The sequence below is a fragment of the Ranitomeya imitator genome, chromosome 4 (genome assembly GCF_032444005.1).
Source record: "Ranitomeya imitator isolate aRanImi1 chromosome 4, aRanImi1.pri, whole genome shotgun sequence".
Taxonomy (NCBI): Eukaryota; Metazoa; Chordata; class Amphibia; order Anura; family Dendrobatidae; genus Ranitomeya; species Ranitomeya imitator.
Window position 1 is genome coordinate 46,624,068 of NC_091285.1, and position 288,358 is coordinate 46,912,425.

General features: G+C 42.9%; 2 protein-coding genes across 13 annotated transcripts; one reads left to right on the forward strand and one right to left on the reverse strand.

Moving 5' to 3' along the window:
- Positions 1 to 1,529: 1,529 nt before the first annotated feature.
- PCDH1 (protocadherin 1) lies at positions 1,530 to 237,962 on the reverse strand. 12 transcript variants are annotated; one of them, XM_069763619.1, is made up of 7 exons: positions 237,825 to 237,962; positions 179,822 to 180,642; positions 174,345 to 176,537; positions 97,210 to 97,299; positions 73,100 to 73,319; positions 30,074 to 30,151; positions 1,530 to 9,019 (listed from the first exon to the last, which is right to left on the reverse strand). In XM_069763619.1, the coding sequence occupies exons 2-7, from the start codon at positions 180,614 to 180,616 to the stop codon at positions 8,613 to 8,615; spliced, it is 3,783 nt and encodes a 1,260-aa protein (XP_069619720.1). In that variant the 5' UTR covers positions 180,617 to 180,642; positions 237,825 to 237,962; the 3' UTR covers positions 1,530 to 8,612. The 12 variants fall into 12 exon arrangements, with proteins under 12 accessions (XP_069619720.1, XP_069619717.1, XP_069619725.1 ...); XM_069763616.1 differs by lacking the exon at positions 237,825 to 237,962 and adding an exon at positions 212,121 to 212,414; XM_069763624.1 differs by lacking the exons at positions 30,074 to 30,151; positions 237,825 to 237,962 and adding exons at positions 22,510 to 22,642; positions 212,121 to 212,412.
- Positions 14,483 to 18,026, forward strand: LOC138675444 (uncharacterized). The gene is made up of 2 exons (XM_069763614.1): positions 14,483 to 15,361; positions 17,801 to 18,026. Exons 1-2 carry the CDS (start codon positions 14,627 to 14,629, stop codon positions 17,813 to 17,815), a joined length of 750 nt encoding a protein of 249 aa, XP_069619715.1. The 5' UTR covers positions 14,483 to 14,626; the 3' UTR covers positions 17,816 to 18,026.
- Positions 237,963 to 288,358: the final 50,396 nt, after the last annotated feature.

The following is a 288,358-nucleotide window of genomic DNA, read 5'->3' on the forward strand; positions in this document are numbered from 1 at the left end:
ATGAGTGTCCTGTTTATTACTCTAAAAGATGATTGGAGATTTCAAAGAGAAAATAGTGGACTAGTCATGTAGATGGTAAACACCTGTCCACACCATTAATGAGGACAAGGGGAAATGTCACAATGTAATAAGACATTAGATGCAGAGCAGCTGTAAAAGTTTTTAGCAATGTGACTTGACTGCAAATGTGACCCTTGACTCAACAGAGCAAAAAATACCCATCACATTCAAGTTTCCATGACCACTATAAGCAGAAAAAGGTCATACAAACACGAGAAGCCCACGCAGTGACCATTTGGTGTCTAGTCCTGGTTGGTCCCATCCTCTTTTCTACACTAACACTACCCTCCAAAGAACTGTATTGTTTGCAAATAAGAAGGTAGTTAAAAGACCTAAGGCCATGTTCACTTGGTCAGTATTTTATATCCGTATTTGTAAAATACTGACCAAATATTGAACATGGCCTAGGGTCACAGAAAGAGGGTGGAAGGTATAGATCATCAGGCCCCTTTGCTCTTTGTGACATTACCTCCACCCTCTTTAGGGCGTTCGTTTTCATCACTGCTGTGGATGTCTTCCATGCACATTTGTTGCAGAGTAAAACATATGTTTTACACGTCTACTGACAAGCCAAAGTACAAAGTCATTTTTCACCATTCACGGTTTTGATCCCATTTCTTAAGAAAAAAGCAGGATGTCTTGACTGGATAAAAGAAAAAAAATGCATAAAACAATTTCGGAATTTCTGTTTTTGTATTCTTTTTCCTCAAAAAATTATTGACGAAAGCCAACCAATAAATTAAGACTGAAGAGAGAACTATATAAATAAATAAAATAAAACAAAGTAAAGAGCACAAAAAAAATGTTACGACTCTTGGAAATCAAATGGGAAAAAAAAGTTGCGTGGTTAAACTCTGAGGTGATGATGACTAGTGATGAGCGAACTTGCTTGGATAAGGTTATCCGAGCATGCTCAGGTGCTAAACGAGTGTCTTCGACGTGTTCGAAAAATATGTTTGAGTTCCCGTACCTGCGTGTCTCTCGGCTGTTTGACAGTTGTTCGTTAGGCAATCCTTGCATGTGTTGTGACTGTCGAACAGTCGCGAGACATGCAGCCGCGGGGACTCGAACATTTTTTGAGCACGGCCAAAGACACTGTTACCACTCGAGCATGCGTGGATAACTATCTGAGCACGTCCACTCATCGCTAATGACAAAAAAAATTATCTGGGTCTAAAGTTGATATATTTTACTAACCATACAAGAGTATGATGCTATACTGGCGAGCTGGATCAAAGTCCCAATTCCTCGTTCACCACTGATGGGATTTGTTGAAAGGCGATTTCCCAAATTACATTAGAAGAAATTGAACTTCATAACCCTTATTATAAGGCTGTAGAAGACTACATATTCCCCCAAAATTCTCATTAAAAATCCGCTCATCTTGAGTGTAACCATCATTTTATGTAAAAATCACCAGATATACACAAGGATTGACACATTATCCGAGTCATTGTGAGACGTTGGGATTATAATTACAATGGAGTTCTTTATTTGACAGCTCCGCAAACAGAACAGAAAGATTTTCATGTATCTGAAAAGTAAAAACGGTAATAGACAGATCACAAATTTGTTTAATTCTTGCCATGCTGAAACAATTTAAAAACTGAAAACAAAAATAAAACTAAACAAAAAAAATATGATTGTGCTCACAGGATTAATAAATTGGGAGTTAAAATAAAATTATATAAATAAAAAAATTCATATGAAATTAAAAATGGGTAGATAGAAAAAAAAAATAACTTCCCAGAGAGAAAAGGTCAAAGTTAAGGATAACTTGGGAAAATACATCAAATACTTAGAAATCGAGAAAACTTCAACGATAGCTTCTGATTATACATATTAATTTACCCATCGTAAAAATAGTTACATACTTTGCCATTATATTTTCAGTCAAGGTTTTTTTTTTTGTGTGGGATTTTTTTTATTATATATCTATATATAGATTTCTTTAAAGGTTTATATTAAAAAGCAACACTTTCATGTACATAAAACTGTACAAAACAAGGCAGCATCACAAGCAGGTAAATTAAATTTTTTGTGTTAGCCCCTTTCCATTGGTGGACATTGCCGATACCGCAATATGTCAGGAGGCAAATAGAATCAACACTAAAAATCTAAAAACAGGCTTTGATTATTTTTCTTTTATACACCCTTTTTCTTAAATGTGATACAGAATGCGAAGTTGGGGAAAAACCCAGACTACTCTGCCAAATGTAGCCATCGGAGAACCAATTTTACCATCATGACCGAATTTTAACCTTTGGTTTTTGCCCTCGGAAAGTAAATGCCTTGAGTTGTCATAGCGCAGGCTTAAAATGCTAGAAAGTCTTTATAATAGGAGCAATGACCTGCTCTCATATTGCACATACAATTAAAGAAAAACAGGATCGGACAATTAAATCAATATGGTGTACAAATAAGAGATCCATTATGCACGTTCGGATTAGTCTACATTTTTGACATACCGTATTACCATTTGCAAAAATTTGGGAAGCAACACAGATTAGAACTGTGCATTTATGCAACAATGCTAGATTGTATGTTACACATTCATACAGAGATGGGAAATTACAGCACTGATTTTTTTTTTTTAAATTCCTTTCTTGTATATATCCAGTTAAGCCAAAGAGGTCATCTACATATCGTTGCACCTTTAGTCCAAATCTTATCTAAGCCTCAACTACCTGGTAGAATGATACTTTTTGTTGCCTACGGACCCAAAGCTAAGGTCCATGCACATAATGCTTCCATGTAAAAAGACTCACCCCCCCTCAAAAAAAAAAAAAAAAAACAGTGTTCAGGTTAGACTTCGCTAGGTCAGACACTCAACACTATAAAACTACAGTAAATAGCTTGCAAGCACCATGAAACTTGGGTACAATGACTTATGGCATGCAAATAATTACCCTCCCATCACCAGATAGTCCAAAACCTATTCTTTCACTTAGGCTACTTTCACACTCCAGGTTTTCGCTGTCAGGCTAAATCCGGCTAAATTAAAAAAAAAAAAAAAAACGGATTCGGCGAATGTTGCCACCGGATTCATTTTTTTTTCCCATAGACTTGCATTAGTGCCGGATGACATTGCGTTTCGTCCCGGTTTTTGACGGATCCGGCAAATCTGCTGTTTCCGGTTTCTGGAAAAAACATTTTTTTTGGTCTCCGGCGCTTCCAGCTGTTTGCTAGAATGGAAGCCTATGAGAGCTGGAAGGTGCCGGATCCGGAAAATGACGGATTCCGGCGCCGGATTCCGCTTTTTTAAACTGAACATGCTCCAATTTTTTTTATCCAATAATCTAGATATGCTTGCCGGATCCGTCGAAAAAACAGATCCGTCGCATCAGTTTTTGACAATCTGCGCCAGATCCGGTTTTTCCAACATTTGCTGGATTGTGCCTGATGCAAAAAACCTGATGTGTGAAAGTAGCCTAAAGGTACCGTCACACTCAGCAACTTTGCAACGAGAACGACAACGATCCGTGACGTTGCAGCGTCCTGGATAGCGATCTCGTTGTGTTTGACACGCAGCAGCGATCTGGATCCCGCTGTGATATCGCTGGTCGGAGCTAGCAGTCCAGAACTTTATTTGGTCATCAGGTCAGCGTGTATCGTCGTGTTTGACATCAAAAGCAACGATGCCAGCAACGTTTTACATGGAGCCAACAACCAGCGAGAACGATAGGTGAGTCGCCGTTACGTCACTGGATCGCTCCTGCATCGTTCTGGAGCTGCTGTGTTTGAAGTCTCTACAGCGACCTAAACAGCGACGCTCCAGCGATCGGCTCGTTGTGTATATCGCTGCAGCGTCGCTGAGTGTGACGGTACCTTTAGATGAACATGCAGTGGTAAGAACTCTATTACACCTCAAATGACGACGTTGAGTAAACATAAATAGCCATTTCCTTACAATAGGCAATTGTTTTACCTCCTAATGTTTGACCCCACAGGAAATCTGTGATGTACTTATCTGGCATGGGAAACAAAAGGCCTTTTGTGATGAGGACTGCAGTGTTACATTACAGTATACAAGCTAAAATGTCCCATCATACTCATCCATTTAAAAGTTTCTTCTAGCACGGAAGACTATATCAAGTGTACTACTTATTTGGCCAAGCAGTTTTTTTTTTTCGTTGACAGCTGTCATATTCTAAAGGTGGCAAAATGCGTCAGACACCCGAGCTGTCCAAACTGACTCTACATATTGTGCATAAAATGTCAAGAATGATTGCGCCACGAAAATAGACTCTTTGCAAACAAGATCTCACCCACATTAAAAATGCAGCAACAATTATACGTGCAAGAGCAGCGGGTGTCCTGAAGTGCAATGCAGAAAATGCCGAGGTGAGAGGAGGTGAGTGAGGAATTAGATAGCAAGTGAATGGGAGACAGGAGTGGATAATTAAGAACCTACCCAGACAGAAATGTGTTTTAGGGATGTCATATTAGATCATGTGGGAGCGTAGCACAGCTCTGACACAGTCACCCCTCACTAGCAAAGCAAAAACTGTCAATCTTCCATTCTCCTACAGGTCTCTAAGCTGAACAGAGATAAACAATGGCTAGAACAGAGCAGCGGGTAGAAAGCAAAGCATTCCAGATTGGCGATGTGCTAATGAGAAATTAGTTTTATAGAAAACAGCTGCTGGGAGATCATGATGGAAATGTAACCCTGTGCTGCCGAAGACATAGGGTTAAGGAAGCACGAGAAACAAAATCTTGATGTCTGGATTATTGTTGAACATCTATTGGACCATTTTTCTCCTGTAAGAACACCCAAAAACCCAAAGTGTCAAAAGAGAGACCTAAGCAAAATTAAGTTATGACCCAGTGACATCACTGAGGCATAAGGCACAAAGCAATGTCCGAAAGGCCATTGATGACGCCCATCATGCATCTACGCTCCACAGGAGCCTTCCTCACCAATTCACTTACATCGAGTCCCATATCCTCTTGAGGAGCCTACTGAGTAGGTGAAGTTAAAATTAAATATTGGTTCCAGTTAGATGGCGTTAAACCATCAAAATTTCTTAAGTGACGCCAAGAAACAAACCTGGAAATGTACACCAAGCAACTACATGATTTGGAAAGTCCGGCATTGTACCTTTACATAGCGTTGCTTTTAAAATTCAGGTAGTATCATCTATGGCTTGTAGTTGGAGCTGCAATTTAAAAAATGGCTACTTCTATTGTATTTGAAAAAAAACCCAAACAAACAAAAAAAAAATACTCTACGGCAGGTTCACACTACCGAAATTCACATTCCCTACACAGATCGCGTGCCTGCTGTCCTAAACTCAACAGCTTCAAAAACATACATTAGATTGGTGAGTTGGGGGTCAGGAGACCCCACAGACAGTCTAAACTTCTAGGTCCACAAGGACAGTGAATTGTGGAGGTGGGAAACTAGCTTAAAAGATAAAACATTGAGAAAATACCAAGTGTAAAAAGGGACTGAAAACTTCTGCTTGTGTTCATGTCCTGAATCTTTGATCATGTTCAAGTCTATGGGAGAGTTATTATAGGATATACAGTTGTGTTATAAAGCAAACTATCCTATTATATTCAACATTAACCTAAAATGGTAAAAGTGAAGGTCCACTCTTGAAAAAATGTATAAATATGGTCACGGCACATTTTTTTTCTTTATTACTTTGCTCCAAATCCAAGAGTCTTAGGAAAAATTATGGACACCATGCTTGAACTCAATGGACACCATTATACAATACAATAATGTGGTCCACTGGGCACCCTTGGTGTCTGTCATGTGACATATCCAGTCCTCCACCATTTTTACTGTTCTACTTCTACGATAGAGCAGAACAATGAAATTGACAAATAAGGATGTAAACCGAGCCATAAGTAATACATTTCAGTCTGCTTTTAGCTACCACTAAATGAACCCAATATGTTGGGCTAGTACATTAGATTCAATCGTTTAACAACGTGCAAGTAATTTCTGAGCTTCACCAAGGCTTTGGGAGCTCAGAACTTTTACATTTAATTATGGCTGTGTGAAGGAAATAAGACAAATTTTTAGTAAAGTATTAGAAAGGAACCCTGGTTATATCACAAAATCAGCACAGAATATTGGAGCTAAAACAACATGATACGAAAAGGTTCACATTCACGTTCCAGGTGCAGACCATAAGGTGCAGGCCGAATGTGGATCTCCTGACCTGAACTCAACAGCCCAACAGACACTGGTTGTTCATAATACTTTTTTTTTCCCTGTTATTTTCAAATTTTTCACCAAAAATTGAACACCAACATATTGTTTCATAAGACAGTAGTGAATAGCATTATATATTGCATGAAAAGAAACATAAAAGAAAAGGAAGTACACAATTGAAGCAAAGTAGGAATATCCGGTGACATGGACAGATGGCACACGTCAGGTGGAGGTTACCTTATACCTGCTAATACAATATTTTATAACAGTAGGAATCCGGGCTTTTTACATTTTTATTTAACAAATCGCTCCTGTGGCACCAAACAGTATGGATCATTATTATGCCATTTGTTGTAAGGAAGAAATGAAGATATACATCCTTTAAATACCATTAGTCAAATACAAAGCATTCCAAGTTCTCTTCTCCATGCACTCAGTGTATTAAAATGGGACAAAAAAAAGAATAACTGTAGCAACCCAACCCTCTAAAAGTAGCTTGGCATACGAGTGCCGCATTTATACATCCCCCTCGTAGGATACCAAACCTTCATTTTATTAAATTGGTTACTGCTTCTGCCAAAACACATTGTAGAATCACCAAATGGTAAAGTTTAGCTAAAAAAAACCCCCCGAAAGATCAAAACTTGTCAGATCAGAGCTCGTGGTGCAATTTACAGTCGAAGAGTTATGACAAATAGGAGCAACTTTTGACTTCGAAAATCTCGGCAGATTATGTGCAAATTAGTATGTATTACAGAGATATACACATGGAACTTAACCTTTCTACTCTGGTTTTAAGGTTTTCGCTCTCCCATTAAATAGGAAAAGTAATGCCACTGAATACACCAGCCTACATGCTGGAACCAAAAACAAAACCCAACCGGCTGTGGGCCATTTGGCAGAGTGTAGTCAAAAATTAAATTACAATAAATAAAAGCAAACAGAAAAAAAGAAAATAAAAAGGGATTCTTGCAACGATAAAAGCGGAAGTCAAGCAGACTTAATATTCATTCAAAGGGATTGTATTTACAGAAGTCTACATGAAACGGCCAGTCAAACTCGCAGCTTACCCTGTTATTGATGAGTTGGATATGCAGATAAATTACAGTTTGGTCCCCATCAGGCTGTCCTTTTGCAATCATCCGTACTCATTCAGTTGGCACCTTTGGTATAGAATATCCCCCCATTTTTTTTTAACCTAAGGACATTAATTGACACCAGATATTTCACAAGATTACTAGACACCTTCAAACCGTGGTTGTGAACCAAAGCCTAAGGGAGAATCCTTGGGCATTTGCCTAACTCCATCGATTTTTCCTCGAGGAGGAGCATTCCTTACATTTTAGCAATAGCATGCAGTACGGTAAATGTTGATTAAAAAAAAAAGGTGACAGTACATGAACTGTATTCTAAAAGAACTTCAGGTGCGATACCCTTTTAACTAAACTGAGCTTAAAGAGCAGGAATCATTCAATTGATGAATCTCCGCATGGATGACAAACTCACAAAGTCTGCATGCCATTTTTAAGTAGTAAAATTTTGGGAAAAACAAAAAATTATTACCTTAATAGATTGATTATCAAAAATATTTCTATAACATTTTATTGAAATTTACGTCGAAAGGACCTTAGTACCATGTATGAGACGAAACTTTGGGTAATGTTTGACACCAGTCTACCAGAACAGATACTAAAGTACCTGAGCAGAACCTTAAGATTTACTTCCAATGGGAAGGTATGAGGCTCTGAATGTGCCTATGTACTTATATATATGCGCAGAAGAACCATGAACTAAATCTAGTGCCAAGTGTTTAACCAAAAATAAAAAAAACCTCTACCAACTGTCATTCATTCACCACAAAGACGGTAATTTCTCCTATAAATGAGGACATTCAACCTATGTACCAGAAGAGATGACAGCACCAAGAACACCCTTCTTTAGGAATCTCAGACACAAACCACAATGGCTTATAAAGTCCACCTTTGCTTTAGGGTTTCTCATCTTTGGCCGAGAAACATAACGCAAGTTCCCTTTTAATATAAAAACTTAATTTTTTTTAAAGAATAATGTGCTTCCCCTCTCTAAATCCAGTTCTGACCTTTACGATAATGAATTGTCTATGTAGAGGGCAGTTTAAAATTTTACATAGGAAATAAGAAAATTAAAAAAAAAAAAAATGGAAAACTGAGCAAAAAAAAATAAAAAATAAAACACTAAAAATGAAAATAGGCATAGGCCTTGAAGCAGTTGCATGGACCATAAAGCAAACATCTTTAAGTTCCACTCAATAGTTCTCCTTCATTTAAAGTTAGCCTGGTTTAGGTCTGTATCTCCCAATTCTTCCTTCTCTCCCAGTTCAAACCATGCCAAAAAGTGAATTTCACAGGTATATCTCCCTCTTGGCAGATTGGGAGGAAGGAGTTGTGGCGTGCTGGAAATCAGCCGTTTGGGTTAGGGGGATTTCCTCCATAGGGGAGTCCGTACATGGCTCATGGCTGTTACTGGTAAAGGCACTGTAAGTCGGTAACAGCTGGATGTTGGCCATTTTGGTGGTGCTGTTATTGTTGCCTCCAATGCGGTCCTCTGGAATTCTGGGGTTTCCATTGCCAATCTGCTCTTGACTCCCCTTGTCTTGGTAAGGCACAAAAGTGGAGAGCTTCAGGGCATTTTTGGGCCTGCGGTTGGGGGATGGCTGGCCGGGCATCCAGCAAGTATCAGAGTGTCCATATTCTGTACATTCCCGCGTGCAGTTTCCCGTCATGGCTACATCAGGCAGTGGTCTGAGATCTGAACACAAACAGAAAAACAAGGAAATATTTTGGTTAGCAGTTCAATAATGCAACGGATTTATCACTTTTATTATGACCTATCATGTACTATAAGAAATGAATCATATCTTGAATGTATAAAAGTAATATTGTGGCGTCATCAGTGTTCAGACTATACTCAAATACTAAAAACATACTTGGCATACATGGGAAAAAAATGTGCACACAATGAAATAAGGTGGTCAAATTATGGCTCTGTGATCGAAACAAGATCGTAGAATACTTGCCAAATTACGCAAATTCTAACATATAGAGAACCCACTCATCAGCATTATCAGAAAAGTGATTGCATGATAAACTGAAAAATAGCTACAGTAGCGTTACTTAGCAAATACTACATTGGTCTTGTTCAAGCTAGACATAAAGCATTTTTTTTAGAAAATAGAAATCACCAGCTTTACCAAATTGTTCTTAAGTTTTGCAAAGCCTAAAATTTACCTGAAAATATGTGTACTCTGGGATCTCTAGACACACCCTAGACCAGGGGTGGGGAACCTAAGGCCCAAGGGCCATTTACAGCCCTCGATGACCTTTTATCAGGCCCTCAAGCAGATTTTCAGGGACCGAATTCTTGGGCAAAGAGCTGTATTTTGATTGTCACAAGCGCATTAATTTCTTCTTGCTCTGTTAGCACACACACGCAGTGTTCACTACTGAACATTGAAGGGCATGCAATGAAAGATTACGTCCTGAAACCAGTGTCAGAGTCAGAATGTACTTTGTGGGTGGAGTTTGTACGGCCCCCGAAGGATGGTATAAATATCTAAATGACCCTTGGCAGAAAAAAAAAAAAAAAGATTCCCCACCCCTGCCCTAGACTAGGCACAGGAGGCGAAACTTTAGATGGGTAATTGTGCAGCCAACACACCTTTGGACTGAGTTTAAGGCACTGTTTTTACGGCATGTATTCACCTGAACGTTCAATCAATGCTTTGAAGCGATATGTTTTTTGTACTGGAATCTTTTCTGGTCTTTTTTCCTACCATTAGATTAGTAAAATCCTGCTATGGCCAAAGGTCCGATGTTTGGGTCTGCTATAACTTTTTAGATCTTTAGCCAAATACCTGCATCTGTATGGTGTATATGTTATATGACTATCTGACACAAGTTGTTGACCTACACATGTTTCTTTACACCGGCTGAAGCCATTTCATTGCTTAGTGATGGCTTCAGCTTTTAAATCCTTTGAGATACCCTAGGACTGTATCCAACCCTCTTTAAGCTCCTTAACACAAATACAACCTTAGTAATGGACAAAGTAACCTAAACATACAGGACTATGGGTGGAAGGATGGTAACCAACAGCCTGTTCCTCACACAATCATCTTCACTGCTGTGCTACATATTGTGCACAGTTTCGTCAGTGTTTTATGGCTTTCTTTTTGTCTTTGCCAGGCTGTGACGTCCTTTCACTATACAGATTCACCCCAAAATAGCATCTGCATTCCCTCCTGTACTCTGCCATATGATTTTGAAACCAACTTCTCCACCATTACAGAAGATCGACTCTCCACTCTACTCTCAAGATCGCATCTCACCACCTGTGCACTTGACCCGATCCCTTCCCACTTCATCCCAAACCTCGCCACAGTCTTCATCCCAACCCTAACCCATCTCTTCAACCTATCACTAACTGGTGTTTTCCCCTCAAGCTTTAAACATGCCTCAATCACACCTATCCTCAAAAAGCCCTCTCTTGACCCATCCTTTGTATCGAGCTATCGCTCCATATCACTTCTCCCCTATGCCTCAAAACTACTGGAACACCACGTCCATCTTGAACTGTCTTCCCATCTCTCTTCCTGCTCCCTCTTCGACCGCTTACAATCAGGCTTCCGGTCATACCACTCGACTGAAACCACCCTAACTAAGGTCACCAATGACCTATTAACCGCCAAGAGCAAGCGACACTACTCCATCTTCCTCCTCCTGGACCTGTCCTCTGCCTTTGACACAGTGGACCATTCCCTGTTGCTGCGGATCCTCTCATTCCCTGGCATCACAGACTTGGCCCTATCCTGGATCTAATCATACCTAACTGACCGGACATTCAGCGTCTCCCAATCACACACCACCTCCTCACCTCGCCACCTATCTGTCGGAGTCCCGCAAGGTTCAGATCTAGGGCCCCTGCTCTTTTCCATTTACACTTTTGGCCTGGGACAGCTCATAGAATCTCATGGTTTTCAGCATCATCTCTATGCTGACAAAACACAGATCTACATCTCAGGACCAGATATCACCACCCTACTAACCAGAATCCCTCAATGTCTATCTGCTATTTCATCCTTCTTCTCCGCTAGATTTCTAAAACTTAACATGGACAAAACAGAATTCATCTTTCCCCCCATCTCACACGATCCCCCCAACGAACCTATCAATTACAGTAAATGGCTGCCCACTGTCCCCAGTCCCACTAGCTCGCTATCTCGGGGTAATCCTTGACACTGATCTCTCCTTTAAACCGCATATCCAAGCCCTTTCCACTTCCTGCCACCTTCAACTCAAAAATATTTCAGGGATCTGTACATTCCTAAACCAAGAATCTGCAAAAACCCTAGTCCATGCCTTCATCATCTCCCGCCTCGACTACTGTAACCTCCTGCTCTGTGGCCTCCGCTCTAACACTCTCACACCCCTCCAATCTATTCTAAACTCAGCTGCCCGACTAATCCACGTGTCACCCCGCTATTCCCTGGCCTCTCCCCTCTGTCAATCCCTTCACTGGCTCCCCATTACCCAGAGACCCAGTACAAAAGCCTAACCATGACATACAAAGCCATCCACAACCTGTCTCCTCCATACATCTGTGACCTCGTCTCCCGGTACTTTCCTGCACGCAACCTCCGATCCTCACAAGATCTCCTTCTCTACTCCCCTCTTATCTCCTCTTCCCACAATCGCATACAAGATTTCTGTCGCACATCACCCCTACTCTGGAACCCTCTACCACAACACATCAGACTCTCGCCTACCATCGAAACCTTCAAAAAGAACCTGAAGACCCACCTCTTCCGACATGCCTACAACCTGCAGTAACCACCGATCGACCAAACCACTGCACGACCAGCTCTATCCTCACCTACTGTATCTTCACCCATTCCTTGTATACTGAGCCCTCGCGGGCAGGGTCCTCTCTCCTCCTGTACCAGTTGTGATTTGTATTGTTCAAGATTATTGCACTTTTTATTATGTATACCCCTCCTCACATGTAAAGCACCATGGAATAAATAGTGCTATAATAATAAATAATAATAATGATGTGAAAGGTGTGAGCCTTTTGGGAAAACTCAGTCCAGCCGTAAATGAAAGGGGGCGTCAACAGTATGAGACATGTAATGACTGACAGTCTGCTCTCCTGATCTACATGTCTCATGCCTCTAGAAGCAGAATCTCAAGGAGATATATGCTCGGCCCATAAACCTTAATCTCTTCAAATGGAGTAGATCTCAAATCCTTAGTAAAAAAAAAAATGCAGATAACTTAATAAATCTAGAACTTATTAACATTTTTGTCCATGATTAAGTCTAGATCTTACACCTAGACCAAAACGCTCGCTTTAATGGCTGTAGGAAACCACAATAATTCCAACTAAAGCTCCTCATAAGAGAAATTAAGAATGGTTCAGGAAACGCGATCAATTGTCAGCCTTACAAAAAGATCCCAGCCAACGTTATCAAGAAGAAGCCCAGAGAACACGTCATATTCATGGTCACAAAATAGCACATAACTAACCTAAAGTCCAGATCACAACTTGACCTTATAGAGTAAGCACATTAGTTTCCTCCTCTTATCTCCGTTCTCGGCAGGAAAATGCTATACTGGAGTTGCTAAAGAAGCTGAAAAATCTGTTCGAGCAGGGTCCGCTGTAAGAACCTGTTGTTACCCATCCCCCTCCACTTCCATAATTTGGGTCATAATATCTCACAGCTACAGTTCCAGGTAATAGAACATATCCCCCCCATCCGGCGGGGTGGTGATCGGGTTGCTCGCCTAAAGCGGAGGGAAGCGTTTTGGATCCACACATTGGAGACCCTCCACCCATTGGGACTCAATAGAGACTATGATCTAGCCTCTTTTCTCTGAGACTGTATGGTACTATCGGGTGATTTGCCCTGCAATGTGGTATCATGTTATTTTCCCACAGGTCATTACGGACTTCTTCTATCTTACTGGTTTTGTTATTTTTACCATTGTAAGTCATTGATGCAATTTTTACCATTGTCTAATTCTTCCTTTCTTTTACCTCTAGAGTCGTCTGTACTGATCACTTCGGTCTACCCGCACACCTCACTGGACCAAGCTGGTTATCCTCACCTAGCTGATCATATCACTAATCAGACCTATAGACCATAGGAGCACCTATCACCATGGAGATTGTTCACCCAGCATATCATCTCCGTATAGGCACTTCAGCTCCATATCACTTGTCCTATGTTGCCTGTATTTTCATTCCTTTTCTACTTTCTCCTTGCCGCGCTTTCCGCAGCGCTCGTGTTTTTTTTTTTTTTTTTTTTTTCCATTGTATTGCCCTATCCCTATGACAACGTGATGTCACTTCCGGTTACCATACACAGGAACTCTCATTGAGCTGCACACTGAGGTAGTCCTCACAGCGTGCCGTCACTTCCTGTCTGCCACCCAGCCGCTGATTGGCTGTTAGAGCTGGCTTGTCCCGCCCCTTTCTTATAAGATGGCGGCCGCACTTACTTCTGATCAGACTAGCGGTGGACACCGCGTCTGACAGCACCACCATCCAGCTCGGTCTCCTCAGGTAAATCCCCTGCACTAGAGCGTTTCTCTGATCGGCCGGTTTTTGCTGTATGTATTTTTTTTTTTTTTTTTTTTTTATTTTTTTTTTTTTTTTAATTTTTTTTTTTTTTTTTTTTTTTTTTTTTTTTTTTTTTTTTTTTTCGGCATGTAATTTCTTTTTCATTATCCACCCACAGTACCGCTCCTATCTGACTCACACATAAGGTATGTTTTACCTTATATCCCCTGACACCCTGTGCTTACCGGTCCATGGGAATTTTATGGGACTTTCTTACACTTACAGACGCTGCTTTTTTGTACCCTATGACCATACGGTCTATTCTATTATTCTACAGTACGGTATGTACCTCCTCTCCCACTATCATCTTTCTGGTGTATCTCTCCTTATTTCATCCTGAGTGGAACATAATTCAGCCTAGATATTCGGGTTATTTTCTCCCCAGCATGTACTCTATGTATAGATTGACCAGAGTTTTGTATCGATGCTATTGTCCTTTTCCAAAATACCTTGTATATACTTTATTTTGTATGCAACTTTATTTTCTGTAATTTTTGTTTACACTTGTTTTTGGTTTTCACATGTAGTTACTGACGAAGGTCCATTCAAGGACCGAAACGTTTATTGGGTACTACTACGATTAAAATTGCACTAAAGCATCAGTTGAGTGCTGGGTTCTTTTTCTTTATAGTCTATGAAGGTGTGGGAACCTAACCTAGCACCATTCTTCTCCAGTAGTGCACACGGTTTTTGTATCTGATAATCTTCCCCTACGTGATTGCACACTGACGGGTCATGTCCACATTCTCCTATAATGCTGAGGAGACCTCGAATATCCTGGCACGTTCCACTTTCAGTAGCGATTTTTTAAAAATCCCTCCTAGGGAAGCAAGGGGGAGAGATCTAGAAAGGGAACTCCGTCACTTTACCAACATCGAACTTCACTGTGCCACACTCTCTGAGTATCTTCGAGCACAACGGATCCCTAGGGGTCTACGGGTTCCACTACGTCCCACACTGTTTCGGGACTCTCCCGAGTATTGCACCAGATATGAACAAATATTAAATAAATGTTCTTTCGACATTATTACCCTGACGATTGAGCACCTGCAGAAAGCGATCTCCACAAGCTCCGAGACCATCAAATCCATCGAGGCTCAACTGTCTTCATCTGGGACCCCCGAGGAACTGATTACCCTCAAGGACCAAATATCCAGAAACATCGAGAAGCACCGACGGGAGACAGAGGACAGAAAACGTAGCAAATTCAATAGGGACACGGAGGACTACGAGCGCCAACAGGTATACAGATGGCAGGACAATTATGCCGGACGTCGAAACCCATCTCGCCAGGCCCAGCGTACCTCCCTCGACTACTCAACATCAGGCTCAGAACAGGAGTTGGGTACCCCTGCCACACTTCCACCCCGTTTTTTAGGCCAACGACAACGCTTCCCGAGAAGAAGACCACGAGGCGCGGCCACGGACATAGGAGGAGACTCGGCCCAAGGGAGGATAACGAGATCTCAGGTACCAATCCATTGGTAATTAACATCTCTGATAGATTACTTGGTGTAGCGGAATACAAAGTCCTGCAGAAGGGTTTGTCTTTTTGTCCATCATACCAATGTCATACATTTGATCTTGAAATGGATCTTCAGAGATTCTTTCGATCACTTAGACTTAAGGCCTTTTTCTCCACATCTCCCGAATCATCTTCTACCCTACCCTCCACGGGCTCATCTGACGGTCCTCTCTCTTCACGGAGCCTAGGGCTCTACACCAATAGTCATTTCAGACCTCCCCAAGGCTCACACGCCATGGAATCTTTCATAGGTTTCGTGAAAGAATCATTTAAATTACTATGTGAGGATATCAGAAAGGGTAAATTGTTTTTTCCCCCCAATCTCTCTCCCATGGAACGACAAGCCATACGGGGCCTACAAAACGACAACAACCTCATTTTCAAACCTGCAGATAAAGGGGGCGCCCTTGTGATTATGAATAGATCGGACTACCTTCTTGAAATCAAACGCCAACTAGGTGATCCCACGATCTATGTTAAATTACCATATGACCCCCTATCCGTGACTCGTCAAATCATCTCGGACACTCTTTTGAAATATATTGAGTTAGGGGTCTTAGACCCTAAGACACGGGACTTCCTCACCAAACTACACCCTATCACCCCAGTATTTTATACCATTCCCAAAATCCACAAAAACTTAGAGAAACCCCCAGGGAGGCCCATAGTCGCCTCTACCGACTCTATCCTCTCCCCACTGGCCATTTACCTAGAAAAAATTCTCACCCCATTGATTAGGACATCAAAATCCTTTATCCTGGACACAGGATCCTTCCTTAACATCCTGAAAGACATAAGTCCCATTCCTCCACACTCAATTCTGGTAACAATGGATGTAAAAGACTTGTATACATCTATCCCCCATATAGAAGGCATCAATTCGGTCCATAAACTCCTGACCCAGTCCGGCTTGCTACCCAACCAGATCAACTTGTGTATTGACCTACTAACCATCATTCTTACCCGTAATTATTTTTTGTTCCAGGATGACTTTTATCTACAAATCCGTGGTACCGCGATGGGCTCCAACGTAGCACCCCCGTATGCTAATTGCTACATGGCCGATTTTGAGGAGAGTCAGATATACCCTCACCCACTATTTCGTGACCACGTCCTTGTATGGAAACGTTACATCGACGACGTCTTTTGCATATGGGGGGGCTCGTTGGAAGCCCTCGCGTTCTTCTTCGATTGGCTGAACACGGCCTGGCCAGGTATCTCTTTCACCATGTCTTACAGTACTACACAGATCAATTTTCTAGACACCTTAGTCATTCTACAACCTGATGGCTCTTTCACTACCGACCTCTACACTAAAAGCACTGACCGTAACAGTTTGTTACATTTTACGAGTTTCCACCCTCCGGCCACAAAAAATTCAGTACCTAAGTCCCAATTTTATCGGGTCTCTAAGATTGTGTCTGACACAGAGCTTAGATCGATCCGCCTCCAGGAAATGGCTTCTAAGTTCACTCAACGGGGTTACCCGCCAGCGATACTGGAAAAAGCCGCTGCCCCCCCTACCCCACGACCCAATAGAGCCTCTAATCGGATCCCGTTTGTTCATTCATATCACCCGTTTGCGTACATTCTACATAGGTCAATACGCCGGAATTGGCACCTGCTGTCCAAGGGTTACCCCAACGTTACTGAGTTTCAGAACCCTTTTCTTCCCTGTTTCAAACGTCCACCCAACTTAAAGGACTCGTTGGTCAGGGCAGACTTGGGATCAGGTATTCCATCCCCCCGCCAACGGTTCTTACAGAGTCCACGTACCGGGACCTTCCCATGCCTGAACTGCTCTCAATGTCATAATGTCCTTAAAGGACCCCGCTTCCATCATCCTCGCTCTGGAAAGTCATTCCGAATCCCGGAGTATTTCACATGCGCTTCATCATGGGTTATATACTTAATCAAATGTCCCTGTGGACTTCTATACATAGGTGAAACAACGCAACCTATTCGCGATCGGATTTCCAAACATAAATCCACGGTCCGCTGTAAGAACCTGTTGTTACCCATCCCCCTCCACTTCCATAATTTGGGTCATAATATCTCACAGCTACAGTTCCAGGTAATAGAACATATCCCCCCCATCCGGCGGGGTGGTGATCGGGTTGCTCGCCTAAAGCGGAGGGAAGCGTTTTGGATCCACACATTGGAGACCCTCCACCCATTGGGACTCAATAGAGACTATGATCTAGCCTCTTTTCTCTGAGACTGTATGGTACTATCGGGTGATTTGCCCTGCAATGTGGTATCATGTTATTTTCCCACAGGTCATTACGGACTTCTTCTATCTTACTGGTTTTGTTATTTTTACCATTGTAAGTCATTGATGCAATTTTTACCATTGTCTAATTCTTCCTTTCTTTTACCTCTAGAGTCGTCTGTACTGATCACTTCGGTCTACCCGCACACCTCACTGGACCAAGCTGGTTATCCTCACCTAGCTGATCATATCACTAATCAGACCTATAGACCATAGGAGCACCTATCACCATGGAGATTGTTCACCCAGCATATCATCTCCGTATAGGCACTTCAGCTCCATATCACTTGTCCTATGTTGCCTGTATTTTCATTCCTTTTCTACTTTCTCCTTGCCGCGCTTTCCGCAGCGCTCGTGTTTTTTTTTTTTTTTTTTTTTTTTTTTTTTTTTTTTTTTTCCATTGTATTGCCCTATCCCTATGACAACGTGATGTCACTTCCGGTTACCATACACAGGAACTCTCATTGAGCTGCACACTGAGGTAGTCCTCACAGCGTGCCGTCACTTCCTGTCTGCCACCCAGCCGCTGATTGGCTGTTAGAGCTGGCTTGTCCCGCCCCTTTCTTATAAGATGGCGGCCGCACTTACTTCTGATCAGACTAGCGGTGGACACCGCGTCTGACAGCACCACCATCCAGCTCGGTCTCCTCAGGTAAATCCCCTGCACTAGAGCGTTTCTCTGATCGGCCGGTTTTTGCTGTATGTATTTTTTTTTTTTTTTTTTTTTTTTTTTTTTTTTTCGGCATGTAATTTCTTTTTCATTATCCACCCACAGTACCGCTCCTATCTGACTCACACATAAGGTATGTTTTACCTTATATCCCCTGACACCCTGTGCTTACCGGTCCATGGGAATTTTATGGGACTTTCTTACACTTACAGACGCTGCTTTTTTGTACCCTATGACCATACGGTCTATTCTATTATTCTACAGTACGGTATGTACCTCCTCTCCCACTATCATCTTTCTGGTGTATCTCTCCTTATTTCATCCTGAGTGGAACATAATTCAGCCTAGATATTCGGGTTATTTTCTCCCCAGCATGTACTCTATGTATAGATTGACCAGAGTTTTGTATCGATGCTATTGTCCTTTTCCAAAATACCTTGTATATACTTTATTTTGTATGCAACTTTATTTTCTGTAATTTTTGTTTACACTTGTTTTTGGTTTTCACATGTAGTTACTGACGAAGGTCCATTCAAGGACCGAAACGTTTATTGGGTACTACTACGATTAAAATTGCACTAAAGCATCAGTTGAGTGCTGGGTTCTTTTTCTTTATCGAGCAGGGAATGTGGCCCAGTGTTCTTAACTTTATAAATTATGCTGCTAAAATTTGTTTTGCATAATGTATTGACAAAGAGAGTAAAAAAAAAAATTCAGTCTGTATGGGAAAAGCGTGAGTCAATTTCTAGACGAAAAATGAATGGAAAAATATGCATTGATTGATAGTGTTGTTTTAGGAGCCAGCGGGAAGCACCAGGCTCAGAGCATGTATATTATTAGCATATACCGATTTTATATTTCTTAATAAAAATTATCTATTGGTGCAATCTACAGTCTACAGCTTTTGTTTTTTTTTTTATTCTGGTCAGAAGTTGGTCCCGTGATAAAACAAAAGGTGAAATAAGCTACAGTTTGATGCAACTGTTTGCAAAGTATTTGCAAGAGGCAGACAGGCGGCTCTGGTGCCCCATCAAAATGTCAAAACAAAACATTTAATTACTATTCTTGCTGAACAATAAACCTGACGATTGGGAGACCCTTAAGGTTCACTATGCATTTGCCTCTGTCTGTTTGACAGCTGGTGCATCGCTTCTCTTGGGCTATTAAGAGTCCCATCTCTCCCTCCTACAACCCCCTCCTCTTTCTACCTCCTCACCGCACATCCCCAGACTCTCTTGCCGGTTACAAATTTACACATAGAATACAGAAATCTATAGAATTTTTGATCCAAAAGGCAAATTTACTAACAAAATTTCTATGCAAATTGTTTAAAAAATGCCTTTACCTGATGATATTTCATAATTAGGACAAAAACACAATTAAGCTAATCTCACATCAATAAACCTTCACGTGCAAGAACCAAATTTTACCAATTATATCTATCGCTACAGCAAGGGTTATAGCTTCCCCAGAGTAATAAAATCATCAGATGCAGGTCATTCAGTAAGGACATCATACATTGGCCGTTAGGTAAAAAAAACATGAACTCGTTCTTAAAAGCACCCATAGCCGTATGAGCAAACCTACGGTTGTCAGCGCGAGTTGGCAACTCAGATTAAATTACATCTCCGTCTGTATCTATTGAAGCCTACAGATACTCCTCCAATAAATGATTTGGGGAAAAACAAAGTTCAGTGTTCTCTATGAGAAAGAAGCTGACTGATATCAGCCGGCAGATTATCTCTGGGAGAACAATCCAGTCGGCGGTCCAAAATCAGACATGGGCATTCAAAGTCTTATCCGATGATCAGTTGGCTGGCGCCTTCATACCCAGACCATTGACTGAACCCGTCGATATCAGCAGGTTTGGCTGACAGTAATGTGAACGGGAAACTTTAAGCTACTGCCAGACAACTCTGGAGGTAGTTTAAGGACCTATCAGACACTTGCGACTAAAAAGACAAACCCAACATTAAAATGGATTGGCTGACAGTCTAATGCAGTGATCCCCAATTCCAGTTCTCAAGAGCCACCAACAGATAATGTTCTCAAGATTTCAGTAGTATTGCCCATATGATAATTCTATCACCTGTGATCCGTTGGTGGTTCTTGAGAACTGGAGTTGGGGAACACTGGTTTAATGTGTATGAGAGCCACACAATTCTCCCTTGACCATGTCAAGGGAAGGGAAGGGAAGGATCTGGATTGCTAAAATTCAACCCCATCTTTTGTTTTCTGGGAGATAAGCCACCTCATGGAATTTAACAGTGTCACTCAGCAAGCACAGGACCACTCAGCTGAGCTGAGCTTTTCTATTTATGGAAGAGCTCGGAGAGGTAACGGTCTGCCGAATGATCGTCCGGCAGTAAGCTGTCTAATATATAGGGGAATTTTTACTCACCTGTTTATTGAAATCTCACGCACAATCCGCCAAGACAAGATTGTCAATACATGGAAGGGGTTGGACAAAATAACACATGAAAGTTGCATGTGTGCCCTTGTACACAATCCAAACTACCAGGTTAATAGAGTAAGAATTGACAATACATAGGAGAGGATAATTGACATTCATTTTAAACAAGTTGGTTTAAGGGACGATTGAACATGGGAAAGGATCAAAGATAGAGAACCATAAAAGGACACATGAGGAATGGAGAAGAGGTTTGGTTGATATACCAATGCTCCAATTATTTTTAGTATATGTTCAATCCGTGATCATATGAATTTTTAACTCCTCATACTTTGGTTTCCTGGCGAGAACATCGTATCACTAATACAGTTAATATGTGAAATATCAGCAAAAAAAGCCTTAAAGCCAAGGTCATCCATGAGCTGAACCCTGCTCAACAGAAAATGAAATGATAATACCGATTTAGCACAATAAAAGAAAATTGGTGTCCTTGGGAAACAGACCAAAATACTATTGCCCTGTAGCGATCTGATAGCCAGAAAATATGCCTTAAGGCGTACAAATAGTCATTGATCACAATATGCCAAGGGAAATGGATTATTCGACCATGACTGAAATTTACCACCAGAACAAGAGGCTGATGAAGTAAAGGGTTTCTGTATAAGCAAAAATTGGACATGTATAGCCTACCTTATTTCATATGCACCCTCATAAGGAGCCTTTATTTTTAGGTAGTCCTACACAATGTCAGCTGATTCTGCCAATTTCAACATGACCTGCCAACAATTCGGTGTATTCAGTAATGTTCTGGCTTTTCCGTCGACATCAGAAAATGAGGTAAGTAGTTGGATTTCAACATGTTAGGAGATGAGCGGTTTCCAGAAGTTTCTGAACATGGCATACTCCCCTCTCCCTACTGAGACCATGTCCACACCCAGTTGAGCCAAGTGTGCTTGTGTATTGGGTGGTGGGGTCAGGAGGAATTTTTGGTCATTCAACTGAAAGTGAATTACCAGCTTGACACATGTAGACAACCTATTTGAGAAACCCTTGAATTGATGGGAGAAACATATCACACATATATCTATATAGTATAGCAGCACTCTCCATAATAAAAAAAATAAATTTCCTCTAACTCAGATATATGTGATCACGACTCCCACGTCTCAGGCATTCAAAAGGAATGTTCTACCATCCCTATTCTGGTTACAAATTCCAGTAATGAAAGAAGGAATTGAAATGAAAAACGAATCCAAGTTATCAGTTCTTATTCATCAAGAATCTGAATTGAAAGCCAAGACTCTGTTGGCTGTAGAGACAAGGATGAACATGATACGAGTGCCATATGAGCTCCAATCGGCTCATCACGTAATTGTACCCCGAGCAAAAATAAATTCAGAGTAAAATCAATAAAATGCATGCGTTTGGCAGTCTAATGGCACAGTGAACATACAAAGAAATTCACTTAATGCACACTGGTTGGACTTCTTACTTGTCCCTATTATTTTTCCACAGTGCAGACACATACAATCAAGTTCTGAAATGGCATCCTGTCTTTGCAAATATTGGTGACAAATACAATGTGTATTCTCATGCTAATGTACTAATCTTGCCATTAGGCTCTACAAGTTATTTTTGGGGCTCAAACCCACCGGAAACAACATGCTAACACACTAGACTACACACCTGTCCTCACTAAAACAATGTAACGTGAGTAGAAGAGGAACAGGAGGTCATTTACCAGAGTCCTTTCTACATCGCGGGTTGCAGAGTCGCCTGCCCTGCAGACTTTAGAACCTTATAATGAGGCAGACCGCAGCCTAATCTTGGCACGTCCCGGGTTAGCGGACTATCGAAATTTTCACCGCTCTTCCCTGTGGCAGTGCGCATGTATAAGAGAGAGATAAAGAGAGAGAAAGGACGGCCAGTGAGAGAAGGTAAATCACAGACATTGTTCCTCACTTGTAACGTGTTTGTATACATTCACATACAGAATTTCTACCTACACCTGCCAATTAGCTACAGGATAAAAGACTACTAGTAACAGTGACCATCTGTCTTCACTTGACTGTTGTAACGCAAATTTTAGAGACAGAAATCTAAAATTTCCTTTAAATTTTCACAATCGTTTCCTATATTTAAAAAAGCATCACCAATGTGTCATGTAAACGCAGCCAAGTATCCATAATATAGCTTGAGGGCGCAGTCAGACGGTAGTTTAAATCGGAGTGAGATCGGAGCTAAGTGCCGGACTGGACAACAGCTCTCACGACCCAAGGAGGTCTGTAATGAAGCTGTTGTGCTCTGGTAGGGAGAGCTGCCGGCCAGTCCGTACACTGCGTTCCGATCTTGCTCCGTTTTATAAGGCCGTCTGAATGCGCCCTAAAGGGAACCAGTCATCTGCCAAATGCTATTAACCTCCAGATAGAAAGTAAATCTGTAGCTTAATAGTGTTCCAATGGTGTCCGTTTCGGTTAGTGAAAGTGCAGCTACTGAAAAGGAACTTTATTCCTCCCGGGAGCCGCCGGCTTTCAGTCATAGAGGCGGGGCATGGGGCAGGTTCAGTCACCGCTCAGTACACAGTGATTGGTAGATATAAGCACGCCTTGGCACTTGGACGGCATGCTCTGCAGCGCATCTGTGTACAGTGAGCTGTCAAAGAGCTTACAGTCACCGCAGCTCGGCAGAGGAATAAAGTGAATTTTATCCCTATACCTACACTTTCAAGAGGTTGGCCAAACAGAATTGGAACAAAATTATTCTGCAAATTAACACTAGATTTCATATATCACTATATATCAGCAAGAAAAGCTGAGCTGACTGATCTAAAGGTCTGTTGAAAAGAAATCAGTATAACTTGTAAAGTAATCATCTAAAGGTCTGTTGAAAAGAAATCAGTATAACTTGTAAAGTAGTCACCTAAACACCAACTCACTCTCTTTAGCCTCCCACCAGACTCTATACCAAGAATAAAAAGCCATTTAAGTGAAAAAAATTACAAGTTCTACTGATCCTATAAAGCAATGTATCAGCCTGCTCAGCTTCTGCTCTATAGTGTGTTGCTGGCGGACTGAATTGCATGGTCAATGTGACAGGTTCACCTTAAAGGCCAATACTTATTGGTTTTATCATCGCCATGTTTGATATGACACCTTGGCATGGTTCATCTAGTTATTCATGATGGAGAAGCATCGCTAAAAATTCTGGTATGCAATCCTGGAAAACTAGTAGTTTAGGGAAAGAGTATTTTATGTGAAATATAAGTTATGGTTCGCGACTTTCAACAGTTCGGTGATGGGTAGCATGACATGACTGCTAATGTTCAATGTCACATGGTGGAGCAGAATGAAGTTGCAGAGCTTCAAATCCTACACTCTCCTCAATCTACCCCTAATCCTAAGGAAATGCTTGATGTAAGTATTTACATCACCCATAGTCTGTCCCATGAACCCAATGAAAATGGTATTAATATAATCCAGCCTTAAAGGATTAGGGTGCCATAAAATTATCTTGAATACAGGGCCAAGTGCCCAGAGGACCCTGACTTAAAGAGTAACAACTTGTTTTTATATAGAGAAGTTTTGCCATTAACTTTTGCCCCCTAAATCTGAGTAAATATTAGTGATCTGTAGTGTCATGTGTGTTAATATACCCACCGATCGCCATCATCTTCAGTATCTAACCCCATGACGGTAATTCAGACTCTACGATTCACGCTGCACTCTGCGTGACTCAGAAGTGGATTTTACAAGGTAAGTCTATGGAGCGTCAGAACAAGGCATCATAGGCTTATACTGTAAAAGAAATACAAAATCAATCCGCACTACACTGGTACAAGTCGAAAATCGGTAATGCAAAATCAAGATGGTCCTGGCACACATGTAAGTTTTTCCTTGACGCCTTTATTCAACAAAACTGGATGCGTTTTAGCCCATCCTTCCACTGCAGGTGAAAGCTTTGGATGGGCTGAAACGTGTCCAGTTTTGTTGAATAAAGGAATCCAGGAAAAACCTACATTGAGTGTCGGGACAGTCTTGATTTTACACTGTAAAAGACTTCCAGAAGAATACGGTGTGATGCGGAGAGTCTGAATAACCATCACATGACTCAGAAGAGGAGTGGAACTGGTCTAGGTAGCGGAGAAGACAGCGATCGATTAGTTTATTAACACTATACCAAATGCACAATTACATGGGTTTATGGTGAGAAAAGGTAATGGGTTAATTAAAAAGTTAATTCTTTAAAATTAGTGATCAGCCTTTGCAAAGTTATGAATCTGTCTAATATACCCACAACCTTTTTTTTTGCCATACGGTCTCTCTCAACCAAACTAAAAAATCTACAGTTCTTGCTCTTTTACAAGCTGCTTTGAACTGCTGCTAAAAAGAATCTGTACTTAAAGGCTATTAGACACTGTCTGGGCTTCTCTGCTCTCCTCCCCCTTGCTTAGACAAGTATTTACAACTTTACAAAAGGCTGATCAATATCAATATATATTTATATTTTTATGTACCGCCTAAAATCTAAGGAACTGAACAAAGTAGCTGGCATATAGGCAAATGGTTCAATGTAGAACACATTAAGACTATGGGTCTCTCTCTCTCATTCTATCTATTCTGCTCTCTACCTCTATGGAAAAAAATGTAAAAAAACGGGGGCCTTTATAGACATCCTTTTTTATTCCACAAGGATTCATGGTTAGTTGGTTGCATTTTTGCTGCAATTCCAAAGCAATGGTCATAGCTCTGATTCTCACTCTTGTCTACAAACGCCATTATATTTCCTCCATTCAAATAAGACAACCCTCAAGTTGTTAATGCAATAGTCACAAATGCAATGACAGTATTCCAATTTCATGGCTCGTCATTTGTAGCACCACTTCTACATTAGACATGTACAGTGCATTTATGAGAGCTAAGCAATTACGACATGCTAAAACAAGGGGGGAAATGGAATTTGTCAAAAGCTTGCTGGACCATTTGGCTAGAGTGGCAATTGCAATCGCCACCGGCAACAATGCAAAAATTTCACATTCTTAGATGATCTAAAATTACAAGTGGAGGCCTAAAGGAGAAAAGCTAGACGTAGAGCGAAGCATAGCAGGAGCCAAAGGGAATATGGAAACAGGCATGCAAATGAGGAGCAGAAGCATGGACTGGTTTTTAAAAACGTCTAGAAGACCAGGGTTTAGGTAAAGAACCTAGTGAATAATAATGTTTTTAAGGTTTTTTTTTGCATTTTAACTAGGAAGACATGTACCAAAAATATTAATATAGAAACAAGTAAGATTTAAAGTTTATAGTACTGTGTAAATATTGCCGAGTGCTTAGTGATTCCCTTCCAGTCTACGCCATCACTGGGCACGAGAACCAAGAACTAAGGTAAGCTGTGTGTCAAACTTGTGCAGTTTGTCATCCAAACCTGGCCAAGACCATAACTATTTTTGCTACCCACCGTTCCAGGCAGATGACCCTGCTGAACTTTTCCCCAGCCACACCCCTGCTTTAAAGTGTTGTCTACTACTGATGAGCGAACGTGCTTGGATAAGGTGTTATCCAAACATACTCAGGTGCTATCCGAGTGGCTTTGGAGTGCTCGAAAAACATGTTCGAGACCCCGCATCTGCATGCCTCGCGGCTGTTAGACAACCGCAACATATGCATGGATTGCCTGTTACACAATCCCTGCATGTGTTGCCAATGTCGAGCAGTCGCAGGGACTCAAACATATTTTTCGAGTACGCCCAAGATACTTGGTTAGCACCTTATCCAACCACGTTAGCTCATCACTATTGTCCAATATCGGCAATCCCCTTATTAAAAACCAAGAGAGGTGAGGGGAAAAAAAATAAATAAAAGAGACATTATACCGCCTGGAACTCTGTAGTCAGGGCTGCGTAAACCACTGATGTGTTGGTATCAACACACAGAGCTGGTAGTGGTAGTACTAATAAGGGATATACAGTGGTGGAAAGCCTCTTTATAGGGTTTGCAAGGTGTAAAAGGCCCTTTTTCTCACCCAGTTACAACGCCACTCTTGTCCATTTCTGGTGTTGCACCCTAGCCCTATTCAAAGGCAGTAAAAAATTTTTTTTTTTAAAATACCTTTTCTCTAATCTCAAGCAACCACATTAATGACGGCATCAGCTTGTTACAAAGTCAGGTTATATTCTACTTATAAAGCAGTTAAGACCTCTTTGGTGATTCAGCTTCTGGATCCTTGCAGGTTACAGACTATGGGTCTTCATTTAGAAATGAACCTTTCTAGGTGGGACAATCCAATTATAGTACTTTAATTAAATTCACACCCCATTCCTGGTGCCTCGATGGCCCAAAAATGCTTGACTCATATGACTACCTAAAATACATGAAGGTTGAAGGGCCCTATTGAAGATTTTGTGTTGAGTCCCAAGAGTTATACGCAGAGCAAATTTGTTCGAACCCACGAGTTTTTGGCAGACCATCCAATGTACACGGGGACCTCTCAACAGAAGTTGAGGTAGAGGAGGTTTGGGTTATATTGATATTTTAAACAGCCGATATTTTTATTTTTTTTTATTGACAGATAAGCCAATGCCAATGGTGTCTGGCAGCAGTCTTTGGAAAACACATGAACACTTGCCTGATTGCTCATGTGTATGGGGGAGTCAGTAGAGATCGTTGCCTACCCCATGAGTGTTCAGGCCTCATGTGTATGGCGAGCATAGAGTGTTGTCTGGGCTTAGGGTACAAGTCTGCAGTCACTCTACAGGAATGCAGACTTGCGAATCCTCACATCGCGCATACTGCACACTGTGAGGAGTCTCCGACGCAGTTAACAGAAGAAGGCTTTTAGCATACTTCCGGCCACATTCTGACTAGACTTGTTCGGCCTCACTCAATACACTTGCATTGACCACGGTTGTTCCCTTCTAGTCCACATATGACCGCATGAATGCAAATCACTTTTGCGGTCAGACACCAGCTGCTCCTGGCACTGGCAACGGAGAATCTTCACAAGTCTGCAGTCACAGTGAGACCAGACAACCCCTTTAACTGGGCATTTTCCAGTCTGGAAGTTATTCCCTATCTATTGGATTGCTGAGATTCTGTCTGCTAGGACACCAACCTACACTGAGAATACTGGTTCTAAAAAGTCCCATATGAATGAAGCGGTGGTCGATCAAGCGCAACGTCGTTCCATTTATTCTTTACGGGACCACCGGAGGTAGCTGAGCGCTGCGCTGGGATGGTCTTCAGCACGCTCCTAACAATGAATGTAGTGGCAGTGCACATGATCGACACCTGGGCCAGTCACACGTGGCTCGGTATCGGTGGGGTGCCAGCTGTCAGACCCCCAGTGATTGGGAAGTCATTTCCTATCTTTTAGATAGGGGACAAGTTCCAAAAGTGAGAGAACCCCTTTCAGAGTGCCATTGTTTAGATTTCTACGCTTACATCATAGACTTTGCCCATCCACACTGTCACCAGAGACACCCAACCCCTTTTATCAGCCATTCTACAAAGTTTCCAGTGGTTGGATCAGACAGTACCAAGGAGGAACATACAAGGTGTCATATAGGAACTGGGGAGTTGTGGATTTGAGTTCCCAGTAATCCAGCAATTCTGCACATGACATAATCCTAGTCTTGAGAATACCGGATTACCGGCTGCGTATTGTATATATGGTATATTTTTTGTTTCTGCTTTTTGTATACATAAATGATAAAAGCGTGCAGAATGGGGGAATGCATCTGATACCATCTGAGAGAAGGCTTGCGATGGATTCCCAGAGGCTTGTTTCTTCAGTATAATTATATGCTAGCATAGGGATTTCGGAGACCCCATGCAATTACACTGGCTGAAATAACAGGGTAGTGGAGGAAAAGTAGCAGGCATTATATTTTCCATGAAGCTGCACATATGATGGAGGAAACTCTGGGGAACTCGCTCTACAGCTTTCAGTCACTGTGGGTTAAGGCAGATGCTGTAATGAAGAGATCGGGGTCTGTGACAGAGCCCCCGAAAAAGGATGCACAGCATCGCTTCACTGGTGAGATGTGCACTCACAATTTTTCAAGAGAACCCATCAGAGCTGTTAGAATGTCTCATTTTTATTTACGGTATTTTCTCTTTTATGTTACATTCCTCTGTTATTATTCCTGAAAATGTATAAAGAGCACTGGGTGCATACCTCTTGTGAGTGGGCAGTGTGAGACTATAAGGCTATGTGCACACGTTGTGGATTTTGGCTGCAGATTTGTCATAAAACCTGAAGGGTTTCATGATGCCAGCAAAGTGAATGAGGATCCTCAAGTCATGCATTTAAATCTGCAGGGCGTCAATTCTTTCAGCGCTTTTGCTGCAGATTTCACCCATTATGAGTGGCGAAAAATCTGCAACAAAAACACAAGTAAAATAAAGCAGTAAAAGCACGTGTTTGTGCAGTTGTGTTTCTCCTGCCAAAAGATGCAGAAATTTCTGCAAATACGGTACTTAACGCATGCACATACCCTACCAAAGGGGATATAGCTCTCAGTTCTCAATTTAGACAAAGGTTTCCAGGATAGACAACAGAGTCAGTGAAAAAAAATAGAAAAAAAAAATATTTAAGAAAAAAAGAAAAATAAAAAAAAAAAAAAATAAGGAAAAAGGAAAGAAAAAATTGAAGGAAAAAATAGAAAACAATGAAGGAAAAAAATACAAGGGAAAAAATAGAATGGAAAAAATACAAAAAAGAAAAAAAATTAAGAAAGAAAAAAATAGAAGGAAAAACTAGAAGTAAAAAATGAAGAAAAGAGAAAAAAAATAGAACAAAAAAAGGGAAAAAAAATGAAGGAAAAAATAAAAGGAAAAATCACAAGGAAAAAAAACTAGAAAAAAATGAAGAAAAAAGTAGAAAGAAAAATATAAATAAAAAATAAGGAAAAAGAAAAAAGGAAGGAAAAAATAGAAGGAAAAAATGAAGAAAAAAAGTATAAGGTAAAAATAGAAAACAATGAAGCAAAAGAAAAAAAATACAAGGGAAAAAATAGAATGGAAAAAATACAAAAAAGAAAAATTAGGAAAGAAAAAAAATAGAAGGAAAAAGTAGAAAAAAAAATAGAACAATGAAAAGAAGAAAAAAAATGGATGAAAAAATAGAAGGAAAAAAAGTAGAGGGATAGAAGGGGAAAAATACAAGAAGGAAAAAAAAATAGAAGGAAAAGAAAAAACATAGTAAAGGTATATGTAAGCGTGTACTATAAAACAATATATTAGTACACTACAACATGAAGTTTCTCCTGGGGATTGAAATTTCCCGTACATTCACCAAATCATACTCACAGGAATAAAGGAGGTGGAGATTTACACAGCTGTCTGCAGGGTCGCGGGGCTGGACGACTGCATTAGCTGTCCCTGTGTCTGCAGAAATGACATGAAGGGAGAAGGTGGTCACCTGTGACTCAGGAGGAGGAACATCATTTTGACAGAAGATAAACTAATTGGCAAGTCAGAGAACGGACACTTCTTGGTGATCACCTCAATCCTTCCATGGGAATTTCCGAGGGCTCAGACCCTGTTAATACAACCTTTTAGTAAGGGGTCTCTCATAAACAGCACCCCAGAGCTCAGCTTATCATTTGATTTCCTTGAAGCATGATTTATACTAGGAAATGGTTCCTTAGTTGTAGGAGGGCAAAAAGTTGGAATAATCACCAATTTGGTTGCACAAAATAGCATTTGTGATATCAGCATTTCAATTAAAATATCTAATGAAGGAGAAAACAGAGAAGAAAGTGTTACTTGTATGACAAAGAGGGTTCCATTGTTCCCCAAACAGTGACATCCTTGACCTGTGGCTGGATCTGATATTACAGCTTATCCTTAGTCATATAAAAGGAGGCTGTGCAGCTATATCAGACCCTATCCAGTGGCAAAAGGGGCCCCATATAGTGGAGCTCAAATCCATAAAACCCGAAAGCCATGGAAGCGAACATTTATTTTGTAACCTGTTGCAACCCCTTTTACACAACAATTTGCCCAAATATTAATAGAAAGTGAATAAGAGGAATGAAAAAGAAAGGGGGGGGGGGGGGGGGGGGGAGTTCTCAAGCAGGGCAACATTACCAGTTTCTGCCAGATACTTATTTCAAGCATTGAGCAAAAGAAAATGGTTTAAGCTTAACTTTTATTGTGATATCCAAGTAAAGAAATGATTAATACTGGCTCTTTAAAGGATGCTGAAATGAGGAGGCTTAAAGCCACAATGCTCCTCTGGGAAACAGGCGAATTATGCAAATTGTCTCTTCAGAGAGGAAGAGAGCTAGAACTCGAGTGCCACCTATTGGAAGGTAGCAATCCTACAAGTCAATGTCGACCCTTTAAGGAGCCTTGTCACATGACTTAGGATAATAGCCAAACCAGAATCTCAATTTGCAGACACTGTTTCGGGGTACTGCCCCTACTCAGTGCAAAGCGGAGATCTGGTTTGGCTGTGTGAGAGGCGTCGACCGTTATCCAAGAAGCATTGCTTTGCCTTGCGGAGATTGACATGCTAAGCATGCTGAGAAGAGGAGACTTAAAGCCGCAATGCTCCTCTGGGAAATATGCTAATTATGCAAATTGTCTCTTCAGAGAGGAAGAGAGATAGAACTTTAGTGCCACCAACAGATATGCTTAGCATGTCGATCTTCGCAAGGAGAAACGATACTTCTTGGATAGCGGTCAGACACCTCTCAATCAGCCAAACCAGATCTCCGCTTTGCACTGACGAGGGGCAGTACCCCGAAACACAGTGTCTGCAAATTGAGATTCTGGTTTGGCTATTATCCTAAGTCATGTGACAAGGCTCGTTAAATGGTCGACATTGACTTGTAGGATTGCCACCTTCCAATAGGTGGCACTAGAGTTCTAGCTCTCTACCTCTCTGAAGAGACAATTTGCATAATTGTCTCTTTAAAAGAACACTGAACATCGAAAATAGACAAACATTTAAAAGGAACTTGTCACCATGAAAATGCCATCCAATCTGCAGGCACCATGTTATAGAGTTTGGGAGCAGAGCAGATTGATATATAGTTTTGTAAGAAGAGATTCGGTCCCTCAGCTAGGATTTTTCATCCAGTGGGCGGCCCCATCAATGACCAACAGCCTTCCATGTATATAAGAGATATTGCTGTCAGTCACTGATAGGACCACTCAACACTGCAAGTTTGCATTTAACTTGAAAGACCTGCCTTTTACAGTTGTAGATCCTACTGGTTTCCTCACTCTGAAAACCCCTTTAACTGCTGGCATACGCGGCTCTTCTCATGATTAGCCGGCCTTGGAAGAGGTCATGTTTGTAACGACACATCGATGGGGTCGCATCACACCAGGCCGGCTAATCAAAAGAAGAGGTATAAATGCTGAGAAGTAAGAGGCGGTTCTCAAGTGTACCATTGGATGACAACAGGATACTGAACCTGTTGGTGGACAGGGTTAATCGCATCAAAATCTTTAATTTTAACTCTTTTCCAGCTCCTAAGATGGTAAAATGGCCAGCTACCATTTTGATATTTTTAGGATTTCGCTTGGCCGAATCCAGCAAATTTTTCAGAACCTGAACCATCAGTGGTGCAGATACGTGGACCAGATATCACAATAGGATGGATCTAAAATATCGCAAATTTTGATGTGGGCATTAAATGAAAGCCCTGTATACCAGTCTATGTATATCCATTAGTGATGAGCGAACATGCTGAGATAAGGTGTTATCAGAGCAAGCTCATATCCTAACAGGTTTTCGGTGTGCTCAAACAATATGTTCGAGTCTCCGTGGCTGTAACCTTTTTTGACTGCCGCAACACACGCTTGAATTGCCTGTTTTTCGAGGCGCTCTGATAGCGCATGAGCATGCTCGGATAACACCTTATCCCAGCACGTTCACTGGTCACCACTATCCCTATCACAGTATGACAGATCGATGCATGTTACTCAGGAATATTGATTTACGTCTTCCGCTTTCTGAAGTGCGATGGTCAATATTGGTCATAGGAGCTTGCATTCTGCAATCAAGTATAGCAAATCAATTGAACTGTTGCCTTTACAGTAAAGCTGCTCCCAGAAAAATACTTAAGGCGCTAATTAAATTTGTCAAAGAAATGCCATTATCCTCTTCGAGCTGTTATTTCGTCTATGAGGAAATGATATGAACATGTTCAGAAGGAGGTCTCCTGGGGGTGTCAGATAGCAGATCAGCCTGCAGCAGTTGAGCTGCTGCCAGTCGTGGTATTCTGGCATCGAGAAATTGTGAGCGAGCTATTGGCAGAGATCAGATGCTGTGCTGTTTGCTATCAACGTGCATTAACAGTTCTCGAGCATGGGGTAACTTACAAGGCCATCGCAAGCTGCCATAAGAGCCGTCATCTCGGCTGCCAGCACGAGCTATTGATTTTGTTGTCATTAATCTAAAGGCTAAATGTCTATTCCAGCGCCGCCTCTGCACACGGCCGGTCAGCGGGCTACCGGTGCCAGGAATTTGGGAACGCTGATTCACACAATGGAGCACAACCAGCACCCACACGGCACCGTAGGCCCAAGAAGATATGTAGATTTCTCTCTCTGCAATTCAATGTGCTGGGATTCATTGAGGCTTGAACATTCAATTTCTTGAGATTTTTTTTCCTTTTCAAGAAAATGAAAGAGCCGAATCATAAAAAGGAAAGAGATTATAGGAAAAGACATGCTGACACAGAATCAAAAAAAGACTGACAGAGAGGAGAGATCGGGTGAGAGGAGGCGCATGAGAATGATATTCGAAGACAAGTCAGGAGGAGAATAGATGAGTTTAAAGAGATGGAGAGAGCCAGTATTCGGTGCTCAGCCAAGTTCCTCTGGAGACCCTGCCGGGAGATTGAAGGAGGCTATGAATGTGTAATTACCGGGGCTCAATATGATGAGATGCATAGCGTATGTGTGCTGTTAGCGGGGTGGCCTGGGAAATTCACCATCATTACCCCGTCCACAAAACATCTCCAGCGGTGGGATGGGCAGTGCTGATGGGATCAAGCCAAGCAATTACAGGCCACCGCTAAAACCTTACAAAATTCTCGGCTTTATAGGGATACTCTTAACCCTTTACAGGATACAATAAAAAAAACACATTTGGAATGGATATAATGGCAATGAGATACTAACACCGGATGGGTAACTTCGATAATACATGGAGGGCCGCCAACTTTATTTTTTTTTTCTCGTAGGTGTAAAAAAAAAAAAAAACTTGAGTCAGGGCCAACAAGTATTAGAAGGGATTTTTCATTATGGCTCTAAAACTTAAATGTGAGAAGCTATTACATGGCTCTTAAATTATGTATTAGTAGCATTAGATGGCTGAGTGCTTCCATTCTTATGCAATACGCTGCTAATTGGGGTTGACTTTACAACCCGAAGATGATGTTCTGCAGGAAATGGACTTCTGGAAAATTAACATGTCGTACCATATAGTGTTAATGACCAACTGAAGACATCTTCCCTTTAATCCTACGTCTGTCAGATGGCTGTGTAAATTGGAGCGAGACCGGAGCGTAGTACATGGACTGGCCGGCGGCTCGCCTGACCAGATTGTGACAGATGCATTGAAATACATGTGACGCTCAGGTGGGGAAAGCCGCCGGCCAGTCCGTGCACTGCGTTCCCAATATTGATCGGATTTATAGGGTCGTCTGACTGTGCCATAAAGGAGAGGGACATTCAGGTAAGTGTATTCTGCAAAGAGCAAGAGTCAAGCAAATATCGAAAGCTTTGTAAGGGTGTTGTATCCAAATCTAAAAAAGAAAAAAATATTTGCAAACAAATGGTGGCGGCTTAAGCAACTAATGCAAAGTCGACCCACTAAAATGGAAAAAAAAAATAAGACTGAAGAACCCAGTAATGTGAAAATCAGTGAATACGTTGATCCAAAATGTGTTCAGTCTGATTTTTTATATTTTCCTCAGTCTCTTCCCTGAGTTTGCAGCAAGTCCCAAATCAAAAATGGTTGTAAATCTAATAGAGCGCCCTCAGGTGGACTAGTGCATGTAAAAAAAAAAAATCTAATTACATACCATGAAGACAAGTACTGACAGGTTATTAATTATAAATAGTAACGAACAAATGCCTACCATCTCAATTTGCAATTTGTTTGCTTGATATGAGGTACACCATCTTTGTAACTAGATGGAATCTGCCATTTATGACATGATTGAGATCAAGTCACAGAATGTGTTTTCTTAGGATTGTCTACGGGAGGATCTTGTCTATTGAAGACACATTAGCTAAAGATTAAATACATGCAAGTGTCTCTCTGGCACAATAAAACATAACTGCTAAGCTTGCACTGAATATCACATTTTGTTTTACTGGAAGTTTATTTTATTAAGCATATGGCAAGATGGTGATAAAGCACCAGCAGAATTAACAGCTCTGAATTGACAGTAATTCTCCTGAAATTATCGGCATTGCTACAGTAATTTAGTCCTAATGAATGCAGCGTGTGGGCAGAGGCCCAAGAAAACCACCTGCTCCATCCCTCACCTGTCTTGTGGGAAGGGATTCTCTGTCACTACATGTTTAGGGGAACTCACAGTCAGGCTAGGAAGGATCAGAGACAACAAAAGATTAGGTGGTTGCTTAGGAGTGTCCAATTAAAAAATAAATAAAAATTAGCTCAATATGGAGGGATATATATGACAACATGGGACCCTAGGACTGCACGCTACTACTCAGATCGTGAGACCTGAGAAATGGCCCAGTGCTACTCAGACCATGAGACCCATGAATCTGCAACCTACTACTCAGATCGCAAGACCCGTGAAACGGTATGCTACTATTCAGATCGTGAGGCCTGAGAAATGGCACGCTACTACTCAGATCATGACACCTGTGAAACGGCCCGCTGCTACTCAGACCATGAGACCCATGAATCGGCAACCTACTACTCAGATTGCGAGACCCATAAAACAGAATGCTAGTACTCAGATCGTGAGACCTGAGAAATGGCCCGCTGCAACTCAGACCATGAGACCCATGAATCGGCAACCTACTACTCAGATTGTGAGACCCGTGAAAAGGCACGCTACTACTCAGACCATGAGACCCATGAATCTGCAACTTACTATTCAGATCGCGAGATCAGTGAAACGGCATGCTACTACTCAGATCGTGACACCTGTGAAACGGCCCTGCTACATGAATCTGCAACCTACTACTCAGATCACGAGACCCGTGAAATGGCACGCTACTACTCAGATCGTAAAACCCGTGAAACGGCACGCTACTACTCAGATAATGAGACCTGAGAAATGGCCCGCTGCAACTCAGACCATGAGACCCATGAATCGGCAACCTACTACTCAGATCGTGAGACCTGTGGAACTTTATGCTAATTCTCTGGTCCTGAGACCATGTGACAGAATGTTACTATTCCTCGTTGCAAGACCCTTACGACTGCATGTTACTACCGTATGTTGTGACATTGTAAGATTGCATGCCTCAACACTGCGTCGCGAGTCCCACTGAACTGAACGCAACTATTGTGCCTTGCGAAACCCTTGGAACTGCATACTATCATACCGCATTGTGAGACCCTTGAGACTGCACGCTAGTACTCTGCATTGTGAGACCGTGTGATTGCACACTATTTCTCTGCGATGCAAGACAAGTAGAACCACATGTTACTACTCCCCGACAAGAGACAGCACACCACTACTCTGCATCACGAGAACCCGTTTGGACCGCATGCTACTACTCATTATCGCTCAACATGCTACAGCTCTTTGTCATGAGACTCATGGGTCTTAACACTACTCTTTGTGGGACCACTATGGAATTCCCACTGCAGACCTTAAAGCACCACTACAGCATTTTTTTATTTCAGCGCTGGAGCGGTGCCACTAATCTAAGTTCAGTGTCCCTAGTATTATACTTACCAGCTGCTGTCTTCAGCTCTTCCCAGTGCCGCAGCGGTCCCGAGGTGCAATCTTGTGACCAACTGCTGCCTGACCGAAGTCAGAGGTAGCGGTGTCAATCTCTCAGCGTAAGAATATAACAGCCTTTTTCTGTCTCTCAGACTTTCATTGAGTTGGGACTTTCGGCTCACACAGCAAACACTGGAGCAATAGGGGAGGTCACAAACTGCAGAAGACCCACCAAAACGGCACAGAAACTAGATGAAGGTGGCAGCTGGTAAGTGTAATTTAGGTGCAGGAAACAGGTTAGTGGCACTACTCCTACGCTGTAATAAAAAAAAAAACAAACACTGGAGTGGTGCTTTTAAGAATTACGTGGATAATTCCATGAAAGGACTGCATGAAATCAGCAAAATGTGTCCAAAAACGTATACAAAACTATATAAGTTTGCAATGAAACCTACGATATTTCCAATACGTTGATTTTTCATCTGAAGATCTAAGCATTTATACTCCAGAATAATGTGAGTGTTGCCCACAGAAAACAACATTAAGTTACGGTACAGAGAAAATGGCTTCTATTCTGAAGTGTCAAGATCTCGCTGTGGGGCCTCCAGCACCGGAGTGTCATCGGAGCCGCTCTCTGTCCTGCAGCCATGTGTCTCAATGCTTACTTTACGTGTCAGAGACCGACCCTGGAAGCTCCACATTAGCACTGATAAATGACTTCTGAAGGAGGCCACACTGTTTAGGTTAATCCGGATGATCACAGATGTATGACGATGTCACAACCTGGCTTTTCTTCACACGTTCACAATTGTGCCATATTTCCCACATTTACAGCATTACCCAAAGGGGCTGCCTCTTCGGATGTCGTCAAATTATCACTTCTCGTTGTATCGCTGTTCTATACAAGGTGGAATTCCCATCTGCTTTTATAAATCTCTACTGATTTTATTAAACTTTTACTATGACTACTATTATAGTCACAAAAGGGTAAACATGAAAAAAAAAATTCCAATACAAAGCTGTGAAAATATGACTTCCAAGCTGTATAGACAAAATGAAAGGAAATAAATTCACTTAAAGGGAACCTGTCACCCCGAAAATCGCGGGTGAGGTAAGCCCATCGGCATCAGGGGCTTATCTACAGCATTCTGTAATGCTGTAGATAAGCCCCCGATGTTACCTGAAAGAGGAAAAAAAAGACGTTAGATTATACTCACCCAGGGGCGGTCCCGCTGCTGGTCAGGTCGGATGGGCGTCTCTGGTCCGCTGTGGCGCCTCCCATCTTCATTCCAAGACGTCCTCTTCTGATCTTCAGCCACGGCTCCGGCGCAGGCGTACTTTGCTCTGCCCCTGTTGAGGGCAGAGGATAGTACTGCAGTGCGCAGGCGCCGGAAAGGTCAGAGGCCCGGCGCCTGCGCACTGCAGTACTTTGTCTGCCCTCAACAGGGCAGAGCAAAGTACGCCTGCGCCGGAGCCGTGGCTGAAGACCAGAAGAGGACGTCTCGTAATGAAGATGGGAGGCGCCGCAGCGGACCGGAGACGCCCGTTTGACCTGACCAGCAGCGGGACCGCCCCTGGGTGAGTATAATATAATGTCTTTTTCTCCTCTTTCAGGTAACATCGGGGGCTTATCTACAGTATTACAGAATGCTGTAGATAAGCCCCTGATGCCGGTGGGCTTACCTCACCCGCGAATTTCGGGGTGACAGGTTCCCTTTAAGAGCTATAGGGTCGATTTATTAAGACTGGTGTTCTGTATTCCATTCTTAATTAAGGGGCCTAACATCGTAAGATGGACAGAATTTATTAAAAAGGGCATGCCACTTAATGGATTAGGGACATCTTAAGAAAACAAAAAAAAAAAAAGTTAACTTTCACTTCAGTCAGGTGCTCGAGTACATTTCTGGCACAAGGTAAATAACTTTTCAGGATTTAGAAGGACGTCCCCGGTTCTACCCACTGTTCATAGCTGGCAGGGAGTGGCATGAAAATGCCAAAAGGTGCTAAATTTTTAAGGAACTTCCAAGTTGCAAAAAATAATAAAAAAATCAAATAAAAAAATAAAAGAATAAAAAATATTATATATATATACACACACACACACACACACACACACACACACAATACAGACCAAACGTTTGGACACCTCATTTAAGATTTTTCTGTACTTTCATGACTATGAAAATTGTACATTCACACTGAAGGCATCAAAACTATGAATTAACACATGTGGCATTATATACTTAACAAAAAAGTGTGAAACAACTGAAAATTTGTCTTATATTCTAGGTTCTTCAAAGTAGCCACCTTTTGTTTTGATGACTGCTTTGCACACTCTTGGCATTCTCTTGAGCTTCAAAAGGGAGTCACCAGAAATGGTCTTCACTTCACAGGTGAGCCCTGTCAGGTTTAATAAGTGGGATTTCTTGCCTTCACGGGCGCCGCTATCATGAGGCAAGTTGAGCCCTTTGCTTCAGGCGGCTGTCCTCACTGAAAGACAGGGGGCGGCAGAGCGGCGGTCAGAACACCTGGTGCTGACTCTCCATAATCCCTGACGTTTGCTGTCACTAGTGCGGTGCGCACACCCCTGCTTACAACACACTGTGTGCAATATCAGCCAGTCATCCCTGCACCCGCAGACCAGCACACCTCATATAGGGATTGGCTGCTCTGTGCAAACAGGACATGTGATGAGGTAACAGGAGGGGAGGAGTCACGGGTCACATGATCGGGACCTCCATGGATTGCAGGACTCTGCTGTGTTGGTTGCAATTGTAAGTGTGTGTATGAGGTGTTTGGAGCAGAGCAGTGTGTGTACGAGGTGTATGGAGCGGAGCCGTGTGTGTACGAGGTGTATGGAGCGGAGCTGAATGTGTACGAGGTGTATGGAACAGAGCCGTGTGTGTATGAGGTGTATGGAGTGGAGTTGAATGTGTATGAGGTGTATGGAGTGGAGCTGAATGTGTACGAGGTGTATGCAGCGGAGCTGAATGTGTACGAGGTGTACGGAGCAGGGCCGCGTGTGTATGAGGTGTATGGAGCGGAGCCGGGTGTGTGCGAGGTGTATGGAGCAGAGCCGGGTGTGTGCGAGGTGTATGGAGCAGAGCCGGGTGTGTGCGAGGTGTATGGAGCAGAGCCGGGTGTGTGCGAGGTGTATGGAGCAGAGCCGGGTGTGTGCGAGGTGTATGGAGCAGAGCCGGGTGTGTGCGAGGTGTATGGAGCAGAGCCGGGTGTGTGCAAGGTGTATGGAGCGGAGCCGGGTGTGTGCAAGGTGTATGGAGCGGAGCCGCGTGAGTACGGAGTGGAGCCGTATTTGCAAGGTGTACAGAGCGCTGCCGCGTGTGTAGGAGTAACTATGTGTGGCCATTATACAGTATGGAGCACTGTGTGACCATTATACAGTATGGAGCATCATGTGTGGCCATTATACAGTATGGAGCATCATGTGTGACCATTATACAGTATGGAGCATCATGTGTGGCCATTATACTGTATGGAGCATCATGTGTGGCCATGATACAGTATGGAGCATCATGTGTGGCCATGATACAGTATGGATCATCATGTGGGGCTCATTATACTGTATGGAGCAATATATGGGGCTCATTATTCTGTAAGGAGAACTGTGGTGCCCAGAATACTGTATGGAGGACTGTACTGTCATTTAATAACTATTGTATATTCTACAATAGGTATCACTAATGTAATGTATGGGGGGGGACTGTATATCAGATGGGAGCCCTATAGGGGGGATGTACTGTATATGTGTTTGGGGGGGTGCCGTTTTGAAGTTCGCCTCAGGCAGCAGTGTGGCTAGGTTCACCCCTGCTTGCCTTATAAATGGGGTTGAGACCATCAGTTGTGTTGTGCAAAAGTCTGGTGGATACACAGCTGATAGTCCTACTGAATAGACTGTTAGAATTTGTATTATGGCAAGAAAAAAGTAGCTAAGTAAAGAAAAACGAGTGGCCATCATTACTTTAAGAAATGAAGGTCAGTCAGTCCGAAAAATTGGGAAAACTTTGAAAGTGTCCCCAAGTGCAGTGGCAAAAACCATCAAGCGCTACAAAGAAACTGGCTCACATGGAAAGAAAGACCAAGAGTCCCCCCTGCTTCTGAGGATAAGTTTATCCAAGTCACCAGCCTCAGAAATCGCAGGTTAACAGCAGCTCAGATTAGAGACCAGGTCAATGCCACACAGAGTTCTAGCAGCAGACACATCTCTACAACAACTGTTAAGAGGAGACTTTGTGCAGCAGGCCTTCATGGTAAAATAGCTGCTAGGAAACCACTGCTAAGGACAGGCAACATGCAGAAGAGACTTGTTTGGGCTAAAGAACACAAGGAATGGACATTAGACCAGTGGAAATCTGTGCTTTGGTCTGAGGAGTCCAAATTTGAGATCTTTGGTTCCAACCACCGTGTCTTTGTGCGACGCAGAAAAGGTGAATGGATGGACTCTACATGCCTGGTTCCCACCGTGAAGCATGGAGGAGGAGGTGTGATGGTGTGGGGGTGCTTTGCTGGTGACGCTGTTGGAGGATTTATTCAAAATTGAAGGCATACTGAACCAGCATGGCTACCACAGCATCTTGCAGCGGCATGCTATTCCATCCGGTTTGCATTTAGATGGACCATCATTAATTTTTCAACAGGACAATGACCCCAAACACACCTCCAGACTGTGTAAGGGCTATTTGACCAAGAAGGAGAGTGATGGGGTGCTACGCCAGATGACCTGGCCTCCACAGTCACCAGACCTGAACCCAATCGAGATGGTTTGGGGTGAGCTGGACCGCAGAGTGAAAGCAAAAGGGCCAACAAGTGCGAAGCATCTCTGGGAACTCCTTCAAGATTGTTGGAAGACCATTTCCGGTGACTACCTCTTGAAACTCATCAAGAGAATGCCAAGAGTGTGCAAAGCAGTCATCAAAGCAAAAGGTGGCTACTTTGAAGAACCCAGAATATAAGATAACAAAAAAGTGTGAAACTGAAATTTTAAGTATATAATTCCACACGCGTAATTCATAGTCTTGATGCCTTCAGTGTGAAAGTACAATTTTCATAGTCCTGAAAATACAGAAAAATCTTTAAATGAGAAGGTGTGTCCAAACTTTTGGTCTGTACTAAATATATATATATATATATATATATATATATATATATATATATATATATATATATATATATATATATATATATATATATATATATATATATATATATATATATATATATATATATTAGCAGCACATGTGCATGAATCTTGGCCATGTGAAAACACAAACAAATATTTATTATGAATTGTACTTCTCAAAAATATTTGATAACTTTTCAAAAAAAAATATTATTCAAATCATGTTACTCTCGGGCTAAGCCTACAATTTGATTGTTTTTTTTTTCTCCATTTAGTCACTGGATGCGGCTGCCTCCAGACTGATCTTGCACTCCTCCCATTGACCTTGCAGGTGGCGGTAATCAGCTCTATCTGCCCAGAAATTGTAGTCTTGGCCTGAGAGTTACATGTTTTGTCCATAGTTGTAGGCTGGTGGCATGTACCGTAGAGTAGGACCCATCAGCGGTAGAGTAGGACCCATCAGAGGGAGATCACCTTGCCATGGTTGATGTGCACACATGTATTGGCCAATTTATGCGCTAAGAATCTTCATTTCATCTGTTACTGTAAGTGTTATGTAAAAAAAAATTTTTGAAAAAATTTATTACAAATATTTGAGAAGTATAATTCATATTGAATATTTGTTTGTGTTTTCACATGGCCTAGATTCATGCACATGTGCCGCTTGCTGTGTTCTTTTTTTATCTATATGATGCAGCTTAGCAGCGTGCACGTGTTCACATTAGGAGTGCTGATATATACACATACATACATTACACATTTACATTACATTACACATACATGCACACACTGTATATACATATATACACACATACACACACTTTCATGAATTGAAACCAATGTGCCTTGTGGGGCTGAATATTATCTTGCAGTCAAGCCACCATACACGACTAATGTTGGGTAAACTCCGCTGATCTTGACTGGTTCGGATGACAGTCTAATTTGTATAGTGGGAAAGGTCTACTGATGAACGGGAGAGATATCCATCATGTATGTCCGATTTTGGACTGTGGATCCCTTTGTTCTCAGAGAGATAAGCTGACTACAGACATGTCTAATGACTGACCTCTCATAGATCACCTTAGGCGGCTGAATGAGTACTTCAGTGTATGGAAGAGATGGCTGAGGAGGCTGCTGGCAATCTAACTTGTAGGGCGGGCAATACAAGGGTAAAGCCAGATGTGAGAGCAACCGGGTTGAGGTCATGGTACGACCAATAAACAGTATTCAAATTGCCCACTAAACCAAGCAATCGGTTGATTTTGACGGAAAAAAAAGTAAGTGACTGCTTGGGGAAGCCAAGCACTTGGGGAATGACATTTTGGAAAAATGGGACAGAGTTTGTGGGTATTAAAATAGAGAGGCATGGCTATATCTCCTAGACAGTGGCGCAACTTGAAGCTCATGGGGCCCAATGCAAAATCTCCAATAGGCGCACATCTATCACAGATCTTTAAAAAGGCTAGTGTGTATATTATATACTATATATATATATATATATATATATATATATATATATATATATATATGTCATCAGAGATTTATAGATTCTTGTACAGTCACCTGCCTTAACTATGATGAGGTATATAAACTTTAAGTGTTTCTTTAACACCTGAAGAATATGAGTAGCAATACACACATTTTATATACATACACAGTCCTGCGGTCACTCTGTACATCGAAGTCCATACTTCTACATTTTATGTTGAATGTAGTAAAGGGGTTGTCCACTACTAGGATAACACTTCCTCGATCTGAATGTGACGCCAGTAAAATAAACTTATACTCACCTCCCGTACCGGCGCCATTCCAGAGGTGTTTGCTCTCTTGCCGTTATGACACAAGCCATGTGCCCAATTAGCGCCGGCTCCTCTACCATTGAATTTGGACGTACTGAACATCAACAGGAAGCCATGGCTGCTACTAATCGCTCATGCCCTCTTGACGTTAGATTTATTCTTAGGTGGAGACCATGACGCCAACGCTGATTGGGCGGAGGGGGCTCACGTGTCAGACTCCGGTGAGCCCCAGGAACGCGAGTTCCGACACTGCTCTAACACCGGAACAAGAGGAGAGTATAGGTGTTTTTAATTTATCGTTGCCAACCATTCAGATAGAGAAGGGGTTGTCCTAGAATTGGACAAGTCCTTTAAGCCGGCCTAATAAGTAGATATATTTAATCTGTTTTTATATACAACCTTGTGTATTAATTTGACTGTTGTGATTACATCAGTGATGTCAGCAGTGTGACATAGACCCTTCCATCTTCCCAGTGAAGTTTTTGTCTTGTAGTGGGAAAGCTGGGATGTAAGGGGGGTTACATGAGCGCCTCCTAGAGTTTTACTACTGTGCTTTAAGTTACAATGCAGGTTAAATGAGACTCACATTTATTTTATTTTTTTAGAAGGATTCATTTTAATATAATATAACATCAAACCTCGACCATCACTAAAAAATAAAATCCAATAATATACAAGATAAAGTGTTCTTAGTTTCTGGATCTCTAGGAGCGGCCACACACATACATGCAATGCACACCCCGACAAACAGTGGAAACACACCAAAAAGTCACAGTGGAGGAAAAGGCTGGCGTTTTGTTTTAAGGCTATTTTGCAATTGAGATTATGAAACATAATTAAAAATTACACATGAAAGGAGAAAGCGGGAGAGAGAGGGAGAAAAGGGATTGGGAGCGTGTGTACGATAAAGGCCTGTGTTATCATCCGGAAGGGAGGGAGCCTCAGGCTGTTATCATTTAATTAAAACCTCTGAATATCCTAGCTGTCTCCACCTAATCAAAGGGGACACAAATACAGAGAGGAGGGTGGGGGGTGAACGGGATGGAGAGAAAGCGGATTGGAAATGGGAGAAAGAAGGGGCCGCACTGATGGAGGGGCCTAGAGAAGAAGCAGGACGGGGAAATTGCAGTACAGGCATAGACACACGGGAATGTAATACTGTCTGGTAGATGGAGGCGGATAGCCGGTTTAGTGTAAATCTGGAAAATGGAGCCAGTGGTCAGGGACGGTTAAGAAAAAAAATCAGGAACAGCGCCACTGAGGTGCATGAACTGTGTTTTTACAGTTCATCCCTGTTTAAGTGTATGGAGATGTAATACCAAACATAGCCCATCGGCAAGAGTAGCTCTGTCTATGGAAAGAGCTCAACCCATGAATGTCGTCAGAACCCTACGAGCCTGATAATGTCAACAATTGGTCCACAAGAAAATTTCTCTATGTTTCCAGATGTATAGTAGAAAGGGGCCTTTAATGATCTAAAGTGTTGAGTTCCAACGCATTTTGGTGCCTCTCAAGGTAATAAATTAGTTTTTTACCTTGAAAAAGTATCCGGTCCAGTGCCGAAACGCGTTGGAACAATACAGAACCATTTTTGGAACACAAAAGGCTTCTTATTCACGGCAGCAAATGCCATTTAACGTGATATCATCCTCGTCCATGATTATTCAGATGCAAGAGGCAGCAAACTCGCGCCTTTCACCATCATTACTGGTTGATAATGCTCGGTGTGTCTGCTTTTTACCCCAAACAATTTTTTAGTGTGAGATCAATCCTGGACAGTCCCTTTAAAAGGGTAAGCCAATGGGACAAAAATAAAACTAAAATGTGCCATGCCTAGCTTTTTTTTTGTAAGATTGTCAAGGATCTTGATTTTTTTTTTTTTTTTTTTTAGATGTGTTACAATCGAGAAATGTGAAAATAATTTCCATATGGTAAATGTTCTACAGAACTAAATCCAGTTATCACAATATCATGATCAGCCCTGCAATGGTATACTTTTATATGCAGGAAAGATATGCACACTTCCAGAAAAAGACAAAAGCAGCCGCAGAGTAATGAAAAAAAAAAATACAAAGTTGAAGTCGGACGAAGCTTCAATAAATTCATTCGTTTAATCCTACAGTAAATCTAACAATTGAAGGCGAGGGCTGGAAGCGGTACGTGTCAAAAGAAAGGAAGAGGCCGAATCAAAGCTTATCCTGGCACAAATGAAGGCACAGGAAAAAAAAAACGTAACAAGGTAAAGATAAAGAATCGAGAGGGGATAGAAACGAAATGCACATTCAGAGTCGTTTGGTTCATCTCTGTGCCAATTAGAGCGTCCGAGAGACGGAGGAAGAGGGTGGTGGGGCAGAGGAGGACAACGATGTTTATCCATTCATCTCGGTGCCAATTAGGGAGTGGGAGGGAAAGCACTGGAAGAAAAGGTAAAGCGACAACAGTGCACTCTCCCATCATAAACCTGGGGGAACGCATCCTCCGGAAACCAAAAAAAAATAGATTATAGAAATGAAAACTACTGACTGTTTCAAGTTAATGCACAATAGACGGCTTTCAGTGCCATGAAGTGACAAGGTTTTAGGCACAAAGAAGTTGAATACATCAACAGATGAAATATATATATATTGGTTTAACAATTCACAAGTAATAAATGAAATAAACATGGACACCATTCTCACTCTAAAATGTTAGACCAAACAATAAATGGGTAACACGAAAATTTGGGGTGACTAGACCTCATGGTAAGTGGCAGGATATGGAGCTACGGATTCATCATTTATAGACCATGTACAGACAAGAACGACTTCAACCATTTACTGTGGAAAGGATCAGATTACGTCAGCCAGAGAAGAGCGGATTGGTTGTGCGGGGCTCCAGTCAAGGATCCAGGTCAATGGAATATGGTAGTTGGCCGGTAGGGATGGGTTGTTCGCAAACTATTTGGTACTAAGAGCAAGCTCTTTGCTGTAAACAATGGAAGTCGGCACCCCAGTAAGAAGGACGGTGGAGTCCATTTTGGTGGAGTCGGAGTGGGTATAAAAGTGATCTGGGCTTTTTGTAGATCTGGGCTTTTAGTCGAGAAGGATCTGTGCTGCATTTTATGTACATGCTCAGTAGCGACCAGTGCTGTGGAGTTGGCGTCGTAAGTCAGAGTTCTGAAGTCGGAGGTTTGGCTTCCCAACTCCACAACGCTGCCATTAAAGTCTCAGAATGGGTGTCTGAATGGCTCTTACTGGGGGTAAAATGAGCAGATTTGGAGGCCGAAACCCTGCCCACCAGGTTATCATCAGAATTAAATTTTAAATGTGTGTTAACTTGGGGTGAACACATTTAATAGGGATCTATTTTGACTCAGCTCTTTTTGGGCCAAACTGCCCTTAACTACTACTAGATGGGAAGTCCATGAATCTCTTACCTTCAGGTATTGGCATTTTAATTAGCCGGGCCTAGTGTTTAGTCTTCTGTGCGTCACGTCACGCATTACATCAAGCCGGCCCTGAAAAATCTAACGCCGTGTCTTGGACACCAGAAGGTCAGAGATTTGCGGCACTCCTATCCAAACTAAAGGTACCACAAATCTGGACGCTGGATGGGACTCCCGCGAATTGATTCACTCATCTCTACTACAAACACATTAACGCTGGCAGAGCAATACTCTTTATTGGCCCGTTCACATAGGCTGATGAAAACTGTACATAAAAGACGAATTGCTAGGCCATGTTCACACGTTTATTTTTGCTTCATTCTTTCTGCAGGCAAAACCTGCTCTCTTGGAGGTAAAGAAGCTACTTCCAAAAAGCAGGTTTTGCTGAGTTTTTGTTGTCTCTTGTGCTTGTTGATAAAGTTCATCCCCCCCCCCCCCCAAAAAAAAAAAAAAGCAAGATTTAACTTCCTTAGGTTTTTGCACCAAGAACGCAGCAAAACCGGATAGCTGGGTTTTTGCACTTACCCATTGTTTGCTATGGGTGAAAAAAACGCTGCAAATTCGCTGAAAAAAATGCTGAAAGAAGTGACATGCTGCAGTTTTCAAAAACGCAACAGTTTTCCAGATTAGTCAGGAAAATAAAACCAACGTGTGAGCACAAGATTTCTGAACTTCATAGCTGGTACAGTAAAAAGCAGCTTGAAATTTGTACCCAGAAAAACAGAAAAACAAGAAAAAAACTGCAAAAATGCAACATGTGAACCGAGCCTAAAAACATCGCTTTTGATCCATTGGTGGGATGATCGACTGCATATTAATTCGGCATTCACATGGAGGGCTCATGCTGAAATCACAGCTTTTCTGTGCCGCTGTTGTCTGTCCAGAGTTTCCATGCATCATCACCTAATCTTGCTGAGACAGCAGTTTCCCCTGCAAACCATCATATAACTATTCTTTTTTAACGAACAGGATCTGAATAGAATAATATACAAGGGCTTAATGAGAAGAACCATGCGATTTTTAAGTTAAAGGGAATAGGTCAGCAGTTTTTGCTACGTAATCAGAGAGCAGCCTGATGTATGGGTAAAGATCAGCAGTTGTCATGCAGTCAGTTTCCTCTCTGCAGTTCTCTGAAAGCTGAGCTCTGTATAACCCGCCCACACCACTGATTGGCAGCTTCCTGTGTACACGGTGCATTGACAGCTGCTAATCGGGGGCGGGGTTAGAGAGAGCTGCTGATTAGGGGGGCACAAGGCAGCTATTCCTGTAATGATAATCTCCTGATGATAAAACACTGATTTTATTGGAACGCACAGCTCCGTAAGGGACATCACTGAAAGCAGGGTCTTGCCTCCACATAAAGCTGCTCTCAGATTACATAGGAAAAACTTACAGATTTTCTCTAACAGCAAAACGAATAAAAAAGGTAATAAGTTAATTGTTCATGAAGCAAGTTTCATCTTAATAGTTCCATAACGAGCAACATTTAACACCATCTTATAGTTTTAATTCAAGTGTTGTGCACTGGAACCTAAATGTGCCCAGAATATATGGCATCTCTTCAAATTGAGAAGCACAATACAGTGTCAGCACAGGCGGGACCCCCCATATACATACATGCAGACTAGTCTTCCATGCGGCTTGGCCCCCTGGATTTAAAGTATGTTTTTATCTAAAACGCCAGAGTGTTAAGAGTCATACGTGGAGCGGGCAGCAAGTATCTACTGATACAGTTTCCCTACAAGCCCTTTATAGGCCCAGTCATTAAAGGTTTAGTGCTCCATTGTATGATTCTTATTGGGTCTACAAGAAAACACGTCTACAGACTTCCAACTAAACTCTTTGAAAAGTTTCTAAAACACTATACTTTCTAAAAAAAAATAAAAAAATTATATATGTATATATATATGCTAAATACGGAAATGATGACAATTAAGCATCTTCCTTTTCATCTAGCATAACTTCAACAGGTGATAATAGCGACACATACAAGGTAAGATCTGTGAATTCTCACATGTGATGTGTTACATCTGCCCAGATGGAGACTTCACAAATGAACAGACTGCCATACTATACTACTCAACACCAGCAATGACTTAAAGCACGCACATATGTTCCATTTCTAAGAATTGCAGATAAACCCACAAAATGAGTTGCTTGAATTTAATTGCAGTTGACGCTGTATTCTTCATTTTCTTGTACCCTGTGTAGCTAGTCTGCGGTCTTCGGCTTGACTCCAGCAGACCTGACACTGATCAGATGCAGCAGACACAGTGGATTTATGAGTGGCCAACTGGTGCCCGATACCGCTGGGATATCACTAATCCCGTAATCCTCTTCTGGCGCAATGGCTTGATCCTCTTCAGAACCTGCCACACTGATCTCAACTACTTCTTAGGTCTTCACTCTGGGTTCCCCCCTCTCCTCTCGCTCACCACTGCCACCCAATCATACTTAGAAGGACAGACTAATCCACCAATTCTCTTTCGTAAAGACTTTCAAATCCTGTGGTGCTAAGTCCATGAAAACAAGACACAGGGCAAGAGAATAAGCACACGCATGAGCGGCGTGAGCGGAAAGAAGAACAAGTTTATTATCAGAAGACTTAGCCCGAAAGAAAGAGGCAGGCATAGAATTGGAGATTTTTTTGTGATATTAAGAATAGCCATTTGTAGGTTTTAGGAACTTGTCATCATATTTCTGAAGAGATCATGCTCTTAAATATTCCCTAGCAGCATAAAGAAAAAAATAAATTCATAAAGTAGCTACCAATGTGTGGTCCAAACCTCCCAAGAGGTCATGCAGTTTCACCCCTCTTCTAACTTGATTGACAGCTCACGGGATTCATCATTACATTCTAGCTATAGAAAAAAAAATCAGGTGCATGCGCAGTGAAGTGGGGTATACTAACATTGGCTTTATCTGAACTCTCCACGTGTGACTAGTCCGGTGTAGCCAGGGCGGTGGAATCTGAGTTGGTGTCCATTTTGGTGAAGTTGGAGTGGGCATAAAATGGACTGACTCGGACTCCAAAAATCTATAATAAATTGGGTACAGTAGTTCAGTGCAGGATGTGCTGAATGTTTTTTTCATAAAAATGTGGGCAAGTTATGAAATGTCCTATAAATATCTGTTTTGTTCCTGATCTAAGTATCTTGGCTTTTAGTTGAAATTAATCTGTTCTACACTTTATGTACATTCTCAGTAGTGAGGTGTGTATGAGGGAGTCGTAGTCGGGAGTCGGAGTCCGGGAACCTGGAGTTTGAGGTTTGGGGCTTACCGACCCCACAGTCTTGGGTGCCACCCCCCACAATTTGGGGAAACCTGTACATCAACTAGACCAATGTGGGGAAAAGCCAGCCAGCTGGAGACCACATGGGGCTTGACAGGACTTAACTGTTTTTTCATGCTATAGTAACATAGTTAGTAAGGCCGAAAAAAAGACATTTGTCCATCCAGTTCAGCCTATATTCCATCATAATAAATCCCCAGATTTACGTCCTTCTACAGAACCTAATAATGGTATGATACAATATTGTTCTGCTCCAGGAAGACATCCAGGCCTCTCTTGAACCCCTCGACTGAGTTCGCCATCACCACCTCCTCAGGCAAGCAATTCCAGATTCTCACTGCCCTAACAGTAAAGAATCCTCTTCTATGTTGGTGGAAAAACCTTCTCTCCTCCAGACGCAAAGAATGCCCCCTTGTGCCCGTCACCTTCCTTGGTATAAACAGATCCTCAGCGAGATATTTGTATTGTCCCCTTATATACTTATACATGGTTATTAGATCGCCCCTCAGTCGTCTTTTTTCTAGACTAAATAATCCTAATTTCGCTAATCTATCTGGGTATTGCAGTTCTCCCATCCCCTTTATTAATTTTGTTGCCCTCCTTTGTACTCTCTCTAGTTCCATTATATCCTTCCTGAGCACCGGTGCCCAAAACTGGACACAGTACTCCATGTGCGGTCTAACTAGGGATTTGTACAGAGGCAGTATAATGCTCTCATCATGTGTATCCAGACCTCTTTTAATGCACCCCATGATCCTGTTTGCCTTGGCAGCTGCTGCCTGGCACTAGATGCTCCAGGTAAGTTTATCATTAACTAGGTTCCCCAAGTCCCTCCCCATGTCATGTTTACCCAGTGGTTTCCCATTCAGTGTGTAATGGTGATATTGATTCCCTCTTCCCATGTGTATAACCTTACATTTATCATTGTTAAACCTCATCTGCCACCTTTCAGCCCAAGTTTCCAACCTATCCAGATCCATCTGTAGCAGAATACTATCTTCTCTTGTATTAACTGCTTTACATAGTTTTTTTATCATCTGCAAATATCGATATTTTACTGTGTAAACCTTCTACCAGATCATTAATGAATATGTTGAAGAGAACAGGTCCCAATACCGACCCCTGCGGTACCCCACTGGTCACAGCGACCCAGTTAGAGACTATACCATTTATAACCACCCTCTGCTTTCTATCACTAAGCCAGTTACTAACCCATTTACACACATTTTCCCCCAGACCAAGCATTCTCATTTTGTGTACCAACCTCTTGTGCGGCACGGTATCAAACGCTTTGGAAAAATCGAGATATACCACGTTTAATGACTCACCGTTGTCCAGCCTATAGCTTACCTCTTCATAAAAACTGATTAGATTGGTTTGACAGGAGCGATTTCTCATAAACCCATGCTGATATGGAGTTAAACAGTTATTCTCGTTGAGATAATCCAGAATAACATCCCTCAGAAACCCTTCAAATATTTTACCAACAATAGAGGTTAGACTTACTGGCCTATAATTTCCAGGTTCACTTTTAGAGCCCTTTTTGAATATTGGCTCCACATTTGCTATGCGCCAGTCCTGCGGAACAGACCCCGTCGCTATAGAGTCCCTAAAAATAAGAAATAATGGTTTATCTATGTTTCCTATGAAGAGCTGGAGCTTCAGAAAAAACAAAAACAAGCATGCCTGCATACTAGGCTGATTCATGCTGCCGTGGTTCACGTAGAATTAATCGAGTGATCGGTCCCCTGTGAAAGGCCTCTGTGGTCAGATTATTTCACAAGTCTTGGAAACTACAAACCTTTGATAGAACTGCTCACGTAACGTAGATCTACGTTGATTGAAACCGCAGATTTCAACTGTATCATACATCTAATTTAAATGGTGGTCCCTTGATTCCGTCTTAATTACCCATGTGATTAAGTCGGTGTGAAAATATTTGACCACTGGAATTTCAATGGCTGATCCTTTTGTCCAGCAGAAGACAAACTGCTGCCAAGAGAATCTTTCGGCAACTCTCTAAGAAGACAGGAAAACTCAGCCGAGCGCTACTGTGTGTGAGGGACTCGAGAGAGATATCTATTGGCAGCTATTTAATGTGTGAGGCAAGGTTAGGGCTCAAAAACAATTTCACGTTTCGCCATTTGTTTCTACTAATAGTCACTACTCTAAAAATCATTAAGTTATCAGAAATTTAAAACATTGTAGGAAAACCGAAGAGCGGAGTCTTTATATCTGAGCAGAGAAGGCCACAAAGATCACTACACAGACAGGGGATAGAACAATCCCATCCCACTCCAGGCCAGCTCTGAAGCAGTGACTGATGTACCAAACCGAAATACAAAAGGGAGAGAGCAAACTTGGCTTAAAGCCCTGGAGTACATAATTACACATGCAGGCACACAACAAAAGTTGACAGAAAAAGGTGGGCACGAGGCCAGATCAGCGAGGAATCTCCGGCAAACAAAGTAATGAGAGTTCACAACTCTTGGAAACTACAGAGCTTCGATCGAACTCCTCGCGTAGCAGAACCATAGAATAAGAACAAGAGCGCTGGCTGGAGGCACACCTACACAGCTCTCGGCTTGAAGCACTGGACTAATCAATACTAAACAAATGGATCCTTTGTGTGTTAAAGAGCCTCTGGTTTTCTATCTTTGCTTTCCCTTGTGGCACTACATTGAGGCTGAGCGGGTCAAAAGATGCCGGCAGGCGTAAAAACCCAACTTGGTTGGTGCAAGGCAGACATCACTGGCAGTTAACGTCTGATCCACAGAGCACTATGGCAGAAGCCAAGCTTTACACGTAATGCAAAGCCGTCCTGAACTAACCTCAATAGACATGGTTTTAAAGGATATTTCTGATTAAAGAGAAGCAATCATTACATTTAATGTAGAATTACTGCGCTTTAATCGGGTTTAACATGTACACAATATTGTTATCTCGGCTAGAAAAGGATGGACTTAATTTCATTTAAGCCAGGATATTCTTAAAATGAAAGAATGTGTGTGCAAAACACTTTCTTTATTCTATGATGTAGAAGCTTCTGTCTCTGCAATTTCACAAGATACTATTAAAATTAAATGATCAATGTAATATCAACAGTGGGATCTTGACATTTATAGTATGTAGGACTGTCCAAAAACTGAACAACCACAGTGATCATGACCAAGATGATAAATGTACATGCCTACTTTACCGGGAACTCAAAAGAGACTCCTTGGAAAATGGATCATCTCCAGGACTCCAAAAAAAGTCTTCATTCTCCCACCTGAGGTTTTCGTTTGATCATCCACTATATAGACGTTTCCCTGACAAGTCTACATTATCAGCTCTAAGGGTATGTGCACACTATATCCACCGGGAACCCATCTGAAAAAAAAGGTAAAAAAAAAAAAAAAAAAAAATCCAAACCAAAAATAATTTGCTCAGTCTTCTTTCACTTCTTTGAACAGGTTCAGGCTTCGACAGCCATGAAGTAGCTAAAAAAAAATCATCTGACCATTCTTCAGGCAGCTTCTGCTTCAACGAATTGCTTGGAAGCTGGCATTATTCTATATACAAAGTTAAATGAAGTGAAAAAGATGCAAAAAAACATGCATCAAAAACCTGCTTCATGTCAGCATCTAAAAGACATGGCATGCACATACCCCAAGGGGGAAAATCTGTAGATTTAGTGATCCAATGAGACAGCGTCTAGGGTTTAGGTGCTAGGGTCAGGTTTCATGACAAGCATAAAGATATGAGATACCAAAGGGTCCATTTACAAAACCTGTTAAGGAGTGCTGATTAAAGATGCTGTCCACTGCTAGGACAACCCCTTCTCAAACTAAAAGTTCGGCCTCGATAAAATAATAAAACCTATACTCCCCTCCCGTGTCGGCGCTGTTCCCGTGGTGTCGGCACTCGCTCTCCCCGAAGCTGTGGTGTGGTGTTTTAACATGTGATGCCCGGCGCCCAATCAGCACTGGTGTCACCATCTCCGCCTTTGGACAAACTGAACATGAAGATTAAGCCAGAGATCGGCTGCAGCATGGACTTTCTCTTCATTTTCAGTTAGTCCGAAGGCTGAGACAGTGACGCCAGTGCTGATTGGGCGCTGGGCATCATGTGGCATTCCACCGAATCACAGCCTCAGGTAGAGCGAGTGCAGACACAGTGGGAAAGGCGCTGGCACAGGAGAAGAATATAGGCTTCATTATTTTATCGGGGACGAGCATTTTAGTTTAAGAAGGGGTTGTCCAGGTAGTGGACAACTCCTTTAAGTATATACACTGCTCAAAAAAATAAAGAGAATACTAAAACAACAGAATATAACTCCAAGTAAATAAAACCTCTGTGAAATCAAACTGTCCACTTAGGAAGCAACACTGATTGACAATCAATTTCACATGCTGTTGTGCAAATGGAAGACAGCAGATGGAAATTATTGGCAGTTATTAAGACCCCGTCAATAAAGGAGTGGCTCTGCAGGTGGGGACCGCAGACCACATCTCAGTACCAATGCTCTATGGCTGATGTTTTGGTCACTTTTGAATGCTGGTTGTGCTTTCACACTCGTGGTAGCATGAGACGCACTCTACAACCCACAGAAGTGGCTCAGGTAGTGCAGCTCCTTCCAGGATGGCACAACAATGCGAGCTGTGGCAAGAAGGTTTGCTGTGTCTGTCAGCACAGTGTCCAGAGGCTGTAGGCGCTACCAGGAGACAGGGGGGTACACCAGGAGACGTGGAGGGTGCCTTAAGAGGGCAACAACCCAGCAGCAGGACCGCTATCTCAGCCTTTATGCAAGGAGGAACAGGAGGAGCACTGCCAGAGCCCTGCAAAATGACCTCCAGCAGGCCACAAATGTGCATGTGTCTGCACAAACTGTTAGAAACCGACTCCATGAGGATGGTCTGAGTGCCCGATGTCCACAGATGGGGGTTGTGCTCACAGCCCAAAACAGTGCAGGATGCTTGGCATTTGACACAGAACACCAGGATTGGCAAATTCACCACTGGTGCCCTGTGCTCCTCACAGATGAAAGCAGGTTCACATTGAGCACATGTGACAGACGTGACAGTCAGGAGACATCGTGGAGAGCGATCTGCTGCCTGCAACATCCTTCAGCATGAGCGGTTTGGCAGTGGGTCAGTAATGGTGTGGGGTGGCATTCCTTTGGAGGGCCGCACAGCCCTCCATGTGCTTATCAGAGGTAGCCTGACTGTCATTAGGTACCGAGATGAGATCCACAGACTCCGTGTGAGACCATATGCTGGTGCGGTTGGCCCTGGGTTCCTCATTGTAGGACAATGCCAGACCACATGTGGCTGGAGTGTGTCGGCAGTTCCTGCAAGATGAAGACATTGAAGCTATGGACTGGCCCGCCCGTTCCCAAGACCTGAATCCGATTGAACACATCTGGGACATCATGTCTCGCACCATCCACCAACGTCACGTTGCACTGCAGACTGTCCAGGAGTTGGTGGATGCTTTAGTCCAGGTCTGGGAGGAGATCCCTCAGGAGACCATCCGCTGCCTCATTAGGAGCATGCCCAGGCATTGTAGGGAGGTCATACAGGCACGTGGAGGCCACACACACTACTGAGCATCATTTCCTTGTTTTGAGGCATTTCCACTGGATCAGCCTGTAACTTCATTTTCCACTTTGATTTCGAGCATCATTCCAACTCCAGACCTCCGTGGGATATTAGTTGTGATTTATGTTGATAATTTTTAGGTTTTATTGTTCTCAACACATTCCACTATGTAATAAAGATTTACAACTGGAATATTTCATTCAGTGATATCTAGGATGTGAGATTTTAGTGATCCCTTTATTTTTTTGAGCAGTGTATAAATATCGATTGACACTTGTTCACTGGCTTGTTTACATTGACTAAAGAATTCTAAGGGGAAAATGGTGACCATATTAAAGCAGCCTGGTTTACTTGGCGTGATGTGTTGTCGATTATTAGGATTTTTTTGCCAGAACAATCCAGTCACCTGACCAATTATGCTCGTTCGCTGGTCGATCAACAACCTGTTTACACTGGCTGATAATAGGGAATTGTTGGCTTTTCTAAATGGACCTTAACCCCTTTCTGCCATCAGACGTACTATTGCGTCCATGGGGGGTGGGCCCTACTTCCCAAGGACGCAATAGTACGTCATATGCGATCGGCAGCGCTCACGGGGGGAGCGGCGCCGATCGCGGCCGGGTGTCAGCTGCCTATCGCAGCTGACATCCGGCACTATGTGCCAGGAGCGGTCACGGACCGCCCCCGGCACATTAACCCCCGGCACACCGCGATCAAAGATGATCGCGATGTGCCGGCGGTGCAGGGAAGCACCGCGCAGGGAGGGGGGCTCCCTGCGGGCTTCCCTGAGACCCCCGCAGCAACGCGATGTGATCGCGTTGCTGCGAGGGTCTTGCCGCCCTCCCTCCCTGCTCCAGGTCCCGGATCCAAGATGGCCGCGGATCCGGGTCCTGCAGGGAGGGAGGTGGCTTCACAGAGCCTGCTCAGAGCAGGCACTGTGAAGCCTGCACTGCTGCATGTCAGATCAGTGATCTGACAGAGTGCTGTGCAAACTGTCAGATCACTGATCTGTGATGTCCCCCCCTGGGACAAAGTAAAAAAGTAAAAAAAAAATTTTCCAAATGTGTAAAAAAAATTAAAAAAAAATATTCCTAAATAATGAAAAAAAAAAAAAAAATATTCCCATAAATACATTTCTTCATCTAAATAAAAAAAAAAAAAAAACAATAAAAGTACACATATTTAGTATCGCCGCGTCCGTATCGACTCGCCCTATAAAACTGGCACACTAGTTAACCCCTTCAGTAAACACCGTAAGAAAAAAAAAAAAAAAAACGAGGCAAAAAACGACGCTTTATTATCATACCGCCGAACAAAAAGTGGAATAACACGTGATCAAAAAGACAGATATAAACAACCATGGTACCGCTGAAAGCGTCATCTTGTCCCGCAAAAAACGAGCCACCATACAGCATCATCAGCAAAAAAATGAAAAAGTTATAGTCCTGAGAATAAAGCGATGCCAAAATAATTATTTTTTCTATAAAATAGTTTTTATCGTATAAAAGCGCCAAAACATAAAAAAATGATATAAATGAGATGTCGCTGTAATCGTACTGACCCGAAGAATAAAACTGCTTTATCAATTTTACCAAACGCGGAACGGTATAAACGCCTCCCCCAAAAGAAATTCATGAATAGCTGGTTTTTGGTCATTCTGTCTCACAAAAATCGGAATAAAAAGCGATCAAAAAATGTCACGTGCCCGAAAATGTTACCAATAAAAACGTCAACTCGTCGCGTAAAAAACAAGACCTCACATGACTGTGTGGACCAAAATATGGAAAAATTATAGCTCTCAAAATGTGGTAACGCAAAAAATATTTTTTGCAATAAAAAGCGTCTTTCAGTGTGTGACGGCTGCCAATCATAAAAATCCGCTAAAAAACCCGCTATAAAAGTAAATCAAACCCCCCTTCATCACCCCCTTAGTTAGGGAAAAATAAAAAAATGTATTTATTTCCATTTTCCCATTAGGGCTAGGGTTAGGGCTAGGGTTAGGGCTAGGGTTAGGGCTAGGGTTAGGGCTAGTGTTAGGGTTAGGGCTAGGGTTAGGGCTAGGGTTAGGGCTAGGGCTAGGGTTAGGGCTAGGGTTAAGGCTAGGGTTAGGGTTAGGGCTAGGGTTAGGGTTAGGGCTAGGGTTAGGGCTAGGGTTAGGGCTAGTGTTAGGGTTAGGGCTAGGGTTAGGGCTAGGGTTAGGGCTAGGGCTAGGGTTAGGGCTAGGGTTAGGGCTAGGGTTAGGGTTAGGGCTAGGGTTAGGGTTAGGGCTAGGGTTAGGGCTAGGGTTAGGGCTAGGGTTAGGGCTAGGGTTAGGGCTAGGGTTAGGGCTAGGGTTAGGGCTAGGGTTAGGGTTGGGGCTAGGGTTAGGGCTAGGGTTAGGGCTAGGGTTAGGGCTACAGTTAGGGTTGGGGCTAAAGTTACAGTTAGGGTTTAGATTACATTTACAGTTGGGAATAGGGTTGGGATTAGGGTTAGGGGTGTGTCAGGGTTAGAGGTGTGGTTAGGGTTACCGTTGGAATTAGGGTTAGGGGAGTGTTTGGATTAGGGTTTCAGTTATAATTGGGGGGTTTCCACTGTTTAGGCACATCAGGGGCTCTCCAAAAGCGACATGGCGTCCGATCTCAATTCCAGCCAATTCTGCGTTGAAAAAGTAAAACAGTGCTTCTTTCCTTCCGAGCTCACCCGTGTGCCCAAACAGGGGTTTACCCCAACATATGGGGTATCAGCGTACTCAGGACAAATAGGACAACAACTGTTGGGGTCCAATTTCTCCTGTTACCCTTGGGAAAATACAAAACTGGGGGCTAAAAAATAATTTTTGTGGGAAAAAAAAGATTTTTTATTTTTACGGCTCTGCGTTATAAACTGTAGTGAAACACTTGGGGGTTCAAAGTTCTCACAACACATCTAGATAAGTTCCCGGGGGGGTCTAGTTTCCAATATGGGGTCACTTGTGGGGGGTTTCTACTGTTTAGGTACATTAGGGGCTCTGCAAACGCAATGTGACGCCTGCAGACCATTCCATCTAAGTCTGCATTCAAATGGCACTCCTTCCCTTCCGAGCCCTCCCATGCGCCCAAACAGTGGTTTCCCCCCACATATGGGGTATCAGCGCACTCAGGACAAATTGGACAACACATTTTTGGGTCCAATTTCTCCTGTTACCCTCGGGAAAATACAAAACTGGGGGCTAAAAAATAATTTTTGTGGGAAAAAAATTTTGTTTTATTTTTACGGCTCTCCATTATAAACCTCTGTGAAGCCCTTGGTGGGTCAAAGCGCTCACCACACATCTAGATAAGTTCCTTAGGGGGTCTACTTTCCAAAATGGTGTCACTTGTGGGGGGTTTCTACTGTTTAGGTACATTAGGGGCTCTGCAAACGCAATGTGACGCCTGCAGACCATTCCATCTAAGTCTGCATTCAAATGGCACTCCTTCCCTTCCGAGCCCTCCCATGCGCCCAAACAGTGGTTTCCCCCCACATATGGGGTATCAGCGCACTCAGGACAAATTGGACAACACATTTTTGGGTCCAATTTCTCCTGTTACCCTCGGGAAAATACAAAACTGGGGGCTAAAAAATAATTTTTGTGGGAAAAAATTTTTGTTTTATTTTTACGGCTCTCCATTATAAACCTCTGTGAAGCCCTTGGTGGGTCAAAGCGCTCACCACACATCTAGATAAGTTCCTTAGGGGGTCTACTTTCCAAAATGGTGTCACTTGTGAGTGGTTTCTACTATTTAGGTACATTAGGGGCTCTGCAAACGCAACATGGCGTCTCATCTCAATTCCTGTCAATTTTGCATTGAAAAGTCAAACGGCGCTCCTTCCTTTCCGAGCTCTCCCATCCGCCCAAACAGTGGTTTACCCCCACATATGGGGTATCAGCGCACTCAGGACAAATTGTACAACAACTATTGGGGTCCAATTTCTTCTCTTACCCTTGGAAAAATAAAAAATTGGGGGCGAAAAGATAATTTTTGTGAAAAAATATGATTTTTTTATTTTTACGGTTCTGCATTATAAACTTCTGTGAAGCACTGGGTGGGTCAAAGTGCTCACCACACCTCTAGATAAGTTCCTTAGGGGGTCTACTTTCCAAAATGGTGTCACTTGTGGGGGGTTTCAATGTTTAGGCACATCAGTGGCTTTCCAAACGCAACATGGCATCCCATCTCAATTCCTGTCAATTTTGCATTGAAAAGTCAAACGGCGCTCCTTCCCTTCCGAGCTCTCCCATCCGCCCAAACAGTGGTTTACCCCCACATATGGGATATCAGCTTACTCAGGACAAATTGTACAACAACTATTGGGGTCCAATTTCTTCTCTTACCCTTGGAAAAATAAAAAATTGGGGGCGAAAAGATAATTTGTGTGAAAAAATATGATTTTTTATTTTTACGGTTCTACATTATAAACTTCTGTGAAGCACTTGGTGGGTGAAAGAGCTCACCACACCTCTATATAAGTTCCTTAGGGGGTCTACTTTCCAAAATGGTGTCACTTGTGGGGGGTTTCAATGTTTAGGCACATCAGGGGCTCTCCAAACGAAACATGGTGTCCCATCTCAATTCCTGTCAATTTTGCATTGAAAAGTCAAATGGCGCTCCTTCGCTTCCGAGCTGTGCCATGCGCCCAAACAGTGGTTTACCCCCACATGTGGGGTATTGGCGTACTCAGGACAAATTGTACAACAATGATTGCGGTCCATTTTCTCCTGTTACCCTTGGTAAAATAAAACAAATTGGAGCTGAATTAAATTTTTTGTGAAAAAAAGTTAAATGTTCATTTTTATTTAAACATTCAAAAAATTCCTGTGAAGCACCAGAAGGGTTAATAAACTTCTTGAATGTGGTTTTAAGCACCTTGAGGGGTGTAGTTTTTAGAATGGTGTCACACTTGGGTATTTTCTATCATATAGACCCCTCAAAATGACTTCAAATGAGATGTGGTCCCTAAAAAAAAATGGTGTTGTAGAAATGAGAAATTGCTGGTCAACTTTTCACCCTTATAACTCCCTAACAAAAAAAAATTTTGGTTCCAAAATTGTGCTGATGTAAAGTAGACATGTGGGAAATGTTACTTATTAAGTATTTTGTGTGACATATATCTGTGATTTAATTGCATAAAAATTCAAAGTTGGAAAATTGCGAAATTTTCATAATTTTCGCCAAATTTCCGTTTTTTTCACAAATAAACGCAGGTACTATCAAAGAATTTTTACCATTGTCATGAAGTACAATATGTCACGAGAAAACAATGTCAGATTCACTGGGATCCGTTGAAGCGTTCCAGAGTTATAACCTCATAAAGGGACAGTGGTCAGAATTGTAAAAATTGGCCCGGTCATTAACGTGCAAACCACCCTTGGGGGTAAAGGGGTTAATAGCCCATGTCTTTTGATGACGTTCATGCACTTTACTAATGATTCCAGGGCCATTGGGAACATTTTGATGATGGGAGTAGAATGATATTTTAATAGGTTGAACAAATATCTTAAAATATACTTCCACTATTTTTCCAATAAAATGTTTCTCAAATATTTGCTTTATCCAACAATGGCGTCTAATCTGCTGAAACTTGTGTCTTGTGTTTGCGGTTTTAGTATGGGTTCTATGATGTGACTTGCGGCTTACGCACGTGAATGGTGTTCCCCATCCTTAGGTTATTCCCTTTATATAGGTGGTCCAAAATAATGAGTAAAGCGATAATAAATTACATTTGGGTTGTGGAGTAATAATACATTATGGTATGCAATCACAATACAAATAAAAAATTTGAAGTTATTTACTAATTACAAGTTTGTATAGCAAATGTATGTCATGCTATGAAGCCTAGGTTCTTAACCTGTTGTCCATATATCCCAGGGTCTAGAGGTCATAGGGATACCGTTGCTAAGGTTGTGTATTTAATACGTGCAGTACAGTGTTTAACCTTAGCTTTGTGGGTGATTTGATGAAAAACGGGATTCTTCACTATATTTAGAGGAGACCATGTTGCAGTGGGTCAAATGTAATCACAATTTTCCTTAAAAAGATTGTCCCAGCACCAACACTTTTGACGGAGTTCAATAACGTAGAAAAAGCAATTGGCTAACGCCCGATTTCGATAGCTTGTCAAACCTCTTCTAAGTATATGCATCAGAGAAGGGGGCTGGCTAGACTACTGAAACCAGTCAACCAGCACCCTTCACTCACAGCACTGGTTACATGCCAACAATGGGAATTTCTCTCTTGGCCTAACCTAAGCTGGAAGTGAAGCTTCAGACACCAAGAGCAGTGCTGGTAATGGGAGATCGGGGCACCTTTGTTAATTGGATTATTTTTTTTTTTCAAGCTGGAAAATCACTTTATATTGATTTTATATTTTGTCCAAGCAAAAAAATGACACCGCTACAGAGAAAAACAAAAAAAAAAAAAAAACACAAAATCACATCCCCTGGCGAAACATCTAATGTTGAGATAAATGGCACTTCATACGTGAACTTTAGTCATTTTGGCACCAATATATTGGAGTCTATAAATCCCGTTATATTTCCCAGAAGTATTTACTTTCGAGGTAATAAAACAACAAAATGCAATTGAGAAAAGCGAGATGTCTGTATCACAGGCCTTTTCTACAAAGGTTCAGCTTAACCTTGGCATGTATACAATTGTGTGCCGCACAATGAGCCACCGACACAATAAGCCTTTGTTATTGTCTCGGCAAGTGTTTTTCTTCTTCTTCCTCCTTAGGAGTTAATCCCATACAGAGAGGACCATGATAATATGGAGAGAACAAATGTTTCTGACTTCAGAGGTTGAACAAACTCATGATCTTTAAGCTGGACTGAGGTTTCGGCACAGTCTTCTCCGTCCTTGAAGTCGTGCATCTTTTGTGTGTCACCATCACTTGCGCTGTCTGGACAGTGCTTAAATCCTTCTCTAATTGGGTTGATGTTCTGGCTAACAAGCAGGTTTCTGCAGCCAGCAACAGATGGATTAGCCGCAACAAGTCAGGAGAGGAGGTGTGGAGGGGTTTAGAGGGTGACGTGTGTAAAGGAGGTGATGTTAGGGTGTTAACCAGATTTATGTTGATTCCATAAGCCCAGTGATCTGTTCCAGACTCACACTTTCACACCCAGCAGTCTGATGCTCATCATCAGTCCCTAGGAACAAGCTGGAGAACATAACGGCAATTCCTGTGCCCAGAATCCCTAATAACAAAGGCAGAGTCGAGGTTTGCACCTTAAGTCACTGGAGATATCTCCATTAGGCGGAGAAACAAAAACACGAGCGGGGGGAAGGTTTCAGCTAATACCGGTGTGATTCAATTAGCAGCATTTAACGGGAAATGATTAGATGGGATGGCAAGGTAATGCATTTACAGTCAGGGAGGGCACGCGCGTTGGGGAACTAACAAGGGATAACCTCACATATTGGAGATCCAGGAGCCGAAAATGGAATTATACCCCCAAGGGCTAGAAGCTTCTAATTGAATAAGCTCAAAGCAGATAGACACAGCGGCCCAGATACATCCGGAGAGGAAAGAGGAGAATGAGGACAAGGGCTGATGAGGGAGGGAACGGATTGTTTTTCATGGTAGAAAACAATATTGTTATATCCTTTTATCTGCAAAGGGTTATGAATTACACTGGAGTTGAAAAAAAGTGATTTAATTGTGATTTTCACAATGCAAAGAAAATGTGTACTATATATACAGTATGGTGGGGAAGGAGAATTATACTTAGGCTTAAATAGATTTGGGAGAAGATGGAAAAAAAAAACAAAGAATGGAATCGACAAGTTGAGATCCTGAAATACTATAGACCAATGTCGGCCACACTCGTCGATAGAGAGATTTGGTTGACACAACACGTATGGGGTTTTCGGCCAACAGATTATCCTATGTAATGTTAATCACGCATGTCCAATTTTGGACTGCCTGTTGACTTGTTCTCCCAGAGATATCTGATGGAAGCCTCCTCACAGATAACACAGAAGCACTAGGCCGAATGATAGAGATGGCCGAGAAGCATCATTTATCCGACAGCGATCTAATGTGTATGGCCGGCTTTACAACTTGATAACCAAGTAATTTAGGGTGGCAGTGTAGGCAAAAATTCATAGAAATGTTTCGATGGCTCAACGAAGAATGCTGTAACCATGAGATCATCTATTTCACATGGGTAGTTAGTCTATTCCTAATGGTTATTATCGTTTCAGCGCCCCAGTACGGACAGTGATCTAAAAAACGTGTCTCCAGTACCAAACTCTACAGGCACAGACTATTTAGTTCAGTTCAGGACACCCGCAACCAGTCCATAAATTGCAGTCCTTACTAACAGCTTGAAACACAAATGTGTAGAACAAGCCGTAGCATTCTAGTATGGCTGAAACCACAGGAAAAAAAGGGGGCAAAGGCACTACTAAGAGACATTCTCTTTAAGGTTTACATATAGGGAAAAAAAAAAAAAAAAAATCGGCTTGTTTGGCCAAGTGTACTTACCTGGTACTGCATTTGTCACATTTATATTAATGCACACTGTAGACAAAACCTTATATTTCCTTTATTGTCCTTGGAAAGAAAGTTGCCTCCTAGTTTGGCTTTCTTCTCTTTCCTTCTGTGGAAATGGAATGTATATTGTTCCAAGTGACTATTGGTTCAACTTCTGCAAACAAGAAGAACCAGTGGAGAACCAGACTGCTAAATGATGAGCCCTTACTTACCGTACTATTTTGGTTGTACCACTTGACCACTTAATTTCAAATCTAATTTTTCTGTAAATGTAGATAGTAAGATGTTTTGCCCACAAGAAACTTTGAATGGTGAATTATATATTCTTAAAGACCTACAGTAAAGGTCACGAAGATGTCATCACGAGTCAATAGATGCCACCAATATATGCTCTAACCATTGGATCCTACTGAACCACACCTGCTACATTCCATTTAACCCCAATTATTTGAGTGTACTTGTACGTACTATTTTTTCCATTCTTTTAACACCTATTAACTCCTATTAACTTTGCTGATTGCTGTTTTTTAACAAACTGCAAAGCGCCGTATCTAGGACACTTGTATGAATCATTACATCAACCTCTCAGCTCAAGTACCAAAGCAAGTGGAATGTTAATTGTGCCTATAATTTTAATTTGGTAACATAAGGACAATTCCACATGCGGACCTGAGATCCTACATATTACCTGCACCAAGCTATTTTAAGAGATGTCTAATAAAAGTCGTCAGCACCTGCCGAAGATATCTTTCCCATTACTAAAAAGTGACTAATAAAATGTTGTAATTTGTGGACTCCTGTATTACGAGGTATAAACCTCAGTCAGTTTATGGATTTTACAACATGGAATTTGTGAGAATTAACACTTCAGTTACTTTAATTCATGTAATTATCGCCACTTCTAGTAAAACCTGATTTGTAAGTAACTGAACGCTATTTACTCGAGCTCAGACGAGTCATCCTTAAGGTTTACAAATATATGGCTAGTCTCTTTCATAATAAAGTCCAAGTCTGCCTGTTCAACCTGGCACTGGCGCAGAGTGGTCACGGAAAGCTCCTGCCGGCATCTCGACTGCTCCACGTCAACAGATGAGCTCCTTTTCTTCCTGGCTGCTCTGTCAACAGCGCATGACTGCCGAAGTTATGTTGATGGATAGCCTGCACCCTGCAGTTAGGAAGCTGTAAATCGGCTGTCAAATCAGCATGATGTCGGTGACGTCGGCAGTCACGCCTCATCAACAGAGCAGCCCCAAAGAAAAGGAACTGCTCTGTTGACTTGGAGCAGTTAAGTCACCTGCAGGACAGAGCAGAATGGAAAGGAATGCTCTTTTGATGGGACATCAGTGGAAGATTAGAGATCACCTGCAGGAGCGGTCTGTGATGGCAGAAATCAGCACTGGGCACAGCAGGCAGGTACGGGAGTTAGCAACTACCTGCCTGTTAGTTCTTCCGTCCTTAGTGAAAAAATTTAATGGTTGAGGATAACCTCATTGAGCCAATACCCTTTTAAGAAATGCCTCTGAAAATAGTTTTACAAGGAAAGAACTTAAAGGGATTCTGTCACCTCATTTTTCGCATATAAGCTGTGGCCACTGCCACCAGGGGCTTATCTGCAGCATTCTGTAATGCATTCTGTAATGCTGTAGATAAGCCCTCGATGTATCCTGAAAGAGAAGAAAAACAAGTTATATTATACTCACCCAGGGGCGGTCCCGGTTGGTCTGGTCCGATGGGCGTCGCGGTCCGGCGTCTCCCATCTTCATGCGATGACGTCCTCTTCCTTGCTTCTGTCGCGGCTACAGCGCAGGTGTACCGATTTGCCCTGAGGGCAGAGCAAAGTACTGCAGTGCGCAGGCGCCGGGCCTCTCTGACCTTTCCCGCTGCCTGCGCACGGCAGTACTTTGCTCTGCCCTCTACAGGGCAGACACAGTACGCCTGCGCCAGAGCTGTGGCATGAAGACAAGAAGAGGACGTGATCGTAAGAAGATGGGAGGCGCCGGACCAGGACCTGCAACACCCATCGGACCAGACCACACCAGACCGCCCCTGGGTGAGTATAATATAACCTGATTTTCTTATTTTTCAGGATACATCGGGGGCTTATATACAGCATTACAGAATGCTGTAGATGAGCCCTTGATGACGGTGGGCGCAGCTTATAGGTGAAAAATGAGGTGACAGATTCCCTTTAAGCTTTTAAAAGTCAGCTTTGACTAGACCTGGCTTTATTCACACCAACTCTTGATTGTCATCCCACTTCATATCCCAAGTGGGATGACAATCAAGAAAGAATGGGTGCGATTACAACTAAGGCTAGTCACCATTGTAGAGTCAGAGTCCATTTTGGTGGAGTCAGAGATTTGGCTTACCGACTCCACAGCCCTGGAGGCAACATCCTGATACATGTGGCCCTCTAAATAGTAAGTGGCATCACTGATCCCTACACCGCCGCACATTAGCTTTCACATTGCGGCGCATTTCCAAATCCATTACTAGGCCAGAGCAGTGCAATTTAGTGGAGCTTGCCAATTTAGTCCAGAAAACAAAAATAAATTTCATTATTAAAATATTAATGTTAAAACAAACCACGGATTCTAACCTGCTTGGAACATTTTGCAATATATTTGCAGATGGTGATGGATAGAACTGCTTTCTGATCAGATTTGTGGTAAATGTAAGTAATCCATAGATAACAATCACGATATTCAAGGCTAAATCCCACTAATCTTTAGGTATAAAGCTAGGATTACAGATGGACCCCTGTGCGTTATGACTGATGCTTCCTATTTATAATTGGGGGGTGGAAGTCCCAAAGGATCCGGCTTAAAGGGATGGTCCTCATTAAGGACAGATGCATTCGTATAATACTATATGTGGAGAGATTTTCCCTGAAATGTAATACAGGTCTGATTAAACAAAACCAGGTTATGAATGAAATGAGCCCTAAGTCCACAAGACTGAAATCCATGAAGGCGTTATGAGGATGAGGTGTAAAATTACATGAGAGCACTTGCCTTTTCAATATACACATACAAAATTATGAAGTATACATATATATTATACACCTATCATGAATTCCTAAATATCTTTAAAATTTGTAAATCATGAAGGTTTTGTAAAAGGAGCTATCCTCTATAGGAAGTGATCGTTACACTGATAGAATCCTGTGGAGACAGGTTTTCATGTACTGTGAAACTATCTCCAGGTCACAGCAGTTGCTCACTATTCAGAAAGGCAGGGAGGACTGCAATGCGAACAGCCTCTCCTCCGCACTCCTTGTTAGAGACGAGTAGACCTGTGGAGGTTGGGGTTTGACTTAACATTAGTCCAAAGTCTCTCTCTGTCTCCCATACACCCCAAACTGTAAAATGGATTTCCAGGAGTCTGTGTTCGGAGTTCAACACCAGACACTAGGTGTTCGATATGAACCCCAAACTTTACAGTTCATGTTTGTTCGCTCATCTTTACTCCTGGTATCAAGCACTAGATTTGACAGGCAGGGGATACAGCAGTGTGAGCAGTCTCTTCTAACGTCAGTAATTTTTGTATCTTGAGTGAGTATTGGATCTGATAAACATGGTGGGCAGCAGTGTAAGCAGCCTCTTACCTCAGTAATTCTGGTATCTCTAGTATTAGATCTGATAAACAGGGTGGGCAGCAGTGTGAGCAGCCTCTTACCTCAGTAATTCTGGTATCTCTAGTATTAGATCTGATAAACATGGTGGGCAGCAGTGTAAGCAGCCTCTTACCTCAGTAATTCTGGTATCTCTAGTATTAGATCTGATAAACATGGTGGGCAGCAGTGTGAGCAGCCTCTTACCTCATTAATTCTGGTATCTCTAGTATTGGATCTGATAAACAGGGTGGGCAGCAATGTGAGCAGCCTCTTACCTCAGTAATTGTGGTATCTCTAGTATTAGATCTGATAAACTGGGTGGGCAGCAGTGTAAGCAGCCTCTTACCTCAGTAATTCTGGTATCTCTAGTATTGGATCTGATAAACAGGGTGGGCAGCAGTGTGAGCAGCCTCTTACCTCAGTAATTGTGGTATCTCTAGTATTGGATCTGATAAACAGGGTGGGCAGCAATGTGAGCAGCCTCTTACCTCAGTAATTGTGGTATCTCTAGTATTAGATCTGATAAACAGGGTGGGCAGCAGTGTGAGCAGCCTCTTACCTCAGTAATTGTGGTATCTCTAGTATTAGATCTGATAAACTGGGTGGGCAGCAGTGTGAGCAGCCTCTTACCTCAGTAATTCTGGTATCTAGTATTAGATCTGATAAACAGGGTGGGCAGCAGTGTGAGCAGCCTCTTACCTCAGTAATTCTGGTATCTCTAGTATTAGATCTGATAAACAGGGTGGGCAGCAGTGTGAGCAGCCTCTTACCTCAGTAATTCTGGTATCTCTAGTATTGGATCTGATAAACAGGGTGGGCAGCAGTGTAAGCAGCCTCCTACCTCAGTAATTCTGGTATCTCTAGTATTAGATCTGATAAACAGGGTGGGCAGCAGTGTGAGCAGCCTCTTACCTCAGTAATTCTGGTATCTCTAGTATTAGATCTGATAAACAGGGTGGGCAGCAGTGTGAGCAGCCTCTTACCTCAGTAATTCTGGTATCTCTAGTATTGGATCTGATAAACATGGTGGGCAGCAGTGTGAGCAGCCTCTTACCTCAGTAATTCTGGTATCTCTAGTATTGGATCTGATAAACATGGTGGGCAGCAGTGTGAGCAGCCTCTTACCTCAGTAATTCTGGTATCTCTAGTATTGGATCTGATAAACAGGGTGGGCAGCAGTGTAAGCAGCCTCCTACCTCAGTAATTCTGGTATCTCTAGTATTAGATCTGATAAACAGGGTGGGCAGCAGTGTGAGCAGCCTCTTACCTCAGTAATTCTGGTATCTCTAGTATTAGATCTGATAAACAGGGTGGGCAGCAGTGTGAGCAGCCTCTTACCTCAGTAATTCTGGTATCTCTAGTATTGGATCTGATAAACATGGTGGGCAGCAGTGTGAGCAGCCTCTTACCTCAGTAATTCTGGTATCTCTAGTATTGGATCTGATAAACAGGGTAGGCAGCAGTGAGCAGCCTCTTACCTCAGTAATTCTGGTATCTCTAGTATTAGATCTGATAAACAGGGTGGGCAGCAGTGTGAGCAGACTCTTCTTACCCCTCAACCTCTGATATCTCCAGTATTTTTATATCTCTACCCCTGCTATCTCCAGTATTAGATAAGATGGACAGGATTTATAGAAGAGAGCAGCCAAAATGAGTGCAATTTGGAAAATTAGTTATTGAATTATTTTTTGTACTCACAGAGAACGGCTATAAGTGTATAGAGATGGTATTGCTTTAGTACTTTCCCCATTGGCAGCTATGATTCACTAATCCGCATACACAACTTAAAACGGTCAGAATTTGCAGATTTTGGCCAACCAGCTAATGTGTATGGGGCCTCCACACTCTGCTCCGGACAGAAGGATTGGGCAGTTTAATTTCTTTACTGTCCCATTTGAGAAGTCTAAGTGTCCATGTATACACGGGATTCAAGAGAGATGGCTGCTAGCTGAACGGTCATTCAACAGCTATCTCAGATATATGGACAGTTTAAGGGACCAGAGAACAAGACTGAAACTGTGTTTTTAACCAGGTGGCTTTTGACGTAGTCCACAAAAAGGACTGCAAGAATATAAGAACACACAAACGTCAATAACCACTTTCGAGGGCACACACAATTGGGATCCCGGTTTTTCAATCTTCTGCCTTTTCTATACAAGTCGTTTGAAGTTTGTGCTTATGAAATAGTCATTCTGTATCTCTGAAAAGGAGCCAGTGCGACTCCTCAGAATACATTTTTCATGAAGATACAGCAATACTAGAAAAGGTCAGGTGACATACGGCCTGCCATATATCAACTTGAAAATTCACAGTCTCCAAATTGTCCACTTCCTTGCAACTAATCTTTCCGAAACCACAAGTTTATGTTTCAGGGCTAGAGACTAAATGTTCCATTTCAGAGACTGTCGAATACGATTTGTTAAACCGTTAACATCGATAGAAGTGAGGAGTTAATGTCGATCATGAACTGTTTCTGCGGCATTAGGCAGAGCCGCTATGCCGATATAGAAGGGTCATTTTGCGGAATTTTTATACTTCCAATAGGTGGCACTAGTGACATTTTTCGAACTATGGGTGAGAGCCAATTTGCATTTTTCCCTATGGCACATTGCCACTCAGACTCTACGGTCAATTGGTCTCTTCTCCGTATCTACCTGAAGATATATGGCCAATCTGCAGGTAAAAAGTGTACCAGTTCTGCCTGGCCGTCACACTAAATGTGCAGCTACCACAAAGAAATTAACTTATTTCCTCCAGATAGCCACCGGATTTCCATCATAGGGGAATGAACGGACCGACTACAGTCACCGCTCACAATACTGTGAGCGGTGGCAAGGATAATGCCCATGCACCTGACCGCTCACTCCGTACAGATATGCTGCAGAGCGAGCCATCAATCCAAGTCCCAGGGCGTGCCTACAGCTTCCGCTTACAGTGCTGTTAGTCGCAACAATGGCCGTCCCATGCGCGCCCTCATAACAAAGCAGACAGCTCCTGGGAGGAGATAACCATTTGTGCCCTTTCAGTAAGGTGGGCAGGCAGTACTGCAGAATAACCCTATAGCCACTGTATGAATCACAATGTCATACCTTTACTAATGTCTATACTCACGTTGCAAGGCTTGCAAAATTGTCCAATAATTACTTATAGGGTAGCTATCTAACATGTGCCACTAGTGACATGGCTCCCCATTATTACCCAACTGGTCTTCCCAAGTACGGTCAGTACCCTCCAAAAGCAGAACACAAGAACCACAGAGTATCTGACTGATCCAATCACTGTTATTACTACATTTGCCGCAATCTACATTAGGATGCAGTTATCAGAAGGTCCCAGGTTGCCCAGACTAGAAAAAAAATAATGGCCTCATTCAGACTTCTAGTTTTTAGGTACGTTTTACGTTTTCAAGGATAACAACGTATCCATTACAGTCTATGGTACTGTTCACGCGTCCATGCTTTTTTGTGGTCTGCAAAGGACATGTCCATTTTTGATTGAAGGCATGGAAATCACCAATACAAATCTAATGCTCCGTGAAAAATCACTGACAGAGGATATTGCCCACCGTGTGCTACTATTTAAAATTATTGCAGTGGGTAGAAGCTTTGGTATTTTTTACGCACGAGAAAATCAGTGATGGCAAAACCTGCCACAAGAACCAAACATGGACAGATTTTCATCAATTTTTTTGGATTATGAAAAAAAAACTGGTTCGTCCTGATGAAGAAGTGTGTCACTTCGAAACGAGTCGATCAATAAACCGCATTTCTATAGTTCTTGTCTCCTGCTCATCACTGGACTACTGGCGGTGCATATTTGAACCCACTTGGCTCCAGCCTCACAATAAAAGTTAGCTACTAGTGATGAGCGAGTGTACTCGTTGCTTGGGTTTTCCCGGGCACGCTCGGGTGGTCTACGAGTATTTATGACTGCTCGGAGATTTAGTTTTAATCGACACAGCTGAATGATTTACAGCTACTAGCCAGCTTGAATACATGTGGGGATTCCCTAGCAACCAGGCAACCCCCACATGTACTCAGCCTGGCTAGTAACTGTAAATCATTCAGCTGAGGTGATGAAAACTAAATCTCTGAACACTAACAAATACTCGGAGGTCACCCGATGGTGCTCGGGAAAACCTGAGCAACGAGTATACTCGCTCATTACTATTGGCTAGTGTTGCCTCATGGGTTAACTCCGAACTGACCAAATTCAGTACTGGGCTTGTCCATAGTAATCTTTAGTAACAATGGGTAAATTGAAGACCAGGCCCTTACTTTAGCTTCTCATTACTAGGTTACCTGGTACTAATACCAATAGTACATAGATATCTAGCTTAACTCATGCGGTAGAGCCTAATTACATACAAAACTAAAAATAAACCTATCTAAAGGATATCTCAGGTTTTTTTTTTTTATGTAACCGAAGCATAGAAAGAAGTAGGGGCTGAGAGGCTAACTACAGTGATGTGTCACTTAGAGGCCATTCCAGTTATAGTTCTATGATATGCAATATGTGCTTTTATTTTATAATATTGTATTTCCTTTCTACAAATGCTAATTATTTCAGATTTTACCTAGTAATGTACATATATATTATATATACTCTATATCTATATAGATATATAGTACATGCAAGTCCCTAACCTAGCAAGGTATGACCTAACAAAATCTGAAGGCCCAAGGGTCCTTCAAGTGAATCCTGGTGTGTTTGAGCATGGCAATATATTGTATCACAGGACATTCCCATGACGGTATCAAAGACAAGATGGTGGCAACCAGTTATATATTAGTGTTGCCAAGTATATGCCAAAAGAATTAAATTAACCAACTAAATTTTCACATGGAATCTTTTGTGCCATACGAAATGCAAAGAAAAGGTTTGGGGGCATGTATTTTATGATTCATTTCCACTCCCCCACCCAAGAAAAAAAAAAACGGAAACAGTCTATGTACTAGACCTAAGGATAAAGCATAAATAATACACATGTGGAACGACACAGCAAACAATGCCGAAAAGCATGATGTTTGGTGATGGGCAACACTAAATGATGTGACTTGGGTCTTCCTACCGGTTCTCCCTCTTACCAGTTTCAGGATGTTCCATCTCACCGATGCTACCATCAGGGGTGGTTCTCTCGTAGTGGTCTTCTGGGAGAGCCAAAGGCCCTATTCTTGGGCCAGAAGAGGACTTGCTGCTCGGGGTCTCCGACTCTTCTAAGCCACTGTCATAGTAGCTGTGCTGAGAAGGGTCCTGGATGTCAGGTGCCTGATTGGAGGTGGAAAACGTCACTCGACGATGAGGTAACTACGGAAGACAAAAGAAGATTGGTTTTCAACTTGGAGCTCGATAATTGAGATAGAAGTTGAGGAGAAAACAAGAACCACAGTCTGAGAAATACAAAATATGCTAAAACTGTTCATAAGTATAAGAGGTCTTCATCGACTCAAACTAAATTGGTTCCACTGCACTTCGGCACAAAGCGATGATCCCTCTATGTACATACCAATATTAGTGATAGTAAAGTACTTGGCAACCAGGAAAACCATGACAGTATTGGAATAATGATAAACCTGGGTGCTATAGAAACTAAAAAGGGATCACGGATTGTTATTATTTTTCCTTTTATCGCAGTGGACGCCTTAATTTAGGAGATCCTAAGGTCCACCTACACTGCACAATTATCATGGATGAGCAATCTCAGGAGTCCTCATTTCCCGATAATCGTTCTATTAATGAGGAAAACACTCAATCGTCGGGTAAAGTGATCTTTTATGCAGCACAGGAGAATCTTTCTTGGCAGCACATCATCGGGTTTAAACAAGAGTTGTGCTGCCGAAAATAATGGCTGCCCACGCACACCGATTGATCAATTACAGATCGTTTGGTGGAGTCGGACTTGTGAAACAGGCCATTAAGCATTTTGACAGCTGTGAGATGATTAATGATGCACATCGCACAGTGTAAATGGCACCCACAATCAATGAGTTCTATTGACCACCATTAGTATTCAGCATGGGTGTAAGAGAAAAAAATATTTATACATATACGGCCATTCTCTTTAGTCTGACTACCAATCGAGAACATGTTCTCATGAATAGACGGAAAGTCAGTCTTTGGACTTTCTGTGAACTAAATAAAAAAAAAAACCTACACTTTCACCTTTCAAATTCTAGCAACTCTGAAACATTTCCATTCTCCACGTAGCTCTGCCACATGTCACTATGCATCTGCTTTAAGAGCTTGGTGATATCGTAGGCGAGTTCCAAAATAATTAGCTAAAGCATTATTAAAGTCCTGATACTGCCTGTCTACATCCAAGTTCTGCGTGCATCATCTCCATTGTATTTCCAGGAGTCGCAGATTCATACTGAGAAGAACTGACAGGGAGAAACTCTTCACCAGAAGGAGGCAAAGTAAAAGGTAAAGGCAGGATCACAAATGGTACACAAAGTCATGGGAAATCATTTATAGGTTACTGATGTATTACTTCGCATTAGGTTGGAGAAAGAACAATATGGCAAGACTTTGACCTCTCTGCAAAGCAACAGGTATCATGCGAAATGCAACTTGTATTAGGGGAGCCATAATATAAAGGAAATAATGACAATGGTGGCCAACCCAGGTTTGGCACATCTACCAAAATCAGTAGACAAAAAGCATATCTAAAACAGATTAATTCTTTAATAATTACTCAGATAATGAGGAATATGTGAAGAACAAAAATGCTACTTAAATTTTATCTTCAGTAATCTGAACAAACATTTGTCAGATCACGCCAAGCAGTATATTAAAATAGATTTCGGAAAGTAATGAGCAAACGTGCTGGGATAAGGTGCTATTGGAGCATGCTCAGATGCTAACCGAGTGTCTTCGGCGTGCTCGAAAAATGTGCTCGAGTCCCTGCGGCTGCAAATTTCGCGGCTATTCGACAGTCGCAACACATGCAGGGATTGCCTGTTTGTTAGGCAAACTCTCCATGTGTTGCGACTGTCGAACAGCTGCGAGACATGCAGCCGCGTAGACTCAAACATATTTTTCGAACACACCGAAGACACTCGGGTTAGCACAAAAGCATGCTCAGGTAACGCCTTAGGCTACTTTCACACTGGCGTTTTTTTTTAATACGTCGCAATGCGTCGTTTAGGGGAAAAAACGCATCCTGCAAAGTTGTTTGCAGGATGCGTTTTTGCCCCATAGAGTTACATTACCGACGCATTGCGACGTATTGACACACGTCGCAACCGTCTTGCGACGGTTGCGCCGTGTTGTGGCGGACCGCCGGGAGCAAAAAACATTAAATGTAACGTTTTTTGCAGCCGACGGACAGCTTTTTCTGACCGCGCATGCGTGGCCGGAACTCCGCCCCCACCTCCCCGTAGCTCACAATGGGGCAGCGGATGCGCCGGAGAAATGCATTCGCTGCCTCCGTTGTGCAGCACAACAAACGCCAGCGTCGGAATCTCGGCCCGACGCAATGCGACGGGGAGATTCCGACGCTAGTGTGAAATTAGCCTTACCAATTACCAAGCACGTTTTCTCATCACTAATTTCGGAACATTCTGAACCATGTAGTTCCACAGTGGCTGATAAGGTACTCGCTTTGACTTTGCATTTTTTAGAAAGCGGTTAAGACATTTCCAATCTCCCCCTTTGCAACCTCAGCTGGCCTCTCCGCTAATGTTGAGCTCCATTTCAATTGTGCAAAAAACTCATGACAACAATAACCCATTTGAGATTATGATCATATCCTGGTCCCCCCTGAAGTTTCCGTATTTGAATGCCCACGATATCCAGGCGCTGGCTATTTGTTTCAGACGGAGATGATACCTGTATTAAGTAACAGATGTTTATGGATATTCACAGATGCCTGCTTCCACAATGGCACGGACGCCTTCTTCAAATGGCTGCCTCATGTTTACAGATAAAAGCTTTCAAGGCATAAGTGTTTCTGCAAGCCTGGATATTATAAGCATCAGTTAGCCAATAAAAGGTCAACGTGCTCTGCTTGCACTAAAATAAAAATATACTGGTGTCTTGTCATTGAAGTTGTTCCACTGCAGTCAAAAATTACAAGCGGGCGGATTATGTAAAATAAAACAACAAAAAAACAGTAGGATGAGAGAAAGGGTGGAAGAAGAGAGCAAAATGCTCTCAAACACTGCACCCTAAAGAGTTAACTGTTCCTTGGAAAAATGGCTCTGTGAGCGCGGATGATTTTCTGATCAATAATCTGGTCATTTGTGCAGCAAATGGACGGGCAAACAATGGAAATCTGTTCCATCGGTTGGAAAATTATCAGCCTGGCCTCTAAGGAGTTGTTACTTTTATCTGCTTCTGTCCACATAAAGTCAGGGCGGAATTTTTCAATCGATTTTCATCCATTTCAGAGTGTAAATTGCAGCAAAAATTGCCTCAAAATCATTGCTTAGTGCAAAAATTGAATAAATATTACTGTTTATGTACGCTCGCCAAAGATGAAAAAATAAAAAGCAGGCATGGTCACTTTGGAGGGAATGCGCTTTTTTGGAAAATGTAATAAAGGGAGTAACGGCATGTCGGCAAAAAATGACTTTTCGATCCAGGCAAAGTGCTTGTCGCACCTTCCCACCTACTTTCATGTATCTCTGCCCTCCTCTCCGATTAACACTCTTTACAGAGGCCACCAGGAGAAGATGGATCAAAAACAATGGAGTTGGAAGGTGTGCCGAGCGCCGATGCATGCCTTGAATACTTCTTTTATGTACCAAGCTTCCCGCACAAAATGGCTGTTCAAACCATTTTCATACCTTTAGGTAGTCTAATATGCCACATTTTATGTGAAAACATGCACCCCTTTATAAATTTAGTGCACTTTATTCTGATTCAGGAGGAGTACAGTGCCATTCCCAGTCTGATCAGGTTTCGAGAGTCGTTGCGAACGATACGTTGAAGGACGCTTGCCAGGAAGAGTGTCTGGATGCTAGGTATCATGTACAGGTCCATTTCTCAATTAATAGGACATGTGCACAACACATGCTAGGTGAAATAAAATATATATCGTTAGCTGCCAGGCAGCTATCAACACAATGTCAGCAGTGACGCTCGCCTTGCAATGAGTATTCTATAGGTGCTTTATAACTCCTCAATGAAATGCCAGCTCTATTTAATCTACTCGAGGGTTCTCCTTAGGGCGAAGTCAGACTTAACACACGGCTGCTCTCCTGACCTGAGCATGACAGATGCATAGATACAAGACATTGTAACACTCAGGTCCACAGAGGTGCTGGCCAGTCTGTGCACTGCGATGCAATTGTCGACCGTGTTATAGATCCATTTGACTGCGCCCTTAAGATCCTTGCAATATATATTTTCTACAATCAAAATAGTGCCGCTTTATACATTATGGGAGGTATGAGCATAAGGGTGCTCAAGAGATAGTCAGAAACCACCAACCTTAACGAGGCTTAAGTGTGGGCTACTTTGGTCCAACCACCTATCTCCATCCAGCGGTGAAGCTATAGTAGGTACAGGGGTTAGAAACACACAGGCCCTGGATTTTGAAGGGCTATAAAGGTCCCTTTGGCCCATTTGAGATGTCCAATCATTAAAAACATATGAAGTTTTGGAACCTGGTTGGATATTTTGCATTGATCCGATTATCTACAAGTTACGAATCGGACTCCATCACAGAAAGCCCTCTAGGGCAGGAAAACCACATAAGTAAAAAATATACAGAATCACAAGCATGTCTTAAGGTACCGTCACACTCAGCAACTTTGCAACGAGAACGACAACGATCCGTGACGTTGCAGCGTCCTGGATAGCGATCTCGTTGTGTTTGACACGCAGCAGCGATCAGGATCCCGCTGTGCCATCGCTGGTCGGAGCTAGAAGTCCCGAACTTTATTTTGTCGTCAGGTCGGCATGTATCGTCATGTTTGACATCAAAAGCAACAATGCCAGCAACGTTTTACATGGAGCTAACAACCAACGAGAACGATAAGTGAGTCGCCGTTACGTCACTGGATCGCTCCTGCATCGTTCTGGAGTTGCTGTGTTTGATGTCTCTACAGCAACCTAAACAGCGACGCTCCAGCGATCGGCTTGTTGTCTATATCGCTGCAGCGTCGCTGAGTGTGACGGTACCTTAAGTCTCAGCATGCTGCTTGCGTAAGCACAGATGATATACGAGGTCATGAGCAACTGATAACCTGGTGTTAATTCATTAGGTGTCAAATGTATACACGGGGAAATAGTTACACGGCGGTCACCAAATCAATATAGAGATAGAGACACGTGTAACACAGATAAGTTCATCAAATGTACTTCAGCCACCAATGACGCTAATACTAAATCGCAACTTGATTTTACACTCAATGATGGTTAATTTCCTTTCAACTGGCCCCCAGAGAACAAGGTCTTCCCCAGATGACCAAGCCACAAGTTCGTTATTGATGCATCTAAAACATCTTCTGCACAACACACGTTTTCTTGTAGAGATGGATTACAGTAATGGAGCATTATTGCAACAAAAATCATTAAAAGGCAGTAAGTTGAGCCAGAGACCCTTTTCTTATTCTGTTCCCCTAAGGGCAAGCTTTAGATGTATACTGTTGACAGTAGGTGTAAAATATAACACTGAATAGTTATTTGTGAGGATGCGCTGCCCAGAAGGTCCTCAAGTATACTGAATGGTATATTGTATACAGTTATGGAATACCAGTAGTGTATATGGCATTTCTTTCCTCAAACTATAGTAAAGGTCACTTTTGGCCCTTCAGGCACATGGAGCCCCTATGGGCATTCTTAGAGAGTACGCAAGCAGCCATTTCCAGTCTTCCGGATATGAAGAGGACTTACCACTGAAATCCCCACTTTCGACACCATCTTGGAAGCAGAATGCCAATGTGAGCAGTGGAAGGAGAATGAAGAGCACCAGGTAAGGCAACCATACAGGAGAATGTATACTTTAAATGGTATGGCTACCTGGAGTCCAGAGCTTGGCCTAGATTTCTCACCCTGACCAATCAATGTTTTGGTAAAATAAGCATTTTGCAATATTATGCCAGGAGATACCGGTATTTATGCCATATTAGTCTTTATGTTGCTAGTCTATCCAAGTCATGATACTATATTGAATTTTCATTATCAGAAATTGGGAGTCCTCAGTGGTACATTAAAGGGTGGACACATCTGTAGATGACAGTCAAAAAATTGTGTTAATCCCTGATGGATCCGTTTGTCTAATGGATGAATCAGATGGCAACAATACAGGACAGAGGAGATGTCAGCACATTATGTAATATGCTCTGGGTATCTTCCAAAAAGATATAAGAACAACTTTATTTCACTTTAGCATTTCTTTCCCACGAGCAGTTTGGAAGGGTTGCCAAAAATATTTAAAGAGTATGATAGGACTCTTTAGAAATATATGGTCTAGAATTTCCTAGAGAGATTCTCTTCAAGCTTAAAGAGTTCACGTAGAGGATCTATGGCGTAACAATTTTCAAATTTATCTCAAAACTCTCTGAGGACCTCTGACAAGATTGGATGTGAGCAGGAAAAACAAGATCAAGGCAGACAACCCAGGAGGAACAGTACAACAGTATACTGCCTCAAGGAAAACACTATTTAAGGAAATTGCCTTTTTTAACAATGCCAAGATGAGATAAATTGCTCAGCACTACAGACAGGCATCCATCCCAAAGTTATTCATGTTTCGGTATTTATGGCGAACCGGACAAACGCGAGGAAGGGGGGACAAAAATCTGTAAAGATAGCACATACTCGTCAACGCAAGGTTTGTAGAGTCTCGGTAAATATTTCTAATGTTATAACTTGATGATGAAAGGGTTAAATGCTCTCAGCAAAATAACCCATTTCATAATTGGAGCTAGGCCAGCAATCATCCCATTGCCTTCAGACTGCTATCTAAGCGTATGTGCACTTGACGTCTTTGACATGCAGTGGAACCCGCCGAGTTTTCAAAGAGGATGTACACTTCAGGACTTGGCTTTTTTTTTAAGTTCTGAAACGTTTTTTTTTTTTGCATCTTTCTGGTTGTTTTTTGAGCGATTGTCTGCTTTCGATTGCGGCACTCTTTTTTGTATTGGCGGTTTCTTCTTCGCCATTTATTAATGGCGAAACTGCTAGCGGTTTCTGCAGTAAAAAGGCAGGTAAAAAGCTCAAAAAAAAAAAAAGAAGAAGATACCTCAGTATTTTCCACAGGTCTTTTGAGCCTTCCCATTGACTTGTATCGTAAAGTAGGGAAAATCTTCAGAGTGGAAAACATCTGAAGAATCATCTGCTTACTTCTCTTAACTGCTTAATGTCGTCTAAAACTTGTTGTGGTTAAAAGACACTCAAAAGACTAAACTCCAGAACAGCATTTTTTTTTTTACATAGAAATTAACATTATCATTCTTTCAAATGTTTGAGTGCTTGTAAAATCATGCTTCAGAGTGGACTTGCCTGAGACAATGTTGTGTGCACATACCCACTATGTTTGTGAGGTTTTAGGGCATTACCAGGTGAGGTATCATGTGGCCATACATGTAGGCCAAACATAGGTGTCATCTCAATAAGCAATCTGTTGTCCATACATCTTATTAATGCATATATCCCTCAGGAGACGGAACTAATCCTTGGACTTCCCTCTCTGTGTGAAAACTTTATCAACTGAATTTATGCCATAATAAAATGGGTAAAACTTTTCTTCTGACAAAACGATCAGCTTACCACCGACGCACCCTCAACCTGAAAGGAGTGGTCTCCAAAGAGAAAACTTTTAGAAGGACAGAGTAATACATTCACTCATGCTCATGAGGTTATCAAGATTGAGTCAGGAGAAGAGAGGAGAGAACACGAACTTAAAAGTTCGGGGTTCGTGCCGGACTGGGGGAAGAGGGAAAGGGAGAGAGATCAAACTTCCACAGATCCACTGAACCCTAGTCAAGAGACCCACAGTTGACAGGACATCAGTCCATGAAGCTTGGATGTATGAATCTGACCTTCTATAAAGATCTGTGTTTTTCTGTGACTTGCTGTTTTATGTGCATTAAGGAATGGTTAAATTTGTCCCCTATTTCTTGTCATCTTCTCATATTGCAGATCTTGCGAAATGTAGTTGATAAATGTATTATCATCCATTCAATTGGCCATTTAGTAATTTAGTCTGATGAACTACATCAACAGTAAACATTTTGAGTCTACCTGAGCTAGAACTGCCGTTTTAAGAACTCTACTTGGGCCAACAAAGGGGGGCACAAGCTGGTAGCACCCTTTTAAGACATCCATATGCTTAAATTTGACATGCTAACAGGGAGAATCTCTCAAAAAAAGGGCTCCATTTAGAACGCAAACTATACTATAATTAACCAGTTTATGGTTTCCTGAACCAAAGTAAAATTAAGAGAAGAACATGGCATATCCCTCATCTGTAGAAGCAGGGAACCATCGTAATATAGCTGTTAAGGTTCTGTAGGGACATTGCATTTTCAATTTCCATCAGCAAATCACTAGTTCATAATATTTTGCTGGCACAATATATCTTTGCAAAACAACTTTCAAAAATATTTCCCTTTTGATTAAAAGAATGTCCAAAATGCTGCCTCTTTTCCCACAGCAAGATTTATTTGTAGCTATTTTTCAAGTAGCACATTTGGATTAATAAAAAAAAAAAAAGTAAGCCAGCAAAGAGGTGAATCCACAAGTAAATTAACTCTGTTCATTGAGGTGGAACATCGAAGGAATGTTTTCTACACCTTCTGTAAGCTCCTCTCTACGAGATGCGTCGGTGGAATACAAAACTATAATAGACATATTAAATTTGTTTCTTTCTAACAGTTTGCACGCTTCTCTTTGATGGTTTATATTTACTAATCAGTTTACTTCCACCACATTGGACAAAAATTAGATTACAGAAGTTGACATTCCATCACAGCTTTGTCGATTGATGAGTTGAGTTAAGTCAGGTGCAGACATTCATCATCACATGTGAAAAAAGTTATTAAAAGAAAAGAGATAAAAAAAGGAAAACTTAATTTCCATCAAATACACCTAAAAAGCAATATTATAAAATGCAAAGACCAGCATCCTTCCATGGTAGGCCATCGGAAGGGTTATAAACTGATGAACTAGGTCTAGGAAAAGTAGGCTACAAAGTTGCATATTAGTCAGATTATGTTAAACACAGTATTCGTATGGGAATTACTTTCTTCAGGTCAGTGATCCTGAGTAACGGGTCACTCGCTCGCTAAACATTGGCCATTTTGGCTTTGTCGTCTATTAACAAAAGAGCACAAGTTCTCACACATTCCAAGTTATTGTACTTTTGACTTGAGTTTTTAGAGAAATCCCTGGGCTCTAAAAATAATAGAGTAATATTAACTGTGGTGTGAAAGGTTTGACTCTGGAACAAATTTATGTACGACTTGTAAAATATTAGGCAACACGAATGTGAAAGAAGTCTTGAGTCAAAGAAAAGCAGCCAACGGTAGATAAATCCCAAACAAGGGAGTCAATCTAGATCAAGGCTCATGATTAACATCTTAACGTTGTGTCTTTCAAAAAGAGAACAATGAGATGATCGTAGACTGAAATGGAACATGCTTCATTGACTTTGTTTTTTTAAGTTCCAACTTCTCCATACTTTTTTTTTATTTTTTTTAGTTGGAATATTGGTAGGGTTTCCACCATTCTAGTAACTCAGTAGCCCCATAAAAGGCAGCCGGTCACTGAATTTACTGGCATTTGTCGATGCCAATAAAAATCTCACAATAAGGTAGTGGATTGGAAACTCCTCATAGGTCAGGTCTCCTCAGTATGAACATGAAGTGTGACAATGGCAGGAAGAAGTCGTAGAGGACAATGCACAAAAGGTGGTCACATTTGGCAGCTGGACACTTACAGATGGCTTGCCCAGGCCTGAAAGTGAAGCGATAGTAGGAGACACATCCAAAACAACATTCTTGTTAAGGTCTATTTACACATACCAGTTTTGTCATAAGGCAATTTTTTAAAGAGTTTTTTTCCGCGTTTTTCCGCTGCGCAAACACTTAAAAAAAAAAAAAAAAAAAAAAAGGTCTACAAAATGCATCCCATTATTTTTAATGGCATTCCGCAATTGTTGTGCCCATGCTGCCTTTTTTTTTTGCAACGGAAAGGCATCGCGGAAAAAAACGCAGCATGCTCATTAATTTTGTGGAATTGTGGCGATTTTGCCGCTATAGAATTGTATTGGGACGCATGAAAAACCGCAAGAAAAACACGCAAAAAAAGCGAGAAAAACGCAAACTGATTTCCTGGCAAGGGTGTACGGTTTTGATGAGGAAAATTCTGCTTAGATTCTGCAACGTGGGCGCATAGCCTTATTCTCAAAACCTTGTTGACATTTTTTGGGATGGAAAACATCTCTCCAAAGAAACAGTTCAACCTGTATGTATCAGATCATGTTACCCAACGTGGGAGGTGCTGTAGAAAAGATATAACAATAAGCCAAGATGATCGGTAAATTTTGCCTTGAAGTACGTTCCTTCCATTACAAGTAATTGTTGCTTGATATATGCAAAAAATTAAGGGCTCAGTCAGACGCTAGTTTTTCTCATTTTACCTGGATAGAAAACGTGTTTATACTGCAGATTGCATTGATCTGAGTCATCCGAACAAAATCATGGAGACATGTTGAAATTTGAGTAAAAAATGGGATCAAACTCACCAATGCAAGTTTATGGGACAGCGATAAAAAAAAAAACACTAAGAGGAAAGCACTCAGATGTCATCCTTGTGTGCTTTCAGTTTTTCAGTTTCCCACTGACTGATAGAACGCCGAGAAACCGCCAACTTTAATCATCCTTTGCAAATAAAAGTTACAGACATGTGAATGAGCCCTAACCTCCATTTTTGCCAATCCATGGCCATGAACTGGATAAGAAAAATCAAAAATCGCCCATTTATCAGATACACTCAATTTAATGTTTATGCTAGTTCCTAGACTTTTGTAGACAGCGTGCAACCAAACCTTAAAGAAAAGCGAGACAGCCTTGACTTTATAGATATATATGAATATATACACACAAAGTAAGGGTAGATCACGCCAAGACTCACCTTTGGTTAACATGCAAGGTTGGCCATACACATTTAGATGTCCAACAGCTCACCGATGCTGCGGTCAAGAGCCATCTCAGACAACTCTCCTATTCACAGGAGCGCTTGCTTGGCTCCTGTGCAGTCTATGAGAAAACCACCAACTGACGTATCGGCCAGCGGGATATGTCAGGGAGAACGATGACATTGGCAGCCCTAAATCAGATAGGCGCAATAAACCTCTCTCCTGACCAGTCCACCGGCTCCACCTTACATATTAGACCGCCATCTGAGCCCATCGATATGGGCGGGTCCAGTAAACATTGGTCTAATGTGTATGGTGGTCTTAAGAAGAGCCCACTAATCAAGCGAGCCCACTAATCAAGCAAGCGAGACCACCAATCGAGAGGACCCACCTAAGGGCATTTAGGGGCTTAATCAAAGACTTTGCATCAGAAGTCTGGTGTAAAATGGTATGCATTGCCAAAAAGTTTGGGACTTGGTATTTTCACACCAGCTGTGGAAAATTCTTGAAAACTGTGTGATGTGGGAGTGTTTGAGCAAGATCATCAAATTCATCATAATTTATGCCGAAAAATGTGGTAACCACAACGGAAATGCCCACCAGTCTAGTCCTCGAGTACATTTCTTACGCTGGTGCGTGGTAAATTAATTTGGCGCGTCTAACTCTTCGAGAAGACTGGTGAATAAAACGTTAACATTAATTCATCTGCCCGCAGATGTGTAAAAAATTCTTTAATATCAGACTCGGTGTGGTTATCTATAAAATATTGCGCTTATCTCTCTCTACGTGGATTGGAGAAAAGCTGGGAGTTCAGTAAAGACCAAAACGAAAAGGAGTAACAGGTAGATTTACACCGCATCTATCAGATTTCCCTGCAGGAGGAGAGATATGAATTTTCATTTGTCAATGTCATTATCAGTATCAGTCATAAAAGGGTAGTGCGAAAACAGAAGAACCCGCTATGTTTTCTTCATTACACGCTGCTTTGTTAATCATCTGCAAAGTTGTCGTGATCAGGGCTGAGATATTATGTCGTTGCTAGAAAATTCACTCATAAGTGACTGTATGTGCATCAATTTTTATTTGAGGGCTCCTGGGGGCTTTGATGATGAAGTATGTGATCAGGATGAAAATGGCAAAGTCAGGGCAATTTGTTCAAAGAGATTTATTGGACCAAGTATGTGAAACCACACTTTAAATCCATTCCCTGCCACAGGGGCCTGAAACGCGCTGCTACACTGAACAGTACAGAGGAAAGAGAAGGGACTTATCTGCGGTGCGTAACCATCTCTGTGCCTGAAAAACACCACTGCAATTACAAATTAGAGATTACAAAAATCAGAATTCTCGACCGCGCTCTATTCAGCAGACTGTTCGGAAAAGAACTTCATTTCCATGCCGTTTTTAGAATAATAATGGCTCGTTAATGTGACTCATGAAAGGAACATAAACAAATGGTTACGTTCATGCAAATTCAGAATGTCCTATATTCAAGAGGCTTCAGATTTAGAATCCGAAGGTACAATCTGCACTATGCAAATTACTTTTTTTTTTTTAAGAGCATTTGATATAAAAAATGAACGCATTAATTATTGCGATTATATAGATCCTCAGAATAAAAGCACCCATGCACAATGATCGACGCTATCCTCCCTGATTTCCCCATACAGCACGGCAGAACTCCCAAAGAACAAAAGGATTAGCTATTGGTAATTCAAGAGGTCAAATCATCTGTCGGGGGAAGAGTCGAGGGTCCCAATACTCAGCAATCCCGATGATATAGGTCCACTGTAGTATCGTGTGTATGGGGGTCTTAATTAAAAGTGACTCACCAAGTAACACATGGGCATTTACATTTTGGTGTTCATTACTCGAGTGTCGAATTTCGTCAATTAATCATTTTAGCAGTCTTTCTAATACAGAATTCCGACCCCCAGGCGGATCGACACAGCTAAAAGGAAAAATTCTGGTAGCATGCAGCCACCACTAGGGGGAGCCTTCTGCATACAGTTTGATCTGAGTTAAACTATACCAACACCTAAGCTCCCTCTAGTGGTGACAAAGTATGTGCACACGATGCGGATTTGCTGCAGATCCGCAGCGGATTTTACCGTGCAGAAACGCTGCAGAACCGCACTGTGATGTACAGTACAATGCTAGTTAATGTGCAGACGATGCGGAAAAATCAGTGCGGAATTGCTGCAGAAAAATCCGCAGTGGCAAAATCTGCAGAAAATCCGCACAAAATCCGCAGCAATTCCGCATAAAATCTGCATAAAAACCGCGGCAAATCCGTGGCTGCGGATTCTGCCAGGAGATGCGGATTTTGTGCAGAAAATTCTGCACCTCTTTTTCCTATGCGTGCACATAGCCTTAAGCATTTTATCATTAAAGCACCACTCCAGAGTTTTGAAATAAAGGGGAATAAACTCAATACTCAAGACCATCGGGCAATACCCGTTCAACTCATCTTGGTCTTAGGGATTCTTCCTTACTGTAGCTCAACATGATATAGGGTTATTTTCCCAATTGGTCAACTCCAAAGTTTTAGGCTTTTTTTATGGTCACTCACCATTAGCTATCAGTAATATATGTACAGAGCATAGAATAAAATACTTGCTCATTGCTGTTTTCTGCCGTTTCTAGCACCACCCTGGACCAGGATCATATTTTATTATAGTTGTAACTAGCCGGATCATCCCAGCGTCTTCCATGTAACTGGATGTCACTTTCTCAATGAAATCTATGAGACTCCGAATGAGGGTCTTCTAGACAGACAGACATCAATTAAGAGTCTGCGCTGTGAACCAGCAAATCAGAGCTGCCGTCACATGATGCAGGACAGGACCGGTGCTGGAAAAGGGTGACTAGTGAGTATTTTACTGCATGCAGTGTGCATACACTATTGGTATTAGCAGAAAGTGAAATAAAATAAAAAACACTGGAATGGGGTTAAAAGGGAGATATATTGTAAAATACACACACATTATTTACAAGCAGCCAGAATGTGACTAATGAACCATAGCGCACTGTTGAATGGTAAATTTGAGTAAAATATGTCATGTGACCGCTATGGGCACTAATTGGCTCCCAATGATCTCACATTGGCCATTTGTAAACAGACTAGTAGAACCACAATGACATCTGTGCTGACCCAGCTGGAAGAAGAGGTAAGTCGTTTTTTTATTCCACTTTTTGTTTTACACCACTTTTTTAAACTTTTTTTATATAAAGTGATCAATTTTAAGGTTTAAAAAAAAATGGTCAAAGAAAAAGAAAAAGCACAAAATTAGGGGTTTATACTTCTACCAGAGGTACATAGAAACTGACATAGCACACATACCGAATAGAAATCGCCAACATGGTAATTAAAGTTATTACAATAAGAAACGAGGAAGCTAGTCCATCAAGTTACGCAAGGTATACAGTAAAGCGTTAATCACATACACAAGCCAGTGACATCATGGAATCAGAATGGGAACATGCATTCCAATGGATATTTTTCAGACCATAAAATAGAAGAATTTATTTTGCAAGCACAACAGTCCGTTAATATCCTTGTTTTATGTGTAATTACAGTCCCAAAATTTTATTGGCAACACAAAAGTTATTTTTTCTAAATTTAGAACAGAAAAAAAGGTAGGCTCTGCGTGCCAGACCATGACAATGGCAGATTCCCCACTTATTTCCAACCTTTAGAAAGAGAAGCTGAAATTCCGGCACGCTAACAGACTTAGCCACAGCACTGACATGGATTTAATGGAACCTTGTGACCCAGAACGGAATCTCTCTTTCTTATGTAAACAGCTTTACTTTCAGTCCAGGAGCTCAGTCCTTCTAAGAGAGTCCGGAACGGGTAATAAGATGGAAATAATACAGAAAAAGGTTTGCCCAGATGCCCCATATTGTCCTGCGCCATATTTACAATGCCCGTGGAGGTGATGACAATTGTTATACAAGTTACTGACCCGTAGAATTTACAGTGTATTCTCTCAATGCAAGTACATAAAAAAAAAAAAAATAACAAATTTACACAATTTGTTAGCACCTGGGAAAATACTTTTCTCCTGTTACACATACAAACATGTAAAAAGGTAAAATTCCACCCATGCATTTGGGAAACTCTTCAATATGCTGTGAAGGAATAAAAGCCTGAAATTAATAAATAATAAACAATCTTAAATCAAAGCTTTTTTGATGGGCTATTTCGTAAGCCTTAGGGGAGTTTCACATGGTCCTTGTTCATGGGCTGTGGTCAGATTAGAAGGTTGGGTCTCAAGCGGAGCTAAATGTTTCATTTATACCCATCAATAAGTTAGTTTAAGTTTGCAGTCTCGGAAGTTGGGCGGCGTCTTCCAATGCAAGAATGGTCCAGCCTTGGGCTAGCCCTATATGGTGATTGTTAGGCTTTATGGGAGAAGTTGTTGGCATACCTGCTGCATGGAACATGTCAACCTGCTGAAGGCCAAGATGAGAAAAAGAGGAGCGGTGTGACCATTTCCCTTCTATTGGATGATTCTGTAGACAAAGTCGCTCACGTAGCTCAAGCCGCAGGTCCTGATAACATTCAGAAACTGATCACGTGCCAAAGACGACTTCTAGACAATCTTAGATACGTTCTCCTGGAAAACGGAGTTCTAGCAGCCACTGATCCTCTCTACCCACCGGTCTGACTTTCTAAATCAGTGTCTTACATGAATTTTATCTTATCGGACTTGCCAATTTATAAGAGAGATTCCTGACCTATCCTTGGGACAGGTCATTAATTTCAGATCGGTGGATGGCTAGCATCCATCCCCCACCGATCAGCTGTTATAATCACTTGCGGATTCCAGAAGAAAATGTATTGAACGCCACTGCATTGTGCAGTTCCATTCGATGGGTAGTGGCCACTGCCGCCTGCTGCAGAACATCTTCCATTCAATCTGAAAGTGCAAGAGGCAGCTCGGATGCGGGGCACAGCAGTGAAGACTGTTTGGTCAGACTGTCCAGGAAGTCAGAACTAGATGAACCTATTCACAACATAAATTGCCAATCTCTGGAGTTCCTGGAACCCCGCCAATAGCCAGTCCCTTATGTACATGGAACAGTGGTCATACTTTGACAATGCCACCCCAAAAACCGGAGATAATTATCCACAGATCTCTGCCGTTTCCTGCAATTGTATGCACTTCACAACTATCGAAACATTGACATCGCAGCAAATAAGCACATTTATGTACTCCACATGCGCTCTTAAGCCAAATTAGTTGCATAGCAAGTAATAAAGAGAATCTGTCAGCAGGTTTTTGCTATGGAATCTGATAGCAGCAATCATGTAGGGTAGATCTAAAGAGTTGTACGGTACATCCTTATCCCTCATCATAAAACCAATACTTTGCTAAAGAATCATTCTCACCCACATCTATAGAGGGTTCCTACGTGCGACGAGCGCTGGTTATAATCTACAGTAGCTGTTAGATTCCCTCCAAGGAGCAGCTGCCTTGGGGAAAGGAAGTGTACATGACATGTGTGAAGATTGTATGACTGCAAGCAGGAATAAATGCTCTTGTTGCTCTATATATAGTGGCACACAGACTATGGGATCGCTGGTGTGTGACCTGTATCTCTCAGATAATCATTCCTCTACTAACATCCCCAGGGTGAGTGTCAGCGGTTCACCAAGAGATTTCCTCCTCTCACATTGGAGGTATGAACAGTGTCGTATAGGTCAATTAATTATGAATTTAATTCCTTCAGATCCCGGTCGAATAGAAGACCATTCAATAATCTCAAAACGTGTTACAAATAAAACAATAGCAATTATACAACAGAGGAAAAAAGATTAAAAGATGCTGAGAGGTAAAAAGAAAAAAAAAAATCGACTTGAGAACCAAAATCGGGACAGAAGACACAGCGCATCCCTGATTAGGCTTCATGTTGTAATGAGAGTGGAAATTAGGAATGCTCCAGTTGCTGATGGACTAAATTGACCAAGATAATGAACAGGATGACTGTTGAATGTGTGGTTTCAAGGCAGCTTTGTATATAAACCACAGGTAGGAAAAATTGAATATTTCTGCAAGGAAATGTCAGTCCACTATTAGCTGCCCATTAAATCCTAAAAATGTGACAATGGAGAGGATTACAGGGCTAGTCTTTAAAGGGCACCCATCGCATCCTAAATATCGACCATAACTTTATATAAGTATATTCCTGGATTATAAGAAGAAGATTTCTATGCATGGCCTATAAGTCTCCTTACTTCCGCATGTCACGTCTTATACACCAGTTAGAGGCCTTTCATACAGCCAACTCAGATCTCATGCCTTGCACTGAGGAGGGGCAACACCATGAAACACGCTTCTATCCCAAGTCGTGTGGCAAGGTTAATTAAAGGGTCGATATTGACTTTTCGAATAGCTGCATCAAATAGTCGGCACTAGAGTTCTAGTCCTCTTCTTCTATGAAGACGCAATTTGCAATGATTGGCTGCAGAGGTCATACGTTTATCCAGATTGAGCAGGAAGTTCAGATTCCAATGAAGGACCCAGGAAGTTTCAGAAAGGGAGCAAAGCAGGGTCGGTAACCTGAGTATCAGATTATTTGGGGAACAACTTTAAAAAACTTAAGTTCCTGGATCAGCACTAAGTGGAAACCATCTACAAGAGCCTTTGCAATCCATTGTTACAGCTGATAGCCATCGGTAATTGTGCAATGTAAAACGTTTCACCAAAAGGACAGCATCTGTATGCCTCATCAGTGCACGTGGCATCATAGAGGGAAGATTTTTCACTCACAAAGAGCCACTTGAAAAAGAAGGACTAAGCAAGGGCACCATGTAGCACTACATTTTCCCTGCAATCGCTTCTTCCCGTAATGGATGATCACCAGTTTTACTGGGTTGGCAGAAATCTTAAAAAAATTGTACAACAAGTACAAGAGCAAAGCAGATAAACTTAAGCAGCAATCTGTATTTAAAGGGAACCTTTCACTATGAAAATGCTGTCCAATCTGCAGCTATCATGTGCTAAAGAAGGGGGAGCAGCATACATGGATACATAGTTTTGCAAGAAAGGATTCAGTATAATCTGTGTCTTCATCATTTCAACCTAGGCTCTTCATGGGATTTTCCATCCAGGGGGCGGTCCCATAAGTGTTTGTTTTGTTTTTTTGAGTGCATACCAACATACGGTAACTAAGCCATCAGTCACTGATAGGACCACACACGAGACTAAAAATCCCAGAGAGAACCGCCCACTAGACCAAAAATCTGAGAGGACTGCCCACTGGACCAAAAATCCCAGAGAAGACCGCCCACTAGACCAAAAATCTCAGAGCGGACAGCCCACTAGACCAAAAATCTTAGAAAAAATTGCCCACTGGACCAAAAATCCCAGAGAGGACTACTCAATGGACCAAAAATCCCAGAAAGAACAGAGGTTTAAATGATTAAAATATGGGTTAGAATGACTCTTTTCTAACACAACTATATATCAATCTACTCTGTTCCCACTGCGCCATAACTTGATACCTTCAGATTGGACTGCATTTTCACGGTAACAGGGTCCATAAAAAACAAATAGAAAACATAGAAAAGCTTGAAATTTTTTTGGTAATCCTTATTTATTTTAAATTCTTTACCATGATATGATCTTCTCCCCTACAGCAATTCTTATAGGGGCTTCAAAAAGTGGTATACCCCTCTTTTTATTGCAATAACTGATAAAACATGGCTTTTTCTCATGAAAATCTCTGTTGGGAATTTGAGGCTTACTGAGATCGTGTGGGGTCTATATGTGGACGCATTATTAGGACTTTAGAACACGGTTGTAGAGAACAGTAATGGGCTGTAGCCTCATCAGTGATGTGTCCTATTCTATATACTGTAATGACGGGAGAACATCAAATGAATTATAATAAGCCATAGCCACAAAGCAAATCTTTATAATGGTCAAACATTTCCAATTAAAGGTCAAGAAGAAGAAAATAATTATTTGAAAAGCCAAGACTGACGATACTAGAAAGCTTTAATGGCACAAGGAAAAATGGAAAATGAAGGGGTTAACTGAAGAGCTGTGCTCCAAATTACTACATCCGGAGAGATCCAAAAGGGAAAAACTAATTACGGCATTCATTTGGAGTCATTTCAAAGCTTTGTGCTTTATATTAAGAAATGACATGGAAAATATACTGCGGTAGAATTACGCCCCCATTTTGAAAACGGTAATGTGCAATATAATTGAGAAACTTAATATTATTGTAATATTTTAAGTATTTAATTTTACAGATTTAATAAGAGACTAATAATGTTAGAAACCGGATCCTGTAGACAGTGCCTAATGTATCAGAAAGGGATATGAGATATTGAAGTACTGGAAAGTCTTTTCTGTGTGTATTTATGAAAAAAAAAAAAGAAAAAACAAACATGGCATGTCCTAGCCCTTGTATTAAATTTTTTTTCTCCCAAAACCTTTTTGTAGGGGAGAAAGAGTAAACACCATATGGTGGAACGCTTTAAGAAGAAACTGTAGATATTCGAGACAAGTAAAAAAAAAAAAAAACTTTGACAGCCTGGCAAGGAAGGGAAAACTTCCTAACCCAGCGCCCCCATGCTGGCATACTAAGCGCCTCTTGGGGTATCCATCTCATAACATCACCCAAGATCTAGTCACTGGCCTCAGACAAAATCATTCCAAGCATCCGTGACTTCATGATGTTGCGGAGTTTTGGTAACTGTAAGAGGCGCCCAAGATGCTGACATTTCGGTCACCAACTGAGAAAGTTTGTTCTTCCGTAGTCAACAGAAGTTTGTTCTTCCGTAGTCAACAGAGGGTGGTGCAAATTTTATTTTACTCATCTCTAGTATCTACAATTAAACTTGTTAAGGCTAGGTTCACATTGCGTTAGGGCAGTCCGTTTAGCGCATAGCGCTATGGACTGCGCTAACGCAATGTACCAAAATCTATCGCGTTTGGCGATCCCGCTAGCGCAGACACCCGGTCTTTGCTAGCGAGGAACGGACCTCGGACGCTGCAAGCAGCGTCCGCGGTCCGTCCGAAACTAACGGGACATCGCTAGCGCGTGCCGAAAATGGCATGCGCTAGAGATCCGTTAGCACATTGCCGTCAATGGGTGCGCTAATGGATCCGTTGCATGGCGTTAACTGTGACAATTTCGCGTTAACCCATTAACGCAATGTGAACCTAGCCTAAGAACCAAGGAAATTTAGATACCAGTAAAAAGATTCGTACAAACCTGGCCTCATACCCACTTCAAAACTACCAGCGGAAGCCAGATTAGGGAAGTGCGAATGCTCTGCTGGTGGCCCAAAGACCTCTACAGGCGCCTATTGTGATTACTAAACCTATGCTACGTTATGAAGTCACAGACACTCGTTATGATGTCATGTGAGCTTTAATGACTAGGTCTCAGGTGACGCTATGACATTTGGGGGGCCTGGTAATTCCAAGAGGCGCCCAAGATACCGGCACTTGAATGCCACCTGAGGAATCTCACAATGACTTAGTCCAGCTGACACGGAGTATAACAGTGGAAGCCAGACCAGGATAGTGTGAATATTTTTGATCATGCTTAGTAGACACCCTACATTATGGTATATAGAATCTGTGAAGCAAAGGATTGGGGAGAGATGTGGAATTTAAGACTCTACAAGAAGATCTGAGAGTCCCGTTTCCTTGTATGACAGCTTTGCCTGTAGGAGCATGAATACATGTAGAGCTGTCAATAACAGTCCTGGCGGCTTAAGAACATGAAAGCGCCACAAGTGGAAAACTCAAGATCTGTTTGAGCATCTTATTTTTACTTAACATATGACTCTGTGAGGCTTTATAGAAGACCCGTCACTTGCCTTAATTTTTTTGTCTAAATGCTGAGGTTCCCTCAAATCTGATGAGCTTTTTTTTTCTTTTTTTACTCCTGCAACTTTTTTGGGGGGATATAACTCATTCTTCAATGTACGTCAGTCAATCTATTCTTGTTGGTCAAGGAAGAGTAGTCCCCAAGTTAACTCATTGGGAGTCTTTTTGAGGAACCCGCCCCTTTGACGAAGAAAAATTGATTGGCTTTCAAGGATGATGGATATAAGCTCAGGAATGGGGAGACACTGGAACGAAAAAAAAAAAAATGCCAGATTCAGGAGAACAAAAACACATTTATGGTAGCTAACAATGACAGGTTTTCTTTAAAGGCAAGCTACCGTATGTTAAAAATGACCTATTTAAGGCTACTTTCACACTAGTGTCGTGTGACGGCCGTCGCAATGCGTCGTTTAGGAGAAAAAAACGCATCCTGCAAAGTTGCCCGTAGGATGCGTTTTTCCTCCATAGACTTGCATTAGGGACGCATTGCGATGTATGGCCACACGTCGCATCCATCGTGCGATGGATGCGTTGTGTTTTGGCAGACTGTCGGCGCAAAAAAAGTTACATGTAACTTTTTTTGTGCGACGTGTCTGCTGTTTCCGACAGCGCATGCGCGGCCGGAACTCGGCCCCCTCCTCCCCGGATATTGCAATGGGGCAGCGGATGCGTTGAAAAACTGCATCCGCTGCCCCCGCTGTTCATTTATCTCACAACGTGCGTCGGTATGTCGGGCCGATGCATGGCAACGGCCCCGTACCGACGCTAGTGTGAAAGTAGCCTGAATGAGGTTATTGAGCTACATGAAGTTTTGAAAAAACATTAGTGTTTTATTTTTTCTTTCAGACCATGACCTTTTATTTTTTTTTTTTTTAATAAAAGTAAACATACACAAAAAAAGGGAAAAAAGGCAAGTTTTATTTTAAGACTGCTACCTCCTGCCTTTCTAGACTTTTCAGAAAGCTCCTTCATAGGCAGGATTGCAATGGCGGCTAAAACCTGCATAAACATCTGATACAGAGGATCCACTAATTACGATATGCAATATCACACCTGACCTTCGTCCCCTCAAGCTCATTAGACAATTCAGTAGAACAGATAGCCACAGTGGTCAGACCCAGACGCTATGCACATGTGTTGTTTCCTGAAACAGGAAGTTAAGAGTCTAAAAAAGCCCCAGTGGCCAGTCTGAAAACTGCAAGAGTTGTAGGTTTTTTATTTTTAATACAGATTGTGATATGTGAAAAAAAAATGATTAACATACACAAAACCCTGATTTGCATAGGTCATTTTCTGATAGCTTGCCTTTAAGATGACAACACTTAGAAAGAGTGTGAGCCACTATTCTAACACATGGTACAACGCTGTAAGAACCATACTGGGTCACTGAAGGAGGCACAAGATGACGATATCTACCAACACCATAAAATGTACATTTTTAAGATATTTAGTAGATAACCGCTCTAGACCCCAGATCAAATAAAAAAAAAAGACATCTGCCATTAATCACCCTCATATTTTCAGAAGTTAACACTTATCAGAAATTGCCATCGTTGGGACATTAATCTCCAGTTTAGAACGTGAAGAGTCAACGAGGCAATGGGGAGCCAACTGCTCGTCTAAATGTTCTCTTCGGAACTGTGTGGTGTGAACAGCGAGAGAGAAGACAAAGGCGTCACATGTCGCTAACATGTCAGACTTGCCTTAAATCACCATGGCAACAGTGGAAACGGCTGAGGCTTTACCCTTTTTAATGCCATTAGTTCATTAGAGGCCAGCGGACATGAAATTCATTCCTACCAGATGAATAATGGTTCTAGAATCGAACAAAAATGTCAGCATTATGGGGCTATGAATAAAAATAATATACTGATAATCAAGTTATAATGAAGGGAATATTGACTACAGCCTCTCCTGCTTTCATGATTGCCTCATATACATCAGCCAAGGATGAAGTGGGTGAGCACTATATAAAGGTTTAGAGACATCTTAGGAGCCCAGGTATTACTCGTATGATCTAATATTCTAACACTATAGTATGTATAGGCCAAGTACTTAAAGGAATTGTCCAAGATTAGAAAAACAAATGTGTTCTGGCGGTTCTGGGCCTTCGCACTGCAGATTATTCTGCAAATGAATGACATCGTAACAGATGTAGCCGCGTGTGGCGAGACTCACGCCATTCTCATCCATGTCACTTGTCGTACTGCCATGTGACACTATGGGTCTAGTGAAGCACGGCAGCACCGAAGGCCCTATACTGCAGAGCTGGAGTTCTGGGTTCAATCCCCACCAGAGGAGAAAACTACAAAGAGTTTGGTTTGCGCCAGGACTCCGAAAATATCCAGATAAGGAATTATTTGTCTTTACACATCCTCCCAAAAAAAAAAAAAGGCTTTTAAAAATTTTTTTATGTGCCAGTTATGAGAAATCTGCCAAAGAAGGTCAATGCAAATTAGGCTAGAAGTAGACTGCTCCTAACAACTTAATCGATCGCCCCGGGCAAGTGCACTGCCACACCCTCCCGGGCAAGAGCACTGCCACACCCTCCCGGGCAAGAGCACTGCCACACCCTCCCGGGCAAGTGCACTGCCACACCCTCCCGGGCAAGAGCACTGCCACACCCTCCCGGGCAAGTGCACTGCCACACCCTCCCGGGCAAGTGCACTGCCACACCCTCCCGGGCAAGTGCACTGCCACACCCTCCCAGGCAAGTGCACTGCCACACCCTCCCGGGCAAGTGCACTGCCACACCCTCCCGGGCAAGTGCACTGCCACACCCTCCCGGGCAAGTGCACTGCCACACCCTCCCGGGCAAGTGCACTGCCACACCCTCCCGGGCAAGTGCACTGCCACACCCTCCCGGGCAAGTGCACTGCCACACCCTCCCGGGCAAGTGCACTGCCACACCCTCCCGGGCAAGTGCACCGCCATACCCACCCGGGCAAGTGCACCGCCATACCCACCCGGGCAAGTGCACTGCCACACCCTCCCGTGTCTTCCCAGCCAGATTCGCACATGGCTTCTTAGTATAATTTTTCATGACTGCACATCCTATCGACAGATAAAGTATCATTTTTATTGGAGGATTTTCACCTATAAAGCCAAACCACTACTGCCATATGTAAAAAAAAAAAAAAAAAAAAAAAAAAGAATTAAAAAACACACATGCTGGCAGGTTCTCTTTAGAATCAAAGGGGTAATCAGACTTTTTTAAAGCTATGGATTAAGAATAAAACATAATAACCTCTGTAGCGCCCCCATGGATCCAGTGGAGACAGCTCCGAAGGTCTTCGCTGGCTTCAGATGTGGCGTCTGCTTCATTCTGAAGTCCTGCCTATAATGGTCAGATGACTAATTATTCTTAATTAATCCATGGCTGACAAATAATTAGTTCACTCTCAGACAACTTCCTTTGTATAATACCACATATATATATATATATATATATATATATATATTACTGTATAAATGATCAGAGCATTTTCTGTACAGAGATTTGTTAGTTGTCTGAAAATAACCAAGTCTATGGCATTTACCTAGCACAGTGCAGTAAGTAATCCTTAGTAATTAATATCAGTTTCGCCTGGCTGGCTTCATCTAGGCACATCAGCTACTGTATATTCACTAACAGTGAGAGAATCTCATTTAATATAGTGTCATTGTGACATTTGTAATCCCGACAGTAATAAACATACAGATTACTATAAACATACAGATTACTAAAGCGTGGCCCATCATATGAGTGCGCATTATTAAAAGTGTCAGGATAAAATTACATATATGGAAAACTTACATACGGTGATTGTAGCAATCTCCGCCTCAACACTCAACTGGCTATTGTGGGGAACAAGGAAAATGTCACGAAAGCAGTGACAGCTGCCAACTTTAGGAGGACACCTGCTTTGTCCTGTTGGCAAAGATGGCTTGACATGGATAGCATCCAACTAGATAAGGTTGCAATGATTTCAGCATTGTCCTTGTCAAGTATTGGCATAGTTATTCCTGCAGCTGCTGCATCAGCTCTTGGCATCGATTAGATGTCACATTGTCAAAAAGTTGATTTATAGACAGTGAAATGGAATGGGTCATCAGGAAATGGCCTACTGTTTATATGAGGTTTACATAATAAATCTACAAAGTAATTAAACCTTTGAGATTTTTTTTTCCACATATTATTGCTTTAATTACTACAAGTAGATCGGTGTGAGAATGAGGTCTGAAGCCTCCACTTAATGCTCAAACCTCCCCACACACGTCAGAAAGTAGCATCGTAAACTCCTCGCTGAGCACGCACAAAGACCGTGATACCGGGGTCAGCCAGTTCAGGCATGAGCTGTTCACCTTTCAGAATGAATTGTGAGCGATCTGTGATGGTCTCAGATCCCAAAACCCCACCGGAATGCTTGTAGTTATCAGGGCAAAAATACATTTTGTTACCCCTTAATAATTTGTTTTTCTCTGTCATGATAACCATAATGAACTGATATTTTCTGTTCTGAAACATTCACTTTTTAGTATTCATATTGCAAACAGGGTTACCCATAAAAAAGTATATATAGGATTACATATTGCTTCCACCCCTGTGGTGTACTAGTCTGTACAACTTGGAGGACAAATATACAGTCTAGCTAACAATCGACCAATGAGGGATTACTTCCCCCCCCCCCCCCCACCTTTACCCAATCCTGTAGAACAATTTACTGAAAGGAGAGCTGTGAGATATAAAAGGGCCCTGCTCCTGTCACCGGTGTGGCTCTACAGAAAGTCAGTCCAGGAATCACAGTTCTCTGGCGGAATACAGATCCACTCCACTGCCCATCCCTGAGCCGACGAAAGCAATCAGGTCAGCTGGCTGCATAGCTCGCTGCGCTCAGCCAGCTTCCTCCTACCTCCTTTGTGGGTAGTCGCCAAATGGTGGTAGATGGCCATGGATTCCCCAAAGTCGTGGAGGTTCTAATCCCCGGCAAGCCAGCACAATGGTGAAACTCATTCACACCATCTAGTGTTCTTGCTGGGAATAACTATATGTAGTTGACTGTTGGTGATCCATTAAAGTCTTACAAGAGTATGGTACCCTCAACGTGAGTAGTGTTCTGCCCACGTGGAAGGAATACGGGCATTCACCGAGATGAGCCCTGGTCCATGCGGTCTTTCGAAAAACAACCAGGCCAGTGGATGAGAGCAACCACTGACTCTCGTGGCTCCAATGCCCACACCAGTCTTCCACAGAAATCCATAATCCTCTCCAAACTGCTGAATTCTATGCTCTATGTGGCTTCTGTGAAGCATCTCTCAAAATGTTGTTAATGTAAGCTCAGGCACCATTTTTTAGTACAGAAAATAAGATTCAACAAATTTACAATCAGAATAAGAGGGGGAAAATACATTTCACAATGAATAATTTATTTAAAAAAGCATACTCCCTTTTCGTACAACGTGCCATGAAGGAGTATATTTGAATTTCATGATAGCTTAACGGGTTGACCAAAAATCTCAAGATATATTTATTTTTTAGTCTGTCGGGGTATGTGGCTCTAACTGCTAGGACTCCCACAGAGAAAAGATATTCCCAAATCTACCATGTGAATATAGGTCACCTAGAGAAAGTGTTGCTACTCAATTCATTCTCTTTAGGTTTAGGTCACCCCTTTGGCCTGTCTGCATGAGTGGGGAAAGATGACAAAATGGCCAATCATCTACGCAAAAAGTTTAATGTAAACCTCCTTTACATTCTCCGCTTTTTTATTTTATGAAACACTAATGGCTCCGAGAAATACCAGAAAAGCTATCAAGCTTCTGAAGGTGGCGTGTTTTACATGGATTAAATGTTCATGAACCAATGCCCTTTGTGATTGTTTTTTTAGTGGTTGCATCAAGTATGATATATCAATACCACTGAACACAACGTACATATCCAGGCTGCCACAGCCTAATAATTACTGACACTCATGCCATCAAAAAAGCCAAAGACAAGTTCTTCACAAGGACAAACAGATATAGGAGTTATATTTTAGGCAAACCTACATTAAAATCCCACCCTCTGAGCTCACCAATTAAGGAATAATGCCCACACTATGATCTACAGTGCTAAAAACGTTGGCTCGCGTAAATGAAACCAGAGGGAGCAGTCAAAAGCTCACAAGCCATCCAAGTCACTAAGATTATAAACATGGTACGTCAGTGTCAGTTAGTGTTTTTTTCCATTGGGGCCCGGGAGAATCCAGTTAAGCCTCTGAGAACAAGTCCTCAGAGCGAAACATCTCAAGATGACCACATACAGTCCATGAATGATATCCGATTTCAAGTAACTAGTCTAATATCCAAAAGGATCAGAATTAATAGGCAATAGTTGTTCTTTCTGACAGTTGAAGGACAAATCAAAGAATGTTTGTTAGGTGAAATGCTTTTTAAAGGTTTGATAAAATTCAATGTTCTCGCCAGCACACAGTCCTGTAAACGAAGGACATGTGCTGCCAAGAATGATGATATTCTATGCCCGCAGAATGATCATATTAACAATACGATCAATTAACTGTTTTGTGTGCATAAAGGGGCAGTGGACCTGTCTGTACAGGCCATTAAAGGTCATGTAGCTGATTGGCGGTCATTTAAAGGCCACAATCAGGCTACTTTAATGCAGACTTACCCTTGCCACAAACTGTAGATCCACTTCTGCTCATGAAAAGTTCTATAATTAGCCAAGGTCAAGGACAACGCAGTTAATTAACTATATTCGATCACAAAGCCATAACACATTGTTTACAATTCTAAACCAGTGTGCTTACGCTTGATATCCAAAATTTCATTTCTAAAAAGTGCCACCAAGCATGAGTGAACACTTCAAAAACGATGATTGATCTTCTGCTCTTACCTAGAATATTCTGCTACGCTTCATTCAGCAACAGAAGAACCCTTAACAGCAAGCTGAAGGGTTCAAGAGCTCTACTTTCTGCTGGTCTTTATTGTGTTCGTGGGTAACTGTGTATTTTTGTTCTTAGCCACTAGCAGGCTTTAATGGTGTTACGGACATCACCAGACTACATTAAAGAAGTAAAATTGGTCATCAAAGAAAGCTAAATACCAAGTTTCTTTTTCTTGGTGTGTACCGCTAGCACTCTACTTTTTGGTCTAGATTAAGTCAGAGAGGCTTTAATAAAAGTTGAATTTCCATTAACAAAATGGTACATGAGGGGTGTTTGTTCACTACCCCATTCAAGATCTGGCTAGTGGAAACCAACAATCCTAAAACAAAAAGTCATACTCCAAGAATACAGCTCTGTCAAAAATTAAGAGACCACTGCAAAATGATCAGTTTGTCTGATTTTTCTCTTTATAGGTATATTTTTGAGAAAAAAATGTAAATTGTTCTTTTAGTCTATAGACTTCTGACAAAATGTCTCCAAATTTCCAAGCAATACATTTTGCATTGTTTGTAAAAAAAATAAAAATAAACCCCCAGTGCTTTCAGACCTCAAATAATACAAAGAAAACAGTTCATAATCATTTAGAAACAATACTAATGTTTTAACTCAGGAAGAGTTCAGAAATCAATATTTTGTGGAATAACCATGATTTTTAATCACAGCTTTCATGCGTCTTGGCATGCTTTCCACCAGTCTTTCACACTGCTTCTGGCGCAAAAATTTAAGCAGTTCTTCTTTGTTTGATGGCTTGTGACTATCCATCATCCTCTCGATTACATTCCAGTGGTTTTCAATGGGGTTCAGGTCTGGAGATTGGGCTGCCCATGACAGGGATTTGATGTGGTGGTCTCCTAATTTTTGCCAGAGCTGTATTTTTCGAGCACTCGAAAGATACTCTTTTGGCACACATGCATTGTCGGATAACACCTTATCCCAGCACGTTCGCTAATCACTAATGATCACTCTTCTTCAACTTGATTATTATTTGTTTGTTTTTTTTAATTATGGTTTAAAAAAATAAATAAAACCTCCATCAATGTCCAGCCTTACAAATATGCTGTGTACCAGAGTTTTAAATCAGTGTATTTACATTTTTGGTTTTCTTAGTGGGCCTTGCATCCAACAGACTGGAAAATTTATGAAGCAAGTTGACCCCGCTGCCCCGATGCTCATTATTACTCTCAGCAAAGGCCCATGAGGTTAGTAAATATTACGGGAGCCTTGGTAATTACCGGCACTTAGCAAAGGCTGCGTCTAGAGGGCTGACAGCTTCTCGGTGCCCATCTTTGCAATTGCATTTCAATACAGTATTTTTTTAACCAGTGAGCCGCGACAAGTGAGGAGGAAAGGTTGTGGCGATAAAGGGATACAATTCCATTGGCCTTAATTATTTATGGTACCAGCTGTTAGGGTTGCTGGTCCATGATAATAAATCTTATCATCCTGTAACCATGTTAGACTTCAAGTGTGTCCAGGAGCATCCCTTAAATTCCCTTCCATTTTTCACTTTCTGACAAGACTCCAGAAGCTGCCGTTACCCACACAAATGTCTCACTAGGTTTCTTTCTTTGCAAACCCTTTTATTGCTGGAGAAATCTTGGTAGAATATATGAATTCGCCCATGTGTACACATAACGCATGCGTGCTCTATAGTGCAACGTGTCGACGATTATCATGGAGGATTAAAGATTTGTAGTTTTCTTGTTAATCCTTTACTCAAGACATCAAGAGTCAGTCAAGAGAAAATCATGATGAAAATGCATGTAAAGGGCTCATACAAAATCAATGTCAATGGCTTCAGGGGTCAAGCTTTCGACACTGGCAGCTTTTTTGTCTCTCCATACTACAAAACAGTTGGAAAATAAAAAGACTAGAAAGGAAATACTTCACATTGTACAAAATGGTAGCGTTTCTCCTTGTGGAGGGTGACAAACCAAGCCTGGCATGTCAGAGTGAGGAGACTTAAAAGCCATGCATGCTCCATTGGGAAATTAATTATGCACATTGTCTCATCAGAGAGGAAGAGGATAAAAACTCTTGTGCCTCCTATAGCAAGGCCCGTTAAAGAGTGGATGCTTACAGAACGTTGCACTAGAGTTTTAGTCCTCTTCCTCTCTGTACAATGTGCAAATTGTCTCTTCAAAGTGACATATGTCTGGTGCTACAAGGAGAAATTAAACAGTCTAAAAATAAGAAACCAAATGACTAATGGGTTGGCTACTACTTTACTGATGGCCTATCCCATCCCCATTGTTGGAGGGTGCCGTTCCCAGTGAAGGACAGAAATTCTAGGATTCCATCGGAACACGAACGTTCCGGCAAAACTATAACCACTATGGCAGGGTACTAAAGACCACCCTTCAACCCCCCATATTTATTTGTATAGGGTATGAATCTGCTCTGACCGCAACCACTATGGAAATGATGGGGCTGATGTTTTCCAGCAGCATGTGAGCTTTTCCAGCCACCGCCGGTAACATCTTTTCAGCGGGAGTGCCGGGTGTCGCACTTTCACCAATCAGATATTGACGGCTTATTCTATGGACAGGTCCTCAATGAAGAAGTACTGGCCAACTTTTAAAGTTTTCACTTTAATAAATTTTATATTTATCAAGTCATATTTGAGGTCTAGGTCGTTCTCTCAGGAAAAAAAAAAACAAAACTAGAAATTGTTAAAAGGGGAACATTTGGAACCATTTATGAATGGTGGATATACACAACTTCCTTCATGAATAGACTTCAGATATCTCTTCCATTACCATTGAAAAGAGGCCATTAATTTTTCAATTTTGGCTCACATAACAGGCCAGACCCTTGGCATGAAATGTTGAATCTCTGACCCAAAATGTAGGAGACCAAAGGGTGGAACAATACAGGCGACACCTTTATGACCAATGAAGTGTGGTGACTTACGAGGTATTTGTCTTTCAGACCACAAAGCTTCACAATTTTTCTTTTCATTATGACTGGAACGGTGGTAAAATGTTTAATGCGTGGAACACCATTTTCTTGTCGTCGCTCGTCTAAAAATGTTACAAGTGTTTAGAATCCATTCATTGCTTTAACTGCCAGGTGATTCATAAGAGGAGCACTTAAATTAGTTTACTAAACTTTCGATGTTTCACCCGGCTCGGCTAAAGAATGAGATGCCAAGCGCGGCTAAAAGTGAATTAAGGTCTTCTCTGCCCTTCCACAACAAGACGAGGATGTACAGAATATAAATCTGGGTGGTGGACAAGCACAAAAAACAATAACTCTCAGGCACCAGAGTGCCTACCATAAATTACACTTGAAGTCTCGGGAGAGGAGGTAAGGTATCTTTAATTTCTAAAAACTGCGAAAAAAAAAAAAGCCTAGCTACTTTATCTTGAGTCATTTCTTAACCCTCTCACGGCCTATAAATGAGTCAACAATGCCTTTAGAAGGTTTGCTTGCAACAACTTCCCCGAAACAATCAGGTGTGCTTCTCATATTAACCCTTCTGGGACATCCATGGGTGCACTGCTTGTATGGAGCGGGCTCAATAGCTGAGCCTACTCCATAAAGCATAGGTGCCAGCACTGTTGCACTCGAGAGCTGGCGGCTTCAATACTGTGTTTCGATCCAACTCCAATTGCAGAAGATTAATCCCTTAAATGCAATGGTCAAGCGTTACTGCAGCATTTAGAAGGTTTTTAACATGGCAGCCGTCACTTCTGTGGTCATCGGTCCCCAGCATGGTGCGATCGTGGGTTACCAATGGGATGTAATGGCTGTGAGGGGCCTAAAGGGGTTGTCCGGCCCTAGAGTGACGGCAGACTCGTGAATCCTCACATTGGGCACTGTCAGATTCTTAAATATAGGGAGGGGACAGTCGTGTGACCACAAGTATGCAACTTGCACACTTCCGGCCACATTCCGACTAGACGCATCAACCTCGCTGAATACACATTGAGCGCACGTCTAGATGGCACATTACCCCATGTGTGAAAATCATTTACTTGGTAAATAAATTACATATTTCTCCCATACTGTAATACATACATATACACACAGATCGATAAATCGTCAGAATTGCTCTTTTTTGTCATTTTGATCTTTTCATTCAATTTTTGGGGAGGGAGCAGACAGTTGTATTAACCCCAAAATAGTTCCAATAAAGCTGTCACATTCCACAAAATAAGCCCCGATGACGGTAACAGACCCCTCAGAAAATATATGTTATTTGCTCTCAGAAAATGGAGGCAAAAAAAAAAAAAAACAACCCTATGAAATTGGTATAACTGGAACTATATAATGAAAGGGGAGAGAACCATACTGACCCACACAACAAAGTTACCAGGTCACTTTATAACAAGGTCAACATCGTAAAAACAAAGAAGAACAAAAAGCCTGAATTGCTCCACATGGTAAAATGGCGCCAAATACCACAACTTGTCCCATAAGAAAAACACTCAGTTATTCGACTGTCGTCGCATAAGACCCTTGACCTTTGATGATCCGACTCCTCTATGCTGCGCAATTCTATAATATCCATTGGCCATTATTCCCATCAGCATCTTAAGAGCGCACTTTCCTTTCAGACTGCTCATATTCTAAAGATGGCGCTGCACAATCCTCTATAAATCTATAGATAAAACACAAGTGATGTTTAACCGCGGCGCATAATGCAGATAAGCGAGTGGGATTTAATATAATACCTTATGGTGGGCTCTTGTCAGCAATCAGTCATCATACATAATTTATATTACATTTATGCACGACATACTCCCACGTAACATCTCAATCCAAGCCCACATTTTTTTCTGTGTCATCTCTTTGGCGTGCCTTGATTTAAATGAGCCTAGGGAGAATTCGCCATCTCCCAATCCAAGCACGCCATTAGCCTCCAGGTCCCCCTGACAAAACCAGGTCGGGCAAAAATAATTTTAAAAAAATTTACGTATATGACAAACTCTTCCCGAGAGAAGTCTCCTAACAAGCGGCTGGAGGCTCAGGCACACATGCTAATTTCGGACACAGAGGGACGAAGACGAGCAGGCAGTTTTGTGACCGCGTGCTCCCGTATCAGTAGCTAATGGGGAGTGCTCTAATCTGGTTTGACGGTGTAGGCTATACGGCGGCACCATTACGCAGGACCATGTGATGTTTATTTGGTTAATTTGTTTTGACACCGATGTACCCAAGTAGGAACATACATAGAAAAAGTATTAGAGCAGCACAAAAAACACAAAAGTGAAAACAGAAAAATAGAGTTTAGTGCAGAGCCCCCCAGGCATAGACCAAACCTCAAATGTAGGAATCCAAAAAACGGAGGCAGCCCACCATTAGTAGTGGAAAAAGCAGGGGCTACTTTTATTAGCCCATCTCATCAACGTTTCGGTTCTGGTAGATGTCAACCTTTTTCAAGTAGGAACATAGATCTAAGCATCTATAATAGGGCGGCATGCGAGAGAGTAAGCTACCAAAATAATCAAGTAATGTGATCAAAAGGAAGATTTTGACGCTTCTAAAAGTCTCTTGGAAATCAGCTGTACATTTGACTTTATACTACAATTTGAGAAATGTTCTCATAATTGAATACAGTGGGCAGATTTCTGAATTGTAAAGCCCCCCCATACACACGAGGTAGACGTCAGCAGGAACATAGTTCACCCGGCAGTCACATACATAGGAGCGCTCATTCGGCAGAGTGCTCCTGTGTTCTTTTTCAGAATGCCACTGCCAGACATGTCTGATGGCGGTTTAACTCCAGGAGAACAAAAGGATCGGCAGTCCGAACCTAGACATACTGGCCTAGACAGAGTGGCAGCCAAGCCCGACCATATCAAAAGGTTTTGCCGATTAGACTACCGTATATATTCGTTGTCTAGTCTTGAGCTATAAGTCTGCAGTCACTATGTGACTGCAGACTTGTGAATCCTCACATTGCGTGTAGTGCATGGATTCCCCGACAGGGGCCGGTGATTATGTGACCACAAGTATGAGATGTTTACTCCTGGCCACATTCAGACTAGATGTAAAAAAGTAAGAGAGGGGAAACCTCCAAATATATCAAGATCAACCTAATCTATATATTTTGAATTGACTAATACAAGGAGAAAAGAATATGCAATATATAGGGACCGCTTTAAAAAAATAACAATGAATTTTATTAATACAGAACTACAGGCAAAATATTGGTCAAAAACATTTAAAAAGTCCAAGACCACAAAAACCCATTGTAGAGTTGTGGCCACCCTGGTCCACCAGACCACCAATAATTGCCTCCACTACTCCAATATAATGCAATTAATCGAACAAATTATTATATTATATACATATACACATACATACATACATACATACACTAGCTATTGAACCCGTTCTACGCCCGGGTGGCGAGCATTTATATTGGTATATGGTCTCCATCCTGGTATGTGCTGCTCCATCCTGCGTCCCCATCCTGTCATGTGCTGCTCCATCCTGCGTCCCCATCCTGTCTTGTGCTGCTCCCATCCTGCGTCCCCATCCTGTCATGTTCTGCTCCCATCCTGCACCCCCATTCTGACATGTGCTGCTCCATCCTGCATCCCCATCCTGTCATGTGCTGCTCCATCCTGCACCCCCATTCTGTCATGTGCTGCTCCATCCTGCGCCCCCATTCTGTCATGTGCTGCTCCATCCTGCATCCCCATCCTGACATGCGCTGCTCCATCCTGCATCCCCATCCTGACATGTGCTGCTCCATCCTGCATCCCCATCCTGTCATGTGCTGCTCCATCCTGCACCCCCATTCTGTCATGTGCTGCTCCATCCTGCGCCCCCATTCTGTCATGTGCTGCTCCATCCTGCGCCCCCATTCTGACATGTGCTGCTCCCATCCTGCGCCCGTTCTGTCATGTGCTGCTGCCATCCTGCGCCTCCATTCTGTCATGTGCTGCTCCATCCTGCGCCCCCATTCTGTCATGTGCTGCTCCATCCTGCGCCCGTTCTGTCATGTGCTGCTCCATCCTGCGCCCCCATTCTGACATGTGCTGCTCCCATCCTGCGCCCGTTCTGTCATGTGCTGCTGCCATCCTGCGCCCGTTCTGTCATGTGCTGCTGCCATCCTGCGCCCGTTCTGTCATGTGCTGCTGCCATCCTGGGCCAGTTCCAGCAGCAGGAATCGGCGCCTGCGCAGTCCGCGCTTTCCGGCGCCATTTTCTTGAAGACACACTCCGGCTCCTCTGCCTGTGACTGGTAAGTCAGAGGGCGGGCCAGCGCGCATTAAGCGCGTCATCGCGCCCTCTGAACGGTCACAGCAGAGGAGCCGGGAGACGGAGCCGCACGCAGGTCTGGAACGGGGAAAGGTGAATATACTTACCCTCATGGCGGTCCCTGACTCTCCGGTGGAGATCGCGGTATGCGTTCAGTGTTTACGTATACCGCGATCTCCTGGGAGCGTCACTCTGTGGGGGCCAGACTGCGCCGGCGCTTGTGCCTGCGCAGTCTATAAAGGCTTCGGACAGAGTGACGCTCCCAGCGTTATATTATAGATATATCTACTATATAATTGTCTAAGGGTCACTTCCGTCTTTCTGTCTGTCCTTCTGTCTTTCTGTCACGGATATTCATTGGTCGCGGCCTCTGTCTGTCATGTAATCCAAGTCGCTGATTGGTCATGGCAAAACGCCCACGACTATTGCCACGACCAATCAGCGACGGGCACAGTCCGATGGCAACATGGCCGCTCCTTCCTCCCCGCAGTCAGTGCCCGCTCCGTACTCCCCTCCAGTCAGCGCTCACACAGGGTTAATGGAAGCGCTAATGGGCCGCGTTATGCCGCGGTGTAAGGCACTCCATTAACGCTGCTATTAACCCTGTGTGACCAACATTTTTACCAGTGATGCTGCCTCTGCAGCCTCAATAGTAAAAAGGTCTAATGTTAGAAATCAAAAAATAAAAATATCATCATATACTCACCTTCTGGCACCTTTCCTGCTCCTCGCAATGCTCCGGTAACCAGTCCATGCATTGCGATCTCGCGAGATGATGTCGAATGACCGCAATGCACTCTTGTGACCGGAGCGCACGAGGAGCGTCGGTAACTGCTTCCTGGATCCAGGGGCCAACAGAGGGTGAGGATATAACTCTTTTTTTTTCTTTTTTAACAGGGATATGATGCCCACATTGCTATATACTTAAGCTGCACAATATACAGCGTGAGCTGCGCAATATACAACGCGGGCTGCGCAATATACTACGCTGACTCAGCTGTGCTATACACTACGCATACATATTCTAGAATACCCGATGCGTTACAATCGGGCTACCATCTAAATATATATATATGTGATATATATATGTGATATATATATATATATATATATATATATATATATATCACACACATTTAATTAAAACAGTCTTGTGGAAAATAAGGCAAAAACATCCATTTAAGAATTTTCTATACAAATCCTCAAAAAACCAATGTGAGGAAAGACGATAAATTGCAAATATAAAGTTTCAAAATAAGTCTTTATTAAATTTTAAACAATAATAAAGACAGATAAAGGAATGAGTCAACGCCCATATAGTACGGTATGTAAAAAGTATGTAAAAATAGTTTCTCTCTGTTGGCACAGAAAAACAAGGTGGTGAAACAAACATAAGTATGAGGGTATAATGAGAACCCTACATGAAGGAGAGCAGGACTCGATAGTCAATAAATAGGTTGTATTGTCACGCTGTGGCTTCCTCGGGCACAATTACCCTGAGGAAGCCACACATGGTAAAGCAATATGCGTGGGGTCCGGTCCCTTGTCCTACCTGATGACAGGCACAGATTTTGTGACAACTTTTTATTCACTATCGAGTCCTGCTTTCCTTCATGTAGGGTTCTCATTATATCCACATACACTTAGAATTTGTTTCGCCTGCTTTTCTCTGTGCTAACAGAGAAACCATTGTTGCCCTGTATGTGAGACTTTACTATATGGGGCTTTATTCATGCGTTTTTGATCTACGGTATCTTGCGTGTCATTCGTGACTTGCATCATTACTATGCATGTTTCTCTCCTTTATGCTCTCATATACAGTGGAACATTGTGATGGACATATATATATGCTTGATTACATGCATTATATTGGAGTAGCGGAGGCAATTGTATGTGTGTTCATATTTGGGCCATCTGGTGGATCAGGATGGTCACAACCCTACAATGGCTTTATGTGCCCAGTATGTTTAGGCCTTGGGCTTTTTAAATGTTTTTAATCAACATTTTTCCTGTAGTTAAGTATTAATAAAAATTTGAGTGAGTGAGTGGCCTTGCTCAATGCAAATGCAGTGTGCAAGACCGGAAACAGTCTAGTGGGAATGTGGCCGGGAGTAAGCAAATCATATGCTTGCGAATCCTCACAGCACAGTGCAACAGATGGCCCGCAGACCTGCAGATTAAGACCTGACAACCCCTTTAACACTACGGTTTCGTTGCCCAAAGTCACCAATCACAGAAAAGTTTTCATTTATTCTCAGATAAAGTAAAACTGGGCAACAGTAGATTTTACATTTAAGCAGTTAAGATAAATTTTGCCCATTTAAATGTTGTCGATAGGCCCCCATAATGGAGCATTTCCACCAATTTTGGTCCATTAAGTAAGCGCCAATCAACTATATACAAGTCATTTGCAATGGTTTACTGGCCAGTGACTACAGATTAGCGACCTAGAGAGTCAATTGAGCCGGCGCAACAGGCACAGGGCCGGCGCAACAGGCACAGGGCCGGCGCAACAGGCACAGGGCCGGCGCAACAGGCACAGGGCCGGCGCAACAGGCACAGGGCACAACAGTAAATTAAATAGGCTGATGGGTGTACTTTAAATTACAAGTATTGTTGAAATTTTGTGTGCCTTGCTGAAGAGGTTCATCCAACAAGAATCCTACCATTAGCCCTTTCCTCACAGAAAAGCCTCAGATGTAGATTTCGGCATCCTTTATAATGTGGCACCGTTAATTAGCAAAAGAAGCAGCAGGCCATGGTGGAAACTAAATCATGAGGTGCAAGAACTGGGCACCGTTATGTAATCAAAGTGATGACTATTCTCCGCGGCATAGACGATGGTGACGGATTGGACAACCAGAGCTCTAGTGAAAAGGGTTAACAAGTGTTGTCTTTGGCGATTCTTTAATCTTCAAGAGAGGAGCAGGAGGGTTCACTAAATTGTAATGCAGCTGAAATGGAAAGCGAAGGAGGAGGGAAAGGACGGGGAGAAGCAGTCATCAGACTAGAGAAGAGATAACCGTTAAAACGCAGAACCAGAGAAAATGAAAAAGTGATGGAGGAGCTGAAAGAGAAAGGGATGGCAGCTAGAAAACGACAGAGCGCCAGATGACCGAGATAGAGGGGACGTGCCAGATGAGCTAGAAGCAACAATTTATTGTCCAGCATGGCCATGGTAACAACAGAATCCTCCGCGACGGCTCAGCTGGCAAGTCCCAGTGATGTGTAGATACACGACATGGAGAAGCAGATGGGGAAATTGCTTAGTAAGGGCGATTGATTACTTGTTCAGTAATCATAAAACCATTGTTTCATCCTGTTAAAGAAAGAAGCCATGTCTAATCTATCTTCATGTATTCTAGCTCATACGACTCTTGGCGGAGGCAACCATGAACCTCATTCCTGCTTGGTTAACAGAACAAATGGCTTTTTGTTTTACCCTGAACTTCTAAATTTGACAGTCTCTGATGCAGGACTTGGCGGATCTGCCTTGTAGGCATAGTGGACATCAACGATATTCCATCACCGGGCGACTGCAGAGCATAGACGACCAGGCCAGGTACAGAGCAAAAAGCTTAGATGTGTGGCCAAGCATCCAGAAAATACTTTAGGCTATGTTTACACGGCGTGGATATGCTCCAAAATACTACTTCAAAATAAAATCACAAAAAAATTCTTGGAAAACTTTTCCAATCCAATTCTGATCATGTGAGAAGTTTGAGCGTTTTTCGTTTTCCTTCTGAAGAAGTTTTGAAAAACTGGGAAAAAAAAACATGTACATGTCACTTCTTTAGAGGGGATCCTAATGACGTTCGCTTTAATTTAGGCACTGTCAAATTAAGAAGGTGGAAAAAAAATTCTTTGGGAAAAATAATGAAAACTCTTTCAAATCTATGTACACAGTTTTTAGAATCGAAAGAGCATCTTCAAAAACTTGGGAGGTTCTGCCCCAAAACGTTACAAAAATAATGACTAGTCCGTTTTGCCCGCCTCAAAAAACATTTTTTGGAGGTGAACACAAGCATGGTTATAGGAAGATATATATTACTACAATTTAAGGTCCAATTACACTGCATGATCATGGACGAGTGATCTTAGGAACGCCCTTTTTACGATAACCATGCAATCTAAACAGGTTGCCCATCACTTGATGAACTTGTAAAGTACTCGTTCGTCGGGTGAAATGATCTTTTGGTGTGCAAAAAGATAAATTTCAGGCATAGTCTTCCTCCGCTGCTGAGAACAATGGCAACCTATACACACTGAACGATCCATCACCGATCAATCAATCAGTGGGCGTCTGGAGAGGGGTGGGCCTGAGTAAACAGGCTATTAAGTGAACGCCTACCGTCAAACTGCACAATGCACCGGATGTGAATGAACCCTTAATTCTGACCACTGATCTAGGATGACACATGTTAACCACTAAATGACTCCAGAGTTGAACTTTTTACCATCAGGTCTACATAAAACAAAATATTGTATTAGAACAGGGCAGATACGAAGCAGTCAGAAATCTCTGATGCAGATGCTACTTCTCTACCATCTTGACTTTTTAAGTGACCAGTAAATAAATGGACTGGACAGTTCAGAGTCATCCAGTAGGATCTTGCAATTTTCAGCTAGGATCAAGGTTTGACATTAATCTAACATGTCCTCAAGATCTGGTCTTGAAGACAACAGCTTCAGGACATACCGCCAGGTTGGACTAGTTCTTACCTATGTATACTCTACTATGGAATTATTCTAGGAATAAGCAATGTACATGTAGACACACAATGTTAATTAACCCTTTGAATCGAACTACATTGAGGCCTACAGATTTTGCTTTCTAGTAGGCACTGAGAAACAAATGGAGTAGACATAAAAGCCAAACCTAAGGTTTTGACCAGAATCCAGACTCCTGGTCACAGTCGAAAGTTAGAGGATTCCACAATTGTTGGCAACAGAATCCACAACTTGGGTGGTCAACCCTCAAACAGTGCCAGTAAGAGGCAAATGTCCCCTACACTTATCTATACTTTGTATCATGTTAAACTACATAGATCCGATGTTATGTAACAGTCAAACCATCATGGAGCAGAAAAACCCGAAAGACGAGCTGTGGACAGGAGAAAACCTTGGGTTACCCTACTGTTTTGGCAAACTTTCATAGTAGAAGCATGATGCTGTCACTTAGGCTCCATGCACATGACCATACTAGATTTCTGTGAAGAAGTAGTATACGTACAGCTAGAGAAATGGCTACCATCACGTTTGATCTTGAAGGCCTTTCCCAAAGATTGTTTTTTTTTTTGTGCAAACTCTTTCCAAATCCTGCAAAACACGTTCTTACATTTTGGCACCAAATGTACGCACGGTGCCATAATAAAGCCATGTGCATGAGCACTTAGGCTGCCTCCAGCAACGTCTGCATGTGGCACTGGGGCATAATGACTGTCACAGTGTGTCTGGGAATAACGGCAGAGGAAGCTAGAGACAAATAAGCCGTATATCACATCATTAAAGTAATGATTAGCAGGACCTTTTGTTTTTGCGCTCCAGCCCATAATGTCACGATGCAGCAGGCTAAAGCAACATGACGACTCTTCCTCTTCTGCATAGGTAATTGGCGCTGCACCTGTGGAGTCGGACACTTACCGAATATTTTTAAACGGAGGTTTAACAGATTGTCACGAAAATGTCAGATTGCTAATTAGTAACGCACCAGCTGACTGGGAGACCTATGTGCATCGCAGAGAACACCGAGCGCTATGCAGTGGGGAAAAAAAAAGTGATATTATAATGTACCGTTAATAAAAAAAAAATATATATATATATATATATATATATATATATATATATATATATATATATATATATACACACACATATATACACACATATATACACACACACATACATACACATATATACTTCTGTGAGAGAACATTGATCATCAGATTGGTTTTCACAAACGATCATGACAGCCATTATCACTGTGTAATGGGAGTGGATAGCTCAGATGTCAAAAAGCTGATCAAGGCTTGCATAACATCACAATTTTAAAGGGAATCTGTCATCAGGTTTTGCTACCCCATCTACGAGCAGTATGATGTAGGGGCATAAACCCTGATTTTAGCGATGCATCACTTACCGGGCTACAGATCTACCAGTTCTCTGAAGCCCTGTTTAACCCGCCCACACTACTGATTGGCCACTTTCTGCCTATGCACAATGCACACAGAGAGCTGCCCAATCAGGGGAGGGGGCAGAGTTTTCCAGAACTTATATGCCTGGGAGTAACTACTAGTTATCTAATGATAAGCTCCTGCTGATGAGACAGATTCGATCATAACTACAAGAAGCAGCCCAGCAAGTGATGCTTTGCTGGAGTCAGGATCTCTGTCTCCATATCATGCTGCTCTCAGATAAGGTGCAATAAAAAAAGACCTCACGCAATTTATAACATTAGTGACCTCACCCAAGATGAAGTGGGGATTGGTCTGTCTCTCCCCGCCCCTACTGTGAGGTTTTATTAAACAAAGATGCGGAATCTTAGGTTGGTGCAGAAGAGCCATTGTTAGGTGCAATACATGCTGGAAAGTTAAGAAATTGATGTTCCAGTACATGTAGTGCTGGCAGAACCTGATTAACAGGAACTTCCCATTCAAAATAAGTGGATAGCAAGTTACAGAGCGTAAGAATTGGGAGTGTTAATCTAGTATGTGCACCAAACGTTATAATTGTTGGGATGAGTGCCGCAAACCTATACCCAAAAATGAAACCAAATTTTTCTTATAATTAAAATACGATTCTAGACTACAGTGGTCGACCACAAGTACTCTGACTCAGGACATTTGTATTGACCCAATTAACTGTCCATGGATATGACTGTCTAGTAAACAGGTGAGAAATGGATGACAAGGTAGATAATCAGCTTTCGGTGTCTCGGGAGCTGATCCATGCCGCCAAGGCAGTTCCTCCTTATCTCGTTGGTGGATGCATCACTAGGACCTTGTTTGCTTTTGCTCATCAGATTACTGTATGCATTATATGGCTGCTTTCCTATGAGCCATTTCCTGCGCATTGACTGCTGCGGTTCACTCACCGGTCATACGTTAATCATTTAACTAGTCAGTATGACAGATGTAGGGAGGGCAAAACCGTCAGGTACCTCCATCATCACAAGAGAAGGATGGATGGGGCATAAACATGGGGGAAGGAGCATTGGGTTTGTAAATGGTCATTATAAAAGTATGTACAGCAGACCTTTCGGCACCAATCTTGGCAGGAAAAAAAAAAGCTGCATTTTTGCTGCGTTTTCTTAAAAGCGCTTTCCCCCCCCCCATTAGTGGGTGAAAAATACAGAAACACTGAAAGAATTGACGTGCTGCAGATCTGGCACGGCTTCAAATCCGCAAGGGAAAAGCAAGCAACATGTGCATGAGATCTCAGAAACCTCATTCCCTTAAATGCTGCGTTTTTCCGCAGCAAAACAATGGAAAATGCAATGTGTGAACGTACCCCAATTAGCTAGGCTGCATCAGAGTACGGTATATCCTTACGGGGAGGACATGCTGCAGATTATGATACCTGCCGTGCCGATCTGACGCGGCTTCCGGCCACTGATGAGATGTATCTTATGGTCTCCAATATGCGAAGTGAGATCTCAATTATACGAGTGTGATATAGTCTTGATTGCTGCTTAAGAATTTAAATAGCCTAGATGATGCATGCTCTAATGTCCCTGATGAAGCTTGATGCGAAACGCATGGCGAGTGCGTTTTCCTCAAAGCTTGCTTGAACCAACTGTGAATGATTACACCTATAATATCACTCCTTAGGCTGGTTTTACATTTGCATTGCTCAGACCTGCGGAGGGCTGCGCAGTTCCTCCGTTAAGCCCCGCCCACTTCCACACCGCTTCCAATCAGCTCTGCCTACGTCGGCATGCGTCCTGTATACCCATCTTTAACATTGGGTACGCAAGTCATGCGAATGTATGCGGATGCCTTCGCATGCGTCGTTTTGACGCTGTGTCGAACGCAACATGTTGCATTTTCTTGCGGTCGGCGCAACGTCAAAACGACGCATGCGGAGGCATCTGCACACATTCGCATAGTCTGCGTACCCAATGTTAAAGATAGGGTACGCACGCCACATGCGGAGCTGAATTATAGAGGTGCAAGCAGTGAGAGGGGCTTAACGGAGGAACTACGCAGCCCTCCAGAGGTCTGACCAACGCAAATGTGAAACCAGCCTTAATCCTTACTTTTTTTTTAAAATATTTATATTGTCTGGATAGTATTAACTATTTTGGGTTTGTCACGGCGGTAACTCATGTGCCTCCTCAGCACAGCCCCACTCACTATGATCATCTCGCGGCGATTCCTTGCATCAGGTAGGTCCGCTGAGATTTGTTTCCTACTGAACTGCTACTTAAGCATAGTGGTTCCATCTGGCATTAGGGCACGTGGCCGGTCTCTGTAGGAATTTAACCCTGCCGTGTACTGCAGAGTTCGGCCTATTCCATGCCAGCAGGTCCTATTTAAGGTAGCTCCACTCTCCACCCCTTGCTTGAATGTGGTTTCTGCTGTTAGTCCATGTTCTTGCAACCTTCTGTATCCAGCTTCTCGTTAACGACACTGCCTGTCCTGCTTGAACACTATGCTCCGGACCTCGGTTACGTTTTCTAATCCTGTGCTGCCTGCCCGCCCGACCTCAGACAGTCTGACTTCACCTCCCCATAGCTTATACCCATGCCTCTGACCCTACCGACAGTTACCGCAGTCCCGGGGACGGCCCTGGAATGGCACCTGACAACTACCCGAGGCCAAGCCTAAACTCATCTTGAGAGGCTATAGTGAACACCAGATAGTCACGACCTCTCCAAGGTAAACCCGGCCCGTGGCACAGAGGGTCTACATCCACCGTTACACATTTTCACGAGACTATCCATCTTCAACACTTCAGTTTGGTTCTACTCTATATAGTATTTTAAAATGTCTGACTTTGTAGATCTACAGTATTGTTTACCTGTAATAAAATATATTTGTGTGTTTAGCCTTGCACATGTTTTTACATCTAGGCTTTCGGAGAGGCTATTGCTTAGATTTTTACGGTGGTCGGTCATGAACGTTGGCATTGCTTCGTGCCTGTTGCTCAGTAGCTGTCCATGGTAGGCCTGTATCTGCATCTCTAGAAGTCAGCACTGCAACAGCAGCTTGGTAGAAACCAGCATTTATGTAGATTTATCAGTGGGAGGAAGCAATTTAATCAGCAGCACCTTCACCTCATCTCCGATAGAAAGTGAGATTATATAGTGGGGGGAATAGGAGGCTGTCAGAATCAGAAGTAGCTGGAATCTGGGGGATGAAAGGGGGCACACAACACTTGTAAGCGGTGGGTAGTGTGGGTACGTAATATCTGCAGCTTCCCACACCTCATGATAAACGACTGCTTGACACAGGAATGATTAATACCGTCCACGCCATGACTAAGCTCTACTTCGATGTGGGTTCATCAGAGGAAAAAGTAGCATCTCTACCTCGCACCTCAGTCTCTTCCGAGAGTGTGATTTCCAAATAAAACAGGACATCTTTTGTTACAGAGGATTACGGGGTGTTAAGAGAACCTCCAAGAGCTTGAGATGCCATCAACGTGCTTAAAATAGCAGCACTTGTTCTTTTTGTTTAAAGGCCGAGCTTTCAGCTCAATAAATCCCAGCAATTAATGGATTTAGAATGAAGCAGCAGAAGGCCCGGCCCGCCACCCCCACCGTAAAAACTCACCGACTGGTTCTGTTTTCCAGAACTCCAGAATGAACCTCCGTAAATACCTAATCCACTGCTACCACAGAGCACGGCGAGGGATTAACGGCATTAAATCACACTATTATTTTCTATAAACACTCACTTCAACAAGACATTTCATTGGTTGTATACGGTGTTATCCTTCGCAATTTTGATGCACCCCCCACGCCAGCCGTAACTACTTTAATATCATGCCAAAAGGGGAAGCAATACTGGTTATTCTGCCTCTTGGGTATACCCAGAAAATGCTGCACCTCAGGGAAAAAATATGGTGGTTTTCAAGACAAAATAATATCTAAAAAAGGCACACTTTACACCCTGAATTATACAGTAGATTGTAAAATTATGGACCCCCTTGGCTTTTTACTTATTTTGTTACATTCCAACCAGTGTTTAAATAGTTTTGTAATCCCATTTGTGTGCGATGTATCAGCACTAAATTGTTTAACTTGGTGAAGTGAAGAGAGAAAAATATAGGCAAAAATTTAATTTATGGGATCAAATAACTAAAAATTGGCATGTACATATGTAATCACCTCTTTTGCGATGAAGCCTCTAAAAATTTCTGGAGCAAGCAATTACCTTTATAAGTCGCATTCTTAGTGACAGGATGTCCCCTTGTGCGTAATCTAAGTGTCACAAGGCTGTCATTATACGCAAATCTTTTCTGAAAAGCCACAGAGGCTGCAACATCATTAAGAGGCACCACTAACCAAACACCATGAAGACCAAGGAGATCCCCAAACAAGTCAGGGACAAAGTTGTTGAGCAGTACAAGTCAGGGTTGGGTTATAAACATTATCCCAATCTTGGATGATCCAGGAAGCACCATCAAATCCATCATCATCAAATGGAAACATGGTACCACAACAAACCTGCCAAGAGAGGGCCGTCCACCAAAACTCTCCGCCTGGACAAGGAGGGCATTAATCAGAGAGGCAGCACAGAGAGCAAACGTAACCCTGAAGGAGATGCAGAGGTCCCAAGCAAAGACTGGGAGTATCTGTTCATACGATCACAATAAGCCATACAATCAATAGATGTAGCCTTTATGGAAGAGCGGCCAGAAAAAAAGCCTTTACTTACACAAAAATGGTAAGGCTTGTTTTGAGGTTGCCAAAAGACATGTGGAAGACTCCTCAAATGTCTGGAGGAAGGTGCTGTGGTCAGATGAAATGAAAATTGAACTTTTATGCCACCAAGGTAGACACTGTCTGGCGACAAACCAACACAGCTCATCACCCCAAGAACATCATCCCCACAGTGAAACATGGTGGTGGCGACATCATGCTGTGGGGATGTTTTACAGAAGCAGGGACAAGGAAAATTGTAAGTGTCGAGGGGAAGATGGATAGTGAGAAAAACAGGGATATTCTTGAGCAAAGCCTGTTTCAGTTGGTCAGTCACTTGAGACTGGCATGGAGAGTCACCTTCCATCAAGGCAATGAATAAAAGCATGCTGCTAAAGCAAAAATTGAGTGGTTTAAGGGGAAATGTGTAAATGTTTTGGAGTCAAAACCCAGACCTTAATCAAACTGAGAATCTGTAGTCAGACATGAAGATTGCTGTTCACCAGATGAAACCATCTAACTTGAAGGAGCAGGAACAGTTTGGCCTTGAGTAATAGGCAAATATCCCAAAGGAAAGATCTGGAAACCTCAGAGACTTATTCAAACCGACTCGCAGATATAATTACCGCAAAAGTCTCCACAACCTTTCTCCTCCATACATCTGTGACATGGTCTCCCGGTACCTACCTACACGCAACCTCCGATCTTCTCAAGACCTCCTTCTCTACTCCCCTCTCATCTCTTCTTCCCACAACCGCATCCAAGACTTCTCCCGTGCTTGCCCCATACTCTGGAACTCTCTACCCCAACATATCAGACTCTCGCCTACCATAGAAACCTTCAAAAAGAACCTGAAGACTCATCTCTTCCGACAAGCCTACAGCCTGCAGTGATCCTGAAGATACTGAACCACCGCGCAACCTGCCTTACCCTCTCCTAGTGTTTCATCACCCATCCCCTGCAGACTGTGAGCCCTCGCGAGCAGGGTCCTCCCTCCTTATGTACCCGTGTGCCTTGTTATCTGCTCATGTTTAATGTATTTGTCTATATTTGCCTCGTATTCACATGTAAAGCGCCATGGAATAAATGGCACTATAAAAATGTATAATAATAATAATAAATAAAAAAAGGAGGCTCTACAAAGTATGCACTTTAGGGAGGGGGATAGTTATGCACACTGAAGTTTTCAGTTATGTCCTATTTGTTGTTTGCTTCACAAAAAAACACAAATATTCACAGCTATAAGCATGTTCTTTACATGAACTGATATAAACCCTAAAAAAAGGGAAATTCCAGGTTGAAAGGTAAAACATGAGCCACTAAGATCACATTCCATTTATCACATGTACTAAATGGTTTATTACAAGATTTTAAGAACTGCGCAAATCAATTAAAAAGGGTTTTCCAGTATTAAACAAATATAGCAGCTTGCTGCAAAAAAACAGCGCCATCAATGACTATGCATGGTATTGCAGATAAGTTCCATTCACTTCAATGGGGCCAAAGTTAACATACCCTATGGTGGTCAGTGGTGGCACTGATTATTAAAGAAAGCAGCCAATGCTTTTATAATCCTGGGAAACTCATTTTCGGTTCACAGGACCTATCATAGGACTCAAATCACCCTCGTCCCACCTTTATTGGCCTGGTGCACTTGTGGTCCTAAGTGTCTGTAGCAAAAGGACTTCAATGTGGACCTTCAGACCACTGGCAAAAGCAGTTGAAGATGGCCTTGCATATTAGACGAAGGTTGACTGAAAACACAGATTTTCGCAAAGACTGTTTGACCAAACATGTAGACAGAAGTTGACCATTCTCTTCGGAAGATAATCAGAAGTCTGGAGTGGACATTAAATGAAGGTCGTCTAAAACCACCAAGATAATCGAGAACCGTCGATCAATCAAGGCCAAATCAGTTGACAACTATATTGTAGAACCAACTTAAATTTGGTAAGATCTTAAGAAAATAATCTGAAGTCTGCAGTGGTCACAAGAACAATAGAGAATACCAAAATAAGCCAAGGATCTCCCGACGGGCACAATTCCACGAGTATTCGTTTCATTTTCAAACAGTCCGATATGACGTACCTCGTTATAAGTGTTTGGTATTTACCATATGGGGGAAAAAAAATGACCATAACTCTCCCAACGGGGAATAGTTGAAGTTAAAAATTATGTTAGGGAAAAGAGTGGAAAAAAAAAAAGTCCGCCTTTAGGCACGAAGCAGATGTTCTTTAATTCATGTCTGAGCCTCTCAATTAAGACATATCAACTGTCACTTCCATTAGCGACAAGACGGCCGTCAGGCTGAGGAATCGCGGGTCCTAGAAACAGTTAATGGCGGATTACGCTCGGTATTGTTATGCAGGAGGAGCACAATAAAAACGGAATGGTTAAAAAGACGCGTTTTGTGACTTCTCCAAATTTCCAGACTTTGACTTTACGTCGTTAATATTTATAGACTACATCTGTGCATGTAAATTACCCTCGCTTTATTACAACCCGCCTTAATAGACTTTGGATGAAAAGTTTGACGCTATCTAGATTTTCACAGCCGAGTTCTGTATTATTAAAACCAGAATAATAATTTCAAAATTGGACCCAAACTTCTCCTTCGTTTACATTCAAGCAGAATAGAACGGGCTATAAATATGCAGAAAAACGACCCAATTTCCGAGATACCTGCTTGTTTCTCTTCCTTTCAGATTTAATGATCTCTTTTGAAATGTATAACCCTACCCAGCACTAAAGTAAATTATAACATTTAATCACCGCCGCTGCCAGACATAATGTATTGCAACTACTGAGCTGGTGAAAGAACAGAAGAAAATGCGGAAAAAAAGAAGATTTATACAAGATATATTTAAGTATACACAGACTAGCAAAGAAGGGCCTTGTTATGTAAACTGGGAAGCAGGGATAGAAACCAAAGGCTTTTAAGTGTTAATCCTCTCAAACATTGCTACCTCAAAGGCATAGACCGGGGGCCTGAAGAGCAAGTGACATTTCTGGATTTTCAGGTACTTTTACCAGAGCAAATTTTGGCTTTTATGGGTCTTTCTGATCCATGTCACTGAGGGAAAGAGAAAGGGAGGGAGGGGGGTCTTGAGTGGATCACCTCTGGTAATGACAAGGAGAGGAGTAGAGGTACCGTTACACTTAACGATTTACCAACGATCACGACCAGCAATACGACCTGGCCGTGATCATTGGTAAGTCGTTGTGTGGTCGCTGGGGAGCTGTCACACAGACAGCTCTCCAGCAACCAACGATGCCGAAGTCCCCGGGTAACCAGGGTAAACATCGGGTTACTAAGCGCAGGGCCGCGCTTAGTAACCCGATGTTTACCCTGGTTACCATTGTAAAAAGTAAAAAAACAAACAAAAAAAAAAAAGCTACATACTTGCATTCCTGTCGCGTCCCCCAGCGTCAGCTTCCCTGCACTGTGTAAGCGCCGGCCAGAAAGCAGAGCGGTGACGTCACCGCTGTGCTCTGCTTTACGGCCGGCCGGCGCTGACACTGGGGGACGCAGGGAAGCTGACACTGAAGGACGTGACAGGAATGTAAGTATGTAGTGTTTTGTTTTTGTTTTTTTTACTTTTACAATGGTAACCAGGGTAAACATATTACGCTTAGTAACCCGATGTTTACCCTGGTTACCAGTGAAGACATCGCTGAATCGGCGTCACACACGCCGATTAAGCGATGTCAGCAGGAGATCCAGCGACAAAATAAAGTCCTGATCATTCCCCAGTGACCAACGATCTCCCAGCAGGGGCCTGATTGTTGGTCGCTGTCACGCATAAAGATTTAGTTAACGATATCGTTGCTACGTCACGAAAAGCAACGATATCGTTAACGATATCGTTATGTGTGAAGGTACTTTAAGATGTGAAGCACAATCATTTTCAAGTCAAATTTCACAATTCAGTTCCTGATATTTTTAATGAAACGAATCAACAAAATGATGGCGGCTTGCTTCCATTTGTCTTGCTTCTTTTCATAGGCGGGAAAAAAAAAATTAAAACATTACATACTTGCCTATCTTGGTGCTGAAACCCAATCCACCCTCCGACCGCCCAGTCGCCCCCTCCCCTCCGACCGCCCAGTCGCCCCCTTCCCTCCGACAGCCCAGTCGCCCCCTCCCCTCCGACAGCCCAGTCGCCCCCTCCCCTCCGACAGCCCAGTCGCCCCCTTCCCTCCGGCCGCCCAGTCGCCCCCTCCCCTCCGGCCGCCCAGTCGCCCCCTCCCCTCCGGCCGCCCAGTCGCCCCCTCCCCTCCGGCCGCCCAGTCGCCTCCTCCCCTCCGGCCGCCCAGTCGCCCCCTCCCCTCCGGCCGCCCAGTCGCCCCCTCCCCTCCGGCCACCCAGTCGCCCCCCCCCTACTCCTGTTTTCCTATGCATATTTCAAGATGGGGTTTAGGTGAATCTTAATTCATTCTCAACACTACGTTTCTATACACAAAAGTACTGCACTAAAAGCATTTGCTATACAGGAACCTTTCCACTCCAGCAGTGCCGAGATAAATATGCAAAAATCTCTTGGCAGCTGAATTTACCAGGCAGGAGTTAAATAGCTAATAGCCTCGGTGTATATAAATGACCGCACATCGCATGATGGAGACTCGAGGGTCAGATACACTGCGGGAAGAAGATGCTGAGCGGAGAAGAACAGCAAGCTCGGAAAAAAAGGTGCAACGTGTACATAAATGTAGGGGGAAACCAGGTCTGAACACACAGCACCCACTGGCCAAAAGCTGGCGTGGAGCAGAGCGGGTCATGATCCCCATGCAAATCAGCAGCGAAGCCAAAACAAGCTGCAGAACAAACAGCCTTTGATATGTTCCTCAGCCGAGGCTGCTCAGAATCCTAATTACGAGGGAGTGATGCCCCGGTTCTAATTAATTTTGTTTTTGTTGATTAAAAATTATTTGTTTGAAGCTTTCTCCGTGAAGGGCAATTACCTACCTACTCCCTAATTAAGAAAGTTCCTTCTGCGTTGTACCCCCCTTTCTTTTTAAGCGGCTTAGACGCAGTTTACGTACACACATGCATATATAATTACTTAACCTATGGAAGACAGGTTTATTGCTATGAAACACTATTAATTGCGCATCTTTAATGAGTTTACAGTATATCATTTGTCAGCAGCCGCAGAGTCGGAGAAGCCCCAACTCGCATGTAAAATAGAACACAGCAATTTACACATCAATGGTACAAAGGAGCAATACTACAGGGGCTTCAAACATCTGCATCCGAGCCGAAATGTCCAGCGTCCTCCTGGAATATGCTGAAAGTGGGCCCGGCAGCCCCCAGCACATGTCTAGGTTAGCAAATCCCTGCATTCATTATTAAACAACAATTCTGGAACATCTTGAGTTTACAAATCTACGTTGCGGCATTCCTCTTATAGAAATTTGTAGATTGACATCTGGGCGTTTTCATTTTTCCTTGTGGAAAGGGCACAGCCCCATAGGTTCTAACACATCAGCACTTATTGAAGAGAGTAGGCATGTAGGGCCACACCCCTCTCCAACTGGTAACACCCAATTGACAATTTATTCAGGAAAAAAATATACATTTTTTTATTTATTTATTTATTTTTTTAAAAAGTGCATAATAAAAAGTTCTAAAAAAAAAAATAAAAAATTATTTGGAATTGTTATGTTATGGAGAATACAATTACAATCAAAAAAGGAAAGGTGACAGACCCTCTATTACTCTCCAAGCCACCTATCTGGGCCTGAAGAACATGGAAAATGTAATAAAATGATACCTTAATAGCTCCAATCCGATATCTTATTCTAGAGAAATCCATATTTTTCTTAATATGTAAATGAGCCGTTAAGATCTATGGGACGGACATAGATCTCCCTGAGAATCGGCTTCCAGAGCTCATTTTCAATGAAAGAGGGTGTTACCATTGCGAGACAGTCTACTCTCCTGATCTACATGCAAACCTGCTGCCATATAGTCTTCCATATTCATAAACTTTGTATAACATGCCCCCAGGACTGATTGGCAGCTCTCTGCCTATGCACAGTGAACACAGAAAGCTGCCAATCAGTGCTGTAGATGGGGTTATACAATGCTCAGCATTCTGAGAACATGTAGATCTGTAGCAGAAAAAACTGTGATTTTTATCCAAACGGCAGTAAGTGGCCCAGTAAGTGACCTGTAGCTGGTCACCTACATCATGCTGCTCTCAGATGGAGTAGCAAAATCCTAATGAGATTCCCTTTAAGCTGGTTGAGCATATCGGATGTATATCAGCCAAACGTGCCTAATTCCATACCTAATGTATATAGGGAACCTCCATACTGATGGGCAGTCCTGCTCTTTTTGGTGACCTGGATCACTTGGCTCCACTCACCAGCTATGGCTCTCTTCGATCCTAAATGGAAACCTACTAGATATGTGTTTACAATAGTCAAGCACACACGTCCAGGCTGCATTAATTAAATCTTCGCGACCTACGACTGAAACCGTGCCTACTTGTAGCCAACGGATTAAATTGATGGGTTGGAAGGGTCATTTTACACTCATCGAGAACCATTCAGAGAATTCAGTTGCTCCCGCTGGTGGCCGACTCCCATAGTTTACAGAACGTTGCGAACGACCCATCACTAAACCTCCATGATCTACCCACTGGCCAATATCTAGACATGCAGCATTTTCAACTTTTCCCTAGACTGTCACTTTTAAGACTCAAAGTATGAGAAACATTTCAGAATGAATGGATGTTGTGTTCACTTTTCCGTACATTGTTTTTGTAGCCTTTGCCTTCTCCACCTTCAGTTTTCTTGACAATAAGTGTGAAGAACAAGATAATGAGCTCACACTAGGAACGCGACATCTGCCACTACTGTACCTACTGGCCATTATCCTCTCTGACTACACAACCACACAAACATTAACTGGTGCTTACACAAGCTTCACATACATGAATAAAAATGAACCAAATGCAAACGTGATCAGTAATGGACTCCGGACATTTATATTCTTAGCACAACACAGAAATGGCAAAACCTTTTAAAAAGGTCCTAAAGTGGATTTCTGGATGTCGAAAGATCTTGAATAGTTTTAAAATGTATACGGTATGTACTTGTGTCTTAATTTCTTAACCTTTAGAAAATCTGGATCCTGTCCGCTTTTTAAATGCAAATTCCTACATTCGCTTCTCGACGTAGCGGTCAGCCCCACAACCCTGAGGTAGCACAGTTGCCAACCCTGTGATAGCACAGGTGGCAGAGTCACACCCTTCCCCTGGTGCCACAGTCGCACCCCACCCCCCTCGGTTGCCAGTCGCACCCCCCTTGGTTGCCACAGGTGCACCCCACCCCCCTCGGTTGCCACAGTCGCACCCCCCTTGGTTGCCACAGTCGCACCCCACCCAGGTACCACAGGTGCACCCCCTCCCCAGGTGCCACAAGCGCACCCCACCTCCTCGCAGCCATGGCCTGTCATCAGCCAATTGGTGGGTTCCCTCCCCACATCACCACAACAAAACATCATTAACGAAATGTCAGCCATATGACATCCAGTTGACAATATGTCATTAGTGAAGGAAGAAAACATCGACAGGTGACACTTGTCCCCGAAACAGCTGTCTGTGGATGGATGCCATGTTTTGGCATAGGTGGTTTTCCTTTTTGGATGCTGCCCTTCCCGTGGTTGTTCCATCCCGGTGAAAGACCTGGCTATTTATTGCTTGCGTTGAGAAACACGTGATGGTGTCTCCGCGGCTTTTCTACATGCACTTGGTCCATGGTGACATCATAGTGCTTGGCACAGACAGATGTCGTCACATCCATTTTGTTAACAGGTATTTAGGCAGACCGCCCAGGAGCGGATCCAAATTCAAGGAGTTTAAATAGGGGGTGGCATGAGAAACCGAAGCTGGGAAGAGGATCAGGGGACCATCGCTGGTCTAGACCATCCCCTGATCAGCTAAAATTGCTTGGAGGAAGTACTGGGACATTATTCGTGATGCGATAACATGCTCAGATAAGGAGTCTCGAGTTCCCGCGGCTGCATGTCTCCCGGCTGTTCGGCAGACGCAAAATATGCAAAGATTTCCTGTTAGGGAGTCCATGCATGTGTTGCAGATGTCGAAAAGCCAGGAGACATGCAGCCGCAGGAACTCGAATGTATCACTAGACATTGTATGTAATATTCAAGTCCCAAAATTGGTCACTTGCATAGTCTGACCTTGAACTCTGCTTCAACGTTGGAAGTTTAAGCCTCGGAAGGGTGAATGCAAAGTAAATCATTTTACTTTGCTCCACAGAATGCTACATGACAGTTAATCCCCCCCCAAAAAAAAAAATAAATAAAATAAAATAAAAATGTTTCAAGGTAAAAAAAAAATCTTTTATGAAGACTGAGCCTGCCAGCTGTGAGAGACTGATGAAATTCTGCACGCATCACTGGTAACCAAATACTATTAAGCTTTTGACTTGCTGGAGGAAGATACCTGTGATTGGTTACGCTACACTGGATCTCTTCCCGGAGTGAATCACAAATCAGCTCGGAGCCACCACTGGGTCACAGGCTGTAATCAAAGGGTCACAGGCCAAGTGCTTACATAATATCGCTGCCGTTTGTTAATATTTATTTATAAGGCAATTCTGCGTAATTAGTAATTATCCATGTGTGCATTCATGATGTAAAAAAAATAAATAATGGGAGAAAAATAAATTATGCCGCCAGTTAGAAAACATACAGACGTAAAGTGGTCAAAAACAAGGTTGTCAGAATAGGACTAACTGCAAAGAAGAGTTGCTTAAAGGGGTTATCCAGTTAAGACAAGGAGTTTCCCTACATCCTCTGGGGATTTCTGCATTCTGCAGCCCCTCTATTCAGGATCTTCATCTCAGGCGGAGGAATCGTAAACAAGAGGCTGCAGGATCTGAACGGTTTTGCATTAGAATTATTTAAATGGGCTCAATGTAATGGCTTATAAAGGTTGTCAGACAGTAGTCCATTCACATTTCAGTACGTCCTGCTGCTTCAGAGGTCTGGGTCAAGTTCTGAAGCATGTATGCCCAACTAGGAAGTCATAGCATTACTGTAACAAATTTCAAATAGAGCAGAAACCACTACCTGAGCTAGCGCAGTCCTCAGGGGAGATGCCAAGGATTTGATTTTACTTGCCGACTCAAGCGGTCATCGCCTGACCAATTTGAATACTCAGTCACATGCCGACTAGCTTCTCATTTGGACTTCTACATGTTTTATTGAGAAAAGCTGATGAGAAGCTCATCGGCACACTGCTGTGCTGGCCAACCATTTACACTGGGTTGGACAAACCATTTAAACCAGGCATTATGCTATGAATTGGCAAGCGGTTGTACATGGATTAAAAGGGGTTTAAGATGCCCCTCACTACCACATCAGGAGGTACTGATATCATGAGCTGAACACCCGACCGTCGAGCTGCGCGCCCAACCGCCGAGCTGCGCGCCCAACCGCCGAGCTGCACGCCCAACCGCAGAGCTGCACGCCCAACCGCAGAGCTGCACGCCCAACCGCAGAGCTGCACGCCCAACCGCAGAGCTGCACGCCCAACCGCAGAGCTGCACGCCCAACCGCAGAGCTGCACGCCCAACCGCAGAGCTGAACGCCCGATAAGCGACCATTATGCAAATTCTATTCTACTGAATAGGACACTATGCCTGTCGATTATGCAGTCATCTTTGCTAATGTATGTGTTTTATTGTAATATATATCGCTCTGCTCATATTCAATCTTTCAGTAACGCCTCATTCAGACATCCATGAATATAAAATAACAAAAAAAGGGTGCATGTCCTCAGTAATTATCCCATAAAGATAAAGAAATGACGAAGCTTCTCCTATCCTTTGCAACGTTAATGACAGACAGCACGGGTCCATGTGCGGTCTTGTGATTTTCACGGGCCCATAATCTTATTGGTACTTTTCATTCGCGATGCTGTTAAAAAAAAACACGAACATGTCTGCATGATTTTTACGCAAACAGATATGTGACCAGCTCCATAGACTAAAATAGATACATGTTCTAGCCATGAAAACCACGGATACAACGCATATGTGAAAAACGGGTGTTTGAATGAAGACTGAAATCCACTGTGATAAACCGGGTTAAAATCTACAGATTGTTTATTATTCCACATCAACTTTAGAGAATGTAAAAGACTCCATCATAGAATCGGTGCCTAAAATTTGGATAAAACTTGTGAACATGGTCAAGTTGTTAGAGACGTTCTTCTAAAAACACGCAAACTAAAAAATTCTAACAATACAGAAAGGCAATTTACTAAATAAAATAAATCAGACAGAAATGTGTAAGTGCTGGGTACAGGCAGAGGAGGAGCGCGGAGAGTAGCAGAAGCAGAGCGTCATCCCTTCTATCAATTTTCTTTGAGGCCCTGATTTTCTTCTATAATTGACAATGTAGGCGGCTAGCTGTGCCAGGCAGGAGCCGGTGAACTCGCAGCATGGCGCGTAGCAGGGCGAGATGATTAAACAGCCTGGATATTTATACTCCGCTCCCTCGTATTGATTACTTCATTACCGGAAGGGTCAAACTCCTCCAGAACCTCACCACCTACCTACCAGAAGACGAGAAAGACAAAAAGGCCCTACATCTATATCTGCTCGCGGAACCGGCACAATCTGCTATAGGAACGCTACCTAGACTTAACCCACTTCTACACGTTTGTGAAATTTTACTTAACCCCTTCATGATGGAGACTTTTCGTTTTAGCTCCCCTTCTTTTAACTTTTCTTTAATTTTCCATCAATCTGGCCGTGTAAAGGCTTGCCTTCTGCAGGACGAGTTGTACTTTTGAACTACACCATTGGTTTTACCATATCGTATACTCAAAAACAGGAAAAAAAAAAAAAAATCCAAATGCGGTGAAGATTGCAAAAAAAAAAAAAAAAAAAGTGAAATTCCACAACTTTTTTTGGATTTTTTTTTTACCATGTTCACCAAATGCGAAAACCGACCTGTTAATATGATTCTCCAGGTCATTACAAGTACATAGACACCAAACATGTCTAGGTTCTTTTTTATTTAAATGGTGAAAAAAAATGTCAAAGTTTGCTAAAAAAAAAAAAAATGGCGCCATTTTTTCATGATCTGGGGTTGGGTGAGGGCTTATTTTTTGCATGCCGAGCTAACGTTTCTATTGATACCATTTTGGTGCAGATGTTTTGATCGCTCATTATTGCATTTTAATGCAAAGTCGCAGCGACCAAAAAAAATAGATGACTTATGCCGGAAAAGATGTGGGCTCACCGCCACATCAAATGGGGAGACACGACAGGCGCTGTACTAGTACGGTGCATGTCGTGGAGGGGATAATATCTACCAACTGTGCAGAAGGAGGAAGCTGGAAAGGCGAAGTAGAAATCTGCTCCATAATGTCAATGTCGTTAGCTGGCATTAATCGCATATATTCTGTTGGAAAGGATTATTAATGAGCCATGGTGGCAATGCGCTTACAACTAATGGAAATATGTTGCATCCATCGGAAACTTCACTGGGCATATCTTGAAAAAGAAATATCCTGACAGATTTTGGATAATGAGTTGCTTATTAGAAGACTTTATTGTTTGACAAAATTTTCAACTAGTATCTAAAAAGTTAAACATCTATATGCTATGAAGACACAAAAGAGCACAGTGAGGTCAAAAATACTCTGTTGTAAAAAAAAAAAAAAAAAAATCACAGTAATAAGCAAGTGCTAGTCAAAAAATGGAAAAAACAGGGTATTTAGTTGATACATTTTTTTGCAAAAAAACGTATACTAAGCTGCTCCACCAATCATCAAGGTACACCCATATAGAGCAGTCCTAACTAATGTATATAATCCCTATCTGATGTATTTAAAACCTGATCATCTGTATAGTACCTGTATAAGCAGGGTTCAGAGAGGGAATATCCATGTGGACATGCTGGATGGAACAGCTTTGATGCAAATGACCCATAAGGAGTGGTGGACTCCCTAGTCTTGTAGAAACAAGAGAACAATTATAGAACCAGAAACACATGGGCTACTTGCACATTGAACAAGTCTGTAGGCACCTGTTCACACACCACCAAGAAACTTGAAGACACAAAAGAGCCATTTGCATCAAGGCTGATCCATCATGTCCACATGGTATTTTCTCTCTGAACCCTGCTTATACAGGTACTATACAGATGATCAGGTTTTTAAATACATCAGATAGGGATTATATACATTAGGTAGGGCTGCTCTATATGGGTATACCTTGACGATTGGTGGAGCAGCTTAGTATACATTTTTTTGCAAAAAAAGTATCAACAAAATACCCTGTTTTTTCCATCTTTTGACTAGCACTTGCTTATTACTGTGATTTTTTTTACAACAGTATTTTTGACCTCCCTGTGCTCTTTTGTGTCTTCAAGTTTCTTGGTGGTGTGTGAACAGGTTTCTACAGACTTGTTCAATGTGCAAGTAGCCCATGTGTTTCTGGTTCATCTATATGCTATGAAAGAATTAATAAAAAATGCTTGTAACTTCATGTTTGTCCACCTACGCGCCAAGCTGTAGAATGGGTGCCAACTAGTTGCTCGTGTGCTAATCGAGAGTCTTCGGCACACTCGAATAATATGTTCGAATCCTCGCAGTTGCATGTGTCACCACTGTTAGACAACCGCAACACATGCCAAGATTGTCTAACAAACAGGCTATGCCTGCATGTGTTGCGGCAGTCTAGCAGACAGGCTATCCCTGCATGTGTTGCGGCAGTCGAACAGATAGGATATCCCCGCATGTGTTGCCGCTGTCGATAGACATGCAGCAGCAGGGACTCAAACATTTTTCAAGCACGCCGAAGACACTCGGTTAGCACACAGTGGTGGTCAAATATAAAGTCACAACAACTCGCATATCCATTGGACACTACCAAAAAAACCACTGCTAAGAATCATTAAGGTCCCTATTCACATTAGACCAACACTGGCGGTCTTGAATGACAGACTAATGTCCATGGGGCAGAACGACTCTCCCTGATAGATCATGTCGGTAGAGAAAAGGATACTGCATGTCAGATTTTGGACTGATTAACCTTTTTGTTCGTGGTGACAGGCCACTGCCAGCAAAGTCTGGCCACCTCATTGAGAAGAAAGGAGCGATTGGCTTGAGTAGTTTGTTCAGGTGCATGAAGGAGTCAGACATCACTGTTGTACCAACAATCAACCAAACCATTATTTAGCAGACCACCATTTTTGCTTGGGCTTTACCCATTTGTTAAGTGGCCATTTTTAGTAGAGTGGTTCTTAAGTTAGCCTTAAAGGGAATCTGCGATGTTAAAAATGCTATCAGACAAGATCAGATAAGACTGCATAGCATAAAGATCAAAGATGAACATATGGATATATATAGTTTTGTGGCCTGATCATTGGCTTGAGTCCAGTGGGTGGTCTTACAAACAGAAATAGTAAGTAGGACCTTCTACAGGACTACTAACACCAGACTGCTTCCCAATAATAATCTAAGTGTTGTACAACCAAAATGTGGCCTTCTACTGAAGTTTGACCCCATATATTGGCCTTAAAAGATGCATAACGAGCTGCTACATGGTGTTGTGTGATCTTTTCTATGAAGAGCTGAATCTATTACGTTATAGACTGTTCAATGAAAAAAAAACAAATGTCCATCGAAGGGAGCAAGTACGGTATCTGCAAATAAAAACAAAAATGAAAAAAAAAAAAAGTGGAAAAGGACACCAGAAAATATGACCAAGAAATGAAAAAAAAAACAGTTTAGACAAATAGAATGAAAAGATTTACCACCATAATGGCTATGCGTAGAATATTATAATTACCTACCTTTGTAAAACACAACGCTTCATGATATAACTATACAGGTTCTGTATACTAAACGAGAGAGAGAGAGAGAGAGAGAGAGAGAGAGAGAGAGAGAGAGAGAGAGAGAGAGAGAGAGAGAGAGAGGTACCAAACAGTTAATGCAAAATGCAAATGCAAGAAAAATCTTAAGACACGCCATTCTGTTCCCCCTAAGAATCTGCCAAATCCAGCCCAGACTCAAGCTGACCTCTTGGCGTTTCATTCAGCGCTTCCCTCCATGCAATTTCCAATGTAATTAAAATGTAGCGTCAGATAAGGATCATTAGATTCCGCAGAAAGAGTCATTGGCAGGGCAATTTCTATCAAAGTGAGATTTTGACAGTCGTTGCTGAGCCTAGCCATACATTGACGAGAACGAGCAGCGCAACGGTGGACATGTCGGCACAGGCTGCGACGTGACCAATTACAGATATTAGCTGGGAAAAGGGGGCGTTTAGGAAGCGCCAACGTGGAATACAAAGCAACGGGAAAAGTGGGCCCGACTTACAGAAGCACAGGTCTGTGATAAGTTTGTGGGAGAAGAGATAAGCGTGTAGAGGAGAAGATAGCGATATGGACATGAAAGTAGGAAGGCAATGTTCAATGAACAGGTTAATTGTATTTCCCTCTCCCGAGACTCAGCACCGCAGAAAACGCGGATTTCTCTCTTACTTTCATACGTGGAGATCACTTATCACACAATAGCAAGTTCAACTAATTCTTTTCCTGCAATGCATCAAAGCCACACAATGGCGTCTGCAGCAACTACGTGCAAAATTGCTCCCTATATAGCGCATCGGGGCGAAACGGAAAATAAAAACACCTCTCCATGACCCTAAACCTTTGACTCTCTATAAGAAAGGGCATTGTAAAAGAGGTCCCCCAACGCATTTCACGCCTACACAAATCCTCCTTGTTAGATGCCACTAGAGCGACAACACCAAAGAGGGAACGAGGGCAGATTATATCATGAGAAAAACTGTATTTTATCTGTATTTATTTGCCTCATTTCAGCTCTTCAAAGGATTTACAGATGACGTCGATAAAGAGAACAAGTCTCTACTTTTACGACAATCTTACATGGGTCAGCATTTAGAACATTGGTCAGGTCACAGAATTTTAATTTTTAAGAATATCCATAAATTTATTTTAACGGCTAAAAAAAAAAAAATAAAAAAAAAAATCCAGAAAGGTGACACTTTTCTCAATGGTCCAACCAAAGTCCAGTCATGAAGCACCAACGACGGGACTTTGTTTGAACAGTTCTCGTGCTGACAAAGTCACTTTAATGCTGGAGATTTGGTGTAACCGATTGGGACAGCCATGTTGTAGTGGGGTGGCTTTTATGCTTTTTTGACCAAAATAGTGTTAGCAAAATACCCTATGTACATATACTATTACTATTTATTTACTACAGGGTATATGCCCATTTTGCTTTTTTTTTTCTTGGGTTTTGTCTGTGAAATGTTCACGGTGTGTTCCTATTACCGGGCTGTGGAGTCGTTAAGCCAAACCTCTGACTTCCACGACACCGACTCCACCAAAATGGGCTCCGGCTCAGACTCCACAGCCCTGGTTCCTGACATATTGCAGGTATACTAACTTGTATTCCGGCTCATTTACTTGGTTTTGTTTTAGTTTCTTGAACTTTGTACAAACAGGGGCTTGGCTCCCACCTTTTGATTTTGGTATTTCATCCATGTAGCTTCCTTGAGGGGCGTCTGCACAGTCCAGCCTCGGTCCAGCTCTGCCCTCATCTATATTGAGGTCCGCTGACACAAGGTGAGATTTTAATACTAGAGCGAGGACTGTCCCAATTGGGAACACCTCGTCATGGTGGGAAAGCCATTACACTGCTTTGATCAAAACAGTATTAACTAAAGTACCCTATGTTTTTTACATGTACTATTACCATATACTTGCTTACTTACTGCATGTGCTCATTTGTTCTTTTTACTTGTGGTTTTCTCCTGTGCACTATGGGAAGAATAGTTTACGAACAGTGGGCAAGGTCTAAGACCCTGGTTTCCTGACAGATCACAGAACCTCCCTACTGCCATGTTGGTAACAGATGTTCAGCCAACAACTTCGAACACAAGAATTATACACTGGGAAATCCAACGTGCATGTCTACAATACAGCCCACTTCAGAGACCTGCAAAAGCGTCTGCAGACTGGCCCATAGACTTGTTGGCTTGGCTTTATTTCGTCATTCCTTCAATCCATAAGTGACAATGTTAAAGATTAAAAAAAACTACTAGAAATGTGCTTGGTCAACTAGTAACTAGAATCGCTATGTCACCGTAAAATATAGAGGCTTCTAAATAATTCAGTATGCCTCTAGCAAACACCATACTAACAATTTACCGCACCTTGCCTGTGTTAAAAGGTCTCTACAATGTGATATTTACAGATCTGTAACAGCATTTCCACAGCAGCCATGAATTACGGTAATGGACTTGGCTTACCAGGAAACCCTTACCTAGACTGGTCAATATCAAAAGGAATAGCTAGGCACTCATCTGACCAATGCAAGAATGAGGCAAGATTGCCAACATTAGTAGAGTTTAGCTTCCTTAGATTAAAGGGAACCTGTTAGCATATATTTTCTATTTAATCTAAGAGCAGGAGTGTACAGATCAAGTGAGCCCAATTCCAAGGATGTGTCACTTATCAGGCTGTCTGTCGTAGTTGCAATACCATCAGTGTTTTATCAGCAGGAGATTATCACTGTTTGACTAGGTCTCACGTGCACAGCAGTCTAGCTAATTTATGTAACTCTGCCCATGCCACTGATTGGCAGCTTACTGTGTACATTATCAGTAAGCTGCCAATCAGTGGTGAGGGCTGGGCTATATACATCTTCATATTATGACCACTTATACACATACAACAGATAAAACAGGGATTCTATCATAACTGCACCACGCAGTCCTGTATGTGATACATCACTGGAATAAGGATCTTTGGGTCAATATTATGCTGCCGACAGATTCCTTAAAGATCACACAGAACAGACACTAGGAAGGAAAGACGTAGCGTCAAGACATGCCAAAATGGCGGTTTCAAACTAACTATTAATGGCTGCTAAGCCTTGAGGTTAAATTCGCTATTGAAAAGTAGTCATTAATAAATACACCACTAATGGCTGCCCAATTTTGTATAATCAATGGAAAAACAACAATCGTGGTGCCTTTGTAGCCATCGGACATTAGATGGTGATTTTTTAAAAAGCAGCATACGAATTGGGTAGATAAATCCCCAAACATTGGTCATTCAATGAGGAGGCCATTTTCTGACCATTTCCGACCTTAAGTTTTTGCAATCATTAGAAAACTATGAGCTATACCGGAGTACATGGAAAAAGAAGGAAAAAAAATGTGAAGGTTGAGTTTGAAGGGATAAAACACATTTCAAAGACAAATGAGCGGACCGGTGTAGAGAGAATATTTCATCAGAAGTTAATTCATAGTGACAGGTCTACTTTAGTCTAATACCATGTTCTCGCTTTATACCGTATCCTTTTATACGTTTAAAGTTGTTTCCAAAAGTGGATTAAAAAGATAAAAATTCAATAAAAATGACAACTCCAATTTGGTTGCTACTTCCCAAATGGTCGGATAATAAAGAGAAAAATCAAACGGCGCATTTCCCACCCTCCGATAGGACTAGATTATTACAAATCAGTTCTTTTAACAGGACAGAAATGTTTTTTATTCCTTCTTTACTGTGAGAAAGTTCTAGCGGCTAAAGAACCGTTATTAAAAGCACTACACAGACTACTAAATGGAAAAACCCAGGATACAATTTTACAGACGATTGGCAATTCTTAACTGGCTCTATATTTTCTCTGGATTCGCCTGTGTTAAGATAAATCAGTTACATCAAGTGCACACAGACACAACTAACCTCTCCGAGGACTCACTGGCATATGGAAGAGAAACGTACAAAGAGCGAAAAAAAAAAAGAAAAAAAAAAAGGACATCGGAGGCTGAAAATTAAAAGAAAATAAAGTAACATGATACAAACAAAAAAACACAACATGGAGTAAGAAAATAAAGAGCGGCAAATTGTAAAGAAGAGCGAGACTAAGGAGAGGTTCTGCTTGAAGTGGTGTAAAATGAGAACCATGAGTCATAGGGACAAAAAGAAGAAGAAGAAAAATAAAATTACAACCTAGTCCGGAAGCAATGAAGCCGTAAGGTTTAAATATGAAACCTTTATTACGGCACCTGTCACCTTAGAGGCGATACACACCTAGAAAAGACAACAAAGGAGAAACTGTGTGTTCAGGATATAGAGTCACACTGCTCCGTGCAGTTTACCTGCAATCGAGGCAAGGCCGGTGACGTGTTCACCACTTAAACTTTCCCCTACAGTGTTAGGCGAGGCTTAAAGGGAACCTGTCACCCCCAAAACCGATGGTGAGGTAAGCCCACCGGCATCAGGGGCTTATCTACAGAATTCTGTAATGCTGTAGTTAAGCCCCCTATATAACCTGAAAGAGAAAAAGAGGTTAGATTATACTCACCCAAGGGCAGTCCTGCTCCGATGGATGTCTCAGGTCCGGAACAGCGCCTCCCATCTTCATTCCATGACATCTTCTTCTGGTCTTCACGCCGCGGCTCTGGCGCAGGCTTACTTTGTCTGCACTGTTGAGGGCAGAGCAAAGTACTGCAGTGCGCAGGCGCCGGGCCTCTCTGACCTTTCCGGCGCCTGCGCACTGCAGTACTTTGCTCTGCCCTCAACAGGGCAGACAAAGTATGCCTGCGCTGGAGCCTGTGCGTGAAGACCAGAAGAGGACATCATGGAATGAAGATGGAGGCGCTGTTCCGGACCTGAGACACCCATCGGAGCAGGACCGCCCCTGGGTAAGTATAATATAACCTCTTTTTCTCCTCTTTCAGGTAACATCGGCGGCTTATCTACAGCATTACAGAATGCTGTAGATAAGCCCCTGATGACGGTGAGCTTACCTCACCATTGATTTTGGGGGTGACAGGTTCCCTTTAAAGGAAGAAAACAAACAAAAAAAAAAAAGACAGGAAGAAAAGTTGCTGTTGATCAATAGTAGTCATTAATCAGGAGTCGCAATCACCAGGCAAACGCTAAATGATGACAATGGTGTGCACAACTTCTCTACAGTAAAGAAAGTCACAAGCTAGCTTGTAGTCATTCCAAAAATGCTGAAAGTCAGGTTTACTTATCCTTTTACATAATTTAAGGTAACTGCTGACACCACAAGCAAGTTTACCATAATCCACATACAGCTTCACATCACCAGGTAGCTCTAGTTGGAAAATATTTACCCAATTAATATCGGGAGGTTCTTAAAAAACTTGGCTCAAATTCTCTCAATTTTTTATTTTTATTTTGAGAGGGAAATGGGGGTCACCTTTCAGTTTTTGCCTTCTTATCGTAGGTCCAGTTTCAGAGCATAACTACTAACCACTAGTAATGATTGAGCGTGCTCGGATATCTTGTTCTCAGAGTATCTCGGGCGTGCTTGAATAATATGTTGGAGTACCCGCGGCTGCATGTTTTGAGGTTGTGAGACAGTCACAACACATTCGGGGATTGCCTGTTTGGTTAGGCAGTCCCTGCATGTTCAGACATACGGCGACTCGAACATATTATTCGAGCACACCAAAGACACTCGGAGAAAACCCGAGAATGCTCGGATAACAGGATAACTGAGCACTCTCGCTCGTTCATCACCAACCACAACTTGAGTAGAGATCGGATGGTCACCAGCACTGGAAGTGATGAAGGAAAATGGCACACGAGTTGTGGGTGATCGGATCATGGAGGAATTATGGGTGAAGTGTGTTTACAAGAGATTCTTGACGAGCAGGTTAGCTGGGTAGTAAACTATTAGGGTATGTGTCCACGAGGCGTATTGGCAGCGCTTTGGACGCAGCGGATACCCTGCTCTGCCCAAGCTCCGCCCTGTTGTACGTGCGGTGATTCCACATGTGTTCATTGAACACATGCAGAATCACCGCATCCTATAGACTTATGTATCTTGGGGATAAATAGACATGCTGCGGTCTGGGAAGACGCGCCGCATGTCCGGTTACGCAGGGCCGTCGGATGTGGCCCTGCACGTGTAGTGGATATGGGATTTCATAAAATCCCTTCCACTATGCTGTAACATCTGGACGCTGCAGATTGGACGCTGCGGCTGTACGCGGCCTCCAATCCACAGCAAGTCCTGAACGTTTCCTGACCGTGGAAACAGCCTCTCAATTCTTGGAAAAAGTTTGTTTCTCAAAGTATCTACTCTGTCAATTAGGATTGAAATGGACAGAAATGGAAGACTGAATTTAGAACAGAGTACTGTAGTCACACAGTGAATATCAATGGTGACCTTTCCACCTGTCCATGTCTCCGGGGTCTACTGGCACATGTTCTACCTGCCAGCTTCCATGTCTTTTACTTGCTCATCTCAATACCCCCTGAGAAATTGCTTACAGCTCCAGCAGCTTTGCCTCTGATGTGGCAGAACACTTTACTCTCAACACAAATCTACATAAAAAAAGGTAAAGCTTATTTTGGCAGATTTAAAGGTTCTTGTCATGTACGTCACAATTTATAAAAGCAGGTATTTGCCCGAGGCCGTTTGCTCAACACTTGGGTTCTGTTTACCTTCTATGCTTTAAAGAGTCTAAAAAACAAAAACGATGGAATAAAGTGAATTTTTGAAGGCGGCCAAAAAGAAAAAAAAACAAAACAATGAGCCTAAATGAAGATTGGAAGCTCATGCAAGATCATAAGGATTTTCTTAATTCCATTTGATCTGTTGAGATTTTTCTTTACGATGAAGAAAAAAACAATTAAAAAAAAAGGGGGGTCTAAAGTACATAAATATCACTATAAATATGTAACATAACAGATAACCAAATTCAGCTTGTAGAAAGACACCGGGTGGATTAGGAGTATCAGTGTGTCAAGGACATTAAAGGCAGCGACTCAACAGCCAGAGGCCATCACTAGTGCCGTTGTAGTCGGATATTTAACACTTTGTTATAGTTGCAGGAGCTTGTGCTAGAGAAAGTGTGCTTCCAGCCTGTTGGGGTTTCAGCCGATCCTTTTGTTCTTACTGGAAAGAAGACTTGTCAGCTGGTCCTTCATAGATAACATGAGAACAGTCAACCAGACTGATCGTTCTTGTATACGGGAGAATCAAGAAAGATAAAAGGTCGGCCAAATGACATACATGGAGGCTTAAACAATTTTCTGATCCAGAGCAGAGAGCCAACATAAATTGTAGTTCTGGTAAACTCAACGGGCCAGATTCATCATCAAGATCGACATTGTTCACGCCCGGTCTTGATGAGGGGGAGTGCTGGAGTCAGACACGCCTCTTCATGAATCTGGAGCATGTGACGAGTGGCGTCCGCTACACCAGTCTCACTCCAGTTGTACGGAACACCACAACTTGTCTTTAGATGGTGGCATCATGTCCCGGCCCCAGTTCTGACCATTTTGGTGAAGCTGGGAAAAACTGATGCAAAACACCAAAAAAAGTCGCAAAGCTTAGGCACACCACCATGTTGCATCTAAATTTTTCAACTTTTTAAAGCTTTTACACCATCATTCGGTGAATCGGGTTCCGTGTAGTTCTCGTATGGGACTCATTTATTTAAAAAGACAATATTACACCGAACAAAGCGGCAGATTAGAAAAACCCTCACTAATGGCGATCGGTTGATCAGAAGGAGTGGCTTGATTTTGATTTTCTAATGTTACTTTGCTTTTTTAGGCGGATCGGCAATAAAACTTAAGGATTTGATCGCATGTACCAGTAGCTGGAAAGCAAAAAGGACGCCAAGGTTGGCATGTAAAAATGGATGCAAAAGAATGATGGTTATTACATATCATGACCAAGACTGCTCATTCCTACTGTGAGACATAAAACGGACTAATGCCAGATGACAATACAATCATCCGCGAGTCAATGGTGCAGAGTAAATGAGCCAACAGTGACGGCTGGGTTACGAGGTGCCGTAAGCTTCGGAGACCCCTTATCGCTGGTAGACCCTATGCAGGTGCACACAATGAGCAGAGCGCAGAGCAAACATACTAGCGTGCAGCTGAGAGCCTGCTTCATGATATCTTTAGTCTATGAGGTCACATTCGGAGGGAGGAGGGCACAACAATAAAGGCCTTTTGTTGCTTGGTTTCCATGAGGACAGAAAGCTGTGAATTCCTCAGAAAGAAGTACCAATGAACCAAGCCAGCTGTTGCTAAAGACATGAACAGCTCAAAGTAAGAGATGATCTTGTTCACGAGACCCCTCAAAAAAGCAAAGCCAACGCTTCTACCTGTAACCCCGAGGCTACAGGTTGCATCGGAAAATTCCTGCACAGGTACAAGGTCTTTTGTCAGAATGAAGACAAACGACTAATGAGCGGTTCCACCCGGATATGTTTTTGATACAGCTGGAAAGCTCACCCAAAGGCTATGTTCACACAACCATAAGCGAGCAGTCTGTGGGAAAAAGATCGACAGCACTGGGATTCATGGTACTTAATAGGGCTGATCAGATTTGTGTTTTTTTAAAATTGCATCATGCACTAGTCTTCCGTATCTGAAGTCTATCAAAGCACAAAAAATAAAAAAATGATCAGTATCGAATCCAATTTTTACAAGTACTTTGCAATCCTTAGGCTATGTTCACACCTTGCGTCGGGTCCCTGCGGGTTCTCCCGCAGCGGATTTGATAAATCTGCAGGGCAAAACAACTGCGGTTCTCCCTGCAGATTTATCGCGGTTTGTTCAGCGTTTTCCGCTGCGGGTTTCCGCCTATACTATTGATGCTGCATATGCAGCAATATGCAGCATCAATAGTAATGTTAAAAATAATAAAAATTGGTTATACTCACCCTCTGATGTCCGGATCTCCTGGGCGCTGCACCCGGCGGTCCGGTTCCTAAGATGCTGTGGGAGAAGGACCCTTCGTGACGTCACGGTCATGTGACCGCGACGTCACCGCAGGTCCTGGTCGCACAGCAACTCTGACCGGACGGCCGCGTGCAGCGCCCAGGAGCTCCGGACATCAGAGGGTGAGTATAACCAGATTTTTTATTTTTTAACCCCAAATATGGTTCCCAGGGCCTGGAGGAGAGTCTCCTCTCCTCCACCCCGGGTACCACCCGCACATTATCCGCTTACTTCCCGCAACGTGGGCACAGCCCCATGCGGGAAGTAAGCGGTTCAATGTATTCCTATGGGTGCAGAATCGCAGCGATTCTGCACAAAGAAGTGACATGCTGCGGGTTGTAAACCGCTGCGTTCCCGCGCGGTTTTTCCCGCAGCATGTGCACAGCGGTTTGCGGTTTCCATAGGGTTTACATGTTACTGTAAACGCTATGGAAACTGCTGCGGACCCGCAGCATCAAAATCGCGGCGGTTCCGCGGTAAAAACCGCTAAGTGTGAATATAGCCTTATTATTCATAACATAAGAGGCTAGATTTGGCATAAAAAATGTTATTAACTGCTTATGTACAAAAGCAAATGCCATCCAGATCTCTCCATCCATCCATCCATGAAGCGAGATACTGTGGATTGAGTTACCAGTTACAATCATCCTTAATTGGTCCAGATACTTCCAGGCAACTTCATCACGTTATAATGTGCTAAATAAGCAATCTGCAAATTATTTCTTGACCAAGTTGACTTACCACTGTAAAAATAACTGAAAAATATCACTAGATGTTTCGTTCCAGTCTATCTTTCCGTCCGCTGACTGTTGTAAAGTGTAATCCGTCCATCAGCAGACAGATTAGAGAAGTGGTGGTGGGTCTCTGTCAGTCTGTTCCGGTTTTTCTAAAGACAGGCAACTTTCAGATCAGGGAAGGCAAGTTTCTCGAGCAGCTGAAAGCAGAGGAAAACAATTCCTAGATCCCATAGTGCTGGAGGAATACTGGTTACGATGATTAGGCCAATTAAAAAAAAAAAAGTATAGATGGCAAATTATAAAAGGAGGAAAATTTGTACAGTTTTCAGAATGTGACAAACCGGCTTGTCTACAGGTTTGGGTAAAACCAGAGGCCCAAAGACAAAAAACCACAGCAGTCCACAGGTCGTGTGTGATATTGCAGCTATGTCTCCTAGCACCTCAATTGAGATGTATTATATTACAAGACCCAACCCAAGGACAAGTGCAGTGAGATTGTGAAGGACAGAAAAAATGATTTTCGGTTGTCGAAAATATTTTTTTGCAGAAAATCTGGAACATCTAACACTCACCAAAAGTTCATTGTGAGAACGTAGCCTAACCTCTTCAACCCACTTTTTGTATCAATGTTTTCTTAACATGGGTCCTTGCTGAGAGGATAGTCTAGGGCAGTGTTCCCCAACTCCGGTCCTCAAGAGCCACCAACAGGTCATGTTTTCAGGATTTCCTTAGTATTGCACAGGTGATAATTGCATAACCTGCACAGGCAATAATTCCATCACCTGTGCAATACTAAGGAAATCCTGAAAACATGACCTGTTGGTGGGTCTTGAGGACCAGAGTTTGGGAACACTGGTCTAGGGTGTCGCAATGCTGTAGAAGCCAGGTTGGTTAACTGGAATCTTCCTAAAAAAAAAAAAATTCAGCGCTTCATACAGTTCCTTGTAACTCCACTTTAAAAAGAAAAAAATACAATTACCAGTTAATTTTTGCTTTTCTGGAGAAAAAAAAACAAAAAACAAAGGGGAACCCTGGAGCATTTTACTGGACTTTCTTTAGGTTGGTCATACAGGTCTCTTACCTACAAGGGGGACAACACTGTAAATGAGCACAAACATTACAACATTCTTTCAAAAGTTACTTAAAACCAATTTCTTTGGAATTGTCTCTTCCTGTGGTGATAGAAAATGTCAGAACATGAAAGCACTGAAAACCTCTCACACAATAAATTGCTTCCTGTTTTCTTTTAGAAATTCAGCCTTTCATGTATACCTAAATATAGATGGATAATATGCACATCTACTTTTATTTTCCTGAAAACTTCTAGCAGAAAATCGATTTCTGTTCCAAAAGGAAGCCATTACCTAGACCTTATCCAGTAACGCCATAAATACAATATACAAATATTCTACATTATCTATTTTTTGCCAAGAAAGCTGCATAGACATACAAAGAAGTGGAGGAACTGAACAACATTACATAATGGTGAGGCGCTCCCTGCCCTTCATCGCCCTGTAAGAGTGAAGTGTGCATCGCCCTTGGTGGCCTTGTAAGAGTGAGGCGCTCCCCACTCCTTGTGACCATGTAAGAGTGAGGCGCTCCCCGTCCCTCGATGCCATGTAAGAGTGAGGCGCTCCCCGTCCCTCGATGCCATGTAAGAGTGAGGCGCTCCCCACTCCTTGTGACCATGTAAGAGTGATGTGCTCCCCGCCCCTCGTGGCCATGTAAGGGTGTGACGCTCCATGCCCCTCGTGGCCATGTAAGGGTGAGACGCTCCATGCCCCTCGTGGCCATGTAAGGGTGAGGAGCTCCCCGCCCCTCGTGGCCATGTAAGGGTGAGGAGCTCCCCGCCCCTCGTGGCCATGTAAGGGTGAGGAGCTCCCCGCCCCTCGTGGCCATGTAAGGGTGAGGAGCTCCCCGCCCCTCGTGGCCATGTAAGGGTGAGGAGCTCCCCGCCCCTCGTGGCCATGTAAGGGTGAGGAGCTCCCCGCCCCTCGTGGCCAGGTAAGGCGCTCACCGCCCCTCATGGCCATGTAAGGGTGAGGAGCTCCCCGCCCCTCGTGGCAAGGTAACGGTGAGGCTCTCCCAGCCCCTCGTGGCCATGTAAGGGTGAGGAGCTCCCCGCCCCTCGTGGCCATGTAAAGGTGAGGCTCTCCCAGCCCCTCGTGGCCATGTAACGGTGAGGCGCTCCCCGCCCCTCGTGGCCATGTAAGGATGAGGCGCTCCCCTCCCCTCGTGGCCATGTAATTGTGTTTCACAGTCCACCCCTGGTGGCTATGCAATGGCATGGAACTGATCTCCCCGGTGGCAATGTAATTTGGTGTCCCAGTAATGGCGTGTCACAGTCCACACTTCGTGGCCAAGTAATGGCATGAAACTGTCCTCCCCTAGCAGCCATGTTATGGGGTGTCCTTGTAACGGTGTGGCACCGTCAACCCTTTGAGTCCCTGTAGGGGCCACGAGGGGCAGGGCGTGCCTCACCCTTACATTACCACGAGGGGAAGGGCAGCACAGTGGCTCAGTGGTTAGCACTGTAGCCTTGCTGCGCTGGAGTCCTGGGTTCAATTCCCACCAAGGACAACATCTGCAAGGAGTTTGTATGTTTGTGTTTGCGTGGGTTTCCTCCGGGTTCTCAGATTTCCTCCCCCATTTCTAAGAGATACTGATAGGGAATTTAGATTGAGAATGCCATCGGAGACAGCGATGATAATGTGTGTAAAGCGCTGCAGAATATGTTAGCGCTATATAAAAATAAAAGTTTAAAGATTATTATTATTATTATTATTATTATTATTATGTAGTGGTGTGGTAAGATCCATCCACATGGACATTTTAAGGGATTGTTGCAAAGTCATCAAAAATGGAATAGTGGGCAAGGATCACCGTGTCTCCAAAAACAGTCCTTCAACTACTGGGTTGTATTGAGTATAAAGACTCTATGATATACGGTACTAATCACAGGGCAAAAAAGGAGATTAACAGTCTAGAAAAAGTCAAGAAAAATAGGTCTAAACATACTCTGTGGCCAGTACGTTGGTTCAGAATATACTAATGGCATTCTATAAAAGCAGTTCTAAAGTTGGAGCCTTGATTCGAAAAAAGGATTTCCTAAGAAATAAATCTGACCCTTAGTCGGGTCCTTCAACCAATCATTATTTTAATAGGGGCAAACATGGGGAATGGGAAGGGATTGTCTTAGTAGTGGACAACCCCTTTAACCAAACAATGAGGGGGATGCCATGCTGCAAAATCATAATGGTCCAGAGGTCATAGGTGACAGTTTAAAGGGACCTGTCACCCGATTCATGCAGCCAAACCATGGGCATCACGAATAAGAACCTAGGAATCAGAGAGGAGAACCCTTTCATAGATTTAAGACTTGGTCTTGGGAATAAAAGGGAAGGATGAGACTAGCCCAGCGCCGCCCAGACGGGATTGTCCCTGCTCAACTACAGGTGATTGACAGGTCTCTCCCTACATAGACAGATGGGAGAGACCTGTCAATCAACTAGAGCAACGCGGGGAGAAGGTGGTCAAAGGCTGATCCGGACCAGTCTCGTCTCGCCCTACAGTCAACTGCTGGATTTTCATCAAAACGCCAAAACATTTCAGAGTGGCACATACCTACAGTACATATCTAGCTGCCATCATGCTGTCCGTGGTTGAGGAACATTCATCAAGCGGCCATTTTCCCTTCAGTTCTAGAATATTACCCCAGGAAACTACTTGGACTCTGTTTTAATAAAGGAATGAAAATAATAAACCTGGCAGACCTCATGATTGTAACTTATTCTGCAGATGTCGAAGCTTCTGGAACAACATCCGCTGGTTATTTGCTTCCAGTTATGAAATCCTCAGTTTCCCAGTCGGTCTAAGGATGACACAAATGGCCGTCACTTGCCGTAAAAGTACTTTCTTATGGTTTCCAGACAGCACCTCTGACTTAATTACAGGTTTATGGCCGACCTTCCTCAGAAGTTCCTTTGAACTTTTTTACAGCCAAATAGAAATCCGAAAAAGTACACACATTACAACACAAAAAGCAAGGAAGCAGTAATGGCCAATAAAAAAAAAAAAAAAAAAAAAAATCTAAAAAAAAAAATGGAAATGTGGATATTTGTTATGTTCTGACATGAACTCCAGTGATGGGAGGAATGCAGCTTTTCGTGACCACTTTTTCACCTTAACGAAGCTGCGACATGTAGGTATATGTTACATGTCCATCCACAGCTACATTAGGTGAAAGAACGTTCACGCCAATGACGCAAATACTTAAAATAAATAAAAAAATTAAAAAAAAAATAAACCGCAAAATGAGTCATATGGGATAGAAAGTGTTAAAGTGTGACTCAAAACTATTCGCTCATCTTTCGGCATTACCAGGTCATGTACTCACAATACAACATCAGGCACCCGGACCTAGGGGTCCATGTTATATAGCAATGGGAGTGTCGCCATATGGTGCCACGCTACAGTGCTGTACGGTCCCATAAAAGTCCTGTTGCTAGCAAAGAACAGATCGTAGGAAGCTAGCATAAATGTGTTTTCACTACTTGCATTAAGGGGAATTGTCAGCAGGATTTTTGCCATGTAATCTCAGGACAGCGTGAAGTAGGGGCTGAGACACTGATTTCAGTGATGTGTCACTTATTAAGCTATGTGCTGCACCTGCAATATGAGGAGATTAACACTACAGGACTATAGCGCTCGTGCCTCCTGGTCCAACTCCGCCCCCCACAGCTTACTGTCTATATTTACTGTACACAGAAAGCTGAGGTTTGTGGCTAGAATCAGGGTCTCTACCCCTACATCATGCTGCGGTCAGATGAAGGTGGAGAAACCTTGTGACAAATTCCCTTTAAACAAGTAAATATGTTGTGTATAGATTTATAGGCATATGTATGGGAAAGATATGGTTAACGGTATCATGCAAAGTAAAGTAAATATGTCCCGAGTGCTTTGCATGGGAGCCTCGTATTTGCATGGAGAGCTGGCGTATCATTATCCCGCGCCCACTATCAGCAAATACAAACATTCTGTTTGTCTCTCCAAGCAAACTGAACTGTTCCATTACGGGAGGTCATAAAACAAGGTAGATTACGAGGGTTTGGTTTTTACCTATGCCATTAAGTATATTAATAATAATATTATTATTACACAGCATGAAAGATGTAAACCACGTCCTGTAGAGTGTAGTTAAAAAAAAATTCAAAAAGTGACAAAAGCGCATCATGCCAAGAGACCAATAGAGATCTTTTTTTTTATTTTTTTGCAAAATTGGTCAACTTTTTACTGTTATGTTCTTTCAGCAGATGCCAGAAGAAAAATTGGGAAATGCTGAAGGGGTATTCCCATCTCAAAGGTCCCATCCCATTATGCTGAAGGTATCTACTACAGGTCCTTCTCAAAAAATTAGCATATAGTGTTAAATTTCATTATTTACCATAATGTAATGATTACAATTAAACTTTCATATATTATAGATTCATTATCCACCAACTGAAATTTGTCAGGTCTTTTATTGTTTTAATACTGATGATTTTGGCATACAACTCCTGATAACCCAAAAAACCTGTCTCAATAAATTAGCATATTTCACCCATCCAATCAAATAAAAGTGTTTTTTAATAACAAACAAAAAAACCAACAAATAATAATGTTCAGTTATGCACTCAATACTTGGTCGGGAATCCTTTGGCAGAAATGACTGCTTCAATGCGGCGTGGCATGGAGGCAATCAGCCTGTGACACTGCTGAGATGTTATGGAGGCCCAGGATGCTTCAATAGCGGCCTTAAGCTCATCCAGAGTGTTGGGTCTTGCGTCTCTCAACTTTCTCTTCACAATATCCCACAGATTCTCTATGGGGTTCAGGTCAGGAGAGTTGGCAGGCCAATTGAGCACAGTAATACCATGGTCAGTAAACCATTTACCAGTGGTTTTGGCACTGTGAGCAGGTGCCAGGTCGTGCTGAAAAATGAAATCTTCATCTCCATAAAGCATTTCAGCCGATGGAAGCATGAAGTGCTCCAAAATCTCCTGATAGCTAGCTGCATTGACCCTGCCCTTGATGAAACACAGTGGACCAACACCAGCAGCTGACATGGCACCCCACACCATCACTGACTGTGGGTACTTGACACTGGACTTCAGGCATTTTGGCATTTCCTTCTCCCCAGTCTTCCTCCAGACTCTGGCACCTTGATTTCCGAATGACATGCAAAATTTGCTTTCATCAGAAAAAAGTACTTGGGACCACTTAGCAACAGTCCAGTGCTGCTTCTCTGTAGCCCAGGTCAGGCGCCTCTGCCGCTGTTTATGGTTCAAAAGTGGCTTTACCTGGGGAATGCGGCACCTGTAGCCCATTTCCTGCACACGCCTGTGCACGGTGGCTCTGGATGTTTCCACACCAGACTCAGTCCACTGCTTCCTCAGGTTCCCCAAGGTCTGGAATCGGTCCTTCTCCACAATCTTCCTCAGGGTCCGGTCTCCTCTTCTCGTTGTACAGCGTTTTCTGCCACATTGTTTCCTTCCAACAGACTTACCATTGAGGTGCCTTGATACAGCACTCTGGGAACAGCCTATTTGTTGAGAAATTTCTTTCTGGGTCTTACCCTCTTGCTTGAGGGTGTCAATGATGGCCTTCTTGACATCTGTCAGGTCGCTAGCCTTACCCATGATGGGGGTTTTGAGTAATGAACCAGGCAGGGAGTTTATAAAAGCCTCAGGTATCTTTTGCATGTGTTTAGAGTTAATTAGTTGATTCAGAAGATTAGGGTAATAGGTCGTTTAGGCTATGTTCACACTTTGCGGATTTTGCTGCAGATTTTTCCGCAGCAGAATTCCAAAATCCGCAGTGAAAACTCGTTGCGGTTTTTACTGCGGATTTATCGCGGTTTTTACTGCGTTTTCTTCTGCGGATTTTCATCTGCAGTTTTCTATTGGAGCAGGTGAAAATCCGCAGAAAAGAAGTGACATGCTGCGGAATGTAATCCGCAGCGTTTCCGCGCGGATTTTTCTTCAGCATGTGCACAGCGTTTTTTGTTTCCCATAGGTTTACATTGGAATGTAAACTCATGGGAAACTGCTGCGGATCCGCAGCGGTCAAATCCGCTGCGGATCTGCAGCAAAATCCGCAAAGTGTGAACATAGCCTTAGAGAACCTTTTCTTGATATGCTAATTTATTGAGACAGGTTTTTTGGGTTAACAGGAGTTGTATGCCAAAATCATCAGTATTAAAACAATAAAAGACCTGACAAATTTCAGTTGGTGGATAATGAATCTATAATATATGAAAGTTTAATTGTAATCATTACATTATGGTAAATAATGAAATTTAACACTATATGCTAATTTTTTGAGAAGGACCTGTATATAATTGTCTAAGGGTCACTTCCGTCTGTCCTTCTGTCTGTCTGTCACGGATATTCATTGGTCGCGGCCTCTGTCTGTCCTGGAAATCTAAGTCGATGATTGCTCGTGGCTGTTTTGCCGTGACCAATCAGCGACGGGCACAGTCCGGAAGAAAATGGCCGCTCCTTACTCCCCGCAGTCAGTGCCTGGCGCCCGCATACTCCCCTCCTCTCACCGCTCACACAGGGTTAATGGCAGCAGTAACGGACCGCATTATGCCACGGGTAACGCACTCCGTAACCGCTGCTATTAACCCTGTGTGTCCCCAACTTTTTACTATTGATGCTGCCTATGCGGCATCATTAGTAAAAAAATGTAATGTTAAAAATAATTAAAAAAAAAAAAAAACCTGCTATACTCACCCTCCGTAGTCCGCCGAGCCGCTCGCGCCTGCCGCCATCTTCAGTTCCCAGCGATGCATTGTGAAATTACCCAGAAGACTTAGCGGTCTTGCGAGACCGTCAAGTCATCTGGGTAATTGCGCAATGCATCCTGTGAACGGAAGATGGCGGCAGCTGTGCGCGTATTGCTGGATCCCAGGATGAGTATAGAACCATTTTTTATTTTAATAATTATTATTATTATTATTATTATTTTAACAAGGATATGGTGCCCACACTGCTGTATACTACGTGGGCTGTGTTAGATACCGCGTGGCTGCTATATACTACATAGGCAGTGTTATATACTACATGGGCAGGGTTATATACTACGTGGGCAGTGTTATATACTGCGTGGCTGCTATATACTGCGTGGGCTGTGCTATATCTTACGTGGCCAGTGTTATACTGTGTGGCCTGTGTTATATACTACGTCGCCTGTGTTATATACTGCATGGCTGCAATATACTGCGTGGCTGCTATATACTGCGTGGGCTATGCTATATCTTACGTGGCCAGTGTTATATACTGTGTGGCCTGTGTTATATACTACGTCGCCTGCGTTATATACTGCGTGGGCTGTGTTAACACATCGGGTATTCTACAATATGTATGTATATAGCAGCCACATAGTATATAGCACAGGCCATGTAGTATTTGTCTGCTACATACTACATGGCGTGACCTGTGCTATATACTATGTGGCTGCTATATACATACATACATATTCTAGAATACCCGATGCGTTAGAAATGGGCCACCATCTAGTAGTAATAATAATAATAAATAATAGCAACATTTTCCAATTAGAATTGTAGTATAGTTTTTCTGATTCGTTACTTACCCCATGTGCAGGACATTGCAGTAGCCTAGATATCCATGGTTAAGACCATTAACTCACTATATGAGAGGTTGTAACTATGGATACCCAAGCTACTGCAATGGCCTGCACGTGGGGCAACATAGCTAATCAGAAGAACTATACCACATTCCTAATTAGAGGTACTTGTTTTTATTATTATTACATTACTACATATTGGGATAGGATCTTGGAGATGAGGTTACTCATTTAAATAATTTCAACCTGTTGGATTGCTTGTTCTCAAAGATCAGATGCTCCATTTTAGCCATTGAAATCTGAACGCATATGTGTGCTGGGGGGAGTCAAGTTGAATGACCTGGCAGAGGATTCGCACTTCCAAAAACATGGGTAGCATGAATCAGACACTAAGTGCATTACTATAGTCGTGCATGTTTTACTACGAAACCCTGCAACATTTTATAGAAAACACACTGGAGACCGTCGATGCCTACTACTGCGTCTTTGATGACCAATCCAAAAAGGCAAGTCCTCTGCAGAGGCTTCTCCCCATCCCATTATTTATTTATCCCACTGCTGTAGACCAAGATGTCTTTCCCCATATACAAAGACCGGTCAGTCTGGGTAAGCTGGCCATGAGAACGCACCTCTGACCAGTCATCCGAGATGTATGGTCCTCTCCCAGATATTAGAAGTATATTTCATCTGAAAAGCTGCAGCGTTTCAGATTAGACCATAGCTGGCGGCCATAAGGCACCAGTGTCCGACTCATGCTCCCGGGATCCAGGCTGTGAGGTTCTCTAACCAAATCTGTGCACAAGGAGTAAAGGCTCCCATACACAGACTAATGTTATCGGCGGGTTCGGCTGACGGTCTAATGCAGTGTTCCCCAACAGATCATGTTCTCAGGTGATGGAATAATCAACTGGGTAATACTAAGGAAATCCTGAAAACATGATGATGGCTCCTGAAGACCGGAGTTGGGGCAACACTGGTCTACTGTATATGGAGGTGTTGGGCGACCGATCGTCAAGAACGAATCAATAGTGCTTGTTTGATTTTGTACTGTCAATCTGATTGTCCTCCAGGAGCAGTCGGCCTTCTCAGAGAACAGAGGAGCACTTGGCCAAACATGCACTCCTGGGTGCTCGAGAGTCAGCCGAGATGGCCGTCAGCCAAACGATTAGCCGAGGAATCATTTATTGGACAACCATCAAGTGTGTATGGCCAACTTAAGGGAGCAATGGAGAAAATTGACGTCCGTCACCTCCGCCAACAGGTCATCTTCCCTTAGAAAAAAAAGCACAAAGATGAATTTTAAACACCGATAGTTGGCCAGTCATGCCAAAATCAGCAGATTCAGTTGACTAAAATGGGTATTCCCATGTCCAAGATCCTATCACAATATGTAGTAGGTGTAATAATAAGATCAGCAAATACCTCCAATCAGAAATGTAGCATAGTTTTTCAGATGTGCCGTGTCTTTCCTCATGTGCAGGCATTGCAAGACCTTAGGTATCCATGGTTACGACCACTGATGTAGTGACAGTTAGCCAGTGGTCGCAACCAGGAATGCCTAAGGTCCTGCAATGCCTGCACATGAGGAAAGACATGGCGAATCTGAAAAACTATGCTACATTTCTAATTGGAAGTATTGACTAATAACATTATTACTACACCTACTACATAGGATCCTGGAGATGGGATTACCCCTTTAACATTTCCCGATTCTTTTTCTTCTGGCATCTGCTGAAAGAACATTGATATAGTGTGCGCAGCACATTTACTCCCGAGGATCTCGACATCCATGCAGACCAGCAGAGTCACCTTCCACACCTTCATCCAACATGCCACGAGCACTTCTACCCCTGCACACAAAAAAAAAGTTGATAGTCTGCCAAAGTGGAAAATCCCTTTAAATCTCCGGACTTCATACTGGAAAAAAGGGACCGCAAGTGACAAATTCCTGCAGTTAAGCCGCTTCATATGACATCTAGCACATGGGCTCAATCATTTCAAGAATCCATTTAACACCCCGTTGGTGGTCTCCCATCTCGCGGGGGAATTACACGAGAATGCCATTTACAGTCACAAGTGTGATCTCAAAACGTTAGAATTATCCTCGACCTCCGGTAACAACCAGCTAGTTAGTTTAATAATATTACATTAACTAAATCGATAACTTATTTCAAGCTTTTTTTGCCTCCTTGTTGCATTCTCATTTACTAGCTTTATGAAACCCATACATCAATGTGACTTCTTTATCTTGGTACTTCTTTATCAGGAGGCATAAAATCTTCCTATGTAAAGTTCAATGATTTATGTCCGGCCGTTAGAAAGCTTGATGGTACTGGAGATTTTAGTAAGGTTATTGAAATTGCAGTTAAACCATTTCATGTGAATGAGCTTTGGGCCAAGGTGGGGGATTAATAGATCCTACCTATGAGATTTCTATATACTGTATACTACTAGTATTGAAGCAATCATCTACTGGAGTCAGGTTACTGTTTTATGTATTTTACTAAAAGCGAAGACAAAAAGTTTGGATATCTTATCTACAAGTCTCGTTTGTACCTTATTTCCTTTCGTATAACTCAACAGCCACTTACAAGAAGCTCTCCAAACTTTTAAGTGTCCTTCTCTACCCTGGCACTGAGAAGTAGCTATACATTTGTCATCATGAATGATTAATCTACCTGGTGACCTCCGTTTGCCTTCTCAGTCACCAGCGTACCGGTCATCCGTTAACCAAGATGGCTGCCGAAGGTCCCTGGGAGAAGTCTAATCTGAACCAAACCTGCACAACACAGGAAAATCCGGGAAAGGGAGGTTTACACTTATCGATATGCTCCTAATGCCAACCTGGATGACGAAGGACCAAGACTGCGCTTCCAGTGAAGAGAGGAAGAGGAAAATGAAGAAACAAAGAGCAACTGGTACAAAGAAGAACTACATTACAAATATATAATCCCCTTACAGCAGCCTGCCGTGACTTTTGGCCAGAGGGGACAGTCCTATAAAAGGGAAGCCTAATTTAAAACATACATATGATGTACCAAGAAAAGTCCTCTTAGGAGTTCTCTAGATGTATTGAAAAAAAAATTAAAAATTGAATTTTTTTTTCCCACATTTAACAAGAAGTAGTACCATTTTTGTCCAGGGACGCAATGCGATTTTCCAGCTTGGCCAACATAAATGGCAACCTTTGGACTAGAGTTGGTTGGTTTTCAAAACAAAACGGCAACTTAATGGTCTCATGTAACTCTTAGAAGCACATGTGGACCTAGGCACACAGTTTTGACATTTTATAAAACAGAAGTCAAGGCACTGGCCAAACTTCAAGTTGGCTTCCAAAGGTCATTTGACAAGGACTTTCCGAACAGGAAATTAAAAAGATGGGAACACCGTAACAGGTCTACTTTAAAGATCTCATCCAAATGGGGCCTTTGAAAATTTTAGGAGTAGAGTGAATGCTCAATACAAAAACACAGTATGTTGGCGTACAAGTGCCTAACGAACTGCCCAATTCGAAGGCCATAGAAAAGGGTTCACACCCATGTGTAAGACTGAAGCAGTTTCCAAAGGATTGCAGCAAATAATGGAAACCTACACGCAAAGAAGAATGATTTTGGTCACGTCATGGGTGCACCCAAGCTGCAACCAATCTAAGGGACAAGTTTGGCTCCTGTAAGGGAGAATTTATTTGTCCCAAGAATCCCTGCCGGCTAGGACACTGGTCACATACTGCCAACGGTGATTAGCAAATGTGCTCGGATAAAGTCTTATTTGAACATGCTCATGTGTTATACGAGTATCTCGTGTGTGCTCATATATTATGTTCGGGTCCCTGCATGTGTTGAGGCTGTCTAACAACCGCAAATGATGCAGCTGCAGGGACTTGAACATAATATATGAGCACACTCGAGATACTCGTATAACACACGAGCATACTCGGATAAGACATTATCCGAGCACGTTCGCTGATCACTAACTGCCAAGTAACTCATGGACACTAACGATGCACTTGTACCTGCATGAGAAAGTAGAGGGCTATGGTAATTTGCCTCTTCCAGGCAGAAGTTATAGTAAGCGGGGAATAATAAAAAAAAGCCCTTAAAGAGGTCTAATGTTTGCATGTTTATTGCTCAGTATGAGGACAGGATGCTGCTCTCTTGCCTGTGGTTTACGACCTTCTTTAGGCATCTGCTAATGTGTTTCAGTTGGTTAGCAGTAGAAGCATCTTGAATGAGAGAAGAGAATGAAACTGGATAAAAGGCCAAAAAAATCATGTTCAAAGAGAAAGTAGGGGACACTCCCTTCATGGCGGAGTAACCGCAGAACATATTTCACAGTGACTTCGTGGAATTAAGCAGCTCGTTTATTGGGGAGTTTAGTTTGCTTTCCTTAAAAATTATTATTATTCACCTACTCCATGTTAAAGCATTTTGCTGAATAGACTATTAAGAGACTTTGTGTATCATGGGGTTTTTGGGCTCCCGTTTGCCCCTATCTTGTGTGGCTAGACCAGTGTTTCCCAAACGCCAGTCCTCACGGACCCCACGGGTCATGTTTTCAGGATTTCCTTAGTATTGCTCAAGTAGTGGAAGTATCATCAATGCATCAGGAATTGTCTCACCTGTGCAACACTATGGAAATCCTGGAAACATGACCCGTGGGGTCCGTGAGGACTGGCGTTTGGGAAACACTGGGCTACACTGATACAATGATAAGTCTCTAATACCAAAGGGCCTTAAAAAGGTCTCATTTAGAAGCCATTTCTTGCCATAAGGATTTTAAGGTGGTCCATACACCTTTGACAGCTGTTGGACAAATACTAGCTGGTCAACAGAACCTCCTGATGTCCCCACCCCATGACATACAGTGTTCGAAGGGATTGGAGTCATAACCAAGCCTTGAAGCCACTATGAAGAAGATATTTTTGGCGGCTATAAATTGAAGCTTGTTGACACCAATGCAAAATTTCTACCACTGATGCCCCCCACCAATACAGATGAAGACATTTCTGGAAAAAGCTGATGGAACTTGTTTGTTCATGAGAACAAAGGATCTAATTTTGCCTTCCGCATGATATCGGCCATCATGGAAGAGTTGGGTCACCCACATTCACATTTGATGGTAGTCCAGTCAGGCCTAAATTAGTGGGATTGGCCAACGTTCATCTAATGTTTATGGGCACCTAAAGGTCCTAAGGCGTTCGGTCTTAATGTACCATTGGAGCTTTACCACTAGTAATAGAAGCAATTCTTCAAAGAGAAAATTTTACAAGTTCATCTCCTTCCATTTTGTAGAAATCGAGATATGGTTTCTTAACATTAACGTACATGACTTCGGGTTTTTTACAGACCTAAAATAAAATGGTTAAACCCCAGGCTACATAAATCCTATGAGACAGCGCTCACGATTCCGACTTTACCATAATGAAGCCTTGATGTGCAATTTCTATACAGTTGTAAATCTAATAATGTCTATAATGCTACGTAACACTAACAACTGTCCGGGATATCAGGATTGCTCATATGCAGCGTCCATGTTACATGGCTGAGTAATTTCTTCTAGTCTCGGATTAACATTGGAAGTTGGATCATTCCATTACGGGTGCATAAACCTATAAATTCTTCATGTAAGGCCCCATTAAGTCTTGCTGGGGTTAATCAGGGTCACCCATTAATAGTCTGCGCCTTCAAACACATATTTTGTGGCTTCTGTTCTGTGAGCAACCTTGAAGTCTTCATTTTCCCAGACACAGGGGCAGCTCTGGAAGTCTATTAAACAAAGATCTGTCGCATTAGAAGCCATTATGATGTTGAATGGCTGAGCGTTTTTTCCCCTCATACACTGGTATTATTTATATATCCCAGAAGAAAGGGGAGGAAGAAGAAAGGGAATATTGCATATAAATCGACCAGAAGAATATGATGCAACACTACCGACCAGTGCAGTCTCCAGTCAAGAATACATCAACTCGAAATAAAGTTATGAAGTTCTCACCAAATATAAAAAATATATATATGTACTGTGTAAATGTATGACGGTGCAATAATAATAGGTATTGTCATAGACTCAAAGTAAAAGGTTACGCCTTCAAAAACAGGGCACCACTTCTGTTACTCAGCTTCTTTTGGTATTGTGCCTTAGGGTACCGTCTCACAGTGCCATTTTGATCGCTACGACGGTACGATTCGTGACGTTCCAGCGATATCCATACGATATCGCTGTGTCTGACACGCAGCAGCGATCAGGGATCCTGCTGAGAATCGTACGTCGTAGCAGATTGTTTGGAACTTTCTTTCGTCGCTGGATCTCCCGCTGTCATCGCTGGATCGGTGTGTGAGACACCGATCCAGCGATGCGTTCGCTTGTAACCAGGGTAAACATCGGGTTACTAAGCGCAGGGCCGCGCTTAGTAACCCGATGTTTATCCTGGTTACCATCGTAAATGTAAAAAAAAAAAAAAAAAAAAAAAAAAAAAAAAAAAAACACAGTACATACTTACATTCCGGTGTCCGTCAGGTCCCTTGCCGTCTGCTTCCCGCACTGACTGACTGCCGGCCGTAAAGTGAAAGCAGAGCACAGCACGCTGTGCTGTGCTTTCACTTTACGGCCGGCAGTCAGTCAGTGCGGGAAGCAGACGGCAAGGGACAAACACCGGAATGTAAGTATGTACTGTTTGGTTTTTTTTACGCTGGTAACCAGGGTAAACATCAGGTTACTAAGCGCGGCCCTGCGCTTAGTAACCCGATGTTTACCCTGGTTACCCGGGGACCTCGGCATCGTTGGTCGCTGGAGAGCTGTCTGTGTGACAGCTCTCCAGCGACCACACAACGACTTACCAACGATCACGGCCAGGTCGTATCGCTGGTCGTGATCGTTGGTAAATCGTATAGTGTAATGGTACCCTTAGTCTCATTGAGGGCCTTCAGTTGCCAAAAAAAGATCCAACATCATGAAAGGCGTTTTATTCAGGGGGGTGGTGGGGGGAGTAGACTAGTAATCCCTGATAATGACTTCTGTCACTAAAACTGATTTCACAATGGATACTTGAAAGTTTGATAAGATTTTTAGACAGTGCAATGGCAATCTGCTCAATCATTGGGAGCATAACTAATGGGTCCAACCACTAAATCTGATGAACCTAAAGAATAACTTGACTATCTATAGAGAGTTCTAAAGAAAACTCAATGTAAGTCTACGAGAGCCAAAATGAGGCCAAGAAGAGGCTCTTAGACTTAGAGAGCTTGTGGCCATTACCTCTAACTTCCAGTCAGTCAGAAGTGGTGGATCAAGGCCTGAGCGGCAACGGGAAGAACTGAAGACCGCAGCTAGGGGTCAAGGGACTTATATTAATGGCACCAATCCTGTGCTGCAATTAAAAAGGCAAGGCAAAAAAAGTGGTGCCATACAAATATGGCCTACGATTTGGTTTCCACCTAAATTGTCTTATCCAGTACTTCCAACCCACAGCTGATAATCGTTCAAGGGTCTTCTAGGAACATGACTAAATGATTGGTCCTGAGTAATCAATGTTGTGACTACCTACACATCAAGGTTACATGTTTAGAACATGGATAGACTTTTTCATAAAAGTATATTATAATATATGAAATCAGCTTAATTTTTTATCTATGCATTGGCTGACCCACTCAAAACATGAGCAGTGGACCACACGTCATTTTATGTAGATATGCCTCCACCCAAATTTACAAAAAAAAAAAAAAAACCCAACATACACAACCTTTCTCTATTTATACACAAAAAAAACAAAACAAAGTATATATACACTACATACCTGCACAACACCAAACACAAATGGTAAACCAGGTGCATCAGCAAAAATCACATATTGCCCGGCCATCAAGGGTGGAAACATATGGACACTTTTCAAACCATGAAACGCATCAGTGGCGTCTTAACCTCTTGATTACATGGAACATTTCAAGTTCTCTGAGAGGTTTTATGACCTAGCAGTGTATTTGCATTTAGCTGAAGAACTGCTGGTCAGGGTGATTAACGTGATCAGTGTGACCAAGTCATCTAAAAGTAACATGTGTTCAATGGAGAAGATTATTGCCTAAAAGCCTTGAATAATAAAGGTTTCCTTGTCTGGCTACTTACAGGAACTTTACAGATTACTAGAAGTTGCTGTTAAATCTAGTTTATTTGTTAAATGCCAACAAAAGCCTACCGTATACATACAGAGTTATTGCACCCCCCCACTCAAACCAATGTTGGTCACACCAACAGATAACACGTCAAGCAGATGTGTTGGGGGCCTTCGAGACTTGTCTCGATAGATCATGGGGGATTGAAAGATCTGGTATCAAGGATTTTGGATCGCAGCTCCAGTCTCCGGTCCTCAAGAGCCACCAACAGATCCGATTTTCAGTATTTCCCTAGTTTCGTCCGTGTGATAATTCCATGAACTGGGAAATACTATGGAAATCCTGAAAACATTATCTATTGGTGGCTCCTGAGGATTGAAGTTGGGTGAACAGTGCTCCAAGAGATAAGCCACAGCCAGCATTTCTGGCCATGGCTCTTTAGTGTGATGGAAGAGCTACCAGATGATCGTACAGCCAACAACTAAAGTGAATAAGCGGCTATAGCTGCAGTACGTGCTTGAATTCTCTACTCTTTACAATGTGAAGTTAATTCACATTTGGTCTTAAAAGATCATTCCAAAAACATTTGAAGGCCTCGGTGATTACATAATGTGGAATGAAGTTCAGAGATCAGCAGTATGACTGACAGCACGGTGGCTCAGTGGTTAGCACTGCAGCCTTGCAGCGCTGGGGTCCTTGGTTCAAATCCCACCAATGACAACCCCTGGAGTTTGTATGCTCTTCTCGTGTTTGCCTGGGTCTTCTACGGCTTCTCCGGTTTCCTCCCACATTCCAAAGACATACTATTAGGGAATGTAGATTGTGAGCCCTAATGGAGACCGTGCCAATAATATTTGTAAAGCGCTGTGGAATTAATGGTGCTATATGAGTAAAATAAAAAAATACTGCAGAGGCCATGGTCTCTTGGAGAGAGAAGGCCCAGACTAGATCGACACCATCGGCTTTGGTATTGCATGGTTAGAAAATGAGAGCCTTAAGTAATTCCAGGATTAGGATATTGAATCGCAGGAGAAAGAAAAAAAAAAACAGATCCGAATCTCATAATAGGGGCCTACCTTTATCTGAGCTAGGTGGGCTTTCCATCTTCGTATGCTACTAGGCAAAAACAATGTAAGTTATATCTATTCTTACTTGTAAAGAACCAGAAGTTAGTCGGCTATCGGCCGAACAATACTGTGGACGATCGTTCAGCTGACAGCCATCTCAGCAGTCCCTCCCATACACAGGAGCGCTCAATATGGTCGAGTGCTCCTGTAACCATCTACTAGAAAACCACCAACAGGCATGTCTGGCAATGGATTATCTCCTGGAGAACAAAGACCAGCAGTCCAAAATCGGACATGCCCGATTGTTTTAGGGAGAGGTCAATCAGATGGCCGTTGCCCCCATTCGAACTAGATTGTTGGTCAAACCCAAATAGATATTGGCAAATGCGGCTGGCAATAGGCTAATGTGAATTAATACTAAATTCATCAAGTACAAGATTTTGGGGAAAAAAAAGTCTCCTATTTATGCGGGCAATATATGTTAATCCAAGTTAATTTAGGTAACAGAAAAAAAAACTCATGGTTTTTTTTTGTCTTAAATAAAATATTGACAACTGACAAGGTTAAGAACCGAAGACTAAAAAAAGATTTAGAAAATAATAGACAAAGCTTCCACCAAACCGGCAACAAGCTCATCCATACAATGCTACCTACTCACATAAATGTTATTCCAAACGCATAGATTAGTACCAGTAATATTTTCGGCAGCCATTTCGATGATGGATGCAGTTTTTAAACAAACATGACAACTAAAGTATATTTTAATTAATTTTAAATAAAACTTGGGAGGGAGCCGTTCCCTTCAGCCTACACACTCTGAGTTCAACCAGTGGTGCGGAGGCCTCTGTGCTCCTTTATCTTTAATGATCGGAGCAAGCCGAGAGACTGGTACGGAACAATTGATTAAAACGCGCACGTTAAGAGTCCAATTAGTCTTTTCAAGAGGTTGGGAAATGGGAAGATGGAGGGAGACAGATTATAATCAAAAGTGACTAATTAGAATGTATTACTCCAGTGCTGGGAAAATAATCTATATACTCTATGACCAAACATTGCTAATTGTCAGGTAAAGGCATACCTATTGGCACAGTCAGGGTCAATTTGATACAAAAGATACTCTGGTATTTCCGTTTTTTTTGTTTGTTTGTTTTTTTTACTTGGTCCACACTTTCGCAGGTGAAAAAAAAAATGATGCATTTGTCCCTTATTTATTCCAGATCAAGATTGGGGTCATTGTCGAAAAGTTTTTTGTTAAAAGGGATATAATGCACATTAACATTGTATGTTGAAACATTTAAAGGTCGTCAGATTTAGAAAATACATTTGTAATGCCCAGCTAAAATATTCAGACCGTGGTGCCAGCGTGTGACCACCAATCTGCGATTCACAGTGGAGAGTGGTTACAAAGCCAAGTCTACGCATGTCACAGTCAGGCAACAGATATTTTTGGACCACCTATTGGAAATTTCCGCTCTAAATTCCCAGCTGGACATTTCATGTCCTAGAAGTCTCCCTAAACCAGCTTGGTTCTCTCCAAAAGGAGAAACTTTACCTCTTAAGGTACCGTCACACTTAGCGACGCTGCAGCGATACCGACAACGATCCGGATCGCTGCAGCGTCGCTGTTTGGTCGCTGGAGAGCTGTCACACAGACAGCTCTCCAGCGACCAACGATCCCGAGGTCCCCGGTAACCAGGGTAAACATCGGGTAACTAAGCGCAGGGCCGCGCTTAGTAACCCGATGTTTACCCTGGTTACCAGCGTATTGCCGTCTGGTTCCTGCACTGACTGCTGGCCGTAAAGTGAAAGTGAAAGCACAGCACAGCGGTGAGTCACACAGCGGTGACTCACCGCTGTGGCTGTGCTCTGCTTTCACTTTACGGCCAGCAGTCAGTGCAGGAACCAGACGGCAAGGGACAGACAGCTGAATGTAAGTATGTACTGTTTGTTTTTTTACGCTGGTAACCAGGGTAAACATCGGGTTACTAAGCGCGGCCCTGCGCTTAGTTACCCGATGTTTACCCTGGTTACCAGTGAAGACATCGCTGAATCGGTGTCACACACGCCGATTCAGCGATGTCTACGGGGAGTCCAGTGACGAAATAAAGTTCTGGACTTTCTTCCCCGACCAGCGATCTCCCAGCAGGGGCCTGATCGCTGCTGCCTGTCACACTGGACGATATCGCTAGCGAGGACGCTGCAACGTGACGGATCGCTAGCGATATCGTCTAGTGTGACAGTACCTTTAGACCACTTGTCTACTGGTTGACAGTCACCTTAAGTAGAACCTGAGCTGTCACACATGGCCACTGCTACCAAAAAGTTTGATACAGTCCATTAAACAGCAGGTAAGACCCCAAAATAATGAATCCAGTTTTATACACCTTCAACAGCTGCTGGATGAGCAGCCATTCCTCCAAAATTGATTCGCTGATCTCCACTGGAAAGAAGTTTGGATTTTGACATCTGTTAGGCAAACGTCAATAAATCCACCACACAACAAAATAATTGGTCCAAACTCAGTTAGTAAGGCCGAAAAAAAGACATTTGTCCATCCAGTTCAGCCTATATTCCATCATAATAAATCCCCAGATCTACGTCCTTCTACAGAACCTAATAATTGTATAATACAATATTGTTCTGCTCCAGGAAGACATCCAGGCCTCTCTTGAACCCCTCGACTGAGTTCGCCATCACCACCTCCTCAGGCAAGCAATTCCAGATTCTCACTGCCCTAACAGTAAAGAATCCTCTTCTATGTTGGTGGAAAAACCTTCTCTCCTCCAGACGCAAAGAATGCCCCCTTGTGCCCGTCACCTCCCTTGGTATAGTAACATAGTTAACTCCTAAAAATTGGCAGGCTTGGCTTACTTTGTTCCAACGTGTAGGGGAACCTTAAAGCAACCCAAAGTATATACTTATGTACACTCACCAAGCCGGTTCCATTTGGATAATCAGATTGGTGATCCTTTCTTCCCACTTTCAAAATGACCACTGCAGTGACATACGGAGTACAGTGAGAAGTCGAATTCATGTCTTCCTTGCCTTTCCATCACACAACACACGCAAGACGTCGTTTAGACTTATCACTGCACTTCCTGTGCCAGAGCGGTGACCATATTGGCAAAAGGAAGATCCGAACAACGATCTGATAAAAGTAGGGAGGTAAACTGTGAGCGCCAGGTAGGGCAACACCAGGACAAATACATAGTCACTTTTCAGTCCCAAGTGATGAGTTGCTTTAAAAGAGAGGTTGTCTCTATAACAAGTAAAGAGAAAGGGGCCTATAATCTCTTGAGAATGGAGAAGTCAAACTTTTATCGTATGTACAATTCAACTGTGGCCGGGTCTTCAAGCATGAAAATGGCCCGAAAACAAATAGCCAAGGCAACTAAGGAGTGGCTCCATAAGAAGTATTTCAAGGTCCTGGAGTGGCCTAGCCAGTCTTCAGATCGGAAGCCAATAGAAAATCTTTGGAGGGAGCTGAAACTAAATGTTGTCCAGCGATAGCCCCGAAACCTGAAAGATCTGGAGAAGATTTCTATGGAGGAGTGGGCCAAACTTGTATGTATGTGCAAACTTGGTCAAGAACTACAGGAAACCTCTGACCTCTAATTGCAAACAAAGGTTTCTATACCAAATATTAAGTTCTGCTTTTCTATTGTATTTGCAATAAAATACAAATTAATTATGTAAAAACCATATAATGAGATTTTCTTTTTTTTTTCTTTTTTTTTTTTAAGTTTCTCTCTCACAGATGAAGTGTACCTACGATAAAAATTAGAGATCTCAACTTTCTTTGTAGGTGGGAAAACATGAAAAATCTGCAATGTATCACTTATTTTCCCCACTGTATCCGTCACCCATAATCCCCTATATCTATGTTATTTTGTTAATCAGGCCTATGACTAGTCTTCTCTTCATCTCTCCAGATGTCGATAGACGGTGAAACAACACGTTATCACAAAGTGAAGAGAAAAACATTCTGTAGTATAAAAGATTATAGAATACAGAGCTCACCGGACCGGAACAAAAGGTTTAGCCACATCAAAACTTTCCCATTGCAACATCAATAGTACAATAGGCTTCTTTTCATCTCGTTATCCGCAATAACATCGTTAGGAACACTTACGGAGTCACTACCAAGGAATATTTGCCAACTAAAGTCAATAATAAGATTAGTCCTGCAACACCCAATCTCACAAAATCTGGTGCAAGCACCTTCTACCCTTTCATTGAGCTTCTACACAATTACACTTAACACCCGACCCCAGACCACAATGTAAAAAGGTATGTAGCTCCATCCCAAAGGAATGAAAATAAATCACCAAGACATGGTGGAATCTGCTTCCTCTGATGCAGCAATGACAAGTTCATTAAACACTTATTGAATGAAGATGGATTGAGTCATCGAAAGACGTTGCTGAAATATAAACCTGACGTTCCCAAGGATAACAGAGATTGTGCAGCAACTGACCTGAATAGTTTGATAATAATAACCTATACCTGGAATATTCCCGAAGCTCATTATTACAGAGGACATTCATACATATGTATAAAGAAAAGTCTTTAGAAGTTCTCGGAACTAGAGATCAGAATAAAAATTAAAAAAAAAACCTATGCCTTCACGACAACGTTTTTGAAGATCTTCCATTGAAAAACACCTATAGTCAACCGGTTCTCAGATTTAATTGGCTGCTTAAAGGGAACAATTGCTAGCATTTTAAGTGTTATTTATTGGATATGACGATTGGTCATGGACAGGTTTCGAGTCAACTCAAGACCCCCCCCCCCCCCCATCCTCATACATTCCTTAAGATTCCAGCACTCCTAAAAAAAAAAAAAGTTCTACTTCCCATAACCATATAATGCATTTCAAAAGAAGTTTATGGGATTGTGACATTTATAGGTCTTAAAATATCAGACAAGTAGTGGTCTAACTCTCGACATCACCACTGTCAGCTGTTTGAAGGAGCTGTGGCACGGTCACCTTAATCATATAGTAGTCACAGCTCCATACATTCTATAGTGGTGCGGTCTGGTTTAGTGAGGAGATAGCGTGCTGGGATAAGGTGTTATCCAAGCATGCTCGAGTGCTAACCAAGTGTCTTTGGAGTGCTCGAATAATATGTTCGAGTCCCCGCGGCTCCATGTCTCGACAGCTGCAACACATGATTATCTGTTAGGCAATGCATGCATGTATTGCAGCTGTCAGCAACGAGACATGGAACCGCGGGGACTTGAACATATTACTCGAGCACGCCGAAGACACTTGGTTAGCACCCAAGAATGCTCAGATAACCGCTTATCCCAGCACGTTCGCTCATCAGTAACCTGGTTGTGCAGCTAAGTCACGTTCACCAAAGCCGTGATAGGCTACAATACAAGACCGTCCCCTCATTAAGCCGATAAGGGGTGCCAGAAGTCACCACACCCATCTAATATTGATCCGGTGCTTGAAATGAACCCTATATATCAATGTATAGAACTTTTAACAGTTGAGATGTTTGTTCGAACATGTTCTGTGCGTTTATCTCCAGGCTTAGAGTTTGGTGTAAATAGCTCGATTTTACATGCGCCATTCGAAGATTCCAAGTTAATAAATCAAAGTTTAAGACTTTCATAGATGAGCCAGAGATGAGTAGCTAGAATGTCTCGCTCTTTCGTGGAGCCAGCACGTCTCTGCTTTAGCTAGAGCAGCAAAATTATGTTAATTGTCACTGTGCAATGTGTCAAAACCCCTGTAGTGGCGCTGCAGGGAAATTAAACAATTGTCACCAGGTGTTCCTGCACACCATGAGATTAGGTTATTTTTGAGAAATTCTTCTGGATTTAAAGCTTTTTACATAAAACAAAATATCCTTGAGTGCAAACGGACAACCAACGTGGACTAAACTCCTAGCCTTAAAATGAGAAAATAATGTTGGAAATTCATTTTTTTTAAGAAGAACCCGTTACTAGATTAATGCAGCCCAATCAAGAACATGAACCAGGCTGCATGATAGCCAGACCAAGAAAAAAAAAAATAGTTAAAGCCAGCCGTGGACCAAAGCCAAGTAGGGACTACAGGAAGAGACCTGAGTAGTCCGATTCAGCCCCCAATTCGGATTCTACCGGCCCCAGGTGATTGACAGATCTCTCCCCAAGTTACACAAAATGAGAAACCTGTCGAATCAACTGGAGTGGGGGATAGAAGCTGACAAAAGGCCATGGTGGATGAGTTACTTCTCGCCCTACAGTCCCTGATCAGCTTTTCAAACCATTTAGGTTTTCTCTGAACCGAGACTTTTTTAGTGGTTCAAGAAGCATGACTAGTGACAGGGTGCCTTTATTCAAAAAAAAAAAAAAAAGAATCTGTCAGCAAGTTTTTGCTATTAAATCTGAGGACAACGTGAGGCAAGGGGCAAGACACTGATTTCAGCTATGTGTCACTTACTAGGTTGTGTGCGGTTTCAACACAATGAGCGTTTTATCAGCAGGCGAATGTCACTACAGGACTAAAGCTCACGTGCATCCTGGTCCGACCACACAACACCAGCACTGACTAGTAACTTGCTGTCAATACGCAGTGTACACAAAGCTGTGGCATGGGAGGGGGAAGCTTTCTCAGATCTGATAGATATTACATTCTGATTGTATCACAACTGTAAACCAAGTGATAGTTTGCTTAATAAGGGTCCCTGCCCCTACATTATGCTGCTGTCAGAGGAGGTAGCAAAAACCTGGTGACAGATTCCCTTTAAGATCAATTTGATATTACAACAGATTTTTTTTAACGTCCTACTGAAGTGGCTTTAAAGATTTTCCATGGATTTGGGGCTGAATTTCCTAGCGGTGCTGTAGAAATCAGATTGTACTGACAATCATTTGCAACATACGTCCCCAGTTGCCAGTTGTAAAAAAGACGGACTTTCATTTTCTTCAGCAGAAAATGTCTGATTCCGTAAAATTAGGATTTATAGAATCAATTAAAACAGTGACAACAGTGTCAAGGATGCGCACAATGCTAAATAAGTCATACATGGAGGGGGAAAGACGACGTAGAGTGAACCTGCCATTACCTCCGTCTGTAGGATCTGCAAGCAAGGTAGCCTCGGGCAGCGAATCACTCCAGTGTGGTGTGGGAAAGATAGTCCCCAGCGATGCTCATACCCAGAAACTATGACAAAGCTGTCAACTGCGCTTTGTGTCACAGCAAGTGATATTAATCAGTGGGCTGTGCGCTATCACAGCCGTAAGCCATGGTAATAATACAGCACTGCATTTTGCCTTTGTTTGACAGCACCATGCAAACTCTGTTTGTTTTATCAAGTTTTATGCAAATGAGACCAATTAAAAATGTCGTTCAACCTAAAGCCTTGTAGATCGTATTTGGCGGTGCAATTAGGAGGAAGTAGGAAAAGGTTTTCATTGGAGAGGTCCTTCTCCCTCTGCTGGAATCAAACCCCGGAAAGGGTCTCTGATGCGGCTGGTTGTCGGGTTTAACTACTTTATGGTTTCCTTTAAGCAGCCGGTTTGGATTGACTACAGCGTCCTTTAAGGGCGTGATGGACAGGAAGTGTTGGAGAAGGGCTGGTCCTCATGATCCCTGGAAGACATCGACTCCTTCAGGAACCTTTTTTCATACACTGAATGATAATGTAACTTATTAAAAAAAGTTTGTGAATATATCAGGACTGTGGAGTCGGAGTCCATTCTGGTGGAGTCGGAGTCAATGTCATGGAAATTGAGGAGTCAGAGGTTTGGCTTACCCAACTCCACAGCCCTGGGATAGAATATCTTCAATTGCACCTCACGGTACACACATTATGGAAAATGGGTTTAAAAAATGATGTAAAAAGTCTGTAAGTGTATCTATAAGGACGATCAACCCTATGGGGCCGGGAAGTCAACGTGCTTAAAAAGGTCAGTGTCACTTTTTGATTTATGGAAGTGAATTACCAAGGAAACTTCAGAGGCCTGGCGACTCCATTCTTGGTCTATGGCCATCAAACTCGGATGTACATGGCGCATTTTTACTTTACAGATTTGACCACCATAAAACAGCTGCAAGCTACAAGACTGCCGCTTTGCAAAATGAAAAAAAAAAAAAACAGTCCAAAATATGCCAAAAATACAAAAGTTTATTAATATAATAATTCAAAGAAATACAGAAAAATATACCATACATGGGTTTTATCTGGGAAGAGTAATTCAATCCGTGGGTGTAAAATGAGGCCGGAGTGTAGGTCAGGATAAAATTTTAAAGTGCAAGAAAAAAAAGAAAAAAAAAAAAAGAGGGGTTTTATCCCATTGTAGAGACTCCTGAAAAACATGTTGAATGCCTATATGTAGTGAACATCTCATGTACATTGATGGTAAACAAGTGACCAGTTATGGAAGCAAATACTTAAACATTCAGTGTAACATGTCTCTGGGTCCTTTTGTTATTCACTGTGCACGTTACAAAGAATATTAGTATTACATGGAGTAATTAAAGATTTCAGTAGTCCATCCTACATAGACCACAGCCACACTCCCCAACGTGCGTTTTGCGGTTAATGTCGTGGTGTGAGGAAGCAACATTTAACGTGAAATGCGCGTCACAAGTCTCTACAATGGAATAAAACCCCTCTTTTTGCTTGCACTTTAAAATTTGTTCCTGACCTACACTCCGGCCACTCTTTACACCCACGGATTTAATCACACTCTACCCAGATAAAAACCCATGTATATTTTTTTCTGAAATTCTTTGAATTTGGCATATTGTGGACTCTGTTTTCTCCTTGCTTTGCATAATACAGAGACACGCCAATTGCATGGGTATATGAAAATACATTACTGGTATTACCTGTACAAATACTGTTGGGGTCAAATCCCACCATGGACAACATCTGCAAGGAGTTTGTATGTTCTCCCCTTGTTTTGCGCGGGTTTCCTCCGAGTTCAGGCCACACTCCAAAGGCATAATGATGGGGTATTTAGATTGTGAGCCCCAATGGACAGTGATGATAATATCTGTAAAGCGCTGGGGAATGATTGTTGTAAATAAGCATAAAGCATATAACTAATGTACACGAATCCCTTTTGCAACGGGGCCAAGAACTACACTGATGGCTTCTGACTACAATTTTTTCCCCCTCTACCAAAATGGTGTTGCTCATCAAGTTCTTTGTGATTGATTTGTGCAAGAGTATTGATTTAAATGGGTTTTCTCTTATTTTTATTTTTTTTAAACCACAATTCAAGCTACAGTATACTCGCCTTACAACGGATGCCCCATCACTCCTCTTTCATCGGTCTTGGTACATCCAGTAATGTCCACTTGGGCATGTGACTGCTGCAACCAATCTCCAATTACAGCGGCAGCCAGTGATTGGCTGCAGCGGTAGCATGGGCATCAAACAGGAAGTGTGCAAAACTGTAAAGCGCTGCGGAATATGTTAGCGCTATATAAAAATAAAGATTATTTATTTATTTATAGAGCAACGTTGAAGAGGGAGCAATAGGGAATCAGTAGGGCGAGTATGCTCTGTTAATTTTAGAGTATTCGACTTGATTTAACCCACCACAAAAATAACATACCTGTAGTTCTAGATAGACACTCTAGATCAGGGGTATCAAACTGCATTCCTCGAGGGCTGCAAACAGGTCATGTTTTCAGGATTTCCTTGTACTGCACAGGTGATAATTTAATCACCAACTCATTATTTGTGTAGGTGATTAAATTATCACCCCTGCAGTACAAGGAAATCCTGAAAACATGACCTGTTTGCAGCCCTGGAGGAATGCAGTTTGACACCCCTGCTCTATATATTCCTAGGGGAAAAAAAAAAAATTTAGTGTGTTTGGGTACCAACATTAACAAAAGGGTTTGATTTTGTTTTTTTAACGTTGCTGCTCGGTATAGGATAAGGCAATAGTTCTCGACAATCTAGACATGTTGATAAAACAAACGGATCTTTCCATAAAAGTCTCAGTTTTTCTAGAAACCAAAATGGGTTTTGTAAATTAGCATTTTGTCCATTAGGATGACTTCCATTACGAGTGAAAAGACCTATAATATCCACTAATACGCTTCTAAGTGTGCCTTCCTCCCCTTCCTGGCCTTAATTGCAGCAGTTGGACACGAAGGAAAGCCGTGTATGCTTCACTAGGCACTCAGCGAAGCCTCTGGGGAGTTTCCATTCCATATTCAAAGTCCACATATAATAGCCCTAGCCGTTCAATCTTTCCACGGAATTAAAAATAAATAAAAAAAAAAAAAAAGACACATAAAAGACAAAGAAAAAACACTGAAATGTATAGTTAAAAAAAAGCAAAAAAAACTTTATTCACAAACGATATTCACAGTGTTCAAGGTACAAAGTAGATAAATTGAGGTTAGACAACGCTATTTCTTAATAGCATAAATACAAACACAAGTGACGCCGCTTACAGAAAGTGTAAGGAGCCGATTGTATAACTCATTGTGCAAACATTTCCCTTCCTTTATATACATTCCAGTGAATAAGGCTGAATTTTGTGCACGCTTGCCTCAAGCTATTGGCCGTTCCTACAGTAAAGATCATGAAGGTATAATATGCCGTCCTATGCCTGCGGAATAATACTGACAAACTTTACAAAAACTGGTTTTTATCAAAATAACTTTTGTGGTTTTAAACTCTTAAAAAAGCTATTTTTCCCTCCAAAGTACATTTTATTTAACAGATGTTGGAATAAAAAAAAAAAAAAAAAAAAATTAATAATTGGATATGTAAAAAATAATTTAAAAATTTTTTTCCTGTGCTGCGATAATCTTATAAATGTGTACTGTGTAATGGCTGTGTCTGACCGTGCAGGAACATGGTCTGATCATACCACATCTCCTGGGCAGGGGAGGAAGCAAAAGACTATACAGACAGGAGAGCACAGGGTCACAGCTGATGCTTTCTGTGATCACACGCTGTCCTGTCTGTATACTCCTCTTCTACTGCCCAAGAGCTGACCATGTTCCTACACGGTCAGACACAGCCATTACACAGTTTGTTTTTTTTTAACCACCAACTGTTAATTTTTTTTATTTCAAGATTGATTAAGGGAAAACCTCCAAGCAAAAGTCTCAATAAAGTGACTAAAAGTCTCATGTGTACGATCTATCCCTCCATTACAGTATAACACGTACTTAGCAAACTTTTAGATTTTTTATTTTTTTTAATTTTTTTTAAATGAGCCCACATTCTCCAGGTTGACGTTTTCCAACTTAAGGCTCGTTTTGCACTGTCAGAAGGTCATCATCTCCACACACAGATTAAGGTAGGCAGAACTTGCCAACCACCTTATGTGGGGGGAGGATGATAAGGCTGCCAACTTTCTCCATTTGTCAAGAAAATGAAGGATTGGCAGTTGGAATGTTCAATTTCAGAACTTTTTGGTTTTTTTCGGACAATAAGCTGCTGCCAGATCTCTATGGCAGCGGCTTTCTCCCCTCCCTCAAATAACAATCCATGAACATTTGGCAGAATCAATCCACTGGTGCGTATGTGGGAATGTAGAGAGAGGGGAGAACGGTTTTAGCAGTTGTGGCTTCAAAACAGGTTGGAGACCACTGCGCCAAATCATGACAACCCACTAAATAAATCCTTCTGATTAAAGTACCAGAGGTGGCCTATATTTACACCAAAAAGGGGTGCTGGATCAGGACAAAGCCCTGGAAAAAAAATGGTGTTTAAGGTATATATTAAAAAAGGCCAAATACGCTCCTGAAGACGAAAGGACTATTTTAAAAAGATTAAGGATTGTGGAGAGGCTTAAGTCTTTTTGGCAGAAGTTCAGCTTTAGCCGTCCTCCGTTTTCAGTTTTGTACAAAACACAAAAATAAGCAATTTGCAATATTAAAACAAAATTTTAAAATATATATATATATATATATATATATATATATATATATATATATATATATATATATATATATATATATATATATACACATATATATATATATATATACACACACATATATACATATATACATATATACATATATACATATATATACACATATATACACACACACACACACACATTTCAAGTTGGTGCTGGAAGGGACTTTTTATAAAAGAAACAAAAACAATAATTTGGCACTTCTAAAGCGTGCACCTTAACAAAATATATTCAGTTTGTTTTAGACATTGCTATAATCCTTCATTTTTATTAACATACATAAAAAGGTTGGCTTTAGTAAACAAAGCTATAATATCCAGAAAATTTACTGGCTTGAAAAGGCACCAGCCTCCAAACTTACAAAGTTTTCCCATTTGCAACACCATTAAACATTAGGGCACCTTGGCACTTGTACGAGAGTTTATATGGAAAGTTAAGTAAGACAATTTTAATTGTACTCTTTCAAAAACAACCCTATAATACCCCGGGAAGGTAACAAAGAGCCCTTTTTATCACCCTCATTGAAAAAGTTTTACGACAGTCTCGCATTTTCTAGTGCTGAGAAAACTTTGCACTTCAGACTGGAGAAACTTCATGTAGAAACTAAAAAACTTCATTAGGATTTCAATTCTTTGGCGCTTTCAGTTAGTAACTTAGGATGTGACAATATCTTTCTTGGCTAAATGTTCCAGTGTCTGTGCAGTTATTAAGAGGACGAGAGACAGAAGGTTAGTAACATCATTATGTAACTTGGGTCATAAATCACACTAATCGCGCTCACCTTCTTTCGCACTTTACATTAATGTCCCTGTACCCAAAGGTTAACTTCATGGATACCCTTCCATGCCCATTGTCATATGGTTTCAATGGGTTGAGCTTTAGCTTGGGATGGTACCTACAGATCCTAAGAAGCCATTGCTCTTCGGAGCTACTATTCAGCCATGTGCACACAACGTCTTTTTGAGGTGGATTCCACCCAGAATGTGCCACCAAAGGTTACCGTAAAATGAACATGGGGAACAGTACTGTCAAAACGACATTGTTGTGCATAGTACGGAAACCCTGGACTGGCATAGCATGCTTATTCAGACAGCTTCCTTACGGAAACTATCCGTTCTCTATACTCAACAGTATAAAGCGAGAGCCACCACCACAGGAATAACGGCAAAGCCTTCTAAAGGAAAGTTGGAGTTTTCTTGAAGCAGCTTTACCTGGTTAAAGTTGGTGACTGTGCCGATATCTAAGTGACAATTTGAATTTGAGACAATTGAATTGAGTGACTGAGTAGCTGGTGAAAGATGACCTTGGTTAGGTAAAGTTGGTGGCTAAGGTAGACCGGAACAAGAGAAACGAAGCAAGCGACAAACCATGCAAAAAAGAGGAAGCATTAAAGAAAAAAAATATTCATCAAGCTATAAAAGTTAGCAGCATTAATTGCACAAGGCACTCCATGAAAGCCCTCTTAAACACAGCAAGACGACCTTAGTAGTATCACCCAACGCCAAACCAAGACCTCAGCTCATGACCCAAAGGAGAGGAGCAATCTTTACCGCATGCAACCACAACAATGCAGAAGTCACCCAGTAGTTTAGTCAAGTTATAGAATGATTAATTGCTATGCATGTCAAACTCTTTCCACCTTTCCTTTCATTAAAAGCAAATGAAAATACTGCTACGAAGCAAGCACAATTAACGTAAAGCCCTTATCCTATGAGGATAGAGTGAGAGCCAGCTCACAACATTAACCTAATATATTGAATATAATTCAATTAATCTTTAGCAAGTGTCAGCTAGCAGTGGAATTCCAGCCCATCCTACTATTATATGAATAATTTACCTATAAAATAGATAAACGGCCTCCCTGGACTTGTACATAAGGCCTATTATCAGGAAGTGTTGCTGAAAGTACACTGCTAAATTTTCTTTGGTTGAATACAGCAACAGTATTAAACTGCTACCCCACCTGCAGAACAAAATGGAAAAAGGGGAGCAGGTTTCTTCTTCTTCATGCCCACCATCCCCGCTGACTTAGTGACTCCAACCCCTCATTAGAAGACTGCATCACCATACGTCAGTCCATGCTAGAGTGCCATCGATGGATGCCTCACGTAGGAAGTGGTCGCCTACCTGCTTATGGTTGTATTTCTGGGGATTGGTCCGATAGCTGTAATCCGAGTACTGATCAGAACCAGTGGAAGTGTTGTCTCCAGTGCCAACAAAAGTGTTGGCTGCTGGCAAGTCTTGAACAACTTGGTGCTTCTTGGAGGCAGATGGGGATTGTGGTTGAAGTTGGATGGATGGCAAAGGGGAATTTGAACGGTAATGACGGCCCAAATCTGGGCTTCCTGGTGGGTAGTTCAAAGGTAGATGGATTCGAGGGCTGTCTCCAACAGAGTCACTCATCAAGTTAAATTTTAGGGACTTTTGTAGTCCAGTTTCTTCATCCTCCTCTACGGGTTTAGGTGGTTTTGGAGACTTGCTTTTCTTTGCTTTGATTTTATTTTTATTGTTTTTATTACTCTGTTTTGGGGCATAGAGATCTTTTGTTTCCTTCTTTCCCGCTTGATACCCACTCTTCGCTTCCTTCTGTCGGCAATAGCGGACCAAAACAACCACCACAATGACAAGGATAACTGCCATGATGCCAGCAATTACACCAAATACAATGTTTCGCTGTTGCTTATTGCGTTCATATTCTGGATCTCCAGCAATATCGATGTCTAATGGTGTATCCTGGCTGTGACCAAGTAAAGTCTCTACATAGGTCTGGTTTGTCAAAGTTTCATTTATGAAGAAATGGACCAGGGCTGTGCCATGTCTGGAAGGCTTACCTCGATCATTCACCCTTACTACTAGACGATGCAGACCATGATGTTTTCTTAAAATCTGTTTTTCTAGAGTAACCTCACCTCCTGTAGGAGTTATTTGGAATAGGTCAAATGGGTTACCACTTGCAATACTGTAATGAAGTTCTGCATTTATACCAGTGTCCATATCCTCAGCCCGTACCTTGCTGACTTGCGTACCTGGATGAGTGGAAGGGGTTAAATAAGCGTATGAACTATTTGATGGTACAACAATCACTGGAGCATTATCATTCTCATCAAGAACATTGATAGTCACTCCAACATATGATGAACGGGGAGGGTCCCCTCCATCCACAGCCTTCAAACGGAAAGTATATGTGCTTTGATGCTCCCGGTCGAAGGAGATGCTGGAAAGGATGGTGCCTGTCCCATTTTGGATAACAAATTCTCCACTGTCAGGTTCTACTGAGAGATGGACACGAGCATTTTCCCCTTTGTCGGCATCGATGACAGTGACCATACCAACCGGGCTCAACCTGGGCATATTCTCCATGACTGAGAAATTGTAGCCATTCAGCATGAACTTTGGATCATTGTCATTGCAGTCCAACACTGTAATTACAACGGAGGCCGTGCCTTTTAAGCTTGGTGTGCCTTTGTCAGCAGCTACTACATGGAAATTGTATTGTTCTGTTGACTCCCGATCCAACACAGTGTTAACCCTAATTTGACCAGAGTCCGGATGAACTGAAAAGATTCCCCGAGTAGTAGGGTCAGCAAGTATAGAATAGGATATTTGAGCGTTGGAGCCACTATCAGCATCACTTGCGCTAACTTCCATCACAAGATCACCAGGTGAATTATTTTCTTTGAAGGTCACTTCCATCAAGCTTTGCGAGAAGATCGGAGCGTTGTCATTCACATCGGTAACTTGCACCTTAAGAGAGTTGGTGCTGGAAAGAGGAGGATTACCAGAATCAACAGCCACAATTTCAATAGTGTATTCTTTCACGGATTCATAGTCCAATGGTGTCGTTGTCTGCAGGAAGTACTTCTTTTTGCTATCAGTTCCAGTATCGCTGACCTGCTTCAGCTGGAAGGGAACATCTCTAGCCACAACACAAGTAACAGCAGCATTTTCGCCTTCATCAATGTCAGAAACTTGTACCAAGGCCACTGGTGTCTCTACTGGCACATCTTCAGAAATATTTGCGACCCCATCTTGATGAGTCACCAGACCAAAGCCTCTGATGTCAATAACCGGCTTGTTATCATTTGTATCACGAATGGTAATTGTGACTTGAGTACGTGCAGATTTTGGGTTGGATCCTTTGTCTTTGGCCACTACAGAGAATCGTAGAGTTCCAATATCTTCACGATCTATTGGACCTTGCACGGATATCAGACCAGATGACCGGTCTAGGTGTAGTAACCGACGTACAGTATCGGTGGCCTGGTGGAAGGCATAGTCTATCTCTGCATTGGCTCCCTGGTCAGAATCATTGGCCTTAACCTGAAAAACAAGCAAGACAACTCAGTTATAATTTTTTTTTTTTTTGGTGGGGGGGAAAGGGGTGCAAGTTAGTCAAATGTGTATAAGGTAGATATCCCTCTAGGCTTGCAAGTTAAAAATGATGAAATGATAACAAAATGGTAATGTATTTCGACAATAATTAAACTATATTTTCTAAAACGAAAATTTTGCTTTCACCACAATGGCAATAATATTTGACCAATATGCAACATTAGAAATGTTCAGACGGAAAACTATTTAGCTCGGTTGCGTCATCTACAACAAAATCGAAAAACAGGAATGCTATGTTTTCCAGATTTGATAACCCAGAATCAATTTTAAGAAATGAATATCTGGCAAAAAGGTCAATGCAGCCATGAAGAGCGAGGGCTTTGCTTTGATCACATATTGATGGTGTCAGAGTCATTCTACCGTGGCAGGCGTGATTTTGAACTAGCTCAAAGAATGCTACTACAATTAAAATGCGGGGCAGAGCTCAGATCAATGGACTACTGAACTGAAAAGGCCTCATTTTCAGACATGTTCAACCCCGTGCAAAAGTGTAAGAGCGTACATCACGTCGAGAAGGGAAAAAGAGCAGGCCAACAGTGGGATAGTTGTACTGGAAAATATGATATAATACATACATGTTAAAACAATTGGACAATATTTACCCCAAAAATTTTACCCAAATTCACCACTACTGCCAGTATTTTATATTTCGTTACTTGTTCATATATTCCGCAGAAACCTATAGCAGGCATGGATAGTCACACTATCATTTTCAGGGTACTTTTGCACACACCAATTAATTTTTTTTTTGCAGTATATTTTAAAAGTACCAGCATGTCCAAGAAGATTTCTAAAAACCTCAAGAATAATGTAATTTTTCCCTGCACACATCATATCAATTGTTTTATAGTGTTTTTCACCCAGATCAATGGGAAAAAAAATGAGCAGGTTGTGAGCAGAGTTTTTTTTTTTTACGGCTATTCTGGTTATTGGTGCAAAGGAAAAACAAAATAGGCGATGGGTGAACATATTAGTCTACTGTTAGAAAAAGCTAAGGTGTGATATTTAAAAAAAAAAAAACTAAGGGGTGATGGGTTTAAAAAAAAAAAAAAAAAAATTGCATAGTGTCCATCTACAGGTCTTGAAGCTCCAACCAACTCCTACTCATGGAGTTAAGCTGTAATACAAGACATAAGCCATTTAAAAAAATAAATAAATAAAAAAAAAGCGTAGAGCAGTTTTCATCAGAAAGCAGGCCTGTTCTTTTTTTTGTTTTGTTTTTTTTCTTTTTTTTTTTTTTTCTTTAATTATACACAACCGCTTTATAGGTATTTATCGTAATTTACAAATTGAGAAAGCGGCACCAGGAGTGCCTGATAAGTTACTAACCCTAGTCAAAAAAAAAAACAAATGGAGTCAAAGGTGGATATTTTGGAGGGAGTTTGGAATAATGCAGGTTGGCTGAAAAGTTGACCTAATCATATCCAGACTGCGAACCCTGGTCCCGGTCCTTTTACTTTGTACATTCCAGGTCAAGGGTCTGTGAACTTTTGGGGGTCCTCGTTTCAAAGCTCTGGCAACAGATGCCATCTTGACAGCTCCAATTTGTTAGAACATGAGAAAGCAGCTAAAAAGGTCATGTGAAGGAAGAGAGGAAAAAATAAAAAATAAAATATTCCAGATCCTACAAGTCAAAGTTAAGGAGTCATTTCCCTGATACTAGTCTTTGAATAAACTACCTTTATATAAACTCACCCAACCTGTTCTAGTCAGGCATAGGCCCAAGTAGTAATAGAGGTAAGGAATGTAAAAAATCCTGCCGAGCAGTCACCTGGAAATACAGTCACGGCAAAATCAGACCCTAATGGGCTGAACTGGTTCTTCCTATATGACCACCAGGAAAAACAAGATCATTCTGCCCGGAGGAGAGGGCTTTTGTAATGGACGTGTGTGTATGCGTATAAACGTACATGCGAATATGAATGGAATAAAATACACATACACATGTAATTGAGTGAGTACAGAACTGTGAATGAGTGAGTGTGCGTATATGTATATATACACGGGAGGGTTTGTCTTACTACTGATACAATCAAAAATTTGGGGAAAAGGGAAAAAAAAAAAAAAAAAGAGATTTTACAGATAGGAACTCCTTCTGTAGTGTCTGAGGATAAAACCTCCATTTTGGAAGAATAAAATAAAAATAATAATTAGGTATAAGAGTAACTCAAATAATATCTTCATTTACTGTAGCACAACACAACACTTTAGAAAAAATAAAACCAGGGCCATTTAATGCCCACCAAAATCAAAATTGGGAATTCTTGGCTGAGAAACTGGCAAATTGATTGAGGGTATGTGCACACGTTCAGGTTTTTCGCGTTTTTTTGCGATAAAAACACGATAAAACCGCATTAGAAACTGCAGACATATACATCCTATCATTTAGAATGCATTCTGCAATTTTTGTGCACATGATGAGTTTTATTACGTGAAAAAAAACGCATTGCGGTAAAAAAAAAAAGTAGCATGTTCATTAATTTTGCGCGTTTTTCACGCTATTCTATGCATTTGGAAAAAACGCAAGAAAAAATGCATCAAAAACGCAAAAAAAACCCCAAAAAAACGCATGCGGATTTCTGGCAGAAATGTCAGATTTTTGTCAGGAAAATTTCTCCCAGAAATCCTGACGTGCGCACAGCCTGAATGTTGTCCTACCGTGGCCACAAGTCTAAGTATCCAAAAAGGTCGTTTCTGTGCAACTCCATATACTGGGTGTAAATTATCTGCATAACCGAACCATAACATAAGTTAAACCTGACCTGGGGAAATGTGAGTAATTAGAAGCAATTTGATAATTGCAGATTTTTTTTTTGTGGGGAGGTGAAAAAGGACATGTGATCTTCATTAACCTGTATAAAACACAAATAAAAATAGAAAAGAAAAAAAAAAAAAATCAAAATGTTATTTTAGAAGGAAAAAGCCATTAAAAGATGCCGGTGTCCAGATTGCTTTAACTTGATGTTGGCTGTACATCTTACATTAAACATTCTGATCCGAGCACGGCTTAATCCCTTCAGGCTGTAATCCTGAGCAGAATGGAAGAGCCACTCCATTAGACACACAGTACATACTTTAATTACTTATCTGATGGAACACAAGTACACATGCTGACAAAGTGTCTTCTACTCTTGAATTTCTCTATAAAAAAAAAATAATAAATTTCGAGAAATGCAATCAGGGAAAGTATAAATCGAACACGTTCTGCTTACCTGGAGTACGGAGTGCCCCATTGGGCTGTTTTCAGGCAGCACCGCTTCATAAGCCATCTTCTCAAACTTGGGAGCATTGTCGTTGGTGTCAAGGACAGAGATCCGCAACAAAGCGCTGCTAGCTCTTGGGGTCTTTCCACCATCTTGGACCTTAATTGTGAGATCATACGAGTCCCTCTGTTCACGGTCAAGACTTCCCATCACAATAAGTTGTGGTTGCTTTTCATCTTGGTCCTCCGCTACCTGCAGTCCAAAAAGCTCATGTGCTTCAGGCCCCACTATCAACTCGTAAGAAGCCACCCCATTCACTCCAGCGTCACGGTCAGTAGCAGCCGGGATTGGGAAAAGCATCCCGATGTTGGTGTTTTCTGGAATGGTGAGGGTAAGAACCGGAGAAGCAAAGTTTGGTGTGTTATCGTTAATGTCCAAAACTTCAATTTGACCATCAAGTAACCGAGGAACTGGAGACATTAAATCAGTCATGGACACCTCAAACTCCAAGTAGCAGGACTGGCCTGGAAACAAGTTCTGGCATTCTCGGAGCATTTCTCGGTCAATGGCAGTCTCCGTGGTGTAGATATCTCCAGTCTTTCCATCCACGCGGAGGTACGGGTGTCCCAACTCCAGCTTATACAGGTGCTTCGAATCCGGATAGCCATAATCAGCAGCTAAGCTTCCGATCAATATATTAGGTGGTTGTTCTTCCTCGACCTTATATTTCACCTGGGTGGAAGATGCAATGAGGGGAAGCTGAAGGAGCAGCCATAAGTAAAAGCAGGAGACTACTCTCTTCATTCTTAGCTTCAACAGGTATGGCCACTCTGCAAAGAAAGCCGGAGAAAAAAAAGGAAAGAGGTTAAGGTCAGAACAACATTCAAGCCAATGAGAAAACAGCCTGAGTATCAATCATTCATATGCTAATCAGAAAAACATGCGGCGGACACCCTGCTGTGGAATGCAGGTGTTGGTTCCCAATTGAAATGCTCAGTCTGACTAGTCAGAGTCAAGGTACAAGGACAAGGGAAAAAAAAAAAAAAAAGAAATTATACACACACCCCTTTCAGGTGTTTGTCACATACACCTAGCAATTGTGTCCCTGATATGACATAAAGTAAAGCCACACCTGAGAGATTAGAAACCTTGCAAAATAGGCACCAGGGTAAGAACATGATCAATAATGAGTCAGACGTCAAGATGGGATTATAGGGATCAAATCCAACTGTGACCTGTGCTAAGAAAGCAGAATAGACTCACAATTTACTACAATAATATTGCAAGGACAACTCAAAAATATCTGCAAAAGATTATAAGAAAAACCAGTTTAGTATTAAAAAAAAAATAAATAAAAAATTATCCAACAAACCACAAAAAGTGTTGGGTGAACAAGCTCCATCAAAATGTAATTTTTTTCTTCATTTTTTTGTATTTTTTTTTTACAGCTTATGTTTTTGCATCTTTTTTGGGGATGTAAATAACGTGTGCTTTGTCAACAGTAATAAAATTTGTTATATTCATCAAAAACACTGCAAAAAAGGTTTGATGCTTTTTTCATTTTCTGTGAAAAACCACACAAAAGAAAAAAAAAAAAAGCCGAAAGAATTGACATATGCAGACTAGGGTATGTGCGCACGTTGCGGATTCTCGTTGCAGAAACGCTGCAGACCCGCAATTGATTTATAGTACAATGTAAATCAATGAGAAAAAAAAAATGCTGTGCACACTTTGCGGAAAATCCGTTGCGGTTTAAAAGAAGTAGCGTGTCACTTTTTTGTGAATCTGCAGCGTTTTCGTACCCATTACAGCATTACCGCAGGGGTAAAAAAACGCAGCAAATCCGAAAGAAAACCGCAGCAAAAATGCACAAAAAAAAAAGGGCGACAAATCCGCAGGTGCGTTTTCTGCCAGGAGAGGCAGAATCCGCACCAGAAATTCCTAAGCCTAATCCGCAACGTGTGCACCTAGCTTTAAAAGAAAAAAACGCTGCAGATCTCAAATTCAGTCAGGAGAGAAAAAAAAAAAAAAAGTGTGTAAAGTTTCTCAAGTCTATGCTTATTGGCAGTGATAAAAAAAAAAAAATGGGAAAAAAAATTAAACAAATCTGCATGTGAATAATCTTCTCTGTATTCAGAAATACAAACGAAAAAAAAATACGCGCTCAGTGAACAGAGAATATATATATATATATATATATATATATATATATATATATATATATATATATATATATATATATATATATATATATATATATATATATATATATATATATATATATTTTTTTTTTTTTTTTAAGGTTATGGATAACATAGAACCAGAAAAAGAAAAAAAAATCTGTAACAATGGCTGCATACATGACAGACAGTAGTTTGACAGTTAAGGAAGCCTGTACGCAGGGCTGCGACTGCAGCGACGTCACAATCCTTCGATGCCGCCTTTAGCCGTCTCGCCTACATCTCAGGAAGCAAAGCCGTGACTGTCACCTGCAGGCTGGCACTGATGGCAGCGGCCGGCACAGTGAAGCCATCTTATACTCCGATCTGCACGGTAATGAGGCTACAGCTTTCCACAAGCGCTGGCGTATGGACCCTTTCTGCAACAACAAACACAACCTGCGCCCCTGACCTGCGCCCCCACACGGACAGTTACCTGCAACACTAGATTGCCTCATTACAGGAGGAGAGGAAAAAATAATAGGGTACAAGTTGCTGCATACGTTATATTTTTCCAGGACATTTTAAAAAAAGTAATAAAAATGTTTTTTTTTTTTTATAAAAGACCGGTTGCAGTTTTGGATGCAGTTTAAGGCATAGCCAGGAATAGATCTAGCAAGAAAAATATTTCCTTTACATTTTACCACTTTTTAAAGCCACGCATCGGTGATTTTCTAAAATGAGATCAGCGACAGGCTATAATTAAAAAACAGGGAATTTATTTTCATGTGCCCCGAGGCAAAACTGGTTTCCTAGCGGTGGTGGAACAACAAGCCTCAGCGCACCCTGCCTGCGACTTCCTTACCCAGATCAACAGGTTTCACCTGCCAGTACTCCGAGATCAGCAATCTGAATCCGAGACAGGTGCGAGCGGTGGAATCCCAGGCAACCTACACACAGCCCCCTCATACTATCTCTAGGAGCCGAGGAAGGAGCCTTCAAGCTTATTCAACTCTACCAAACCTCAGATGAGAAAAAGTCAAAAAGCAATACCTCTACGACGATAATGAGCGAGCGACAGAGCCAGCAGTTGCTGAAGTAGTGTTACTTGCCAGTCCCCTCCCCTGGAGCTTATGCCTCCCTCGTCTGTGTGACAGCCTGAAATCCAGGGCTTTGTGCTATATAATAGGAACCCTAGAGGCTCCCACGGCTACAACCGATCTAGCTGGAGCAGAGGGGGCAACAAGTGCCAAGCAAGAAGCACAAATCGAAAGAACAACCTGGTAAGGGCAGAGTCATCGTACCACCTACATGTGCGAGGAGAATGTTACACGTACCGCATCTGTTCTAGTGCAATACACAGTGATTTATACCCCATGGGGAGGTCACCATATTGTGTATACAAGCACAAGCGGCGCAGAGGAGACTGCATTAGAATTGGTAACCTCTTCACTATAGGGAATAGATGGAACAGGGGTCACATGGTCATACATAGGACCCCCACTTTCTTGATCGGTGAATGAACCAGTGGTTGGACCCTCAGCAATCATTTATCATCAGTAAAGCGTTATTTGTGAAGGAACAAGGCGAAGAATTAGACCAGTAACCCGATAGCTTGATACAACCAAGATAATGGCAGAGAACACCCTGGTGGACCCATGTAGGCTTGCACAAGATCGATCATCCATCAAGTCATCATGGCTCGCGATCGAGCTGAAGTCGATTAAATAAATGCAGTATGCTACCCGAAAGCAATGACTAACGCTTGCCACACACTTAAGCCCTCCACTTATATACAGACTAATGTTGGCCAACAGTCTAATGAGTATCAAGCCCCAGACAATTGTTGGAAAGTAAAGGATCAGACATGTCCAACCGCGGATTGCCGATCCTTTTGTTCTCAAACCGTTGCCAGACATGTCAGCCAAACGAACAGTACCGTTGACGGAAACGGCTGAACAACTGACAGCCACCTAGGCACGCCATCGGCTATGACAGAGGAAGCTAGAGAGATTGACCTATTCTTCTGCATGCGAGTGCCCACTCAGCTAAGCAAAATCGGGTTTGGCTGACCATACACATTGTCCATTCGGCGGACAGCTCTGTCGCTGAACTCCCCAATTCACATGAATGTTGGACTTGGCCAAAGGTTTAGAAGTTTTCAAAAAGGGAGAGTGTGGAAAGCTGCTGCCAATATGGCTCTGGCAGTGGCTTATACCCAAAAAAAACACAAAGGGTTGGGTAGTTTTCATTTTAAATACCTGTCCATTTTAGGTTTACAGGTTTAAGCCATTGGCAAACTACCAGACATCATCTGTCAGGGGTGAAATGGGAGGCCCACCCATATACATGAGCTGGTTGGCCAATCCTTCCGATATCAGCTGGTTTTGTCAACATTATTCTAATATGTATTGGGGCAATGAATGTTTTCAGTGGGAGAGAGAGGGGAGTATAATTTACTGTCAGACTCATCATCAAAAACAAAAACAGTGGACAGGAATGCCGAAATTCAACACTCAATCTTTGTCTCCCAAAAACAAAACATGGACACCCTCGCACACATTTAGTCAGCCAGTCCAGTCAAAATCAAGAAGTTAGGCCAATCGTCATCTAATATACATGGGCACTAGTAATGAGCGAACGTGCTGGGATAAGGTGTTACCTGAGCATGCTCGTGTGCTAACCAAGTGTCTTTGGAGTGCTCGAATAATATGTTCAAGTCCCCGCCGATGCATGTCTCGCGGCTATTCGACAGCCACAACACATGAGGGAATGGCTGTTTGCAAGGCAATCCCTCCATGTTTTACAGCTGTGAAACAGCCACAAGCAGGCATGGGGACTGGATCATATTCTTCGAGCATGCCAAAGTCACTCTGTTAGCACCCGGGCGCGCTCGGACAACAGCTTATCTGAGCATGTTCGCTTATCACTAATGGGCACCTCAAAGAGGACCAGTCACCTTCCATAAATCAATAATTTGTACATGACGTAAATGCCAATTGTGGTCTTAAAATCTAGTTTTTGTCTTTTCTTCCTGAGCCCATCACTTCCAGACATACAGGTTCCTCTTCCCTGTAAAAAAATAGTCTTCATAGCCGAGTGGGTGTGATCACCAACTCTTCGATGGGCATCTTCCATGGTGCCACGACCAGTTAGGTAAAAATATATGATTTATATACAAGAAAGAGGGGCCATTATCTCAGGAGTGGAGGGTCGCAGAGACAAAAGAAATACAACGCCAGGTTCAGAAGAACATCAGCATTTATTCTAGGTAGTTATATAGCAAGATGATCCGGAAAAACGGATATACTTCTGCTTGACGCAGGCCGTGATATGGGGGGGCGGGGGGTGAGGCAATTTTCAATTCAGGTGCTGAAGGTTTTTATATATTCTATCTGCACAAGTTCTTCTACTTAACCATCAGCCATATTTTCTTCATGGTAAATTCCGCAAGAAAAATGCCGCACAAACCGCGTACAATCAAAATCTTATCATTTTGTTGCTACTGAATCATCCGAGATGAAGAGTATTGCAGAAAAAAAAAAAAAACAACGGCCTTGAATCTTCACATTATCAATGCAGATTACACGGAAACTGTGCAGGTGTGATAATCATATGGATAATTACATATAAAATGGGATCTCGCTCTCTATCTCAAGATGTTCCTTGGAGACACATGACAACAATCTCAATGATGAGACCTACATGGAGATGTGCACGGCTTTAAAAATACCTGTCCTTCCAAGGCCCTTTATTTATGGCAATTCTGTATGGTTCGCCATACGGCAGAGCCTACGATGACAACCCCAAAAAATCATCATCATGGCAAAAAAAAGGAGATTTACCACAAGTAACTGAAAAGAGTTGAATGGCGACTCCAACCCGATCCCATACTCTTCATCTTACTGCCTGTGGCTGAGACTCTGCTGACGTGAGACTGCAGGAAAAAGGCGAGCTCTGTACTCAGTGACCCCTGGCATTCCCATAGACAAAGAATGGAGCCGTGGTGCACATGTCCATGCTCAACTCTATTCGGACAGTGTATTTAAGAGCCCCATTCTAAGGATTGTTGGAGGCCCCAGCAGTCGACCCCTGACTGGTTTAATAAGTTACCGTATTAGTTATCCAATAAATTGGCGATAACTTTAAATAAAGTAAAATAAAATGCTCTAGTGTAATGTATGGGTAAAATATTTGTTGCGCACTTTTACTGGAGAGCTATAGGTGATGCTATTTTGACAAGATATAATAGCCATATGAATATTTTATATATTTATATATTAAGGCCAAGATCACAAATTGACAAGTATCGGAAGTAAAAGTAAAGAGAATGTACACTGCGCAGCGTTAAACATATTGACAGACGGCGCCGTCACCGGTTGGTGATATTAGCCTATTCATAATAATAGAAAGCCATTGTTCTCGGAAGTTCTCGGGTGTGTTTACACAGGACAATGTGCTGCCAAAAACGACCTTTTGGGCAAACTAAAGTATAATTTTACCCGACGAACGACTGCTTTGTTCTTTCATAAAGTGATTGGCAGCCTGATTAGACTGGAAGATTGCCGTTAACCAACATCCTTAGCGAATGCTCATTCAAGATATTTGTGCAGTGTAAAGTTTTCTTTAGGATTCTAAGGAGAAGAAGTTAAAAAGTCAAGAAGTGCTTTGGGAAGGTTAAAGACAGGAAGGCTATGAAAATCAAATGGTCTCATGATCCTTAATAGTCCTATTGTGTGCATACAAGCAGGTTGTTAAGACATAGGCCACGCCAAACTTTTACCCTTCCCCCCAGCACCTCGATGTACTTCTCAAACATCTCCCCATTCTTCTAAATATTAAGAGACCTTTCTCTTACTTTAAAAATGAGGCTGTCATCCTGAACTTAGCTGCAGTTAATCAAAAGGGCCTTTCATCCCATAACTACCTGCATCTGACAAGTACGTTCATATTGTCCTGAGAGAGTGAAGAACAGGAAGTGTGATGAAAGATGGATGACGGAGTCTCCTCAGGGTCATGTAGTTTAACGGGACACAAAGGTTTCTCCAGCAACCTATTGTGTGACCAAAGAAGGCAAAACAGCAAGAGCTCTTGGGTGCAAGGAAAATATCAAGGCATCTCCTGTGGATACATTGCTAAAGACAGTAACTTTCCTTGCTAATCTGAGCTTTTCGTTCTTCGGGACGTTGAATGACCCTAACAATGTAGTGCACATCATTAAATGGTCTCTTCAGTGAATAGCCTACAAGAGGTCTTACCAGTCATCGAAAAACAAAAAGTGCAAGGGATTCATCCATATGGTACCATACCTAGAAGGTTTTCAGTTATCAGGAGAATTTCTGCCCATGTTCTTCAGTAAATATATAGACATCCCCAGGATGCACTAAATTGGAGAAGATCTTGTCATAGAGAAAACCCAAGGAGGTCCTATACTAACCCACCACTACAATCCGAGTGGGTGCCACGTCATGTAATATTTTCCCTACAATGCCTGTAGTTTCAGCAGCTAAATCTGTGGCAATAAGATTGCTGGGACAGCTGTATTTGGATTGGGGTGGGGTGTGGGTAGGTCAGTAGGCTTCACACTGCACTTTGGTCATTTTATGGAGCGTGACTCATTGCTGCATATGCCCCATACTGCAGTGGCATGTTTCCAGTTGGCTGACTTTAGACCCATGGCCTAATGAACTAGTCATGGTGAAGGAGGAGGAGGAGGAGGAGATCAATACAACCTAAATAATTGATAACAATACAATGCAGCAATTTACAAGGTAAACACCTAGAGCTAGCAGAAGGAAGAGTTTGCTTCTTCTGAAGAAAAGCTAATTTGAATAACCTTTCCCAGGTTGCAAAACTCACTACACCAGTTGGTGTCCTCCACAAACAAGGACACCTGACCTCAGAGGAGATTAGAAACTTGACAAACGTATTATACAACATACCCTTTGGCTAGTGGAAGAACAATACTTCTCAGACAAGGAGAACCAGTTCTGACTATTCTAGATCTAGTCTAAAAAACAAAGATTAGAGAGAAGAGAGGGTAAACAGGACCACCCCAATATACAGATCAAAGTAGGATGACTTGTAGATTGTGAGCCTTCGCGGGCAGGGTCCTCATTCCTCCTGTACCAGTTATGACTTGTATTGTTTAAGATTATTGTACTTGTTTTCATTATGTATACCCCTCCTCACATGTAAAGCGCCATGGAACAAATGGCGCTATAACAATAAATAATAATAATAATAATAACCTGCTGAGGTCCGAGAGATCAGTCAACAGTTTTGTATATGGGGACCTCCCAATCTTTTCTGGCCGAAGATCAAGGAGAAAAAAATCCTGAACATTGGATTCCAACAGCAGATCTTTCTCTGGGAGATTAGCCACCAGCAGGAGTTTGGAAGTGGCCATCAGAAGACAATGGCACCCCTGTTTGTGTAGGGCAGTGTTCCCCAACTCCAGCCCTCAGGATCCACCAACAGGTCAGGTTTTCAGGATTTCCTCAATATTGCTCATGTGATAATTGCAGAACCTGCACAGGTAACAAGTCCATCACCTGCGCAATACTATGGAAATCCTGAAAACATGACTTGTTGGTGGCTTGAGGACTGGAGTTGGGGGAACAATGGTGTAGGAGATGGGAAAGATATCCATCAGTCCTGCCACCATTCGGCCTACAGCTAATGTGAATGGGGGGCTGGAGACTCGTAACTAATTAACTTTCTGAGGGCTGACCACTATTTTTTTTATTATTATTATTTTTTATTTATATAGCACCATTAATTCCATGGCGCTGTACATGAGAAGGGGTTACATCAAAATACAAATGTCACTTACAGTAAGCAAAAAAACAATGACAGACTGGTACAGAGTGAAGAGGACCCTGCCCTTGTGGGCTTACATTCTACATTGAAGAGTTAATCTTATCAAGCTCGGAACAGTTAGGAAAAAAAATTAAATAATCCCATCTCTACCTACCGGACCAGTGTGGCGCCGTCTCGCCTTACTGCTGGTCTCTAGGCATCAACGTCAGACTTTATCTGATCGGACAAAACATGAAAAAGGCAGCAGACAATCAGCCAGTGATTGGCTGCAGTGGTCACGTGGGGTTCTCCCTGAAATATTGATGATTGAAGACTGATGTATTACAGTTCGGAGTATGTAGGTGGGATTGTAAAGTTTGTTTTTTCTTTTGTTTATTTTTTTTTATTTTTAAAGGCAGCATTCTGGGTTTATTAACATTAAACGGATCCGTCGCTGTTCGTTTTTTCGACATACACACACAAAAAAAAAAAAAAACACATTACTTTGTCCGTTGTCTCCGGCCACCGGACACACAACGGATGAAACGTGAGGCCATCCGTCGCCAATACAAGTCGCCGGATTAGTTTTTTTTTTTTCTTCAAAATTTGACGGATTGCGACTGATGGCAATAAACCGACGTGCGAAAGGGGCCTTAAATGTTATTTGTAATTCTCAGCTTCAAGCTGGGGGGAGGCTAGACTCAAAAGTTTAAGAAGAGAAAAAAAAACAATGGAACCAATTTTAGTAGCTTGATGGTAAGATGTAGAAAAAGAAAAAGAAAAAAAAAAAAAAAAGTTAAGCTCGGTATTGATACCCAACAAACTTTTTTTTGGTTCTTGCATTACCTAAATTGACTCCTAATCACAAAATAAGCGTTACCATGTGCATGATTACAGCGCACAAAGTGCATGAGGGGGATAAACAACGATTTGCATCTGCAACAAATAGCCAGAGTCATTCAACTTCCAATAATTGGCGGGACACCTAACATTTCATTAAGAACAGAAGAGGTGTGAAATCTGGTGATGTATTCCTGAATGCTGTAATCCCCCCGGGGGGCATCCATCACAATGGCTAATGTGATGTACATATCTCCCAAGGCTTAGCAACTGGCAGAGCCCACAACACATGGCTCCATGGGACGGGACCCTGCCGGGCCACTTAGTATCACAATGCAGCAGAGGACAAGGGACATCTATGGAAATTAGCCTAATTGTTTAACTGGTGTACAGTCCATTTTACACTTCATTATATCCCAAATCCCCCCCATTATGGCTCCAGTCTTCACACAAATGGCAATTTCAATATGAATCAGTCATCCCTAAGCTCCAACTGGTCCAATACAATTACAGAGTCATTTATCAAATTCCGTCACCCCTCACTTTTCCTTATTTTTTTTTTTTTTTTTTAAATACTTGAACAGCATGGGTAGATTTGCCCCTATCCCAACATTACATATGGTGAGTAGTTTGTTTTACTTTATTTTTTATTTATTTTTTTTAAAGATTTTATATGGGAATAACGTACTGGTAGATGTTCATGCCGACCATTTACCCAAGATGGAGACAGGCAGAACATTTGACAAGTCTTCTGGCAAGCAGCGTTACAAGCCAAGAACATCACGCAAGGTAAAATCAAAAGCAAGAAGTATCTAAACGTCAGAGGATCCTCTGGGGACGGTCACATCAAACACCATTGGATAAAAGCTGGTGACCAATCATGAAAAGGTTAGAACCGCATGTTCTTGGCAGCAGTTTTCCATATCCGAAAAATATTGGTACCATGGGTGTCATGATGCGCCCAAAATTAGTACTCAATGCCATGGCCTCAGATCAAGGAAGCTCAAAATGGCTTTAAGTCGAGTAGTATGAAATTAACCAACTACCCTCATCGCTCAAATAGTGCACAGATTAGTCAGCCAGGGAATTATGCCTTTATGAGGGAATCTGGCAATAGGTTTTTGCCATGTAATCTGAAAGAAACATGGTGCAGGGACAGAAACCCTGATTCCAGTGATGTGTCACTTACCGGAATGTGCTGCAGTTTCAATAAAATAACTTTTATCAGTAGTAGATAATCACTATAGGACTAGAAGTCCCGAGCTCCTAGTCAACTGTTGTGTAACCCCACTACACCACTAATTAAGCAGCGTTCTGACATTGTACACAGACAGCTGCCAATCAGGGGTGTGGGTGGTGTTATTCGGGGCACAGCATGCAGGCAGGGCACTGCACCGGAGGGGGAAATGGATTTTATCACAACTGTTGCACCCAGTAAACTAAGTGACACATCACTGGAATCAGGGTCTCAGCCCCTACATCAGTGTTCCCCAACTCCGGTCCTCAAGAGCCACCAACAGGTCATGTTTTGAGGATTTCCTTAGTATTACACAGGTCAGTGAATGCTTGCCTGTGCAGGTGAAGCAATTATCACCTGTGCACTACTAAGGAAATCCTGAAAACACGACCTGTTGGTGGCTCTTGAGGACCGGAGTTGGGGAACACTGCCCTACATCATGCCGCTTTCAGATTACGTAGAGACAAACCCGAGATTACGGTACCTTTAAAGTGACTAAACAAAAATACAGCACAAGTCTCTGGGTTCGAATATCCATCAGAAAAAACCTTTTCAGTACAGAATCTTGATTTCTTTTAACCTCAGAGCTTTTGAAGCAGAAGACTTCAGATGACTCCAGTCGGACATTGCCCGAGAAGTGGACTTGTCGTCTTTTAGCCACCTCGAAGGCTTTTGAAGCACGACAAGTTAAAAAAGCGCCAAGAGATGGAACATAAAAACATTGGACTGCAATATCCAAAACATCTTGCTGTGCATGTGGTCATTGGTTTTAGCACTTTGTAGGTGGATTTCGGTTGTAGTTTGCACACGTACTACAAAAAGGCAAGACGTCTATGAGATCCATGGGCTGGAGATATCGTTTTTACCCTTTATTTTAAAAGTCTTCGATTACAATATTATGGATGACTTGCTTGGGACAGTTCATCAGGGAAGCGACGAGGTGTAGGCAGGGTAGGCATATCCTAGGGAACTACCTCTTGCCTCCCTGTGAAGAGCGTAGTTTGGGGGGACGTAAATTAACTCCGGAGGTAGAGTTTTCCTCCATGCCCTGGAGCCTGGAAGAACTAATTAGCATAAAAGACAGCAACTACGAGGCATACAGGTATGACTTAATTCGATAACCTGTATGCCCATAGTTATATACGTCCCAGAGGGTGACCGATTCCGTTTAGGGGTCAAGCCATTAATAGAATAGTGGAAATCCCCTTTAATCGTCATTTTTTTACCCCCATTTCCAAGATCTAGTTAACGTTATGACGGCCACAGCATCTGCCAGTTGGAGAGAGTTGCCTATTAATCTTCTGTATGGCAAGAAGTGACAAAAAGTTGACACTCCTATCAGAATATAGCAAATGGAAAGACTGGATGAATTACGTCTTTTTTTTGGGCTCACCATCCCTACTATATACTGTAAAATACGGGACCTTCAAGCCTTGAGGCCACTAGTACACCACTTTTATTCACCAACTTTGCTCGATGCTTGAGTCGCATTTTCAGAGTTTCCAACTATAAATCCATTATGAAATTTTTCTCTTCAAATGGTGTTAAAAAAAAATAAATAAAAAAAAAAAAAGGCATCAGGAACTTCTTGTACCACCATAAAATATAGTCATCTATTGCGGAATTTGCAGGTTGCGCCCAGCCAGAGGCACAAAAGTCATTGTAATGGATGCGGTGCACGCTGCTCTTCATATCAAGTCACGTCTCCGGTCAAAATGGCCAATCTTCCCAATTTATATCCCGTAAAAGCAATGTTCCCCAGCTGTCAGATGTATGGGATTTAGCTCTGGATTCCCGCTGCTTTGTGAATATCACAATTTCTCCTGATCTCAGGTGCTACAAATTACAGTGGGAAGTCTCCAGGGTTAGAGAAGATCATGGTTCCAAAACGCTGCTCGAAGCGGCAAGCGATATGTAAAATAAAACAGGGATATAGCACGACGTATAAGAGATCAAGTCTTACAGCCAAAAATCAGGAACCGGCCTTATGCCCTTTCGAAGAGGATAAGGGAAAGCATCGGGTAAATATGCCCAAGGTGGGATTTTCTGTTTCTTTTCTTGATCTGGGTAAAAAGGTGAAGTCTCAGCAGCACACAGCGCGGAGTGTCGGCCTATACATCATTCTGCAGAGCCGTGCACGGGCTCCGGATCCATTCTGCATCGCTCTGTCACCGGGTATGAACTTCTCTTTCTTGAAGATAGAACGGCAACGCTCCACGGGCCTTGTGAGCAGCGGAGAGATGGAGCTGATGGGGCATTTGATCAAGTGGTTTTGCACTTCAGCCAGTCACTTCGGCACGCCTGACTTCCTGATGCATCGCTCCCTCTATGCAACCAAACCCCATTTATTCTTAAGTCTCGGTACACATTCAAGATTTACTGTCGAATCCAGATACAAAAGACGAGGGGAACAAAAAATAAATAAAAATATAAAAACACCACATACACCTAACCATAGTAAGCATTCACATACAGTTTTTACCCATACAAAGCAAAATAATACCACCTACCAAAAAAAGGATGTCCAACCGGCTGCAGATTTCCTGAACCAAACTCAACAGGTTCACAAGCCACGAAACCGGTGGCCGGAGAGGGAAAGAGAGGTCCGTACTGGAACCATGAAACTGGCCAAATTTACAGCTTATCTAGTGTTGTTGCCCATAAGACTCTCCATCCTTGGCCCATTGAAGAACAATCTGTACTCCTTCCCGTAGTACACTGGTCCTCCATTGTTAGCACCACTTTTCCCAGAAGGTCACGTGAAGTTGAGGCATCACATGACCTCTTGCCAGTTTAGCAGTGGCCATGTAGCTGAGCGGAGGTCTACTCTGATGAAAAAAAATTCAGGCTGCAGTCAATCAGTGGCCGTTGATTGTTTTAAATTTTCTTATGGGTCCTGAAGTGAGTAAGTAGGAGTTGACCAGTTGTAGATACACCTTTGCGTTGGCTATAAAACTCTAGGCAGCCATTACTTATTACTGCTGATGCTCCGACTCCTCAATTTCCATGACACCGACTAGTCCACAGCCCTGCCTTGCTACATGCACAGCAGACACGATGTAGAGACATCATTGCTTCTGACTACAGTCTTAGTCTTGGCTCCCTCCTCCACCACCATCTGCATCCTCGGGATAGAGTTGATGTTTGGCGAAAGGGAGTGACCGCATAAGGACCTCCTGCTGTCTCAGTCCGCGGACTGGACTGGAACGGCCAGGAGGACCAAGTCTGGCCTACAACGTAACATGAATTGGTGGAAGGGAATAGTCCATTGGACTAGTGGGAACCAGGACCAATGGGAGTGAATATATTGAATGCACGCCACGGCCTATGTTCGTTCTATGAAAAGTACATAAAATACATTCCAACTTCCAGTTCAGAGACCGATCATAGAATCTAAAAATGTGACATCTCTTCCCATCTGTTCTTCCTCCCTCTGGTCTCTGGATAAATGTCATACAAGAAGCCCGCCATGCTACCGCGAAGCAACATTATCCTAGCAGGAATTCGGCTTTTGTTTGAGAGGTGGTTGGAAATGTTTCAAAAGAGTTTTTCATTGAACACCATTTCCCAATGAACCAGGTAGAAAAATCGGAGCAGATCTGAAGCCACCGTCATACAAAAGGCCTTGATTATTAGTGTACAATAAATGCCAGACCGCGTGGGTAAAGGCCCGGTTCTCATAGCGCAGGCTGGTATAAAAGCCAACACGGAAGGGTCAAAACCTACAACGCACATAATGAAAAAGCTAATTAACAGGATTCAGGAGTGAATGAGGTTTCCTTTTCAATAGTGTCCACAGATTATATTGTTCAGGCAGCCCCGTGTTACCTCAAATAAAAACGCCAAGACTGAGGAGCCATTCAGGCTGTCGAAATGACAGGTTAATGGCGAAAAGCTGTTTATATGGCCAGGCCTTTGTGTTAGAGAATTTGATGGAAATTCATCAGGTCTTCAACGCCGGAAGTGAACCGAACAATCTGGTGGTGTTGTATAAATATGTAAATGTTGCTTTTCATGACAAAAATATACAGCGACAAGGACTCCGGGGACGGATTCAGACTAGACATGAGGAAACTCGAGCAAGGAATCTTTAACAATAAGGACTATTTCCAGACAACCAAAAATTAAAATAAAAACAGCGCCATCGTAAGAAAGGGGTTGGCCAAAGTGTAATTTGTAGGGACAGCATGGATAAATAAAAGTCAATTAAAGGAAGTCTGTCAACAGAAGATGACAAACCAACCTTGTTGTGGCCTAAGAGATTAGTGTATCATCTCGTTTATACATTTCCGTCCTTCTCTGGTGTCTCATCAACCAAAGAAGATAGGAGCGAAGATTGATGGAATACAAGTTGGTGGAAAGCCCACTGATCTGTGTGACCAAGCCATGGAAGCTCCGATCGCCTTGATGGATTTGGTCATTTTATGCTGACAGATTCCATGTAGGACTATTGAGAACTCCACAGTCCTCCGGAAGGCCAAACCATATAAAGCAGCTTTACAACAAAACTTATTCCCTTATAGCAAACTTAAAAAAGTGACCGTTTCACTAATTTTGATTTTGGGGAATTTTGAGAGTTTTTGGTGTAGGCCAAAAAGGGAATCTGTCAGCAGGATTTCAGTCTTCAAACTATATGCACCTGTAGCTCTTACGAAGATAAGTCTAGCAATACCCTTACAAGGTCAGTTCGTTTCTCCATTACTGAAAAATCAGTGTTTGAGTTAATATGGAAATGAGGCTGAAGAGCCAATTGTAGATCTGAAGCCTCAGTCACTCCAGCTCTATTCCTCGCCCAGCATAGTCTCCCGCATGACTAAAAGCCTCTCTGCAGTGTGACTGAGTCAAGGAGGAGGAGACTATGCTGGGCAGGGAATACACATGGAGCAACAGAGGCTGGAGATCTACAGCCTCATTTGCATATGAATTCTATCACCAAGTTATTCAGTAACAGAGGAATGGACTGACCTTGTAAAAGGTATTGCTGGATGGGTCTTGAAAGAGCCACATGCATGTACATAATTATGTGAAAAAATGCAGATTCCCTTTAAGAATTCTAAATTTTATGTTGGAAAGTAGAATCTAGATAATCTTAGGCTACGTTCACATTTGCGTTGTGCGATGTTGCGTCGGAGACGCAACGCACAACGCAAACAAAAACACAAAAAAACGCACGCTAAAACGCAGCGTTTTGCGACGCATGCGTCCTTTTTTGCCGAATTTTGGACGCAAAAAAAATGCAACTTGCAGCGTCCTCTGCGCCCTACGCTTGCGGCAAAAAAAAAAAAACGCATGCGTCGTAAAACGCAGCACAACACATGTCCTTGCGCCCCCCCCCCCCCCATGTTAAATATAGGGACGCATGCGTCGCCGCGGTTGCGCCCGACGCAACGCAAATGTGAACGTAGCCTTAGTTAGGGGCATGAAAATCTTAAGATGAATTGTTATGCTGTCCAAAGTTCTTGTGAAACTATTGATCTGTCCGCGTCCTATGAAGACCTGTCATGGGGACACAGGAACAAGTGGTTGGCAACACTGAATTCTGATAACTCAGCCCCCCCAAAAAAGATTGATTGTTAAAAAAAATATAAACACATTTAAAAAAAAAAAAAAAGTCCTATCCTGAGCTTACGCCCATCACACGAGCTGTTAAATCATACTGGGAACATTATCAGAACTTCGGTCGGCCTGAAACTTATCTACAAAAGTGACTGGCTGTGAAGTCCATTTTAAACCAGTCACAGCAGTCTCTCCCGAAGTCTGTGGTCACAACAATATCCAGAGGATTTAGAAGGGCTTTGGCAGAGTTTACTCCAAATACCCTTGGATAAAACTTGTAGCAGAGTCCTCCAGGTGACCTTGGGTGTAAACGTCTGGCTAGTGCAGAGGCTTTAGGCATTTCTAAAGTTGCAATGACTATGGAGGGTGGATGATTAAGAAAAAAAAAAAAAAAGAAAATTACTGTAGATATTTCTAGAATTAAAAAAAAACCAACAGCTGAACTAGTTCACGGAAGGATAAATCAGAAACAAACAGTGACACATCATATTTACTATGCAATATTTGGAGAAAACTAAGCACATACATGTAAAAAAAAAATACACACCTGAAAAACGTGCACGTAGATCACGTAGGGTGGGGACACTAAAAAAGTAACTAAGCCCTTCGATTCTTTGGAGATTGGAGGTGGCCTTGGGTTCAGGAGAGAAGTTCCCCTTGATCACTCAAAAGTACAGCTCAGGAGAATGCACAGCCGAGGACAGACATTATAGAAGGTCGAGAGGCTACCGTATTACCCCGCAGTGCACGCTCAGGCCAGGTGGTGATCACGCCTGCCTCCCAAGATGTGTCTTTCTCAGTGATCTTCCAAGAGATCATGGTGGGGACAGAGTCTTGGGACCTTGGCTAACACTAATCTGCTGAGAATTTCATGGCAGCACGGTGGCTCAGTGGTTAACACTGCAGCTTTGCAGCGCTGGGGTCCTGGGTTCAATATCTGCAAGGAGCTTGTATGTTCTCCTCATGTTTGTGTGGGTTTTCTCCGGGTTCTCTGGTTTCTTCCCACATTCCAAAAACATACTGATGGGGAATTTAGATTGTGAGCCCCATCGGGGACAAACTGTAAAGAGCTGTGGAATATGTTAGCGCTATATAAAAACAAAGATTATTATTATAGTTGAAGATTGAAGGTAGACTTAAAGACGTGGTTCACTACTTGGACAACCCCTTTGCTTGTCCCGGATAAAATAAAAAAAAAAAAAAATGCCTATACTCTCTTCCCGTGCCGAAGCCGTTCCTGCGGTGTCAGCACTCGCTTTCCCCAAGGATTTCCGTGCGACTTTTGTGATCCGTGACTCCAGCGCCTAATCAGCGACTGCGTAACCATCACCGCCTTCTGTCAAATGGAACATGAAGAGGAAGTCAGATCAGCTGTTCAATTCGACAGAAGGTGGAGACAGTGACGCTAGCATTGACCGGACGCCGTGTCACAACAGCACGGTAGCCCTGGGCAGAGTGGGCGCAGACATTGTGGAAACGGTGGCGGCACGGGAGGCAAATACAGGTTGTTTTTTTTTTTATTATTTTAATGGGGAACAAACATTTAGCTCCAGAAGGGGATGTCCTGGTAGTTGACAACCCGTCTAAGTCCATAGAGTTCAACCAATAAACATGTTAATACAGAGAAAGGCAGAAACTCCATGGGGCAGACACTAAGCTCCATATTGGGGGGGGGGGGGGGGGGGAATGCCTTCTGACTCCATACTGAAATCAGACGAAGGCCGGGGTCACACTTGCGAGTGCAATGCGAGAAACTTGTGCGAGTCTCTCGCCTCAATACCCGGCACTGCCACCGGCGGTTCGGTCCAGAATATTTGGCTGCATAGAAATACATGCAGCCGCATGCTCCGGTCCCGAGTGCCGGCGGCAGTACCGGGTATTGAGGCGTAAGTTTCTCGCATTGCACTTGCAAGCATGACCCCGGCCTAACTCAGGATCTACGTTACACCACAGAATCTAGTGCCCGTATTCTGTAATATTACATTTTTCAAGAAATGCATCCAAACTTTTTAATTTTAGCGAACAAACCATTACAACATCATGTGGCAGAGTTCCATAGTCTCACTGCTCTTACAGTAAAGAATCTGCGTCTGAAGAAAAAAAAAAAAAAAAAAACTTAAATACCAAAGTGCCTATGATCGTTTTACACCAGTGGTGTCCCAGGTTAGAAAATGTACCTACGCATTATAGTGGGGGTGGGGTTAGTGGTACATTTATATAGACTGGTTTTTATCCAATTAATTTTAAGTACCCTCAAGTTAGATGCCCCAAATTTATGAAGAAATCAATGTGTTCATCCTTGGCATGTCCCTTCACAAGTAAAATGATGTCGGCATAGAATTTCAGCAATAATGAATGCCAGATTTCTGGCATATGATATAGCATGTCTGTTATGCTGCACTTGGACCCACCTACTTATTAAAAATTAATTTTCTGGAGCAAAAGGGTAGTAAGTAGGAAACATTTTAATGCAAATTCTATTTGGGGCTCTTTTTTTCCTATGTCAGAGACTAACTTAAATGAGGGGGGTGGTGACATATCCCTAACGGTACAGCAAGCCTTTGATCTGTCAAGACAGTCGCAGGCAGCGGTAATTTCGGAGGACAGGCACAGGAGTGGTGCGCCCGGCTGACAGCGCTGACCTTTGGCAAAGTAGCGCTTCCGAACTTGCTTAGAGAAGGCTGACAAGGAAGTCAGTTCCGTTTCCCATCTTTACCTTCTTGCCAATATTCCATTTATTTAACTTTCCTTTTGTCATTTTAGCAAAAAAAAATTTAACAGAATTTGAAAATCTAACAAGACAGAAAGTGTCACCATTTTGCAAACGATCACATGCATTTGCACAATTGTCTAAAATGAGTCCCGCTGAAGAGAGGAAATGGAAGTTTAGCCTCCCAGCAGCGTTTGGCTTTCAGTCACTGGTCTGTGTATAGGCGGTAACCGCGCCCCAGCACTGACTGACAGCAGACCATTATGCTGATTCAGCTGTCAGTCACTGACAGCGGCACGGTTATGGCCGCTGATCTCTATACAAAGAGCAGTGACTGAACAAGCACCGGCGTCACCCCCATGGCTGAACCCTGAACACTGCAGGGGAGAATAAAATGTATTTCCTCCCGGCAGCGGGGCTCTAAGTACCTTCGTCAGGCAGGTTCAGAATGCTATTATCCTGCAGATTAACAACTTTTTATTTCACGTGACAGGGTCACTTTAAGCAGCAATTGTGCAATGCTTTATTTCTGCTGCGGGGGAGCTGCAGGGAAATTAAATCCTTCATCAGGTTCCTTCCACCACATATCACAGATGATCAGTTTGTTTGCATCTTCAAAAGGACCCGTCTAATAACACACAATCACCATTACGGCGCAGTGATTTAACCAATTCCTGAAAATAAACCCACTTTCCCCCCCATGTACTTTTATGATTTGTAGGCCGATTACAAGAAAATCATTCTGCTAACAGCAGCTTTAATACATAATGGAAGTAGGAACTTATGATATGAGCAACACAAAAAGATTAACCCACTAACAAAAAGTAAAGATGCAGCACTATAACAAAATGAAAAGTCTGTTTTGTTTTTATTTCGATTTCATCCATCTTTTATTGATCAGTTTCTAAAATACTTAGGATGCGGTCCAGGTAAACCAATTTCACACAAGCATGGCTTTTATGCCAACCAAAACTCCACCCAGGATACAAAACAAAAATATACCGTAATAAAAAAAATAAAATAAATTTATAATGCTTTTTCATCCACATTGCACTTTTTTTTCTGTAAAAGCAGCCAATAAAATTTACATGACTGAAGATTATGTTAATTGCAATATATCCTTAAAAAAAATTAGATGCTACGGCTGATTCGTATGGGATTTTTATGAGGACCCATAGACTTGAACAGTCTTATTTGAAATTGAGTAGACACTAGTGCATGCAGTGATTATTTTTCTCAATGTGGTCATTCGGTCCGGAGAAGAAAATAAAAATTCCCACTGATCCATCTTGGTCCAAGTGCTGTCTGACGTCCTTTTTCCATGGACAGCACTCGCGCTCGTGAATGTAGCCGTAAGACATTTGGGGCAACTTTAGCAGTTTATAATAGATGTATAAGTATTACAATATATTATACAACCTACATGTGGGAAGAGGGAGAATGTGTAAGCCCTTTAAAGACCATGAGAAAAGGGAGGAAAAAAAAAACCAAAAAAAAAACAAGAGAAGGTCTTTGGATGAAGTCAGGCTGCTCCCTGTATTACCTCTTATCAGAAGTTTACGCAACAGGGGATTAGATTCTTTGGAAATCACAGACGGTCGCCGAGGAGCATGACCTTAGATCATGTAATGGACTGGTCAGGGTGAAAGGTCTGATCCTCAGCACATAAAACAAGATTCCGTGTCTGGGATTGAAAGATCAGTCACCACTCACCTCCAAGCTGGACTGCCTCAACAGTGCTAAATTCCAGGAGTCACAAGTCCACCTCCAAAATAGCTCCCGGAAGGATGACTGTTTTAGTAACTGTCTATTCAAAGAATCTGGGCTACAGGCCCATTAACAGATAAGAAGGAGGCCAAGAAACACAGAGGTCCCAAAGGTTACAAGGAGGATGAGACAACAGATAAACCATTATAGAATTACAAAATTATTTTGTTCACATCGCTACTGAGGTCCTGGGCTATGAGAAACCAAGTACCGTAAAAACATTTGTGTTGGCCACAGAAACCAGATACAGGGGTCTTCACCCGGATCCCAGCCAAAGCTCAACAGATTAACAAACTACTCACATAGAAGACAAAAAGAACAAACCTCCTCATGCATAATTTCCTATCACAATTATTAATTTAGGTTCACTTTAGTAGTGTCGTAGTCATTTTAGAGTAAAGGGACTGCTAGATCTGGGTGGAAAAAGAACGAATTGATAACCTAGGTGGAGTTTCGTGAAATCAATTGTCCATGTATTCCTTTATGGATAACCATGGGCATTCCCCCCAACCTTGAAAAAACCCAACATTTTTGCTAGCATTATAAAATATGGCTACCCCAAATAGATCAGTAAACTTTATCCTCAACAGTTGTCCAGTATTTAGGGAAGAGGAAGAACTTCACCCTGACCAAGCCAAGTCTTTAATACCTTCAAGAATGGTGATGAGCCACGACAATAGCAAAGGAAAAGTGTGTGGCCATTTCTTGGCACAGCCCTTGTTTTTGTAGTCCAGGATAATTCCTGCAGACTTAATGTTTACTAAATGTTTAGAATGGTGGGGGGGGGTTTGGAACGGTCAGCAGAATTGCTCGGTCTAAAATTGGGTGGTATGAAGCAGACCCTGGCTCAGATAATGCAGCCATGTAAAACTCCAGCATTTCAGAGTAAACACTAAAAAACGGCAACATGGATGAAATGACTAGTCACAATGGTAGGCCCAGGCCAATCTAGATTTACCAGTCTTAGCCTGTATGTCTCTTGCTTTGCACTACGGAGGAGCAACACCCTGAAACACGTGTCTGCAAATAGAGATTCTGGTTGTAAGGCAAGACTTGTTAAAAGTATCGATGTTGACTTTCAGGATTGCTACTTCCAATATGTGGCACTAGAGTTTTCGTCTGAAGCGGCCATTTGCTTATTGTATAGGGAGAGCGTACCCAAGCAGGGCAGTACGAAACCGGTGAGGACCTTCCTCGGTAGCCAGTCACTTGCTCACGCATTTATTTTTGTCTGATACACACACAGACAACTTCAATAATGGCTCCAAATCATGCTTCCTTGGCTTTGGTTAGCATTAATAGGCTGATCGGTTCCTTTTAAAGGGCTATAGCATGTATGACAGGCGTTAAAGTAGTGTGTACATGGGTTAAAATTATCCTCCTGAGAAAAATAAAAGGGCTTCATGTCCAAAACACAAGTCAATAAGTCCTGGATGAAGATCTACCACTCAACAATTGGGCATTTCGGAAGATGCAGCTTGAAGCCACAGACCATAATACAAGTTGATTATATGTAAGGATCGCGTTTAGTCCTTACTCGCCTTTGCTGCTGCCCTCACTAAAAGGTTATAGTAATGAGTTAATACCGAGGAATTAAAAGTTTAATCTACAATTGGCAGCGGACTGTATAAAGTTATAGCCGATGACCGCGACCAATGTCTTCCAACACCTTCTAAAAATACTTTGCTGAAGGAAGTACAAGTATCGATCATTACAGATATAAAAAGGCATAAAAAAATAAAAGTAGAAACTTAAATCGTAAAATTTGTTCAGACATTTTATGGCCAAAACTTTTAACTTCTTTAAAACTAATTTTTTATTAACAAAAAAAAAGTTGACGTCCTATAAAGACCATGATTATCGTTTAATGCAACCTTCATTCATGGTCTGTAAGTCAAGATACAAAGTGTGGTTTTCCTTTACCGTCATCAGCACATAGTCAAGGCCATATTACACTACATTCCGCACTTAGTACATTGGCGGAGACTTATCTTTTATGATAATTCACATGTATTTAGAAATGGGGAGGGTGGGTGACGAGTAAGAAAAAAAAAAATAATTTATAAAATGTTCTTGCTTCTTTAGTAATCCTACCGTAGCGCACCGGAGTGCTTCTGCCTAAGACGGGTTAACCACTTTGATGCCAATATGTTGACAGGCTCTCCACCTAGCGTCAAAGCAAGGCTCTGTTTCCATGGCAACGTCTTACAAAGTCTCTCTCGCTGGATAGCCCCAGAGACCACTGTTTTGCAGTGACCAGCTTCTGTACGACCCTGATCAATACGCTACGGTGTCGCATTTCTCGGCAAACGTATATAAATGGATGCTCGGCGCAGGATTGCTACATTTGTAAAGAAGTCACTCTGTGGTATATGGTAACTAATGCAGTCACGTCAAAGAGGTGGTGGTGGAGAGGGGGCTCACCACAGCCTTCACAGTGGAGTCAAAAAGCAACCAATATTCGCACCAACCCTATTCAGGTTGTCTGGGAGTTTCCGATATGGAAGACGTATACAGCCAGTGTTCACGTCAGACTAATGGTACATGCCTGAGAAGCAGGTAATGGATACCGGGCACATCCTGCAGAAAATGCAAAATGAGTATTTGAGTCTTCGAAACGGTGAACTGACTAGCCGAGCTTGTAGACATGAGGGGGTTCATGGAAAATAATGGAGTGTTCCTTGCAGCACTTCATTTTTTTCCAAGATGTTTTATACAATCCTAACGTTCGCCTACTCAGGAAGACGAGTCATGGCTTTAGATACAAAACCCTCACAGCTGCTGATAGAGCAAACCAATTCACATAACTACCTCCAATAATTGTACGAGCAAAAGCATAACATAGCAGTTTAATCCTCAGTCCATAATCTCTCGATTTGTCATCAGATTACAGTGCCCATCACTAGTCTTCGACATCCCTTTCTTCTCGGTGGGATCAGTCCTTCAACGACAGGTCATCGTTCGATAAAGACATACCATTTAATGGCAAGAAACAAATAGCAAGCGCTTAATTCATTCAGTCCGTACACTATAAACATACTAAATAACCAGAACATTTACCGATCAAGCAATGCAGAGTGTCTCGTCCCCACCTTGTCTAAAGAGGTTCAACATGGTCTATACCAGAATCTCATCACACCACTGTTGATACCATCCTTCTCACACATCTAAAAGGAATACTGTGTAACGGCCATCAAAGCCTTGTCATTGTCCCCACCTTGTCTAAAGAGGTTCAACATGGTCTATACCAGAATCTCATCACACCACTGTTGATACCATCCTTCTCACACATCTAAAAGGAATACTGTGTAACGGCCATCAAAGCCTTGTCATTTTCCAAAGACTACAGTATAGTCTATGAAAAATATGCCAAATATACAAAACAGAACAAAAAAAGGAATCCAAGCTGTGAAAGTCCACGATAGGTCGTTCAGGTTTTCGTAGGCATTTATCAAAGTGTTAAAGAAGCCTTTTAGTTACACCTGACACTTCAAGCACATAGGCCGCCTAAAGGCATCACGCAGAAGAGTCCCAGAGCAGGAGATCCTGGTATGATTGCAGGTCACAGCTTGTACATACGTGGGGTCTGTGACTAAAAACAATCATAACATGTATGCTATAGCCTGGGGAGGAGACAGAGGGGGGGGTAGAGGAAAGAAACGGAAGAATCGGGGGTAAAGAGTGAAGACAACAAAGCTGCTCAAAATTAGGATGTAGAGAAGCTCTACACTCGTCGAATGTCCTACATACTTCCCAAGCCAATAGCTTTTTTTTCCCTTTTTTAACATGCATATTAGGTGAAATGTCCAAATTATGGTCAGAACTGAAGCTGTACATGTATCTGTCCATCTTGAGGAACAAAACAGATGGATTTTACCTTCTAAGCCAAAGTTAAAGGCCCCCATACTCAGAGCAAAGGCAGCTAAACCTGCTATCTGCAGACTTCAAATATAGGGGCTTCTTGACTTTCCCCATTCAGTTGATGTTGGAGAAAGGAAAAACGAGAATGTCAAGTTTCTTTCAACTTGTGGGTAGATTAGCAACCTGTAACTGGCAGTGAATTAAGACGCATTTACACATCAGATCAGTGGTGTGAATCCAGTGGGAAGGCAGGACATCAAATTAGTCAGGAGGCCCCCATTCACATTAGAAGTTCAGATTAAACCAACCCCTTTCTTCTCAAGATCAGTCTAAGTGCCTTATTCTCACCCATATACTTTACATAGCTGATGGAACCATCACTTGGCCGACCACTGTATCGCCCGCCTCTGCCATACATAGGAGGGCTTGCTCTGACAAGTACTCCTTGTTCCCGATGAGAGCCACGTCCAGACCGCTCTGGTGGCTGATCATCTCTAGAGAACAAAAGGATCGTCAATCCAAAAGTCAGACACGCCAGATCCTTAACACTCCCGCCAATCAGTTGTCAGGGCCCCCCCCCCCCCCCTTACATAATAGGCCATTATGAACGGATTTGGCCAGAAGTCGTAATCTACAGCGTATTGGAGCCTTTACACTGTCACCTTAGAGGACAGATGAACACTTGATTATTCATAAGGATGAGGCAGTCGGGAGAAATAGCCAAATGAGTGTTCATTCGACAGCTTAGTGTATGGGCACCTTTACTCCACTTGCTCGGTTGAATGGAGAGTGCTTGTGTATGGGGTGGTGGGGTATTGGGAAGAAGAGGACAGCAGAACCAGGATTAGATCATCAGCTACTGAAGGCTAAAAACCCAAAGAAAAACCTATCAGAAGTATGTACACATGGATCTTTGTGAGAAGCTCCGTGTTCTCATACCCTCATATGGTCTTTAGTCATCAAAAGTGTCTTCCAAAGCTTGGGAGTCAACAAAGAAAGTCTCAAAGCCCAATGGTGGATCTTCTAGAACATATGCAGTTCACAGACATTACATCCAGACCCATAGATGATCTTATTTTTTCCCTGACAATTTCAACATCCCCTCAAAAAGAGTGAAAATGTTGCAAGAGATATTTAGGTTTGCACAATTAGGTTCTCTCTCTCTCCCCTACGGGCGAAATACAGAAAAGGCGATAAAAACCTGTCAACATGTTTCGCATTAAGACCATATAAATGTGAGGAATTTTAACAAAGTGAATTTCTCATAAAGTTAGTTAACCGAAGATTTTCCAGAAAGGGACGTTAACTGTAGAATTACGGTATATCATCAAACAGTGGCAGATGTCACGTCGGTGCAAGACCACCTAACCACCAGCCCATCTGTCGTTTATGACATCCAGACCTTTTGGTCTGATAGGGAGTCACTGCCCTTAGGGAAACAGGAAGGATCAATTTGTACTAAATCGACACATTTGCACAGCGAGTTGTGGCAAATTCAACACCTTCTAGCGAACACCCAACTGAGCGGCAGCGTCTCCTGCCTCTTCTATCAGGCCATTGTATGTTCCTAACTAGATTACACAAACGCAATACATTTTAGGACATCAATTGCAGTCGCTTTGCCAAAAGGAGACTTTACATGTACAACATGCACACGTCTCTTCTGCGTAGGGGGAAACCTGTTAAATCAGCGTTCCCCATCGCTTATTCCAAACGCGCGTTTTATGGGATTCTTCATATTTTACGTTCAGCTATCAAACTTTTTTTTTTTTAAATTGTCAAATTGGATACAGTTTTACAGCACCTGACGTTTATTCCCATGAAACGTTGTCGCCTGCGTGATGATCACTTGCAAATAGAATAAGTATTTTGAGACAGAATCCAAAAAGAATTATTGCACGTTTAATGCTCCTTATGTGCGCCGTGGGTAGCACGTGCATTAAAATGTTAAAAAATTATAAGCACGAAGCATTCGGAAAACCTAGAACGATATATAGATGTATTATATACAGTATATAGACATACAGATCCGACAAGGCTGCTGCCCACCTGTTCAATGACTCTGCACTGCCTCTAGTGGCAACTAGTGAAAGCTGCATGATGCCCCAATCACTAGCAGAGGTTAAAAAAGAAGAAAACTTGAGGGCAAACAAACAAAAAATAAAAATATTTTTTTTATATATATATAATATATTTAATATAAATTTTTATTCTTTTTTTTAATTTTCTTTTTCTACATGTACTGAAAAGAAATGTGGATGTTGAATTGCGTCATGACGGAGGTAGAAATGCTTAAATTATGTTTTTTTGGAGGGGGGTTAAATTCTAAGTGGAACTGAAACTGATCAATGATTATATTCAAAGTTGATCAACTGTTTCTTTCTCTTATCATAGAAGCTGGCAGCAAAGAAAAAAAAAAAAAGAAAAAAAAAAGAAAATACCATCAAGGATGTTGGAAAATAAGCGTCAACTCACAATACAAACACAAAGAAGAAGAAAAAAAAAAAACTACCGATTCTACAAAAGGCTATTGGATAAATCATCTCCAAATGTCATTTAATGTAATAGGAGGCATCCAGGCACATTTTAGTGTTAGAAAATCTGCCATTACTGGCCAGGCATAATACCTAAATGACAGCTCGGAATAAATCAAGCAGGTTCCTTTTCAATACGCGTCCTCGCTAACAATACAGCCAGGCACTCGGTAATATACAGGAACGTACATATTTGTCATTGATTGTATGGCTGAAAGACAGGAGCGCAGATGAAAAGGGGGCACCCGGAAAACGGGCGACACAAACACAATATATAGAATGGACTGAAAAGAAGAAAAACACCAGAAAAATAAAAAAAACTCCTCTCTGCCATTCTGGCTCTATATTTCCCCGGGAATACAATTTTTATACATTTTTTATGGGGCTCGCCTCTCCCTGTATTTTGAAAAAAAAAAGCGATCAATAAATCTGTAATGATTCAAAGCGTTCCTTGCATGGTGGGGGTAGAGTGCAAAAACAAAATCTATCCATTTTCTAGGGCTTCTGCATTCCAGCTCCTGCCATCCGCTATCACAGGACGCTCAATTACATACATAATCAGCGTCTCCATACTGTGCACACAGGGGGAAAAAATAAAATAAAAAACCCGCCGATCATGAAATAGCATATGACGGAGGCCAAAAAAAAAAAAGCTTCAGAAAGCAAGCAGACGGCTATAGAGTGGCAGCCATCAACGCAGCAGCCGCTCGTACCTACGTCTATATGGCCCTATAGTGGACATCATACATGGGATTCAGCCTCAGGCGCAGGGAGCATTAACCATTAAATCACCAATGGTTAGAAGCGACTATGCGCACATAAGCCATGGCTTACACCGACACAACAAGTGTTAAGAGGATCTCCATGAGCGACGCTGGCCGAGAGTCTCCCCCCCCCCCGCCGCTCACATCAGAAGCCCCTCGCTCCTTTCCTTCGGATGGGAAAATGCAGCTCTCTCTAAACTATGGGGATAATGGTCGGCACAGGATTAGTTTATAGTATTCCAGCGATTGTGCATCAAACACATATGGACGAGGACCTATATTCCTGCGAATAATCCTCTTTGCTGGTATTCTCCCGGCAGACAGAGGATACAATTGGCATGTCCCGATTAGCCAGCCTCACTAATACAGTCTGACTTACTGAGGACAAGGAGAATGGTGTGGGCACAGGGTGTCCTTATCTGCTGGCATCCACCATTTGGTCGTCCCTCTGCCTTATTCTTTACAAGTGGCCATCTCCACGGATCTTAAAAGGAGAAAAAAAAAAAAAAACGCTTAAGAATTCTTATGGCACTTGTATGGGCTTGGGGTCTTAAGGTGTTAAATCTGCGTGGTTAATTTAGGGGGAAATAAAAGAAGAAGATCTAGTGGAATCGATACGCAGTTCTCTCCTGCATTGTAGTCAGTAAACATCTAATTACACAACACAGCCAAATATCATCAGAAAAAAAGGCATAATAAAACATTCAGCCCTCATCCATCGCCTGGCATGGCTGGGAGACGCAGCAAGCCTGATCCTCAGCATCTCATTTCCTAGGAGGAGCGCAGGAGATTGGGCGATAGGTGGCGAGTAATTGCCAGGTCTGCAGCCGAGTCAGACGTTCATTAAAACCCAAAAAGGAATGGTGACACCGTGCCCAAAGACGATGTATGGGATGGTGTACGTACACAGAAAAGGTGTGACCCACGCCACCGTGCCCGGCCAACGCCACCAGCTGCTTTATAGATAGGTTACTGTAATGGAATCGAAAGCAAGAAAAACGTGTCCGGGAAACGTAACCCTGGGGCATCGGAGCTACAATGGGGGGCGATTAGTCAGAAAGGGGGCAGAGACGATCGGGAGAGTCGACGGGATCCGGCACCAAGAACAGGTGTCGTGGATGGCGATCCTCAGCAATCACCCAGGTTAAAGAGCTACACACAAAAAAAAAAATTTTTTTTACAAACACCATGCACAAAATTGGTGACTGCAGCAGGTCAGCGCAATATTAGATATTTATAATGGCACAAGTGGCTGTTTTTCCAGATCAGTCATTATCCAATACTATTAGTCCACATTAAACCTCTACACAGAGAATTGTGGCTGGAAACTACACAAAGAAAAGAGCCAGAAGTGGCAATCCGTGATAAATCACTTTTTCTTTTATTTAATGGAGGGGGGGTGTAGGGAGTGTCACCACTTGTTGCCCATATGCTTTACAGACCCCTTTAATTCTCAAAATGTGCGCTCCGTCCACATATTCATTACCTTTTATAGAAGGATGGCGTCAGATCTGGAGTGCCAAGTCATAGGAACCGTTTATTACAGCCAGACTGGCTTATTTTAATGGCATTCGCTGATTAAATAAGTCTCTTGGCCAACGTGCCAGTGGGTAATGTAAGGATTGTTTTAAATACAGAGAGAAAGGCATAAAACATCTGATATTACGCAGCAGCTTGTCCATTAAACTGACAGTGAGGAAAAAAAAAAAGTTGTGCTGCAAATAGTGTAACGGCTGGAGAATTGATGGTGGTGGGCTTCCAGATCTACAGGGGTATACAGAAGAGTATATATATAGGGTCGCCCTCCGCTAAGCCCAGCCGGATCATAGGACACCTGCAGGCTTCTCTAAAGTAGCCCACAATGAATGAGTAGTAGACATCACTGGCACAGGGGGTGCAGATCCGGGCACCATCAGGCTTGGTGTACCAGTGCGGTAATCACCCATGCATCCCCCTATAGCCCTTCACATTGAGTAGCCCCCCACTATACACAGCACCAGGATTGGTGTAAGGAGTATGACTGACAGATATACTCAGCCATTGCATTTCTATTCATTCCTATGAAAAAAACAAAAAAAAAACCTTTTGGAACAGATCCCCCCCCATAACGCATTTATTTCTGGACATCTATGTAGACCCAGGCAATGGTCAGTCTTCCTACGTCAGGGTCTCCAGAGAAGGTCTCCCCAGAATCTCTCCAGAGCCCCCACCTCCCTCCTTCCCTTAATCCATACTGACATGTACGGAGGAGACGCGACTCCCATCTACATGGAGTTTGTATGTTCTCCCTCCATACCGATAGGAGGAAGCCCCGGTAGTCAACGTGCCATCGGATTCAGGGGACTGGGACTCATCCAATATGGTCTCTGTACAGCGCTTCGGTATATGCTCCCACTATATAAGTGGGGGAGGATAGCCCCCTCCAGATCTACAGAGCTAGATGTTCAGCTCCAACACATATCAGGCATCTTATGTTCCCCCTATATAAAATGACGGGGGATAGCCCCCAAATTAGATCTACAGAGCAAGGTGCTCCAGCACATATTAGTCATCTTATGTTCCCCACCTATATAAATGACAGAGGATAGCCCCCCGCTAATTCTACAGAGCTAGATGCTCCAAATCAGGCATCTTATGTACCCACTATATAAATGACTGAGGATAGCCCCCCACCAGATCTACAGAGCTAGATGTTCCACCACATATCAGGCAACTATATAAAGTGACGGAGGATAGCTCCCCACTACATCTACAGAGCTAGGTGCTCCAGCACATATCAGGCATCTTATGTTCCCACTATATAAATGCCGGAGGATAGCCCCCACTAGATCTACAGAGCTAGATGCTCCATATCAGGCATCTTATGTACCCACTATATAAATGACTGAGGATAGCCCCCCACCAGATCTACAGAGCTAGATGTTCCACCACATATCAGGCAACTATATAAGTGACGGAGGATAGCTCCCCACTACATCTACAGAGCTAGGTGCTCCAGCACATATCAGGCATCTTATGTTCCCACTATATAAATGCCGGAGGATAGCCCCCACTAGATCTACAGAGCTAGATGCTCCATATCAGGCATCTTATGTACCCACTATATAAATGATGGAGGATAGCCCCCCCACTAGATCTACAGAGCTAGATGTTCCACCACATATCAGGCAACTATATAAGTAATGGAGGATAGCCCCCCACTACATGTACAGAGCTAGGTGCTTCAGCACATATCAGGCATCTTATGTTCCCACTATATAAATGCCAGAGGATAGCCCCCACTAGATCTACAGAGCTAGATGCTCCATATCAGGCATCTTATGTACCCACTATATAAATGACGGAGGATAGCCCCCCACTAGATCTACAGAGCTAGATGTTCCACCACATATCAGGCAACTATATAAGTAATGGAGGATAGCTCCCCACTACATGTACAGAGCTAGGTGCTTCAGCACATATCAGGCATCTTATGTTCCCACTATATAAATGCCAGAGGATAGCCCCCACTAGATCTACAAAGCTACATGCTCCACCACATATCGGGCATCTTTTGGGTGATCACTTTTAAATGCAGGGTATAGGATCCATCATGGGGGTCTCCATACACTGATAGAACAGGGCGACGGGCACAGCTGCAGACTGGGAGGAACATGGTTCCCCCATTATAGACTCACCCCTGAACACTTCCTAAAGTAAGGCACCCCTCCCCATAACCAGTCTCAGCCCCCCCATAAGTGCCGTGGATTTCATAGGATTCTATAGAAATAACACCAAATATTTGGCACTTTTCTCCCATCCCTGCAATTGAAAAAAAACCACCTTCCTCCCATCACATGCACCACTCCATCTTATGTTATGGGGTCTCTGCCCCCCACAACCTCAGCCAGCCCCCCACATTCCCATACCCCAGCATAGGCTTGGGGGGCTCCAGGATGAGGATTGCCCCCCAATCTCCAGCCATCTGTAGTGGAACTGTGCAGTCAGCTGTTTGCATCAATCCTCTTCAGGCAGCAGCAGTGATGTAAAGCCCCTCTATCATCTGTCTATGGGGGTCTTCGGTGTTTAGGGCTCCTTACCTGGCACCCCAGCCTTCCTCCAGCCTCCTCCTTCCCGACTCTTCATCGCTGCTCTTCCCCAGGTCTCTTGTCACATCCACACGGGTTAAGTCCCAGAGAAATCACAGCCGCCCTCCTCCTCCTCCCGCCGGTGAGAAGTTGTGCGCAGCTCCTCTCCTCTGCCCCGGACGCTCCGGTGATAGTTCCGCAGTCGGGTGCAGGGAGCTCCCCTTGCAATGGGCACCGTCCCGGTGTGCGGCTGTGTGTGTATGAGCCGCCTGTGTATGAGCCGAGCTGCTGCCTCCAGTGTCTCTATGCTGGGGGAGGAGCTGCTGATTCTTATCACATCCAGCACTCAGCAGCCGCTGTCTCCAATGCAAAGATGCTGTGTGCTGTGCTGTGCTGTGCTGTGCTGTGCTGTGCTGTGCTGTGCTGTGCTGTGCTGTGCTGTGCTGTGCTGTGCTGTGCTGTGCTGTGCTGTGCTGTGCTGTGCTGTGCTGTGCTGTGCTGTGCTGTGCTGTGCTGTGCTGTGCTGTGCTGTGCTGTGCTGTGCTGTGCTGTGCTGTGCTGTGCTGTGCTGTGCTGTGCTGTGCTGTGCTGTGCTGTGCTGTGCTGTGCTGTGCTGTGCTGTGCTGTGCTGTGCTGTGCTGTGCTGTGCTGTGCTGTGCTGTGCTGTGCTGTGCTGTGCTGTGCTGTGCTGTGCTGTGCTGTGCTGTGCTGTGCTGTGCTGTGCTGTGCTGTGCTGTGCTGTGCTGTGCTGTGCTGTGCTGTGCTGTGCTGTGCTGTGCTGTGCTGTGCTGTGCTGTGCTGTGCTGTGCTGTGCTGTGCTGTGCTGTGCTGTGCTGTGCTGTGCTGTGCTGTGCTGTGCTGTGCTGTGCTGTGCTGTGCTGTGCTGTGCTGTGCTGTGCTGTGCTGTGCTGTGCTGTGCTGTGCTGTGCTGTGCTGTGCTGTGCTGTGCTGTGCTGTGCTGTGCTGTGCTGTGCTGTGCTGTGCTGTGCTGTGCTGTGCTGTGCTGTGCTGTGCTGCATGCCTCGCTCCTCCTCCTCCCCTCCCCCCACTACCTCACTGGGGGGCACCCACACTGTGATCCCCACACACAAAATAACACTCATTGCAATATTTAAGGGTGGCACAGCTCTGTGATCCCATGAGTGGAAAGTAGACAGCTGGCATATTATGTGTAGCCATTGCCAAAAATCACAGGATCAATTGTGGGTGATAGGGGGGTGTCAGGCATGGCTTCAGTGAGCCAAAAAAAGAGGAAAAGTATAAGGCTACTTTCACACTAACGTCGGATTCGGCCCGTCGCATTGCGTCGGGCCGAGATTCTGACGCTAGCGTTTGATGCGCCGCACAACGGGTGCAGCGGATGCATTTCTCCGGCGCATCCGCTGCCCCATTGTGAGGTGCGGGGAGGGGGTGGCGGAGTTCCGGTCGGAAAAAGCGGTCCGTCGGCAGCAAAAAAACGTTACATTTAACGTTTTTTGCTCCCGGCGGTCCGCCACAACACGGCACAACCGTCGCACGACGGTTGCGACGTGTGTCTACGTCGCAATGCGTCGGTAATGTTACTCTATGGGGCAAAAACGCATCCTGCAAACAACTTTGCAGGATGCATTTTTTCCCCTAAACGACGCATTGCGACGTATTAAAAAAAAACGCCAGTGTGAAAGTAGCCTAAGGCTGCCGTCACACTATCAGTATTTGGTCAGTATTTTACCTCAGTATTTGTCAGTCAAAACCAGGAGTGGAACAAATAGAGCAAAAGTATAATAGAAACATATGCACCACTTCTGTATTTATCACCCACTCCTGGTTTTGGCTTACAAATAGTAGTGCGACCATAGCCAAAATCAGAGGAAAAGTATAATTAAAACACATCACCAATTCTGGATTTGGCTTACAAATACTGAGGTAAAATACTGACCAAATACTGACGGTGTGAATGTGGCCCAATGATTGTTCGACTCCCCGACTAAGGCCACGTGACTTTTTACCTCAGTATTTGTGAGCGAAAATCAGAGGAAAAGGATAATAGAAACATATGTACCACATGTCACCCGCGCCTGATTTAGGTTTCCAAATACTGAGGTAAAATACTGACCGTGTGCACGTGGCCTTAGGCGGGTTACACACGTTCGACATTCAAACTGAATGGTGCCCTGACCATTGCCACTCACTATTGCATACATACAAGTAAAAAAAAAAACACTGGCAACAAAGATGCCACAAAAAAACCGCCAATTTTTTCAGAAAAAATACCACCTGCGTTTTCCTGAAGAACCTTCTGCTTGAAAAACTCAGCGATGTACGCAAGCATCTAAAAGATGTCACGTGCACATAACCAAAGACGGGTTTTCCAAGTGGAAACTTCCTGAGGAAACATTCCTCCTCTTTGGGTAATTGTTGGAGGAGTTTTTCATTAACTGAAGTGGTTTTTGAAGGTGTTTTTTTTTAAGAGCTTTTTTTTCCCCCCTGAAGTGGTTTGCCACTTTTTGGCTATGGACCATTTTCCATCAGAAGATGCTTCTTAGAAGTGACACACACTTTTTTTTTCCTCACACCAAGAGTTTTTCATAACCTGAAGAGGAAGAATAAATCAATAGACTGAAAATATGAAAAAGGAAAATGCTTTTGCTATAGGAAGCAAGCATTTTTCATGCGACTTTTCTGGCATTTTTTTTTTTATGATTTAGGTGTGGACCTGATAAAAAAAACACTCCTGAGAAATCTGTGTGTGCACATAGGCTACTTGATCTGATCCGTGGGAGAACAGTGATTTTTTGCAATGCGGTAAAAATTGCAAGAAAATGAACAACATTGGGGGCATCTTTTAAAAGGCTTGTCCAATATTAGTGTGTGATATTTCAGCTACGTTCCATTCACTACAATGCGACCGAGTTACAATACCAGACACAAACCATGGTCAGAGGTGGCGCTGTTTCTGAAGGAGAGCCGCCCTATTTTTCTTAACCCTTTAACATCAAGAGCAATCATTCACTCGATAACCTATGTATATAGTTCTCAATTGAGACAAGTGGTGTCTGGCCACCGCTTACTCTCCTCTCCTTATTGATACCTCACTAGGAATAGCTGTCCTAAGTTTAGGGTATGTGCACACGTCCGAAATGCATGCAGAATTTTCCTGAGATAAACCTGAGGTTTTCCGCAGGAATTCTGCATGCTTTTTTTTGCGGATTTTATGCGTTTTTTTCCGGACAGTCCAAAACAATGGGAAATCCGCAAAAATAATGAACATGCTTCTTTTCCGGAATTTTTGTGTGGAAAAAAACGCATCAAGTCCCCGCAGCTGCATGTCTCGCAACTGACTGTTCGACAGTCACAACACATGCAGGGATTTTCTGTTTGTTGCAGCTGTCGAACAGTCAGTCGCGAGACGTGCAGCCGCCGGGACTCGAACATATTTTTCGAGCACCTTAGTACCTAAGGGTATGTGTCCACGTTCAGGATTGCATCAGGATTTGGTCAGGATTTTACCTCAGTATTTGTAAGCCAGAACCAGGAGTGGAACAATTAGAGGAAAAGTATAATAGAAACATATCACCACTTCTGTATTTATCACCCACTCCTGGTTTTGGCTTACAAAAACTGATGAAAAATCCTGACCAAATCCTGATGCAATCCTGAACGTGGACACATACCCTTATCTGAGCACGATCGCGCATCACTACTGTCCTGTGATCACACATTTATTGCCACTTTGTTTGTTTTTTTATCTGTCCTGGTGTACAGCTGAGGCTACGTTCACATTTGCGTTGTTGGGCGCAGCGTCGTCGACGCATACCGACGCATGTGTCATGCGCCCCTATCTTTAACATGGGGGGCGCATGGACATGCGCCGGTATGCGTTGTATTGCGTTTTACGACGCAAGCGTCAATTTGACGCACCAGAGAGGGCGCGGACGACGCTACTTGTAGCGTTTTCCCTGCGCCAAAATTCATGAACATTACTATTTTATGTCAACGCATGCGTCAAAAAACGCAGCGTTGTGTATATGCGTTGTGGGTTGCGTCGACGACGCTGCGCCCAACAACGCAAATGTGAACGTAGCCTGAATGACAACTATTGTTCTCTGCAATCAGCCATTTCAAAAGATCGCCCCAAAAATGAAAAGGAGAAAGTAAGCCTGGGGAAATTTACCTTACTTTCTGACAGGAAAGCTGGGTACCTGTGACAAAAAAAAACCCACCAAGCTTTCCCCTAAACAGTTAAAAAGCAGATCTTTTTATTTTATTTATTATTATTATACATTTTTATCTTAATAAAAGAGGAAAACTCCAGAATTAGAAGTAATATTTGTGCCCATACCATACAGGTAGCAGCACTGTAGCTCGGTGCCCCACAGGCCGCATATTGTGCTGCCGCCATATAACTGGCAAGGTGTTTGTACAACCTTTCTTGACTACGGTTGATAAGATAACAGTAGTACTAGTCTCCTGCTCCCAGGATATAGCAGGACACACACTCCTGTCTGTTGTCGCTGGGTGTGGCGCTCACTAAACACTGCTCCATTTGTACTTGCTGCACAGAATCCCCCACACCTGCGCTGTGCAGGGTCTCGGGGGCAATAACACACAAAACCACTTCATTTTTTTTCCTTTTATTTGTTGAAAGAGACGAGTACAAAAAAAAAATATTACAAAGACCATTTTAGCAGTACAACTATATGACATTCAGTTTATTTAGCGCCCTCCTCCCCAAACTGGAAATTCAGGCCATAAGAATGATGGCTGTGAGGGTGCAGTCTACTGGTGAGCCGTCCACCTGGTAGAAAAACTTGTTTAGCTGGTGGGATTCTGGTAATATAGTGCGGGTGCGAAAATGTTATCCTGCCACGTGAGGAGATACGGGCATTTCTGGAGAATGAGTAGTGGGGTTACTTACGGAAACAATGCTGTGTTATTGGGTCAGCCATGTTGTGTTAAGGCCTTCATACACACTACACTAATACAGGCCGAACCACTGATATCAACAGTCTTAGGCTTCTTTCACACTTCAGTTGTTTGGCGTCAGTCTGCTCAGACATCGTGACGGATCGACGGATCCGTCAAAATTGTTGAGAAAACGGTTCTAACGGATCCGTTTTTTTGACGCATCCGTGTATCTGGAAAACGGATCTACTTTTTGGAGCATGCTCAATTGAAAAAGCGGATTGGGGCGACGGATCCGCCAAATGACGGTCGCGACGGATCCGTCGCCCATAGGCGGCCATTCTATGAAATCTGTCGCGAACCGCCATTTCGGCGCAGACAGAAAACATTGCAATGTCCGTCAATGTCTCGACGACATCCGCCAAATTTCAATGGATTCGTCACATGGTGGATGGAACAGACGATCATCCGCCACAATCCGTCGCTAATGCAAGTCTATGGGAAAATAGCAGATCCGCCAAAAAAATGGCGTATCCACTATTTGACGAAAACGGCGGATTCAAACTGACGCCAAAAGACTGAAGTGTGAAAGAGGCCTAATATGTCCGGGGAGCTGGCCGACTGGTCATCGATCATTCATGGCTGATTTTGGACTAATGGAGATAAGCCCTTCCCACTGGACAACATGTCAGCTGGCCTCCTTTTCATAGAGAACATAGCATAGGAGCACTAGATCTTTATTTTAAACACGATTATTCATATCTTCTCTGCAGCAAACGCTGCTGCAGGGAAGATATGAATCGCGGCTTCAGCACCAGATGCTGGTACGTGTGGTACCCAGCATAGTGCGTGTGGTACCCAGTGGGCACACGTGTGCCGCACGTGTGCCACACTGATGTGCCACAGAAACGTAGGGGAACACGGACATGGATAATTCCGGTACCGATTTTTTCCGGTACCGGAATTATCTGGACGTGTGAAACCGGCCTAAAGGAGAGGTCCTGTTTTCTAATTTCATAAACCCCCTTTGATATAGTTAAATCTTCTATCGTTTTGTTATTTTAGAAGGGTCAACTCATTGGTTCCAACTCTAGTTTAGTAACACATATTTATTGGCCGCTGGTCTGAACTTTTATGCTCTCGTCATAAATTGAGTTTATTAACAATTCTCTAGCACACTGTGGAAATGAAAGGGGCCTTCTTCATGATCACAGAAACCATATGAAGGATAAAGAGCCTACAGCTTTTCTGAAAAAGAAAATTACATCTGTCTAGATAGATATATCCTTAAGCACAGGAAAAATGAAAATTTGGGAATAAGGGAAAGAATGAGTTAGGCCCTCTAAGTCAAGTTACCTTCTCCCAAAGGATCCTAGATTATGGTAGGACATGTAGACCCACATCCTATGTCTGATGCATCGATTTACGTATAACCTGGTTAGAAGTCCATAAAAATGTCAAGTTCTACGCTAAAGATGTAATGATTATAAACTCTGAAGGCAAATGATAAAAACAGTGTAAGAGGGAGATCTTTCTCCAGGTTTTGCGATACCTGTAACTGGCACACAAATGTTCCCTTCAGTCCCCAACCATTTGTTCAGGCCAGTTTCTCATCTTCACGAGCTGGAGAGATTGACAGCGGAGATGTTTTCTTCCTTTTTCTCCAGTCGCCTTCATTAAAAACCAGTGAACGGATGTAAAAATAAACAATTTTTGTGTTCCAAATTTAGAATGTTTCGTTCTCACTCATCATCAAAATCTTCTACAAGGCGGAAGGCTATTTTTGTATGAATGAATAGACTAACAAAGAATTTTATGGAACTGACCTGAGGGTCTGGTATAGGTCAGGCAGGGTCATCCATAAGGTTATGTGACCTGTCATCACCCAAGGGGACACCACTGGTCCTGATGGCCTGGGTACAAAGCGCTTGCAATCCCTTCATGCATGCCGAAGAAAACTTCATGCCATAGTTTTTAGTCTGGCTTTTGTTATTTGTGTAGGATTGTAATACTTGGGCACTAAATGGTGCACCATTATAGCCAGTGGCCAGTGCACATGCCCAATTTTCCACTTGGACCTATTCTTGGATCTATGCTCGTATTGGAGCACCCGAATCTTCCGAGAATGGTGTGTGTTTTATGGATGTGTGAAACCAGCCTTAATCTCACATGCTGTTTTTATTTCTGGTTTGTGTTTCCACAAGAAATTTGCCTTTGGTTGTGTTGTGTAAATCCTTAGCACGTCAATCTCTGCTTCACCTTTTTTACGCTGATTTTACCTATTCTTTGCCAGGATAAACTCTAGGCCTGGCCTGGTTCTGCTGAACTTTCATGGACATTCCAATACTGAAAATATTTAGATGTAGAAATGCTGCCCAATTCGGTTTAGAAATCTAGGCACAAAATCCACATCAAATATGTAAGGTGTGCACCTTAGCCTGAAGGGGTCTACATTCGGTTCCGGAGGTTTTTATTGAAGGCCTCGGTAAGCAACGGTCATAGTCAAAGGGAATCCCTTGTCTTCCCAGCACAATCTGATATTCTTTGGGCGAGATCTTTCATGGAAATCACTGCAGGATTGAGTGAATCTGACCCTGCTAATCTGCAGTTTTTGTCGATCCCCAGAGAGAAGAAGAGAAGCTTCCGAGCACAATCCCGGCCTGTCGTTTTCTATGAGCCCCGAGGCAATAAAACCAGTAAACATGCCGTCTGAGGATTTCAATGACTTGAATTAAGATCTCATACTCGCTCGATATTCTCTTACAGCATTTCTACATTCATGCAGAATGGGAGAGGTTTCCTAATGGCTGTGATCATCTAATGGCTCTGTACTGAGCAGATATTGTGCATTACCCGTCCTCTGCCAGATGAGACTGATGTGTGGTGCGGATGCAATTCAATTTGGTGCTGAGAGCGTTAATTATCTCTCCAGTTCAGGCGGAGAGGAGGCTCCGGTAACTCTGCCCGCCAATGATTCTATGGCAGCCAGCTGCATGTGAGATGTAACCACAGAGCGGGTTAAAACAACAGCGTCTTGGCCAAATGGATGCAAGTCTCTGCAGCAATCAAGACCCTATGAAAAATTACCTTCTATAACAGCATAAAAAAGAATTAATAAAACTCTGAGGCGGCCATTTCTCTTTAATAAATGATCAATAATGCAATTTTTCTTTCATAAACCGGCTTTCTTAATCTTCAGAGCAGAAGTAAATGGCTGTCATTTCTGCGTTTATGTGGGAAATATGGTTGTAAACAACGGTGTGAGGCATCAAAGTACCGCAAACACAGATGGAGGCATACTTCTAGCGTTCCTATAATGGAGGCTGTGGGAAGAACCCATATAGAAGAGGGTACGGCAGTGGCGTAACTTGAAACTCATGGGCCCCGATGCGAAAGCTCCAACGGGGCCCCCAAATATTTTAAATCTTTAATAGCAATAGTCTTTTTCTATAGGCCAAAGGGACTTTTAGGGCCCCCTAGGCTCCAGGGCCCGTGTGCGATTGCAACCCCTGCACCTGTTGTAGTTACACCCCTGGGTACGGGAATTTCAATATATGAGCACGTTGATTAGCTCGTATAACACCTTATCTGAGCAGGTTCACTCGTCACTATAGCTGACACTAATGGTGTGTCCGTCCCTTGGTTTATTCTCTGTACACCATCTATCCACCTGGTTTTCAATGTAATGATTAGTAACTAGTCTAGTCGAAGTCAACGATACTGAAGTATGAACACTTGTGCCACCACCTAGTGCGATATTTTCTTCCCAATTCATCTAAGGACTCATTTAGAGGTCAGAATTCTCAGTCTAACTTTCATCAGTGTTTTTGATCAGTTTCATCAATCGGTCAGTGTCAGATTTTATCATCAGAGTTTGGTCCAAATGTTATCAGTTTTTCTCGGATGAAAAAATAAAAAGGTTTCTCAATATTTGTCATATCAAACAGTCCACAGATGGCATGCAAGTACTCAAGTACTCTTCGAATTTTTTTTTTTTGCCATAGATTGGCATTGCCGATTTTGATTGAACACTCGTATCAAATCGGACAGTTCTCTAATTTCCCGTGGACCGAAAAATCACAGGTACTTGAATGGCCCCATAGATATCATAAGTACAAGTGGTATCCGTCTCTCTTTTATATGAAAAAACAGTAGTTTGAATTTGACCTAAGGAAAATGGATTGTTTTTAAGGCATTTTTTGAGTATCTTTTGTAATTCCAGCAGTGATTTTTGTAAAGCGTTGCGGCTTTGCTGCAATAATGGAAAATCTCAACAGCATCAAAAAAGCTATAAAATAGATCACTATGGAATCTGTGTGGAAAAACCTCTTTGTGCCTCAATGTGATTTTTGTCTCCATACAGTGAATGGACAGCTTGGCCTCCATCCAGATTATGGCCAATGTTGGGCAAACACCCCCCGAGCATATGCGCCTGACAGTGGCCACAAATGTGGTGTGTATTTACCATATTTTCTGAACTTCACAAGACCACAAGTGTGCAGATGAATGTCAATGTGTCACCCAAGTAGAGTTGGTATGAATCGATGTGCATGACCCAGCGGACAGGTCATTAATCTGTAGCCGTCAAGCAGGAGCCCTAAGAACCACCTCATGAATCAGCGGATCTACTTTCGACTAGCTGGCCTGGCTAATGCACGTGTGAAGTCGCGCCAAGCCAACTAACCAAAAGATGAGTAGTGGATACTGGGAGGTAGGAGGCTGCTCTCAGGGCTCAAATCAATGGCCACAGATTGCTGGCCACTGGACCAAATCGTTTCGCACTAACTCTACAACCAAGTGACAGACTAGACTAAACAAATCTACCCAGGATTTTTCCTGTGACTTTCCAGAACCCAGTTATAAAACATTCAGCCAACCATTTGGTCAATATCTAAAAACAACAATAGAGATGATAGTGACCATTTGTCATTTTTATGGTGGTGGTCACAGAGGCATAACCGGTGGGGCACTTGCCACTCTTGGTGCCAAGATGGGGGTAAATTGCGGTCAGTAGGCCAATATGCCTTTTAAAGTGTATTTAGAACTGGTGCTCTGATAGGTGAAGTAGGTGAAAGCAGGCGTCTATAGACCCGAAAATCTGTCAGGCTCTTAGGCGCTGGAGCGTCGTTCAAGCCTTGAAGTTCCTAAAGAGCACAAAAGAGGTTGTGAAAGTCACGCTGAAGGACAAGTTCTGATATTGCTAATAACAGAAGTTCCTCCGAATGTAATCACTTCCTTTAATCTCAGGATTGAACTGTACAAAATGTTAATGTCAGGAAGGCTCCATAGGCCAAAGCTGCAGCCTATGTGATATTCCACAACATTAGTCCATATTCTCAGCACTTTTATCAAAGGTTAAGAAGGACTTTTTCATGATAATCCTATAAAATATGTAGCATAAGGAAAAAAGGCCTAAATCTGGCTGATGTTTTATTTTTCCATCTCATCTGATTTACGGACATTGTTCCGGTCGCCTTTAAGAACAGACCTGATGTCGTATACATCTGTGCCTCAGTGTGTACCTGATTCCTGGAACATCTGGCTAATAATTCATGTGACATTTCACATCTAATTCCACGTTATCCAGAGGATAGCTTTCATTATAAAACTACTTGTCCCCATATTTTATATTCATGACAATGTAAATGAGGTGGTGTGACTCTGTGTGTAGTCTCCCTGAATGTACAAAGCTATGGAATATATTTATAAGTGACATAGAGGAATACCACATTATGGCCTCTGACATATGGGTGATAGGCAGTAACACGGTCACCTTTCTATTTCCAAGAATTACACTTTTTAGGAACTTTTGTTTCAACTTTAAGCCCCAACAGGTCCACAATGTTCTCCTAATTTAATGCCTAATATATCTTTATGACAAGTTTGAAAAGTCCTGAATGAAAGGAACACTATTCTGGCTGCCTGAGTGTGCAGACTCATGGGCTTAATATTGAGCTTAACATTTGTGCTGGTTCCTTTTGTTTTCGCCTCAGCCGCCGGGCAGTGCCGCACCTTTTTGCGGACAATGCGCGACAGTGACAGTTAAACCCCTGAAACTCTGACCCCCACTGCCAGTCAATAAGTCCAGATTATCTGGTCTCTAACCCTAGTCCTTGCTCCTGTTGTTTTTCCTAATTTACCCCGTTTTCTGACCTTGGCTTGTATTTTGACCACCCGTTTGCTTTCTAATTTTTCCCTTGACATTACCTCTTGGTATTGACCCTTGCCTTTGACCTTTCTTGCCGCCGGCTTGCTCCACACTATAAGTACAGATCCCTGTACAGTGGTTACGGAGTGAAGGCGAGGGTAACCCCTGGGATCTGGTAATTGGAGGGGCTTGGACTATGCCCGTCTGTGGAAGCTCTACATTCACAGCTGCCAGGCTTCCATGAACAGCGCAATTGTGACTTCACGGCGGTGTTTTGACTGATTAGTGGGGTCTCATGACTGATATACATTTTTTTTTAATGATTTTTACCTCTTCAAAATTTATCAGCAAAAAATAGTTCACCTAAACATGGCAAAGCACGAAAATGCGGAGGTTCGCTAGTTGCCTAGTTATTGCTCCTGACGTCTCTCAAAACTTCCAGGCTTGAAAATAATCAAAGCAATTGTCTCATCACAAATAACCCCTTTAATATGAGAGCCTGCGGAATAGTTTGCTGATTTTGCGATGTCACTTTCTGTATTCATTATGGAGGCGATGCAGTATTACAGCCAAAGTAACTGATGGTCATCTGTGTAATATATCCCTTTGCTTATCTATTTTGCATTTCCAAAATAAATAGGTTCATGAGATAAGAAAGTTAACCATTAGAATAAAAAAAAAAGTTCATGAATAGAATTCTAGAATGCAGTGAAGACTGACATAAAGTTAGAAAAATCAGACCGGGAAAGTAAATATTTTCAACAATGAAGATTTAAGTTATTTTCATGCGGTGGGATATGATTGAGAAAAATGTTGCCGCTTCTCATTCGTCTAAATGGAGCTTGCATAAATTAATATGTGCCAACTGTAAAAATAAACCCATTCAGATGTAAAACATTTTTTTCACTCCTAGATTTTTTTCTACGATATTTCTGCCAAGCCAGAAATCTCACTCCAGACATCCACATCGTATCATAGAGAATGCCACAGCTTGTCACATTGTGCGGCTAGTCCAACTTTCCACATCCTCATCAGACACGCCGACCTAGGCCCGCAACAGGTATACCTTGATAAAGCCGGGACGGCCGAAATGTTGGACATTATCTGTACACATTGGTTGAGGATGAATTAAAACATCACTTTATGCTAAAGTAACTCTTCGTCTCGTTATTTTGGTGCCAAAGTTCCTCTTTGAATATCACAGCTTCTTATGAACCATATGATCTGTGGCATCACAAGCGCGCCAATCCCACATCCCACCGGGCCTCCATCCCGCTCCTGCTCTGCCCATTCTGTTGGAGCTGGGAGAAACTGGCATGAAAATGCAGCGCCCCAGAGTCCTGGTTCGTTGCAGTAATGTTATTCTTCCACCAGGGGGAGTGATATTACGTCTGAAGGCACTAAAGGAGTCCACCCTGCCAGGTATCACAAACCATACACTACACTTCACACTCCAGTCCACCAGGGGGAGCCTTGCTCCTATCTACTAGGGCACTCCAAACATTAGGGTAAAACTGGTGAGTTGGATAGAAAGTTAGGCTGCCGTCACACTAGCAGTATATGGTCAGTATTTTACATCAGTATTTCTCAGCCAAAACCAGGAGTGGGTGATAAATGCAGAAGTGGTGATATGTTTCTATGATACTTTTCCTCTATTTGTTCCACTCCTGGTTTTGGCTTACAAATACTGATGTAAAATACTGACCAAATACTGCTAGTTTGACGCCGGCCTTAGTCAGAAGCTGACTGGGCTTGGCCCAGGCAACACCTGTCAGGCAGACAGCGGGAAAGGAGGACCACCAAGCTGCAGACAGACGGCCCCAGACAGGGGTGGGATCCTGTCGGAGGCCTAGCACGAGACAGAAAGACACGGAGCTGCGCCTGCCCCACGTGCGGCAGCATCCTAAGAAAGGACAAGAAAGGAATTGTATTGTAGAAAGTGAGACACGAAGTCATAGCACAAGGAGAAAACCAGAAGGAGTTCTGCCCTGAGAGAGGCTGCCTCCTTCTGAGGCGCGTAGCCGGTGGCCGGAACACCGAGGGAGTAATAGACTCTACGCTTTACTTCAGAGACCTGCAGGACAGTCAATTCCAAGTTGGCTGCCCGACCTAAATACCTAAGAAGACACGGTGGCAAATTGTGGGGGTCGGGGCGTCTCTAGGGTCCCTATAAACAAGCTTCAGGCCATCAGTCATACGGGTTGTCCTATCCACACCATCTGGGGGACAGAGAGGAAGACATAACATCTAGAACATCTACAAGAGTTGTGAGGACCTTACCGAGTTGCTCAGCAGGGAGGTACTACAACACCCAGGCGCTAGTAGGAAGGCTACTGAGTTCCACCTGGATAAGGGGACTCTGGATGTGCCTTCTACCCAGCTGGACTCTGCCTGCCCTGTGGTCTGGTGCCCTGAACTTTGGATGTTGAAGCCTTCAGTAAAGGTAAAGAGACTGCAACCTTGTGTCCTTGTTATTCACTGTGCCTCACACTATCCACCATCTACCAACTACACACTGGGAAGCCCTGGGGACACACTTCACCTGTGGGAAGGTATACCATCTAGCTGCCATACCATCACCCCAGCGGACCCCTGAACAGCGTCGGTCACCCTGACCGAATACCACAGGTGGCGTCACGATCATTATCCCTTTTAAAGACCTTTTCCCCCTTATTCAATGGACCTCCCGAGGGCCACAGACCGGGTCAGCCACCGTGACATCCCCCTTGAGAACCGAATGGCCCGGTACCGAGTTCTCCTAGCCCTTGGGGGCACTCCAAAAACGTGGAAAAAAAAAAAAAAATCGCAAAATTTTTGCACAACTCAAAGTTTTGAGACTTTTCAAGACAATTTATGGCACAATTATGGCAAAATTGCTTTCATGAATGAGGGTCAAAGTATCCCCTGCAGTAAACTTCGGCGATCAGCTGTGATCCACTCAGACAACTGGTGGCAAGCATTTTGTTTCTATACAGCACACTGGGGAAATTAAAGGGTTGTCTACTAGGAGCCCATATCACCTCTTGCAGCAGCCACAACCTCACTAGAAGGGACAACTCATTCAGGCATTACACAATGTTTCTCCAAATCAACAGGTTGGCTGCGGAATGCCGGACAAGGAGAGGTCCTCCAAGCGAGAGGTGCTCTTTGTAATAACTTTTTAGTAATTTTAGGGAGATGCTTTTCTAATAAATCTTCCTGGATCTACCTACATATATGAAATAAACAGGATTGGGAAAACTCACGTACAAACGCAATTGCTCACACAGAGATTTTTGAGGAGTTCTTTTTGCAATTGACCCATTCCAAACTTCTCATCAAAAAATGGCCTTCCTTTCCATTTCTAATGGATGATGTTCATAAGAGGAATTTTTTTTATTTCCTAAACATGTTTAAAAAAAATAAAAATAATTTGGTGAAAAAAAGTGCCCGGTCACTTCGTTCAAGCGGCCCCTGATGGAACCTCCTCCAAAATAGGCACCGTCAAATCAAAAGCTTTCGGAAAACCCTTCGAGAAAAGGAAAAAACTCCCCAAAGGGTATGTGCACATGTCGAAAGCGCCCTATAAAATGAATATGTTCCTTCTTAGGTCACTTCTTTTAACCCCTCCAGGGTTTGGAAACCGTCAAGCAGTTAACAGAAGCTACAGGCATATTCGTGTTGATCAAAATGCGCCTGTAGCATGAATGACGGCAACATTTGGCGGCTGTGTAGGTGTCGAAAAGAAGCCATGCATTTCCTGAAGCTGTTTCCACTTGAAAAACTTTTCATTACGGAATGTCTTAAAAAAAAACACCGAAAATAGTTTCGGTCATTAGTGTATCTCTTCATCAAAGAGAGCGACACAGAGGCGTCATAAATGCGGCTTTCGGCCCTACCATATTTTTCAGCTTCTATACACCAGAAAACACATTGATGAATCTGTGTGTGGAATTTTCTACGATTCCATCCACCTCCGGGCACCATCAGAGGTCACCCCTGGTAGATAAGATAGCGCAGATGCCTCGACTCTCATGACAAATTTACTTCCCAAAATATTCTGCTGCTCTGGAACTTTGCCTGACTGTGCGAAGAACTTGAACAAGGAAGTTTTTTTTTTTTAGGTATCCTATCTATGCTGTGAACGTGTGAAAGTCGCTGATGGCTTCGACAGAGGAAACGTGACAGCGGGCCTACTGGAAGATGTTTTGCTGACCCAGACATAAGGTCATTAGAAGACACCGTACCGTATCCATACTATATGTGGTATAAGGTGACCAGACCTCATTTTTAAGCAGGGCACTCATGAAATTTTCATTCTGTAGACCTGCTTTGGCATCAATATAGTTCCATGGCATGAATTTTTAATAAGCATCCAGCCATGGGAAGTCTGGTCACCTTATACGTACATGTGCAAAATATATATGAAGGCTTCTAAAGTCCACCTGCCCGGAGAGAGTGAAAACTTCGGCTAAGCCTCTTGGTCATTTGACTGGCACCTCTTCGCCAATGTCTGCACCTCTTCGCCAATGCAGGACTTCGCCAATGTCTGCGTATAACACTCTATGCAGCCCTAGGATCTCCGATCTTGACCCAGATCACAACATGGAACAAGGGGCGATTGGCTGAAGGGGAAGGCTGTGATTACGCTTCCATTAGTGCAGCCAACATCCTCGCTGCCAACATTTAAATACATTATTCAAAGACAGTTTGCTGCAGGGATTCAAGCACAAAAGCACATTAGAGCCTTTTACAGCAACACTGAAGGACCGTCTTATCTCCGTTTTCTGTGCAATCTATTGTTCCCTGTTATCAGCCGCGGCATATGATGACTGCAATGCATTTCGATGGCAATAGCTAAGCACTTTAGACGTTGTGGAAATACAATTCCCAGCAGCTGGGAGCTGTCCGTGCTTTCTAGGAGTTGTACTTTTAACACATCTGATTCCGCTGTGTACGCGGGATCATCACTTTATGGAAATATTGGGCAAGTACAAGGCATCTGTAGGGCTCATCATCAGAGCTTCATTTTCACATATGAGAAAAAAACGACTCGGTTTCATCAGATTTTCATCAGAGTTTGGTTCGATTTTAATCCGTTTTTCTCTTTTGCCGAAAAAAAGAAAAATTTTCTCCACTTTCTCCTAACAAGTCGTTAAAATCGGCGTCCGCTATTTTTTCATGGACCCATAAACTTGCATTGCCGATATTGATCCGACACTCGAATGTGTCTCCGCGATTTTGCGCAGATCCCCAAATCTCACGGACACGTGAGCGGCACCTTTCGTTTTTAGGCTAGGTTCACATTGCGTTAATGGGTTAACGCTAACGGACTGCGTTGCACGGCGAAAATGTCGCAATTAACGCCGTGCAACGGGTCCGTTAGCGCACCCATTGACAGCAATGTGATTTGTGCCTGTAGCGCATCGCTATCGCATGCCATTTTCGGCACGCGCTAGCGATGTGCCGTTCCTTTGTGACGGACCTCGGACGCTGCTTGCAACGTCCGAGGTCCGTCCCTCGCTAGCGCAGATCGGGGACGGCGAACGCGGTCCCAAAATAAACATTGCGTTAGCGCAATCCGCTAGCGCTATGCGCTTAACGGATTGCCCTAACGCAATGTGAACCTAGCCTTATAGGTACGAGAGCTATCCGTAAAAAAAAATATAAAAACATTTATGTTTTTATAGAGTTTTGTATCGCCAAATAACATCGGCTGCCATTCTAGAGGCTATTGCAAATCTAATAGCTCTTTTCTGGTTTTATACAGACAAATACTAATCGTTCTAGATTGAAATATTATGCGCATTTCTTACATGCTGTTTTTTGCTTCCTTTTTCTGCTTGCTGTAAGTGAATGAAAACCATCCAAAAGCCTGAATGACACAATCCTGGTTTCAAGTAATCACAATTGAACCCAGTCTGAACATTTCTCTATACCAGGGGTGTCAAACTGCATTCCTCGAGGGCTGCAAACAGGTCATGTTTTCAGGATTTCCTTGTACTGCACAGGTGATAATTTAATCACCTACACAAATAATGAGTTGGTGATTAAATTATCACCTGTGCAGTACAAGAAAATCCTGAAAACATGACCTGTTTGCAGCCCTCGAGGAATGCAGTTTGACACCCCTGCTCTATACCAGGGGTGTCAAACTGCATTCCTCGAGGGCCGCAAACCATGCGTGTTTTCAAGATTTCCTTAGCTTTGCACAAGGTGCTGTAATCATTATGTGTGTAGGTGATTAAATTATCACCTGTGCAGTACAAGGAAATCCTGAAAACATGACCTGTTTGCAGCCCTCGAGGAATGCAGTTTGACACCCCTGCTCTATACAGTCTGTTACACGGTATCCGTATGGACCAAATGGAGCCAGGAGAGAGGTTTGTGCTGCTGGCGTAATAAAGGGTTATTTCCAAAATCCTAAATGTAGGGTGTAATTTGCTGATTGCTGGGATCTGCACCGATTCTGAGAACACGGCATCGAATCTAAGGAACCAGGTTCTGTATAGACCCATTTAGAATGAAGCAGACGTGTGCCGCGCTCGGCCTCCACTCCATTCATTGTCTATGGTACTGCCAGAAAAAAATGAGTGCCGTCTCTGAGGGCTTGTTCACATGATCGTATTTTCGGCCTGTGAAAAAAACAGACCGTACTCAGACCAATGTTATTCAATGGGATAGTGCAGATTGGAGAATTTATTTTCGCTACGTGTGAAACAAAATAGTAGCATGCACTAGTTTCTTCAGATGAGACTCTCCCGTTCAAGTCTATGGGTGGTGGAAAACAAGTCGGACACCATACTAAGACACAGTACTGCATCCGATTTTTATGGATACATTGCAATCCTGTAATATAGAAACTATGGATGACCCTGTAAATGATTAATAGCTGCTGTAAAAAAAACTTGTTTGTAAATGAAAAGTGAGAAAAACTTTTTTTCCCTTTCTTTATGAAATTTTGAACGATTTTTTTAATACGCTCGTGTGAACCTGCCATAACAGCGCTGCATGCAGATTCTGCAGCGGATCATACTACAGATTCACAGAGGATTTCCTCCTATACATTGAAAAATAAAAATCAACGACTTTTCCAAAGAGATAAAAATCCCGATTCGTTATTTCATTTGCGCTTTTTTTTTTCTGTCTTCGATTCTTGATGTACCTCTATTATGTCTTCTCTTGTTTATTTTTCAGTCCACCTTTTATAAAGGGTCATTTTATATACTCCTGATATTTTGGTGCAAATTTTGCAACATTTTTAGATTTTAGCAGAAAATGTTTTTTTTTTTACACTAAAAAGTCATAAATTAGGCTAAAGGCAAAAATAAAGAGCATGTTTTTGTTTTGAGCAAGATTAAATGAATCTGGGGGAAAAAAAAAACACTTAGCGAATACCTAATGACAAAAAAAAGAAGTATAATATATATATATATATATATATATATATATGTGTGTATATATATATATAGATATATATATATATATATGTATATATATATATATATATATATATATATATATATGTTCCGGAACCTTTTATTGTACCAGGATTCTGCTCTTTTTGTACCTCCCAAAGAATTATAGCTTTCAATTCTACATTAGGGCAACAAAGGAAAAATAAAATGAAATGTAAGGTTATTTTATTTTTCCATTCCTTACAGTATTGTATTTTTTAAATATTTTTATTTAGGGGATTTTCTACAAATCTGATCATATTGTACAATTTCATAGCCATTAACGTGAGCTTGCAGAAAAGCTGTGGTTAGGAAAGGTTCCTTCACACTTGTTACTGTCGGATGCCCTGGGTAGCCTCAGTCAATGTCTTCTCCCATTGCTGTTTTTGTAAAAGACGCCCCTCCCCCCTGTGAACCATTCAGCAGGGCACAGATCCCCTACACACTGACGGCGTGGGTGCAACTGTCCCCAGTATTTCAGTTCTGATACAATACCGTATAAATGAAATGCTCAATAAATATCAATTCTTGGAAGTCTAGATAAATTATACACTAAGTGTAGATGCTGTAGATCTGAGTCGTGTAGCAGTGCTCAGGTGGTCAGTCGGGTGCTGTAGTGCGGGTTGCTATAGGATTGCCGGTCAATCTACTGCATCACAGTGAGTTATCACAATGTGTGAACAATGCAGCTCTGCTACATCTACATGCATATGTCAATTCTTGGAAGTCCGAATGAAGTACATACTAAGGGTAGACGTAGTAGATCTGAGTTTGTCTGACATAGCAGAACTGAAGTGGATTGCCATTAGCTCTCCATCATGTGTGGTATCCATTTTTTTTCACGGATCCCACATGTACCCTTTATAACATGCCACTCTGCACATGACCGTGTTTTTACACGGACCATCTGTCCATTTAAAACACAAGGAGACATGTCCATTTTTTTTCCGCCAGCAACCTGATGGTAAAGACAGACACAATGATGGTAAAAACGGACACACTGGCGGTAAAGACTGACACAGTGATGGTAAAGACTGACACAGTGATGGTAAAGACAGACACAATGATGGTAAAAACGGACACACTGGAGGTAAAGACTGACACAGTGATGGTAAAGACTGACACGATGGTAAAAACGGACACACTGGCGGTAAAGACTGACACAGTGATGGTAAAGACTGACACAGTGATGGTAAAGACAGACACAATGATGGTAAAAACGGACACACTGGCGGTAAAGACTGACACAGTGATGGTAAAGACTGACACAGTGATGGTAAAGACAGACACAATGATGGTAAAAACGGACACACTGGAGGTAAAGACTGACACAGTGATGGTAAAGACTGACACAGTGATGGTAAAGACTGACACAGTGATGGTAAAAACGGACACACTGGCGGTAAAGACTGACACAGTGATGGTAAAGACTGACACAGTGATGGTAAAGACTGACACAGTGATGGTAAAGACTGACACAGTGATGGTAAAGACAGACACAATGATGGTAAAAACGGACACACTGGAGGTAAAGACTGGCACAGTGATGGTAAAGACGGACACAGTGATGGTAAAAACGGACACACTGGAGGTAAAGACTGACACAGTGATGGTAAAGACTGACACAGTGATGGTAAAGACAGACACAATGATGGTAAAAACGGACACACTGGAGGTAAAGACTGGCACAGTGATGGTAAAGACGGACACAGTGATGGTAAAAACGGACACACTGGAGGTAAAGACGGACACAGTGATGGTAAAGACTGACACACTGACGGTAAAGATGGGCACCCTGATGGTAAAGACGGACACAGTGATGGTAAAGACTGACACAGTGATGGTAAAGACTGACACACTGACAGTAAAGACGGACACACTGATGGTAAAGATGGGCACCCTGATGATAAAGACTGGCATACTGATGGTAAAGACTGGTACACTGATGATAAAGACTGACACAGTGATGGTAAAGACTGACACAGTGATGATAAAGATGGACACCCTGATGGTAAAGATGGGCACCCTGATGGTAAAGACTGGCACACTGATGATAAAGACTGGCACCCTGATGGTAAAGACGGACACCCTGATGGTAAAGATGGGCACCCTGATGATAAAGACTGGCACACTGATGGTAAAGACGGACACACTGATGGTAAAGACTGGCACACTGACAGTAAAGACGGACACACTGATGCTAAAGACTGTCACCCTGATGGTAAAGATGGGCACCCTGATGGTAAAGACTGGCATACTGATGATAAAGATGGACACCCTGATGGTAAAGATGGGCACCCTGATGGTAAAGTTGGGCACCCTGATGATAAAGACTGGCATACTGATGGTAAAGACTGGTACACTGATGGTAAAGACTGGCACACTGACAGTAAAGACGGACACAGTGATGGTAAAGATGGGCACCCTGATGATAAAGACTGGCATACTGATGATAAAGATGGACACCCTGATGGTAAAGATGGGGACCCTGATGATAAAGACTGGCATACTGATGGTAAAGACTGGTACACTGACAGTAAAGACGGACACACTGATGGTAAAGACTGTCACCCTGATGGTAAAGATGGGGACCCTGATGATAAAGACTGGTACACTGATGGTAATGACTGGCATACTGATGGTAAAGACGGACACAGTGATGGTAAAGACTGGCACTCTAATGGTAAAGACTGGCACACTGATGGTAAAGACGGACACAGTGATGGTAAAGACGGACACAGTGATGGTAAAGACTGGCACACTGATGGTAAAGACTGGCACACTGATGGTAAAGACGGACACAGTGATGGTAAAGACTGGCACACTGATGGTAAAGACTGGCACACTGATGGTAAAGACTGGCACACTGATGGTAAAGATGGGCACACTGATGGTAAAGACTGGCACACTGATGGTATGGACTGGCACACTGATGGTAAAGACTGGCACACTGATGGTAAAGACTGGCACTCTGATGGTAAAGACTGGCACACTGATGGTAAAGACTGGCACACTGATGGTATGGACTGGTACACTGATGGTAAAGACGGACACACTGATGGTAAAGACTGGCACACTGATGGTAAAGACTGGCACTCTGATGGTAAAGACTGGCACACTGATGGTAAAGACTGGCACACTGATGGTATGGACTGGTACACTGATGGTAAAGACGGACACACTGATGGTAAAGACTGGCACACTGATGGTAAAGACTGGCACACTGATGGTAATGACTGGCACACTGATGGTAAAGACGGACACACTGATGGTAAAGACTGGCACACTGATGGTAAAGACTGGCACACTGATGGTAAAGACTGGCACACTGATGGTATGGACTGGTACACTGATGGTAAAGACGGACACACTGATGGTAAAGACTGGCACACTGATGGTAAAGACTGGCACACTGATGGTAAAGACTGGCACACTGATGGTAAAGACTGGCACACTGATGGTATGGACTGGTACACTGATGGTAAAGACTGGCACACTGATGGTATGGACTGGCACACTGATGGTAAAGACTGGCACACTGATGGTATGGACTGGTACACTGATGGTAAAGACGGACACACTGATGGTAAAGACTGGCACACTGACGGTAAAGACTGGCACACTGATGGTAATGACTGGCACACTGATGGTAAAGACTGGCACACTGATGGTAAAGACTGGCACACTGATGGTAAAGACTGGCACACTGATGGTATGGACTGGTACACTGATGGTAAAGACGGACACACTGATGGTAAAGACTGGCACACTGATGGTAAAGACTGGCACACTGATGGTAAAGACTGGCACACTGATGGTAAAGACTGGCACACTGATGGTATGGACTGGTACACTGATGGTAAAGACGGACACACTGATGGTAAAGACTGGCACACTGATGGTAAAGACTGGCACACTGATGGTAAAGACTGGCACACTGATGGTAAAGACTGGCACACTGATGGTAAAGACTGGCACACTGATGGTATGGACTGGTACACTGATGGTAAAGACGGACACACTGATGGTAAAGACTGGCACACTGATGGTAAAGACTGGCACACTGATGGTAAAGACTGGCACACTGATGGTAAAGACTGGCACACTGATGGTAAAGACTGGCACACTGATGGTAAAGACTGGCACTCTGATGGTAAAGACTGGCACACTGATGGTATGGACTGGTACACTGATGGTAAAGACGGACACACTGATGGTAAAGACTGGCACACTGATGGTAAAGACTGGCACACTGATGGTAAAGACTGGCACACTGATGGTATGGACTGGTACACTGATGGTAAAGACTGGCACACTGATGGTATGGACTGGCACACTGATGGTAAAGACTGGCACACTGATGGTATGGACTGGTACACTGATGGTAAAGACGGACACACTGATGGTAAAGACTGGCACACTGATGGTATGGACTGGTACACTGATGGTAAAGACTGGCACACTGATGGTAAAGACTGGCACACTGACGGTAAAGACTGGCACACTGATGGTAAAGACTGGCACACTGATGGTAAAGACTGGCACACTGACGGTAAAGACTGGTACACTGATGGTAAAGACGGACACACTGATGGTAAAGACTGGCACACTGATGGTAATGACTGGCACACTGACGGTAAAGACTGGCACACTGATGGTAAAGACTGGCACACTGATGGTAATGACTGGCACACTGATGGTAAAGACTGGCACACTGATGGTAAAGACTGGCACACTGATGGTAAAGACTGGCACACTGATGGTAAAGACTGGCACACTGATGGTATGGACTGGCACACTGATGGTAAAGACTGGCACACTGATGGTATGGACTGGTACACTGATGGTAAAGACTGGCACACTGATGGTATGGACTGGCACACTGATGGTATGGACTGGTACACTGATGGTAAAGACTGGCACACTGATGGTAAAGACTGGCACACTGATGGTAATGACTGGCACACTGATGGTAAAGACTGGCACACTGATGGTAAAGACTGGCACACTGATGGTAAAGACTGGCACACTGATGGTAAAGACTGGCACACTGATGGTATGGACTGGTACACTGATGGTAAAGACTGGCACACTGATGGTATGGACTGGCACACTGATGGTATGGACTGGTACACTGATGGTAAAGACTGGCACACTGATGGTAAAGACTGGCACACTGACGGTAAAGACTGGCACACTGATGGTAATGACTGGCACACTGATGGTAAAGACTGGCACACTGATGGTAAAGACTGGCACACTGATGGTAAAGACTGGCACACTGATGATAAAGACTGGCACCCTGATGGTAAAGACTGGCACACTGATGGTAAAGACTGGCACACTGATGGTAAAGACTGGCACACTGATGGTAAAGACTGGCACACTGATGGTAAAGACTGGCACACTGATGGTAAAGACTGGCACACTGACGGTAAAGACTGGCACACTGACGGTAATGACTGGCACACTGATGGTAAAGACTGGCACACTGACGGTAAAGACTGGCACACTGACGGTAATGACTGGCACACTGATGGTAAAGACTGGCACACTGATGGTAAAGACTGGCACACTGATGGTAAAGACTGGCACACTGATGGTAAAGACTGGCACACTGATGATAAAGACTGGCACCCTGATGGTAAAGACTGGCACACTGATGGTAAAGACTGGCACACTGATGGTAAAGACTGGCACAATGATGGTATGGACTGGTACACTGATGGTAAAGACTGGCACACTGATGGTATGGACTGGCACACTGATGGTATGGACTGGTACACTGATGGTAAAGACTGGCACACTGATGGTAAAGACTGGCACACTGATGGTAATGACTGGCACACTGATGGTAAAGACTGGCACACTGATGGTAAAGACTGGCACACTGATGGTAAAGACTGGCACACTGATGGTAAAGACTGGCACACTGATGGTATGGACTGGTACACTGATGGTAAAGACTGGCACACTGATGGTATGGACTGGCACACTGATGGTATGGACTGGTACACTGATGGTAAAGACTGGCACACTGATGGTAAAGACTGGCACACTGACGGTAAAGACTGGCACACTGATGGTAATGACTGGCACACTGATGGTAAAGACTGGCACACTGATGGTAAAGACTGGCACACTGATGGTAAAGACTGGCACACTGATGATAAAGACTGGCACCCTGATGGTAAAGACTGGCACACTGATGGTAAAGACTGGCACACTGATGGTAAAGACTGGCACACTGATGGTAAAGACTGGCACACTGATGGTAAAGACTGGCACACTGATGGTAAAGACTGGCACACTGACGGTAAAGACTGGCACACTGACGGTAATGACTGGCACACTGACGGTAAAGACTGGCACACTGACGGTAAAGACTGGCACACTGACGGTAATGACTGGCACACTGACGGTAAAGACTGGCACACTGATGGTAAAGACTGGCACACTGATGGTAAAGACTGGCACACTGATGGTAAAGACTGGCACACTGATGATAAAGACTGGCACCCTGATGGTAAAGACTGGCACACTGATGGTAAAGACTGGCACACTGATGGTAAAGACTGGCACACTGATGGTAAAGACTGGCACACTGACGGTAAAGACTGGCACACTGACGGTAATGACTGGCACACTGACGGTAAAGACTGGCACACTGACGGTAAAGACTGGCACACTGACGGTAAAGACTGGCACACTGACGGTAAAGACTGGCACACTGATGGTAAAGACTGGCACACTGATGGTAAAGACTGGCACACTGATGGTAAAGACTGGCACACTGATGATAAAGACTGGCACCCTGATGGTAAAGACTGGCACACTGATGGTAAAGACTGGCACCCTGATGGTAATGACTGGCACACTGATGGTAAAGACTGGCACACTGATGGTAAAGACTGGCACACTGATGGTAAAGACTGGCACACTGATGGTAAAGACTGGCACCCTGATGGTAAAGACTGGCACACTGATGGTAAAGACTGGCACCCTGATGGTAAGCACTATTGGCCCCAGTGCCATCTACTCATATACGTGTTTAAACCCGGTGTGTGTAGAGGCCAGGTGAATGACTGCACAGTGACATCACACACAGACAGCACAGTCCCAGCTCTGCTATATCTGCATGTCTATAGCTCAGGACCAGAAGAGCCTGCACAGATCATCTGCGCTCTTGGAGATACATACAGCTAAATGTTTTCTTATCATAAAAACTGAAAAAAGAGACGTACTCACAGCAGCCGAGGGGTTAAATCAGCGTTCTACTTTTAATCCGTATTGTTTCGGAGGCGGCAGTGAAGTTGCGGGATTTCGGATTCCGCCGTCATAGGAAGGCAAAGCCTCAGCCTGTGTGATCGCAGCAGGCTCAGAGCTTGTGCACTGCCGCGGGCCGCCGACAGAGGGCGCTGCTGCCTGCATTTCCCTGGCACCAGGCTTCCTGCCAATAGCAGCTGCATCATTCAGTGCCCGAGCAGGGGACACCGAGAGCTGGTCAGATGCCCCCCGCCAAGCTGGCCACAACATAAGCACTCAGTGGCAATGCCCCGGGCATATGATAGCTGTGGGCTGACTACGATACAAGGAGGCCGGGTGCTGCAGGCTGAGGACTGATTCCCCCAAAAGGTGATGATTTGTGAACCGTCCGCTGTGCCATCTACTATATAATTGTCTAAGGGTCACTTCCCTCTGTCTGTCCTTCTGTCTGTCTGTCACGGATATTCATTGGTCGCGGCCTCTGTCATGGAAATCCAAGTCACTGATTGGTCACGGGCCACGGCAAAACAGCCACGACCAATCAGCGACAGGCACAGTACGGAAGAAAATGGCCGCTCCTTACTCCCTGCAGTCAGTGCCCGCTCCATACTCCCCTCCAGTCACCGCTAACACAGGGTTAATGCCGGCGGTAACGGACCGCGTTATGCCGCGGGTATTGCACTCCGTTACCGCTGCTATTAACCCTGTGTGTTCCGAACTTTTTACTATTGATGCTGCCTATGTGGCATCAATAGTAAAAAAAATGTAATGTTAAAAATAATAAAAAACAAAAACCCGCTATACTCATCCTCCGTAGTCCGCCGAGCCGCTCGCGCCTGCCTCCATCTTCCGTTCCCAGCGATGCATTGCAAAATTACCCAGAAGACTTAGCAGTCTCGCGAGACCGCTAAGTCTTCTGGGTAATTGCGCAATGCATCCTGGGAACGGAAGATGGCGGCAGCCGCACGCCCATTGCCACAGCGCCGTTGGATCCCAGGGGTGAGTATGTAACTATTTTTTATTTTAATTTTTTTTTTTAACAGGGATATGTGCCCACACTGCTAAATACTGTGTGGGCTACATGGCTGCTATATACTACGTGGGCAGTACTATATACTACATGGCTGCTATATACTACGTGGGCAGTACTATATACTACATGGCTGCTATATACTACGTGGGCAGTACTATATACTACATGGCTGCTATATACTACGTGGGCAGTACTATATACTACATGGCTGCTATATACTACGTGGACAGTACTATATACTACATGGCTGCTATATACTACGTGGGCAGTACTATATACTACATGGCTGCTATATACTACGTGGACAGTACTATATACTACATGGCTGCTATATACTACGTGGACAGTACTATATACTACATGGCTGCTATATACTACGTGGACAGTACTATATACTACATGGCTGCTATATTCTACGTGAGCAGTACTATATACTACATGGCTGCTATATACTACGTGGACAGTACTATATACTACATGGCTGCTATATACTACGTGGGCAGTACTATATACTACATGGCTGCTATATACTACGTGGACAGTACTATATACTACATGGCTGCTATATACTACGTGGGCAGTACTATATACTACATGGCTGCTATATACTACGTGGGCAGTACTATATACTACATGGCTGCTATATACTACATGGACAGTACTATATACTACATGGCTGCTATATACTACGTGGACAGTACTATATACTACATGGCTGCTATATACTACGTGGACAGTACTGTTATGAACTGGTGATTCAGAACCACAATGGACCTAGTGGTTAAGAGCACACAAAGTGACCTGATAGTTACTAATAACATAGGACGAGCTCTGAGACGTGGGAACTCTGCTGACCGCAATCCCTAATCCTATCATACCACACTAGAGGTAGCCGTGGAGCGCTCCTGACCAGACTTAGGCACCTCGGGCACAGCCTGAGAAACTAGCTAGCACTGAAGATAGAAAAATAAGCCTACCTTGCCTCAGAGAAATTCCCCAAAGGAAAAGGCAGCCCCCCACATATAATGACTGTGAGTAAAGATGAAAATACAAACACAGAGATGAAATAGATTTTAGCAAAGTGAGGCCCGACTTACTGAATAGACCGAGGATAGGAAAGATAGCTTTGCGGTCAGCACAAAAACCTACAAACAACCACGCAGAGGGCGCAAAAAGACCCTCCGCACCGACTAACGGTACGGAGGTGCTCCCTCTGCGTCTCAGAGCTTCCAGCAAGCAGGAAAAACCAATATAGCAAGCTGGACAGAAAAAATAGCAAACAAAAGTAACACAAGCAAAACTTAGCTTATGCAGGGTAGACAGGCCACAAGAACGATCCAGGAGAGAGCAAGACCAATACTGGAACATTGACTGGAGGCCAGGAACAAAGAACTAGGTGGAGTTAAATAGAGCAGCACCTAACGACTTAACCTCGTCACCTGAGGAAGGAAACTCAGAAGCCGCAGCCCCACTCACATCCAGCAGAGGAAGCTCATAGACAGAACCAGCCGAAGTACCACTCATGACCACAGGAGGGAGCTCGACCACAGAATTCACAACACAGTACTATATACTACATGGCTGCTATATACTATGTGGACAGTACTATATACTACATGGCTGCTATATACTACGTGGACAGTACTATATACTACATGGCTGCTATATACTACGTGGACAGTACTATATACTACATGGCTGCTATATACTACGTGTACAGTACTATATACTACATGGCTGCTATATACTACGTGGACTGTACTATATACTATGTGGCTGCTATATATTATGTGGGCAGTACTATATACTACGTGGCTGCTATATACTACGTGGGCAGTACTATATACTACATGGCTGCTATATACTACGTGGACAGTACTATATACTACATGGCTGCTATATACTACCTGGGACTGGCCAATATACTACGTGTCTGTGCTGTATACTGCGTGGCTCTGTGCTGCATACTATGTCGCTGTGCAATATACTATGAGGCTGGGCAATATACTACGTCACTGGGCAATATACTACGCGACTGGGCAATATACTACACGACTGGGCAATATACTACGTGACTGGGCAATATACTACATCACTGGGCAATATACTACGTGGCTGGGCAATATACTACGTGGACATGCATATTCTAGAATACCCGATGCTTTAGAATCGGGCCACCATCTAGTCATATTATAAGAGGCTCAGTGTTACACCACCACCAATCAGCAACATGTTGGTCAACCATTTAGTACCTTGTTGAGACAGGTAGGCCGTACTTCAGATGTGCACACAACGATCAGTAATAGATAGTGTTGAGCGATACTTTCCGATATCCAGACGTATCGGTATCGGATTGGATCGGCCGATATCCAAAAAACCGATACCGATACCAATGCAAGTCAATGGGACACAAATATTGGAATGTAAATAGGCCCTTTCTGTCCTTCTACATCCTGTTCCGGAGAGGGGAAGAGTGTGGGCGGTGCGTAGGCGGACACTGTGCGTGTATGTGTGGGCGGGGTCTGTTCAGGCCTGCCGGGGATCTGTACGGGCCTCTCGGGGGTCTGTGCGGGCTGCCGGGGGTCTGTGCGGGCTGCCGGGGTCTGTACGGGCCTACCGGGGGTCTATGCAGGCTGCCGGGGGTCTGTGCAGGCTGCCGGGGATCTGTGCGTGCCTGCCGGGGGTCTGTCCCATCAGACGATGCCTCCTACAGTGACAGTGATTGACACATTAGCCAATGATGGGACAGTAGTAGTCCCATCATCCGGCTAATGTGTTGAATGTAAAAAAACAAAACATACATACTGCATACATACATACTACATACAGTGCATTCATACATTACATACAATACATTCATACATTACATACAATACATACATATAGACATACAGTACATTAAACATAGGTTATATACTCACCATTACTTGTCATTTTGATCCCCGAAGCCTGTGTCACCAGTAAATATTAAAATAACAAACAACCAATATACTCCCTGATCTGCAGAAATCCACGAGTGTCCCACGACGATCTCCCATGGAGAGCAGCAGCATCAGCTGATGCGACCGCTCTCCAGGGGCTCCAGAAACACAATGACGGGAGGAAGGTATCCTTCCGTCCTTCCGCACTGTATTCCTCCACTGCTGTAAAAAAAATAGTCCCTAGTCTCACTTTTGGCATTGCTGTGTGAGAAATTTTCCCACGCAGCAATTGCCATAAAGTGAGACTTTTAACTATAGTAACCTCAGTGATGCACTGCAGGAGCCATTGACTCCTGTCAGTGTGTCACTGAGGGTCCTATAGAGCAATGACATCACCCGATGTCACTGTTCTATAGGGGAGATGTCGTGGCACCCTCGTTATTAATTGGACGGCGGACATGTAGTATACAGTTTATTATTTTACGTTTTTTGCAGGCGCTGAAGTATGGTAAGTATGGTTAAATGAAGAATATTAAAATACTTTTTTCCTAATGTGTGTGTGTTTTATTAAGCCTTTATTACTATTGGATTAATAATGGGGCAAGGGTGAGCTGCATGAAGCCCTATGGTGGAGTGAGCTGCATGTCACTCTATGGGGGGAGTGAGCTGCATGTTACCCTATGGGGGAGTAAGCTGCCTCATACCCTATGGGGGGAGTGAGCTGCCTGATACTCTATGGGGGGAGTTAGCTGCCTGATACCCTATGGGAGGAGTGAGCTGCATGTTGCCCTATGGGGAGGGTGAGCTGCATGATACCCTATGGGAGGGTGAGCTGCATGATGCCCTATGAGGGTGATCTGCATGATGCCCTATGGGGCAAGGGGGGTGAGCTGCATGATGTCCTATGGGGCAAGGTGGGGGTGAGCTGCATGATGTCCTATGGGGCAAGGGGGTGAGCTGCATGATGTCCTATGGGGCAAGGTGGGGGTGATCTGCATGATGCCCTATGGGGCAAAGGGGGTGAGCTGCATGATGTCCTATGGGGCAAGGTGGGGTGAGCTGCATGATGCCCTATGGGGCATGGGGGTGATCTGCATGATGCCCTATGGGGCAAGGGTGAGCTGCATGATGCCCTATGGGGCAAGGGTGAGCTGCATGATGCCCTATGGTGGAGAGAGCTGCATGTTACCCTATGGGGGGAGTGAGCTGCATGTTACCCTATGGGGGAGTGAGTTGCCTGATACCCTATGGGGGGAGTGAGCTGCATGATGTCCTATGGGGGGAGTGAGCTGCCTGATACCCTATGGGAGGAGTAAGCTGCATGATCCCCTATGGGGAGGGTGAGCTGCATGATACCCTATGGGAGGGTGAGCTGCATGATACTTTATGAGAGGGGGCAGCGTGATAACCTATGAGAGGTGGGGCAGCGTTATACCCTATGAGGGGGGACAGCATGATACCCTATGAGGGGGCTACATTATATTCCATGAAAAGGCTGCTTTATACCTTATGAGGGGGCTGCATTATACCTTATGAGGGGGTTGCACTATACTCTAAGGGGGCTACATTATACCCCATGGGGGTCTGCATTATACCTTATGAGGGGGTTGCACTATACTCTAAGGGGGCTACATTATACCCTATGGGGGGCTGCATTATACTCTGAGGCTGGTTGCATCATATTCTATGGGGGGGGCTACATTATATTCTATAGGGGGCTGCATTATATTCTGTGCGGGGGGCTACTTTATATACTATGAGGAGGATACATTGTACCCTATGAGGGGGCTACTTTATATTCTATGAGTAGGCTACCCCGACCCTGTACATAATTAAGACTTGTACTACCTTATATTATACCCTGATATTAGCGTGTTTTACTACACAATTAGTGGTCTTGTATTTATTTCTCTGTAGCTACATAGTGGGCCCCAAGAATGATTTTCTCTGGTGGGCCCAAGGTGCTCCAGTCCGACGCTGCGTGTGACAACCATGTGTCGCATCAGTACCACACGGACGGACGGATGGGGAACAAGTGCTACAGTAAGCGCTGTTCCCCGGCGGCAGGTGCTGAAGACGTTCTCATCATTCTCCCCTGCTCTGCCGGCAATCGGCGCGAGCAGAAGAGAATGATGAAAGTTATGAACAATGACAGCAGGTGAGGGCTTTTGGTACTATTACACCCATCATCCGACACTTGCTGCCGCTAATAACAGTGACAGCAGGAGTGGATGATCGGGGTATTCCTCAGCCGCCGCCTTTGATATAACAAAATAAATTAATGAAAAACCCGGCGTGGGTTCCCCCCTATTTTCTTTAACCAACCAGGCAAAACTCACAGCTGGGGGCTGCAACCCTCAGACACCTCTCCATTACTAAGCCGTGGGCTTGATGTCACCTGACAATACAAAGGTGACATCAACCCCACAAATATTAGCCCCACTTGCCACCACTACAGGGAAAGTGGGAAGAGCTGCTTTTTTTAGACTGGGGAGGCTATATCAAGATTGCCTTGTGCAGGAATGTTCTACGGAGGACAGAGAATGAACTTCAATCCAATATTGCAGCCAGCATGCAGCCAGCGGGTAAGCAAAGGGTGAATCAAACACGTGAAAACCCCGCCTCCATGGCTGAAGATTGTTCCCTCCAAATTCAGGTGACAGAGTCCATTTAAACGTACTTGGAATTTTGTTCCCGCTTTCCAGTGCATCACATGATAAAATGAATGAAGTCACTCAAAATCTCATCCTGCAAAATACACCCTCACACAGCTACATAGATGGAAAAATAAAAACATTTATGGCTTTTGGAAAAAAATGGAAAATAACCTGGGGATGAAAGGGTAAGTTGCGTGATGTCAATATATTATTCTCTGGGCTGGTGTGGTGCGGCCAGGGATGATTCTTAAGGATGTGAGCTTTATCTCTGGCCTAGAAATATATTAGCCTTTTATGTAGATACATAAATGGTTTTATTGTTTATACAATTGTGGAGTCGCCATTGTTATAGACGCTCCAGGTTTTGTCTTGTAATAATTTTAATAAAGGCTGCTGTGGTCATTTTACCCAAGTCACAAACAGTCAAGTGTCTTGCTTACGTCAGGTATTGTGGGGGATATGGGGTTGTAATTGGTTACAAAATTAAGCACAGGATCTCTCCTGTTGTGTTGTGACTTTTTAGGCAAACTAAAAATAATTTTTTAGGTGATCAGCATCCTTTGAGCAATTTGAAGGAAGGAGCATACAGTGTGCATACGTCACAACTTCCTCACTGAAGCTGCTTGATGGCCACACTTTCGGGTGCCTTCAAAGGTTGACTATCGACATCTATAGATAGGGGTTGCCAACATTTCAAAAATAATTTCTGAGCAACTAACCGAAAATTATGGATGGCCCACAACTGTAATTGGCATCTTTATAGTGGATGTTTTACCAACACAACCTCAAACTTTTCAAACTTAATGTCCTTAAATTACAAAGACTCCAAGTCATCATAGTGGTTGTTTAGGTTGCGCACCTGGACATTCGAACCTAGAAGGCCCAAAAGATCTCTGAACAGGAGGGATGGAGGGGAAAGTATGGCTCTGCACTCATTAACTTCAGCGAGAAGTCACACTTTAGCTGTACTATTAAGCCAGTCATAAACATTAGGTGACTTTTGGCCACTAGACCACCTCTCCCATATACCTAAGCTCTCAGGTCTACCTGTGTTTTTTCATATAGAGAGCCGAGAGAATTAGAAATGCTGCAAAATATGCAGCAAAAACATTTTACGCAATTGGTGCTGCAGTAAATTTTGGTAGTTTCAGAATAGATGACAAGCCTTAATCATTTGGTGCCCATGACCTTGTTGCCAATTGTCTGTTTTCAGACCACTTTTAGTAGGTTCTAACCACTGTATGCCGGGAACAAGACCTATGGTGTCTAGCTATCAAGATTTGGCCTTTGTCAATATTGCTCAGGTTCTAAAGCTTGCTTGTGTATTCTGCTTCCAACACATGAGCTTCAAGAACCATTAATTTGCAGCCAAATATCACTGTGCCATTGTGTAATGGGCTGGGTGGTGGAACCGCTGTGCCTTGGACCAAGGAAAGCTTGGATCGGCAAGACTAGGTGCCTCATCACTGCGACTGATACCGTGATCCGAGGAGGGACTAAGAAGGTGAACCAGTTGCTACTCCAGGACTGAACTTGGGAGATGGCAGCTAACCCCCGAGAGATGGATAGCTGGGACGGGCCAGAAAAAGGTAGAGTAGATTCAGGCAGGCACTGAGGGAACACAGGAACCACAAATTCAGACTGGACCGGCTGATATAGAGATGAGCAATGGCAGGTGTGGACTGGGCTGGCTGAAGAGCAGAAGAGCTCTGGCAGGTGCTGAATTGGACTGGCTGAAGAAGAGAAAAGAACTGGCAGGTGTGGACTGGACCGGATGAAGAACAGATGAGCACTTGCAGGTGCATACTGGACCAGCAAAAGAGCACTGGCAGGTGCAAACTGGATTGGCTGATGAACAGATAAGCTGGCATGGCTGATAAACAGGCAGGTGGGCATGGCTCATAGACAAGCAAGTATACTGGGATACAAGCACTGGGACCTGAGAACTAACAAAAGTGTTTTAGGAAACAACCTTACAATGTTGCACATGCAACATGCTGAAGGAGGTATCTTAAATAGTAAGTGTCCTCCAATAATTGGCTTGGGACACTTCAGGAAGTTGTGCGTAGCCGCTTTAAGAGAGGGGAAGTGTGTGCACGTGCCCTAAGCACAGTGCCCACCCCCAGGGCAGCTGCAGACCAAGAAGGAGGAGCAGGACGGGATCCATAGTGGCGAGTACACTGGCGTCTCTGCTGAAGGAGAGAGGTAGGGGGCAGAGACGCCTGCGCTACACAATGTAATTAGATAATCACTGGTAGTCACTTACTAGAGGTTGTAAACTACCCTGACTCAGTTACTGAATCTGCTTATCTTCTTACAGGGGCTGTCTAGCTTTAGGCTAGAGGTCTGCAATCACTCTGTGTGACTACAGATTTGTGAATCTTCACAGCCAGCACACTACATAGTTACATAGGTCGAAAAAAGACCAAAGTCCATCAGGTTCACCCTTTCTCCACAAATTATACATTCTTTGTAACTAAATTATCTATATACTACAATGCCATTTCTGGTGATGTGCTGTGAGGATTCTCTGGTGCGATTTGCATACTTCTGGCCACATTCTGTGCACTGAGGCTGTGCACATCTAGTCTGCACGTGACCGCATGCATGCAAATCCCATACTTGCAGTCAAACTACCCACTGCTCGCAGTACTGGAGAGTTCTCACAGCTCGCAATGCACACAATATAAGGATTCACAAGTCTGCAGGCACATAGAGTAAAGGTACCTTCACACTGAGCAACTTTAGAATGATAACGATAGCGATCCGTGACGTTGCAGCGTCCTGGATAGCGATATCGTTGTGTTTGACACGCAGCAGCGATCAGGATCCTGCTGTGACCTCGCTGGTCGGAGCTGGAAGGCCAGAACTTTATTTCGTCGCTGGATCACCCGCTGACATCGCTGAATCGGCGTGTGTGATGCCGATCCAGCGATGTGTTCATTTGTAACCAGGGTAAACATCGGGTTATTAAGCGCAGGGCCGCGCTTAGTGACCCGATATTTACCCTGGTTACCATTGTAAATGTAAAAAAAAAAAAAAACATTACATACTTACATTCCGGTGTCTGTCGCGTCCCCCAGCGTCAGCTTCCCAGCACTGTGTCAGCGCCGGCCGGCCATAAAGCAGAGCACAGCCGTGACATCACCGCTCTGCTATACGGCCGGCGCTTACACAGTGCAGGGAAGCTGACGCCGGGGGACGTGACAGACACCGGATTGTAACTATGTAGTTTTTTATTTTTTTTTTTACATTTACAATGATAAACAGGGTAAACATCGGGTTACTAAGCGCGGCCGATGTTTACCCTGGTTACCCGGGGACTTCGGCATCGTTGGTCGCTGGAGAGCTGTCTGTGTGACAGCTCTCCAGCGACCACACAACGACTAAACAGCGACGCTGCAGCGATCGGCATCGTTGTCTATATCGCTGCAGCGTCGCTTAATGTGACGGTACCTTAACTGCAGACTTAAAGCCTAAGTCCAACAACCCGTGATATAAAATAGTGTCCATAGATTACCCCATGTACCTTTTCTGCCTAGTTTCATGCTATTTTATGCCTTTCTGCTTCGCTTCCTGTGTCCTGGCACCAGCTCTGCTGCCACAGTCATCATTTTTTCTTCAGAATCCTCTGCTCCTTTTAAACTACATTTCCCGCCATGTGATGACATGCATGTAACTCTGCCCTAACCCTTCCCACTCCTCCTCAAGAGTTGCGCACTGACCCAGCATCATCTCCTCTACTAGAAAGATATACAGATATCAGTGACATATACAATTAGTACAGTGTGTGCAGCTTACTGTACATGTATTTAATTATTAAAAGATTATTTTTCTGAAAAAAATGGCATGGACTCCGGTTTTAATTATTTTTCATTGATTACTTAAAGGGTTGGTCCAAAACTAATATGGATTCATCGTAAAAGTCTCTTTATTTATTTTTATAATATAATAATTTTTCTAATATGGTTTACGTGACGATTCTATATCATTCCCTCTCCAAAAACAACTGCCATTTTTTTCTTTTACCGATTTCTGTTTTCATAATTCTTCATTTGAGAATTCCCAGTGCATGCTGGGATACTGAAAATCATCAGGGGCAAGAGGCTGCAATCACTGCGACAGTCTTTATCCCCACCCTGAAAAGAAGCATCATCAGAGACCTCTGTTTCAGCAACTGGGCTATTCTCTGCTGTACTGAGCATGCGTCTGTTGTCAGTTCTGACGTATGCTCGGTACAAGCTCCTTTCCTATTGTACGATATTTTTCTCAATGCACAGTGACAGTGCACTCCCTTGACGGCACTAATTAGAAGCGAAGAGCTGGCAACCCAGCGCACTGTCAGTGCGCAGAGAACGAGCGAGCAGAGAACAGCCCCGCACCCACAACAGACGTCACTAAAGACCTGTGTTATCACTCAGTAGAGGAGCAAAGGGAGCTGGATACTGGACATGCTCACCGTGGAGTGACAAATCACTCTTCTCTGTCTGGTCATCTTGAAGGAGAAGTTTGGGTTTGATGAATGCCAGGAGAATATTACCTAACTGACTGCATTCTGTCAGCTGTAAAGTTTGGCAAAGGAGTCGGAATGCTATGAGGTTTTTTCTGTGGTTGACCTAGGTCACTTAAAGGGAACCTGTCACCCCAAAAATCGAAGGTGAGCTAAGCCCACCGGCATCAGGGGCTTATCTACAGCATTCTGGAAAGATGAGAAAAAGAGGTTAGATTATACTCACCCAGGGGCGTTCCCGCTGCGGTTCTGGTCTGATGGGCGTCGCGGTCAGGTCCGGGGCCTCCCATCTTCTTACGATGATGTCCTCTTCTTGTCTTCACGCTGCGGCTCCGGCGCAGGCGTACTTTGTCTGCCCTCTCTGACCTTTTCCGGTGCCTGCGCACTGCAGTACTTTGCTGGGTGAGTATAATCTAACCTCTTTTTCTCATCTATCAGGATACATCGGGGGCTTATCTACAGCATTACAGAATGCTGTAGATAAGCCCCTGATGCCGGTGGGCTTAGCTCACCTTCGATTTTGGGGGTGACAGGTTCCCTTTAATTTTATGCATGGTTGGGGGAGTTTAGTTTAGAAGAACGTGACCGGTCGCATAGAGCCCTGAACTCCAAACCATCCAACTCCTTTGAGATGACCTTGAATGGAGATTACAAGCCAGGTTCTTTACTCGGCATCAGTGCCTGAAATCACAAATGCTCTTCTTAAGGTACCTTCACACATAACGATATTGTTAACGATATCGTTGCATTTTGTGACGTAGCAACGATATCGTTAATGAAATCGTTATGTGTGACAGCGACCAACGATCAGGCCCCTGCTGGGAGATCGTTGGTCGCTGAACAAAGTCCAGAACTTTATTTCGTCGCTGGATCTCCCGTGGACATCGCTGGATCGGCGTGTGTGACATCGATTCAGCGATGTCTTCACTGGTAACCAGGGTAAACATCGGGTAACTAAGCGCAGGGCCGCGCTTAGTAACCCGATGTTTACCCTGGTTACCATCCTAAAAGTAAAAAAACAAACATTACATACTTACCTACAGATGTCTGTCCCCCGGCGCTGTGCTCTGCACTCCTCCTGTACTGGCTGTGAGCGTCGGTCAGCCGGAAAGCAGAGCGGTGACGTCACCGCTCTGCTTTCCGGCCGCTGTGCTCACACAGACAGTACAGGAGGAGTGCAGAGAAGCAGAGCGCCGGGGACAGACAGCGTTAGGTAAGTATGTACTGTTTGTTTTTTTTTACTTTTAGGATGGTAACCAGGGTAAACATCGGGTTACTAAGCGCGGCCCTGCGCTTAGTTACCCGATGTTTACCCTGGTTACCGGCATCGTTGGTCGCTGGAGAGCGGTCTGTGTGACAGCTCTCCAGCGACCAAACAGCGACGCTGCAGCGATCCGGATCGTTGTCGGTATCCCTGCAGCGTCGCTTAATGTGAAGGGGCCTTTAGTGAATGGGCAAAAAATCTGACAGAAGCCTCCAAAATCTTGTAGGAATATTTCCCCAGAAGAGTAGGACTGTTATAGCTGCAAAGGGGGAACCAACTCCATGAGATGTCATAAAACCTTCTGTGGGTGTAATGTGTAGGTGTTCCAATCCTTTTGTCCATGTAAAAAGTGTGAAAACATGAAACATTCGCTGAATGTTACCAACAAGCACGCACTGAACTTTCTTGGAACAGCGTGGGCACAGGGGCATCCATTCAAAGACTGTGACTTCACAACACTATTTTTAGTCTTGTTTTGTTCTTTGGACATCTATAGAGATTATCCCTCTAATTAATTTACTCATTCCAACATACATTCCCACCAGCCTAATATAAAGCACCACTACGGGACCAGTAATATTCATTACCTCCATTCCACCCTCTCCTCTTCCGTCGTCATCTCCCATCTGTTCCTCTCTTCCAGCGTTTCATCATATAACTCACTCCTGTTTCCAATGCCTAGGTTCTGAATAGCGATTTGCCGTATATATATTGATTCACGCTCTAGCTATGACAGCAGATGAGCAGTGCCCACAATGGTCTGGGTGCCAAGGAGTCTGTGCCAGCAGATGGAATCCCAGCACCCCCCAATGCATGCGTCTTGTTTACAAAGTCATCTCTATAAATCGCTGGAACATTTACCATTCAAGGAGATATAATTAAAGATGAGATTTTTTTTTTTTTTTTTTATGAAGCATTTTTTACGCGGTTTACATTTCACACTTAATCAGGAAATTTTGCAAACTTGCATTTTTTTCTCCCCTTTAGACAATTGAGGTTTTTGCTGTAATGGACAGTAGTGGATAAAATCTAAAATGGTTTTATAATTTGTAATCAGACGAGCATATTGTTTATTTCTGGCCAGATAAATAGTCACAGCACATAGCTTCTGTTTAAAGGGAATGTCTAGGTCTCAAAAGTTGATAATCTATCCTCCACGATAGTTCAGCAATATCAAACAGATGGATGTCTGGCACCCGGCACCCCTACAATCAGCTATTACATGGTCCCATGGACAATCCGAAGTATGCGGTGTAAGGAGCCGAAAACACCAGAGCTCGATATCGCTGAGCAATGGCTGTTCTCCAATACTTCAGCTCAGCTCCCATTTACTTTAATAGAAGCTGACCTGCAGTACCCAATGTGTGCAATATCTTGGAATACACTTTTAGGCCGGAGTCACACCAAAGTATGGCATCCGACGCGAGAGCATCGAAAGTGATATGTTAGGCCTCGTTCACACTTCCGTATTTTAGCTCCCGTCGAAATCCGTCGATTTTTGAAAAAACAGGATACTGCAAATTTTTCTGCAAGATCCTGTATTTTCCGGTAGACTTGTATTAGCGACGGATGGCCATCCGTTTCATCCGTCGTGCACTGGATCCGTCGGAAAATTGCTGTCCGTCGGGCGGAGAAAACGTTCAGAGGAACGTTTTTTCTGCACGTTGGAAAATCGCTCAGCTACGGGTCCTGCGCTGCCCGTCTTTGGCAATAATGGAAGCCTATGGATGCAGGATCCGTCGCTGACCGTCAAAAACAGGAATCCAGCGACGTATCCCATTTTTTGTATTCTGAGCATGCCTGGAAGGATTTTGTAGTCAGGGGAATCTCTCTCTCTCTCTCCAGAATTTTAGACATTCAAATTCAGGCAGCGCCTAATTCAACGCATCCGTCAGGAAACTGGATGCGTTGCATCCATTTTTCACTATTCTTAAGACATCCGTCGATACGTCGCATTGACGCATTCTGATGGCCACTTGCCAATGGAAGTGCGAAAGGAGCCTTAATGACTCTCGTCTCCTGCTCTGCTGTGAGTGGAAGCTGAGTGTCTCAGATCCGAGTGTCTCCGATCCTCTCGCACAAAGAGGATCGGAGAGCAAATGCAGAGGAGGCCGAGAAATTAATTTCTCCATCTAATCTGATGCCGGTATCGGCGTATATCGCTCCGTACTTGGGTGATATCTGAGTGCTGTGCGTTGTGTCACTTGCACCCATAGACATACAGTTAGGTCCATATATATTTGGACAAAGACAACATTTTTCTAATTTTGGTTACAGACATTACCACAATGAATTTTAAACAAAACAATTCAGATGCAGTTGAAGTTCAGACTTTCAGCTTTCATTTGAGGGTATCCAAATTAAAATTGGATGAAGGGTTTAGGAGTTTCAGCTCCTTAATATGTGCCACCCTGTTTTTAAAGGGACCAAAAGTAATTGGACAGATTCAATAATTTTAAATAAAATGTTAATTTTTAGTACTTGGTTGAAAACCCTTTGTTGTCAATGACTGCCTGAAGTCTTGAACTCATGGACATCACCAGACGCTGTGTTTCCTCCTTTTTGATGCTCTGCCAGGCCTTCACTGTGGTGGTTTTCAGTTGCTGTTTGTTTGTGGGCCTTTCTGTCTGAAGTTTAGTCTTTAACAAGTGAAATGCTGCTCAATTGGGTTGAGATCAGGTGACTGACTTGGCCATTCAAGAATATTCCACTTCTTTGCTTTAATAAACTCCTGGGTTGCTTTGGCTTTATGTTTTTGGTCATTGTCCATCTGTAGTATGAAACGACGACCAATCAGTTTGGCTGCATTTGGCTGGATCTGAGCACACAGTATGTCTCTGAATACCTCAGAATTCATTCGGCTGCTTCTGTCCTGTGTCACATCATCAATAAACACTAGTGACCCAGTGCCACCGGCAGCCATGCATGCCCAAGCCATCACACTGCCTTCGCTGTGTTTTACAGATGATGTGGTATGCTTTGGACCATGAGCTGTACCACGCCTTCACCATACTTTTCTCTTTCCATCATTCTGGCAGAGGTTGATCTTGGTTTCATCTGTCCAAAGAATGTTCTTCCAGAACTGTGCTGGCTTTTTTAGATGTTTTTTAGCAAAGTCCAGTCTAGCCTTTTTATTCTTGATGCTTATGAGTGGCTTGCACCGTGCAGTGAACCCTCGGTATTTACTTTCATGCAGTCTTCTCTTTATGGTAGATTTGGATATTGATATGCCGACCTCCTGGAGAGTGTTGGTCACTTGGTTGGCTGTTGTGAAGGGGTTTCTCTTCACCATGGAGATTATTCTGCGATCATCCACCACTGTTGTCTTCCGTGGGCGCCCAGGTCTTTTTGCATTGATGAGTTCACCAGTGCTTTCTTTCTTTCTCAGGATGCACCAAACTGTAGATTTTGCCACTCCTAATATTGTAGCAATTTCTCGGATGTTTTTTTTTCTGTTTTCGCAGCTTAAGGATGGCTTGTTTCACCTGGATGGAGAGCTCCTTTGACCGCATGTTTACTTCACAGCAAAACCTTCCAAATGCAAGCACCACATCTCAACTCAACTCCAGGCCTTTTATCTGCTTAATTGAGAATGACATAACGAAGGGATTGCCCACACCTGTCCATGAAATAGCCTTGGAGTCAATTTTCCAATTACTTTTGGTCCCTTTAAAAACAGGGTGGCACATGTTAAGGAGCTGAAACTCCTAAACCCTTCATCCAATTTTAATGTGGATACCCTCAAATGAAAGCTGAAAGTCTGAACTTCAACTGCATCTGAATTGTTTTGTTTAAAATTCATTGTGGTAATGTCTATAACCAAAACTAGAAAAATGTTGTCTCTGTCCAAATATATATGGACCTAACTGTATATGCGCCATTGAGCTGAGTCTCGCTGCTAATCGCAGTATGCTGCGATTTTTCTCACATGCCGAATCAGATCTGAGCTGCCCCAAAAAGTAACACTGTTTTATCGCATAGCACTCGGCCATGTTGTACGGTATTGTGACTCTGGTCTAGTTTTCCACTCATGGATCAATGGAGTTTTGAAGTGGTGGTACTTGACATCAGATCAGTACAACCCCTAAATGTTTTAAAATGGCCAACAAAGAGTCCTGAGTCTGACCTAAATTCCACTGAAAATCTTTGTGGTGAGCTGCAATCCGCCATTGGGAATAAGAACCTTGCAAACATTCAAGAGCTTGAACAAACTGCCAAAGGAAGAGTGGGAGAACATGCCAACTGAGAGGTGCAAGAAGCTTATAGATGGTTACAAGAAACGTTTGGAGGCTGTTATCAATGCCAAAGGGTGTGCAGCCAAGTATTAATTAGGGGTGCCTTTATTGCTCAAAGGTATCCAGCTCAGGAGATAAAATCAAAAGTCTTTGTCAGCTTTATAAAATATAGCTGCTTGACAAAAATACCGATGTTTTACCGGAGGAAGAATGCCTGAAACAACTGAACGCGTTTCAAACACGTGCAGTGTTAGTCCTCAGTTTCCAGTGCCTTTATTGCTGTGCATGCTGTTAATTCAGTTTCGTCTTTGAAATTGCAACATGTAAGTTGAAAAACAATGTTTTTATTGTTGTACTACATTGAACCACTAATTAAAAAATCCTGAGAAAATAACTTTGGTACATTTCCATAGATTTCTGAAGATATCGTACAGTCTATGAAAAAAAATTAAGGGGTGCCAATAATGGTGAGCAGGACTGTATGGAAATCAACAGCATATAGCCATGATATTGCTTGTCTTAACATGGCTTTATTGAAGACTAGATGGTGGCCCGATCCTAACGCATCGGGTATTCTAGAATATGCATGTCCACATAATATATTGCACAGCTCACGTAGTATATTGCCCAGCCACTTAGTATATTGCCCAGCCACGTAGTATATTGCCCAGCCACGTAGTATATTGCCCAGCCACATAGTATATTGCCCAGCCACATAGTATATTGCCCGGCCACATAATATATTACACAGCTCACGTAGTATATTGCCCAGCCACGTAGTATATTGCCCAGCGACGTAGTACACTGCCCAGGCATGTAGTGTATTGCCCAGGTACGTAGTATCTTGCCCATCCACGTAGTATATTGCCCAGCCACGTAGTATATTGCCCAGCCATGTAGAATATTGCCCAGGGTTGGTATGAGCGCAGGAACTGTGATGACGTTGCGGTCACATGAATGTGACGTCATCGCGGTCACATGACCGTGATGTCATGGAAGGTCCTTCTCGCATGGCATCTTTGAAACCGGAACCTGACGCTTGCACTGCCGAGGACAGCAAGCATGTCGGAGGGTGAGAATAACCTTTTTTTATTATTATTATTATTATTTTTAACATTAGATCGTTTTACTATTGATGCTGCATACGCAGCATCAATAGTAAAAAGTTGGTCACACAGGGTTAATAGCTTCGTAACCGGAGTGGCGGTCGCTGATTGGTCGTGGGCGTTTTGCCATGACCAATCAGCGACTTGGATTCCATGACAGACAGAGGCCGCGACCAATGAATATCCGTGACAGACAGACAGAAGGACAGAATGACGGAAGTGACCCCTAGACAATTACATAGTAGATACCTTGCTTCCAGCATTCTTTGTCTAGATTGGTAGCATAGCACTAGTCCTTGACTAGAATGAATATTTAGTGGAAATAAGAATGATTAATGACCAAGCTATGGCAACAAAATTTTTTTATTAGACATACTGAAAGACTGAGTAATGATTAGATATTGATGAAAAGGTCATTGCCTTGCTTTGGAGGTAGCTGTGTGAGCATCCACATTAGTTGTAATATCACTCCGTTTTTAGTTAGAAACTGACTTGACCTTGACTTAAACATGATGTTTGTTAACCAACATCATTGATAATTGTACTGGAGAAAAATCCTTTACTTTCTGTTTTTTTGGCCTTGTAACCAGACTTTCAGGTAGGCTACTCTTCTGGATATCCATTATTTACATGGACTTACTTTCAGTCTTTGTACTTAAATTTGTCTTGATAGACCTCTTAAATCCTCTAACGTATTCTATGAATGTATAGTAGTATGACTCTAGTTAACATTTGTGGAAACACAAATACATTCAAGACCTATGAGCTAAAAAAAATGGCAATCATTGGGTTTTCACATTTTAGGAAAAAATGTCTGTGCCTTGTGGAAACTAGTAAAGTCATAACTTATGTTTGACCACCATCACATACAGTTTAATGGCTCTTTCTCTGCTTAATGATGGTTGTTTTCATCAAATGAGGATGAGGAAAAAGCCAATATGCTAAATTACTTTTTTTCATCAGTATTTACACAGGAAAATTCCATGGCAGACAAAATGACTAGTGATAGAAATTCCACATTAAGTGTCACCTGCCTAACCCAGCAGGAAGTGCGGCGGCGTCTAAAAATCACTAAAATTGACAAATCTCCGGGCCCGGATGGGATACACCCCTGAGTACTGCAGGAATTAAGTACAGTCATTGATAGAGCATTATTTTTAATCTTTAAAGACTCCATAATTACAGGGTCTGTACCACAGGACTGGCGTATAGCAAATGTGGTGCCAATATTCAAAAAGGGGACAAAAACTGAACTCGGGAATTATAGGCCAGTAAGCTTAACCTCTACTGTGGGTAAAATCCTGGAGGGCATTCTAAGGGATGCTATACTGGAGTATCTGAAGAGGAATAACCTCATGACCCAGTATCAGCACGGGTTTACTAGGGACCGTTCATGTCAGACTAATTTGATCAGTTTCTATGAAGAGGTAAGTTCCGGACTGGACCAAGGGAACCCAGTGGATGTAGTGTATATGGACTTTTCAAAAGCTTTTGATACGGTGTCACACAAAAGGTTGATACATAAAATGAGAATAATGGGGATAGGGGAAAATATGTGTAAGTGGGTTGAGAGCTGGCTCAGGAATAGGAAACAAAGGGTGGTTATTAATGGAGTACACTCGGACTGGGTCGCGGTTAGCAGTGGGGTACCACAGGGGTCAGTATTGGGCCCTCTTCTTTTTAACATATTTGTTAATGACCTTGTAGGGGACATACAGAGTGGAATTTCAATATTTGCAGATGACACTAAACTCTGCAGGGTAATCAATACAGGGGAGGACAATTTTATATTACAGGATGATTTATGTAAACTAGAAGTTTGGGCTGATAAATGGCAAATTAGCTTTAATGGGGATAAATGTAAGGTCATGCACTTGGGTAGAAGTAACAAGATGTATAACTATGTGCTTAATTCTGAAACTCTGGGCAAAACGGTCAATGAAAAAGACCTGGGTGTATGGGTGGATGACAAACTCATATTAAGTGGCCAGTGTCAGGCAGCTGCTACAAAGGCAAATAAAATAATGGGATGCATTAAGAGGCATAGATGCTCATGAGGAGAACATAATTTTACCTCTATACAAGTCACTAGTTCGACCACACTTAGAATACTGTGTACAGTTCTGGTCTCCGGTGTATAAGAAAGACATAGCTGAACTAGAGCAGGTGCAGAGAAGAGCGACCAAGGTTATTAGAGGACTGGGGGGTCTGCAATACCAAGATAGGTTATTACACTTGGGGCTATTTAGTTTGGAAAAACGAAGACTAAGGGGTGATCTTATCTTAATGTATAAATATATGAGGGGACAGTACAAAGACCTTTCTGATGATCTTTTTAATCATAGACCTGAAACAGGGACAAGGGGGCATCCTCTACGTCTGGAGGAAAGAAGGTTTAGGCATAATAACAGACGCGGATTCTTTACTGTAAGAGCAGTGAGACTATGGAACTCTCTGCCGTATGATGTTGTAATGAGTGATTCATTACTTAAATTTAAGAGGGGACTGGATGCCTTTCTTGAAAAGTATAATGTTACAGGGTATATACACTAGATTCCTTGATAGGGCGTTGATCCAGGGAACTAGTCTGATTGCCGTATGTGGAGTCGGGAAGGAATTTTTTCCCCACTGTGGAGCTTACTATTTGCCACATGGTTTTTTTTTTTGCCTTCCTCTGGATTAACATCAACACTAGATGGACTTAAAGTCTTCCTTCAACCTTAATAACTATGTAAATTATTATACAGGTACTTTTTGTTAGAAAATTTACATAAAATGCTTTAGTCACAAAATTTATGTTCTCAACGTGGAAAAATGTAACAACTTTTGGCATTTTCAGTTTCGTGTAACTCCGCCAAAAATGTATGGAAATGATATGGGACAGGGGTGCAATGGGGGTGTGATGAGTCATGGTGTATCCTATGCCATAAATCTAACTCCAGTCCTTGATGGATGGACACAGAGGTGCACGTCACCTTTTAAGATAAGTCTGATTAATTAAGAGGTGTATACCCACAAAACTTAATTTATACCTATAGTACATATAAATATATAGTGGTCAAGCAGTTTTTGGCTGGTCCTAGTATACAAGCTCTGGTGGGAATCACCATTTGTTTCATTCCAATAGTGCAATTAAAGACCTTCTTTCTTCTAGTATCTAACCAAAGGGAATCAGTTACACCTTCAACTTACACAAAACATGTGCACATCCACTTTAAAGGGGTTATTCAGGACATTGTTAATGGGTCTAACAGACTACACCTACTTGTCTTTTGAGCCAAAACCTAGGCTGATCCCTGGCAACTGAAAGTGGTCACAGTCCGCTCATGATGGCGATTCTGCAGCTTACAGTAACATCACATTGACCGAGCAGCTGCTTCTCCTCAGCTCTGTTGATGGGGTGTGACTGCCAATATCATAATGATCAACAACTGCCTTGCTGCTGCATAACTACGAGGAGCTAGCTGTCAATCAACATGACGCTGGCAGTTACGCCCGTCAACAGAGCAGCCTAGAAGAGGGAGAGCTGCTCTGTTGATGTAAAGCAGCAGAATTACCGGCAGGAGCAGTCTGTGATCTCTTTAATCCTGAGCAGGGCAGAACAGGCAGGTAGTTAGCAGCCGCCTACCTGTGAGTTCTTATTACCAGGAGAAAAAAGTAAGAGTTCCGGATAAACCCTTTATATTTTTACTTAACCTTTGTTGTTTCATGGCATACACTGGACATACAGGTGCTTCTCACAAAATTAGAATATCATCAAAAAGTTAATTTATTTCAGTTCTTCAATACAAAAAGTGAAACTCATATATTATATACAGTAATTACAAACAGGGTGATTTTATTTCAAGTGTTTATTTCCGCTAATGTTGATGATTATGGCTTACAGTCAATGAAAACCCAAAAGTAATTATCTCAATAAATAGAACAATTAACAAATAACAGCAGCAAAGGCTTCCTAATCATTTAAAAAGGTCTCTTAGTCTGTTTCAGTAGGCTCCACAATCATGGGGAAGACTGCTGACTTGGCAGATGTCCAGAAGGCAGTCATTGACACACTCCACAAGGAGGGTAAGCCACAAAAGGTCATTGCTAAAGAAGCTGGCTGTTCAAAGAGTGCTGTATCCAAGCATATTAATGGAAAGTTGTGTGGGTGGAAAAAGTGTGGTAGAAAAAGGTGCACAAGCAACAGGGATAGCCATAGCCTTTAAAGGATTGTTAAGAAAAGGCCATTCAAAAATCCGGGTGAGATTCACAAGGACTGGACTGCTGCTGGAGTCATTGCTTCAAGGGCCATCACACATAGACGTATCCAGGACATGGACTACAAATGTCGCATTCCTTGTGTCAAGCCACTCATGACCAATAGACAACGCCAGAAGTGTCTTACCTGGGTCAAGGAGAAAAAGAACTGGACTGTTGCTCCGTGGTCCAAGGTGTTGTTTTCAGATGAAAGCAAATTTTGCATTTCATTTAGAAAACAAGGTCCCAGAATCTGGAGGAAGAGTGAAGAGACCACAATCCAAGCTGCTGGAGGTCTAGTGTGAAGTTTCCACAATCAGTGATGGTTTGGGGAGCCATGTCGTCTGCTGGTATAGGTCCACTGTGTTTTATCAAGACCAAAGACAGCGAAGCCGTCTACCAGGAAATTTTAGAGCACTTCATGTTTCCCTCTGCTGACAAGCTTTGTGGAGATGGAAATGTCATTCTCCTTCAGGACTTTGCACCTGTCCACACTGCCAAAAGTACCAATACCAGGTTTAAAAACAACAGTATCACTGTGCTTGACTGGCCAGCAAACTCGCCTGACCTTAACCCCATAGAGAATCTATGGAGTTTTGTCAAGAGGAAGATGAGACACCAGATCCAACAATGCAGACAAGCTGAAGGCTGCTATCAAAGCAACCTGGGCTTCCATAACACCTCAGCAGTGCCACAGGCTGATCGCCTCCATGCCACGCCGCATTGATGCAGTAATTGATGCAAAAAGAGCCCCGACCAAGTATTAAGTGCATTTAGTGAACATTCATTTCAGTATGTAAGCTGTAAGCCATAATCATCAACATTAACAGAAATAAACACTTATGTAGGCAATCCAGTGACACCAGTGTGCCAGCAATCAGAGCACATACAGTGATCTGACAATAACCCAAAAAACAATAGAACGAGCTCTGAGACGTGGAATCTCTGTAGACCGCAATACCTGAACCTATCCTAAACACAACTAAAGGCAGCTGTGGATTGCGCCTGACACTACCTATGCAACTCGGCACAGCCTGAGGAGCTGACTAGCCTGAAGATAGAAAAACAAGCCTGACTTGCCTCAGAGAAATACCCCAAAGGAAAAGGCAGCCCCCCACATATAATGACTGTTAGCAAGATGAAAAGACAAACGTAGGGATGAAATAGATTCAGCAAAGTGAGGCCCGATATTCTAGATAGAGCGAGGATAGCAAAGAGAACTTTGCAGTCTACAAAAAACCCTAAAGCAAAAAACCACGCAAAGGGGGCAAAAAGACCCACCGTGCCGAACTAACGGCACGGCGGTACACCCTTTGTGTCTCAGAGCTTCCAGCAAAACGAATTAACAAGCTGGACAGAAAAAGTAGCAACAAAAGCAAAGAAGCACTTATCTAAGCAGAGCAGCAGGCCACAGGAAAGATCCAGAAGCTCAGATCCAACACTGGAACATTGACAAGGAGCAAGGAAGACAGAATGAGGTGGAGTTAAATAACAAAGCAGCCAACGAGCTCACCAGAACACCTGAGGGAGGAAGCTCAGAAGCTGCAGTACCACTTGTGACCACAGGAGTGAATTCAGCCACAGAATTCACAAAAGTACCCCCCCCTTGAGGAGGGGTCACCGAACCCTCACCAGAGCCCCCAGGCCGACCAGGATGAGCCACATGAAAGGCACGAACAAGATCTGGAGCATGGACATCAGAGGCAAAAACCCAGGAATTATCTTCCTGAGCATAACCCTTCCATTTAACCAGATACTGGAGTTTCCGTCTAGAAACACGAGAATCCAAAATTTTCTCCACAATATACTCCAATTCCCCCTCCACCAAAACCGGGGCAGGAGGCTCAACAGATGGAACCATAGGTGCCACGTATCTCCGCAACAACGTCCTATGGAATACATTATGTATGGAAAAGGAGTCTGGGAGGGTCAGACGAAAAGACACAGGATTGAGAATCTCAGAAATCCTATACGGACCAATAAAACGAGGTTTAAATTTAGGAGAGGAAACCTTCATAGGAATATGACGAGAAGATAACCAAACCAGATCCCCAACACGAAGTCGGGGACCCACACAGCGTCTGCGATTAGCGAAAAGTTGAGCCTTCTCCTGGGACAAGGTCAAATTGTCCACTACCTGAGTCCAGATCTGCTGCAACCTGTCCACCACAGAATCCACACCAGGACAGTCCGAAGACTCAACCTGTCCTGAAGAGAAACGAGGATGGAACCCAGAATTGCAGAAAAATGGAGAGACCAAGGTAGCCGAGCTGGCCCGATTATTAAGGGCGAACTCAGCCAACGGCAAAAAGGACACCCAATCATCCTGGTCTGCAGAAACAAAACATCTCAGATATGTTTCCAAGGTCTGATTGGTTCGTTCGGTCTGGCCATTAGTCTGAGGATGGAAAGCCGAGGAAAAAGATAGGTCAATGCCCATCCTACCACAAAAGGCTCGCCAAAACCTTGAAACAAACTGGGAACCTCTGTCAGAAACAATATTCTCAGGAATGCCATGCAAACGAACCACATGCTGGAAGAACAAAGGCACCAAATCAGAGGAGGAAGGCAATTTAACCAAGGGCACCAGATGGACCATTTTAGAAAAGCGATCACAGACCACCCAAATGACTGACATCTTTTGAGAAACGGGAAGGTCAGAAATGAAATCCATCGAAATATGTGTCCAAGGCCTCTTTGGGACCGGCAAGGGCAAAAGCAACCCACTGGCACGTGAACAGCAGGGCTTAGCCCTAGCACAAATCCCACAGGACTGCACAAAAGTACGTACATCCCGTGACAGAGATGGCCACCAGAAGGATCTAGCCACTAACTCTCTGGTACCAAAGATTCCAGGATGACCAGCCAACACCGAACAATGAAGTTCAGAGATAACTTTACTAGTCCACCTATCAGGGACGAACAGTTTCTCCGCCGGACAACGATCAGGTTTATTCGCCTGAAATTTTTGCAACACTCGCCGCAAATCAGGGGAGATGGCAGACACAATGACTCCTTCCTTGAGGATACTCGCCGGCTCAGATGAACCCGGAGAGTCGGGCACAAAACTCCTAGACAGAGCATCCGCCTTCACATTTTTAGAGCCCGGAAGGTAAGAAGTCACAAAATCGAAGCGGGCAAAAAATAACGACCAACGGGCCTGTCTAGGATTCAAGCGCTTGGCAGACTCGAGATAAGTAAGGTTCTTATGATCAGTCAATACCACCACGCGATGCTTAGCTCCTTCAAGCCAATGACGCCATTCCTCGAATGCCCACTTCATGGCCAGCAACTCTCGGTTGTCCACATCATAATTACGCTCAGCAGCCGAAAACTTCCTGGAAAAGAAAGCACATGGTTTCAACACTGAGCAACCAGAACCTCTCTGTGACAAAACCGCCCCTGCTCCAATCTCAGAAGCATCAACCTCGACCTGGAACGGAAGAGAAACATCTGGTTGACACAACACAGGGGCAGAACAAAAACGACGCTTCAACTCCTGAAAAGCTTCCACAGCAGCAGAAGACCAATTAACCAAATCAGCACCCTTCTTGGTCAAATCGGTCAATGGTTTGGCAATGCTAGAAAAATTACAGATGAAGCGACGATAAAAATTAGCAAAGCCCAGGAACTTTTGCAGACTTTTCAGAGATGTCGGCTGAGTCCAATCCTGGATGGCTTGGACCTTAACCGGATCCATCTCGATAGTAGAAGGGGAAAAGATGAACCCCAAAAATGAAACTTTCTGCACACCGAAGAGACACTTTGATCCCTTCACAAACAAAGAATTAGCACGCAGGACCTGGAAAACCATTCTGACCTGCTTCACATGAGAGTCCCAATCATCTGAGAAGATCAAAATGTCATCCAAGTAAACAATCAGGAATTTATCCAGATACTCACGGAAGATGTCATGCATAAAAGACTGAAACACAGATGGAGCATTGGCAAGTCCGAACGGCATCACTAGATACTCAAAATGACCCTCGGGCGTATTAAATGCAGTTTTCCATTCATCTCCTTGCCTGATTCTCACCAGATTATACGCACCACGAAGATCTATCTTAGTGAACCAACTAGCCCCCTTAATCCGAGCAAACAAGTCAGATAACAATGGCAAGGGATACTGAAATTTAACAGTGATCTTATTAAGAAGGCGGTAATCAATACACGGTCTCAGCGAACCATCCTTCTTGGCTACAAAAAAGAACCCTGCTCCCAGTGGTGATGACGATGGGCGAATATGTCCCTTCTCCAGGGATTCCTTCACATAACTGCGCATAGCGGCGTGTTCAGGCACGGATAAATTAAATAATCGACCTTTTGGGATTTTACTACCAGGAATCAAATTGATAGCACAATCACAATCCCTATGCGGAGGTAGGGCATCGGACTTGGGCTCTTCAAATACATCCTGATAATCAGACAAGAACTCTGGGACCTCAGAAGGAGTGGATGACGAAATAGACAAAAATGGAACATCACCATGTACCCCCTGACAACCCCAGCTGGATACCGACATAGAGTTCCAATCCAATACTGGATTATGGGTTTGCAGCCATGGCAACCCCAACACGACCACATCATGCAGATTATGTAGCACCAGAAAGCGAATAACTTCCTGATGTGCAGGAGCCATGCACATGGTCAGCTGGGTCCAGTACTGAGGTTTATTCTTGGCCAAAGGTGTAGCATCAATTCCTCTCAACGGAATAGGACACCGCAAAGGCTCCAAGAAAAACCCACAACGTTTAGCATAATCCAAATCCATCAGATTCAGGGCAGCGCCTGAATCCACAAACGCCATGACAGAATACGATGACAAAGAGCATATCAAGGTAATGGACAGAAGGAATTTGGATTGTACAGTACCAATGACGGCAGACCTATCGAACCGCTTAGTGCGCTTAGGACAATCAGAAATAGCATGAGTGGAATCACCACAGTAGAAACACAGACCATTCAGACGTCTGTGTTCTTGCCGTTCAACTCTGGTCATAGTCCTATCGCACTGCATAGGCTCAGGTTTAATCTTAGACAATACCGCCAAATGGTGCACAGATTTACGCTCGCGCAAGCGTCGACCGATCTGAATGGCCAAAGACATAGACTCATTCAAACCAGCAGGCATAGCAAAACCCACCATGACATCCTTAAGAGCCTCAGAGAGACCCTTTCTGAACAAAGCTGCCAGCGCAGATTCATTCCACAGAGTGAGTACTGACCACTTCCTAAATTTCTGACAATATACTTCTATATCATCCTGACCCTGGCACAAAGCCAGCAAATTTTTCTCAGCCTGATCCACTGAATTAGGCTCATCGTAAAGTAATCCGAGCGCCAGGAAAAACGCATTGACATTACTCAATGCAGGGTCTCCTGGCGCAAGAGAAAATGCCCAGTCCTGAGGGTCGCCGCGCAAAAAAGAAATAATAATCAAAACCTGTTGAATAGGATTACCAGAAGAATGAGGTTTCAAGGCCAGAAATAGCTTACAATTATTTTTGAAATTAAGAAACTTAGTTCTATCACCAAAAAACAAATCAGGAATAGGAATTCTTGGTTCTAACATAGATTTCTGATCAATAGTATCTTGAATCCTTTGTACATTTGTAACGAGATTATCCATTGAAGAGCACAGACCCTGAATATCCATGTCCACACCTGTGTCCTGAAACACCCAAATGTCTAGGGGAAAAAAAAGACTGAACACAGAGCTGAGAAAAAAAAATGATGTCAGAACTTCTTTTTTCCCTCTATTGAGAATCATTAGGTTGGCTCCTTGTACTGTTATGTAGGCAATCCAGTGACACAGTGTGCCAGCAATCAGAGCACATACAGTGATCTGACAATAACCCAAAAAACAATAGAACGAGCTCTGAGACGTGGAATCTCTGTAGACCGCAATACCTGAACCTATCCTAAACACAACTAAAGGCAGCTGTGGATTGCACCTGACACTACCTATGCAACTCGGCACAGCCTGAGGAGCTGACTAGCCTGAAGATAGAAAAACAAGCCTGACTTGCCTCAGAGAAATACCCCAAAGGAAAAGGCAGCCCCCACATATAATGACTGTTAGCAAGATGAAAAGACAAACGTAGGGATGAAATAGATTCAGCAAATTGAGGCCCGATATTCTAGATAGAGCGAGGATAGCAAAGAGAACTTTGCAGTCTACAAAAAACCCTAAAGCAAAAAACCACGCAAAGGGGGCAAAAAGACCCACCGTGCCGAACTAACGGCACGGCGGTACACCCTTTGCATCTCAGAGCTTCCAGCAAAACGAATTAACAAGCTGGACAGAAAAAGTAACAACAAAAGCAAAGAAGCACTTATCTAAGCAGAGCAGCAGGCCACAGGAAAGATCCAGAAGCTCAGATCCAACACTGGAACATTGACAAGGAGCAAGGAAGACAGAATCAGGTGGAGTTAAATAACAAAGCAGCCAACGAGCTCACCAGAACACCTGAGGGAGGAAGCTCAGAAGCTGCAGTACCACTTGTGACCACAGGAGTGAATTCAGCCACAGAATTCACAACAAAACACTTGAAATAGATCACTGTGTTTGTAATGACTCTATATAATATATGAGTTTCAATTTTTGTATTGAAGAACTGAAATAAATTAACTTTTTGATGAACTTCTAATTTTGTGAGACGAGCCTGTATATTCACTTCAGTATTCACATCAACATAGTATCATTATTGTCTATGTGGTTACTTGTGAATTTACTTATATGAACTAAATGCTTATTGAAAATATTTGATTCCAAAGTCATCTTTTTCTGGACATTTGGTGAATTGTGGTATTATTATGTCAAACATTAAGTGGACTGGAGAATCATCAAATCGGCAGGCAATGTATAGGAGCCTCAGGATAGGATATCATTACGAGCACCCACAGGGAAGTAGTTATATCACACGTCTGGACTACAGATGACTGAAGTCTACAATTAGGCAGTAATTAATGCAATTAAGTAAGAATGTCATGCTTTTTTCTAGTTATACCAACCTACAGAAAGCTGCCAGGTCTTATTATGAAGCCATATGTAGAGATACAGCAATGTATATACATCCGTGACTCAATATATCATCTGTTCCTTGCTGGTGACAAATGGTTCTTTCTTTCTGTGAAGATCATGAATATCTGAGATAGCCAGAGGGGACATGTAGATAAGTGTGACCGATCAGTCATTATGGCCCATCCACAAGATAGCCTTCTTTATCCATCCTTTGTAGACACCTCTGTATAGCTATCACATGGAACAATTGTTCTTATTTATCTTGTGTGAAAGACTAGACCATCAAACAGTATGAAAATACATCATTGACATCTGTTGACTGAACACTTATTCGGGCAACACCTATATCTTCTGTCTGCCCCATAGATATGAACATTCAGCTGGACAAAACATTCATGTGTTCTCTATGGAGAAAGCAGTGTATGTTGTGCCAGAATCATCTGGCTATAGCTTATCTGCCTGGGGACCAAAAAGGTTGGGAATTTATTTCAAATTGCCCGATCCTTATCTGACATTATCTGTTGAGTGAGATTCAGAAGGCTCTCACACACATTAGATGGTCTTCTGGTTCTTTAAAAACAGGCAGCTTTGGATAATTTTTTAATAATGTTAGTGTAGGTATTAATAAAGCTAAGAACTCACTGGGGAATCATAGCTTTTCCAAATAACCACCGAAAGATTAACTATTCCAGAGGTCAATTTTCACGTGGCGTCCTCCATAAAAGGAGTTGTCCTTTGCATTGACTAAAGCACCCTGTACAAAATAGATAGCTGTTGACTGAATAAGGTCCCTGGAGGGGATAACGGAAGGAGCCACATGGGATTGTGGCACCTAAATGAGTATGAGTTTTATGGTTTAAGATTCCTAGTTAGTAAAGCAATAATTGTCACAGTTTTCTATCCCATTAGGTATAATGTTTGTGAGGTAATTCTGCTGGTCACTCAATGGGACTCGGCCTTAACCTTAGTAACAGTGGCTCATGATCCTTGATTGGCTTGAGTCGTCTGACTTGACCGTGGTGCTGATTGGAAGTGGACTAGTTATTCGCCCTCAGGGGTTTTGATCACTAGGACCCTCCAGCTGCTGCCCCTGTTACCGCTGCTTCCCTGTTGGACTCTATGATAGCTGTTGAATCAGGACCGCCTGCATCCCTGGCGACTCGGGAGCGGAGGAAGAGGAGGTTGCATGATGTTTATTTGCCATTGGTGTCCCCAGGTCAGAAGGCGAGAGGCCATAAGAAGGATCGCCCAGCAGCAGCCGGCAGCACAGGCCATTTACCCAGCACTGCAACATCACGAGAAGGCCACCCCCAATCTCGCGGGAACACAACTGAGATCTCGGACGGCACCAGAGGGCCAGTCAGGCCTGAAGACTTGGCACAGGTCCCGCTGTTGGAGCGTGCGAGGCGGAGAGCAGATACGTCAGCAGGCCCTCCTGGTGGTGCTGCACAGTTGGTGAGACCCATGTAGCCAGGAGTGTGGGTGCAGAGAACACACCATTCTGGAATCAGCATGCAGCTGCCAACCCCTCACTCTGTCCCTCGGTGGCACAGGCCTGGCTGTCACCAGAGGTCTTGACTGAGGAGGTGGGAGCATTATGGCAGCAAAGGGGTTCGGATGACCAATGGTCCACAGATGGGAGCCAGCCCCATGGACTACAGGATACGGGACATGGTGAGATGCATCCTATGGTAATTATGGATGATTGGGAGATGGAAGAGGGGCTCTGCTCATTGATTCAGAAAGCTGTTCAGGAGGCCCTGGGTGGCAAGCAGCTAGATAGTTGATTGAATAGCCTTGTCAGGGGTCCCATATGCAACCTAATATTGCTGCTTCTCTATTAAAAAGGCTACAACGTGCCACGTCTCCCCCTCCGGTTTTCATGTAGCTGAGGGGAGTAAGGAGAGGATTTGGCACCAGGAATATGTGGAGATCTCTCTTCTGCCCTCTTCTAAAACTCTAAATGCTGCTTTATCTGAGAAGAAGGAGGATAAAGCACATCTGGATACAGATAAACGCCATAATCCTAGGTCATTCCTGTCATGGTTACAAGCGTTTTCAATCTATTCAGAGGTGCTTGGGGAGAAGGAACCAGGTTTGTGTACAGGGCTGTTTCAGCATGTAGACAAAATCCTAGAGGCTCACAGAAACTTTGGCAGTTCCGCTTGGCTAATTTATGACGAGTGCTTCCGTCAGTAGTTGTCTGTACACCACAATGTAGTTTGGGGAGTCAAGGATGTGGGCCTCTGGACTAGTCTCATGCCCCTTCAGCGTCAGTCCTTTTAGAGGTCGAACAATACACAGCCTGTGAGAAAAGGAGTATGTTTCTCCTTTAATGGCTCAGGCTGCAATTGGCCGAACACATGTTTCTTCAGACATGAGTGTTCTTTTTGTGGGGGCTCCCATTCTGCCTCCAAGTGCTTCAAGAAGTTGGTTGTTAACCAGCAATCTGGGTCGCCCAGGGATACTAACAGCAAAGGGTCGGAGTCTGATGAGTCTAACCGCAATGCGACTGTTGCTAGACATATTTCCAGACCAGGTGAAAGATCGGTTAATCATTAAGGGGGTTTTCAACAGCTACGTTTAATAATCCTATGCTGCATTCCCTGACCTCGACTGTCTGATTACGCCTCTGTCTCGCTCCTCTGTACCCCGTACCTGCACCTCTGACCTTCCCAGTCAGCTACTGAAGACCTGGGGACTTCATTGGAGTTGTACCTGGTGATTACCAGCGGCAAAGCCTATCCTCAGCATCAGGGGTGTCATGATCCCAATGGCAGGGGATCACAAAAGGACAAGCACAAAAACAAAACAAGCTCTAGGGTGATGGAACCTGAGCTGACCGCGATCCTGAACCTAAACACACAACTAGCAGTAGCCAGGGAACGTGCCTACGATGATTCCTAGACGTCTCGCGCCAGCCGAAGGATTAACTTCCCCTATAAGAAGAAACACAGACCTCACTTGCCTCCAGAGAAACACCCCACAGAAATAGCAGCCCCCCACATGTAATAACGGTGAAATGAGAGGAAAGCACATACGTAGTTATGAAAATAGAATCAGCAAAAATGAGGCCCGCTAAAGCTAGATAGCAGAGGATACAAAAGTGAACTGCGCGGTCAGCGAAAAACCCTTCAAAAAACCATCCTGAAATTACTTGAACTCATGTGCCAACTCATGGAACATGAGGAGTAATTTCAGCCCACTAGAGCAACCAGCAGCAAGGAATCACATATCTGCAAGCTGGACTAAGACAAAAATTAAGCAAAACGTGGAACAGGAAAAACAAAACTTAGCTTGTCCTGAAGATAACAGACGCAGGGAGCAGAGGTAAAAAGACACGCTGATTACATTGATAGCCGGCGAGGAAATGACAAAAAAGCCAGGTTAAATAGGAAACTCCCATAACCTGATGGAACAGGTGGACACCAGAGACCGCAGAGAACACAAGTCACCCAGTACCATCAGTAACCACCAGAGGGAGCCCAAAAACAGAACTCACAACAGTACCCCCCCCTTTGAGGAGGGGTCACCGAATCCTCACGAGAACCACCAGGGCGACCAGGATGAGCCCTATGAAAAGCACGGACCAAATCGGCAGCATGAACATCAGAGGCAATCACCCAAGAATTATCCTCCTGACCATAACCCTTCCACTTGACCGAATACTGGAGTTTCCGTCTGGAAACACGAGAATCCAAGATCTTCTCCACAACATACTCCAATTCACCCTCCACTAGCATCGGAGCAGGAGGCTCAAGCGAAGGAACGACAGGTACCTCATACTTCCGCAACAACGACCGATGGAACACATTATGAATAGCAAACGATGCCGGGAGATCCAAACGAAACGACACAGGGTTAAGAATTTCCAAGATCCTATAGGGACCGATGAACCGAGGCTTGAACTTAGGAGAAGAGACCTTCATAGGAACAAAACGAGAAGACAACCACACCAAGTCCCCAACAAGAAGTCGAGGACCCACGCGGCGACGGCGATTAGCAAACTGCTGAGCCCTCTCCTGGGACAACTTCAAATTGTCCACCACATGACTCCAAATCCGATGCAACCTATCCACCACCATGTCCACTCCAGGACAATCAGAAGGCTCCACCTGACCAGAGGAAAAACGAGGATGAAACCCCGAATTACAAAAGAAAGGAGAAACCAAGGTAGCAGAACTAGCCCGATTATTAAGGGCAAACTCGGCAAGCGGCAAAAAGGAAACCCAGTCATCTTGATCAGCAGAAACAAAACACCTTAAATAAGTTTCTAAAGTCTGATTAGTTCGTTCCGTCTGGCCATTCGTCTGGGGATGGAATGCAGACGAAAAGGACAAATCAATGCCCATCTTAGCACAGAACGTCCGCCAAAATCTAGACACAAACTGGGATCCCCTGTCAGAAACGATGTTCTCCGGAATGCCATGCAAACAGACCTCGTTTTGAAAAAACAGAGGGACCAACTCAGAGGAGGAAGGTAACTTAGGCAAGGGTACCAGATGAACCATCTTAGAAAAGCGGTCACACACAACCCATATGACGGACATTTTTTGAGAGACAGGGAGATCCGAAATAAAGTCCATGGAAATGTGCGTCCAAGGCCTCTTCGGGATAGGCAAAGGTAAGGCTACGTTCACATTGGCGTTCCGCCAATGTGCGTCGCTGTTGCGCCGGCGACGCAGCGGCGACGCAGCGGCGACGCGCCCCTATGTTTAACATAGGGGACGCGTGCGTCATTTTGGTGGCGTTTTTCGCCACGTGCGTCGTTTCCGACGCTAGCGTCGGACGCAAGGAAACGCTACATGTAGCATTTTCTGTGCGTCCGATTTTCGTCGGAAAACGACGCACGCGTCGCAAAACGCGCGCGTTTTTGCGCGTGTTTGCGTGCGTTTTAGCGTGCGTCGCGCGTTGAGTCGCCGACGCACGGCGGCGCAACGCTAATGTGAACGTAGCCTAACAACAATCCACTGGCCCGAGAACAGCAAGGCTTAGCCCGAGCGCAAACTCCACAAGACTGCACGAAAGAACGCACATCCCTCGACAAGGAAGGCCACCAAAAAGACCTGGCCACCAAGTCTCTAGTACCAAATATTCCAGGATGACCTGCCAACACAGAAGAATGGACCTCGGAGATGACTCTACTGGTCCAATTATCCGGAACAAACAGTCTTTCCGGCGGACAACGATCAGGTTTATCCGCCTGAAACTCCTGCAAAGCACGTCGCAAGTCTGGGGAGACAGCCGACAAAATCACCCCATCCCTAAGGATACCAGTGGACTCAGAATTTCCAGGGGAGTCAGGCACAAAACTCCTAGAAAGAGCATCCGCCTTCACATTCTTTGAACCTGGCAGGTATGAAACCACAAAATTGAAACGGGAGAAAAACAGTGACCAACGAGCCTGTCTAGGATTCAGACGCTTGGCAGACTCAAGGTACATCAGATTTTTGTGATCAGTCAAGACCACCACACGATGTCTAGCACCCTCAAGCCAATGACGCCACTCCTCAAATGCCCACTTCATGGCCAAAAGCTCCCGATTACCAACATCATAATTCCGTTCAGCGGGCGAAAATTTTCTAGAAAAGAACGCACATGGCTTCATCACTGAGCCATCGGAGCTTCTCTGTGACAAAACCGCCCCCGCTCCGATCTCGGAAGCATCAACCTCAACCTGAAAAGGAAGCGACGTATCTGGCTGACGCAACACAGGAGCAGAAGAAAACCGGCGCTTAAGTTCCTGAAAGGCCTCCACAGCCGCAGGAGACCAATCAGTAACATCAGCACCCTTTTTAGTCAAATCCGTCAAAGGCTTAACAACACTAGAAAAATTAGTTATGAAGCGACGATAAAAATTAGCAAAGCCCAAGAACTTCTGTAGACTCTTAAGAGATGTAGGCTGCGTCCAGTCACAAATAGCCTGAACCTTGACGGGATCCATCTCAATAGTAGAAGGGGAAAAAATATACCCCAAAAAAGAAATCTTCTGGACTCCAAAGAGACATTTAGAACCCTTTACAAACAAAGAATTGGCCCGCAGGACCTGAAACACCTTCCTGACCTGCTGAACATGTGACTCCCAGTCATCAGAAAAAACCAAAACATCATCCAAATACACGATAATAAATTTATCCAGATATTCACGGAAAATATCGTGCATAAAAGACTGGAAGACAGAAGGAGCATTAGAAAGTCCAAAAGGCATCACCAAATACTCGAAATGGCCCTCAGGCGTATTAAATGCGGTTTTCCACTCATCACCCTGCCTTATCCGCACAAGATTATACGCACCCCGAAGATCAATCTTAGTGAACCATTTAGCCCCCTTAATGCGAGCGAACAAATCAGTCAACAATGGCAAAGGATACTGATATTTGACTGTAATCTTATTCAAAAGACGATAATCTATGCAAGGCCTCAAGGAACCATCTTTTTTGGCCACAAAAAAAAAACCTGCTCCCAAAGGGGACGAAGATGGACGGATATGTCCCTTTTCCAAGGACTCCTTAACATAATTCCGCATAGCAGTATGCTCTGGCACTGACAGATTGAACAAACGACCTTTAGGGAATTTACTGCCAGGAATCAAATCTATAGCACAATCGCAATCCCTGTGAGGAGGAAGCGAACTGAGCTTAGGCTCCTCAAAAACCTCCCGATAATCAGACAAAAATACCGGAACCTCAGGAGTAGATGAAGCGATAGAAATCGGAGATGCATCATCATGAACCCCCTGACATCCCCAGCTTAACACAGACATTGTTTTCCAGTCCAGGACTGGGTTATGAGTTTGTAACCATGGCAGACCAAGCACTAAGACATCATGTAAATTATACAGTACCAGGAAGCGAATCACCCCCTGATGAACGGGAGTCATACGCATAGTCACTTGTGTCCAGTACTGAGGTCTATTCATAGCCAAAGGTGTAGAGTCAATTCCCTTCAAAGGAATAGGAACTTCCAGAGGTTCCAGACTAAACCCACAGCGATTGGCAAATGACCAATCCATAAGACTCAGGGCAGCGCCTGAATCCACATAGGCATCGACGGAAATGGATGATAATGAACAAATCAGCGTCACAGACAGAATGAACTTAGACTGTAAAGTACCAATGGCAACAGACTTATCAACCTTTTTTGTGCGTTTAGAGCATGCTGATATTACATGAGCTGAATCACCACAATAAAAACACAATCCATTTTTCCGCCTATAATTTTGCCGTTCACTTCTGGACTGAATTCTATCACATTGCATTATCTCAGGTGCCGTTCAGAAGACACCGCCAAATGGTGCACAGGTTTGCGCTCTCGTAAACGCCGATCAATCTGAATAGCCATAGTCATGGACTCATTCAGACCTGTAGGCGCCGGGAACCCCACCATAACATCTTTAATGACCTCAGAAAGGCCATCTCTGAATTTTGCAGCCAGAGCGCACTCATTCCACTGAGTAAGCACCGACCATTTCCGAAATTTCTGACAATATATTTCTGCTTCATCTTGCCCCTGAGAGAGAGCCAATAAAGCTTTTTCAGCCTGAATCTCTAGGTTAGGTTCCTCATAGAGCAAACCCAATGCCAGAAAAAACGCATCCACATTGAGCAACGCAGGATCCCCTGGTGCCAATGCAAATGCCCAATTCTGAGGGTCACCCCGCAGGAAAGATATAACAATCTTGACCTGCTGAGCAGGATCTCCAGAGGAGCGAGATTTCAAGGAAAGAAACAACTTGCAATTGTTCCTAAAATTCAGAAAACTAGATCTATCTAGTACTGCTGTATTCTGTACTGCTACATACTTAGGCAGGTAACTGGTTCATGCAGCTTTACATGAACACCTGAGCCTTACACTATAGCTGGTCCGAATAACTAAAGCAATTGTTACCATCCACCTCTCGTGTCTCCCCTTTTCCCCATAGTTTGTAAGCTTGCGAGCAGGGCCCTCATTCCTCCTGGTATCTGTTTTGAACTGTATTTCTGTTATGCTGTAATGTCTATTGTCTGTACAAGTCCCCTCTATAATTTGTAAAGCGCTGCGGAATATGTTGGCGCTATATAAATAAAAATTATTATTATTATTATCTATCTCCAGAAAAAAACTCTGGGACAGGAATTCTAGGTTCAGACATAGGCGTATGTACAACAAAATCTTGTATATTTTGAACCTTAGCAGCAAGATTATTCAGGCTGGAAGCCAAACTCTGGACGTCCATGATAAACAGCTGAGGTCAGAGCCATTCAAGGATTAAGAGGAGGAAAGAAGCAGTCAAGCTGCAATTAAGGCTAGGCAGCAAACACTGAGGAGGGGAAAAAAAAAAACTTCCTCAGACTACTTTTCCTCCTACTTCAGCCAAAACGATGACCAATTTTTTCGGCCGGCTATACTGTCATGATCCCAATGGCAGGGGATCACAAAAGGACAAGCACAAAAACAAAACAAGCTCTAGGGTGATGGAACCTGAGCTGACCGCGATCCTGAACCTAAACACACAACTAGCAGTAGCCGGGGAACGTGCCTACGATGATTCCTAGACGTCTCGCGCCAGCCGAAGGATTAACTTCTCCTATAAGAAGAAACACAGACCTCACTTGCCTCCAGAGAAACACCCCACAGAAATAGCAGCCCCCCACATGTAATAACGGTGAAATGAGAGGAAAGCACATACGTAGTTATGAAAATAGAATCAGCAAAAATGAGGCCCGCTAAAGCTAGATAGCAGAGGATACAAAAGTGAACTGCGCGGTCAGCGAAAAACCCTTCAAAAAACCATCCTGAAATTACTTGAACTCATGTGCCAACTCATGGAACATGAGGAGTAATTTCAGCCCACTAGAGCAACCAGCAGCAAGGAATCACATATCTGCAAGCTGGACTAAGACAAAAATTAAGCAAAACGTGGAACAGGAAAAACAAAACTTAGCTTGTCCTGAAGATAACAGACGCAGGGAGCAGAGGTAAAAAGACACGCTGATTACATTGATAGCCGGCGAGGAAATGACAAAAAAGCCAGGTTAAATAGGAAACTCCCATAACCTGATGGAACAGGTGGACACCAGAGACCGCAGAGAACACAAGTCACCCAGTACCATCAGTAACCACCAGAGGGAGCCCAAAAACAGAACTCACAACACAAGGGGCTCCATCGAATACCCGGTAGTCACTTAGTTACACCCCACTTAGTGTCCACACCCACCAACGTTACATACACTTATAATCATTTGTTTTGACACTACTGCTATATGTTCAACCAATGGTCATGAAGTGTGTTAAGCTCTCATATAATCATGAATAAAGATATATGTTAAATCAAACATCATCATGTTTTGAATATATTTATGCACTTGAACTGTAGAATGAATTTATTTAGGATCAAGTTTGAGAACTTGAGAACTTTTCAATAGCATGTGTAAGAAATTCAGGTGGTAAAATGTTGGGTAGGGTCATATACCTGAGCAGTGTCGGACTGGGGTGCTAAGGGCCCACCGGTAACATTTACTGTGGGGACCCACTTTTCTCCTGCATTCAAATAGTACACGACCCTCGTTCACAAATTTACCTATATTTCTATATAATAATACACTGGGTATTTTGGTTAATGAATGATGAGATGCTGCTTTTTTATGTACTGAGTGAATCAAGTGAATTATGCCAAGTACTGCCCATACAGTGGGGTTGGGGGCCCAGGTCTACACGGGGTCCACCGCGGGATTCCCCTGTTACCCTATGGACCAGTCCGAGCCTGTACCTGAGCACATTATATGGCTGAAAACGGGCAAAACATTGTGTTTTAAAGAGTGAGCGATTTCCCATGTGTCTCACTTTATCTCTTACCACAGAGACTAGCAACGGTGTTGAGGTGTTGCGCCAGCTCCATGGTATCATGAGAAGCCATGTAAACTGTTGTTGTACCCTATACTTAAGATTCTCATACACATTAGATGGCAGTCAGGCCGAACGATGCTCTGGCTGATTGTTTATCCACAGCCATCTTGGTCTCTCCCATACAATCAAGCACTCATTCGGTCGGGCGGTCCTGTCTGCTCCATGAGAGAACTGTCATCATACATGTCTGGCGGTGGTCTGTCTCCAGGAGAACAAAGCGATTGACAGTAGGCTATGAGACATGTACTATCAACATCTTCTCTGTCAATCAGTTGACTGGTGTCCCCATACACATTACAGTGTTTGCCATATTCGTCAATATCGGTGGTTGCAGCCGACATTAACCTAATGTGTAGGGGGATGCTTTAGGTTGCCTTAAAGTAGTTCATAGCTGTCAAATTATTGGTTAAACTAGCTGCTCAGACTAACGAAAGCCTCAAAAACCTGAATGTTTAATCTAGCCAAGCCAATAAGGAAATCAACTGAATAGTCAATATGTAATACTACATATCCACTGCATAGGCCAGTGATGGAACAAGGTATGGCCAGATGAGGCTTCTTCTGGTGTTGGCAACTGGACTTTGTGTGTTCGAGCATCTGGAGTAGATGTGATCCGCTGTGCTGAAGGCCAGCTTTCCTTTTAAGAAAAGGGATGTCTTTGTGACACAATCTATTGAAATATTTAGGAATTCTTTGAGCCCTTGTAGAAGCCTTGATGGTTGTGGCTATATATTGGTAGTCATGCTATTCTTACAGATACATATTTGAAATATCTGTGCATTATTTTTTAAATGTTGATAGAAGAGGATGACTTAAGAACTTTTATTACCTGGTGATTTTTCATAGGAGTAAATGCTATTCATTAGCAAAAATCTATATCTAAAACTCATTATAAGAGCACAAACTTTAGGACAAGGGTAGGATCTTTTTTAGCTTTCTTCTGTGTTTTTTTTTTTAACATTAGGAATGCTCCGAGGCATTATAAATATTACAAGCTGTTGAAACTCCTTTTGAAACTCTAAATCAAAGTAAAAACACCCTATAATAGAGTTGGATAATGTGCTCTCACCGGCAATCCAGTGCCTTTATTTCCTCTGCCATTCCCTACTGTTCTTTTGTATTAGAATTTAGAATAGTTGATTGTGTTAGGACTTTATATTAACACATGTATATTATGCTGGTTTCATATGCAGAACAGGAAGTGATGGGTCTGGAAATTCGGAATTTGATGTCGTACATACCATCTATTTAATTTTTATATTTCTTTGTGATCTATGCAGACCATGCACTCTTTACCTTCACACATTTAATGCTGTTTAGAAAAAAAATGTAAATAAAAAATCAAAACAATAGGCATTAAAATTGTGCATTAACCCATTATCTAACAATGTCCTGTTTTTTTGGGGGGACGCCTAATCTTTAGCTTCTAGCAACTAAGATTTTATAATTTTTATAATTAGGTCCAATTTTTTTGTGTTGTGTTTGTAAAACGAAATGTTTTCAAAATAGGAAATCATGTGATTGTCATTTTTAATTGAATATTGGGACGCCCTTTTCTGAAAAATCCGTACTTGTAAAAATTTTAATTTGGCAAGTAATGGGTTAAGTGCTGAATGTAAATATCTGGCTTTATTGACTTGGATTCATATGAATTCTCTAAAATGGCGCTAAAAATGGTTCTCCGCTACTGGACATCACCTGTTTAATCAATTCAGTGCCAAGTTAAAATAAAAACAATGTATACTTACCTTCTGCCACGGAGGCGTTCCGGCAATGTTGGCGCTGTTGTGCCAGGGAATGACGTGGCTTGTGCCACGTGCAGACTGCAGCTAATGAGCGGCCGCTTGTCAGCTGCAGCCTTTGCTATTCCATCAGAGTGGATGTCCGCCTTCAGGGAATATTGATGAGCTCCAGAACAGCGTGGCTGCTGCACTAAGACCCACGCTGCTAGGAGGAAATGAACTGTTTCCTTCCCGGCAACCTCGGGCTTTCAGTCATAGGGGTCGTCCGGCGTGGCTTCAGTCACTGCTCAGTGCATTGTTAGAGCCAGCTGTCCGTCAGTGACGGGATGTGGTCACAGCCATCACTCACTATGCAGTGGTCACTGAAGCTGCACCGGCCACGCTTCTATGACTGAAAGCCCGAGGTGGCCAGGAGGAATAAAGTTACTTTTCTCCAGGCATCCGGGCTGTCATTGCGGCCGCTGCACAGCTTCAGAATACTATTAATCCGCAGTTTAACCCCATATCTACAAGTTTCAGGTTTCATTTAAATTATTGGTTGAACTTGATGGACTTGTGTGATTTTTTTTAAACATTAAATTATGAAACGTTCAATTGTTTTGTTCTGCTCGGTTTAAAATCAAACTGAAGAAAGCTGCTGTCTCCTTCTGCTTTTGGGCTCCTTAGGTTATGATGGTAACTTGACGTGCACTTTGTAGTCATCTCTGCAAGTTTATTATGGCCCACTCAGTAAGCCACATGCTGCCTGAGTTTTCAGGTAGTTTGGCATTCGCTAGCTACCATATGCCAGTTACTATGTGTTTACTAACTCTCCTCTGCGTGTGTACATTTGTCTCTGGTAGTGCTAGGTACCTATCTGCCAATCCAGTTCTGCTGTTCATGTGTGCTGCCCGCCAACTCTGCTTGGCTAAAACAAGGTGCCTTTCCGGCACTGCAGTTATAAGGTGTTGTTCTCACTTCGGCTTTGCTACACTAGGGTACCCGACTTCATACACAGCTCTGCTACTCCAAGATGTCCGTCAGTACACCCTGCTCTATGTGCACCTTGTTTATGCTGCTCTGCTTTATTTATGCATCAATGCCTCTAGTCCGAGCTGTCCATCAAGTACTACAGCTAAGGGAATCCATCTCACCAGACAAGCCATAAAACCAGGATCCTTCTCTTCCGGCTCGCGCCTTACCGGTGGCCGTGACCCGGATGTCCCTGACGTCCTGCTCTCCTGACGCCCTTGTCATTGCCCGGGTGACATTCGGACCAAGTGGGCACGCGCTGCCGGGTCGCAATCTCTTAGTAGATGGGATCTGATTGGTCTTCTTTTTATTGCCGTGTCATAGCGTGCTATTATGTGCGCATGCGCGGGCTCTACGTAGTTATGGGGCTTTCTAGTAGGTGCATTGTGATTGGTTCACATCACTTTTAAATACCTTATACGTTTTCCCTTACGCCACACCTTCCGGAAGAAGGCACCGCGCCGAAACGCGCGTTGGGGCTCGTGGCAGTGTGGTCTCTCCTCTGGTAATATGATCGGTTTATTTATACTCTTTCACTCCCCTTTTCAGTGACTATTGACCCCGTTATGTATGACTAGGCAACATTTTGCACGTATGCTCTTTGATATTTTATATACCTATGCACCGTAAGGGGCCAATATGTTTAATGTACTATACTATACAAGGCACTTGCACTTTTTGTAGTGAATATGAGGTTATGATGTAGTATGTATTATCTACCTGTTGGTTTCCACACTGTCTTTGTTTTGTGATCATTGTCATCTTTTGCATTCCCTTTGATACATGCATGACATGTTTTTGTTGGCTATCTAATAAAGATTTTTGTAATGTTTTACTTGGTTCTTGTAGTGCTGTCTCTTTAGGTTTCTATGTTCACTCTTTGTTGCACTGAACCCTCAGTATATATCCGAGCACCCTCGATACCTTAGTAAGTGGTGCATGCATGGTCTGGTATATATGATTTGCATAAAACCAGATAACAGCCCAATATGGAAGCTGGCAGAACGTTTCAACCGCATTGAGTCACTGGTGCTTTGTGAAGGTTTTTATTTTCCACGTTGTGGACAGAATTACATACATGGAGACTTTAACAATGACATGCCAAGAAATTAATCAATTGCTCAGTCAGTTTTTTTAATTGCATTTTAGACATTTGTAAATTAACATTATAACTGAAAAGGGAATCATCAATTTGAAGATGACATTACAGCCCGGAGACAGAAAAACTGGGCAGAATTCATCTGTCATCCACAGTGTCTGATCTGACAGTGACATCACTTGTAGTGGTCCAGCCAGCGATACCTCCTGTCCAGCTAAAGGCTGGCTAACATCAAGCCACTAGGTTCAGATGAGCCAAGTGCCAGATTTGCAGTTTGTTTTTATTGTTGTTATAATTATTATTGATTTTATAAAGTGCCGACATCTTCTGGGGTGTAACATGCTGTAAAATAAGAGATTTACAGGTAATACCTTTACAAAATACAGTACATATAATAGCAAAGTGACGAATTTACAAAAGATAAATGTTGGAAAAATCATAGAAATGACATAGATATAGCTAGATATGAGATGAATAGATAAATGTGTATATATATATATATATATATATATATATATATATATATACAGTACAGACCAGAAGTTTGGACACACCTTCTCATTTAAAGATTTTTCTGTATTTTCATGTCTATGAAAATTGTACATTCACACTGAAGGCATCAAAACGATGAATTAACACATGTGGAATTATATTACTTAACAAAAAAGTGTGAAACAACTGAAATTATGTCTTATATTCTAGGTTCTTCAAAGTAGCCACCTTTTGCTTTGATGACTGCTTTGTACACTCTTGGCATTCTCTTGATGAGATTCAAGAGGTAGTCACCGGGAATGGTTTTCACGTCACAGGTGTGCCCTGTCAGGTTTAATAAGTGGGATTTCTTGCCTTATAAATGGGGTTGGGACCATCAGTTGTGTTGAGCAGAAGTCTGGCGGATACACAGCTGATTGTCCTACTGAATAGACGGTTAGAATTTGTATTATGGCAAGAAAAAAGCAGCTAAGTAAAGAAAAACGAGAGGCCATCGTTACTTTAAGAAATGAAGGTCAGTCAGCCCGAAAAATTGTGAAAACTTTGAAAGTTTCCGCAAGTGCAGTGGCCAAAACTTCAAGAGCTACAAAGAAACTGGCTCACATGAGGACCGCCCCAGGAAAGGAAGACTAAGAGTCACCTCTGCTTCTGAGGATAAGTTTATCCGAGTCACCAGCCTCAGAAATCGCAGGTTAACAGCAGCTCAGATTAGAGACCAGGTCAATGCCACACAGAGTTCTAGGATAGACTCGTTAAAAGGTTGATTATGACTTGTAGGATCGCTACTTCCAACAGGTGGTGCTATAGAGTTTAAGTCCTCCTTTTCTCAGAAGAGGCAATTTGCATATTATATTTCCCAGAGGAGCATTGCACGGCGAATAAGCCTCCTTACCTTGACAAGCCAGAGATGGTATGTCAATCTCCATAAGGAGAAACGATACCCCTTAGACTCCAGTCCAGAGCCTCTCACCTAGCCAAATCAGTTCTCATGCTTCGCACTGACGAGGACCAATAGCCCGAAACACCGTGTCTGCAAATTGAGATATTGATTTGGCTTTTATCCTAAGTCATATTGCACGACTCGTTAAATGGTTGATTGTGACTTGTAGGATCGCTACTTCCAACAGGTGGCGCTATAGAGTTTAAGTCCTCTTTTTCTCAGAAGAGGCAATTTGCTTATTAGAGTTCTAGCAGCAGACTCATCTCTACAACAACTGTTAAGAGGAGACTTTGTGCAGCAGGCCTTCATGGTAAAATAGCTGCTAGGAAACCACTCCTAAGGACAGGCAACAAGCAGAAGAGACTTGTTTGGGCTAAAGAACACAAGGAATGGACATTAGACCAGTGGAAATCTGTGCTTTGGTCTGATGAGTCCAAATTTGAGATCTTTGGTTCCAACCACCGTGTCTTTGTGCGACGCAGAAAAGGTGAACGGATGGACTCTACATGCCTGGTTCCCACCGTGAAGCATGGAGGAGGAGGTGTGATGGTGTGGGGGTGCTTTGCTGGTGACACTGTTGGGGATTTATTCAAAATTGAAGGCATACTGAACCAGCATACCACAGCATCTTGCAGCGGCATGCTATTCCATCCGGTTTGCGTTTAGTTGGACCATCATTTATTTATCAACAGTACAATGACCCCAAACACACCTCCAGGCTGTGTAAGGGCTATTTGACCAAGAAGGACAGTGATGGGGTGCTACACCAGATGACCTGGCCTCCACAGTCACCAGACCTGAACCCAATCGAGATGGTTTGGGGTGAGCTGGACCGCAGAGTGAAGGCAAAAGGGCCAACAAGTGCTAAGCATCACTGGGAACTCCTTCAAGATTGTTGGAAGACCATTCCCGGTGACTACCTCTTGAAGCTCATCAAGAGAATGCCAAGAGTGTGCAAAGCAGTCATCAAAGCAAAAGGTGGCTACTTTGAAGAACCTAGAATATAAGACATAATTTCAGTTGTTTCACACTTTTTTGTTAAGTATATAATTCCACATGTGTTAATTCATAGTTTTGATGCCTTCAGTGTGAATGTACAATTTTCATAGTCATGAAAATACAGAAAAATCATTAAATGAGACGGTGTGTCCAAACTTTTGGCCTGTACTGTGTATATATATATATATATATATATATATATATATATGTATATATATATATATATATATATATATTTATTTAATGAAAAGATAGACAGATATATAGTAGATAGATAATAGAAAAATGTAAGATTAATAGATAGATGATAGATAGATAGATAATATATAATAGATAGATAGATAATAGATAGATAAATAGTAGATAGATAAATATATAATAGAGAGATAATAGATAAATAATAGATAGATAATAGATAGATAAATAATATACAGTATAATAAATAATAGATAAAGAATACATAGATAAATAATATATAATGGATAGATAATAGATAATATACAATAAGATAGATAGATAATAGGTAAATAGATAATAGATAAATAATCAATAGATAAATAATATATAATAGATAGATAATAGGTAAATAATATACAGTAAGATAGAAAGATAATAGGTAGATGGATAGATAATAGATAATTAATAGATAATAATAATAATAGATAGTTAAATAGATAAATAATAGATAGTACCTTAATTTACAAGTATATAGTTTGACAGTATTGAAGTTTAGAAGGAATCTGTCAGCAGACTTCCTTTATGGAATCTGAGGGCAGCATAAAGTAGAAACAGAGCCCCTGATTCTAGTGATGTCACTTACTTGATTGCTTATTGCAGTTTTGATAAATCCCTGTTTTCTCTGATGTAGATGTAGCAGTGCTATGAATGCTGAGCTGTGCATAACACCACCCACAGCACTGATTGGCAGCTTCCTGTACATTGTCAGCAAGTTGCAAATCAGTGGTGAGAGATGGGTTACACATATTAGCTGGACTGTCTGACATGTGACACCTAATGCGCCAGTGATAACTTCCTCCTGATAGAACACTGACTGTATTGACACTACTGCAAGTTGCTGATCAAGTGACAAATGACTAGAATCAGGGGTTCTGCCCCTACATTATGCTGATCTCGGATGAAATAGCAAAACCCTGCTCACAGATTCCATTCAAATGTCACATATTCACTGTTTGCTAATATCTGAGTGCATACAGTGTGTTGCTACACTCAGGTTTGTAGATAGACAGTGTAAGTAAGCAGCCGGCAAGATCCTGGATGGAGTATATGTGTCAGCGAGGCGCTTAGCCTCAGTGATGTGAAACCTGGAGAAGAAGGCTCCAGCACATATAGTGGCTAACAGGTGTTTTAATGGGTCTGGAATTAAAGTCTGGTTTTTAGGAACGACTAGAAGGGCTGGTCGGGACTGGTCGTTCCCATGTTTCAATCCAGGAGCAGCTGTACTTCTCCATAATGGTGTACGTGTGGAGGTGGAAAGACCTTATTATCTGCTGGTCAGGTCTGCCAGAGGTTGACTAAAACTGGGTTTAACTTTGATCGGGTGATCCCGCTCTGTTATCCTGGGCTGCTGTATGGACATCCTGATGTTTATTTATTCATACATTTCCAGGAGGAATAACAGAGGAACAGAAGAGTTCTAAATAAAAATGCTCAGGAATTGTAATTTATAGAGAATTCACCTACATGTCAGGAGAACTGACGGCTGCTCTCTACGTGTGAGAATTGAAAGCATAGACAATATAAATGTAGGGTTATGCTGATATTAAAGCTTCGGTTGTAAACAGATTACACGAGGAATTGAATTTCAGACTAAGAAAAAGCATTAAAAGTCCTGTGTATGATGGAAGAGTTGAAAAGCGAGAGTGGCATTGGGTGACTAGGTTGTCAAATTGCAGTGTGAGGGGTCGGTGGTGGATTGCACAGAGAAAAGTCAAATGTGACCTTTGTGGGATATCACAATGTATATTCTATCCAATCTGCGGACAACATGCTGTAGGAAACGAGAAGCTGAGCAGAATGATAAATGGGTTTTTGGGGAAAGAGTCAGTGTAAGGTCTCGCTCACAGGAGCGTATAATATGGCCCAGTGTTAATATTTTATCGGACTACACTCGGCCCCATGGGGCAGTGCAGATCTGCGATTATTTTCTCATGACGATTCCATCTCCGCATGCTGCCAGTGCATCCTACAATCGGATCACGTGCACCCATACAAGTCTATGGGTGCGTGTGAATCATTAGACTGCACTCGGATGACATCCAAGTGCAGTCTGATTTCCGCTGATGCCAGCAATGGAGTTCCTCCTGCTCTGTAACATCTTGCCTGCAGATACCATTTTCAACATAATAGGTCTATATTTCCCGACAAGGCAATAGGAAGTGATTGCAGTAGCCTAAATTGGATAAAAAATATGGCCTAGCATTTTATTTAAAGGGATTGTCAATTTTATCTTTATTGTTAAGAGATGCGTTGGTGACATGATTTTGTTCTATTTACGAATATATAAGTATTACAGGTTCTCCTGTTCTTGTTAGTGCCGCCTCCTTCACAGACTGCATAGCTCTTCTGTTCTCAAAATAGCTGCTGGTGGAGGAGCATGTGACCAGACCTGTCCATAGGACTCCTTAGAGGAGTACAGAACAGAAGAGCTGTGCAGTCTCTGAAGGAGGCGGCACTATCAGCACCAGCATTCTGTAATGCATTCTGTAATGCTGAAGATAAGCCCCCGATGTATCCTGAAAGATGAGAAAAAGAGGTTATATTATACTCACCCAGGAGCGGTCCTGCTGCAGTCCGGTACGATGGGCGTCGCAGTCCGGTCTGGGGCCTCCCATCTTCTTACGATGACGTCCTTTTGTCTCCTTGCTGCGGCTCTGGCTACCTTGTTGAGGGCAGAGCAAAGTACTGCTGTGCGCAGGCTCTGGGCCTCTCTGACCTCCTGGCCGCCTGCGCACTGCAGTACTTTGGTCTGCCCTCAACAGGACAGACAAAGTACACTTGCGCCGGAGCCGCAGCAGGAAGACAAGAAGAGGACGTCTGTTATGATACGGTGGTCTAGGAGCAACATGGAACGAGCTCTGAAGGAAGTGGTAACTGTACTGACCGCAGTCCCTAAGCTCAACACAACACTAGAAGTAGCCGTGGAATGCTCCTAACTCTCCCTAGGCACCTCGTCACCGCCTAAGAGCTAACTACCCCTAAAGAAAGAAGCAGGAAAGCTGTCTTGCCTCAGAGAAAATCCCCAAAGGATAGATTAGCCCCCCACAAATAATGACTGTGAGTGGAGAGGGAAAAGACATACACAGAATGAAACCAGGATGAGCACAGGAGGCCAGTCTAACTAAATAGATAGGACAGGATGGAATACTGTGCGGTCAGTATAAAACACTACAAAAATCCACGCAGAGTTTACGGCCCCTGCCCCAATCTCAGAAGCTTCGACCTCAACCTGAAAAGAAAGAGAAACATCCGGCTGACGCAATACAGGGGCAGAAGTAAATCGGCGTTTAAGCTCCCGAAAGGCCTCAACAGCCGCAGAGGACCAATTCGTCACATCCGCGCCTTTCTTCGTCAAATCAGTAAGGGGCTTAACCACACTGGAAAAGTTGGCAATGAAACGGCGATAGAAATGAGCAAAACCCAAAAATTTTTGAAGGCCATTCACAGATATGGGTTGGATCCAGTCATGAATAGCTTGGACCTTAACAGGATCCATTTCTATAGACGAGGGAGAAAAAATAAAACCCAAAAAAGAGACCTTCTGAACACCGAATAGGCACTTAGACCCCTTCACAAATAAAGCATTATCACGAAGGATCTGGAACACCATCCTGACCTGCTTCACATGAGACTCCCAATCATCGGAAAAAATCAAAATATCATCCAAATATACGACCATGAATTTATCAAGATAATTGCGGAAAATATCATGCATGAAAGACTGGAACACAGATGGAGCATTAGAGAGCCCAAATGGCACCACAAGGTATTCAAAATGGCCTTCGGGCGTATTAAATGCAGTTTTCCATTCGTCACCCTGTTTAATACGAACAAGATTATATGCCCCTCGGAGGTCAATCTTCGTAAACCAACTAGCCCCCTTAATCTGAGCAAACAAATCAGTAAGCAAAGGCAAGGGGTATTGGAATTTGACCGTGATCTTATGAAGAAGACGATAATCAATACAGGGTCTCAAGGAGCCATCCTTCTTAGCAACAAAAAAGAAACCCGCTCCCAATGGTGACGAAGAGGGCCGAATATGCCCTTTCTCCAAAGATTCCTTAACATAGCTCCGCATGGCGGCATGCTCTGGCACAGACAGATTGAAAAGTCGGCCCTTAGGGAACTTACAACCAGGAATCAAGTTAATAGCACAATCACAGTCCCTGTGCGGAGGAAGGGAACTGGACTTGGGCTCATCAAATACATCCTGGAAATCTGACAAAAACTCAGGGACCTCAGAAGAGGGGGAAGAGGAAATTGACATCAAAGGAATGTCACTATGTACTCCTCGACAACCCCAACTAGTCACCGACATAGTTTTCCAATCCAGCACCGGATTATGTTCCTGTAACCATGGAAATCCCAGTACAACAACATCATGCAGGTTATGCAACACCAGAAAACGGCAATCTTCCTGATGTGCAGGAGCCATGTACATAGTCATCTGTGTCCAGTACTGAGGTTTATCCTTGGCCAAGGGTGTAGCATCAATGCCCCTCAAAGGAATAGGGCTCTGCAAAGGCTGCAAGGAAAAACCACAGCGCCTGGCGAATTCTAAGTCCATTATGTTCAGGGCAGCGCCTGAATCCACAAATGCCATGACAGAAAAGGACGACAATGAGCAAATCAGGGTCACATATAGGAGAAATTTAGGCTGTATAGTACTAATGGTAACAGACCTAGCGACTCTCTTAGTACGTTTAGGGCAATCAGAGATAACATGAGCTGAATCACCACAGTAAAAACACAGCCTATTCTGACGTCTGAATTCCTGCCGTTCTATTCTAGTCAAAATCCTATCACATTGCATAGGTTCAGGACTTTGCTCAGAGGATACTGCCATATGGTGCACAGCTTTGCGCTCGCGCAGACGCCGATCAATCTGAATGGCTAGAGACATAGATTCGCTCAAACCGGCAGGCGTAGGAAAGCCCACCATAACATCTTTAAGGGTTTCAGAAAGACCTTTTCTGAAAATAGCAGCCAGAGCCTCTTCATTCCATTCCAGGGATTCAAGCTTCAGGAGGCTAATTTGCATATTCCAGGTGCCTTCTGGGAGAAGCGAAGTCTCCCTAAGCTAGAAGATCGTTGGGTACAGCCGGGACCAGCTGCTTCGAAA

Bases quoted from the DNA above. Each gene is read 5' to 3' on its own strand.
- LOC138675444 (XM_069763614.1), top strand. From the start codon at position 14,627: ATGTCCACATTCTCCTATAATGCTGAGGAGACCTCGAATATCCTGGCA.
- PCDH1 (XM_069763616.1), bottom strand. From the start codon at position 212,166: ATGAAGAGTCGGGAAGGAGGAGGCTGGAGGAAGGCTGGGGTGCCAG. The intron at 180,643-212,120 runs GTAAGGAGCCCT...CTTTCTTTGCAG, and splicing joins GAGGAAGGCTGGGGTGCCAG to AGTGGCCATACCTGTTGAAG. The intron at 30,152-73,099 runs GTAAGAGGGAGA...TCATTTCTGCAG, and splicing joins GATGGAACATCCTGAAACTG to ACACAGGGACAGCTAATGCA.